General features: G+C 47.2%; 5 protein-coding genes across 22 annotated transcripts; 2 read left to right on the top strand and 3 right to left on the bottom strand.

The window, feature by feature from the left end:
- Positions 1-9,791: 9,791 nt before the first annotated feature.
- Positions 9,792-49,137, bottom strand: MVK (mevalonate kinase). Of its 7 annotated transcripts, none has more exons than XM_089894592.1 (13): positions 49,040-49,137; positions 48,863-48,946; positions 48,018-48,109; positions 46,987-47,134; positions 44,171-44,315; positions 42,769-42,873; positions 42,203-42,358; positions 38,989-39,092; positions 38,352-38,397; positions 34,310-34,400; positions 33,818-33,934; positions 20,389-20,443; positions 9,792-12,225 (listed from the first exon to the last, which is right to left on the bottom strand). In XM_089894592.1, exons 3-13 carry the CDS (start codon positions 48,093-48,095, stop codon positions 12,197-12,199), a joined length of 1,074 nt encoding a protein of 357 aa, XP_089750718.1. In that variant the 5' UTR covers positions 48,096-48,109; positions 48,863-48,946; positions 49,040-49,137; the 3' UTR covers positions 9,792-12,196. The 7 variants fall into 7 exon arrangements, with proteins under 7 accessions (XP_089750718.1, XP_089750712.1, XP_089750714.1 ...); XM_089894586.1 differs by lacking the exons at positions 9,792-12,225; positions 20,389-20,443 and adding exons at positions 29,169-29,443; positions 30,475-30,628 and having other exon boundaries at positions 49,040-49,136; XM_089894587.1 differs by lacking the exons at positions 9,792-12,225; positions 20,389-20,443 and adding exons at positions 29,265-29,443; positions 30,475-30,628 and having other exon boundaries at positions 33,818-33,897; positions 34,224-34,400.
- Positions 49,138-49,307: 170 nt separating this feature from the next.
- On the top strand, positions 49,308-71,247 carry MMAB (metabolism of cobalamin associated B). 2 transcript variants are annotated; one of them, XM_089894593.1, is made up of 9 exons: positions 49,308-49,526; positions 50,875-50,936; positions 52,347-52,430; positions 55,094-55,151; positions 57,074-57,146; positions 57,398-57,495; positions 57,831-57,895; positions 59,678-59,737; positions 61,167-71,247. In XM_089894593.1, exons 1-9 carry the CDS (start codon positions 49,323-49,325, stop codon positions 61,264-61,266), a joined length of 804 nt encoding a protein of 267 aa, XP_089750719.1. In that variant the 5' UTR covers positions 49,308-49,322; the 3' UTR covers positions 61,267-71,247. The 2 variants fall into 2 exon arrangements, with proteins under 2 accessions (XP_089750719.1, XP_022406611.1); XM_022550903.3 differs by having other exon boundaries at positions 49,361-49,526; positions 52,337-52,430; positions 61,167-71,246.
- A 1,717-nt stretch (positions 71,248-72,964) lies between these two features.
- On the bottom strand, positions 72,965-130,556 carry UBE3B (ubiquitin protein ligase E3B). Of its 5 annotated transcripts, none has more exons than XM_089894584.1 (29): positions 130,397-130,556; positions 128,695-128,727; positions 126,474-126,580; positions 124,673-124,854; positions 124,391-124,511; positions 123,005-123,064; positions 122,482-122,586; positions 120,922-121,018; positions 119,590-119,675; positions 118,622-118,704; positions 115,390-115,495; positions 114,971-115,091; positions 113,793-113,970; positions 113,198-113,361; positions 111,887-112,054; positions 97,524-97,695; positions 95,834-95,952; positions 95,084-95,198; positions 94,213-94,312; positions 89,655-89,774; positions 85,272-85,448; positions 85,036-85,146; positions 82,982-83,119; positions 82,560-82,625; positions 80,657-80,715; positions 78,114-78,296; positions 77,526-77,637; positions 76,029-76,121; positions 72,965-75,141 (listed from the first exon to the last, which is right to left on the bottom strand). In XM_089894584.1, exons 4-29 carry the CDS (start codon positions 124,831-124,833, stop codon positions 74,950-74,952), a joined length of 3,207 nt encoding a protein of 1,068 aa, XP_089750710.1. In that variant the 5' UTR covers positions 124,834-124,854; positions 126,474-126,580; positions 128,695-128,727; positions 130,397-130,556; the 3' UTR covers positions 72,965-74,949. The 5 variants fall into 5 exon arrangements, with proteins under 5 accessions (XP_089750710.1, XP_089750709.1, XP_022406579.1 ...); XM_089894583.1 differs by having other exon boundaries at positions 128,695-128,743; XM_022550871.3 differs by lacking the exon at positions 128,695-128,727 and having other exon boundaries at positions 130,412-130,556.
- A 259-nt stretch (positions 130,557-130,815) lies between these two features.
- On the top strand, positions 130,816-175,499 carry KCTD10 (potassium channel tetramerization domain containing 10). Of its 7 annotated transcripts, none has more exons than XR_016387516.1 (9): positions 130,816-130,930; positions 138,114-138,327; positions 146,681-146,850; positions 149,475-149,564; positions 149,888-149,940; positions 151,226-151,421; positions 161,765-163,097; positions 164,588-164,680; positions 165,156-175,497. XR_016387516.1 is itself a non-coding variant. In XM_022550881.3 (7 exons), the coding sequence occupies exons 1-7, from the start codon at positions 130,928-130,930 to the stop codon at positions 161,987-161,989; spliced, it is 951 nt and encodes a 316-aa protein (XP_022406589.1). In that variant the 5' UTR covers positions 130,816-130,927; the 3' UTR covers positions 161,990-164,072. The 7 variants fall into 7 exon arrangements, 2 of the variants coding, with proteins under 2 accessions (XP_022406589.1, XP_030620192.1); XR_016387514.1 differs by having other exon boundaries at positions 164,588-166,696; positions 167,010-175,496; XR_016387515.1 differs by having other exon boundaries at positions 164,588-165,527; positions 166,157-175,494.
- MYO1H (myosin IH) lies at positions 166,367-210,090 on the bottom strand. The gene is made up of 30 exons (XM_089894595.1): positions 209,337-210,090; positions 206,684-206,799; positions 205,275-205,473; positions 204,268-204,348; positions 201,754-201,933; positions 198,807-198,905; positions 197,515-197,628; positions 197,121-197,192; positions 196,343-196,462; positions 195,210-195,277; positions 194,769-194,874; positions 194,407-194,487; positions 192,417-192,508; positions 190,602-190,696; positions 187,729-187,775; positions 184,225-184,305; positions 182,972-183,077; positions 182,130-182,247; positions 176,931-177,044; positions 174,343-174,419; positions 172,894-172,962; positions 171,383-171,467; positions 170,545-170,704; positions 169,826-169,909; positions 168,965-169,058; positions 168,703-168,758; positions 167,717-167,852; positions 167,277-167,347; positions 167,043-167,140; positions 166,367-166,871 (listed from the first exon to the last, which is right to left on the bottom strand). The coding sequence occupies exons 1-30, from the start codon at positions 209,460-209,462 to the stop codon at positions 166,790-166,792; spliced, it is 3,027 nt and encodes a 1,008-aa protein (XP_089750721.1). The 5' UTR covers positions 209,463-210,090; the 3' UTR covers positions 166,367-166,789.
- Between the last annotated feature and the right edge of the window lie 63,421 nt (positions 210,091-273,511).

Here is a 273,511-nt window from a genome sequence, read left to right on the forward strand (position 1 = left end):
TCCTCCCTTGTCTCTTCCTACCTTCTGGTGGTGGCCCGAAATCCTTGACTTGCAGCTGCATCACTCCAATCTCTGCCTCTGTCGTCACAAGGCATTTCCCTTGTGTGTCTGTGTCTTTTCTCCTCTTCTTAAAAGGACACCAGTCATATTGGTTTACGGCCCACCCTAATGACCTCACCTTAACTTTTTTTTTTTTTTTTGGCCATGCTGCGCAGCCTGCAGGATCTTAATTCCCCGACCAAGGACTGAATCCGGGGCCCCAGCAGTGAAAGCGCCGAGTCCTAACCACTGGACACCAGGGAATTCCCTGGTCTCACCTCAACTTGATTATATCTGCAAAGACTCCATTTCCAAAAAGGTCACATTCACAGGTGTTGGGGTTAGGACTTCACATATCTTTTTTTGGTGGGGGACATAATTCAACCCACAACACACACATGCGTGTGCACACACGTACACACATACACACACACACACTTCTCTGCACCTTTCTCTCAGGCTTCTATCATTTTCATACCCCATCCCTCGTACTATCAAACCTTTGCCTTTGGTTCCTCTTACCTTGTCTGTTTTCCTGTCTTTCCCTCCCTTTCTCCATTCTTTCTTACAACCTTTAAGCTGCTCTTGGTCAAGGAACTGGAGGCACAGAGACAGAGGTGGCACCCGTGGTGCCTGTCTTCAAGGAGCTCACTGTCTAGAAAGGAGAGTGAGGTTGCACAGGCCACTGGCCACACAGCCTCAAGGGGGCTTTGACAGGGACTCAGGGGGCTGAGGGCACAGCTGATGCACCCAGCCAGCCTGTCCTTGGTCCTCTGTGCCCCTCCTCACCTCCAGGCCTATCTCATCTTCCTCCCAACTCCACTGCTCAGACACCCATCTGGTCGGTCCCCCTGGGTCAGCGAAGACTTCTGGGGGACGTGCACTGCCCCCCACTCGCGCATGTGCACCTCCCACCCTCCCACCCTCCCACTCCTTCTAAGCATCTCTCATTAAAGGGGCTGAAGACTGCCCGGCCTGTCTCTGGGCTTTGCGCTGAAAGGGCTAAATGATATGCTGACACCTTAATTATGGCCCATTGTCGTGGAGCACTGTGGAAATTGTCTGAGTGATCCGCAGAGAATGGGTGCTAACAGGCCCCTCAGAGCCTTTGATTCCCTGTGGCAGATTGGAAAATGACACAAACGATGGCTCTCCTCCAACCAACCGCAGCCCCTGGGTGATGCGGGCGGACAGGCCCCCTCAAACATCTACCTGCGTGGTTGCCACAGGCAAGGGGTCAGGTGTCTCCCTGTGGTCTTGATCCTATAACCCCCTGATTCGGTCCACTGCATAGCAATCTGCTGAGTCGGGCGTTGCACACGTAACCCCAACAGATATCCTCACCACAACCCAGCTGAGTGAGGACTATTATGCTCCCATTTTACAGGTGAGGAAATGGAGGTCTTGAGTGTTTAAGTCACCTCTCCCAGCTCACCTGCTTATGCAGAGCAGAGCAGGCAACCTGGCGTTCAGCCTGGGCTTCGGCCACCGCAAGACACTGCCACTGTACGGAGGGTGGCTCCTGGCTCAGAGGGGTGGGATTTCCCAAGATCACTTGGGCCATAGCAGATAGGGGCCAGGACCCAGGCCCCTCAATCCCACCCCACAATTTTTTCCACCAGGACAGCAATTTGCCAAGTGTATCTGTGGAGAATGTGGACAATAATAATAATGCAATAGCAGCACCGACCTGTCGCTGAGGTTGACAAAGCACAGGCTCTGGGTCTTGCAACCCCAGGGGAATTTCAGCTCTGCAATCAATGGTGCCACCTTTGTGAGCTGGTTCAGGGAAAGGCCGGCCATTGGGAAGCGGGGAGGCCTTGGTCCCACTCCCCTTCCCACCAGCCCACAGCCCACAGGGGCCAGGGGCCGATTCCCTGGCAGAACGGTACCTGCAAATGGGGGGAGGGAAGCTAGGGCCCCCCTCAAAGCCAGGCCTCTGACCACCTCCACCTTGGGGACACCCCTCCCTCTGCTACCACTTCTGGGTGGGCAAGGGGCAGGGCTGGGCATCTGATAATCTGGACTTTAAAAATCTGGCTGCTGTAGTGGAATCACAGGGGAGAGGCCTCCAACATCACTAATTGGCTCCATTAGCTGGAAAAGGAGCGAGGGCATCTCTGCGCAGAAGACATACTCATTCGGCACCCCAGGATGGGCAGAACTTGAGGTAGGGACCCCAGAGAAGTGTGCGGGAGCTGACTGATGGGGACCAGCCTGGGAAGAGGGAGAGGGCAGCAGGAGAGGCGCCAGGTGCCCCCACAAGCTCTAGAGCAGGACCAGCCATGGGCTCCGACTGTCGTCCCATTCTCCTCCCAGGGGACCCGCCCCCAGGTGAGGGAGGAGGGAGAGGCGGGAATGCCATCTGAAAAGCTCAGGCTCTGTGCCCTGTGCTTTCACAAACGCAGGGGCTGGATGTTATGCCCATTTCACAGATGGGGAAACAGAGTCTCCAAATCATGCATCCTGGCAAAATTGCCTAGCGCCCGCTTTGTGCCAAGGACTGTTCTGGGCACTGGGACCACATCAGGCAACAAGACAGATCGTCCCAGCCCTTTGGGGACTCGCACCCACAAAAGGAACCTGGCTTCTTGTTGCTTCTCACGGCAGCCAGGAGGAGGCAGGATCAGGCTGGGAGCGGGTTGAGGGAAAGACTTCATCCGGCAGATGTGGGGACTGCAACTGTGACCCGGCAAGTGACTTTGCTTCCTGAGGCCTCCGTGTTCTCATCTGCAAAATGGGGGCCGTAACGACACCCCCCTGTCAGGGCGATATAGTCAGGACCATCAAGCCTGGCTCTTCCACCCCATCCCCTGCTGGCAGGGGTGGCAGTACTGGACAGTCGGCACGGCATCTCCAGGGCCCTTCCCACACCCAGAAAAGGAGAACGTTTCCTGTGAGCCTTCCTCCTGCAGCCTTGTCGTTTCCCGTGGCCCCCACCAACTCTGGGAGGCGCCTTGGTTGTCCCCGTTGGGCAGATGGTGAGCCCAAGGCTCAGAGACAGAGCGACTCGAGTTCCCGGCAGGTAGACGGGGACTGCTGTGCTCCCCTCTTGCTGGAGCTCCCACCCCTCCCACCACGTCTCAGCACAGTCCCTCTCTTGCCACCTAGAAGGCTGCCAAAAAGCTTCAGAGCTGCCAAAATGCCATCACGAAACCCAAGCATATTCTCCTCCTCAGGTTCTTTTTTCTTTTGGCCACACCACGCAGCTTGCAGAATCTCAGTTCCCCGACCAGGGATTGAACTCGGGGCCACAGCAGGGAAAGTGCCGACTCCTAACCGCTGGACCACCAGGGAACTCCTTCTCCTGAGTTTCCACCCCCAAGAAATGAAAAGATGCGTCCACACCAAGAACTTGTGCACAAATGTGCAAAGCTGCATTATTCATAAAAGACAAAAGGCAGAAACGACTCAGATGTCCAGCAGCTGAGGAAGGGATACACAAAATGTGGCCCATTGAGACAATGGAATAGTATTCAGCCTTAAAAAGGAATGAAACGCTGATACATGCTACAGTGTGGATGAACCCTGAAAACAGGATGCCAAGTGAAGGCAGCCAGTCGCAAAAGACCACGTGTTGTATGATTCCATTTATATGAAATGCCCAGAATAGGCAAGTCCACGCAACAGAACGACTAGTGGTTGCCAGGGCTGCGTGTGTGTGTGTGTGTGTGCGCGTGCGCACGCGCTAATGAGCAGGGAGTTCCCTTCTGGGGGAAATGGTGAAACGCTGTAGAACTGTGGTGCTGGTTGCAATCTCTGTACTCTGTGCAGATACTGCAAACCATTGAATGATACCCTTCGAATGTGTGAATTAGAACTCACTGAAGCTGTTCCCCAAACCCCGGCGAGTAGACCCCTGCCCAGTGTCTCTGCGATTCAGGCCCTGCACCTGAGCTGAGGGGAGAGCCCAGCTGGGGTACCCCCAGGCCTTCAGACTCCCCACCAAACCTGGGCAGGGCCTCATGGCACAGCCCAGGGGGTGACACAGGGAATCGCCATACGAGACGCTCTGGGCCCGTCCCTGAACCCACGCGGCCGTTCAACCTTTATTCCCCCTTCCAGGCTCAGTCCTGGAGCTGGGGACTTGGTGGGGAGCAAGAAACACTCCCTAACTCCAGGAAGTTGACAGACAGATGGAGTGGGGCTGACAAGTAGGCAGAAATGACAGCCCAGTGTGACATTGCTACAATCCCAGCAAGCACAGAGAGGAGGGCTCCTAACGCAGCCTGGGACCCGGACCATCTCCCAAGGAACGGGCATGTAGGCAGAGATGGGAAGGAGCTCAGGGGTAGAAAAGTAGCCAGGCAGGGTGAAAGGGAGATATGAAGGCCTAGAGGCTCAAGAGAGCATGGTGTATTCAGAAAAAGAAAGGGAGGGACAAGGGGCTGGGAGGGACGAGGAAGGACCCCTGGCTCTGTGAGGAAGGGGCTGGGAGGGTAGAGTTGGAGCAGCCCACAGGTCGGCCCTGAGCAGCCCCTTCCCAGAGGCAGAATCAGCTCCCAGCCATGTCCCCTGCCTTGTCCGCTTTTCCGGGCTGGGGTGCCTGTGACTCCAAAAGGGAGGGCGTCAGCTCCGTACAGCTAGGATCCCCTAACCCGCTCCCCACTCAACTTCTATGTCCCCACCCCACCCCCGCCGCAGCTGCCTCTCCCATGCCCTGAGCGTTAATCAGAGCAGACGGAAAAGGCAAGACTAAATTTTAATGAGACATCGCCGGGATGTCTTAAGCTGCATTGGAAAGCCCCCAAGCTTCCCACGACAGGGGGACCCGTATTAGGCAGGGTAAATATTTACAGCTCCACCTGAAAAGCCGGGCCCATTTTTCACGCAGGATCTTAACAATATAGATCATGCCGAGAGTGAGACACAAATAAAGGGAAATGAAACCATGGGCGGCCGCAGCACCGGGCCCTGAATCATGGATATGAACCTGTCCCCAGCTTCTTGTTTTTAATTAAGAAGCCCTTTTTGGTAATTCCATTAAGAGGTGGCTGTGGTTCGAGAGTCTCTTGCTTGTTCTCTTTAAATTATGAAATGTCCCATTGGCTGCTTCTAGTTTCAGGGGTCAGAGGACAGGAGACAGGGGACTATTAGGATTCAGGAGGGGACAGCTCAGGCCTGGCAGGGGTTCTGAATCCTCATTGCCGTCCGCTTCTCCTCTGCCCTAAGTCTCAGCACCTACTGTGTGCCGAGAGCTTCTACCTTCATTCTCTCTCTTGCTACCCACAATACCAGTGAGGTCAGGATGAGGGTGCCTAGTGTACGAGCAGAGGAAGCTGAGTCTCAGAGAGGGGAAGGGATGGGCCTAAAGTCACACAGCAAGTAGGAGGTAGAGCTGGAACTCGGGTCCAGGGCCACCTGACTCCAAGTCTCCTGCATTTCCACCTCCGCCAAGGATGGAGAGGGGCTGCAGTCCTCGTCCCGCCCACTGGAAGGGCCTGGTGAGAGATGGGACACACTAGGACCTTGATCGGCACAGACCTGAGATCCAGGGAGAGGGGATCTCTGAGCACCTGTTCTGCGTGGAGGTTCAGGCCATAAGATGGGGATTCAAAGCTTGGAGATGCACACTGCCTGCCCTTGAGGGACACACAATACCCTTCTCTCTGTTTATCTGCAGCTTACTTCCTCCTGGAAGACTTCTCAGACTTTCCCAGCCATCATCCCTCCTTCCATCTGCCATTCCTCCATCCACCTGCTACCTAGACCCTAATGTGATATTCATCCATCCACCCATCCATACTTCCACTCATCTGTTGTCTCCTTCAGCCGTCCATCCATCCATCCATCCACCCACCCATCCTTCCACTCATCTAATCTCCCCTCCATCCATACATCCATCCACCCATATTTCCACTCATCTGTTGTCTCCTTCAGCCGTTCATCCATCCATCCATCCACCCACCCATCCTTCCATCCACCAGTCCTTCCACTCATCTAATCTCCCCTCCATCCATACATGCATCCACGCATCACCCCACCCACCCACCCAGCCATCCTTTCACTCATCATGAAAAGGAACTAACACATCTCAAGCCATTACTACATGTCATTCAATGTGTCTCCCTCATCTAATCCCAACAGCACCTCTGCCAAGCAAAATCTATCATCTTCATCTTACAGATGGAGAACCAGAAGTTCGGAGATAAATTTAAGTTGCTTGCCCAGAGGGAATTGGAGAGCTACTTCTACATTTTCAGGCAAGGTAAGAGGCCACTTATGGTGGGGTGTTTGGGTCGGGAAAGAGAGACCTTCCAAATCCCGCCATGTGGGTGGGTTGCCCCTTCCCCCTCCCACCACCACCATGTGTGAGCTCACCAGCCCCTCGCCCCTTGTTCCTAGGCCAGGCAGTGGCTGCCTGGGCCATCTCTCGTCCCCAGAGTGGTGCAGGGAGAGGCAGGCCCCTGAACACAGGGTGCCTATTGTGCCCCACCCCCCAGGAGCATAGGCTTCTCATTGTCTGGAGGAAGCTGCAGGTGGGCTCCAAGCTGCTCCTGAAGCCCAGTGCCTGTCATCTGGCTTGGATTGTCACCATTGTGCGGCCACAGCGGTTCTTTGTCTCTGACAGCCTTTCTCTCTTTGCCTCCCAGCCCTCCCCAACCCCACCATGGTGATTTGCACTCAGGAGGGTAGAGAGATTAGGGAGGGGTGGGAGAGAGCAGTGGCTTGGGAGTCCAGAGACCCCAAAACATCACATCCCCTCTCTAAGCCTCAGTTTCCCCAGCTGTAAAAGGGATAGTCATTTCTGCCACGCCCCATGCATACTGGAGACAATGGTAGGGGACGCGGGAGTTGTCCTGAATACAGGTTTAGTTTAAGCCTGTTCGCTTCTTGCTGTGGTTGCCTTGAGCAAGTCATTTGCCCTCTCTGAACCTGTTTCCACATCTGCAGAGTGAAAATAAAAGAGGGCCTGTCTCCGAGGAGCTACAACACACAAGGAGCTTGGCCCCAGCCCTGTGCTAAGAGACAGAAGTTGCCATTTCTGTCATCATCAGTGGTGGGGGCAGCAGCCCTCTGAACACCGCAGAGCTCTGGGCCATGCAGGGCAGTCTGCTGTTTCTGCTGCCCTTCCAAACTGTCAAGCCCTTTCTTAGGTCATCTCATGTCTCAGACCAGAGAAGTTAAGCAATATATCTAAGGTCACACAGCAAGGGGACGTCAGGCAGGCTCACAATTCCCATCCCAAATTCCTTATCCTCCAATTCAGGAGGCTTCAGCTGTGCTGGGGGCACCATGGGGGCAGGAGCTAGGCAGGGGCTCAGCATCCAAGGGTGGTCTAATGGGGGCGCTCCTGGCCTGAGCACATCTATTCATTGTGCTTGGTGAGGGCAGGGAATTGATTGAATCCCCAGTGCCTGGAATAGGCTTGGCTCGTTGGAGCTTGATAAGTGGATGTGGGGGAGGGTCCTGGGGGCCCCGCAGAGGGGCCAGGCTTGGACGTGGCTGGGATGGGGTGCAGCCCCGGACGGAGGGCTCTGCCACTGCTGCTGCTGAGGACAGAGAGTTGATGGTGAGAGGTGCCCCCTGGGGTGGAGGGATGACAAGATGACATGGGGTCAGCCCTGCCCAGTGGCAGGCACTCTGGTCGGTGTGGCCGAGGACCGCAGCCTCTGTGGCCACTTCCTCCACTCGGGGGCCCAGGCCTCAGGGTGCCTGCATGGCCAGGTAGGTGGACAGGGTGACCGGGACTGCAGAGATGGGTCCAGCAGCCACCAAGCTCTGCCAGCACCCAGTGTCCAGCACGGCCCCTCGACCCTGCAAATTACCCAGTTACAGCTCCTCAGTGGGGACAGCACCACCCGTACACAACAAGGTCATCCAACAATGTCATGAGACACGGATAGATGGGGGTCACACAGACACAAGTCACCCAGATGGTGTCATCAGGCACGGATAGACACCGACACCGATATCACACAAACAACTTAGGGTCACATGGCCATGTCCTAAAGACATGGAAAAACATAGCGTAACTGGGACACTGTCACCCTGGGAGACGCAGTGCCCATGGCATCCACGGGCATGACTTACCAGACACGGTATCACACTCAGCATGGGACACTCCCCATCTGTCACACAGGGACATGAGTGGCCACCCACGTGCACAAGCACATTCTCTCTCACACCACGTGTCCCGAGCACAGAGGCCAGGCCCCCCCATAGGAGCACAGCCCCAGGGTTGAATCCTGGCTCCATCCCTCCTTCTGTGTGTCCTCCTCCCCGCTCTGAGTCTCATTCTCCTCTGAGAAAGGGAGAGGGAACAGCCACCAGCCAGGATACCATGCAGCTTGAGTGGAACAGTGCTGGAGGGGCCTGGAGGAGAGCTGGCATACTGCAGGTGCTCAATAAAGGATGCTGCTTACAGCGTGGCTCTGGCTGTGGAAGGCCCAGCCTCAGGCCAGACAGGCAAGCCTCTGGTTCTTCCCTGCAGGCCTTGGGTGCAGTGCCTGCAGCGTCCCTGGGCGTGGATGCCCCTCGGAGGAATTTCGGGGCTGGCTCAAGGCGGGGAGCGGTGAGGAGGGGAGAAGCCCAGGCCACCCACTCACCCCCTCTCCCCCCGCCTTGTGAGCAAGTCTGGCTGGGCGGCTGCACCACCTTGGATGGGCGCCACCACCTTGGATGGGCGCCACCTGTGTCTTACAGGGCTGACCACGCCCCTTCCCACAGGATGAAGTATCTACGGGCCCAGGAGACGTGCCCACCAGGAGCCTGTGCCTCTGCTGACCGTACTCAGGAAGACGGCATCCTGGAATCCCCTTCTCTAAGAGCCTTGAGTCCACTTCCAAGGCCTGGAAGTCCTCTTCCGAGGTCCATCCTCCCAGGACAAACCTGTCACAGATGTGAACACGCCCAAGCCCAAGGTCAAGGGGTGGATGTTTGAAGGGGGTGGTGTGACCCTAGCAAGCTGGTGTCCCACTGTGTGGGAGTGAGGCCCCTCCAGTTCTGGACATGGCCCATGATGGGAAGAGAAGGCTCAGGGGCTGGTGCTGGGGCCTCCATTTGTGCCCGATCCAGAGCCTTGAGAGTGTCACCGGCAGGCCTGGCGGGAGCTGCACCCAATCCTCAAACCACTCTGCTCCCAAAGACGGCAAGAAGCCTGCTTATCAGGGGAAACTTCCCTCCCCAACAAGTGAAGTTCTGTGCCTGGGACTCTGTCCAGCCTCCAATCCCATCAGACTCATGGCACCCACGGGACCCTCCATATGACCCAGGGATTCTAAGTCTGAGCCTTGGAGCCTGGTAGTCAACCCAAACATGGGTGCATAGAGGATGCAAGTCTACAGTTTACCCAGGAGCCCTGGGCAGACAACCCTGCCCAGCCCAGGGCTTAAGCTGGTAGAATCCACGTCACTAGGAACAGCTCAAGACTCAGAAACTCCATCAGGCTTGGGTTCAAATCATGGCCCCATCTGGTACCAGTTGTGTGACATCCAGAAAGCTAATGAGCCTCTCTGAGCCTTAGTTTCCGTTCTTTTGGAAACTGGAGATAAGACCTGCCTCCCAGGGATGTTGACGGGATGAAATGTAATCATGGCTTTGAATCCTCCCCATACCCATCTACACAGATGTCCTTGGCCAGTCCCAGGGAAGCATTTGTTGCACGGATGATTTTAAAAGACAATCTGAAAAGTGGGGCCGAAGGAAGCCGTAGACCTCTGCCCAGCCCCCAGCTCCCGAATCCCTTCCTCCGTGCAGCTGCAGCCCCTTCCCTGGGCTGCGACCCCCTGCCCCCACTCCAGGCCCCTCCTCTAGCCACAGGAGGCACAGACACATGTTGGAGGGGGCATTATCTGTGCTTAGTTGACTGTAAACGTTTAAGCGGAATTGACTGTGTACTCAGCCACTTTCAAACACAACTAATCTTCATCGGGGCGACGGGAAGTGAAATATGTTATTGTCGGCAGCAGTAAATTACCCATGCCAGAGCTGGCTTGTGAGGCATTAAGGGCCGCGGCCAATGTACTCCTTCACCCAGCCACCACCCGCCCGCAATCCATTACCGCAAATGGCCCTGGTCACCTCCTCACCAGCCGGAGGGACGTGGGGCCAGCTGCCAGCTGCCCTGGCCTGGACCCCGCCCACCCTGGGCAGCAGGGTAAGAAGCGGGCTGGCAGGGGCCAGGGAGGTGAGGCCTGGCTTTGCGCCACTCCGCCTCCCGGATGCCTGGGCAGGAGCCGTGAGAAGACGCTTGGCCAGGGGATTCTTGGAGGTCGGCAACCAGATGAGATGGAGGCCCAGATGGGGAAAGGGATTTGGTCCAAGATTTACCTCTGTCGCCTTCTGAGCCTCAGTTTCTGCATCTGTAAAATGGAGCGGTTCATTCATTGTTTCACAGTTTTACAAATCTCTTTAACATATGGCCTACCGAGACAGCTGGATTCCCACATTTGCCTCTGCATTTCAATCTGTTGCTATGTTTTGTTTCGGTTGAAGCATAGGAAGAATATCTGACCTGGCACAGATGTGTGCTAGAAAAGGGAAGAATATTCTAATAGCCTTCTCAGATGATAATGGATATTCTACTTTGATATTAAACCAAAAGTTCTTCTGTGGCAGTTCGCTAAAGGCTAGCTGCACTATGGCACCTGAAACCACATCCATTAACTCTCAGATTCTGTTAAATTAAAACCCATTGGTCTATTTTGCACTTTGAATGGCTCTTTTACTCATTTTGTAACACTCTGCATCAGTCATTGGGAACGTACTGGTTTACTGAGTTATGTAGCTCTTCCAAATGTTGACATATTTCATGATACAATATCCAAAAAAAAAAAGTCACATTCACTATTACCACCCAGCTCTTTGGTAAGCCTTTCCGTAGGAAGCTGTCAAACCCAGAGCGGCAGGTACAAGTTCTCCAAAATTCAAATTTTTGCTTGAAAGTCAAATTTTATCATTGGCAACAAATACTGTCAGCTGACAGGCAACTTTGTGCATTTTCGAGAAAATACCTACCAAATCGCCGAGACGGCAAGGCTATAGTTTGTCTGTGTGTCATTATTTAGAGTGAAAATGATGCTCCATGAAAAAAGTGGCTAGTGCAGCTCGCAACTCAAACAGCCACATGGCACTTTTCTGGGCCTTTCTGGGTGTGCTTCCTATTTTGTCACATGGAGTATTTAAAAGATGTGTACACAAAAGTTGAGATTTTTAAAAATTAAAATTTTTATTTTTCATCAAGAACATTCTTAAGTGAAACTAGCTGTCAAATTTTTAACCAAGGGAGTGTTCAGGGTAAAAACTGCAAGCATCTCTATTCCATGTTGGTGCCAATGCCGTGATTCATGCTATGAGGCCAGCAGGTTTTATCCACCCATTACTTTTACACCATCAACACAGTGAAAAAGGGCAAGTAGGGACTTAGGATTATTATGAAAATGGTCTTGATCTCACAGGCTCCCTGAAAGGTGTCCCAGGAGGTCTGCGGAGCACACTTTGAGAACCACTGATCCAGGGTGATGATCCCTGGTGCCGCTAGAGGTGTTGGAAGACGAGGATGAAGTCTGATGGGCAAACGGTCCTTAACGAGTTGCTGTCCATCGTCGGATACCACCGTCCCTGCCCCTATCATCAGGCCGCCTCTGCATTCTGGGGGCAAGTGTCCTCCATCCCCACGTGCAGCTCCTCCCTCGATCCCAACCCTAAGTGAAGCTACTAATGGAAACCTGTTGGCTCCTTCGAGATCCTGTTCAAAGTCAAGCTCTTCCTGAACACAAGCCCTCAGCGAGGATCATGTCTCCCTCCTTTGAACCTCCTGTCCACTCAGCATCTCTCTTCCAGCCTCACCTTACTCTCAGCACCCTCATCAGACACAATAAGTCCTCAACAGAACCACGTTGATCCAAAGGAATGAGGAGATGGAAAGTGTGACTCGGCCCATGGCTGGGGCTGATTAGTGACACTGGCTAACCGTGGGTAGCAGACCAGAGGATCCCGGGAGATCCTGCTATGAATCCCAGAACATGGGCATATCCCCAAGAATTGAGCACCAGGGACCAGCACCCTGTGGGGACTGGGACAGGTGGGGCTTGGAGGAGAGGGAGGAGTTACACGTTTTCTGACGGCTGACCCAGAGAAACTGTGACCTTGATGAAACTTACATCGGGGGAAGTGGGGGGCGGTCCTTCTCGCTGTGTGACCTTTGGCGAATCACTTAACCTCTCTGGGCCACGGTTTCTGCATCTGTCAAATGAAGAGTTTAAATCAATCTCTAAGACTCCTTACAGCTCCCAAATTCTCTGAGTCAATGATACTCATGTACTAATGGTCATTGACGTTGACTGACACTCTGACCTCCTGTGAGAGGGAGATTCAAGCTTTCTGGACCATCGACATTTGAACGTAGCATGGCGTTGACATTCAAATGTTCTGTGACATCATCCAGTGATATCGACATCAAACAGTCTCTAATGCTAACACGTGAAAAGACATTATGCTGACATTCACAGGGATTGTGGCTGACACTGAACGCTCTATGACATCAGTGTGAATTGAGTGCCAGCTGTGTGCTGGTCACGCCAACAGCCAGGGGAAATCTGTGAGTCCATAAACTGTCCCTTCTCAGAACTTTCCTTTCCAGGAATCTAGACCCCCATGGTAGCACCAGAGAGTGGCTTCAGGAGACCTTAGCTGTCCCCATCTCCCACAGTCCATCCTCTTATATGAAGGATTGATTTTATCTCAACATAATGCAAAGGTAACTTCCATACAAGGTCCTATGGCCCTCTTCCAACCAGATTCTGTCCCCCCAGAACCCAGAGCCATCATTGCTGTAGGTGCAGCTCCCTAAGATTTCCCTCCTCCCTGATTTCTACCCAGAACCTTGCCAGCTGGGCCACGCTGGTGGGCATCAAGGAGAAACCAAGGCTGAGGGTGGGACCCACAAAGGGCCGTGGAAGAACGGTCCCGGGACCGTGGCTCAGCCCCCTCGTCTATCTGGCTGCAGCTGGGGCTCCTGGGGGCCTCTAGGGGCAGGGAAGGCAGTCACCACAGCGATTTCTGCTCCCCAACCCTCCTGAGGCTGTTGCCCAGACAAAGATTCCAAGCCCTGACTGGCTTTCGCTCTCAAAAAAAAAAAAAAAAAAGAAAAGAAAAGAAAAAAAGAAAAGAAATTCCTGCAAGTTGAACAATCCTTGTGTTGGATTTGGGAGATGTTATTCCTAGTGACAGACAAGGGCAATTATCTGCAATCCGCCAGCAGTTTTAGCCTAATTTCATTACTGCTGTGCAATTCTCCCTGAGCTGCTAGTCTATCAATGTCTTCCAGAACGGATTAGCGGGCACTTTCTTCATCTTCAAATGAATTTTAGCTGTCATGCCCTTGATGAATAGAGCAGGGACAGGCGGCTGACCTGGGCTGGGGAGTGGCCAGGGGGTGGCAGCCAGGCAGGTGGCCTCAGGGCCTAGCGGGAGGTGAGGTGGTGAGGGGGGACCCGGGAGGTGAGTGGAGGTGGGACACCGGAGCCGTCCAGCCTTCCTGGTCCCCTCCAGGCACAGGACTTAGGGCTGTTTGGACCCACCTAGGAGGGCTCTGCACACGAGCACTCCCTGCATCTAAGGACAGGACAGAGGAAGGGGCTCTTTCCTGGAAGCGTGTTGCCGACTGACATCAGGGGCCTTACCCCACAGCCCTCTGGGTCACCCCCTGCTACAGCACCTCAAACTTTGGAAACTCCCACTCCAAGTCTGCCTCCATAAGACCCCGTGGACCTCACAGGAGCAGAGTCCAGCACTGTCCTCTCACTGCCGTGTCCCCAGAGTCCAGCTCGTAGGAGAAGCCCTGTCAGTTTTCACTGCAGGACAAATGACTCCAGCTTCCCTGCAGCTTGGGTCGGGGGCCCGCGCAGGCCTGCCACGTGGCAGGAGCCCAGTCACTATCAGATGAGTGGCTGATGCCCCAGGGGCTGATTGGGAAGAGGGTGGCGAGGGGGGGAAGGGGATGCTTTGTGGACCACCTACTATGTGTCAGGCACTGTGCGAGGTGCTTGGCTGATGTGGCCTCAATTAATCTCAGGGAGGTGGAGCCCCTAAGCCTAGGGCACAAGCAAGTTGGGAACTGGAGAACCCAGCCTGTCTGGAATCCTCTCTGACTCCCCAGGGAGCACTGTTTTGGGAGCACTGGTGCCAAGTGAGACTCTGATGGGTGGGATGAGGCCCCGGGGGGGAGGGGAGGAGCCACGGGCAGAGGTCACATGGGACTCAGCATCAGCAACACGGGGCGGACACCACGTCTGCTTAGGACCCCCTCGTCCCCACTCCCACCCAAAGCCTGCCCTCCCCCAGTACTTATCCAAAGTCCTGGGAAGAGGGGCGGTGGTGGGTTCTTCCCTTTTACCACGTGTCTGTTCCCAACTTTCCTGGCCCGGCTCTGTGCCCTGGGAAGCTGACCTCCACAGGCTTCCCACCCTCTGGCTTCCAGGAAGGATCACCTGATCGGAGGCTGGGGGTCGAGGGAGAGGGTGAGTTTGGGGTATGCCTGCCTCGGTGTGGCATTCCTGGCAGCGGCCGTGTCCTTCTGAGTGCGGGGGCCTCAGCGTCCCCGGCTGGCTTGCACCTCTGTGTACAGAATCCCTCCACGGAACTCTCTTCACTTGTACCATCCGAGTGGGACACTGGGTACGGCTGGACGCTGCCGGATGCGGGTGGGGTCAGGGTGGGGATCTGCATGGACAGCAGCTTCCATCCTCCCCACAGCTGCTCTGTGCCAGCACCAGGCTGGGCCACCGGCATCCCCTGGCCCATTGGAAACTCCCAACTGCTCAATGGGGTGTGTGATTTCCAGAGGGGAGCACTGGGGCCCCAGGAGGCCTGGAGACTGGCTGGGGCGCCCAGTGGGGAGGTGGGGGAGTCGGGACCTGAGCCATCCTTCGCCTGACCTCTAGCTCTGTCACCTTCCCCGCCAGGCTGCGTGTGCTCAGCTCTTAGGCTGACCAGAACCTGGGACAGTGGTGGGCTCCTGGGGCTGTACACCGATGATTCCTCAGAAAGACCAGATGTTCAATTTTGTCCTTAAAAGGCAGTCTCGGTGAACCCTTTCTGCTTCCTCAGTCCCCAGCAGGCTCCCAAGTCAGCAAAGGGAAGCTGAGGCCACGAGAAGAGGGGCTCCCTCCACAGCTGCTTCCCTACTGGCCCCCTGTACCCCCTTTTCCCCTACACCTCCCAGAACTTATAAGAGAAGAAGGAAGATCCCTGACTAGGGGCAGCCCGGACCCCCACCTTACAGGTGGGGAAACTGAGGCTCGGAGAGGCAAAGGGACTTGCTCAAAGCCACCAGGAGGTCACGCAGAGCTGAGCCCCACCCAGGAAGCCGACCAGCCCTCCCCAGGGCTGGAAAACAAGGCTCAGACCTGCCAGAGCTGGCCTTCCTCCCCCGCTTTCAAGTTCTGGTCCTTTTCTCCAAGCACCCGGGAGCCTGTCCCAAGTTTATCGATTGCCAGGGCAGCCTCCACTCAATACGGTGCACTTTGCTAATGAATCTTTTCCAGATAATTGCAGGAAATTATTGGTTGGTGTGAAGTGAGGGTGGAGAGGTGGCCTCTGTCCCCCCACCTGCCCAGAGCAGCTCCTGGCAGAGTCCAGGATACCAGCCTAGACCCTCTGCCCAGCCTCCCGCCTTTACCCTCTTCTCTATGCCTTGAATCTGGGGCAGATGAACCCTGCTCCCTCCTGCACCCTGCCCAGTCCCGTTACAGAATCCTCAGCCCAGGCCTCCCACCAGGACAGCTCTCCTGGGATGCCGTGGGAAACACTGGAAGCAGGGATGTTCCCAAGTTCAAATCCTGACTTTGGCAACTACTAGCTGTGCAACAGGCAAGTCGTCTGACTTCTCTGAGCTTCAGCTGAAAAACAAGACAGAGTTTACAATCTGCATCACGGGCTGCTCCGAGAGACGAAACCAAAGAAGGCATTTTAATACTGATTTACTGTGACCTCTATGAATAGTAATAACAACTCCAACAATAGTAAACATGAAGCAGGGCTTTGCCACATGCCGGCTACTGTTCTGAGTGTCTGATAGGCGTTTTTTTTATGCCCATTTTATGGAAGAGGAAACTGAGGCCCTGAACTGAGGTCACACAGACAGTGAGAGGCAGAGACTGAATCCCTGCCTGGGAGGCCCACGGCCGTCCCACATGGTGTCACCAAGCCCAGCGCGGGGCCCGCCATGCAGCAGTGTCACCAGGAGCAAGCCCTCCACATACTCATCTCAGAAGCCAGGGGACACCAGCTGTGGGTGGGAGGGAGATAGGGGTGGGATGCCAGGGGTGGCACAGGCCTCAGAGGCACCCATGGCTTCCCACTCCAAGCCCCTTGCCCTAAAATTCAGGCTCCACCTCAAGGAGCCTGAGAGATTCATCGGGGTCCCCAGGGGCTTCCTCAGGCCCCACAGTAATTAATCATAACTGGACACTCTGGATAAAGTTTCCCATCCCTTCGGGGTTTCTCTCGTTCCCCCAGATGTCATTGAATATATCACCTCGCCAGGCTGTATATACCTGCTCCTAATAAAATTCTAAGACTTTAATGAACTAAATAGCAAATTACTTTTTTATTCAAGAATGAGATTCCATCATATTCATAATTCATATTTTATTTCAGACGCCTGCTGCTGATTACGTTACATTTAACTAAAATTAGATGATGCTCAGAATGCAATTAAGCTTCTGCCAAATTCTTTGGCCCACCAATGCCGGTGCAGCTCAGCGGGGGCCGCTAGGAACCTAATATGTAATTAGGAGCTATTTTCTAGCTGTTTTTAAAGTCTGAAAATTAGCTGCCTTTATTAATCACACAGACAAATATAAAGTGGAACCAACGCTCGCTGAAATTTCTAAAAGGGATTTTTTGTTTAATTATACACCGCAGAGGGCCGCCACTCGTCCTGCATGTTGATTTGTTGTGCACTGACATTTTGACAACTGGTTTTCAATTTGTCTGTCGTAGTTAGGCAACAACAAAGCCGACGGTAATACTTTAACTTTCAAAACCTTCAGTGTGCCGGAGAGAGGGAGAATGGCAGGCCTCGCTGCGGGGCCTGCGGCTCGGGCTCTCGAAGCCACGGGGGCCGGAGACACGGGAGAAGGATGGGCAAGGGCCGGAGGGACTCGGCTGACAAGCTGGGCGGGGAGGTGGCGGAGCACTGGACTGGGGGTCCAGAGGCCAAGGTGCGAGCCCCGCTCTGGGGACTGGCTAAGAGGAAACTCTTCCCCTCTCTGGGCCTCTGTTTCCTCCTGTGCACCGTGGAGGGGTTGGCAGCCCGAGATCCTTTAAGAAGCTTTTAGGTGCTAAAATTCTGTCTTCTTTTTGTGCCAGACCCTGTGCTAAGTGTTTTCCGTGCAGTGTTATTTAGCCCCTGGACCTTACGAGGGGGACCTTTTATTATCTCATCATACAGAAGATGAAACTTAGACTCGGTGATATTTGGCAACTTTCGCCGGCCAGCAGGTGGCCACACCAGAACTCAAACTCGTGGACTCCACGATCTGTTTTAACTACAGTATCCACCTCCCTCGCTCGGCAGCCCTGAGCAGGGGCAGCTGTCCAGCCCTCATTTCCCATTGGGTGGCTTGGACATGGTGAAGCAGGCTGATGCTGTGGTCAGCTGACCTTGCCCTTGCCCACTTGGTAACTGACAGCTCTGCCTGGAGCCCTGCTGGGGGCCAGGGAAGGGGAGTGCAGAAGGGGCTGCAGCATGGAGCAGGATAGGACCCGCTGATAGGGCCTTCAGCCCCTGAGCTCACCTGGCTGTGTGGCCAACACCTCCCAGTGACATCCAGAGAGACCTCGGGGCAGAGTGGCTGTCGAGGGGCCCGGTTCCACCCCACAAAAACAATAATGATAATAATAGCAGATGGCTTTTCCCACACGCAGGCGCCGTGATACTTTCATGCCTGCACCCTCCCACTGACACCATGAGGTGGTTCACAGCCAGACTTGGCGTATCACAACCTGGGTTCAGACACAGCCTCTGTCACTTTCTAGCCATGGAGGTCTTGGCCAGGCTGCCCCACCTTCTGAGCCTCGGTTCCACATCATTAAAGTGAGGATCCTGACAGCACCAGCTCTCTGGGTTCTGGGGAGAACTGAATAGGATAATGGGTGCTTGGCTCAGATGGAGCCTCGGCCACTGAAGCTACAAGTTATTACCCCATTGGACAGATGGGGCCGTTGAGGCTCCGCAGGGTTAAGGACTTGCCCTGAGGTGCATCACCGAGCTGAGAACTGCACCCCGGTGGGCCTGATCGCACAGCCCGTGCTCTCACCCAGCCCCCTGATGCCACCGAATGCCCACCGTGGAGGGCTGGAGAAAGGTGTGAGGACCCCCTGTGGGGTCTGGGCTGCCCCATCTGGCCACCGTGGCTATTTCCAGGGCCCCTCGGGGTGCCTTCTTCTCCTACCTCTCATTCCCTCTTGTCCCCTGGAGGGGGGTGCTGAGCAGGGCTGGAGACAAGGCTGGTGGCAGGCGGCTTCTACCCCGACTGACCCCAGGCGGGAGGAACCAGTGCTCACTGCCTGCCAAAACCAGTTTTCAGGAACCAGCCCTGCCTCCCCTCTTGCCCCCAGGCTCTCCTGATGAAAATGCCACTGGAGAAAAGGAGGGTTTTTTGGGTGACAATGAAACTGTCAATAAAATCTCAAACGCAAGGATAGGCAATGACTATTTCACTTCCTCTGACAGCTGAGACTCTGCTGGGGAAGGAAAGTGATAGGCATCTGCTGACATCGACAGCACTTCTTTTGGAGAACAACCTGCGGAACAACCCGCGGGAGAGGCCGCCCCCGAGACCTGCCTGGCCTGGATGCCATTCGGGCTGGGGTGGCTGCAGTCGCAAGAGGAGCTAGGGTCAGCCACGGAGGAGAGGCTGGCCGCCCGGACTCAGTCCGCTCATTTGTTCATCCCACGACTCCCTCCGAGCTCTGACATTCACCAGGCTCTGTGCCAGGGACCGCAGATGCAGAGACGAACCAGGAAAACCCCTGCTCTGAAGGGTGTTATGATTTCAGTTGCATCCCCCGCAAAAGAGATGGTGAGGGCCTAACCCGTGCTACCTGTGAACATGACCTTATTTGCAAATGGGATCTTTGCAGGTGTCATCAAGTTAAGACGGGGTCACGAGGGTGGGCCCGAATCCAATGTGACTAGTGCCCTTATAAGAAGAGGAAATGTCGTGTGAAGACAGAGACACAGAGAGGAGATGGCCACGTGACGACAGAAGCAGAGATGGGAGGGAGGCAGCTGTGAGCCCAGGAATGCCAAGGATTGCCGGCCACCACCAGAAGCTAGGGAAGAGGCGGGGAAGGATTCCACCTAGGGTCTCAGAGGGAGCGGGGCCCTGCTGACATCTTGATTTCAGACATCTGGCCCCCAGAACTGTGAGACAAGAAAGTTCTGTTGTTTTCAGTCTCTCAGTGTGTGGTACTGTGTTCCAGCAGCCCTTGGACGCTAATACGAGGGGCTTGCATGCCAACTAAAGAAGTAGTGAAGAGGCCCCACCCCAGGCAGGAGACTATCCGAAAAGGGGAGACCTGCTCCCTGAATGGGGGAGTGTAGTAGGACTCCAAAACTGAAAGGCCCCTCTGGGCACCTGGGTAATCCTTCCATCTGTCACCTCCAGTCCGTCTGTTCCCGTTGCCGCCACTCCCTTCCAGCCACTGCCATCTCTCACCTCCCCTTATCCCCCTGCCTCTGTAACACCACAGCTAGAGGACTCACCAAAGCACAACTGTGACCTGCCCTCCCGTGTCTAACACCCACCATGGCTCCCCAGGGCCCCTGCTTCGTGTTGGCCCAGACCCTGCTTCATACAATAGGTGCCATCTGAACACCGAACCATGTGTGCCTTCTCTGCACCTACTCCAGCACTGCTCCCCTCAGTGCCTTTGCTGCCTAGAATGCCCTCGCTCACTTCCCAGCTCAGCCAAAATTCTGCAAAGGCACCTCCTCCTCCAGGTAGCCTTCCCTGATTCCCTTCCCACACTCTAGCTGGGACACGTACCACGCCTCCCTGGGCTCCATGGTAACTCGGAACCTGCCGCTCTTTACTCTCATTGTCATTTTGCTTAGCTGGCTCTGCCTGTGAGCCCTGGAGGGCAGGGACGGGTCTCATTCACCCCTGAGACCCTAGCACCCAGCACACTGTTTGAGGTCAGGTAGTATGTCTACTTGATCCCTTGGCCCCAGCCAAACTCAGGCCTTGGCCAAGAAGCTGGCTCTGGGAACAAATGTTAGCTCAGCCACCTACACCTGGGCCAGTTACTTTCCTGCTTGTGACACTCAGATTGCCCAGGGTAGGGGGAGAGAAACTGGCTTTGGGGTCAGAGGACTTGGGCTTGAGTCTCACTTACCAGCTGGCCGGCCTTGGGGATGTCGCTTTCTCTTTCTGAGCTTCAGCATCCTCATCTGTGAAATGGGAACAGCAACGGGGCCTAATTATAGTGATTATTAACGGTTTTTGTCATTATAATGATGATCAATTCATTGTAATTGTAATGCGTATCATGTGGACTTCTGTCTCTAAAAAATCTTTCAAGGCCACATTCCCTGACCAATTCCTCAGAATTGTGGATCATACACATGCCCTTGTGAGAGTGCCCAAAGTTTCTGTTTGTCATTTAGTTCTTATAACTCTTTACATATTAATATGCCACCCTCCCAACTGGATGACATCTTCCTTACCTGTAGGGACAGTGTCATACTTCAGGGGCTTTTGAGGGACCCAACAACTGCTGGTTGATTGATCTGACCCTTCACTACCCAGGGCCTAATACAAATCTGAAACAACCTGGACACTTGAGCTGAGGAGCAAACTGCAGGGTAGAGACTGCAGAGTGGATTTGGAGTCAGGCAGACCTGTGCTTCCACTTGGCTCTGCCTGCCTCTAACAGGCTGTGAGACTGAGGGCCAGCCCTTTCACCTCTCTGCTGAGCTTCGGTTTTCCCTTCTGCAAAATGAGGGACAGAATACCCACTTCTCAGGATGTCTGGAGACATGAAGGTGCCTGGCACACAGCAGACATTAGATGAATGAGCAGGTATTGAACCTCAGAGTCCTGGGTTCCATCCCAGTGCCACTCCTTCCTGGCTGGGTGATGTTGGGCTTGCCCTCCCACCACTCTGAGCCTCAGTTTCCTCTTCTGGAGAATGGAGACAACTCCCACCACTGAGAACCGTTGTGGGAAATAATTCGGTCCTGCGTGTCAAGACTGACACGGGGAATGTGTGCATTTACTGGTGGCTGTTATTCTCTTGCACCGAATATTATGAGCGTCCAGACCTGCACTCCCCTAGGGCCAGGGCCCCCTCAAGGTCTGGGAAGTGAAGTGAGGAAAGGGTGCAGATGGGTGCTGGCTGCATCACTCCTCCCCCAACAATGAGGACACTTCCTCCTCCTCCCCACCCCCAGACTTTAGAAATACTATTTGTTCCCCAGCCCCTGGTTGCTGGGAGAGGGAGGGTCTGTGGAGGCCCTTCTTTCCCTCTGAGTGAAAATAGGATAAGAAGGGAAGAGCCCCCTGCCCTCTGACCAAGACCCTGACCCCCACCCATTCCTAAACCCAGCAAAACCCCTTTAGAGAGGTGGTCTGGAGAGGTGGGCTTGGGGATGGCCAGGTTTCCTGAGCTGAGCAGGGTAGCCACGTCGCAGGCAAGAGTGGCCACTTTCTGTCTCCCTACCTTCTCATCCATCCATCCATCCATTCATTCATTCACTCATTCACTCTTCACTCTTACCATGCGCCAGGCACTGTGCTAACCTGGGGAGGGGGCAGCAGTGAGAAGACAGCCTTGGCGCCTGCCAATTGACTGGGGAGACAGGTGATGTAAGAGCAAATGACGGCACTTTGGAAATAAAACAGAGACAGGTGGGGTGGGGTGGGGTGGGGTGGGGGTGTGCAGTGGTACTCGCTTCCATCACCATCACCGCCATCCTCACTCTCACCTGCCTGGTCCTCCCCATGTAGCACCGGGAGGGAGTCCATGTTTATTTTCCAGCTCTTGCACTGGAATGTAAGCTTCCTGAAGGCAGGCACAGGGGGCCTTACTTCCTCAGTGACGCAGACCAGCGCCTGGCACAGGGCTGTCCCTCAATCATATTTGTTGAGTGATATGCCAAGTGAATGCACAGGCACCGTGTTAAATGCCCTACACCTGTTCCTGCCAGATGAAGAAACTCAGGCTTGCCCGCAGCCATACAGCCAGCAAGTGGCAGAGCTGGGATTGAGATTCAGTTCTCCCTGAGCTCTTTTGCTCTACTGCCCAGGCCTGGAGTGGGGGTGAGGGAGGCGTGGGGCTGTAGCAGACAACAGGCCCCCTAGCTCCCCCCAGAAGGAAGCAGGTCGAGAGAAACAGTGCTGCACGTTCCATAAATAACCCGGTCCCCGGGCCCTGCCTGTGGTTTAGCAGCCCGAGAGAGTGTGTGTGTAATACAAACATCTCTAATCCCCTGTCAGTTAAACTGGATATCAGAGGAGACAAGCTTCCGAGCGGGGAGGCCTAATTGAATCGAATTGAAAAGGCGGAATGGGCGGCCGGGACGCCGGGAGGGAGCAGGCGCGCGCGCGCAGCTGCCTGGGCCTCCCCTGCCCTGGGCCGGGCAGGTACCGCAGCCCCCGCTGCAGGAAGCCAGGCTTGGCGGGGGTGGGCATCGCAGTAATGCGGGGCGGGGGGCGCCCCAGCCGCGGCACTCCGCCCCCTCCGGCCTCCCCTTTATCTGCTGGCTCTGCCATTTTCTCTCCGTCGCTGACCCTTTCTCTGTTCCCTCTGTTATCTCGAATAATGTCACTGCCTCTTTAGAATCTATTCATCAGAGCAGAAAGAAGCCAATGCTGACGCTGATAAAAAAAAAATACCATCTGTGCCTGACGGGGAAGCGCTCTCAACCCAACCTCTGGCGCCCCGGCCCGCCCCTGCCTCCCGCCGCCTGCCATTGGCTGGGGCGCCGGGGGTAATCAGATTCCGCTGGGGGCGGGGTGCCCTCCCACAGGTGGTGCCCCTGCTCCCCGGCTCACTCTCCAGAGCCCCAGGGAGATGGGCTCTGAAAGAGGTCTCAAGCCCTGGCGGTTTTCCATCTGCAGAAGAGCTTAATTTGACCATTCGGGGTTTTTAAAAACTGGTTGACAGCATTTAAAAACCAGGTTATTTTACCCCCAAAACCCAGATGTCTGAATTCTCCTTAAAAACTGAATAGAAATGTTGGGCGATAGAGGACCTACCACCCCGCAAGGAAACACCTGTCCGGAGCTGGGGGTGGAGGTGCTGCACCCTCCCCCAGGCCTGGCTTTTCTGTGTCGCCTGGCTGGCCCCTGGAGGCTTGTGAATGTGAGACTCCTGGGTGGGTAGGGTTCCTCAGAGCAGGGCTAAGGGGCAGGTGGAACACCCCAGGGTACTTTTCATGGAGCTGAAAATAATATCCTTAGGAACAATCAACCAAGGCCCAGAGAGGGAAGGCCTCAAGTGTAAGTCACACAGCATTTTAGAAATCTCCCAATTCGTGGGTAGTGCTCTCCTCAACCACATGAGGCTGGTGGGGAGATGGGGGTCGTGACTCTGGTCCCACCATACCTCCCCTCCCCGCTCCCCATCAAAGCCACGAAGACTCCTGCATCTGTGTGCTATCACATCACCCCTCCTAGAAGCAGGCTCTGGTCGAAGCTCCCTAAGGGTGTCAGGGGAGGTACTAGCATCCAATCTTCTCTCTCCTAGGGCAGGACGTCGCATCGGCAAAACCCAGCCTCGACCGGCAAGGAAAACGGAGGAAGCCCCGGGCTTTGCCGTCCGCTCAGCCACCTCCAAGCTGTCCCGTCACCTCTCTGAGCCTCAGCTTCCCCATCTCTGATAATAACAAGAGCTCCTGCTTATTGGACACTCACTCCACATACCAGGCTCCAGGCTAAGTGTTTGATGTGCATTGTTACCTAGTATTCCCACTTTACAGACGAGGAACCTGATGCTCAGGGAGGTGATGTGGCCACCCCAAGCCCCACAGCTGGAGGTGATCAGGCCACAGAACAAGGCCAGACCTGTTTGACCTCAGAGACCACAAAATAGGAATCACTGGGAAGATGAAACGAGGGCACAAGTGCAAGCTCCTGGCACGGTGAATGGGCCCTGTGGTTTCTATGGATGGGGCAACCAAGGTCCAGAGAGGGCAAGAGACTTGCCTAAGGTCACACAGCAAGCTGCCTTTTGGTTTCCTCTTCACAGCCAGAGCATCTTAGGAAGAGCACTGTACTGGCGTCTAGAGACCCATCTCAGGGCTTAGCTCCTGCACCTGTTGACTTTGTGGCTTGGAGCAGGGACTCCCTCTGGGCCTCAGTTTCTTCATCTGTAAAATGGGGCTCACCACACTTTCCTCACAGGCTTGCTGTGGGTACAGGTGGAGAGAATGATCATGACAGCATCCAGAGCCACAGGCCGTCAGGCCTACAAGGGTAGGAGCAGCTCCATCAGTCACCTAGCTTCCCCAGGGCCCAGCCCAGTCCCTGGCATGCATAGGTGCCGATTTAATATCTGCTGAATGAATACTGTCCATGAGCTCAGGGGCCAGGATCTGCCTACAGCCCTTGGCAGTCGTGGGGAGGAGGGCAACCCCTTTCTCTCTGGGCAGGGAGGATGCCCGGGGGGAGGCCAGGTGCATCCCAGGAAAGCCTCGGTGTGCCCCCATCAGCATTCATGGGGGACACCTCAGCCTCAGCCAATACATTATGTAAATGTATTGAAATGGACGTTTTCCTTATCAGATTTAAAACAGTGTGTGAGAGCAGACCCAGCTCACCTTCTGTGCGGGGGTGGGGGGTTTTGGCAGAGCAGCCTGTGAAAGAGGCCCAACTCCCCCATCTCTTCCCCTACGTGTGCAGTTAGGTGGCCTCCCCCGTTAGCCCATGAGAGTGGTGAGAATGGATGCGTTCGGCCTCCCCACCCCTTCCCGCTGCCTTGGAGGGAGGAGGGGCGGCCCAGCAGGAGAGGGAGGCCCCTTCCCTCCCCCTCAGGCTATGGCCCCTCACTTCTGCCCCCAGTCTTCAGGAAGAAGCAGACCCCTCAAGAGGGCCCAGCAGGTGGACTGGGCCATTTCCTGCGGTCGCATTTGTCACATTACAAGCTTTACCGTGGGAAAGAAACAAATACAGTAGAGGACTCCAGTTTGACTTACCAGCTGGAGCCCAAAGCCCCTCACCCTCAGTCTGTACTGACACCCCAGCCCTCTCACCCCGGTGGCCAAAGATGGGCCCTGGTCAGACCCTGCAGTGAGGGATGTCGTGTCCAGTCTGACAGATGGGGTTCAAGCCTGGGCTTCACCCGCTTAGATCTGTGGCCTTGGGTGAGTCACTGAACTCTCTCAGGGAGCATCTGTCTGCTCCTCTGCAAAATGGGAAGGCCATTCAGGCCCACGGTCCAAGACACTTTGAAACCCAGAAGCTTGGCACCAAAACTCACTTGTCGGCAGATGCAACACGGGCTGACACACTATGTGTGACCTTTACCCTTCACACCCATCGCTGCAGTCTGGAGTGGCGCTGCCCCAGATGCCACAAAGGCTGGAACATAGGATGTCTATCCCTAAAGCTGCAAAATTCTGAATTCCAAATCACATCTGGTCCCAGGGTTTCAGAAAAGGCACCGTGGTCCTGTCCTACAGACACCGCAGAGTCGCTGTGGGAATTAAATGTGACAATGCCTTCGGGGTTTAGCACACTGCCTGGCATTTTTCATGTGACGAAACTGAGGCACATCTGGATATAACAGCCAGATGTGTGGTCCTGGACAGGATTTTGGACATTTGGGGAACAACTGGGAGGAAATGTGACTATGGCCTGGGCACTGGAGATGAAAGCATACTGTAGGCACGTTGCTTAACCTCTCTGGGCCTCGCCTTCCTCACGTAAGCTGATGATTGAGACTGGCACACAGGAAGTGCTAAGACACAGCCAAGGAGCCGGTCCAAAATGAGCTGGAAGGCAGGAAGGGCGGGGGAAGGGGGCGTCTGCTAGTTTTATTTTTTTTAACAAAAAGCTTTCGCAGGAGAATAAGAATGAAAATGGGGACCTCGAGAGGCAAAGGGATGGGCCCAAGCACACTGGTATGGCAGGGCGGGCCCTACCAACCTGCTGACCTGCAGCCAGCGCCTGACTCAACAGGCTGCCAGCAGTCCATGGGAGCCGGTCTCAGGGAGAAAAAGATCCCCACCGACAGAAAGAACATGGGTGTGACTGTAGCGGCTCCTCTGTCTGCTGTGGATCACAACGTCTGCTGCCTGTCTCCCAAAGCGAGACCTCTGCCAGAGCGGGCAAATGTCCTGCGACTTCTGGCTGGTGGGGGGCGGGGGGTGAGTGTTAAACTGGCTGCAGAGGCTGGGAGCCTCTCCAAATGCTGACTTGAGAAACTGCTGTCCTCCGGCAGCCGGAGAGGGCTTGGGGCTACGTCACCGCCTCTTTGGGGAGGAAGCCAGGAGGCTGGAAAGCCAGTTGGCATTCGCTGTGTTTCTCGAACTGCGACCCCGGGGCTCTCCACCTAGGGGCTTTGAACAGACGGGGCTGTATGCGTCTAACCAGCTCTGTGCACCATTTCTGGGCTTTGAGAGACACCGTCTCTCAGCTCAGGACCGTTAAAATGAGCGTTTACTGAGCGCTTACACTGTGCCAGGCACCGTGCCAAGGGTGTTACGTGCATTTTCTCATTCAATCTTCATGAAACTCTATAAGGTGAGCATTACTATTACTTCTATCTTCCCGATGAGGAGCCCACGGCCCCGAGAGTGGACTGGCTTGCCCGAGGTCACGTGGCTAGTGGCTGGCAGAGCTGATTGGGGGCCCAGGCGAGCTCTCAGTGCCGTGAAGGCTGCAGAAATGACCTTAGGTGTCATCTAGTTCAGTGTCCTCAGCCTGGCCGCACATTCGAGTCACCTAGGAGCTTGGACAAACTACCCATGATTGAGTCCCGCCGTGATCTGTTAAATCAGAACAGCTGGGGGTGGGGTGAGGCATTCAGGGGTGGTTTCCAGGCGCAGCTGGGAGTGAGAACCACCACGCTAGGCAACGAGAAGGGCGAGGCTACAAATGCAAATCGTGTACAAATGTTATATCAAAGACAGGTGGCCAGGAGTGGGGCCTACTAGGCCCATATGGTGGCCGGTGACAGTGGCTGAGGTGAGAGCCTGCAGGCCAAGGCACGCCAGGTGGCTGCTTCAGTGGGGCAAGAGTAACGGGTTGGCTTCTGCTCCAGGAGTGACACCTGGTCCCCAGGGAGCGAGGAAGAGGGAGCGTCTCAAGGAGCAGGTAGGTTCTGGGGCCTCAGCCTCTGGACACCCTCCTCTCAGGCCCGCCTCCTGCAGTGTAGAAATGCTGCCAACCAGCCTCATCCCTGAGAAAGCGTCTTGCAACCCTGAGTGCTCATTCAAACCATATGGGGAACTTTCAAAAAACACCCAGGCCCAAGCCCCACTCTGACCACGTACATCAGAGTCCGGAGGAAATCAGGAGCCCGAGCGTGGAAAACAGCAAGAATCACAACAAACCTGTGTCCAGGCAGAAGCACATAGGGGCTGAGGGCAGGGGCTGGAGTCAGACCATTTGAGTTGGAATCCTGCCTTGGATGCTGATTCGCTGTGTGGCCTTGGATGAGTTACTCAACCTCTCTGAGCTTGTTTCCCGATCTGTAAAATGGGACTGAGACTGGCAATTATTCTCCAAGATTGGGGTAGATGAAAAGCGATGACTGAGGGACAGTGCTTAGAACGGTGCCCCACACATGGTAAGCCCTCAGTATTATCATTTTATGCATTATTTGTTTTGAAGGGCAGAGGCAGGCAACCCCCCATCAGTGATGCTAGGGTCATTTTCACATGTTAAGCTGGGGCAGATGTTCTTCCTATTGCCCTCAGATTCCTGGCAGTGACCCCAGGCGGAACCTGGAGAGAGAACCCTGGTGTGGGGGGCAGAGAGACTGTGCTCTAAGGCTGGCTCCTACTCGCCCTCCCTGTGAAGATGCTGGGAAAGAAGCCAGCTGCCCCCTAGTGGTCAAGGGCAGAAGCACAGAGCCATTTTAACCAAATCCTGCACTCCCTGCCCCAGCCCCCCCAAACTTCTCGTCCGGCCTCTCGCAGACCCAGGGCTTCCAGAGCTTCCGGTGGCAACGTGCTAGCTACCAGAGCTTTTGTATGGATTCTGCCATTTCATAGAGCCTTGACTTGCAATATAAAATTCAAATAGGGCCAGCAGGTGCCAGGCACTGGCTACCAGTGCTCGTCTCTTTCCCACCCCCAGTCAATTTTAGAAAGAAAGGAATATTCCATGACCTACAGCAGGTTTGTTTCCATTTCTTAAAAAAGTCTGCGGATTAGTGGGTACTCACGATTTGAGAAGGAAGGAAGCTTAAAATTCCCCTTTTTGGAAAAATGGGCTGGAGCTCTGCTGAGGGGATGAGAGCTTGATGTCCGGGCATCCATCCCTGTCTGGCCAGGGCCATCTGGGCAAACCCCGCCCCATCCCCCGAGACACACAACCAAGTGACCCAAAGCCTTTCTTTCCACTGAGAAAGTGGCTGGAGAAGGGACAGGACAGGAGAGGAAGGTGTGGGCAGCTGGAGACTACCAGGCCCTCCCTCTTCTTTCCCGACACGAGTGAAGCACTGTTTACTCAAGATCTTTTTATTCCCCCTTTGCCATCTTTTCTGCAAACCCCTTGGGTTCAGACTGGAAGAAGCTGCACATCAACCCTGCCTTTGGCCAACCCTCGGGCTGCAGGGTAGAAGGCAAAGACCACCACCCGGACACCGCCTGAGGGAACCCACAGTCTAGCTGGAGAGAACAGCCTGGGAAGGCTTCCTGGGGGAGGTGAGCAGAGGTGGAAGGAGGGAGAAGGCCCGCTGCTCTGGGAACCAGACCCCTGCATCTCGGATCCAAGCAGCTCTGCCAGGGAATTTGTGGGTCTGTGGGTGCTTCAGGGAGGACAGGAAAAAGGCCCTTGAGTCTCAGAGGACTCCACATGGCCCCACTGTCCGCTGGCTCCAGAGAACGTTGTACAACACAGACATGGCTTCTGGGCCGCCTGACTCACTCCGGGGACTGGGGGGCATGGCCAGTGGGAGGGGACACTGAACTAGATGACACCTAAGGTCATTTCTGCAGCCTTCACGGCACAGAGGGGCTGGGGGCCTCCCGGTCAGCGTCAGGAGCTGGGTGCCCACTGGCCGGCACAGAGGACAACTCCAGTGCCCAGGATAATCGGGAAGGGGCTTCGTGGTGGGGTGGTTTCATCTCAGAGGCCATCCAGGGCTTGCCGGACAGGGGCGTCCAGGGAGGCGGCCGTGTGGACGGAGACACCAGGGGCACCGATGCTGGTTTCCCAGCAGTCAAACCCACAGCTGGTCAGCGCCTGCTTCATGGCCTCCACCTCCGGCCGCTCCAGATCTGTGGGGAGGAAGGGCAGCAGGTCACCCCTGACAACCGTCCACTCCCTTGGAGAATGTTTGTCTCCGCTCACGGCACAGGCCCAGGGGCCGGTCTTCCTGTTGGTATGCTGAGCCTGGCGCCCTCCCCGGGAGGGTTGTGGATCCCGAGTCACACGGACCTGGCCTTGGCTCAGCCGTGGGGCCTCAGACAAATGACTTCCCCTCTCTGAGCCTCAGTCTCCTCATCTGGGAAAGGGGATAATAATGAGACCTACCCCTCAAGGGTCACGGTGAGGCTGGCATGGGCTACTGCAGGTGGAGAGCCTGGCACAGCGCCTGGTACACCACACACGCTCAAGAATGTTCTCTCGCCATCGTCATCGCCGCCTGAACTAGGTCCCCACAGTCAAGGTCTCCTGAAGTTAGGACACGGTGACTCCCTGAGGCCTGGGAGTCCCACTGAGGCGGAGGGGGCCTCTGTGGGCCACTGAGGGCTTATAGCAGAGCAAAGGGGAAAAGCAGGACAAGAAAAGGAAGGAGGAGAAGGCCAAGAAGGGGAGACGGAGAGAAAGGAAACCAAAAGGAGCAGTGACTCCCACCCCAGCACAGGGGCTGCTATAGGCCCGTTCCTCATCCTCGGCCCTGCTCTTTCCCCAGAGACTAAGAGGAAAGAGACCCCTTTCTTTTGTAGCAAGGTCAGTCCACATCATGGCCCCATCAAGAGGTGACAGCAGGGGATGCAAGGCTGGTAGGGTTGGTGGTGACAATGTCCTGGTTCCTTCTCAAGCTTGTGGGAGGCTTGGCAGGTAAGGAGGTGGTGGGAACAAGCCCAGCACCAGCCTCTCTAAATGCATTTTTCCTCCTTGAATCTAGGCAACAATCTTACATAAACTAGATTGTTAGCATCCTTATTTTACCAATGTGGCAACAAAGGCCCAGAGAGGTTAATTCACTTGACCAAGGCCATATAGCAGAGCTGAGACTGTTCAGAGGCCTCTTCTTTCTCCCAAGGGAACTGCCCAGGTGGAACCCTGCCCATCCCCTGGGTACCTGGCCTGAGAAGCGTGATGCCACAGCCCCCGCCGCCCGCGCCAGTGAGCTTGCTGTGCAGTCCGTGGGCCATGGTCACCTGGCACAGCCGGTCCAGCGAGGCATGGCCCACACCAAGGGCATTCAGATGGTGCTGGTTCATATCGATGAGCTCCTGAGGGAGAGAGGTCTCTGTTCCTGCTTGGCCTACCTGAGGTCGAGGTCCTGTGCCCGCCCTGTCCACGTGACAGCTGCTGGTTTGGGAACGCAAATGGCTCTGACTACCCAGCACACTGTCCCTCTCCACTGATAAAAGAACCTCTCCTTCCTGCAGGACGTCCCACGGGGCTAGGATGGAGCTGGTGGTGAGCACATGTCCCAGGCCTGGCCACAGAAGGCTCCGGCCATGGGGACTGATCAGGCTTGTGACCCCAGCTGGGCCAATGAGATCCCTCCCAGGGTTTACTCTGCCTCTTTCCTTGGAAGCTGCCAAAACTGGTTGGCTTCAGAGGTAGGCCGCCAGAGTTATCTTCCCTGCACATGGTCAGAGATTACAGAGAAGATGTAGATTTCACACTAGATCTTTGGCCCCTGGATCCAGCTATGCCTGAAGCTGTCCCCTCTGGTCGTGTCAGTTATAAGCCAATAAATTCCTTTTCTGCTAAAGTCTAGTTGAGATGGATTTCTGTCATTTGCAGGAAAAGAAGTCTCAAGTAATATGCCACCCTACAGCTCCCTCAGCTACCGATTTTCAGAATAAGAAGAGGTTTGTAGTTCTAACAAGGTCACAAGTGGGGGAAATTGCTAAATGTTTGTTCAGGTTTCTTTGATTATGCATAATAAAATTCCTGCCCTCCTGCAGATCAAACAAGATACAGGTTGATGAAATAACAAAGCTAACAACCCTCACTGCCCAGGCGTTCCCTATTTACATTTCATTTACTCCATCGGTGTCTGGCAAATCCCTTCAACATGCTGCTGGCACCCTGCTAGATGCTGAGGCTCTGAGGATGAGCTCCGGTCTGCAGGGAAGTTACAAATGTGGGATCTGGAGGCAGAGGGGCCTGGGTTTGGGTCCCAGCTCTGCCACTTCTTGGTCGTTTGTCTTGGGAAGAGGTCTTTCACTCTGAGCCTCAGTTTCCCCCCTTGTAAAGCAGGGATTGTAAGAGTATCTGCCTCATTGCTGTGAGGATGGAATGAGGTATCTTTCACATGATGCGTGGAATGGGGTAAGTGCTTGGCAAACGTCAGCTGCTGTTAGTACTTTCATGGTTGCATTACTATCATCCCCATTTTTCAAAGGGGAAAACTGAGGCTCAGAGGAGAAAGTGATTTGCCTAAGGTCACTGAGCCAGTAAGGTACTGAGCTGGCACGGGAAGCCGGGTCTGCCTGATGCGAAGCGTGCATCTACCCCGCCTCTGAGAGCACCCTTGGCATCCTTCCCGCCACCCACTTCTTGCCGTGTGCGGCTTGACAGCATGCAGCTCTGCCCCGGGGTCCTGGGAGCGCCTGTGTGCCATAAGGGTTGCCAATCACAGGGCTGTCTGCCGAGGCCCACCTGGTTCTCCTGCCTGGAGCCGTCGGGCAGGGTCGGGTCTGCCTCCCCCCCGCAGCCCGCCTCACACACCCCAGTACTTTTGACAAACGAGCAGACAGGCGTGATGGCCCGGTGGCAGCCTCGGGTGCCTTTCACCGGCCCCGAGGGCTGGATGGGAGGGAAAATTTCTGGGGGCCTCTCTCTGCGCCTGAGCACCAGGTGTCACGTTGCCAAGGCAGGTTCCAGACACCTGTCACATTCTGATCCAAAATCTGTCAAGGATCAGATGACAGGCTGTGACACAGGAGGACAGCTCGCTGGCTTGAGTGCAGAGCTGTCCGGGAGGCGAGCTGCACATTTCAGCGGCTGCCGAAGCCAAAAATATACACGATGTATAATCGACGTGCTGTTCTGAGGCATTCTCCAGGGGCTCAACAGGGTGTATTTTAGGCAGCACTCCATCATTATTAATTTCCTACTCGGGAGGACTGTGTTCCCTTCCTTTCTACGTGAAAGGAATTGAGAATGAGCAGGCAAAGGCTGGGGGAACGAGGGCAAAAGCCCAGAAATGAATTAGATGGAGTCCCTACACCGGGCCTGTAGTAGATACTCATTAAAAATTTGTTGGGAATTCCCTGGCGGTCCAGCAGTTAGGACTCGACGCTTTCACTGTCGTGGCCCAGGTTCAATCCCTGGTCAGGGAACTAAGATCCTGCAAGCTGTGCAACAAGGCCAAAAAAAAAAAATTGTTGACTAAAGGAATAAACAAGTAAGTCAGTGACTCCCTAGCTCAGGGCCACTCACTAGTTGGAAAACCTCAGAGAAAGTCATCCTCTTTAGGTCTTGGTTTTTATATCTGTAAAAGGGTGGCAACTTATCCACTTCACAGGTAGGTTGTTGTAGGACTAAGTGAGGAATCATTTGTGAAGAGACCTGGGAGAGTAGCAGTTCCCACTCATTACAGGGGCTGCAGACTCAAATGCCTACAGTGGGACAGGGAGGCACCAGGCAAAGAGTATAGTGGCTGTGGGTAATACTTAGGGAGTGGTGGGGACTAGGAGAAATGGAGACCCCAGGGCCACTCTCAAGGGGGTCCCCTGGGCACCTCCAGCTGACCGCTGCCACACAGCTATGTCAGCTGGGGCTGCCGGATCTTCTGATTCTTGCAGGGAAGCCAGATGGCTTTTTAATGCAGTCCATTCACTGGGCCAGATGGACCGGGTCTGGGAATGAGCCTGGGCCCTCTGGCTGAGCTGGTGGCTCATCGGGCATTGTGCTCGTGTGTTACCCACAGGGCCTCACTGCACTCTTAAGACACTCCAGTGAGGCCACGATTCAGACCTGGGCCTGAGGAAATCCAAAGCGTGAGGTCTCAACCTCTACACTAGAATTAGGCACAGGGTGGTGGCTGGAGTATTGACAGTGAGAGAACAATTTTAGACCATGTCTGATCCACAGCATGCAGGTGAGAAACAGTTACTGCATGAATAGATGCACTTAGCAAACATGACGGGAAGCGGCCAGGGGAGAAATTGCTCCTGGACCTATGGAGGACTGTGTCCTTACATGCATGATCCCAAACCTGGCCCGTCGTACTTAGCACATGCCACGCACCGCCCTCAGTGCTGTCTGTGTGTTCACTTGATTATTCCGAATCACCTGGGAAGAGGCTTCAAAAGAAGGCACGCTTGCTCACGGGTGCACACATGGGTGCCCAGGCCCGGCCTCTGTGTTTTAGCTCCCAGGGATTCTGAGCGCAGATGGGGCGCCCCTGCCTGGGACAGCGCCATGGGTGAGGGACCCCGATCCTGCAGGCGGGCTCTTACCTCCAGCACAAGGTAGTGCTCTGGGGCCGGGGCCGCCGTCATCTCCCCCAGCAACCGCTCGCACTCCAGGGAAATGGCATCTATGGAGGTCAGGAGGGGGGCCATGATCTCTGGGAACTGCAGGGAAAGGGATCGAGGGCCCATGAGGCCTGGGGGCTGGCAGACACTGGACAGCTGCTCCAGCACCAGGGCAGGGGGAGGAGGTGTCCCCAGGGCCCACACCCACCCTCTAAGGAGACCCCCTCTCCTTCTGGCCTGGTCCCCGCCTTGTCCAGTCACGCTTGACCCAAGCGGGGGTTCTCACTGCAAAGCCAGCACGTCTAACAATGCCTGTTCTGCCTCCCGGCAGGGGTATGGACAGACGGTACCTTCCCAGGTCCCCTCCACCCCACCCCCCTCCACTAACCCACGAGGCAGAGGGAGGGCTTGGACACCCAAACGTGAGTGCCGTGGCCCTGCCGGGAACCCGCCCAGGAGTGGAGCCAGTGGCACCTTCAGCAGCCTGCTCCTGACGCCGGCCACCAGGGCCTTGGTGCTGCGAGGGACTTTGGTGTTGGTCAGCAGGATCTTCAGAGCTGGTGGCCTGTGGGGTGAAGAGGGTCCACAGTGAGCCCAGGACAGGGCAGCTGGGTCAGGGCTGGGGGCCCGCCTGTACTCCGCCCCACCCTGACCCAGTGCAGGAAGCAGAGGCCCGGGGAGGCGACGTCAATGGCAGGCTGGAGACAGGTCCAGGGAGCATGGGTTCCTGACGCCCACCCCGGGGTGCCCACCACCGCCTACAGCTGCCTCCCTGCTTTGGCCCCTGAGCGGATGGACATTTTCCTTTGGCTGGTGACTCACTCATTCATTCATTCAACCTCGAGCAAACATGCACATGGAGGGCCTGGCATGCATGGAGTTAGAAGTACAAAGGGTACAAGAAGGGGCTGAGGTTCTGTCCTGTGGGCCACCCCAGGGAACTGGAGAGGAGCGTGCTGGAGATTCAAAAAGAAAAAGCCACAGGACCAGGGATGGGTCATGGAGGGGGCATGGGGAAGAAGGATGCTCCAGTGGGCACAGGAACGCGAGGGGAGGGCAGCCTTATGGGAGAGTCAGGGTCCCAGCACTCTGAGCCAGTTCTTGCCCTGCCTCGACGGTGCCCAGACCAGTGGCCCTGGTTTGATACTAGGTGTGGTTAGAGGAAGTCAGTCACCCCAGATGGGAGAACGGAGGGCCTGGTGGGGCCACGGTCAGCCGGCTCTCCAGCACGACCCCGTCGTCCTCATCTGCCCTCTGGGCTTTCTAATCCCTCCTAAAGCCACAACCCCAATTGTCCTTGTGGTTGGCTGTCTTTGGGGACTTAAGCCACTGTTTCTTGTCATCCCAACCTGCCTTTCAGAGCACTGCTCCAAGGCCAGGGACAGAGCGTGGAGAATTTGGATGAGCTCTAGCCAGAGATAGCTGGAGACAGGCCCCTGATACGTTTATTCGCTTTTCTTTTCACAGATCAAGATTGTAAAATCCAACAGGGCTGGAAAAGGCTGTCAGAAACCTGCTTGATCTCACCGCCCATAAGCCCATGAAATTAATATCGATTCTCAGCCTTGGAGACTGGCTTTTTTTTAACTTTACAAACGATGAACATCCTATTTGGCTTTTCTCTTCCCTTTAAAGACAAGCCATTCCTCAAAAGGGCAGCATTCTGGGAGGTCGCATCTTGATCCTCTCCGCAAACAATGCTTTTATTATTTTTTTTTTATTGAGAAGCACCAGGCGTGGTCTGGGGTGCAAGGGCTCCTCTTTAAGCCATTGGTGGGATTAATGTGGAGTCTGGCCTCCTGGCTTCTCAGAGAATCTGCCATCTGCTCGCCGCAGCACCCTGTAACCAGCAGCAAAGGTCAGCCGCTCTGTCACCATCCATCGGGATGGGAGAACTTTGGGTGTCACATCTTCATCTTTCTCAGAAAAAGTCCTCTGCAAACGGGCCTGCTGCTAGCCCTGCGGGCCCCACAAAACTCAGGGTCCTATGACATCCAGTGACCACCACCTGGGGCTATGCCCTGTAAGTGATCTGGGCCTGGCTATGTCCTCAGCCTCATCTCATCTCTGCCCTCCCTTGGAGCTCACTCCACTCAGCCACACTGGCCTCCTGGCTGCTGCTAAGCACGCCAGGAACACTCCTGCCTCAGGGCCTTTGCATGTGCGTCTCCTCCTCCAGGGACCTGCCCCGGCCTCGGCAGCTCTGCTCAAATGCCGTCCGGTTAGAGGCTTCCCTTGATCAGCCTGTCCAACTCCCCCCTTCACGTTCCGGCCTTCACTCTGCTTTATGTGTCCTAAGGCCACGGGGATGGCCTGCTGTGCCCTTACAGGGACATCTGTCTGTGGGTTGTCCTCCCACAAAGTGGGAGTTCCATGAAGGCGGGACTTTGGGTTCCCTGCTGAGGCCTCAGCACCCAGTAGTTTTTCAGAGAAATTTGTAGACTGGATGAATGAATTTGGTCAGGAAGGAGTGAATAAGCACTTGATAAATACCATTTCTGATTTCATGCCCAGGATCCCTATTACGTAAATGAGAAGACAGAGGCCTCAGGAGAAGTGACTCACCTAAGGGCCCCCAGCAGGCAAATGGCAGAGCTGGGCTCAAACTTGAGCCTGTGGACCCCAGAGAATCTGCCACCACCCCGCCACCACCGCTGGTCACTGTGCACACCTTGGGGCCTCTCCCCACGCCTCCGCATGCCTGGGAAACCCTCCAGCGCTCAGCTCTTAATTCCCCCCATAGGCCATGCATGTGCCTGGCCACATCTGCATTGATCTTCTGTCCCCAGGGCCCAATTCAGGGCTTAGGATACAACAGGCTCACAGGGAACAGAGTGAATGACCTGCCCCTGCCCTGAGAAGGACTCCCCAGGTCTGCAGCCTGCCTATGACTGTCATCCCCAGCGGCTTCAGAACCCCGAGGACACCTGTGTGCCGAGGATCACAGCCATGACTGCCTCCTCCAAAAGCCCGTGGGCTGAGGGCAGGCACGGGCCCACAGACCTCTGCATCCCGCCTTCGCTCCTGCTCTCACTGCACGTGGATTCGGTCCACCTGGCAGGGCCAGCCGCCACTTGGGCACAAGACCCCCCTGCCATCGCTTCCACAAGCAGCCGGAGGAAGCTGTTCCGAGCTCCTAAATGGTTCCGCTCCCTCCTTTGTGTGGAGCAGTGGCTGTCACCCAGGGGCACTTGCCCTCCAGGGGACAGGTGGCAATGTCTGGAGCTCTCTTTGGTTGTCACACTGGGAGACACGGGAGGTGCTACGCGTATCCTGTGGGCAGAGCCCAGGGATGCTACTAAACATCCCACGCTGCACAGGACCGCCCCCACTGCAAGGGATTCTCCAGCCCCAAACGTCCGCAGCGCTGAGGCTAAAGAAACGCTGATGTGGGGCCTCAGAAAGGCAGGCTTGGCTCCCAGAAGCTGACAGAGCAGGGCTGGGGAGATGCCAGAGGTGCAGGCAGAAGGAGTCCGCACCATGGCCTGCCAGGTCACTGAGCCTCGAATGGAGTGGCCCAGCTGGCAGAGGCAGAGGGCCGGGACCTGCTGTCCAGCTGCCAAGAAGACCACCCTGGCTGCAGAAGGTGACAGGGAGCCCTGGGACCCTCAGAGCGTGGAAAGGTGCCCCGAGGCGGCAGAGCACCCTGGGACAACCACTGCCCCCCCACAACTTGATGGAGGGCTCAGGGAAGAGCCAGGAGGCACCTGCTCCTGCTGGCCATGAGCTTCACTCCTGCCGCTGATGTTTCCACACTGAGTGCAAACAGAACAGAGGGTGTTGGAATTTAATACGCATGTCTGTAATTCCAAGGCTTCCAGCGGGAAGGCGGAAGGAAATACAAAACAAGCTGAAAGTTGCTAAATGTCCCTTCCACTCGGACTCCCACGAGCCTGCTGCGGGCTCCAGTCGTGCTCGGCCACGGTGCCATCACTATAGCAACTCCCACGTTGTCTTCTGGTGGCTTGTGTGTGTATGTCTGTCCCTAACCGCCCAGGACTATGTCCGAGATTCATCTTTTATACCCCTAGGCCCTAATGCAGTGTCATCTGGAACACAGGAAGGTATCAGTTCTTGTTTACTGAACAAATGGACGGATGAACAGGTAACTGAACGGATGAACAGGTAACTGAATGAAGGTCTGGGGAAACAGCCACTTCCTGGAAGTGGAATGGCGCAGCCTTGCATGACCTCCCCCTCTGATCTCTCGGCAATTTAAGAGCTAAAGTGGGGAATTCTCTGGCGGTCCGGTGGTTAGGACTCTGCACTCTCGCTGCTGAGGGCCATGGGTCAATCCTCCCTGGTCAGGGAACTAAGATCCCACAAGCCACGCGGAACAGCAAAAAAAAAAAGAGCTAAAGTGGAGAGGAAAGAGCAGGCTTCCTCGCGGCCCACGCCCTGTGGGACCACACAGGGGAGGGGATGCCCAGGGGCACATGCCCCTCACTCCTTCCCAAAGAAATGGGGCTCCCCCCTTCCCTGCCAGACGCGGAAGCTGCGGCTCCCCCAGAATTACCTCTTTAAGGATGAAATCTTCCCTTGCTGGTATCGGAGCGCTCCTCCTAAAGAGAAGAAAGAGTGGGTCAGAGTCGTAGGAAAAGCTCCGTACCTGTGCCTCTTGGGAAAGGGGCTGGGTTTGGGGTAGGGGTAGAGTGTCACCGTAACCAGACTCAACCCCATAACTAGGCATCTCAGCTTCAGGCAGCAAAGGCCCAGGAGGGCGTGAAGGCACTCTGCACCCAGGACTTGGGGTCCCTCCCTTACATCCAGGCATCCAGCTTCCCTCCGATGGGCTGCACGGTAATGGGGTGGAGGTGGGACTACAGCAGGCGTTCTCACCGGAGGGGAGCCCAGCTGGTGTGGTCTGCAGACCCCACAGCAATGGTTCCACAGCTTCACCATCTGGACCCCTGGGGCTGGGGGTCCCACTGAAACCGTAGCTGCCCAGGCCCCGGCCCACCTCCCAAGATTTGGATCTAGGACATGTGAGGCCCTGAGATGTCCCCCGTTCCCCTCCCACCAGGAAAATGCCATCTTCCTCAGAATCCACTGATGCTGCTCATCCCAAACCCACAGAGCCTGGGCAGCTACGCTTGTCATAAGAATTTCTAAAAGACTAAAAATAAAGAACACAGGCCCGAGGCAGCACCTACCCCAGGTGCTGACAGCGTTGTCCACTCCGGAGGGGTTCCCATGAATCACCCTCTCCCCCTGGAAGGCCCACTTGTTAATTAGTTCCAAGCTCTCCTCAGTCCACCTGGAGGAGACACAGAGATTTGTCTTTACTGTCCATGGTGGTGAAGAGGGGGCTGGGGGTCACCGAGGGAAGCAGAGGGCAGGGGTCACAGGCTGGGCTTGCTGGAGACCAAAAGGCAAAGGGGCTTGGGCCCCGAACTCAGAAAGAAGAGAAAAATAAACAATTCTGAACCTCTCCGGCTAAAGAGCACGCCCTAAAGCATGCCTTTTCGCCTGGTACAGCGAAAAGAGCCAAGGCTTTGAGTTCACGGGATCCTGCTTTTTGCCTCTTACGAGCTGAGTGACCCTGGGCCCCTTGCCTGCCCTCTCTGAGCCTCACTCTTCTCTGTAGGATGGTAACTCCTCCCTCCTCACAGGCTCAGCGCAGGGGTGTGGAATGTGGGTCATCTCTGGATCCCTCCCCAGCCCGTGGCCACAGTGCCTCCCCAGAAGGGATGCGGACTCAATGACGGTTTAAGTGAACAGACCCAAAACATGTGAGTATCAAACGAGGGCAAGTGCTCAGCCCCACTGCCCCACCTTCTCTCTCAGCTCTTGTTTCCTTTCTGTCGAGCCCCTGCCCCGTGAAATGGCAGAAGCCACTGGGGCTTGTGCAGCTGAGCTGGGAATCAAGCAGGGAGCTGGGGTGAACCCCATCCCGCCGCTGACTCACTGGGCATCCCTGAGCAACTGCGTCACCTCCGACCCTCAGTGTTCTCATCTGGGAAATAGGGATAAAGATGTCCACCTCACAGAGGATTTTGTGGGATGGAAAAAACACAGGTGCTTTGTAAAATGCCCAGGGGAGAGTATGTGCTCTGGAAAAAGAGGCCACCTGGGATCACGGCACCTGGAGTCACTCCAAGCCTGGTCCACCCACTCCTTTGCTGTGGAGCCTTGGGCAAGTCAATCACCCCCTCTGAGTCTCTTTCCTCATCTGTCAGATGAGGATTTTAGGGACCTGAGACTCACACGGTGGTTGTGAGGCTATGATTCATAGTGAGTTAACACTGCTCAAAGCTACTGATTACCCAGGGCCAAGCACTGCGCTAAAGGCTTTCTCTAATGGACAATCTGTAATCCTCACAATCACAATAACTCAAAAGGGAAGGCACAATTACCATCCCCTTTCTTACAGCAGAGGACACCGAGATTCAGACCACAGTACCACTCACTGCCTGAGCTCGTTAACTACTGACCTTTTTGGTGCCGACGAGACTCACTGACTTGTCCAATATTTATTGAGCATCTACTATGTACCTGTGACTAAGCCCACACAGACGTGGTCCTTAACTGCTTGCAGCTTGGAGTCTAATACAGAGCAGATGTCAGGAAGCCACCAGAACTTAACTACAGCCTCTGGGAAGTGCGATGCCGGCTGGACGGGGCACACCCTGTTCTGAATGGAGGGGCTGAGGGACAAGGTGGGTCAGTGAGGCAAGACATAGCGGGAGAGCAGTCCAGTCCGAGGCTGTGCAGCCTGTGTTACTCCTGGAACTGGACAAGAACTGGCCCTTTCCAGGACCGAAAAGTGAGCGAGCAAGCCAGCAAGGTGGGGAAGGGGTAGCTGAACATAGCCCAGGGCCTGGCCCACTCTGCAAACTCGAGCCTTCCTTCCGATTGGGAAATGCTGGGGGGCAGGGCGGGTGGGTCTGCTCTCTTCACAGCTTCTGAGAAGGAATGATGGGCCTTCAGGGGAGGTGGGAGAACTGGGTGGAAGGAAGCAGCATGAGAAAGACCACACCCACATGCACATTGGACACTGGCTCACCCACAGGCGTGTACATGCACGCACGCACACAAAACCACCCATATCCTTTGAAAGGCAGAGCCAGTTGGCCGGCCTGTGGGCAGGTGTCTATGTGGGACACCCAGGGCAACACGGCCTTCACTGCTCTGGGCTAGAAGCAGTGATCAGCACACAGTAATGAGCGGCTGTCTTGAAGCCTCCTTCCTGAGTCACCATCTTACCTCGGGATCAGCACATGTCAAGACTGGAAGCTCCCCCCACCCAAGGGATCATAGGTGCTGCCCCTCACTTTCAGATGAGGAAATGGAGCCCCAGAGAGAAGCCAGTTAACCTGCAAACCTGAGATTCCTGAAAACCATTCCGGAGAATAGCTGCCTCGCATCCCCCGCAGGTGCAATCATTACGGGCTCATTACCTGCCGAATGCTTCCCACGGCCACCTCCGCGGGCCCCTCCCCCCCCCAGCCCCGCCCCAGCCTCTCTCCAGCACACGCCCTTCAGAGCAGACCTGGGGAATTTGGACCGGGAATCACATCAACAGTCCCACACACCTGCTGTGGCCACGGGGACCAAAGCGACCTCCGGGCTTAGCCAGCAGAGCCCCCGACAGCACAGCTGGGCCCACATGGCTGGTACATAAGGCCCCCCAGCGGGAGGGCTCCCCGGAGCCATGAGGGCCCAGGGCAGGCGTCACCAAGAAGCTGCCAGGCTGGATGCTGGGGCCTCATCCCCAACTCCCAGGGCAAACTGCATTATCTGCGCTAGGGCCGGTATCTCAAGTTTCCCCAAGTAACAGAAACAGTCCACCAGCAGCCCTGTCTGGACAAGCCTCAGTGACTTACAATAAGCCGCGGAGGAGACGGTGCGACCTTGTGGGTCGAGGACCCACGGGAGGGGAGACGCCCTGACCTGACGGACACTTCTGTTTATTTCTCAGCACGTTACACTGCTTTTCATAACCATTTGGTACCAGCTGGCAACACCCGCCAGGTATCCGTATCGACATTTACAGCCTCACTGAGTGAGGCTCCCAGGGTGGGGTGGGGGGGCAGCAGGCTGGCCAAGGTCCCTCAGCGAGTCGATGGCAGGGGCGGCCCGATGGCTCCTCTGATCCATTGCCCTCTACATCCGGGCTCAGGCTCTTTCTACCAAATCACGGGCACCTGAACCCAAAGGAGGCAAGGAGGGGTGGCGGGTTGGGGGCAAAGAGCTCAGGCTCTGGATTCAGACCGCCGGGTCCAGATCTAGCTCTGCCATCACTAGCTGTGTGGCTGCCCTGTCCCCCAGCATCCTCAGCTGTAACGTGGCCAAGGGACACCTCTCTCCTCTTGGTGCAGGGTGCGGAGCCCAGGAAGGACAAGGAGCGAGGCAAGGGCCTGATACCTGTTGGCAGCCTCGCCATCCTTCAGTGGGTTTGGGATCTCCTTGCACGCAGTCAGGAGGGCAGCCGCCAAACACACGGAGTAGGCGGCACTGGAGCCAAGGCCGGCCCCGGTGGGCAGCTCCGACCACACGGCAACGTCCAGGCTGGGCAGGGCCCTGAAACACAGCAGGCAGCAGAGCGTGGCTCTCCTGGAGGGCCGCGAGGGGCCCGCGCTGAACCGGCGGCCCAGACCCAGGACTGGACACGGGCAGGGCCTCACTCTAATTGTCTGGCCCAGTTTTCTGACCTCGGGGAGATCTCCCAACCCCAAAGGCACCCCTGTTGGATGGCAGGAACTCATGGTGAATCAGACAACTTGAAAATAGGGAGAGGATCGTTTAAGTCACTATGTTGTTGTCCAACCGGAGCTCTTCCTAAAAGTGCCTCGCGATCCACCGACCATTCCTGTAAACTCCTTCCTGCTCCCCACAGAAGCAAGGCTCTTTCAATGCCCTGCCCTCAGCATAGGCTGGTCCCTCTGCCCAGGACAGCTCTGCACCCCTTTCTCCCCCAGGGGAATTCCTACCCATCCTGCAAGACCGTCCTCAAATGATCCCCCTGGGCGCTGATACTGTGTTCACGGGATGCCTCTCCTGCTGGACAGCGTTTCCCAGCCGCGTGTAACACAGGCCTGCTCTGGATCAGCAGAGAGTTCCCAATCGCTGCATCTTACCTCTACTTCCCCCCAGCGAGAACCGTCAGACGTCAGGTTCTATCATTTCCATTAAGCACTCTTCCCGTTTTCCAAATATAACATTATAAGACTGAATCTGCCTTTTCAAACTGCACATGCCCACCCCACCCACATCAGATTCTGGAATGTGTCCCCCGCCCTCACCCCAGAAGGGGACACGCCCCTCTCAAGGTGAAAACCCCGGCACTGGACTAAAAGTGTCAAGACGCGATTGAATGTGTCTGCAGCACAGCGCCCGGGCCCAGTGGCCGCTTAGCCAGCGTCTGCTGCACGAGTGAAGGGCTGCGCCTTGAGGCTTTCCCTTCAGGTTCTGGCCCACAAATCACAATGAACACGCACTGTGTGCCAGTTACAGTGCTAGGCCCATTTCATGTATAATGTTTCTAATCCTCTGATAGTTTTTCTGAGGAAGGTGATAATAATAATAGCTAACATTTATCAAGCTACGTGCCAGGCTCTGAATCAAACACTTTAAGTAAATGAACTCATCTAACTTCACAGGAACCCTACGAGGTAGGTGCTATTACCACCCCCATCTTACAGATGAGGAAACTGAGGCTCAGGAAGGGTAAGAACCTCACAAAAGCTAGTAAATGGTCGCGCTGGGGTGTGAACCAATGCCGTCTGACCCTCAGCCCGTGCCCTCTGTCACCATGTGATACCACCTCAGCAGGAATTTCCCCCTCTAGGAGCCGGCTTTCCCGAGAGAGGAGACAACCCAGATCTTATCATAACACAGGCTTCACTCTGCTAATCACGGAGTTCCCCTGGAGCCTGTGGGATGTGGAACAAGGGTGCCTCTCTGGGAATGGCTTGAAGAAGACACACCGTGGATCTGAGAATGGAATCTGGCTTTGGTTGAATCGAAGAGGCCAGAGGAGGCAGTGTGGGGTTAAAAAGGCAGGCGCCGACACTGAAGGGAACTAAATTGATTTCCCAGCTCTCACCACTTACTAAGTAGCTGTGTGGCCCTGAATGTCTCTATCTCTCTGGGTCCCAGTTTCTCCCTGTGCAAAATGAGGAGAGTGTCCTTCTCGTGGGGTTGCCATGAATACTGAAAGCAGACCATACATATAGGGTCTAGCACGGCTCCTGGCACGCGGCGAGGACAGCTGCTGTTATTCAGAGACTGGGAAGGAGCCCGTGTATCGTCCAGCAGCCAAAACTACCTCCACTCTGGCTCAGTTTCCGGGGCAGGCTGCACCCGGACTCCCTGCCCCGACCGCGCACACACCTCTGACTCTGGCAGATGGACAGGTACAAGTAAAGGAAGGACAGCACAGCCAGGTGCTCATGGTCGGCACAGTCCTCGGGGAAGCCCGCCACCTCCTTCAGCTTCTCCATTTGCTCCGGGGTGAGTGCTGTGACGTCACCTTGCTCTGTCACATGGGCAAACAAGTGCAAGCGGGTGGGTGAGAGGGCCTCGGGGCTTTTATAGACACCAGAATACAAAAGGCCAAGCAATCACGGGAGTCAGCATCTGGATGGACATGGACTCAGGGTCCGAGCACCACAGCTGAGGGTGTCGGGGACTGCAGGCTTGGGAGGCAGGCAGGCTTGGGTTTGGGCCCTGATTGTGCCAGTTACTGTGACCTTGAGTAGGTGACTTAATCTATTTACACCTCAGTTTCCCTCCTTGGTAAACAGAGATAACAGCAGTACATCCTCCCAGGGTTGTTTAAATAAGGTACAGGGTATTCTTAGCACTGCTCCTGGCATATAGTAAGGGCTTAATTGCTAGTAGTTTTCAAATACACACAAGCACACACACACACGCACACACAATCAAAGGCCTAGGACTGAACTCCACGGTACAAAATCAAAACCAAAGGCAGTATTATTTCCCTCTCCCAAAGCATAATTAGTGAGAACAGGACACACACATAAAACCAGGACACATAAATGCCCAAATGTTCACTATGTTTAGGACTCTTAGGAGGGAACAAAAAACACCGGAAGAAAAATGTGGCAGACCCTGGCAACCTAGTAGAAAACTTGACACCAAAAAGTTCAGATCCCCTTTGTCTCCTTGGAGAAGTAGTCTAACGAGCCCTTGCGAATGACTACACTCCATATCACAGCCTCCACCCACCTCCCACCCTGTGGGATCATCAATAGCAACCCTCCCAGGCATCATGACTCTGCTCACAGGGGCTCAGAGAGGTAAGTGACCCTCCCAGGCTCACACAGGGAGTCTCAGACAGGTGGTCTGAGACGTGTGCCACTATACCTGGCTGCTCAATCCGTGCTACTGACATACAAAAGTAGCAGCCAGTTCTCATGGAACGTTTCCGGCCAGGCTGAGTGGCCTGGGGTAGCACGGAAAGCAAGGGCCAGGTTGCTCCAAAGTAGTGACTCTGAATTGAGGCTGTCCCTGCAATCACCCAAATACACACGCCGGGTCACCTACCACCACCACCGATTCTCAATAGGAGAGGGGCAGGGCCTGGAAGCCATCTGTACTGTTAAAATAACAACAACAAAAACCTCCCCCGGGGATCTCAAGGCAGAGCTGAGGCTTGCTTGAAATTGTGGGTTTTCAACTCTTCTTTCATCTCCCTGCAGGGTTTGGGAGTGGCTGAGTGACTAGCTGTGGACTGATTCTCATGGGGGACAGGGAAGCATCTGGAAAAGGCTCCTAGGGCTTCCCTGGTGGCACAGTGGTTAAGAATCCACCTGCCAACGCAGGGGACACGGGTTCGAGCCCTGGTCTGGGAGGATCCCACATGCTGTGGAGCAAGTAAGCCCGTGTACCACAACTACTGAGCCTGCGCTCTAGAGCCCGCGAGCCACAACTACTGAAGCCGGAGTGCCTAGAGCCCGTGCTCCACAACAAGAGAAGCCACCGCAATGAGAAGCCCGCGCGCCGCAATCAGGAGCAGCCCCCGCTCGCCGCAACTAGAGAAAGCCCGCGCACAGCAATGAAGACCCAACGCAGCCAAATATAATTAATTAATTAATTAATTTTTTTTAAAAAAAGAAAGGCCCCTGGAGGAGTCTCACTTGCCCCACCCTGGCTGGGAGACACTGTTCCAAAGGACGAGGCGTCAGCCCAGACAGGAGGCACTGAGAGCAAAGAACACACCGCAGCTTTGCTGCAGACAGTCACTCCGCTGATGAACGAACTGTGTCTGCTCAGGAGTGGACAAAACAGTCCCAACACTAGCAAAAATGAGCACGGAGGCCTTTATTTATTGGCATGGGAAGAGAGCCCCAATATATCGAAGAAGGCAAAAATCCCACACACTTCTAAGAAGTTTATATGGAAAAAAAAAAAAGAAGAAAAAGAAAACAGAAAAAGAAGGAAACAAAAAGAAAAAGAAGGAAAAAAAAAGAGAAAAGAAAAAAAAAGTTTATGTGGCTTGATCCAATTTTGGGTAAAAAACAAGCTCTCTCCCTATCTCAATCAATCAATCTAACTACTGGTCTACAGGAAATTACCCAGAAGGATGAACACCAAAATGCTTAGCGTTGTCCTGGGGGGGTGGAGTGGGAGGCAGTGATAATTGGGGATTTTTTTTTCCTGGCAACATCTCAGCATTGACTGTATTTTCCAGTAACATAAGTTACTTTTATTCTTAACGATCTTCAATCACACAAAACACCAAAACATTCTCTTTGTTAAAACAACATTGTAGAAGGGAGGCTCCCTTTGTCCACTCCCCGACCGAAGTACCCTCCAAGACATAACTAATCACCATTGTCAGCGGATATATATCTTCCCAGGCCTCTTCTCTGCATTTACATACCCACTGATACTTAATCTATACGTGCTGTTTTGCATCTTGTGTTTTTTCACGCAACAGTAGGCCCTGATGACCTGTCCCAACGGCTCACATAGACCCAGTGCATCATTTTATGCTTTTAAATTTAAAAAATATTAATAAATAAGTGAAGCTATTTTTGTGGGGACAGGAGAGAAAACACCCCCAGAGTGGCTGGCTTTTGGTCCCTTGGGGACAGCCTGGGCTGACAGCCCAGCTGTCCTCCTTCCCCCTCTCTTCGGGGCCCAGGCTCTTCCCGCACCTGGTTCCTGCTCCCTGCACTTACTCAGAAAGCTGGTGTCCAGCATCTGAAGCTTGGCCACATCCCAGGCCCGCTGGATGCCAATGTTGGGTAAGTTGAGGTCCACTTTCCCATTGCTGTGGGGCTGAAGCCGGAGGAATGTTCTCAAGTTCAAGGCCACAGCCAGTGCTACCTATAGAATGAAGGGCACAAGCAGTTAGCCTGAGGGTGGTTGGCAACAAGCATGGCTCCTGTCTTAGGAAAAAGGGGCCCTTGTCAATGAGCCGAGAAGAGAGGGCAAATACTAGCACACAGGCTACTCTCACCTATATGCCCTTGGCAGACACTGCTAATCAACCTTGGCACCCTCTCCTAATCAAACGTTGGCACCCTCTCCCACACACCTAGGCACAGCCACTACCAATCAATTAGGAGTTAATATCTACTTATATTTGCCCTCCCCACGTAAAAGTTCACACGTTTTCAACACCAAGGAATGGCTTCCCCATAATCACCATGCTTTCAAAGATAAATATAAGTTAAAAATATGAAAAACGACAGCTTGAAAGAGTGGAAAAAGCATGGCTTTGGGTTCAAGCAGACTCAGGTTCACTCCTAGCTCTACCGAGGTGTACGGGACCTTGATCAAGTTACCGATCCCCTCCTAAGTCCCAGCTTCCACGTCTGCAAAATAGGATAATACAAGTTTAACATCAGAGAGTAGTTGTAAGAGGTAAACGAGACAATGCATGTCTCAGGCTCCTTTGCAGAATCCTATTCGTTTTCCCAAGAGTTTAGTCCTTAGAACTCTTCTCTTCTCCACTGAAGCTCACTTCCTAAGTGGCCTCATTCCACCCACGGGGCTTTCCATGTCATCTTTTTGCTCTCTTACTGGGTGGGCCAGAGAAGCCCTTCAGAGGGCCTAAGACCTGTCTTTTCTTTGCCCAGGTGGGGAGAAACTGACCTCCTCTCTGATGCACTCCCAAGCTATGCCTCAAGGCTTCCTTTCAGCTTCTTTTAAGGTTAGCATCAGGGAGAAGCAGTTCCTATCCTCAAAGGCTCAGGGGGCCTTGTACCTTGCCATGGACCACGGCGTGCTCTCCATGAAGGATGACTTTCCCTGGAGCAGACACTAGCAGGACTTCTGGCAACATGGCTCCTGGGAGTCCTGAAAAGGAAAGCCAGAAAGCGGATGGAAGGTCCCCAGAACTCAGAGAATGCCTAGTTCAAGCTCACCATTATAATAAAAAAGGCAGCTACCATCAGCATTTGCTATGTGCCCAAATAACGCAGTGCAGGGTAGCAGTCAGCTAGACACATCAAATAGATCTGGGTTCAAATCCAGCTCTTCCACTCCCCAGTGATATCATCTTAGCTAACTCACTCAAATAGCTATGAACCTCAAAAGTTTCACGGGTACAATAACTGTACTTAGCTCAGTGGGTTTTGAGAAGGTTAAATTAAATAATGCAAGGGAAACACTTATAGTCTGGCACACCATAATCACTCAAATACTCATGGTTACTTATTAATGGCTCTGTTCTTGGTTCCAGCTTTTATTATTACTACTATTAAAGACAGAAATTTAAATGAAATCATGAACCAGAAGGAACCTTTTCCTGGACATTTAGGCTGTTTCTAACGTTTCACAATTACAAACAGGCTGCAGAAAACAGCTGTTATACCTTTTTTTTTTTTTTTTTTTGCACATTTAAGTCAGGATCTCTACAAGACAGAGTCCTAGAAAGTGACTTGCTGGGCGTACGTGTGCGCGTTTTAGATTTTTATAAATAATGCAAAACTACCATCCATTTAAGGATTTACCTCAATAGCGTGAGACCAGAACCGCACTATGCGCTAAGTATATACTACAGTGATCCCTGTTTCTTCGGGGGTAAACTCAGGCTCAGAGTGGGGGTACCTATTGCTTGTCCGAAGCTCCAAATCCGGTCTGTCAGATTCCAGGTTGCCGGCTCGTCAGGACGGATTCTCAGAGTTGGGGAAACTAAGCCAGAGAAGCCGGGAGCCCGGTCCAGGGTCGTCCTGGGTCTCGGCCTCGGACTTCGCGCCACCCTGTCCCGGGACCCCGACCTCTCACCTGTCGCCACAGGGCCTCTGCTTCCGAGCTCGAGCCGATCCGGGACTTCATCCCCAAGCTCGCGGGCGGCCTGAGGAAGAGGCCTCTTCCTTCGCTCAGCCAATCAGAGCGCGCGAACCGAGAGCCCCTTTACCAATTGGCTTGAGAGTTGGCCAATAGCTGTTGCTAACTAAGTCCTCACGGGTTTCCCCGCCCATCTCCTTCCGTGAACCAATGAGAAACAAGTCTCTGGGACTGTCCCGCCCTGGGGAGAGAGCCACGGACCAATGGAAGATGGCGGCTGATGGGTGGCGCGGCCGGAGGTAGGTGGAGTCACCCCGGGATCTGGACGGGAGCCTGGCAGGGTCAGTCCCCTACCAGAGCCCTGGAGCATGGCTGTGTGGGGCCTGGGAGGTCGCCTTGGCTTGCGCGGGTGCCTCGGCGCCCGCAAGCTATTGTGTCCCCGTTTCCAGAGCCGCGGCCCCCAGGGCGTGGAAGACGGGGACAGGTGAGTACCTGGCTGGGAGGGTAACTCAGGCACCTGCCCTGAGTTATGTTGTCGCCGTGGTTACGTCAAACCGCTGGGAGGTCACCGCAGCAATCGCCAGGTGACGTCCTCTTTAGTCATGACGTCACCGTGGCAACGTGGGCTCCGTGGAAGCCAGAGACCAAGGTTTCTTGGCACAAGACAAGTCCAATCGAAGCCCAGCATCCATCAGGACAGGGCATATCCCATGTGAGCCAAGAGGGTCATCTTGCCTGGCCCCACAATCAGGAGGGGCCTCAATTCGGATATTAACCTATCTCCAAAGCAGTTTATACTTTAAGGCACAGAGATACACCAACGCGGTCTTAAGAGGACTGTCATTATATGCCTTGAAACTTGCACCCCGTTCCCGGACCTCAGAACCTGACTTAATAATGGATTAATCTATTTCACAGATCCAGTAATTTAACCTTTGAATAACCTTCTAATGTCACATTTTAATGTTAAAGTCTTTATTAAAGGTGTTGCTATTTGAAAATGCCAGTTTTCGCACCCTGTTTTGGCAATTCTCTATTTCGGAGTATACTTGAAGCTTTACAGTATGGTAATGGCCCAGGGATTTTTCCCTCCAAGAGTCCCTGGCTTGGTAGAGCACAGGTAACAGTTTTGGGGTGTCGAATAAGATAGTCTTGGGCAAGAATCCCAGCCCTACCGCTTCTTCCCGTGGTGACCTAGGAGGGTGAGTCTCATCCCGTCAGCTACCGATTCCTCAAAAACAAAATGAATGGGCTTCCCTGGTGGCGCAGTGGTTGAGAGTCCGCCTGCCGATGTAGGCGACGCGGGTTCGTGCCCCGGTCCGGGAAGATCCCACATGCCGCGGAGAGGATGGGCCCGTGAGCCATGGCCGCTGGGCCTGCGCGTCCGGAGCCTGTGCTCCGCAACGGGAGAGGCCACAACAGTGAGAGGCCCGCGTACTGCAAAAAAAAAAAAAAAAAATGAACATCATAGGTAGTGCTTGGGAAGATTCCAGGGATAATTCAAGGAGATAATGCCTGTAATTCACTTAGCATAGTGCAGAGACTATGGAAAGTGATCGATAAATTCTTTCAGCCAACATTTATAGAGCGTCTGCATTGAGCAATGCACTACATCAGCTATTCTGCAGATACGGGTGTGGCAAGACACAGAACTTGCCCACAAAGGGCTTAAAACTAAGAGGAACGGAGGGGAAAGATTTCAAGAGATCCAAGCAGAAGGGGGTAAGTGCTGCCTCTGAGGATATGGGTAGCAAACTGTGACCCACTGAAGGACGTGCCCCACTATATATGCCATCCTCACTCATCACCTCTTGATGTTTATTTCTCCTTAGGCCACAGCCTTCCTCGAAGACACCCAAGCTCCCCAAGATCTACACCAAAACAGGAGACAAAGGTAGGGTAGGGACAGGTGAAAAATGCAAAGAAAGACATGGCAGATTCCATCTTAAAGTTCTTCCAAATTCTAGGACTTCCCTGGCAGTCCAGTGGTTAAGACTCCACGCTTCTACTGCAGGGGGCATGGGTTCGATCCTTGGTCAGGGAACTAAGATCCTGTATGCCACGTGGCACTAGAAATTGATGGAAAATTCTGGAATGAGAAATAATAGCTTTAAAATATTTTTTTAAAGTTCTTCCAAATTCTTTACAGACATTAAAAGTATGTGACGGATCTCAATAGGCATCACCCAAATGTGATGTGAAATGAAAGATGCCCAAGATATATTAAGTGATAAAAGCAAGTTGCAGAACAATCCAAATAGTTGGAATCCACTCGATAAAAGTGTGTGTGTGTATTTATATGTGTGTTCAGGTGTGCATAGAACATTGTGAAAGGTTATACCTTGGACTGTTACCTGGGAGAGAGATTGAATTGTGGGGGAGGGGAATGAATAGACGGGCTTTCATTGTTTCCTGTACATACTTTTATTCTATTATTTATTTTGTAATGAGCATATATTGCTTCGATAATTTAAAAAAATACCAGAACATAATGTACAGAAAAAAATAGGTGCAGAAGAACATATCAGTATGATACCGTTTTCTAAAGTTTTAAACCACGCATGGACTTCCCTCGCGGTCCAGTGGTTAGAACTTGGCGCTTCCACTGCAGGGGGCGCAGGTTTGATCCCTGGTTGGGAAACTAAGATCCCTCATGCTGCGTGGCATGGCCCCCCCCCAAAAAAAACCCACGCAGATTACCAGTATTTATTGCTTTGGAGGTATATTTATGTAGTAAGAAGATAAAAACTTAATGCCATTGTACACTTAAAATGGTTAAAATGGCCAATTTTACATTATGTTTATGTTATCACAATAAGAAAAGAAAAGATGCAAAGGGATGACAGTGTTGATGCCCTCCAGCCAAAGACTCCAGAGACGGAATTCCCTGGCGGTCCAGTGGTTAGGACTCCACGCTCTCACTGCCAAGGACCTGGGTTCAGTCCCTGGTCGGGGAACTAAAATCCCACAAGTCAAGCAGCACAGCCAAGAATAAATAAATAAATAAATAAATAAAGTATATCAGGACATAAGTGAGGACAGTGGTTACCCCTGGGGAGGGGGGCAGTGACTGAAAGCGGGGACACAGGGGCTTCTAGGGTGAGGCTCCTATTTTATTTCTTGATCTAGATACTGGTCACAGAGGTCTATATCAGTTAGTAACAGTTCATCAACTTGTACACTTATGATTCGAGCACTTTTCTGTGTATGTTATCCTTCAAGTGGAAAAATGCTTTAAAAGAGCATATCAGGAAAAAAAAACTCTTTAATTTGGGCAGCAAAACATTTTCACAGGGTTTTCCAGCACCTTCACTGGAGAAAGGAGACCGAAAGACGACCAGGTGTTTGAAGCCGTGGGAACTACAGATGAATTAAGTTCAGCCATTGGGTAAGGGGGACGGGATTGGCCTTGAGGTCGGGCTTGAGTTGGTTGTTAGAGGGCATGACTGATGTGCAGCTCTCCAGAGTGTCCGCCAGTCCCAGAGGCTGCCAGCCCTCGATGAACCTTCCTTGGCCTGTGGCTTCTGTCCCTCACCGCGTGATGCTGCCTCGCCCCTCCATCCCTGCTCCCTCACTCTGCTCGTATGTGTGTGCCGTTGAGGTGCATGTGCAAAGTGACAGGTGAGTCGAGCACAGTACACAGGGCATCAGACATGATCCCTTTCGGGAGGCTTATTTTTTAAGCATATACACAGCCAGAGTTTAGAAGGTGGACTCGGGGAAGTAGTCAGGATCGGCCGGGCCATGCCGGTGTAACAAACAACCCCCACATTTCGTGGCCTAAACCACCAAAGGCGTATTTCATCCTCTCACTTCAAGCCCATCGTGGGTTGGGTATGTTTCTTCTCTGCCTGGCCTTCACTCTGGGACCCGGGCTGGTGGGACAGCCTCTGTCTAGAACAACACCAGTAATTGTGGCAGAGGGAAGAAAGATCACGGTGATGCCCACGCTGGCTCTTAAAGCTTCCACGAAGTGACACGCCACCTCTGCTCACATTTCATTGGCCAGAGCCAGGGACGTGGACACATGTGACAGCAGCAGGGGTGGGAGGGGCCGCAAATATTTGAGAACAAAGTTCAGGCCACCATGCTCAGCAAGCCGTTGGCAGCATGAGCTGCAGTTATTATAAGTACTAGTTCACAAGTTCTGACTCGGCCTTGTGGGTGAAGATCATGGTAATCAGACAGACCTGGGTTCAAATTCTCTCCCACTGCTGACTGGCTGTGTGACTTCAGGCAAATCACCTGGCCTCTCTGAGCCTCAGTTTCCTATTCTGTCAAGTGATCCTAGTAATAGTATCCAATCTCATTGGGTTCTTGTGAGGATGTAATGAGAGAACTCCATGTTTCCCCCTTAGGACAGTACCTAGCACCAATCATAATGCTAGCTGTTATTATCATCATAATTTTATTAAAACCTGTTCATGGTGGCCATTTCTCAGTGATGGGCCTAAGTGAGGTTCTCAGGAAAGATAATGTAGCTAGTCTGCCAGCAGAGGAGAGAGGGCAGACCCCTTGGTGTGTGTGAGAAGGGTGTGGCGAGGGGGAAGTGCACAGAAGATGAAGTGGGCAGAGGGGCGGGAAGGCGGGTTCTAGCATTGGCTGTTTAGAATTAGCAAATCAGCAGGCCATCATCCCTCAGGTGATGTGGTGCAGGGGACTGGCCACAGCTCAGTTGTGGATTCTTCCGTCCTCAGATGTTGGTGGAGCATCTGCGTGTGCCAGGCTCTGCTGAGTGGGGAGCCTCAGCCCTGCCTTCATGGAGCCTGCGGTCTGCGGGGTGCGGTGCAGCGGGCGGGGCAGAGCAGACAGACGCTGGAGGGGCAGCCACAAGTGGTGGGAGCGGGGATGGAGCGAGCATGGGGAGGGGCCTCCCGCTGGCCTCTGTCGTGGGAACATCCTCGGTGAGCAGATATTCCCGAGCATCTCCAATGTGCCAGGCCTGAGGCATACGCCCCCGCCTCACCATCCAGAGGGGAAGACCAACGCGGGACAGCTTACGTGTGTGCTTATTTAGTTCTGATTGTAAGATGGGCTAGAAGATGCACAGTCGTTCTTCTTTTGCCCTTTCAAAGCCATTCTCCTGTGCCTGGGAGGCTGGCCTGGAGATGGTCTCACCCCGATTCCCTTGTCCTCTGGCTTTAGAGTTGGTCCAACCAATGGGCAGCACCAGCAGGAGATCGGACGAGGGTGAGAGGGGTAGGGGTATGTGTGACCCCGCCCCCAGCCCTGTGTGGCTCTGGCAGTTGTGGGGCTCTCCACTGCTTTCTCCCAGCTGCCCAGCTCCTGGCGGTGGCCTCTGCCCAGAATGCAGCTCTCTCCAGGGTTGGTAGCACCTTTGACCCTCCCTTGCCCCTTCAGGCTCTTGCTTTTGCTCATCTCTGCCATCCATCCTCAGTTCCCATAAGCCTTCCCACTCTGTCAGCAGTCCCTTCGTGAAGCTTTTCTCCAGGAACCCTTCAAACACACCACTGCCCGGCCAGGACCCTGACTGGTACAGAAGAGGGTGCAGTGTTCTGAGGGAGGCCAGGGCCACAGTCCTGACCTGCATCGGGGGCACTTTGATTTTCCTGCCCCACCCAGCCTTACCAGCGAACTCCTACTCAGCCTTCAGAGTCCCACCTCCAGCATCGCTTCCTCCAGGAAGCCCTCCCTGAACCCTAATCAAGGCCAAATATCCCAGGATTCTCACCCTTTCCTTCAGAGCACTGACCTTAGTTTGCAACTTCACTGTCAGTCGTGTGACATCTGATTCACATCTCCCTGTCCTGCCTAACGGGGCCTGTGTCACCTCTGTTCATACTGAATCACCTGGACCTGGCCAGAGTAGGCGCTGAAAGAGGAGTTGTTGGCTGGATGAGCGGCGAAACACAAATACCCCCAACCACATGGAAGGTTACGATGTTCTCAGTGTCAGCAAGAAAATAACGGCCCTCCTGTGACAGCTCAGTTAGCAAAATGGCCGGTCCCCTGAGAATGTACTGCCTTCCAGCAAGACAGGGCCTGGGGATGCTATATTTGAGGCAAATTCTTCTTCCTTCCTCCTCACAGGTTTGCTATGGAATTAATTGCAGAAAAGGGCCACCCATTTGTGGAAGAGCTTCAGAAAGTGAGTAACGTTGTCTTACCCCGAGCTGGGATTTTCCAACCCCGAGGCCTGGTGGCCATAACTGGATTTGCCAACTGACCGTCAGTTCCTTTCTGTGTCACCTGGGACTAGTCCACTTACCCTCTGTGAGCCTCAGTTTCTTCATCTGTAAGATGGGGACACACAGAGATGACCCTCCCTCACAGGCGAGTGGTGAGGTTTGGCCTCAGAGAGGGAAATGTGAAGGGCAGTGGTCTCAGCCCAGGGCAGTTCTGCCCTTCAGGGGACACAGGGCAATGTCTGGAGATGTTTTAAGTTGTCACACTGGAGGTGGAGGTGCTACTGGGATCTAGTGCGTAGAGGCAGGGATGCGGCTAAACGTCCTACAGTGCACAGGACGGTCCCCGTGACAGAGGATGACCTGGGCCAAAATGTCAGTGGCCCTGAGGTTGAGAGACTTGAAAGGCCCAGCTGTGGTTAGCCCTCGGCGGGGGGGATGGTAGGGTTCTTAGAATTACTGTTCTGTTCCTTAAGAGGCAGCGGGGGCTCTGGCCCACAGAGAGGACTTCAGAAATAGAGGCAGGGCCACCACCCCCAGAACATGGAGAATGTACCTGGGGTTTTAGTCTGCGTGCTGACCTGAGTCAGCTGCTCCCTGGAGGGTCAGCCCTCGGCCTGCTTCAGTCCTCCAGGCCAGGCTGGAGCCCACTGGGGCCCCTGGGAGCAGACACAGGGTAGTGAGGGGCTGCAGAAAGATGGGAGGCCTAAACTGCTGGAACATTCTATGAATGAGGCACCTCCTGTATGAGGGAGACTGGTCTTCAGCCTCAGAATGAGGAATTGCTGGCGTCTACAGTGGTCGTTTCTGTCTGCCGTGCTCACCTCTGAGCGGGGTTTGCAGAGGGAAGAGGGGGTCAGTGGCGTGATGAGCCCCTCCCTTGCTTTAGACCACATCCTTTGGGTAACAGTTTCAACATCACCTCCTCCGGGGCCTTCCCTGGCCACCCCTGCCTCCAGCTGGTGCCTCTCCCAGGCTTCCGCAGCTCCTGTGCTTCTGCCTCTAAAGGCAAGCATCACCAGGAGTGTGGCCTGGGCGCCCCAAGGGTGCAGACTGTGACTTGTTCAGCTGGGTTCCCCGCCTGGCCCCCGGGAGCTGCTCTGGGCCTATGGCAGGCCAGGCAGCCTGTTCCCGGCTCTCCCTGCAGAAGCCCATGAAGTGGAGGCCAGCCCTCACGTTTTACAGAGGACAAAACTGAGGCTCAGCCCAAGGCCGCACAGCCAGGAATCAGCGGGGCTGGGATCGGATTCCCGGACTGGGGCCGCCTCTCTCCAGCCCCCGGGGTAAACGCTGCAGGTGGCCGGCGGCCGAGTAGTACTGTGACGCCCCTTTCCATCGGAAGCCGCAGAGACACCACGAGGTCAGGGAACTTACCCAGAGTCTGCTGCTCGGCGGCTCAACAGGGCTCCAGTCCACTCCCGGGTGGGCACCGTCTACTCTCACCGACCGTGTCCTGCTCCCGGCACACTGCCACGGGCACAGCCCTGTCCTGTACAGTTTAAAAAGCACTGTCAATTTGGGTCTCTCCGCCCAAGTGTTATAGGTTAGAAAACCAAGGCCGTCAGTTTAGAGAAAAGAAAAAGCCCTCGAAGGGCCCGGCACATGGGAGAGGAGGGTCGGGGTGAGAAGACTCCTCCTGACTATCCCTGGGCGCTTGACACTCCCCGTCTGCGTCACCCAGGCGTTCCAAGGGAGCCAGGGCCCCTCCCAACAGGGCCGATGTGCTGCGCTGCAGGTTCACAGAGCTTGCTGATTAGCCTTTGTAAATGCCGGCTCCTTAGAGGCCTGACAGCTCCCGGCAGGCCCAGCCCTGCACGCGGACGCACGAGAGCCCCGCTTGGCCTGCGTGACAGGTTCTTCACCCACGCCTCCCATTCCTCCCCAGATCCAATGCTCCCTGCAGGACGTCGGCTCTGCACTGGCAACACCGCGCTCCTCAGCCAGGGAGGCTCACTTAAGTAATTCTCTCCCTGAACCCACTGTGTGTGCTCAGAGGGCCCCGGGGGGCCTGGGCCCGTGGGCAGGGGGAATGATTCTGTCCTGGGTGTCATCTGGGACCCCTGTCAACCTGGCCTGTGCAGCCTGAGACGGAGGGTCCCTCTGAGCCAGGGGAATGGTTGGCGGGCACCCAGGCAGAAGGGACGGGGTGGGCTCCTTGTGATCCTGGGGCAGTGGCCTCACGGCCATGTCCTTCTCCTTGGCTCCACAGAACATGCCACGTTCGAGGCAGGGCCCATCCTGGAGCTGGAGCAGTGGATCGACAGATACTCCAGCCAGCTGCCCCCGCTCACGGCTTTCATCCTGCCTGTAGGTACTGGGCTGCCTCAACCTGGGGGTGGCTGCGGGCCAGTGTGTTGACCAAAACACACAGGCAGGGATTCAGCCTCCCCCCTTTTAATTTTTAACAGTGACAGAAGCTTTCCCCCAGCCCCCAAGTCCCCTCCAGACCGTCACGGCTCCCTCCCCAGTCCTGCCTGCTTTGGAGAGGGGTACCCAGTGGGTGTGCCCTGGCAGGGCCCCTGGAGACAGAACACTGCCTGTTGTGGGCGGGGCCTGTGTGTCCCTCCATCCATCCAGGCTCCCTGCCTGTAGTGGGCACCCTCCCCCTGCCCTTCCAGCCAACACCTGCTTTCTCCTTTCAGTCCGGAGGCAAGAGCAGCTCCGCACTGCATCTCTGTCGGGCCGTGTGCCGCCGAGCTGAGAGACGGTACTGGGGTGCGGGGCCGAGGGAGCGGGGCCTGGGCAGAGAGACAGTGATCCTGACAGGGGTGGTGGGGTGGGGGCGGAACAGCACGTCGGGATCAGAGCTTGTGCAGAAGCAGGCAGCTCCAGGAAAGGGGAGGGGGAGGCCCAGCGGGTCTAGGTGATTATTTGTAATTATAATAACACTCACATGGTATGAAATTCAGGTGTGTATTCAGTGAGGACTCCCTGTTCCTGGGGTTAGTTTAAATGGTGGGGGTGGTCTCAGCTGAGCAGAAAGGATTGAAAAGCTCCACACCATGATAAGAGCTGTGAGGGAGGGTACTTGGCACCAGAGTGACCCAGCCTGGGACTGGGCATGGGGGGTACTGGGGGCACAGTGGACAGAGTGCCCAGGGTGAGGGGACAGCAAGGGCAGAGGCGGCAGTCTGCATGGAACACACACAAAGGATGCCGAGTGTCTGGTCCAGAGTGAGGGGCGTGAGGCATGACGAGGCTAGAGGCTGAGCTGAGGCCAGGCCGGGCAGGGCCTCATGTGCCCCGAGAGCTCTGCATTTATCCTGAGAGCCTTTATCCTGCGAGCCATTGATGGGTTTTAGGCCATGAGATGACATGCTGGCTGCTGGGTGAAGAAGGGCCCAGACCAGCCACCTGCTACCCCAATCCCCCAACTCAGAGTCAGGAGAGGAGGGACACCCCCCCCCCGCCCCCCGCCAGAAGCTCCTGACTGCCTTTTCAAGGAAACTTTAAAAGAGTAATTGCGGGGCTTCCCTGGTGGCGCAGTGGTTGAGCGTCCGCCTGCCGATGCAGGGGACACGGGTTCGTGCCCCGGTCCAGGAAGATCCCACATGCCGCGGAGTGGCTGGGCCCATGAGCCATGGCCACTGAGCCTGCACGTCCCGAGCCTGTGCTCTGCAACGGGAGAGGCCACAACAGTGAGAGGCCCACGTACCGCAAAAAAATAAAAAATAAAAAAAAAGTAATTGCAACATCTCCATTTACACCACTCATAGGCCAGGCTGCCAGCCGGCTTTACAGAGAAATGGGAATAAAGCCCTGCTTTATATAACCGGCAGGACCGTGCTGGGCACTTTGTGTCCATTATTTCATTGATTCCTTGTGGTAACCTTGGGAGAGAGGTGGTGGCAGCCCCCACTCTACTGGAGTCAGGACGCTGGGGCTCAGAGGTGACACCGTGGCCAGGGTCACCTGGGTGGTCCATGGCAGAGTCTGGATTTGAGCCCAGGTGTGTCTGCTCCATACCTGAGCTCTGTCCATAGCCCCATGTCATAAAGATTTCACTTTTCATGAAAGGCCCTTGGGGCCAAGTGGTTCCTAAAGTGATGCCGAGTCACAAAAGAGCTTCAGCTTCAAAAGGAAAAAAGTCATTTGTACAAAGCTGTCCACATCAGCAGTGCTCATAGTAGCAAAAAACTGGAAACAACCCAAAGGCCCAACATCAGGGAATGGCCAAGCAGGGGTCGGGGGCGGGGGGTCCTGAGGACACCAAACCCGTGCCCAGGTGACAAAGCCCCTGGGGCAGGAGACACAAACCTGGGGCCTCGGTTTGGGGCGAGCACCTCCCAGCAGGAGTTACGTAGCAGAGGCGACATGCGTGGAGGGGCTGCCAGCTCACTAGCGCTCAGCAGACAGCACCATCTAGCGTGTCTGCACACAGACTGGTGAGGCTGCAGCCGGAGTGAAATGCTGACTCAAGACGCAGCTCCTGCCCCCAAGCGTGTTGAGCCTATAACGTAGTGTGATGCTGTGTTTCCTCCCCTTCTAGCGTGGTGCCTCTTGTCCAGTCCGGTGAGACGGATGCAAACGTGGCCAAGTTCTTAAACAGGTACTCAGATGGGATCTGGAGAGTCTTTCTGAAAAAGTAGGCACTTCGTGGCTCCAGCCCTTGCTCGTGCGGCTCCAGCGTGGGCCAGGCCAGGGCTGAGAGCTGAGGGACCCCAGGAGCTGCCTGGGGTCCAGAAAGTGACCTCACAGCCAGGGTCTGGCCCCTTGATGTGGTCACTCCTCCCCCAGGACATGGCCTGGGCTTTGATGGTCCTGACCAGCTCCTTTCCTCCTGGGAGGGGAGTGAGGACCGTTCTGTTCATGTCACAGTAGTGATCCTGGGGAGCCTTCCAGCCATGTAGGTTGTGTGGGCTGAGCCAGTTCGTTCTCTTAGCAAGGAAGGCATCACCGCACAGATGAGGAACCAGCATATGACAGCTCTGTGGCGGGGGTGATCACCCAGAGCGGAGTCTCTTCCACTGCCCAGTCCCCCACCACACTCCCAGAGAGACAGCCAGGCATCAGGAGGAGGGGGGCATGGGTCCAGGACGGGGCACGGGTCAGGGAAGGTTCCAGCAGGACCTGGCATGGAGCTGGCCTCGGGGTAGGGTTGGGGCAGGGAGAGAAGAGGAGGGTGGGGTCAGTGCGGCCCGGAAACAAGGGAGAGCACAGGGCAGCTTCACAAGCTAACTGCCAGCCGCTGAGGGGCAGGCTCGCTGCTGCCTCTCCTGTTTCCCTCCCCACCCAGCCCTGCCCAGAGGCCCCATCACCGCCGGGTCAAAGAAAGAAGGGAGGGGGGCACTAGGGTCTAGCCCACTAGAACATTCCAGGCCAGTGCTTCTCAACCAAGATGTCTGGCAATGTCTGGAGACAAGTGGTTGGGGGCTGGGGTGCTGCCCAGTGTCCTACGATGCACACAACAGCTCCCTCTTCCTGCCACGAAGAATCACCCAGCCACAAGGAATGATCCTGAATGTCACTAGTGCCGAGGTTGAGAAGCCTGCTCTAGGCTCCCTCTACTCAAAGAGTAGACCAGCAGCACCAGAATCACCTGGGCACAGTTTAGACCTGCCAAATCCTGGGCCTGGCCCAGCCAGTCCTCCCGAATCAGAATCTGATCTGCATGTCACCAGGATCCCCAGTTGACTTGTGTGCATACCCCAGTTTGGGAGGCACCAGTCCTGTTCACTGGAAGGTGCAGAAACCAGGGAGTGGTCCAAAGTCACCAGCCCTGTGAGGTCAGACAGGGTAGTGGCCTCATCCTGCAGGAACCACCCCAGCCCTGGCGCCAGAGTCGGGCGCTGGGCTCTCAGGAAGCTGGCCTGGAGCGCCATCCATCAAGCCCAGGTTGGCTGAGCACCCGCTGTCCCACCCGATGCTCCTGGGGCACGTGACTGATATTTCCTCCTAGAAGGCTAATATAGGGAGGACCCTGTTAGCATTGATCTCTCATTTCAGATCATTCCATTTGCCTTCTTCTGCCCCTCCAGACTCAGTGACTATCTCTTCACGTTAGCCAGATACACAGCCATGAAGGAGGGGAATCCAGAAAAAATATACAAGAAAAATGACTTGTTGGTCCATGCCTGAGGCGCTTGGAAATAATGGAAAAAGGGAGCTTTGCAGACTCCTCCACAGTGACAACGGGGAAGGAAGACTTTGCCCTCGTGTCCTGATTCCTGAAGATCTCACCCAGAGGGGCCAGAAGCTGGTCTTTTGTCCAGACTCCGCTTCCTCTCAGGGCCCCCCACTTCCTTCAGGAGCTGAGGCCGGTGGAGAATTCTAGCCCCCTCCCCTGGGCTCTCCTCAGCCTTCCAAAAAAGAATAAAAGTGGGAAAGGCTTGAGGGGGTGTGTGTGGGGGTGTGTGTGTGGGTATGTGAGAGAGAGAGAGAGAGAGACGGATGCCCTCCACTGGCAGCTCATTTGGAATGGTACCAGAGGCCCTTGGAAATGTAATTGTGATTTACCTGTGCCAAAGGGGCTTTAAAATGTCACATTTATAAAGAGTAAGGCAGACAGGATTTGGAGTTTGGTCACCTCTGAGCCACTCACCAAGGGGGAAGGACGGCTGCAGACTGACAGGCGAGGCCTCGGAAACACTTGGACTGAAGTGCATGTGTGGCGAGGGTGCAGCCTGGAGAATCTTCTCTAAAGGGGAGCCTTCCTCCATCAAGCGACGGACATCCCGGGGAGAGGAACACCACCACTTTAATGAGGGCATGTCCTGCCCGGGCAGGTGGCGTCCAGGGTCAGAGATGAACTGCGTTCAGCTTCAGACTATAAGCTCTTATGTTTCCAGCGAGGCTGACGCAGACCAGACCTACTTCTCTGATGTTGCACTTGGCTGGTTTATGCCTCTGAGATCCGGGCCACAGCTGTATTTTATTTCAGTTGTCACTGCTGCTCCCTCCCGCTAGGAAGTGACCCTACCAGTGCCAGGTGTGTCCTTGGGAAGGGGGATATTTATGAAGGGTGAGGAGGCAGCCCTGAGAACCTGAAGACTCCACGCCACTAATTGCAGGAAACAACTTGGGAAGGGCAGGCTCTCACTAACTGTCAGGGCGGAAACGCCCAGTGAACTCCATCCAGCCATCATTTATTAGCCTGAAGCTCGGAAGTCTGGTCCCTCCAGCCATCCTTGCCAGCAGTTAGGAAACATTAAAATGATGAGTTTTGTGCTAGCTTTGCTTTTGTTCTTAACCAGCTTACCTGCTCATTTTGCTGGAGGAACATCATTATCTCGTCCCTTCTGGGTCCTTTCGTTCCTGGACTTGGGCAAAGTGGCTGAGGTGCAGGTGACCGTGAGTGAAAGTGAAAACCCTCCAGGAAGTGGCCCCGGCCAGCAGTTGGCGCCAGGTCTGGTGCATGGTGGGCACTCGGCCTGTGTGAACAGAACTGAGAACATTACAGAACAGGCTAAAGGTGGTTCACTGTCGGGCAGGCACTCAGGCTGGACCGGGGAGGGTTATGTTCCAAGAGCTCACAGCAAATCCAAGTGACTAGGTCCTGCCCACACCTTAGCATCTTCCTGGAAGGAGCAGGACGTACATAATAAAAAGTCCCACATGCCCCACTGTAGTGAAACATCTGCAAAGGACAAGAGGAGTTCTTTGAGTAGACACAGCGTCCTCATGGGATGATCTCTGAAACAAGGCCTTTTCCTGTAGCCATATCCCCTCCCCAGCAGCCCTTGCTGGGAGGGGCTGTCGCAGGCCAGATGGTAACTCTGGGTTCCCAGGTCCCACGCCCCCTGCATCATCCCTTCCACCAGCAAACATCCCCGAGAAACAAACACCCCTGAGAAACATGCAGGTGCAGGCATGTCCTGTGCCACTGACCTGGGAAGAACTGAGGTGGCCTGCTGGGGAAGGGCTCGCCCAGGGGACGGGTCAGTTTGAAACTTTCGCTCCTCTGCTGTACCTTACATAGCCATGTGGGAGCTGGAAGCAAAAGGAAAAATGTGTTCACCCCCGTACACTTAGCAAAACATCCTCCTCGGTCTCGAACCCAGTGGGAAAAGTTAATGAAAACTCCATGATCGAAACACATGACTGTATATAAAGCCCGTCTGCAACCGCTGTCAACCCTTGTAAATGGTCGTCCGCATCACACAGCAACGCAGGTCGGGAGAGAAATGGCAGGCTGTTTTTATATATAATGGTGATACCTTGTCGATCATAGATTTTGTTTTTGCATAAATTTGATTTTTAAAAATATCGTGGTGAGGGACTTCCCTGGTGGTCCAGCGGTTAAGACTTCACCTTCCAGTGCAGGGGGTGTGGGTTCAATCCCTGGTCAGGGAGCTAAGGTCCCAAATACCTTGCGACCAAAAAAACCAAAAACATAAAACAGAAGCAATATTGTAACAAATTCAATAAAGATTTTAAAAATGGTCCACATCAAAAAAAAATACTGCAGTGGAATAAATTCTGTAAAAAACATTGCACGAAAGTTATTTCTCTCGCTTCCTGGATTTGGGGGTGCTCCCATACATTTTGCACCCAAGAAAGTGCTCCACCTGCCTCTCGCTGGTCCAGGTCTGGCTCTCAGGATCGTATTTAGGGCCACAGTCAGAGGTGGTTGGATATTCCAGCGGGGAGAAGCCCACCAGCCAGCATTGTCGAAGGGCTTGACATGCCAGGCCCCAGGCCAGGGGCTCCACAAACATCATCACATTGAAACCTCACAGCAACCCCGAGGGAGGCACTGTCTATGGCAGGAGGGGGGAAACAGACTTGCAAACCAGCTTGTGTCAGGGAGTCAGTGCCAAGATGTGGGCCAGGGACACAGCCCTGTGACTCCCGGCCCAGTGCTCCTCCCCCCACTGCCACTTGACAGTCATTTTAATCACGCCCTGGGCCGCTGAGAACAATGTCAGGCACTAATAGATTCTGCTGTCTCATTTCTCAACCTACTTTCCCTTAACTGATACTTCATGGCTATTGTTAATGTGCATTTTTCACCGAGTAATTTTCATAACCCGAACTTGTAACGCATCCCAATGACAAACGTCCCCGGTACCAAATGCCCATCAGCTGCAATGTCACCCTCATCTCCCCCCACCCCACCCTCACACCTTCCTCCGACAACCCATACAGTTTTATGATCCCTCTGTCCCAGTTATCATTACCGAACCTTTAAGAATCCAGACACATTTCAAGTTTAATTGAATAAAATCCTTTGTGTAATAAATTCCACATGAATGCTACATAAATCAGTGCCTTGGGAGGATTTGTGGCTCACCCCTCCCTTCAGAACAGGCCCACTGCTGATACTGGACCCAGGCTGGTCCCACCTTGCTTAGGGAGAGGACTGATGCCCCCTTTGCAGCCCAGCCAGGGTGCAGTGTTCATTTGCCTTGACCTGTCACTTTTCTTCTCTGGAGTCCATCGTGGAAGACAGTGCTTGGGCGCAAGCAGAGGCAGGAGATGAGCTGGTTGGGGACACCAGGATTTGGAAGGTTGGGGGACACCCAGGAACTTTGGGGGTGTCCCGGTGCTCTCCCACTCCACAGATTCACAAACTTCTGATGAAGGCTCTGTGCATCCTCTCCCACCGTAGTGAAACATCTGCAAAGGACAAGAGAAGTTCTTTGAGTAGATACAGCAGTCTGCGTACAACCCGTGGAAGCCCCGGGGAAGAACCTCTGCTTTCAGTTCTCCAGTGCAGCACCCACTTCAGGAGTGAATCCGTGCAGAGGGCTGCCTGCTCCAGCGGCCTCATTGCTGGCTCTGCGGAGCCCCAGGCTTGTGGTGTGAGAACAGTCAAACGCTCGGCATGAGCGTCAGCTTCAGGCAGACTTGGGTCCAAGACCAGCTCTGTTACTTCCTAGCATCACGACTCTGGGCAAGTCGTTCCGTCTTCCTTGGACTTGCTTCTTCAACTGTAAAATGGGAATGAAAATCACATCCACCCCACAGGACCACTGGGAGAGTTTAATGAGGCAATGTTTAAAAGGCTTAGCATGCTCCCCCGTCTCATGTTAGCTATTATTATTTTGATTATTATTATTTGAAATCAAGTTCCAGCTCTGTCACTTCCTAGCTGAGTCACCTTGAGGGAATCTGTAACCACTCTGAACCTCAATCTTCAGCTTTTATTTTTGGGGACAATGATACCAACTTCCAAGGGTTCAGGAAATATGTCCATGGGCCTGGCACACGGCAGCAGCTCAACAAAAATAAAATGTAGCTACTTTTGAATCAGGTTTTATCCTTTTTCAAAGCACTTTCAAATAGCTCAGGCCCAGGTGGAGCGCACAGGACCGGGAGTAGCACCTCTGGTTTGTTAAGACTTCCCGAGCCGGTGGGAGATGGGGGCCTCCAGAGGGTCCTGGGCCAGGCCAGCCCAGGGGGATGTGGCTCCAGGAGCAACAGGCCGAAGTGAAAGGGAGGGTGACCCGGTCACAGAACAGCGAGAGCCAAAAGGGATCAGTGCCCGAGGACTCCCCGCGGGCAGCAGCAGAACCTGGTCTTCGGATTCCCACAAGGGGTCCTCTTGGGACAGAGGACATGATTGACAAATAACTGGGGCAGAGGAGGAGACGAGGGGACCTAAACCCGGGAGGAGCCCCCTACAAGCTACCTCTCTGAGGAAGGGTGAGCAGCAGGCCAGCTCAGCGTGCACCAGGGCAAAGGCAGCCTGGGGAAGGGATTGAATAAATGGCAGAAAGGCGTCCAGCTGACCCAGGACCTGGGGGTCCTCCCCGCACCAGCTGCTCCCAAGGCACAAACCCTTGGCCCTAGTCTTTGGCCATCTGCAGTGCCCACATCCCTCCCCAGTGAGCAGGTGCCTTTATTTATGATCACCTTGGAAGGGTCGAGCAGACATATGTTGCTGAGGGTCGTTTATTCTTGTTTATAAAATTTATGGCTTCACCTCGATTACACACTGTCAAAACGGGAAGGATTGGCCCCAAAGTCTCTTGCCGCATGACTGCCTCAGACGTGTGTACATCTGTTAACTCCGTAGGAGCTGTAGAGGGAAATAAGGCTGCCGATAACTCAGAAGCTCGCTGTCCTGTCACGAGGTGTGGGCTACAGGCCTCAAGGAGAGACAGCAGGCGCCTACGTGGAAGGGGAGGAGGTCAGGGCCTGCGGGTGGCCGCACCGGGTGGCATCGGGACCCTGGCCTTGCCTGGCAGACGGGCTCTCTCAGGCGCTTTGGGGTGGGGCATGGAAGGGGAGGAACTTGATTCCTGCAGCCCTCAGGGGTCCGGCTGCAGGACTGGCAGCTGGAGCCAGTTCTAAGCCTGTGGATCTCCACCTGCAGGTGTCAGCGGGGAGAGAGAAACGTTGACTCCACTGTGGTGGGTGGAGTTAGGTACGACCTCTCAGGAGGGCAATCTGGCAATGTCTATCCAAGTCCTGGAAATGTGCGTCCTTCTGACCCAGCAATTCCGTGTCTGAGAATTTCTCGGAAGGAAATAGATTCATCAGTGGAGTCATAGGGTTTCTTTTTTTTTTTTCAGTGCATGCTGCTCATTACAGAGAAAAACTGGAAACAAATGTCCAACAACAGGGAGCTTATTATTAAAGAAGAAATATTTAACAATAAGGGACTGTAGGAAATATCATAAAGCTACTGAAAATGATGGTGCCTATATATTTATTACTATGCAAAAGTGTTCACAATCTATTAAGTGGGGAAAAAACCCCCAAATTATAAAATGGTAGGTATAGAATGATCCAAATCCTGTAAAAGAAACATGAGTGTAAATATACCATAGAAAAAAGATGCAAGGATTCATTCTATATGTTAATAATGCTTATCTCTAAATCGTGGGATTACTGGGTGGTTTCTACTTACATTTTTGTTTGGATTTCCTATTTTTTTTTTTTACAATGTATTTGGGTTAGATTTGACAGAGGCGTACTTGTATAATAAACATGATTGAAAAAGTGTAAAGAAACTTGACAACTGCTTTCCCTGCCTATAATAAATCATCTACCTCCCTTGGGATGTCTGGAGCCAAGAGAACAGCCCAAGGGGAGGGCGCCCACCAGCAGCCAAAGCCACGGGGCCCCTCCAAAAACTAGAAGCCTGGTGAGTGTGCCCTGCGTCCGTTCTATTGGAGACAGCTGGCTGTTTGGAGTGCAGCCCCTGTGCAGCCTGAATGTGGACGCTTGGCTTCCATTCTAGGACAACAGCTGAGGGAAGAAAAATGATCGCAGCGCCACTGAAGTGCCCCCGGCGGGTAATCACACCAGCTTTTCACAGGGTGTTGAGGATGCTGGCATCCTTCTTTGTCCTCTGTTGGCTGCTGCATCTTTAACTTGTACAGAATTTGAGAGTAGACAGTGGACTTTCACATTTAATTATTTTATGTGGATTTTTGTTCTGGATTATCACCCTAACTTTACCTGGACAAACTGGCGCCCCATCGGGTAGAGTAATGAATCCTATGTGCCGTAGTCAGCAAGTGGAAAAACCAGCACTCAACCCGGGCTTCCTAGATCAGAATCCAGCTTCCTTGTCCAACTCTGTTCTGCTGAGACAGGGCTTATCCCAGGGATGGGCAAGAAATGCCAATTCCAACTGATTGGTAGTGGCTGCCTAAAGGGCTGTGGTAAGGAGCCTGAAGCTGGATCCGATTCAGCAGGAAGGAGTTTGGTAATCCATTAGTGATATCCGCCATGGCTTCCTACGGAGGTAATGCAATAAATAATGTGTATTTGACGTTTCTGAATTCCTGGGCCAAATCCCTCGCAGATTTCAAAAGGGTGGGGACCTCAGAGGTAGGTATGGGTCTTCAGGCTGCCTAAGGGTTCTCCTAACCCTACAACTCCCCAAGAGAGCAAACCAGCAGGACAGGGATTTCTCAGGGCTTTGAGACGACACACCAGGGTCAGAGATCTTTGAGACCCAAACACTTGTAAGTCCGACTAATTGATCAGTCAGCCCTGATGAGCTCACCAGCAGAATGTAGAATCTGTAATTACATTTCACATTAAAACATGCAAAGTTAAGATTAAAGCCAGCAGTGCTACATTTAGTTAAGGCAAACGCTTTGTTCAGGGAGACATTTTTGGGTCTCCAATTTACAGTGATCTCCAGCTAAAGACCTCTAAGAACACACCCACACCCGTAGTTGAGCAAAGTTGGATCGACTGTCCTGTTGCAATGAGAGAGCACACAATACAGAGAGCCACGGGGTGTTTCAGGAACAGGGTGTTAGAAAGGACCTAGAGGATTTGGGCTTGTGTCAGGTCCTTTGGGGAAGGTTCAAGGAAGCAGGGGTAGTTCTATGACGGGGTGTCTTAATAAACTTCTGTTAGGAGGGAGGAATGTGTGAGGCTAAAGCTGCAATGGAATACACTGGAGGGTCAGACAGGCACAGCCCCCAACCTGTGCGAGGGGCCGGGGGAGTGACAATATGACAGGACAGGGCACCCCTTATCAGGTACACTCCCAAATCCAACCCTGCCTTTTAGCTCTTTAGCTGGGGACCTGCGCGGCTGTGCAAACTGTCACTTCTCCTGGTTTTGCCAGGACTCAGGGAGACTGAGCTCTGGGGTCCTCAGCAAGTCCTTAAAAGTGCTGCAGGGCCTTATTTGCAAAGTGGGCGCAATTTTGTCTGTTTCCTTCAGCCCCCAAGAGGGTAGGTGGGACAGGGGACAGCAGCAGACACAGCGGGCTCTGGACAAGGGACAGAACAGCCCCTGGGGCTTCCTTCAAGCTTGGCCCCTTGGCTAGAAGGCTCTCCCACGCCCTCTTCTGCCTGCTCAAACCAGGTAAGGGCTCTGGAGCGTGGCAGACCTGGGTTCAAACCTTGGCTCTGCCGCTTACTGATGCTGAGACATCGGACAAGGGGCTTATCATCTCTGAACCTCAGTTTTCCCAGCTGTGAAGTGAGCATCCTAGCAGCACCACACTGGAGATAAGTGATGACCGTATGTGCTCACACACGTCCTCCTTGGATTAGTTACGCCTCTTCCTCCACCCCATATCGAGCTCTGCGGGGCAGGGTGGTGCCCACATTCTTCTCTCTGTACCTCCAGCACCGAGCCCAGCCCGGAGCATAGTAGGTCCTGGCTATCTGTTAGATGAATGGACATGAGCCTGAGCTCCCTGGCAGTATGGCTTCCTGGGCCAGCTCCTGGCTGGGACACCTGCCAGCTGCCAGGCCCATCTGGCACCATTGTAACGGTGACCAAACCATCCACGCTGCACAGCAGACTCCATGCGGCCCTGCACTGCCCCACTTGGGTGATGGTCCCTTCCCTGGACAGCATCCCTGGGTGGGCCACAAGCAGGGTGGGGAGTCAGTGGGGCCAGGCCCAGAGGGAAAGCGAAAGGACCATGGAGCCTGACGTCTGGGATAGGTGTCCAGAGCAGCCCAAACTGTCAAGAGGACAAAGTGTCACTGTGTCTCCCCGACCTGTCTCTTTCTGCCTCTAACTTCAGGCTCCCCGGCCTCCCCTGGAAGCCCCTCCCCTGCAGCCCCCCTGGGTCTGTTTGCACCCAGTGACTTCCAGCCCCCTAGGCTTCGCCACCTCCAGCGCCCCTCACGGCACGGGGTGTCCTGCACAGACCATTCCCCTTGGCGGCAGTGCTAGTAGTGGTGGAAGGGGGACCTCCGTGGTCTCACAGACGCAGGGCCAAATCTCGCTTCTGGCACTTCTGAGCTGTGTGGCCTCATGCAAGCGAACCCAGCTCTCTGAACCTGTGTCCTCACTGCAAAGCAGACCAGTTACACTCCCGGGGCCCAGGGTCCCCGGGGGGATTGGACGTGACCGCTCGTGCAGAGGGCTGAGCGCAGTGCTGGGCTCGGGCGAAGGCCTAGGGATGGCAGCTACCATCACTACACTTACGGTAGGACGCTCCCACTCCCGTCCTTGGTGATAGATGTGTTCTAGTTCCCACTGTCCACCACCTTCACGCCTTCTGTCTGGCTGCTTCCTCTGCCCCAAATACCTCCCTTCCCATCTCTGAAGTGGAAACCCTCTTTCTAAGTGAAAATGAAAGAACACCTCCTTTACGGCCCCCTCCTGCCTAAACAGATGTGACCCCTCCTCTTTGACCCCCGCACACTACTTGTTACCATGACGATGCTCTTTAAGGCACGACTCACTATGCCCAGTTCTTGGATAAGAAGAGAGAGGTTGGCGGAGGTGGTCCAAGCTCCTGCAGCCGATGAGCGGCCGGGATGGGCCTGGCACCCGTGTGTGACCCCACAGTACATGTTTCCACCCAGCTGTTCGTGAGGTTCTCAGGACAGATACTACCATCGCTGGGGTGATTTTACTGATGAGGAAAGAAGGTTCAGGGAGCTGGAAACTTACTCAGGGTCACTCAGCTTTTGATGCCAAGTCCAGGGTCTTAGCCTGATCACTGGGGCTTAGCGGACGACACTCCAGCCCTTGCTCCTCTGCGTGGTCTGTGGCGCAGTGCCCCAGCCAGACCAGCTGAAGCAGCATCTCCCTGGGGACTCGTGTGCACGTGTTTTCGACGCTCTGCTTTGCCTTCCTCTGCGGCCCAGCTGCAGTGGGGTGTCTTCTGCTGTCGCTGGGGGGATCCCTGCAGTCTGGCTTCTAGGTGTAGGGTCTGTAAACTGACAGACCCACCCCAGTCCCCCCAAATTTCCAAGAGGTGAGAAAACCACAAAGGGAATGCAGCTGTGAGTCCTGGGTTGGGGAGATGCCTGGCCTGAGTGCGCGGGGAAGCGCAGAGCTCCGCCAGGGCTCCGGCAGAGGAGGACCTGCACCCCTGGGGCTGGGCTGAGCGTGGTGGAGCCCAGCTCCTTGGGGTCCTGCGGCCGCTGACTCCGACTCCTCCGTGGCACGGTGAGTGCCGCTCGCCTACTTAATGGAAGCCCGGGGAAGCGAGGGGCCTCGCCCACAGCCTCCCAGCTGGCGGGAGGCAGAGCTGGAACGCGAACCCAGTTCCAGATGCTCCGAAGCCCTTGCTCTCTCTAGCGTCCTCAGTTAGAGCTGCACTCCACCAGGCTCGGGAGTCAGCTGCCACCTGTTAAGCACATGCTTGTAACAAATGTTAACCATCACGATGATTATAATGAGAGGCTGCTTCATTCTGACTCCATGCTCCAAAGGCTGGAGAAAACCGTGGATCCCGTCTGGGCCTCAGAGCAGCCCCTTCTCAGTGTTACTCAAGTGTCACACTGTGTAGGTGTGTGGCTGTGTGTGTGTGTGTTGGTTGGGGGATGGGGGGCACAAGCCTGGGAACACCTGGGCCAGGATCCTCTGGCTGACGTGCTCTTGCTTGTGTCCTTTCCTGCTCAGCCCTGCGCCGCAGGCAGTGCAGAGGAGGGCGTGTGCTTCTCCCCACTCCGCAGAAGCTCCACAGAGATCACAGAGGACCCTCCTCCGTGTCATCTCTCTTCACCCTGCTGTGACTGTCGGTGGCACCAGAAGCTACTCTGGAAGCCTGGCCAGAGCCCGACGACCAGGTGCGGGGGCAGCCCGGGTTTCGCAACGTGAAAGGTGAGGAAGGGCAGGAAGAGGGCTGACATCTAAGTGCTGACTCATGCTGGGTGCACATCATGCCACTGAACTCTGGCCGCCCCCGTGGTGGCACCAGGACTCCCGGAAACGCACACAGCCAGGCCACCCCATGAGAATTAGAGCAGGAAGTGAGGGACCGGGTTTGCACACGTGCCTCTGTTTCTTGGAAAAGACACCGAATGAACACTTTCCACAGTTCTCCACCAGCTCTTATCAATTTAAGACATTTCCAGGAAATAAGACTTCAGCCTAAGGGGGGCCCTGGGTCTACACGTTAGCCAGGCTTAGAGACAACCTGCCTGTCCGTACCTCTCACAGTTAGCAGCGTGTATCGGCTACATCAGCAGCACAAACATAGGCTGATGGCTTTGCTGGAGTCAGAAACAGTGGTGACCTGTGTTCCTCAAACTGCGTCCCACCTAAATATTCTTAGGCACCTGCAAGTTCTATCAGTGTATTGAATTGTCCTCATTTTAATAGTAATGGAAAACACCCACTTGTTTTTCCTAGTTATAAAGACAAACTTTCTGTTTGCAGTACTAACTTGTAATTAAAAGCCAAAATATCACAGGATAAGGCTTTAGTTTTTTAGGTGGGCGTGTCCCACACTGGAGGCCACTGATGGATTTGGGGGACTCTGCAGAATGTTTTTCCTTTGCAGGATATAAATGCTCTGTGGAAGGGAGCCTGGCATATGCGAATTCCTCTTGGGAGCCCAGGTGGCCCAACTGGCAGGCTTTCAAGACCTCTCTCCTGATGCTCAGATCCTCAGGTGCCCCCAGGCCAGGGGAGGCAGCAAAAACTCACGGGAGGAGCTGGAAAGACTGGCAGGGTTGAGATGGGCTTTCTGCTGGGTGTAAACCTGGTCTTGTGTAACAGGAAGAGACAGGGCTGGCGTGTCCTGCAAATGCGACCCTCAGTAATGGAGGAAAGCCGAATACACCCAGATTAGCTGGAAAATCTTACTTTGAGCGCTTCTGAATTATCTGGATTTTTTTCAATAAACACCTGTCACCATTTTACGTTACCGGGGAAGGCATGTAATCCAGGGTGGTGGCTGCCTCTGGGAAATGCGTGAGAAGGATGGGGAGCATGCAGGGTGCCTAAGGGGGCTTTAGCTTTACCTGAAAGGTGACACACTGTCCAGCACTGTTGACCCCGGTGAGGCAGTGAGCCTCGGCTGTCTGCTGCATCCTCCTCTGTGTCTTCTTCCCGCTGTGGAAGCCTGCACGCCCTTTAAGCCCCAGATGCCCCATCCTGAGCTCTCCAGGCACTCGGTTGCAAAGTGCTCCTTCCCGACATAAAAAGCAGAACAAAGCCACTGTGTGCTGAGTACAAATTTAATAAAGCTTTTGTCGTTTTAATCCGAAGTTATCTATGAAAACAAGCTCCACCCCACAACTTTTTAGAGCCATCAAGAGCCATCGAGGTGCCTGTGAACACCACCTAGAGAAGTACAGACTCAGGGTTTCAGATAGTGCAATACTTCCAGCTGCTGAAGTTCAATGAAACTACAAACTACCCCTCCTCGTCAGAACAAAGTCGGTGCTGGTGCTTAGGGACCCACTCTCTCTGCATCCCACACTGGCAGACCCCTAGGAAGTAAGAATCAAACCTCTTAGTGCAGGTTGACAATCCTTTAGGCACCAGCATAAATGTACCCACCCGCCCAGAGCACAACACGCACGTTTAAAAGGAACTTTCCAAGGAATCGAGTGTTTAAAGATAATGGCAAGTCCACAGAATTGGAGATTACTGACAAATCTTAATAATAATAAGAGTAATAAATTCCTATCTGTCTTTAAATTCTTTGCCGTCTCCCCATCAAGGTAAAACACGTGCTCTGTTTTGTAGAAGCCTGGGGCTCTAACATGGCCAAACGTGAGCCTGGGCAGGATGCCGGCACCTGGCTGAAACCCTCTGCCGGAGGCCATGGAGACAGGTCCTGCCCGCTTTGCCACCAACATGGAAGGTTCTTTCTGGAAGGTGTTTTGCTATGTGGAAGAGAGCTGCGAGTCCTCTGCCAGCTCCTGGCCTCTAGTCTGGCTTCAATCTGGCTGGTGGGGATGCACCAGGAGTGTGGTGACGTGGGCGAGGTGGGTGGCTGTCCACACAGAACAATAACATGGCTTCTGCCTCAATTCCCTGGATCTAGAGTACAGTTCTCGTGATAAGGTGAAGAATGACGGCAGAAGAGTGCAATGGGTTGGAAGAGAAAACAAAGTGAAAAACCCCAAACCAAAAAACCCGGAGGGCCCGTGAGTCTCCTCAGCCTCATGAGCCTCCGTCAGTGCAAAGGGCTCCCGGGTTCCCAGTGCTGAGGAAGGACGGGAAACAAGACCCAAGTTTCTTGGGACTTTTACAATCTACAGAGTAAAGCCACTGCCCAGATGGGACAGGTACCTTCAGCTGGTGTTTGTTCCTCACTAGACGACAAGTGTGGCCAACAAGCAGGGGAAAGGCAGCCGCCCTCCCCAGGAATCAGCAGGCTTCGAGTAACAGCTAGTGCCTTTTGGAAACGGAGCTGCTTTTAAGGAACAACGGTTTTTTTCTCCCAAACCCGGATGCCAACGTGAGTGCCCAAGATGGGAGCAAGCCAGAAGGGGCTCCCTGGCAGCCCGGCTGCTGAGGACCCGGAGCATCTGAGGTGAGAATGGGCAGAGGACCGCCGCCGAGTGGAACTCGTGGCTCTGAGGTGGGAGCAGCGCCCTGAGCTTCCAGTGCTCCGTGGTCTCACCAGCAGGCACCTCTGCTGCCCGGGAGCAGGTGGGCCTGGCTATCTGGAGAGAGGCTGCTGCGGACGGGACAGAGGCCGAGACTCTGCAGGGTGCATAGAGGCTTGGCGAGGCCTTACCTGAGTAAAGAGTTTTCAGAAACGGAAGGGACGCATCTCACGTTAGGTCGGCTTCATGCATTCAGGCCCACGCCCTGAAAACCACTCCGGAGCCTTGGTGTTCCTGGGACTTGTTCATGCATGGCTCGCTCAGAAAGTTAAGGAACAGAAACTCACGAAAACACCAAATTAACAAAAACAGAAGCCCCACTGCCATCACAGGCCTCGGCTTCAGGCCACTGTAAAGTAGGAAAGAAGGACCAATGCTGGAGGAATCTGGAGGTTTATTTTCAACACCCCCTTCCTGTTAGTGTCCCCTGGAGAGTGCTGGGTAGCTTTGTCACGTGCATCCAAAGTTCTTGAGGCCACAGGGGACGTCTCATGGCTACAGAGAGGGTCTGGGGGCCACCATCCCCTGGCACGTCAGTCGTGCTCCCAGGGGAACGCCGCCTCTTGGGGCTGAGGGTGGCTGGGAGCTAGGAGAGCTCGAAGCCCGTGTTCATGCTGATGGCGTAGCGCAGCTTCTCCCGCAGGACGCTCTTCTTGCTGTAGTTGGGCAGCTTGAGCAGGTTGAAGCAGGTGGAGGAGGTGGGCAGGCGGCCACCTGGCTCCCGCTTGCGGATGGTAAAGAAGCCACGCAGGACACTGCCCAGGGTGTCGCCGGTGTCCTGCAAGCACACCCCACAGCCTCAGGTTGGGGGGCGCCTGGGGAGAGGGCTAGACCGGCCCCCTGCGGAGGACAACCAGCCTGGAGAGGTGGGTTGCACAGAAGCAAGCCTGGCTCCTGGGGTCCTGCATGGTGGAAGCCTGCATGAAGCAGCACTTGGAAACAGGACCTCTGGTTTAACTGCTAACCATCGGTAAACCAATGTGCAAAGAGCCGGAACACTGTAAAAGTGTTATGGTAACAAACTCCTTCCTGACCTTGCCAGCGCTGCGGCCTGCGACAGACCGTAACTTGGGGCAGCCTTCCTTAAGTAAGGGGGCTGAGGGTCGTCTAGTGTCACCTAAGAGGAGGGATCGGCGTGACGGCGGTGGCATCGTGGAATGCAGCTACACTCAGAGGCCACTGGGTTTTTGTGGGGGTGAGAAACTTATAACAACGGCTACCAACTGAGCACCCACTATGGGTCAGGCTTGTGGCACACAGAACACAATAACCCCTAGGGCGTCCACTTTCCCTCTGCAGAGGAGGGAATGAGGCCGCGTACCCAGGTGTGCACAGCCGGCAGGTGGAGGAGTTGAAGCCTGCGCTTGTCCAATTCCTGAGCCCACGTTCCAACCCCTCTCCCACACTGCCACTCAGACCTGTACCAGCAGCTACGAAAAATGCCCCGCAGGTATTCTTCCCTGAGGGAGTAACGAGAAAGGGACCTCCAGGAGAGCTGAGGCCCCAAAGTGGCCCACCTGTGCTCCTGGCCCGAGAACCGCGACACCTCCTCAACCGGCCAAGGAGCCTGGCTGCCCGCCCTGTGGATACGACTGGGCAAGCGCCCCACCCGGTAGGTGCAGCAGACCTCACCAAGAGGGGCCGGCTCTTCCCCAGCAGCGGTACCTGATCATCCGACACTTCCACACAGCGGATGGAGAAGGGAGGCTTGAGGTAGGCAAATCCCAGGAGCGGGGGCCTGGAGCAGCTGGTCACAAACTGCAACACAAAGCAGGGCCGGGAGTCAGAGTGGGCCTGGCTGACGCCGTCCTCAGGGAGAGACCACTCGACAAGAGCACCGGAGAGGGAGGAGCCAGTGGGCCCGCTAAGCGTGTCAGGGGGAGGCCTGAGCCGAGGGCCGAGGCCAGGGGCACGCAGCACACCACCAATCGTGAGTGCTCGCTCTGCACCTGCCTTGCCGCTCGGCTTCTTCGCCACGCAGAGGATGTGCACGCGGGCCTGCTGGGTTGCCGGGCAGCCCCTGTGAGCTTGGTTCCTAATCTCCTCTCAGCACGCTAACAAAAACGAGGCCTCAGGAGCCAGCGGGGCTGAGGGCAGACCAAGGTACTAGATGCCCCAAGTGGGGCCTGTGGGCAGCCAGCCTCGCTTCCTTGCTACACTCTTGGACTTCCTTGCATTTTCCAGATGGTAGCTCCTGTGTCATTTCCCCAAATGACTAGTCCTGCCTGGACAAAGGCATCTACCCACCTGGAAATCCAAGTGCTTAACCTGCACAGGGAAATCCTAAGAAACCGTTCACTTTCTTTAGTTCAACATTAGCCCAACGCTCTCCCTTCTCCAGGGGATCTAGGGACCTGCTAACTTACAACACCAAGCTGTGCTTCAAAACTCCGTGTCAGGCCTTAAAATAAATATTACCATTTAAACAGTGTCATAAATGGTAGTGAGATTCCTGAGACGATCCAAAAAGTTTACGTGTCATGCTTCAAAAACGTATTGACAAGATATATTACTATCCTAATATCCTGTATTTTCCCCCATAAAGAACGCAGCAGCAGATCCTATTTAGAAGCATTTCCACACCATGCTGTGTCCTCTGTGAACCCAAGCTCAGCTAATCATACCACAGGTGCTGTGTGACTCGACCCGTTTGAAGGATGAGGAAACAGACGCAGGTGAGTCTCTGCCCCTCCCAGTTCAGGCTGATCAGGCCTGCTGCCCGCTGCCAGCCAGAGCTGGTCCAGGGAGGGAGGGGTGGTCAGTCTCCTGGGACAGGAGGAGAATTGGAGGGCAGGGAGAGCCTTGGGGCTCTGCTATCACTATATTTAAAGAAAGTACAGTCACATTCTCTCCTGTACAACAGTTCTGTGGCTTCCCCCTGGCTCTGGGGCTGTCTGCAGCCACAGAAAAGGGCAGGCACAGGGCAAGGAACTGCAGGTGTGGTGACAGGCCACCCAGAGACATAAATATGCCTGCTGTGAGGGGCACCGACCACGTGGTTAGGAGAGACTGGCTTTCCTCTTTCTAGGAGAGGGGGGAAAGCAGCTCTACAGGTTGGCAGAGATTGTTATGCCTACAAGAGGCCCTGTTGGAAAAACTGGTTCTCTCGAGAATCAACTTCTGGAATTGGCCCCCTGCACGTATAGATAACATATGAAATACCTTCAGAAACATGGCTCTCTCGTCGGGCGTGAAGTCAGAGGCCAGGATATCCCAGAGCCAGATAATGACCCTATGACTTCCATGGAAACCACCGTAGTACACTGTGTGCTTCCTGAAAACAATGCAGACAAGGGCTCAACCACACATTCTGATGGGCGCTTACAGACACAGGCAGGCATGGAATTTAGACAAGCGGCACAGCAAACTCTGGCCAGCCTGGGTGACGACAAACTTCTCTTAAGCCAGAAGTTCATGCCTTAGTAACCCCAGGTCTCGGAAGCTCAGTGGGTGGAGCGTTGCATTGTAGGCCCTGTTGTTTCCCAGCAGAAGCTGACAGGAGACCCTGCACCACTGTTTCCTAGGACTTTGGAGAGCCCCACGGGCCTCAAGCTCTGCTTCTGCTTCTCAGTCTCCAGGCAGACAAGGGCTTGAGCTTTTCTTCCAAAGCAACTCACCCAGAGATCAGGGAAGAGGAGTCCATCTGGACACAGGACCCTGAAAACTCTCCAAAAGGAACCCAAAAAAAGGAGCAGCTTGCTTTCTTGGAGGCCTAAGAATGTCAACCTTGCCCCTGCACTCACTCCTTACTTTAAATCTTCCAGATCGATCTCAGCATTGTCCCCGGAGATGAGTCGCTGTAGCTCAGGGGTCGAGAACATCCGGGTCCACTCAGGTTTGATGATGGAACGGAATCCACTAATGAGGGCAGCTGTCTGGTTCTTGATTTGAGTGTGCATTCGAAAGTGGGCCATCAGATGGATGTAGCTAATTCTGTTGCCAACAAGGGAAAACAATGGAAATTAACAGGACAGGGTGGGCGGTTGCTGACGGGCTGAAAGATGAGTCCAGTCAGTTCTGAACCATTTTACAAAAACACAAATAGCACCAGAGCACTTCACCAGAACAACGGCGATGAGGATGACAGCCCTCCTGAACAGCCCACGGTGTGCCACTGTGAAAGCGTTAGTGTCAAGGGCATCACCTCATGCACTCCTCGCGAAAGCCAGTGGGTCAGACGTTGGGGTAACCTCACTGTCAAGAATCAAAGTGAGGCATCTCCAGCTAAGGAGAGGGCCCTTCTTAGGACAAAGGGACTTTTATTTAACTTCATCCTTTTGGACATAAACCAATTAAGATACTGTTCAGTCCTCCAGAGAAAATTGTTTCATGTTGAAACTTCAACCAAAACCTTGCTAGACTGGACAAGAAGTCTAGGCCATGAGAAGGTAAGGCTGCGGAAAGTTTTAATCACACGCAGCTGGCTTGACGATTAGGCTTAATGAGGAAGTTGGAGCACTAACAACGGTTCCAAGCAGCCGGTCCTCCAGGTCTGCTTTCACCAACACAAGTAGTTCACCTGCAGCTGCACGGCACAGTGCAATGCTTCTGCCCAGGTGAAATCCCTTTCCACAGGCTTGCCAGCATTGCTGATTTCTTAGCAAACCATTCATTCAGATGAAAGAATGTGAGCCCAGCCCAGGTACAACCCTCAAAATTCCAAATTAGTACAGTCCAAATAAATCTGTTTTACCCCACGATGCTCAGATCTGAGTTACTAACCTGGAAAATATGCCTATTTAAAAAAAGCTTCCAGTGGCAAGCTTGCACACTGATATACTTAAATCTGATTTTTTTCTATCACTGCTATTTCTTTCATGTACTCGTTGAAGCAGGTGACTAATACTGTTCCATTTTACCAAAAGAGGGAGGGAGCCTCGGAGACTTTCCCATCGAACACCCAGGAAGTGCAAGCTCAAGTATCTCTGCAGGAGCAGGTCCTGGTGATGTCTTTTAAGAGTCTGCAGGACTGAACGTCCTTGCCCTTATACTGAGGTTTTATGCTAAGAACACGTAAGAGTTTGTGAAATGACTTTCCACGTAGGTTTCCAGGCAGGACAGGAACCTCACTCCAACCCAGGCTGTATCAACCCACCTCCACCGGCTGCTGTACATACGGCTCCTACCATCATCCCCGTGCCATGCCTGGCAAAACAGGGCCCATCTGAGGGTAACATATCTGATGATGGTGAGGTCACTGCTCTCATTTATTAAGGGCCTCCTCTGAGCCAGACATCCTGGAAGGTACTTTACATGCATTCTCATGTGAAACCCTCTGAAGGGATGATTACAGGCACACGGTGGGCAGGCTCAGGACCCACCCTGCTCTCTGACACCCCCAGGCAGCTTCCACCCACCCTGTGGCCCCTGTACTTTCTGTCACTCTAAGGCTCCGTGGCCAAGAGTCAAAATGGGTGTATTTCAATCATGATGAGAATTGGGTCTGCTCTCCTGACTGTTCTGACAGTCTAAATAAAAGCTCCCCGAGCACGTGGACTGACTGATCCGACCCGAGAGGGACACGAGGCTTGGGGACACTGGGCTGTGAGGTGCCTCTGATCCAAATGACTCACCGGGTGGGACTAAGCTCTCACTTGTCACTGAAGACAGTGATGCTCAGATTAACAGTTCAGATGCTCAGCTGAGCCTAGTGGCAGGAGATTGACAGATTGACAAAAGGGCCAATAACTACTCCTTGAGCCGGGTCCTACCGTTTAGTTAGGTGAGTGCAGGGCTGGGTGGAGACACGCATGGAGGGGCTTTGCTTTGAGGGACCATTTATGATAGATTCCTAAAAGCCTGTTATCTGTGACAAGAGCTGCTGGGCCTCAGGGTCTCCCCACGTCCGAGGACCTGTCTGCTGCATCTGAATTCATCACTGTGTCTTCTCAAGAACAGTGTTTTATACAACTGCCACACACCCTCATTCTAAAATGATCTGCCCCTCCAAGGAGTCTTTCCACCTCTGTGCCCTCTGGGTTCAGGACTTCGTGCCCGACCGGCTCAGAACCCATCTGTCTGCATCTAGAGCCGTCATTAAATTCCTAGGAACACCACAGCCTGGGTGCCTCTGACCTTAGAAGTGCTACTGCAAAATATAAATTGTCAATTCTTATTTTGCAAATCGAATTTAATACGATTTCGGCCTATGAACTGTAACCAGTAAATTCCATTATGATGTTTATGGCCTCTTTCTACTTCAATTTATCTTAATAAATTCTCAAAGTAAGCCCAGAGAGCCAGAATGAAGTCTTTTCAAGTGGTGACCTTAAAAATCTAATTGCCATACTCACTTATTTTCATTTGTAACAGGAATGGTCTTCCCTCCAGGAATCAGTTCATGGCAAACAAGCTGGGGGAGAGGAAGGGGAACAATTACTCAAGAGAATTCTAATGAGAAAATAAAGCTTCCTGAAGATGGAAGGGCCTGATGCCGACATCCATAATAACGACAGAGGAAGATGAGACATGTTTGGGAACAATCATTTTCACAAAAAGCCAGGGCTTAAATATCAACAAGCCGGCCCTGCATGATCAATATGACAGGTTCCTTCTCATCTGATCCTCGTACAAACGTGTATATTAAGGCTCCGGGGTGTTGTGGAGGGGAACGTGTTAGCAATGAAGAGCACAGGAGGACAGATAAATAAATGCTGGTACAACCATACCTTGGAATACAGTGGCGTTATTAAAAAATATGATGAAAAAGTATATTTCTTGAGAAGGTGGGGGGGAAAGAGCAGATTATATAACAGCAGTCAAGGTACACAAAAAATTATATATGTGCCCAGGGAGAAAAACCCTAAAAAGGCTCAGGCCACATGCTAACAGTGGCGCTCTCCAGGCACCAGCACTATAGGTGGTTTTCACTTTCACCTTTATACTTTTATTGTAGCTGAATTTTTGGTTAGAAGTTTGCATTATTTTTATAGTCAGGACAGAAAATTAAGAATGTCAGGAAGAAGTCTCAAAATTAAAGATTAAAGTCTCTGATTAAAGATTCAAAAACGCTATAGAATCAACTGCTTTCCTCAACTTCAAGAAGTCTTGTGGGTCGCCTAAAAATCAAAGAATGCATCATTTCAAAGCTAATTTTAATAGAAATTCTACTAACATAATATACTGTAACTCTAGAGACCTGGAAAGGAGTAACGGTGCCCTCTAGTCCCACTGCTATCAACATCTCGGGGCTGACGCTGCAGGATGTTAAAGCTGGATGGCCCTTAGGAATGCCCAGCCGGGTGTTTCCCACAATAGGTTCCAGGGAACTCCTGATCTGTGCACCACCATCTGGAGAATCTGTGAGGTGGTGTGCCCTCCCTGAAAGAGGAGTTCTGTGACCAAATGAGCTGGGGAAGGTTGAGGTTAACACAACCACAGCAGGTTTCTTTCTCATGGGCTTCTTAGGGCCCTGACGTGCCAGCGTGCTCAGTGGTTCTTCAGGAGGAGGACAGGGCGTGCGGTCTAGAGGGCATCTGGTGACACTGGTCCCAGCAAGGACTAATTCGGCAAATGGTATTTGTTGAGATAAGGAAAGTGTGGCTCAGGGAGACTGAGTGACCTCGCTGAGGCCCTGGGAAGTCGGCCCTGTACTACGAGCTCCAGAGCGGCCCTAACACCACATGCACACTGGGGCTCATGCAGGGGTCCGGGGATGCAAATGGAGGGGCTGGGAGCCCTGCAAGGAAAATCAGGACAGAGAAGGTCTGGGGGAAGCCCCTCTGCTGCCACGACTTCAAGGGTCTTTTTTCCCGGCTCTGCTCTCCATGCCGAGGAGGAGCAAGGACAGGGTTCTGTTAGAGGCACACCCTGTCAGGTTGTTCCTTCCCCATGTCTCAGTCATGATCCTCTGGAACAGCTAATCCTCACCATGGTAACGAAAGGCAGTGTACAAAGTAGGAGTCATAGCTTCCATCAGAAATGACCCCAAAGTGCCCTGGAAGCAGAGCAGGGTCTCGGTGGGAGCTCTCTGGGTGGCGAGCAGGCCAAGGCCAGGTCAGCTGGGAAGGGGAGGGGAGCGCCCTCCCTCCTGGCAGGGTGGCAAAGGGGCTGGGGAGGCAGAGGAGAAGGGTGGACAGACAGACAGACACAGCCCCAGTCTGCGGGTCTCCTGGGGAAAACACCCAGACTAGGGCAGGTCTTAGGAAGCCAAAGTGGGGAGCGGGGGGAACAAGGTTCAGCCAGAGGCCCACCTACCTGACCCATGACATCCTCATCATATGACAGTGTCAGGCCCAAGTCAGCGATGTCCCCATCGCACCGCTAAAGCAACAGAGAAAGGGACCATGTAGGGCCAAGGAGCGCTACATCCTTGAAGGTTTTAACACTCCCCGCCTATGACATCGGCTCGGGCAGCTACCACTGTGGCTGCCGTACAACTTGAAACAAAGGAAAAGGCCACTCATCACCTGGAGGAAGGAGGCTGTGAGCATCAGTCCCGGGAGGAAGTGCTCAGGAGGGGACACGAGGCCCTGCAGTGGCTAAGGAGTGTGCCACTTCACCACAGCAGGAAATCCCACTCCACCCCATGACGACGGGGTAGAGCTGAACCCCATGGGGCGTCACTTGGCTGAGTTCACACCGGCACTCAGCTAAGCCATGCCGCCTTCCACACTGACCTTAATGGAAGTGAGGTTTTTATAGAACTCGGAATCCAGAGAAGGCAGTTCATCCACAGAGCTGTAGAAGACACTGTGGTGGTGCCCGAGCAGCTGGCTCAGGAAGAAGGATGCAAAGGGCACGTCCACCACAATTCCCTGCCAGAGAGGAGACAGGAGCTGCCACCTGCTGCCCAGCAGCCCGTCTCGGTGATCTCATCCAGGGCGGCTCCGGCTGCAGATGGGGCTCCGAGGGCGCCAATGACATCTCTAGACTTCCTAAATTTTCAATCTGGAGAGCGATACATCCCTACCACCTAAACACAGTCGAGCGCCTCCTGGGGACATTACCACATAGTGGTTAAGGGCCCAGGCTTTGCAGCGGCACAGCTCAGGGATCACACCTCAGCTCCGCTGCTGCTAGACCATGGGGCATTGGCTTTATCATCTGTAAGTGGGGACCAGAAGAGCCTCAGTTTTAAGGGTTAAACGAGCAAGGTGGGGGAAGTTTCCAGGAGGAAGGGATAGCTGGGCAGGAGGCCTTTAGTACAAGGCTCACAGGTGCCCTCCAGGGCTGGAACACAGGTCTGTCTGGCCCCAGCATGGGGTGTGAAGGAGGGGGTGAGCGAGAAGGCCAGGGAGGCAAACAGGGCAGATCAGGAAGAGCTCATAAGCCTCCTGGAGTCTGGTTTCTATCCAGAGAGCAGCAGGGAGCCCTGGGAGGGCTCTCCGCACGGGTACGTCCTGTGGGGAATGGCCTGGAGGCAGGGACACAGCCCGGAAGCCCTTGCACAACGCCAGGAACTTCAGACAGACTGTACTGAGTGGAGAGAGGTGTGCGGGCTGGAGAGACTGAGAAGGGAGAGCCAATCAAACCCCACAACGGGCCCGTCCTGAGGACGAGTGTGAAGTGGGTTAACACAGGCCACTCCTCATCAGGACCCAGGAGGTCCTTATTGCCGGAGAGGGAGGAGACGGAGGCTAGGCCCAGGAAGTGGGGGAGGACATTTACAAAGCGAGGAAGTGGTGTTTTTCAGCTGGCCCAGCCTCTCCTGGGTCTCATCACAGCTACACGTTCAAAGGAAAAACACGGCATATGCCCAGGCAGGGCCTCATGGGTTTTTTTTTTTGTTTTTGTTTTTTGTTTTGTTTGTAAAAAAGGGGAATCAACTGAGAAATTGTCTCCATTTTGCAGATGTGGAAACAGAAGCACAGAGAATGAGCCCAGGCCACCCAACCAGTCCAGGGCAGGAGGAGGCCTGGAGGGTGCTTGGACTCACATGGGGCACCTAACATCATCACAGCAAGGGCTGAGGCCGTGGACCGGGGCTGTTTACACAGAGAGAATGATGGACTAGAGAGTATGTTCACCCCACATGACCTCCTCTCTCAGCCTGGCCCGCTATAGCTTCTTTGCCTCTGGAAGGCATCCTGGCCTCCCTGGGCTTTGTGATGGGTGTGACACGAGCACTACTCAGGTGGCGGCCGCTGGGGGTGAGGCAGGCTGGGGAGGAGGGACTGGTCTCCTGTGGCTCTGGAGTCCACTGTGAGGCCACAGGGACAGGCTGCTGATGAGCTGAAGGTGGAGCGTTACTTCCTTCCTGGGAAGCAGGATCCTCAGGGCAGGGGGTAAAGCGCCACCTGGAAGCAGTCCTGCCAGTTGGTGGGCTCTCAGGGGAGAGGGACCAGGAGCTGGGAGGGCTCGCCCAGAGCCTGCGGAAGGCCACACTACCCCGGCCCCGTGACACCAGGAGCAGAAGCTCAGACACCCTTCCTCCTAATAACAGTGAGGATGGCAGCTCCGACTCCCCCCGTGACCAGCTGCCAGCCACCATGGGAGATGTTTACCTGTATTACCTCATTTACCACCTGCAGCAACCCAATAACGTAGCTCTACTATCCCCGCTTCACTGACAAGAACACGGTTGGTGCTGGTTCCCGTCCCTCTCTCCTCACCTTTATCCTTGTGACAGGCAGTTGCCACTATGTACCTGATCACTTACATGTATATGAAGCCCACAGTACTTAGAACATTTTATTTTCCATTCCTGTTCACTGGTTCTTAACGTGCCTACCTCATACACAGCTTTCCCCAGCATCTTGCCCACAAACTCAAACAGCTGCAGGTAATTCTCATGAATGTAGGACGTGGGCGAAGGGTAGAGTCTCTCGTCCCCACTGGTCGTCTGCAAGGCAAAAGGACGGGTAGGGACAGGGAAGTTAAATGCCTTGCAACAAGCAAGGCCTTCACTTCTCATCTGTCACCTCGAATCTGGCTGCCGTCAACCACGCTCTCGTGCCCTTTAAATACCTTGAACAGGTTGAGCGCTGGGTCAAACACCCTTTTGATGATCTCTTCTAAGAACTCCTTGAAAACACCGTCTTGATCAATCCCTGCCTCGTCCACCCCGAGGTCATTGACAAACTTCACGCGGATGACGCCCTTCATGGCATGCTGGGAGAGCTGCCGAAGTTGCTCGTAGCCGTCCTGCCAAGGGCAGAATTACCGCCCATTAGGAACCCAAGGCCCCCTGCATAATTCAGGGCTCCCTCCTCAAAGCTCCCTCTCCCCTGTGGGAAGCATTCCCAGTGTAATTACTAAATGTGTCAGGACGCACGGGTGCATGAGGAGAGCCAGCAGTTTTCACCTGCTTCTAGACGAGAGCCTGTTAAAAGAAAAACTCATTCTGGGGATGTGACTTTACCACTCTTTGGCAAGGGGAGGCTGCCCTCAGGAGGATGCAGAGCAGGGAGATGGAGAGATCAGACAAGATGAGTCACGACAAGCTCTCGGTCATCAGACAGGACGGAAGACGCTGAGACAAGATGAAAGCTGTAAGATGAAAAATCAGAGTAGCCCCCCACCACTCAACTCCTGGTAGCTTTCCCCAGATCATGAAAGGCTGTGAGTCATGCTGGAAAATTCAGGTTATATCCTGAGGGCGCTGGGGAGCCACAGAAGAGTTTAGGCAGAGAGTCATATGGCTGGCTTTCTGTCTTAGGAAGATTTTTCTGTTGGAAGCAAAGCAGAGGGATGGCAGGGAGCAGGGAGATGGGTGCCAGGAGTGCCGCTGGGCCTGGAGGAGGGCAGAAGCGGTGGGAAGAGAGGCCTCAGCACCTCCGGCTTGCGGTCAGCTCCCTTGAGACACGCAGCCACTGGGCATGTCTCGCTGTCCAGAAAGCTAGGACATGACTCTGGAGCTCTCCTGCTAAATCATCGTGCACAGTCTATCTCTTGATTCTGATCTGTCGAGGCCTTCCTGGCTCCAGAGCCTATCCTCAAATGTACTCCTGGCAGGTGGGTGCTGATGGGCAAGCTGCTTAGGCTTTCATTTCAGAGCAGTAATTATAAAAAACCGTGCTTAGAACACGATAGGGCCCAGGGAGGAGTACTTTGGCCCAGCCTGAGAGGCCCCATAACCAGGGTCAAACCGATGTCTTTAGATACTGTCACAGAATAGGTTACAAATCAGCTGCCATGTCCTATTGTGGCCACCCCACGTTCCTCCCCTCAGGCACAAGTGCAGTGCTCTCAGATGCTCTGTCGACATCAGACAGGCCATCTCCACAGCACCCACTCACCTGCCAGTCTGGTTCCTTGTCACAAAGCAAATGAGGCCAGTATGGCAAGACCCGTTTTGGGGAACGCTTGCTGCCTTCCTGCCGATCATGTTTTCCTTGTGCTCACCTACTGATGCAAAGGCCTGTGCCATGGTGGCTACCCATCTTATTTAGGAGTTAGGTTCCAAAGTTAGTGAGCAGGGAAAAAAAACTACCTCTGAAGTCCCCTAAATCACCTGAAGGAATAAGAACACGGTTTTGAATGCACAATCCTGAAAAGTACTTTTTTATGCACATGAAATATGAAAATCATTAAGTTAGACAAAAAGGAGAGAAAAACAGGGAGTCACCAGGCAGCTGCTGCAGCATTTCAGTCATTCTGCCTAAATGTAAGGTAATTATCTTGGCACTGAGTGGGGACGGGAAGAGAATTCTAACATGCCCCTGCCTGCAGGACTTCCTCCATTCTGCTTTAAAATGATGCCTCCCTAACCTTAGCATGTGTTAGGAGGTGTCTCAGAGTCATGCAGATTAAACGAGATGGTCCATGTGAAAGCTCTTAGCAAGTGGTCAAACTCATGGCAGGTGCTCCAGGAATGTTTGCTGGACTCAAATCTCAGTTTTGCTGGATCAGCCCCACTTTAGCCTCCCTTTGAAACACTGTAGAGAGGAATTTGCTGCCCACCTCCTCTGACATACTTCCTGTTGCACCCCACTGCCCCCTCTGGAGGATTCTCTATCTGTGCCCCAGGGGAAGGTGAAAGGGGGACTGGGCGTCCCTCTTCTCTTCTGCATCTCAAAGAGCGGATGCACAGAACACTGAAGGGGAACGGGAGAACTGGCTTCCAGGCCCAGCTCTGCCACGGACACCCGAGTGACCTTGAATTCCTCTGGCCTCAGTCCTGCCTTTGATGGGGTGAGGGGAAAGGGATGAGCAAGGGTGTGTCCACAGCTCCTTCTAGTTCTGCAGTGCCGGTGTTCTGGCCCCCGTTCACCCCTGTGAGGAGAGGCCTTCCTGCAGGACTTTGGACCATCACCTGGAAGCCTAATACACAAGCCTCACCTTCAGTACAAACCATAAACAAGGGGACAGAATAAAAGCCCAGGATATCATGGGTCAAACATCGGCTTTTTGATGCCCCCTTGTGTCCTAATCAAGCAAAGGCCACTGGGCTCTCAAGTTCTGATACCCAAACCACTGAATCGTGAGAACTGGGGTAACTGAATCAATGACCCTCTCTCCTTCCTAATTCAGTACGAACACCAGTGATCAATTTCATGACAGGATCTATCCCAATGAAACGTAAAGAGAAAAATGGACTTTGCCTAAAATCTAAGACAGAAATCCCTCCTCTGAGGTCCCTGAGGGATGTGTTTAAACAAGCTGGCCCAGGGTAAGCGGGTGTCTGGTAAATCTCCCAGTGACACTTGAGGAGGGTGTCGGGGATTCTGTCACTCTCAGGAGACACCACAGTTTCCACCACCCAGACTCCCTGTTGTGCTGGCCACATGGGAGTGGGTATGACGGACGGTGGGATGGAGGAGTTTAAGAGACAGGAAAGGTGCATCTGGGTCCAACAAAGAAAGTGCTGGAGAAGTGAGTTCCTACAACACAACTGGGCTTTTTTTTCTTTGAGTCAAAGCAGAGGTCGCAAACTGGTGGCCAGCAGGTTGAATTTGATGGGCAGACAGGTGTTATCTGACCTTCCAGGTACTTTACAAAACCTGACTGGTTCATAACACAAAGGATCTGTGGATTTCACACAAAACCCTAAATTTTGGTCTTTTCTTAACAAGCCGGAGCATTATAGAGCCCAAATCTCCACAAGGCAATACTCAGGTGGCCTCTTTTAGAGGCATGTGTTCTCCACCAGCCCCAACACTGAGGCTGGTTGTCAGTTGTCATTTATCAACTCACTTGTGAGGTCAGTCCAAGGGCTGTGCTTCAAGAAAAACGGGAGCAAGCAGTGGAAGTGGAGAATATTTCTATTCATTTAGCATGCAAACAAAACGCCCCGTGCCGAGACACTCTCAGCGAGCGCTACTCATCTCCATGACTGGCAGGGCCCCTGGGGGCACTTACATTTCTTATCCTTAATTTTGAGAATGTCAAAATCATTTGTTCACCACCTGCTGCCTTTCCCCGGCAGTTTTCAGTGTCAATCACCAGTGGTCAGAGAACTTAAACAAGTTCTCCAGGAGCGGCAAACACAGCACAGATGCCCCGAGGCAGAGATGAAAGCGTGTGGGGAGGAAGGGCTGCTGCCGATGCCGTTTGCTGGTGGCTGGCGATGCGGCCCCGGGCTGTCCGGGAGCCCCTGGCTGTTCTACGCTGCAGAGCATGCCGACCAGGAACTGTGGCCGGAGTGTGGTGAGAGGCAAGAGAGCAAGCATGGGCGTATCAACGAAGCCAAGCCGCTCCTGGGAACGGGGACATGGGACTCAATCACCATACGCGCACATACGCTGCACAATGCCGGAGGAGCGTGTGGCAGGCACGATGCAGACACTGCAGGTGCGTGCATTTATTATGACAATGTTCAGGGTCTTGTTCCAGCAAAATCAACATATCATGACAACTTCCTGACATACGGAGGACAGTGTCCTGAGGACAGGCACCTATTTCAAAGTCACACAAAGTCGCTGCATGGGAGGAACCCTGGACGCTGGGTTTGGCATAGGTGGGCCGCTTCACGTGCAGCTCCTAAGTTTATGTCCAAAAAGAACGTGTAGCTCTGTGATCGATGTATTTCCCAGGATGGCTCAGTAACTTAACACCCGCACTCCAGCCTCCACACTCACAGCTGGGCGGCTGGGCAAAGCGCCTGCCAGGACAGACAGAGTCTGCACAGGTATAAGCGTGTCTGTCCTCATTTCAGAGGCACAGAGTGTTGGCCACTCTCACCTCGTGGGGTAAAGGGAGGGAAATGCTGCACTGGGGTCTCCAGAACTGAGGGCGTGTTTAATCAAGCAGTGCTCAGAGCAGCTGGCAGGACAAACAGGCCCTTCCTGCACCCACAGCCCTGGCTTCAGTGTCATTAGATCAAGGAGTGATAAGAACAGTTCAGAGGCAACAGGTCATCCACTAGAAACCCTACGGTTTACAGAGCGCACTTTGCAACAGGCTTCTCACCTCCAACATCCGGGACCGGCGGATGGTAATGTGAGTGACATGAGGGGAGGCAGAGCTGGTTTCCACAAGCCCCAGTCTCTCCTTCTCCTTGGTCACCATGTTTCGGAACAGGAGAACTCTCTGAAATGAGCAAAGGTGAGACCGATAAAGGGGTCAACAACTGAGGATCCCCTAAAACACACTGTACAAAATTAATGAAATGTAAGCACGTGAGAGGCTCCCAGAATGGGATGCTTTGATGTGTGCTACAGGTTAGAAGTGTTTTGTGAGGACAGTAAACTTCCCCCCAAATGCTCTTGGGAATTAGAAATATAGCTGAATACATGCCAAGGGGAAAGGTTCCAGAAAGAGTGGTCTGGCTGCAGCCAGAGCCCAGCTAAGAACAGTCTGGGAGAAAAATCATTCTCCTTGTTCAGTCAATAATCCACTGTAAAAACCTTGCGGCAGCACGCATTACAGAGGGTGCTTTATATAGCCGTGCCTGCTTTAGAGGAAATCAACAGCATGAATTTAAAACACAGAAACATTTCAAAGATATATATTTTTTGCTGTCAGAAATGTGTAAATGACCCTACAGTATAAAGGTCCCTGACCTTTCTACCTGCCTCCTCTGTCTCCTCAAGCACATCACAGTCCCACCAGTAATATTTCTCAAGTATCATTTAAATAGAACCCTCTTGCATTCTCAAGATTCTGACAGGCTCCTTTAGGAGAGCATTGACCTTTGGCCCCATCCTGTAATAGCACTCAAATCATGTCAGCGGAATGAACGAATAACTCCAACCTCAGCTGTTTTTCTGAAAAACGGAAATCTCCCCAAAGTCAAGAGCATTGCTAAATACAAATAATAACAGTAATAATAATAACAGCCACTAGTAATAACAGTAGTAATAAGTAGTAACAGCCACTAGTAATAACAGTAGTAATAAGAGCTGACTATACACGAGGGGAGGCTACTGCATTTTCATTTGATCATTCTATTAGCTCCCTGAAGTAAATAAGGTGACAGAAAAAGCCACTGCCGACAACCTCCTGAGATGGGGGATGTGCTCAATGGAGGGACTAGTCAGTGAAGGGGTGCCATGTGGCTGGTTTCCAAGTCTAGAAACTAGGACTGAAGTGCCCTGAAAAATAGCAAAAGCTCTCGGGGCTCCTTGGCGACGCGGAAGGGGGAGCGCGGGCTGAGGACAGTGAGGGTGGCTGGAGATGCACATGGCGGGGACTCTCGCCTCTGCCTTCTGTGCTGGGGAGCTGGAGACAAGCACAGGTATTTAACTCACGGGGGGCCATGTGGCATGACTGCTTCCCGTGACCCCCAAGTCTTTAGCACGATCACCTGAACAAGGGCTGCTGTCTTGTGGAACTTGAGGCAGAAGATAAGCCTCCTGTCAAGGTTAATACCATATGGAGCAGAGACAGCGGACACAGAGGCAGAACTACAGAGGTGACCACAACATTGCCGGCCTCCCGTGAATTGCAGAAAGACTGGATGGGGCTCTGGATTTCCGTGGGGCAGGGAAGAAGGTTTGGGGTAACTTTCACCAGCTCTCAAGGGGCTAGGAGACCTCAGTGAGCACAGGGGACACCTAGGTAAGGATCATCATCCCACTTTGCGGATGAGGAAACTGTCGTGCAAGGTCACCAGCTGGTGCCCGGGGGACCAGGGCCCATGCACAGACCACCACACTACCCAGCCCTACCCCCCACACGTGGCCCTAGGCCTTCTAGGCCAAAGCAAGAGAGAGAGAGAGAGAGAGAGAGAGGGAGGGAGGGAGGGAGGGAGAGAGAGAGGGAGGGAGAGAGGGAGGGAGGGAGGGAGGGAGGGAGGGAGGGAGGGGGGCCTTAAGTACCAGTCAGGAGATGAACTGCGTGTAAACATGTAAAAGCAACATAAGAGAGTGCAGAGGCTGAAGTGCTGCGTGTGTGAACCAGGCCAAGCTGAGACTTTTAAAAACATTAAGGAAAGCAATAAAGGCACTATAAGCCACCCACTCAGGTGGCATCAAGAATGAGGGAGAGGTTCGGTGTCCAGGGCAGATGGCATAACAGTAACAGATGAGAGAGACAACGCAGGCCTGGAGAGAGGCTTTCACCCCCTGTATGCCCCAGTAAGAACGTCACCGGAAGAGAACAGCACACACGCTCTGAAGAGAGAGGGGAAGCCTGAGACACAGAAAACACGCCAAGCCTCAGACACTATGCCAGGCCTGCTGGTGCCATCACAGGAGCAGGACAGGGGCCAGAAGATGAAGAAGGGCCCTATTTTCCCAAGGGAGGCAATAGATTTATGAGCCAAGGACGAATGGCTCATAATCTTCATGATGTAGATCTTAAGCGCCCCCCACCCCGCCCCTTGGTGAGGATTACCATACACCCTGGACTCTTATGTCAGGTCAGCTAAACCCAGAGCTTCCCAGACTTTCCTGTTCTCAGCACCCCTAACGGCTCAGTAATAGTAATATTTCTTACTGCAATCTTAGGTCAAAAGAAATACGTAACAGTTCCATTTAGTAGACAGTTAAGTCCTAACAACTTATTAAGTGTTTATGTCCTAAGAACTTAGTAGCTGTATTTAAAAAACACGCATAAATTGAAATTTAAAATATTTTAATTTCATTTTTTTAAAACCCAGCTTAGCAAATAGGACATCATCGAGAAGAATGGAGCAGAATTTAACGCTGACGCTGTGGACTCAAGCAAGCACTTCACACGGTGCCCAACAGATTTCACTGTGTTTCCCTCAAAAAATTAAAATATCCTGTAGCAACCGGGGTGCCCCAGCACACCGTTTGTTAACTGCAGACACACGGAGTGGAGATTCCAGACCAGACGCTGTGGGGACGCTGTGGGCCAGGGCTGAAGTCAGACACCCAGGAACGGGGCGAGGAGCCGCATTTTAAGTCAGATTCCACCAACCTGGACTAGACCCACGAGGTGAAGGGCTGGAACCCACTTCAAATGAGGACTGGCTGGAGAAGGGAAGGGCACCACCCTTGGAAAACAGACCACCCAGAAAGCAAACCGCAGAAGATGACACCATCCACTTTTAGTGGCTGTTCAAGGACCAAAGGGTAGAAGTTACAGGGAAGTAGATTGTGTAAGACAAGGAAGGATGTTCCACCACTGGGAAGACAGAAGCCATACAATGGCCTGCTTTGCAAAGCTGCGCATCCTCTATCTGAGGCAGGGGCAGGGATGCCGCTGAAGGGGCTCATGCATAGAGGGTGCGTGACTAAGTCATCTCCATGAGAGGCTTAGTTCTGTCTAAGCCTTCTGAGAGGCTCTGCTGTCAGGCGCAGTAAGAATTTAAACGGCCACATGTTTGTGAACCGCTGCTTGAGGGGAAGTAAAGAAGGACAGCCACAAGTATGACATCAAGGTCAAGACAATACCAGAGAACAGTGAGGAGGACTAAGTAAGTCAGGAGAGAAAGGAAAGGGCACCTGTGGGTTCTAAGGAGCCTCCCCCCGAAGGAGCAGACATTTCTGGAGCGCTCACGACACACCAGGGACGCCCCTCATCTCCCGGGCGCCCCTGCCGCAGCACCTGGCCCTTCCCAAGGCTCTCACGCCCCATAGCTCTGTATGCCACACACCCCGGTTCTCTTCCTTCCTCTGATCACTCCTCTCCCCGTGCAGGGCTCTGGCCTCCGTCCCCGGTCTGCTCACTCCCTCTGGCTCCCTGACCACCTCAGCCTCATCCATGAATGCACCGAGGAGGTCGCAAGCCGTCCGCATGTCGAGTCCACCTCCAGCCCCGTCCTCTCTCCTGCACTCCAGACCCTCGAGGAGCCACAGACACGTCGCCTGCTCCCGGCTCTTCCCAGTCCCGCTCCTGCCTGTGCCCCCACCTCTGGGAATGGCCCTCTCGAGCAGCCAGGCCCCCAAGCCAGAAACCTGAGCATGCTCTGAATTCCTCCTCTCCTTCCCCCGGAGTGCCATCGTTCTTCAAGGCCTGGAGGTGCTACCTCCTTCAGAATCTCTTGATGTCATTGTCTTTCTACTCCCGTGGGCCCACCCGAGTTCAGGCCAGTTGGCCATGACACCTGCCTCTCGCCAGTCCTTCAGGAGACGGCCAGAAGGAATTTTCTAAAGCAGAGCTCTGACCAGGTGCCTCCACAGCTAAAAACTCTCCGATGGCTCTAGACAAAATCCACGCTCCCACCCTTGGGTTACGAGGCCCTTCCTGCTCCAGCTCCTACGAACCTCCTCAGTTTCATTTCTTGACTCCACCCGGCTCTCCCTTGGCACCACATTCTCTCTCACCTTGAGCCTGCAAGCACAGTCCGACTACCTGTGGAGTCTTCTCCTGAGCCCCTGCCCTGGATGCCCACGGCATCCATCCCCATAGCAGCCACCCCACACTAGCCAAATGGACAGTTCACACTGTCTTCAATCTCTGCACCCCCAGCACTTGGCATAACAGCTGCAACAGCGTAAGAGCCAGTCAGCATCTGTGTTTACTGAATGATCGTTTTTACTCATTTTTAATAATCGCTACAACAAAAATGGACAGTCAGGAACTTGGTGGGAGGACCCCAGCTCTGAGTGCAACTCACGTTTTTGTGAGGAATGACGTGCGGGATGTACTGCAGGATCAGCTGAGCCCGTTTTCTGTCCTTGTCAAGTTCCTGGAAGAGCACGCTAGGTTTGAGATCCCTTAAAAACAAAGACATGGATTTGGGATAAAGAACAAGAAAACCATCCTCTAGTGCAGGGTTAGCCAGCTACAGCCTACGGGTCAAATCCAGCCTGCTGCCCATTTTTGTAAATCAAATTTGAATGGAACAGTCATACCCATTCATTAGGTACTGTCTCTAGCTGCTTTCGCACTACAATGGCAGAGTTGAGTAGGTGCAACAGACACTGTCTGGTGTGCAAAGCCTGAAATATCTACTGTCTGGCCCTTTACAGAAAAAGTCTGCTAATCTCTATTCTACTGCCACAACTTCAATAGTTACGTAAGAGTTGATCTGTCATTGATTAAAAAAAGGCAGACATGATCTTATGTTTAGTTGTTGCAAGAGGATTTCCCTACCCTACCCCCCAACAAGCCTAGCTGTGGTTTTTATCCCGCTAATTCTGCTGATAAAAACTGCCATTTAATGATCATAACCTGTTGCTTAGTTCAGCTGAAAGAACTTTCCTTTCCAGTTTGCGTATGAAACATCTGCTCAGTGCGAGCTCTGGCTGCCAACACTGAGCTCTAATCACCTTCAGCGTACTGTGTCCTAACAGAAGCAGCTGCGAGGTGACCTGTCCTGACAGGTGCTTTATAGGGACATATGCAGATGAAAGGACAAGATGAAGAAGATGGACCAAGTCCTCTCTGCCCTAAAACATAAGTGCTGAGCATCAGGCCACAATGGTCCCAGCGGCAAGACAGAGGGACTCCAGCCTCCGTAAACGCCCTTCCCACCCCGAGCTCACTTGCGCAGCCAGTGGTCCTCGGGGGCGAAGCGCCGCCGGCAGTCCCGCTCGTACAGCACCATCAGCCACCCGTGGACGGACTGGAACAGCTCCAAGGTCTCACCCTTGGCATTCTCTGTGGGGCAAACAACCAGGAGAGCCACAGTCTCGGAGCTGCTCAGAACTCGAGGGGACAGGAGGATAGCCCGTGTCTCCTCTCGTCAGCCCCGAGGCCCAGCAGTCTTCATCTCCCTCATGCTGAACGTTACATGGAATCAACAGAATTAAAAGGCTCCCTGGGTACATTCTAAGGGCCTGTGGGACCCGGGAATGTCTCAGACACAATCACTCGCACTGCCTCCCACTTGTATGTCATCCAAAGGACCTTTTAATCTAAGGAGTTTGGTGCTGAACGACTGGAAACACTTCAGGAGGTAGACTCTAACTTGAAGTGGGACCAGGCACGTGTCTTATCTTCATGAAAATCAACTCAAAGAATCAAAAGGAGTTTCAGGGCAGAATTAATCATGAATAATCCTTCACACACACATGTAAATCCTGAAGGATGCCTGGGAGAGTAAGACTTCCATAACCACACTACTATCTTAAGGGGTCATAAAGAGTGGAGAAATAAAACCTCTAACTATGTGAATAAATGTGCATTTTGAATTAACTTTGATGGACAACAAGGCTAAGAATCAGTTGATGTTATAGACTCTAGACTTCCCATGTGTAGCAGCAATTAAACAACGGCTGACATCTTTACCTTACCTACGATTCCATCCCAGATCATCTTAAACACAAAGGAATTCAGAAAAGAGGAGATGGTGACCAGTTCTTCTAGTTTGAATGAAATCTGTTCTTCATAAACTTCAATGTCATCAAGGATCCTAAGTCAGACAGAAAATTATTCATAATTTCCCACTAAAAAGAAGGGGAAAAAAAAGATCTATTCCTCATACTAGACAAAATAATGTTATGAAATAAGCTCTATCTGTTAGATAAAATTTACAGGTAAAAGGATATGATGGAAGGGTGGGTGGAGGTATAGATGAAGCAAGAGTGGCCATGAGTCAATAACTAACTAACGAAATTGGTGACAGGTACGTGAAGGTTCATTATACTATTCTTTCCACTTTCTATTTATTTGAAATCGTCTATAGTAAGAAGTTAAAAAATACAATTGAGAAAGGAAAGAAACATGTTCTGCTCTACCCTTTTCTTATTCATAAGGATCTGACTGTGACACTGCTTATGAATTCATGTCTGAATTATTAAGGAATCTTGACTGAGAGTCTGTGTCTACTGAGGGAAGTTGTGGAATCTTATTCTGCATCTGTAACAGACACTAGGGGCACTGAGTAAGTGCTTGATAAGTATTTGAGGGTGAATGAATAAATGTCTGAAAGAATATATGAATAAATGAACCATAAGATGCAGCTCTATCTGAAAATCTCCTATAACTGCTCTATTCACTTTAGAGCCTGACTCACCCTTGGGTCACCCTTGACCAGGCAATTAAGGGGGTGTCACCAGCAGCCAAAGACCCCTGCTCTCCCCTCTAACTACTCACTGGGCCCTCCCTCCATGACTCATACCCAATCCGCCACCTACATACCCCTAATCCCCTCCTGCCAATCTCTCCCAGACTGAATATAACTTCCTGAGGTCCATTCTATCTTACAATTCTTCACCAACCTTTTGGGAAAAAGTGGGATTAAAAGAATACCAATACTCAAGTAGACACGTAAGCTTAAAGAAAAGGAACGGAACGGGACTAACATTTGTTAATTTCTCACTGTGCCAGGCACTGTACTAGGTACTTGACAATCCTTTTCTCATTTACTCCCTATCAGATTGGTAATGTTGTCTCCATTCCAGTGTTGAGGAAACTGAGGCTCAGAGAGGTTAAGCAACTTGCCCAGGGTCAGCTTGACAACAGTTGTAAGAATAACAGCCAACACATACTGACTGCTTCCAGTGCCTGGGACTATGCCTATCACTGATCTCTTCTGTACCTTCCCACGCGGCTAAGAGGTAGGTGCTATGAATTCCTATCTATAGATGAGGAAACTGAGGCCCAGAGACGTGGAGCCCCTTCCCCTCTGGACCAGGGTGTCTCAGTGAGTGGCTGAGCCAGGTTCTGCACACTGGCTCTGGAATTTTCCAATTAACTACCTAGCACAGTGAGTAAATAGCCGAGGTGTGATTTGAACCGAGCTCTAGAAGACCCCAAAGCCCACATAAGTGGTAATGACCCAGCTCTCCTGAAAGGATGGGAACTAACAACTGCTGAATCCCTACTAAGTGCCACCCACTTTGTAAATGTCTTGTCTAATTCTTCTAATGACAGGTCCAAACGCTTGCAGTAATCACATTAACAAATGCGTCCTTGCTGACACTGTAATTTGGTCTCTCCACATTCTAGGAAAGGAATTCAGCCCCACAGCAGTCAACCTACGTGATGAGGTGCCGGGAACAGTCACAGAACAGCATCAGCATGGCCAAGAGCTGCTTAGACTCTTCAGTGTCATTGTTGAGGCATTCCAAGAAGAGCTTTAACCCTCCGTGGGGCCCCAGTTCACAGATAAACGCCCAAAGTTTGGGCAGCAGGTCATCAAGGTAAGTGAGACCTGGAAAAGGATAGAGAAACCCAAGCTTCAGGTGGGGCTCCACCTGGTCCCTTATGTCTCCTCTCCTTCGGGAAAACAAAACACTTAAACCTATTGGTGACCATTTAACGCATGTTGAGAGAAAGAAGGTGCAATTACGAAGAATAACATCACCATGAGAACAACAATGATAAAAGCAGCTAACATTTAATGGGTGCTTACTATGTGTCAGATACCATTCTAAATACTTCACAGGCACTATTTCCTTTTCACCTTGGGAAACCCGATGTTATCACCATTTTAAGGGAGGACACTGATGCTCAGAGAGATTGAGTAACTGGCCCCAAATCACACAACCAGTAAGTGTCAGAGCCAAGAACAGAACCCAGATCTGCTGACTCAGTGTTTATGTTTTAAATCAGGGATCAGCAATTTTCTTCTGGAAAGGGCCAGGGAGTCAGTATTTTTAGGTTTTCAGTCTGGACCAGTCTCTGTCACAACTACTCAATGTGCTACCATCACAGCATGAAAGCAGCCATAGACAATAGGTAAATAAATGCATGTGGCTGTGTTCCCAACAAAACTTTAATTACAAAAGCAAGCGGTGAGCTGGACTTGGCCCATGGGCCATAGTTTGCCAACCCCTGCTTTAAACTATCTTGCAGGCTTATCCACATTTAGCAAAGCTTTCCTCTCATCTACTGCTATTATTCTATCTCTGTTAAAAATGGGAAAGCAGCGAATGACAATATGAGATACTCTGAAGAGTTACACAAAAATTTGACCCCGGCAGAAGCAGAGGGCTTCTCGATGGCTAGGCCTCAGGCACACAAGCTGCATCTCTGTTACCTATGAAGGCTTTTAATATGGCTATTGACCTAGAAAGTGTGGCTCTAAAGTTCCACTTGTCACTGAATGTACAGTAAGATGTGTTCCTCAAATTATTCCTCAGAAAAGGAGGAGTCACCTTATATTTGAGTCCTTATAATGCTTCTCACTTTATAGAGCACTTTGAATGGCTTAATTTTGAACAAAGAACTGTTTGGGGAAGATATATTAGCCTGGGGGCAGACTCAATCAATGCTACTTATGGATGTTTAGAGGGTGAACTGAAGGGACTGTAATGGAGGCAAAGAAATTTAACACCCATCTCATTATTATTCCTAAAGGTTTGACCTCACGTTTTCAAGGGTAAGGGGATGTGGTTATAAAATGCAGAAACCTCACAATTTAAAAATAAGTTAAAAAAAAACAAAAACAAAAAACAGGGTGACTGAGAGGACCTTCAAGATGGCAGAGGCGTAAGATGTGGAGATCACCTTCCTCCCCACAAATACATCAAAAATACATCTACGTGTGGAACAACTCCTACAGAACACCTACTGAATGCTGGCAGAAGACCTCAGACTTCCCAAAAGGCAAGAAACTCCCCACGTACATGGCCATGTGGCTGACAGGGTCTTGGTGCTCTGGCCAGAGGTCAGGACTGAGCCTCTGAGGTGGGAGAGCCAAGTTCAGGACATTGGACCACCAGATACCTCCGGGCCCCACGTGATATCAATTGGCAAGAGCTCTCCCAGAGAACTCCGTCGCAATGGTAAGACCCAGCTCCACTCAATGGCCAGCAAACTCCAGGGCTGGACACCCCATGCCAAACAACTAGCAAGATGGGAACAAAACCCCACCCATTAGCAGAGAGGCTGCCTAAAATCATACTAAGTTCACAAACACCCCAAAACACACCACCGGACACGGTTCTGCCCACCAGAAAGACAAGATCCAGCCTCATCCACCAGAACACAGGCACCAGGCCCTTCTACCAGGAAACCTACACAACCCACTGAACCAACCTCACCCACTGGGGGCAGACACCAAAAACAACGGGAACTACAAACCTGCAGCCTGCGAAAAGGAGACCCCAAACACAGTAAGTTAAGCAAAATGAGAAGACAGAGGAATACGCAGCAGATGAAGGAGCAAGGTAAAAACCCACCAGACCAAACATATGAAGAGGAAATAGGCAGTCTACCTGGAAAAGAATTCAGAGTAATGATAGTAAACATGACCCAAAATCTTGGAAATAGAATGGAGGAAATACAAGAAACGTTTAACAAGGACCCAGAAGAACTAAACAGCAAACAAACAATGATGAACAACACAATAAATGAAATTAAAAAGTCTCTAGAAGGAATCAATAGCAGAAAAACTGAGGCACAACAGGTAAGTGACCTGGAAGATAAAATAGTGGAAATAACTATCACAGAGCAGAATAAAGAAAAAAGAACGAAAAGAATTGAGGACAGACTCAGAGACCTCAGGGACAACATTAAATGCACCAACATTCGAATTATAGGGGTCCAAGAAGAAGAGAAAAAGAAAGGGACTGAGAAAATAGTTGTAGAGATTAGAGTTGAAAACTTCCCTAACATGGGAAAGGAAATAGCCACCCAAGTCCAAGAAGTACAGAGAGCCCCATACAGGATAAATCCAAGGAGAAACATGCCAAGACACATATTAATCAAATTATCAAAAATTAAATACAAAGAAAAAGAAAAAAGCAGCAAGGGAAAAGCAACAAATAACATACAGGGGATCTCCATAAGGTTAACAGCTGATCTTTCAGCAGAAACTCTGCAAGCCAGAAGGGACTGGCAGGACATATTTAAAGTGATGAAGGAGAAAAACCTACAACCAAGATTACTCTACCCAGCAAGGATCTCATTCAGATTCGACGGAGAAATTAAAACCTTTACAGACAAGCAAAAAAGCTAAGAGAATTCAGCACCACCAAACCAGCTTTACAACAAATGCTAAAGGAACTTCTCTAGGCAGGAAACATAGAAAAGGAAAACACCTACAATAACAAACCCCAAACAATTAAGAAAATGGTAATAGGAACATACATATTGATAATTACCTTAAATGTAAATGGATTAAATGCTCCAACCAAAAGACACAGACTAGCTGAATGGATACAAAAACAAGACCCGTATATATGCTGTCTAAAAGGGACCCACTTCAGACCTAGGGACACATACAGACTGAAAGTGAGGGGATGGAAAAAGATATTCCATGCAAATGGAAATCAAAAGAAAGCTGGAGTAGCAATTCTCATATCAGACAAAACAGACTTTAAAATAAAGACTATTACAAGAAACAAAGAAGGACACTACGTAATGATCAAGGGATCAATCCAAGAAGATATAACAATTATAAATATATATGCACCCAACATAGGAGCACCTCAATACATAAGGCAACTGCTAACAGCCATAAAAGGGGAAACTGACAATAACACAATAATAGTAGGGGACTTTAACACCCCACTTTCACCAATGGACAGATCAACCAAAATGAAAATAAATAAGGAAACACAAGCTTTAAATGATACATTAAACAAGATGGACTTAATTGACATTTATAGGACATTCCATCCAAAAAGAACAGAATACACTTTCTTCTCAAGTGCTCATGGAACATTCTCCGGGTTAGATTATATCCCGGGTCACAAATCAAGCCTTGGTAAATTTAAGAAAACTGAAATCGTATCAAGTATCTTTTCCAACCACAACGCTATGAGACTAGATACCAATTACAGGAAAAAAACTGTAAAAAATATAAACACATAGAGGCTAAACAATACGCTACTATTTAACCAAGAGATCACTGAAGAAATCAAAAAGGAAATAAAAAAAATACCAGAAACAAATGACAATGAAAACACGATGGCTCAAAACCTATGGGATGGAGTAAAAGCAGTTCTAAGAGGAAAATTAACAGCAATACAATCGTACCTCAAGAAACAAGAAAAATCTCAAATTAACAACCTAAACTTACACCTAAAGCAATAGAGAAAGAAGAACAAAAACCCCCCAAAGTTAGCACAAGGAAAGAAATCATAAAGATCAGAAATAAGTGAAAAAGAAATGATAGCAAAGATCATAAAACTAAAAGCTGGTTCTTTGAGAAGATAAACAAAATTGAATAACCATTAGCCAGACTCATCAAGAAAAAAATGGAGAGGACTCAAATCAACAGAATTAGAAATGAAAAAGGAGAAATAACAACTGACATTGCAGAAATACAAAGGATCATGAGAGATTACTACAAGCAACTGTATGCCCATAAAATGGACAACCTGGAAGAAATGGACAAATTCTTAGAAAAGCACAACCTTCCGAGACTGAACCAAGAAGAAATAGAAAATATAAACAGACCAATCACAAGCACTGAAATTGAAACTGTGATTAAAAATATTCCAACAAGGGGCTTCCCTGGTGGCACAGTGGTTGACAGTCCGCCTGCTGATGCAGGGGACACGGGTTTGTGCCCTGGTCTGGGAAGATCCCACATGCCGCGAAGCAGCTGGGCCCGTGAGCCATGGCCGCTGAGCCTGCACATCCGGAGCCTGTGCTCCGCAATGGGAGAGGCCACAACAGTGCGAGGCCCATGTACCACAAAAAAAAAAAAAAAATTCCAACAAAAGCTCAGGACCAGATGGATTCACAGGCGAATTCTATCAAATATTTAGAGAACAGCTAACACCTATCCTTCTCAAACTCTTCCAAAATATAGCAGAGGGAGGAACACTCCCAAACTCATTCTACGAGGCCACTATCACCCTGATACCAAAATCAGACAAAGATGTCACAAAAAAAGAAAACTACAGGCCAATCATTGATGAAAGATGCAAAAATCCTCAACAAAATACTAGCAAACAGAATCCAGCAGCACATTAAAAGGATCATATACCATGATCAAGTGGGGTTTATCCCAGGAATGCAAGGATTCTTCAGTATACTCAGATCAATCAATGTGATACACCATATTAACAAACTGAAGGATAAAAAAAGATATGACCATCTTGGGCTTCCCTGGTGGTGCAGTGGTTGAGAGTCCACATGCCGATGTAGGGGACACAGGTTCGTGCCCCGGTCCGGGAAGATCCCACATGCCATGGAACGGCTAGGTCCGTGAGCCATGGCTGCTGAGCCTGCGCGTCCAGAGCCTGTGCTCCACAACGGGAGAGGCCACAACGGTGAGAGGCCCACGTACCACAAAAAAAAAAAGAAAAAAAAAAGATATGATCATCTCAACAGATGCAGAAAAAGCTTCTGACAAAATTCAACACCCATTTATGATAAAAACTCTCCAGAAAGCAGGCATAGAGGGAACTTACCTCAACATAATAAAGGCCATATATGACAAACCCACAGCCAACACTGTCCTCAATGGTGAAAAACTGAAACCATTTCCACTAAGATCAGGAACAAAATAAGGTTGCCCACTCTTACCACTATTATTTAACAAAATTTTGGAAGTTTTAGCCACAGCAATCAGAGAAGAAAAAGAAATAAGAGGAATCCAAATCAGAAAAGAAGTAAAACTGTCACTGTTTGCAGATGACATGATACTATAAACAGAGAATCCTAAAGATGCTACCAGAAAACTATTAGAGCTAATCAATGAATTTGGTAAAGTAGCAGGATACAAAATCAATGCACAGAAATCACTTGCATTCCTATTCACTAATGATGAAAAATCTGAAAGAGAAATTAAGGAAACAGTCCCATTTACCACTGCAACAAAAAGAATAAAATACCTAAGAATAAAACTACCTAAGGAGACAAAAGACCTGTATGCAGAAGACTATAAGACACCGATGAAAGAAATTAAAAATGATACAAACAGATGGAGAGATATGCCATGTTCCTGGATTGGAAGAATCAACGTTGTGAAATGACTATACTACACAAAGCAACCTACAGATTCAATGCAATCCCTATCAAACTATCAATGGCATTTTTCACATAACTAGAAGAAAAATTTCACAATTTGTATGGAAACACAAATGACCCTGAATAGCCAAAGCAATCCCTATCAAACTATCAATGGCATTTTTCACAGAACTAGAAGAAAAATTTCACAATTTGTATGGAAACACAAATGACCCTGAATAGCCAAAGCAATCTTGAGAAAGAAAAACAGAGCTGGAGGAATCAGGCTCCCAGACTTCAGACTATACTACAAAGCTACAGTAATCAAGACAGTATGGTACTGGTACAAAAACAGAACTATATATCAATGGAACAGGATAGAAAGCCCAGAGATAAACCCATGCACCTATAGTCACCTTATCTGTGATAAAGGAGGCAAGAATATACAATGGAGAAAAGACAGCCTCTTCAATAAGTTGTGCTGGGAAAACTGGACAGCTACATGTAAAAGAATGAAATTAGAACACTCCCTAACACCATACACAAAAACAAACTGAAAATGGATTAAAGACCTAAATGTAAGGCCAGACACTATAAAACTCTTAGAGGAAAACATAGGCAGAACACTCCATGACATAAATCATAGCAAGATCCTTTTTGACCCACCTCCCAAAGAAATGGAAATAAAAACAAAAATAAACAAATGGGACCTAATGAAACTTAAAAGCTTTTGAACATCAAAGGAAACCATAAACAAGACGAAAAGACAACCCTCAGAATGCGAGAAAATATTTGCAAATGAAGCAACTGACAAAGGATAAATCTCCAAAATATACAAGCAGCTCATGCAGCTCAATAACAAAAAAACAAACAACCCAATCCAAAAATGGGCAAAAGACCTAAATAGACATTTCTCCAAAGAAGATATACAGATTGCCAACAAACACATGAAAGGATGCTTAACATCACTAATCGTTAGAAAAGTGCAAATCAAAACTACAATGAGGTATCACCTCACACCGGTCAGAACGGCCATCGTCAAAAAATCTACAAACAATAAATGCTGGAGAGGGCGTGGAGAAAAGGGAACCCTCTTGCACTGTTGGTGGGAATGTAAATTGATACACCCATTATGGAGAACAGTATGGAAATTCCTTAAAAAACTAAAAATAGGACTACCATATGACCCAGCAATCCCACTACTGGGCATGTACCCTGAGAAAACCATAATTCAAAAGTGTCATGTACCACAACGTTCACTGCAGCACTATTTACAATAGCCAGGACATGGAAGCAACCTAAATGTCCATCGACAGATGAATGGATAAAGAAGATATCCATTCTTCTTTATATATGTGGCACATATATACAATGCAATATTACTCAGCCATAAAAATAAACGAAATTGAGTTATCTGTAGTGAGGGGGATGGACCTAGAGTCTGTCATACCGAGTGAAGTAAGTCAGAAAGAAAAAAACAAATACCGTATGCTAATACATATATATGGAATCTAAAGAAAAAACATGGTTCTGAAGAACCCAGGGGCAGGACAGGAATAAAGATGCAGATGTAGAGAATGGACCTGAGGACACCAGGAGGGGGAAGGGTAAGTTGAGACAAAGTGAGAGAGTGGCATTGACATATATACACTACCAAATGTAAAGCAGATATGTAGTGGGAAGCAGCTGCATAGCACAGGGAGATCAGCTCAGTGCTTTGTGTCCACATAGAGGGATGGGATAGAGAGGGTGGGAGGGAGACGCAGGAGGGCGGGGATATGGGGATATATGTATACATATAGCTGATTCACTATGTTATACAGCAGCAACTAACACAACAATGTAAAGCAATTATACCCCAATAAAGATGTTTAAAAAAAACAACAGGGTGACTAAATAGCCAATAGGTCAAGTAAGAAATCAAAAGAGAAATTTAAAAAATACCTTGAGACAAGTGAAAATGGAAATAAAACATTTCAACATTTATGGCATGCAGCAAAGTGGCTCTAAGAGGGAAGTTCATAGTGATTCATGCCTACCTCAAGAAACAACAAAAATCTCAAACAATCTAATTTTTTACCTTAAGGAACTAGAAAAAGAATAAATGAAGCCCAAAGTTAGTAGAAAGAAGTAAATAACAAAGATCAGAGGAGAAATAAATGAAATAGAGACTGAAAAGGCAACCAAAAAGATCAATGAAATTAAGAGCTGTGCGTCTGGAGCCTGTGCTCCGCAACAAGAGAGGCCGCGATAGTGAGAGGCCCACGCACCACGATGAAGAGTGGCCCCCGCTTGCCACAACTAGAGAAAGCCCTTGCACAGAAACGAAGACCTAACACAGCAAAAATAAATAAATAAATTACTAAACTCCTACCCCCAACATCTTCTTTAAAAAAAAAAATTAAGAGCCGGCTCTTTGAAATAAAGTTGACAAATCTTTGGCTAGACTCACCAAAGAAAAAAAAAAAAAAGAGGCTCACATAAAATCAGAAATGAAAGAAGAGACAACTGATTGAAAAAATACAAAATATCGGGCTTCCCTGGTGGCACAGTGGTTGAGAGTCCGCCTGCTGATGCAGGGGATGCGGGTTCGTGCCCCGGTCCGGGAAGATCCCACATGCCGCAGAGCAGCTGGGCCCGTGAGCCATGGCCTGCTGGGCCTGCGTGTCTGGAGCCTGTGCTCCGCAGCGGGAGAGGCCACAACAGTGAGAGGCCCGTGTACTGCAAAAAAAAAAAAAAAATACAAAATATCCTAAGAGACTATTATGAACAATTATATGCCAACAAACCGGAGAACCTAGAAGAAATGGATAAATTCCTAGAAACTTACAATCTTCTAAGACTGAATCATGAAGAAACAAATTCTGAATAGACCTATTACTAGTAAGAAAACTAAATCAAAAACCTGTCAACAAACCGGAGTCCAGGACCAGATGACCTCAATGATAAATTCTACCAAACATTCAAAAAAGAACTAATACCCATCCTTCTCAAACTCTTCCAAAAAACTGAAGAGGAGGGAATGCCTCCAAACCCATTTTACAAAGCCAGAATTACCCTGATATCAAAACCAGACAGGCACAACAAAAAAAGAAAATTACAGGCTCTGATGAACATAGATGCAAAAATTCTCAACAAAATATTAGCAAACCGAATTTGACAAGATATTAAAAAGATAATACACCATGATCAAATGGGATTTATTCCAGGAATACAAGGATGGTTCAGTATCTGCAAATCAATCAATGTGATACATAATATTAACAAAATGAAAGATAAAAATCACATGATCATCTCAATATATGCAGAAAAAACATCTGAAAAAATTCAACATCCATTTACGATAAAAAAACTCTCAACAAAGTGGGTACAGAGGGGATGTACTTCAACATAATAAAGGCCATATATAAAAAGCCCACAGCTAACATCATTGTGAAAAGCTGAAAGCTTTTCCTTTAAGGTCAGGAACAAAACAAGGAGGCCCACTCTCACCACTTTTATTCAACATGGTACTGGATGTCCTAGCCAGAACTAGGCAAGAAAAAATAAGTAAATAAAAGGCATCCCAGTTGGAAAGGAAGAAGTAAGATTCACTATTTGAGCCGATGTGATATTATATATAGAAAACCCTAAAGATTTCATTAGGAAAACTGTTAGAATAAATTAATTCAGTAGAATTGCAGGATACAAAATCAATATACAAAAATCCGCTGCTATCAGAAATGAACTATCAGAAATAGAAATTACAAAAGCAATCTCATTTACAACTGCAACAAAAAGAATAAAATATCTAGAATAAATTTAACCAAGGAGTTCTGAAAGACCTGTACACTGAAAACTATACGACACTGATAAGGGACTTCCCTGGTGGCGGAGTAGTTAAGAATCCGCCTGCCAACGCAGGGGACACGGGCTTGAGCCCTGCTCCAGGAAGATCCCACATGCCGCGGAGCAACTAAGCCCATGTGCCACGACTCCTGGGCCTGCACTCTAGGGCCCGCAAGCCACAACTACTGAGCCCACGTGCCACAACTACTGAAGCCTGTGTGCTTAGAGAAGCCACCACAATGAGAAACCCGTGCACCACAATAAAGAGTAGCCCCCAATTGCCTCAACTAGAGAAAGCCCGCGTGCAGCAACGAAGACCCAATGCAATGAAAAATAGATAAATAAATAAAATTAAATTAAAGACAGTGATAAAAGAAATCAAAGAAGACACAAATAAATGGAAAGTTATTTCATGCTCATGGACTGGAAGAATTAATATTATTAAAATGTCCATACCACTCTGAGTAATCTATAGATTCAATGCAATCCCTATCAAAATTCCAATGGCATTTTTCAGAGAAATAGAATCAAAATTTGTATGGAACCAAAAAAGACCCTGAATGGAAAGCAATCTAGAGACAGAAGAACAAAGCTGGAGGCATTGCGCACCCTGATTTCAAACTATATTACAAAGATACAGTAATCAAAACGGTATGGTACTGGCATAAAAACACACATACAGATGAATGGAACAGAATAGAGAGCCCAGAAATGAACCCACACATATATGGTCAATTAATTTACAACAAAGGAGGCAAGAATTTACAACGGGGAAAGAACAGTCTCTTCAATAAATGGTATTGGGAAACTGGAACAGCCACAGGCAAAAGAATGAAACTAGACTACTACCTTACACCATATATAAAAATAAACTCAAAATGGAGTAAAGAATTGAATGTAAGATCTGAAACCATGAAACTCCTAAAAGAAATCACAGGCAGTAAGCTCTTTGACAAGGGTCTTGGAAATGATTTTTTTGGACGTGACTCCAAAAGCAAAGTCAACAAAAATAAAAATCAGCAAGTGGGACTACAACAAACTAAAAAGCTTCTGCAGAGCAAAAGAAACCATCAACAAAATGAAAAGGCAACCTATGGAATGGAAGAAAATATTTGCAAATCATATACCTGATAAGGGGTTAATATCCAAAATATATAAAGAACTCATGCAACTCAACAAAAAAACAAGTAATCTGGTTAAAAAATGGTTAGAGGATCTGAATACATTTTTCCAGAGATGACATACAAATGACCAACAGGCACATGTAAAGGTGCTCAACATCACTAACCATCTGGGAAATGCAAATCAAAACCACAATGATAGGGTTTCCCTGGTGGCGCAGTGGTTGAGAGTCTGCCTGCTGATGCAGGGGACACGGGTTCATGCCCTGGTCCGGGAAGATCCCACATGCCGCGGAGCGGCTGGGCCCGTGAGCCACGGCCGCTGAGCCTGCGCGTCCGGAGCCTGTGCTCCACAATGGGAGAGGCCACGACAGTGAGAGGCCCGCGTACCGCAAAAAAAAATAAAAATTAAAAAAAAAAACAAAAAAACCCCACAGTGATATATCACCTCACACCTGTTAGAATGGCTATTACCAAAAAGACAAGAAATAACTAGTGTTGGTGAGGGTATGGAGAAAAGGGAACTCTTGTGCACTGTTGCTGGAAATGTAAACTGGTGCAGCCACTATGGAAAACAGTATGGAGATTCCTCAAAAAAACTGAAAATAGAACTACCATATGATTCCACAATTGCATTTCTGGGTATTCATCTGAGGAAAACAGAAACACTAATTTGAAAAGATGTATGTACCCCCTTGTTCACAGCAGCATTATTTACAATATCCAAGATAAAGGAAACAACCCAAGTGTCCACCAATGGACAAATGGATAAAAAGATGTGGTGTGCATGTGTGCGCACACGTGCGCGCGCACACACACACAGGAATACTATTCAGCCATAAAAGAGAATGGTATCTTGTCATTTGTGACAACACGGATGGACCTTGAGGTCATTATACTAACTGAAATAAGTCAGAGAAAGACAAATACCATATAATTTCACTTATATGCAGAAACTAAAAAACAAAGAAAAAAACCCAAGCTCATAGATACAGAGAACAGATTGGTGTACCTATGGTTGCTGGGGCAGGGGGTTGGCGGTAGGGGAAAGGTAAGCAAAATGGGTGAAGGGGATCAAAGAGGACAAACTTCAAGTTATAAAATAGATAAATCATGGGGATGTAAAGTACAGCACGGTGACTATAGTTAATAACATATACTGCATTTCTGAAAGTTGCTAAGAGGGTAGATCTTAAAAGTCTTTAACACAAGAAAAAAAAGAAAAAAATTAACAATGTATGGTGATGGATGTTAACTAGCCTTACTGTGCAATGTGTACAAATATCAAATCATGTTGTACACCTGAAACTAAGATAATGTTACATGTCAACTATACTTCAATTAAAAAAAATGGAGTAAGAAGTTACAATGCAGAGATCACAGGTATACTTCTACAGGACAAATATACTCATTTACAGCATGATATACCAATTCAATGAGGGCTGCATCCCGAGCAACTTAGATAGAAACGAAGATGCCATGCTCTGGAGAGCCGGGTCAGAGGAGCAGCACGTGGCTCCAGGACCAACACACGTATGTGAGGAGCACGAACAAAGACATTTTGTAAATTGTGAGAGCAGAAAAACAGCAGTATTTTTAAAACAAGTATGTTATTTTCTATAATCTAGTTTGTGTATAGTTTTGTGTATAGCCAAGCTAATAGAACGAATATTATACATATACTTTAGACTAGCTCATCTTCATTTTTAAAATCATGTATTTTTTTTCCGTCTTTTTTTTTTTTGGCCATGCAGCGCAGCTTGTGGGATCATAGTTCCCCGACAAGGGATTGAACCCGGGCCCTGGCAATGAAAGAGCTGAGTCCTAACCACTGTACCGCCAGGGAATTCCCTAAAATCATATACTTTCAAATTGGCCAAAAAACTTCTTTTTCAATTCTCTCATTGGGACAATGGGGGATGCTTAATGTGGTTATCTTATAAAGGTGGACACAGGCTATTACCTCAAAATCATCTCACTCAGTATGCTTCCCAGACCTTCCCACTGTGCTGGGGTGCCAGCTCATCTGGGCCCCTTCTCCTTCTGCACTCTCCTTAGGGAAATGGCCCTCAGGCCCAGGCCTTTCACCCCACCCCTTTGCTCAAGCCTCCACACAGTACACAGTATGCTGGCTTGGCATCTCTGCTGCAGGTCCAGCAGGTACCTTACACTCATCACAGCCAGACAGAACTCTCGATGGCCCACAGTCCCCCCTCCACCTCCTGCCCCCCCATCCAAGCTGGTCATCCCTTAGCTCAGCAAATGGCCCCACCATCCACACAGTTGCTTGGGCCAGAAATCTGGCAACATCTTTGAAACTTATAGTCCTCACTCCCCCATATCCAATCTACCAGTAAGACCTGTAAACTCCACTCCTGGAGTGGACTGTAAATCCTCCGGCTTCCATCTCCATCAGCCCAGTGGTTCTGACCCAAGGATGATTTTGCACACCGCCCCACCCCAGAGGGCATTTGACAATGTTTGGAGACATGTACGGTTGTCAAAAGTGGGAGAGAGGTGCTACTGGAATTTATGGGTAGGGGTCAGGGGCTGCTAAACATCCTACAACGGATAGGATGCCCTCCACAACAACAAATTATCTGGCCCCAAATGTCAACAGTGCTAAGGCTGAGAAACCCTGCCCTAGTCCAAGTCAACAATGTCTCTCATTATTTTCATTGTCACAGTGTCCTTCATTATATTAAATATACTTCCTCTTACTTATCATTGGTCTCCTCACTACTGCAATGTAATCCTCTTGGGAACAGACCTTGGCTGTCTTAGTCCCCTCTGCATCCTCAGTGCCTGGCACACATAGGTGCTCTATAAATATCTGAAGGTGAGTAAGTAAGTGTGAAAGACAGAAGTAGCAGCACTTTGATTTAAAAAATGTAAAATGTAACAGAGAAGTTCTTAACCCTTTATGCAGTCAACAGCTTCAAGGTTTATAGACGTTTTGTCCTCATAACACCCATCATACTAACAACTCCTGTGCTGCTCACAGTGGGGACTTTCTTCCTTGCTCAGCTAAAAAGGAAAATGTCGGGCATATCCATGCAATGAGATCTTACACAACCAATAATAATGAGGTTTTTAAAGAATTCTGACATGATAAAATGCTTATAATGTGATTAATGGAAAGGGAAAAATAAAACTATGTATTTCAATCTAAATATATATTTATGTAACACACTCAGGATCAGGTGGTTATCTATGGACTGTAGGATTAAGAGTGGTTTAAGTTTTCTTTTTTCTGCTTCCTTGTCTTTTCTAGTTTTCTATTCATAAAAAAATATTAACTTTTAAAAAAGCAAGTTGCACTTCATAATGAAAATAAAAGCCAGGTCATAGGAACAAGCTAGAAGTGCTAGGACTGCAATGACCTTAAGCTTTTTAACTGAAGAGAATCAAGTTCTAAGAATAGCTCAAAAATACCCTTCTTCAGAATCTATTTTCTGAGTCAAGGAAGCCAGGAGAGAATCAACTTCTAAGAAAACTTGTCTGGCAAATGTGAGAGATGGCGGAGACCGCCTCAGGACTCCAGACCTGTGAGTATCTGCAGCCGGATCTGGGTTAGAGTCGTCAGCGAGGTCTGGTAGAGGACGCAGATGTTGCAAACCTTCTGCACCTCTGCAGAATCAACACGTTTACCCCCGACAGGCCTGAGAATATTCCGAACTGACGCCGACTTCTGAAATGCACGCTTCAGGAGAGCTGGCGTGGAGAGAAGGAGGAACCTGTGAGCAGAAGTTCAGCCATCTGCCAAACTCCACCCCATAAAGGGAAGAGCGCTTCAGTACAGCTCCTAATTTCCAGCCAGAGCCAGACAGTGAGGCTGCAGCTTCGATTCAAATCATCTCTTTTGGGTAAATCAGAAAAGCAGTAACAAAAGGTTTTTAGACAGAACACAAAGACCTCTTTAGAACAGCACAAGATCTGTCAGAACAAGCCAAACATATTTGATTCTTACTGTGGATTATTTTACTGTAACCACTTAACTTCAGAACCCACAAAGGTGAAACTTCCAAGGACTGAATTATGGGAAGAGGGGCAAAGGTGGGGGGCCTGGCTAATTCCCAATGTTCTGTGCTTTCAGAGGGAAGTAGGAGCATCAACCTCCAGTACTCATTATCAGTTTGGGGTTGTACTCTCGTTTTACACCTTCGCATCTATATCCTGCTGAAGTTACACTGAGCCCATGCTCACTGACAGCTACAAGATGGAGCTTTGTGACACACTGGGTGGCAGAAGAAAAACCACACCGAACCTGGCAATCTGCCATAGGCAAGTAACTCCACTGAATTATGTGTTAACAGCATTGCCTTACTTTTATCAGAGTGCGCAATAAGAAACCTTTCCAAGGAACCCATTAGTGACCCTGCAACAAGGATGCCGCTGAGGTGGTAGCCTGGTCAGTGACCACTACCACCTGTATAAGCAGCTCCACAGGGGAGATTTATTTTATGATTAGGAACTCAGAAAAGCTCTGCTTCCCCTAAGAAATAGATCTTCCTGCTTCTTCCTACTAATGAGAAGTAATAAAGGGTCCACAAATCCCTTTTCATTTTTGGCCACTGGAAATTCAGAGCCAAATGGCAGTTCAGAGATAAGCATGGCAGCCCTCATGGATCATCTGTGGATGTTCTCTACACACAACCTTGATTTTGTTCACATAGTTACATTTCCCTAGTCCTTGTTTACTATCCCTAAGGACTTCCAGTCACTGTTTTGCTAAATGTGAACTTGATTTAAGCCGTCTCAAAATCTTCAGGGGAGAAGTCAGAGGTCACATGACAGAGGGGAGCAGGTACACAGGGCCAGTCAGGCGCTGCACTTCGGGGAAGGAGAGCCACTCACTCTTCACAGGAAGCACATTCTGTGGGGACGCTGGCGGCACGTGGACCGGCTCCTGGTTCTCCAGCAGCTTCTTGCTCAGGATGTCACTGAAGAAGATCCGGATCAGAGGCACCCCCCACAGGAACTGCAGCTGTCTGGTGACCAAGGGCATGGACTCGTTAAGGCTAGGAGAGAGCAGGAGAGCGGGCACGTCAGTTCCACCTGCTGGATGGCCACATGGAAGGGTAGCTGGGGACTGCCACTCAGCACGGCAAGTAAGATGCTATAAGAGAAGTGGGATCCACAAATTGCCGCTGAGGCCTGGATGCAGAAGGCACCAAGCTCTTTCTTGGCTCTCTCGCTCCACACAGACTTCCTGTGCTGCCAGCAGCATTGTTGCTCCCCTCAGGCCCCACGTGTCACAGTCACATCCCAGACAGCCTCTATCTGTTCTTCATCCTAATTCCAACCTGTTTACCACCCAGTCGACAAAAGCTTCCTGATGCCTACGTAGCTGGCTTGCAGGCCTGGCCCACAGATCTCGATGAAAAGGGGGAAGTGGTGGAAGAGAGGCAGGCAGAGACAAGGAAGACGGTGATCTGCCTCCAGAACTCACCCATAGTCCACGGATTGGGAGAACCAGCCAAGGACAGGGTGCCAATGGGTAAGGTTGGATTTCTTCTGGGACACGTACTTCTGACAGTAGCAGAGCATTTGGGTGAGCAAACTCACAAATCCATCTGTCTCCTCCTCTAACACCCTGGGGCTGAGGGAGCCCAAGTGCAGGAGGTTGCCTACAAAGAGAGAAGGCTGAGTGCAGTAGGCCCGGACAGACACACTTCCTCACCTCCCAGCCCTGCTCTCTGCCTGGGGCTCATGCATCCATGTCTACGTGCAGGAAGAAATTCCACATAGAGAGGAACCCATCAGTGCTGGGGCTGCAGTGCTGTGCAGGGCTTAGAAACAGGCAGACCTGGCCTCAAATCCTGGCTCTGCCAGAGGCGAGCTAGGTGACCCTCAACCTACTTCTTGAGTCTGTTTGCTCATCTGTAAGACTGGAGTGATGACCCCCACTCTTGATGTGAGGACTATATGAAGTAACGTGTAAAATGTCAGGTACACAGATTTTTAAGTTAGTATAACATTTTCTTACACCAAGATTCTAAAACCAAGGGTCAACACAAGCAATGACCTCCTGAAGAATAGCTGAAAAGTCCTGGAAAATCACTGTTATTCAGTGTTCACTGAATTTATTTAATGTTTTCTGTGAGGACTCTTACCATCGACTCCCTTAAAATGTAGCCCCAAGAACCTTTTTCTATGTAAAATAAATTTCCTCTAATTAGGCAACGAGAGTTGTGTACCTCTGCTGTTTCAAATGCTTCTCTATCCCCAAACCCTGTTCTCATCTAAATGAAAACACTGTAAAACAGGCATTGTAGACCTTACTCTGATCTAAGCCCCACCAAACTGTGCTCTCTTCTCTCTTGAGATGAGAATTATCCAGGTAACTCAACACGTTTTCATTTTTCCCTTGGCTGCCAGGAAGCTAAGGGCTAAAAGTTAACATTCATTTACAGTCACTCAGCTAGTTTGCCAGGCTGATGTATTTTTCCATGTGATTTTCAGTTTCATGTGTCTACTTAAACTGTTTACCTCATTACCTGTCTTTTATTGTAAGCACTTCCAACTTTTACTAAAAACAGCTTGTGGCCTCCAGAATGGTGGAAAGCTAAACACCTGGGCTTTTTCCAACGCCCAGAACACAATAAAATTCCAGCCATAGATACTTACCCATGAGACAAAGTGTATGGCATCCTTCTAAACTTTCACATACATCACGGCATCGATCTTCGTCTCTTAAAAATGTGATGAATTTACGGAGCGTGTCATGAGATTCTAAAATAGTGAGGCGCTGCAAACAATCGTAGACTGTTAAAGTGGAAGCTGATAAAAGGAGCTTCCCACCAGAGTGTGAACTCTATCCCCGCAGCTCACCCCCTAGCTGCCAAACATGTTATCCATCACCAAGAAGAAAATGAGCAAAGATGAGACCCTTTTTCTCTGGGCTTCTAACACAAGTGTGTCTACGGTAGCTACTGATTTAGGAGAACCATCAGGAGACGAGGTAGAAATTAACAGAGAAAACATTTTACTTTCTATTTTAAGGACAAAGGCAAAGATGGAATTGGGGGAATTCAGAGCCCACTCACCTCGGGGGTCACTGTGCTGAGATGAGTCATGAGAGCGGGCACAGACACAATGTGGATGAGGAACGGCCGGATCAGATTGTCTGAAAATTGTGCAGCAATCACAGGGCTAGACACAGACATATCACCTCACTCAGACACGTTTAATGTGAACCTGGAACAAAAGAACAACCCTACCAACACCCCCAAATCCCTTGGAATTATGCTTCACAGGACTTCTAGGAAGACTGAAGGCTGAAAATGGGCCCATTCACTGGGGGAAGGTTGAATAAGTGATACTTTAGTCTATGACGCAGCTATGAAAAATCAATTTACTGAAGTTTTACTGACATGAGAGAATCCTCATGCTATAATCAACTTTAAAAAAAAAAGCAGAATGAGAAACTATGTACACGGGAGAGGAGGATGGGGATAGTGACTGGAAAGGAGGAAAAGAGGGGCTTCTGGGGTGCTGCTACTGTTGTTCTATTTCACAGGTGGGGTGGTGCTTACATGGGTATGTTTACTGGGTGATAAGTCACCAATAACTCATACTTCAATTAAGCAATTTATTCTGAATATATATCCAGATAATAAATGGAACAAGGTGAGTTTGGGAAGGTTCCCATGGGCCATTAATTTAAGAAATATATATTGATCTTAGAATATAAAAATGTGTTGAATATATGAAGTATAAAGAGTAAGGAATAAAAAGTGTGGGCTCTGGAGTCAGATGGCCCAGGTTTAATTCCAGGCCCTGCCCCTCCCGGCTGTGTGACCAAGGGCAAGTGACCTAACCTCTCTGGGCCTTAGCTGCCTCGTTTATAAAATGGAGATACGAGAATGTGGTGAGGAGTCAGTTAACGTGTGTAGAAGTCTTAAAACAACGTGCAGCCCGTGAATGTTAGCTATTTGTATTATAGGACTTGGTGATCACATCTAAACATATCAGTTATGACTTCATAGACTTTTAGTAGTAGTATCTACATATTGTATGACAAAACCACGGAATATCTTGTTTTACAAGGTCCTGGTCCTGTTCAATTACTTACAAATATTCAGAGGAGGAAAAAAAGTGCACTATGCAAGAAAAAGGCTTTAAAACAGCCCGGCCTTAACAAGTGAGTCAATGGATTCTGACATATGGAAAGAAAAAACTTAAAATGATGGACGCTATTATATTCTCAAAGGAGAAGAAACGTGGTGGAATGACTAGATGATCCTCTTGGTGGATCACAGTGTGAACTGCAGCCACAGTGGGACAAGGGAAGGATGCTGGGACGGAAAGACGACTTGTGTTCTTGGGAGATGGAAGACAGGGGAGCTAGAGGATGCTGCTGCACTCCTGGGCTCAGGCGTCTGTGTGTCAATCCTCCGCTGTCTGTGACAGAGGAGAGGGTGGGCGATGCTGCTGGAATGAGCTGCTCAGGTGACTCAGGAGAGGGAGCCGCAGTAAACCTGATCTAGGAAAACATGTGTTACGACTTATTAAATACATCTCTATGTAACTCCTCTCAAAGTATGTAACGAACGTATGACTGTTACCTAGATAATTTGTTCTACTTCTTTAATCATAGCATAACCGGTTGGATTCTGTTCCTGCTATGAAGGTCTAGCCTCTAGAGGTGTGCTGTCCAATGCAGTAGCCACTGGCCACATGTCAGGGGCTACTGAGCACATAAGATGTGGCTAGACCAAATTCCTATGTTTTAAGTGTAAAATAGCCACCACTTTTTGAGGAATCAGCACGGAAAGAAAAATTAATAAATTATCTAATTTTAATTAAAATAATTTAAAAGTATTGATTCCATGCAAAAATGATAAATTTGGATATAGCAGTTTATATAAAATATATCGTTAAACTCAATTTCCCCTTTCTTTTGACTTATTTAATGTGGTTCTCATCATATTTCTATTGGACGGTGTACACCAGCCTTGTCCAATAGAACTTTTGGTGATGATGAAAATGTTTCACATTTGTGCTGTCAATATGGTTTTCAACTAGTCACGTGGCCCCTGAGCACCTGAAATATGGCTAATGAAACCAAGGAATTGAATTCTTAATTTTATTTAATTTTAATAATTTCCATTTAAACAGCCCCACGTGGCTAATGGTTAGTAGAAACCACAGTCTAGATCAGGTCGGCAAACTGTGGCCCACAGGTCAAAAACTGTCCACTGCCTGTTTTTGTAAATAAAGTTTTATTGGAACACACAGCCATTCTCATTTGTGTATGTACTGTCTATGGCTGCTTGGCGGCTACAGTGGCACAGTAGTTGTGACAGAAGCTGCGTAGCCCACAGAACTGAAAATATTTACTAGCTGGCCTTTTGCAGAAAAAGTTTGCCAACCTATAATCTAGACCATCATTTTTCAAATTGGTGTTCCACGGAAAATGATTCCACAGGATAGTAACAGACATGTTCCATCATCTAAAACTTGGGCGAGAGTACTCCATGTTCAGATATGTTTGGGTCAAATCAGGTTAAACAAGCCCAAAGAGTTTGCTACCACAGGATCTGTCAGAGCTTTCAGCAGGAAGGTGCCCGGTGAATTACCAGGAAGGGGCAGACGGGCAGCTTTACCAAGCTGGTTTGACCACAACACTCCTTCTTTCCCAAATTATTATTATCTTGGGGATTAAGATGATCTCAGATTATCAAGCTATCTTATTAACAACTCTCCAAGTTACTGCTCCTTTCAACAGTTTAAGTATGTTCTGGACCCACTAACAAGCACAGCTCTTTACACTTGGCAGTTCTCAGACTTGCTGGTATGATTTCTATCAGGAAATATTTAGCTTCTTACGTACTTTACATCTCCAAACTGACTAAGTGAAGATAAATATCACATCCTCTCTGGTCCTCCGAACTCTAGTGTCTTAAACCCGTGTTCGCAACACTATTCCCTGAATCCTTTCACCCTGCCCTTTGCTGGGCCTCTTTCAGCTCTTAGGTTTCCTTTATCAATTAAAAGCTCAAAAGGAAAAATGGTCATATCTTGGCCCCTGGCAGAATAAAAGCAATTCATTTTGAATAGCTTCCCTCAAATCATGATGCAAAAACATTCAAGGGTACAGCCGGAAGATTAAGAACAGGGCAGTCACAGATGTGTCATTTTCATCAAGAACAACACTTCCTGTAAATTCTAACAAAGTGGGCAAGCCCGTACCTAATACCAGTAACAAGAGAAGAAAAGCAGGAGGAGCAGGCCTTCAGAAGCAAGCTGGCTCCTCAGGCGCAGTTTCTTACTCACCGCATTGCTAGGGAAAAGGCTGCTGTTAAAGTGCCTTTGGACAGACAAGGCCGGGGTCTCGCCAGGCCACGGGTTAACAATACCTGCAAAGAACACTGTAATTAGTCAGGGGGCGGCGCCAACTTTATATTCATGTGCACGTAAAAAATGTACAGTAAGTGCTTCAGATAAAAAACTGTATTGGAATGTTTCTAAAAAAATGAAAGAAAAGCAATGGGTATGTATGGAGGTTCACTGTACCACTCTCTCTCTCTAGTTTAAATATTACACTTGAGTTTTAAAAAATAATAGTTAAAAAAATTAGCAGCCGATTAGAAGAAGACCAGATTTAAAATCTCAATTATTTTAGAAGCAATTCAGAGTTATGGCATCAAGTAGACTCTTCCACTGAGATGAACTGTCGAGAATCCACCTTTGGTTGCCATAGCACCTCGCAGGGTTGTCGTGAGGAGAAAGTGAAACCCAACCAGGAAACAGCCCATCTCAGTGCCAGGTCAGAGGACGGCCTAGATCAACGTCACTTCTCAAACTCAAGAATTCCAAAGTATCAATACTTTTCAACAGTGATTAGTTACATTTCTGACAATTCCCTGGATGTATGAACTGGCACGATAACATGCAGTGTGGACGGAAGGCTGTTTGAGGACACAGATCTAGAAAGACGATTCCAGACACCAACCAAGAAGGAACCTGAGGGAATACATCCTGAGACCTCCTTCCTGAGTTTAAGTCTCAAATGACTGGATTATCCTCATAGTCAAAAATGTAGCACAGTGAAGGGGTTCCAGTCACTGTCCTCCCTTCACACAAATCGAGAGGGTCTCAAAGCCGGGGTCGGGGAGGGAGGAGAGGGCGCTTCCTGCAGAAAGCGCTTCTGTGAGGAGGGCAGCAGATAGGCCGAAACCAGAGGTAAAAACCCAAGTTCAGGTATGGAGAGTGAGTCCCACATTAGGGATGGGGTCACAGACCTGCAGCACAGAATAAAATCCATGCTGGTTGAGATGGCCCATTATATTTGCACAAATGTGGTTCATGGCTGGTCGAAGACTCTCACCTAAACGAAGAAAAAAGTCTGAGAAAAAAAATCTCTGGCCATAACGTGAACTGTTTACATGCCCTAGGCCCCAGGCCGTAAGGAAATGAGAGCTCCTCTGGCTTGCCTTCCTGCTCCCCTTGGGTCTGGCACCAGAGGACAGGGAGACGCCACATCTCCAGAATTCTCTCTCCTGCAAGGCCCGGTGGAAGCGTAACCTCTTAGGGGACGGGACCTCTGGTTTCCCAGAAGTATCATCCCCGGCCTCCAAGCTCCTGCAACACATTTTCTACTTCCCTCCGAAAGCCTGGCACTTTCTACCCCCGGTGGCTACCTCCTCTCCCCACTGGGATACAAGCCCCCTGGCAGGGCCAGAACGCACCGAGTTCTAAATACCCCCCCAGAGTCCAGGATCATGACTTAAATGAACCCTCCTTCCTGGCCTGGAGCCTCGGCACACAGTTTCCTTTGCTTCAGAGTCCTGCCCCACCTCTGTGCTCTGCAAACTCCACCTCCCCCTGCAGCTCTCAGCTCAAATGTCACTGCTTCGGGAAAGGCCGAGCCCCACACAAGGCAAGGCCTCCCTCCCCACTGCACTCTCGTTTCTCCTGGGCTCTTCCTTCCAAGCGCCCCTTGTCACACTGTTGTCGTGACCTACATACCCACGTATACTACTCAGATATTCATATATATACGACCTCTCTTCAGTCTGTCTCCTCCCCACCCCACCAGGCTCAGGTGCTGGGAGGAAGGGCGGGCACACAGAGTTCAGCACCTAAAGCCCCTGGAGGGCAGTGACCTCTCCCCTATCTCCAGTGCCTGCAGAGCGTCTGGCACAAAGCAGGCTACTGGGTGAACGGATAAATAAAGTGAATGTATGAAACATGTAAGGCCGAGTTCAGTGTTCAAGGAAGAAGGCAGCTTTACCATGCAATTTTATGGGCAAAATAGAATTATTTGCTGCCGAATATTCTCCAAATGAAATGATGAGGCTTAAGTGAATATTATCAATCTGAAGGCTGAAGTGCTGTGGGAGTTGTAACAAATGGGCTCAGAGGGATTGTGCCTTCAAACGTAAATTCCAAGAAGGGAGAGAGCTGAGCACATGATACTGAACTTATCCTAGATACCATAGTGCAACGTCTCCATGTGTGTGGTTCTAGGGCCTTCCCTGAGGCTTGTGGCAGCAAAAATACTTCTTGAAAAGGTCCCCGAACTCTCCATGGAAACGCTACTTAGGAAAGATTTTGAAGCAAGTCCCACAGACCTTTTCCCCGGAGAATTTTCCATGTTGAAGTGTCTGTAAAGGTGACAAGCATCGTGAGGTACAGTGTGATGAGTTTGGAGTCTTGTAAAATTTCAGGCTAAAAACAATAAAGAGAGTAAGATTAAGACACACACCCTCCAGTCCAAGAGAGTAGAGCAACCGTTTTACAGCTTTTCTGAATGCAAACCAATGAGTCAGGATTCTAAGTCTTTATTCTTTTTCTCTTGAGGAATGATCACTCTTAAGAGTTAAACAACAGGGATTTCAGCACACTAGTGCTTGACCATAGAACTGAAATACTCTTGGGAATGGAGAATTGAGAATTCTTAGAAAACAAGATGACCAGGGCTGGCCTGCTACATGTATGCATTCAGTATTTAACATATGTATGCATGTACACTGGAGCAACAGAGTATAAATGCAATTGAACATAACAAGGACTCTGGGCTCAGACTTTTGGCTTCACCACTTACTAGCTGTGTGATCTTGGGCAAGTTTCTTAACCTCTCTGTACTTCAGCTTCCTCCTCTGTTGACTAGGGACAGTAACACTGCTTCCTTCGTTTAGTTGTTGTGAGAAATAAATGGATTCATGAATATAAAGCGCTAAGAACAGTGCCTCCCACACAGAGAACACTATGTATTGATACTATTGGCTATTACTATAATGATGACTATAATTCTTGCTTGATGGTGGGTCAAGGCCAAGAGAGCCATTCACAAGTGCCTTGAGAGAGATGTCTGGGAATGGATCACTGGGTGCTCTGGGGACATCTGCTCCATTGCTCAGTTACTACCAGAGTCCTTGCCAAGCCTCTGACCCTGAAACTTCTCCCTCCCCACGTGCAAAGTGGAAACGGCTGCTGTTTGTACACACTCACACCCCTGCCCACCTTCCCATAACACAAGGGTGGGCACTGGACCAGGCAGGGCTGGTGGCAGTACCCCACCCATCTTGCCACTGTGACCAGTTCAGGGTTGAGACCAGGATCCCACTGGACCTTTATGAGTCCTCCCAGATTTCTGAATTGATGGGGGAAGCCTCCCTTTTGTCTTTGGTCAAGACAGAGTCAGGATGTGAGGCTAGAACTGCCAGCTGCCATGATTAGAGTGGGAGAAGACAAGGTGATTCCAAAAGGGAGCACACATGAAAGGAGGAAAGAGAGGGAAAATCCAGAAGCCCCCTGGCTCTAGTATGTATTACCAGCTGCACTCATGTTGGGTTTCTGCACTGTAACAAGGGGCCTGATTAGTATAATTATGCCAGCTACAAAGTATCCACTATATCAAAAGCACCGAAAGGAAGACAAGATTCCCTGCCGTCAACACTGTGGTAAGTGCAGGTCAATGTTCAAAATACCGTGCATGAAAGAAGCTCTCAAGTTGATAACAGCATCTAACTCACTCTCTCTGGGAACAGGGGCTCCAGTAATTCTTTACTAGACTCCAACTGATACATCACAAAGGTATAACCTATGAGGGAACCACGAGGACTCTGAAAATACATTCTACAGGCCTCAAGTGGGAGGGATAGATTTACAGTCTTGTTTTTATTTTTTACCTTGAGCTGCTCAAGAAACTCACAGCAATACCACATAACGTCTTTGATCTGTTTAATCCATAGGAGGGTGAGATCCTTGGAAAGAGCCAGGGACACGTACCATACCTACAAACAGGAAAAAGAGAAATGTAATGGGCAGTTACAGGGATCAAATGACACACATTCCAGCTACTGGAATGGGACCAATTAGCTAGGTCCAGAGCCAGATAAGGCAGGGGGATGAACACAAAAATAAGCAGCAAGGAGGACTTATTTTAACACTAAACCCAAAGGTAAAACTAGCCTGGTAAGTGGATTTACCATCCTGAGTATGAGGCAAGAGCAGCGCACAGCTTCTTGGATAATGCAAAGACTAAGGAATTCACCTGTACTTTGTTAATGTTTTCGATCCATTACTTACTTACACATGGGTGTGAACATGCAGAGTCACACACAACAGTCAGAACATTCAACAGGAATTTTCAGAGGTAAACAGGCCAGCTTGAGTGGTCGTGGGAGACTTTCTGGCTTCCGCCCCACTTACCTTGGGTTCATTCTCAACATCCATGCTGCTCAGGATGCAGCGACACAACTTCTCAAATCTCTGCAGAGAGGCAGAATGGGGGTTATAAATTCTCACAATGAATGGAGAAATCAGAAAGCAGCAAATGTTCCGTGGACCCCTGGCATGGATGTGCCGGCCTGACGCCAGATGACTCACATCGGGATCCTATTTAATTCCGACTTGTAGATGTGGAGACCGAGGATCAGAAAGCCTAAGGAAAGGCTCTCAAACTGGTGACCCACAGGCAGGATGAGCCCTACATGTGTTTTAGACTGGGGCTCCTTTTGAAAAACAAGATCAACCTGGCAAACTGGGCCTGGATTCCTGCAGACTAGCAGCTGTCTCCTAAATTGTGCTCAGCCATTTGCCATTTTGTAAGCACCACGGATGCTGACTTTTGCCTCAAAAACTGTCATATCATCACTTTCATCTTGAAATGCGAAAGCAAGAAAAGTGGTACACCCTGGCTGTACCAACCCTGGATCCACCCTTAAAAGAGGTGTGGCCCTGGCTGCTGCTCTACCAGACTGAGCTGTGGTTTCCTCCTCTGTAAACAGGCGTCACCTCCCTGCGCCTGCCTGTCCTCATCTGCGGGACTGCGTTTACTGCCAGCGTCCTCCTCTCTCTCTCCTGCTGGGCTACAGGCTCCTCAAGGGTAGAGACCTTGCCCACTTTGTTTCCTTCTGGGGCCCCGTACCCAGAAGAGGGTCTGGCACAATGTGAAGCTTAGCAGTAATGGATGCCTAACCCCCAGGAACACAGAGGCCCTCCTCAAGGGTCTCCATTAGTACTGTTACAGATGACTAGCTGCTCCCCTGGAATTTTACTTTCTAGGCTGATTTTTCTAATTCCACAGGTAAAACTAGCCTGTTTTGTTTGGTTTGCAGGATTTTAAGAGAAATTTCAAATTAGCGGCCAATTTTTACAAATTAGAAAACTGAGTGTCAAAGAGCTCTGGAGTGTCTTTAAAAAAATCAGAGTATCAGTCCCCCAGTGGCTGGAGCAGAGGAGCGGCCACCCCTTTGATGGCACACCACAGCCCACCTCTTCCTCCAATGTCCTCACCACCGCCTGTCAGTTACCATTTATTATGACTTGTACCATGTTATGTCTCACAAATCTGCTAACCTACGCATCTGAGGACAAGTGCCTGTAAGAGTCAATGTGAAAACAATCGTGATGATTCCCAGCACTGGGCATAATCCCTACGAAACAGGTTCCAAGAAAACAAAAGGGGCAGGATGTGGGGGTAACAGAACCTGTCTCACAGAGTTGCTGTCAGGACTAAATGAGTTAATATCTATCAAATACTTACAAAAAGATCTGACACATAAGCACGATGTGGGTTTGCTATTATTATTTTACCTCATCATCCTCTTTAATTCTGAACAAGAACAGCAGTTTCCTGGCAGTCTTAAAAATACAAAGTGCACTTCTTTTACTGGACCCAGAGTCATCTGCTTTAAAAAACTCATCAATCTCTCTCCTAGGGAGGGAAGGGTAAAAAAAGACGTTTTAAATTAGGAGTTCATAGCAGCTGGAAGGCTGTTCAAGAACTGTTAAGAGAAAAGCGATCGGTTTTTGTGGGGTTTTTTTGCTATGAATTGGAAACAAGAGAAAACGTGCTGAGGAGCTCCTGACACCCACCTGATTTCTCTTTGCAGTCGACGCCGACAGAGAAAACTCCGTACGTGGGCCTGAATCTCCACGGCTGCCCTCTCCCGCTCCTTCTGCACCAGCCTTTCCTCTCGAGCCTGACGGGCTCTATCAATGAACCAAGCTCTCGAGGTCTGAGAAACAGTGAACATGTTTGCAAACTTGCACAAACCCTGCAAAGAAAATGGCAAGTGGCTGATGTAGGTCATTATACTAAAAACACTCACGGAAAGGGGCTCAGGAGCAAAGGGCAGGAAGGGACTTGGGCAGCAGCAGAAAGCTACTCGGGACCCCCCCAGCTCCCTCCCAAATGGCTGATAGCTGTCCCCGCACAAGTCCCAGCTTCCTGTCGGCTCCTTTCATGCAACTCCTCAGACCAGCGATGCTTTTTCCTGTATTAAGTTATCACATTTTTTTTTTTTAATTTTATTTTTATTTTTATTTTTTTGCGGTACGCGGGCCTCTCACTGTTGTGGCCTCTCCCGTTGCGGAGCAACAGGCTCCGGACGCGCAGGCTCAGCGGCCACGGCTCACGGGCCCAGCCGCTCCGCGGCATGCGGGATCCTCCCGGACCGGGGCACGAACCCGTGTCCCCTGCATCGGCAGGCGGACTCTCAACCACTGCGCCACCAGGGAAGCCCAAGTTATCACATTTTTTTAAGAGAAACAACAGAGTGCCTGGCATAGGGTCTGGGCTCTGCAATGGTTTAATGAATAAACAAAGCATGAATCAATTCCAACCACAAAGCTCTAACTCAAACCAGGCATCCTCTAAGTCAAAGGTCCCTGGATATTTCACTGAGCAGTCAACTTTTATTTTGCCAAGTAAAGACTTGAGGGGAAAACATTAAACATAATTATTTACTGTCACCATTATTTTATTTATCCATTCACTCAACAAATATTTACTGATACCTACTTTGTGCCCAACACAAAAGAAGCCTTTCATTTTTTTTTAAAGGGCCATTTAAACACTAAAACAGCCAAAGGTACATGATTCCAGAATGCCAGACAATCCATTAAATCGAACATGTTTGGTTTTAGGCATAACTTATTCTGTTGTCCTCACCGTTCCCATCCTGCCAAGGGCTGAGGAAGACGTTAGAGTAGAAAGGCCCCCATCCACAGACTGGTATTTTTGGACTCTAAATTAGCCATTACATTTTAATCTAAATCATCAGTAACTGTCTTTTCCCAAAGGGATGGCTTTGGCTATCAGCCTAGAGCACATAGCACTGGTCCACAAAGCCTCCCACACTGAGATGATGTCTTTAGATGCTTGAAAACTTTGTCATTCTATCCAAAATATATAATCAGACCCGCTGACATGGGCACTGAAATGAAATACTCAGAAATCTAGACTTCTTGTAAACCATCTCTTTACCAGGTTACCTCACTCAAAGCAGTGTCCACGTGAAAACATCAAGGATAAGAAGGCTCCTCCCATGTCAACACGTCGGGGGACCTCTGTGGCCCCTGTTCGACATTGATTCACATCTGTTAAACAGTAAGGCTTTTCCTACACGTGGGTCTCTCATCAGTAATTCTCAAGACAAACGAACATGGAGACGGTCCTTCATGGGGTGTCGGGGGTGGGGGAGGAAGCAGAAGAAAGAGCCTCTTCCCAATAGTAAAACAGGAGGTTGCACACAAACTGTGACTAAGTACCTGTAAGACCATCTTGAAACTTTTACCTGATGATGGGAGGGAGCGTGAGAAGACAGGCAATAAAAAGGTACCAGTCTTCCAAACCATTCACTCTGTCCCAGAAGTGGAAGTCTGGAGCACTCACCTGAGGACCTGCTGGTGACGCAGAAATGTCAGGTAATCAGTCATTAGTGATTTTGCACAGGGCTCACAGCTGAGGACATCTTCTCACTTCAGAGGAGCTTGTGTTTTCTGGCAGAAGCAGAAGAAAAAAAATCCAGATTTAGGATTAGTTTTCTAGGTAGGCATCATATACCTTCCTCACTGAGAAAAAGTAATAAAGACAGTGCAAAAACATCTGTGTCCTCTCTAGTTAATGTTGGATCTAAATGGTAGACGTATCTCCCCAGTCCTCACAGTTGAAAGGGAACAGGTTGATAATAAGGCCAAAGAAGTTGCTGAATTAAAGCTGTAAATGTTTCGTGATGGCAACTAAGAATAACAGAGGGGATGACATGTTTAAAAGCCATTGCAAATTACGTTTGACATTTTCAGCAAGTTGGAAAAATATTTATGTCTAAGAAACGAAAAGGAGGCTGGCTGCGAACCAACACTGTTACAGAGTCCAAGGTCATACTGCTTGCCACACGACAGGCCAATAAATCGAGAGACGAGTTGATGGGGCAAGGAACAGCAATTTTATTTGGAAAGCCAGCAAACCGAGAAGATGGTGGACTCATGCCCCAAAGAACCATCTTGCCTGAATTAGAATTCAGGCTTCTTTTATACTAAAAGGGGAGGGAGGAAAGTCAAACATTTCCTGGTTTTGGTCAGCCTCCAGAGGGGACGTGTTAATTTCTTCCTCCCTGCAGTCATTCAGAGGTGGGCCTGGTCAGGATGTTTCCTGTGAGCTAAACAAAGGTATTTTAGCTTAATGCTCATTACCTGGGAGGCAGGGTTCCCAGAGGTGGGCCATTATGTATAATTTAAGCTTACAGGCAACATCCCTTTAGTGATTAAGTTGTAATAGAATACAAAGGGTTCTTCCCTATTACAACATGATCCCAATTGCGTAACGAAAGAGAAAAAATCACGTGCGCAGGTAGATACAAAACTGGGGGGAAAAACACATTAGGAATGGTTGTTTTAACTAATGAATATAACAAAAGAGAAGCAGACTCACAGATACAGAGAACAACTGGTTACCAGCAGGGCGAGGGAAGGAGGAAGGGGCAGTATAGGGGTAAGGGATTAAGAGGTACAAACTGTAAGGTATAAAATAAAGTACAAGGATCTTTTGTACAACATGGGGAATATAGCCAGTATTTTATAACTACAAATGGAGCAAAACCTTTAAAAATTGTGTATCACCATATTATACACCTGTAACATATATAATATTGTACATCTGTAACTTATATATAATATTGTACATCAACTATACTTCAATATTTAAAAAAAAGAGTGGTTGTTTTGAGATAGGGGAACTGTGGGAAATTTTGCTTCCCTAACTAGTCTGTTTTTCGAACTCTCCATAGAAGGCATGTGGTAGCGTGACATGGCACTGTGAGTCAGAGCTGGAGCCAGCCCCTAGCTCTGCCGTGTACCGCGGGGGGAGATATCTGGGAGTCGTTCTGTCTTGTCCGTTAATCAGCTTAGAGGCCGATCATGAGCACTGAATGAGATGATGACCTCAAGCACCTATAGAGGTGGCTGACGGGGCGCACAGTCAGTAAGTCTAATTGACGTATTATTTTTATAGACACAAAGATTTTCTTTTTTAAAACTCTTCAGCAGAGGCCCTCAACTGTACAGGCACTATGGTTCTCTGGGTAGGAAATAACAGTCACCCGTTAAGAGTTTTTTCTATCCCTGGGTGTACTAAGACTCACCAGTCCTGTCACTTGGGCTATGAGCCCTGGGCCCTGTTTATACTGGGTAACAGCTTCAAGGTCCTGAGAGCTACAAACAAGCTGGCCCAAGCCATGAGCACAATGGTATACTCTTTCCTTAACGTGGAGACAGTCCCTCTTGGGGGGCAGGGGGAGGAAGGGGAGGGAGCGGAAGGAGAAGAGAGCACTTTTTCCCAATAGAAGAACAGGAGGTTGCATGCCAACTGTGACTAAGTACCTCTAAGACTATGTCAAAACTTCACTTCTCCCAGCGGGCCCTGCAGGATAAGATCCCTTCCTTGAGATCATCATCCCCTTGGTAACGCTGTATGTTGGTTTCTGTTTACACCACATAATGGTCTATACTTTGCAGTTCTTCAAATTCTTTCTTATTCACCTCCTCTACCTGCATAACATCTATTACAGTTCATCAATCAAATAAAAACACATCAGAAGTATTTATTAAGTACTTACTCTGCTAAATGCCCTGGAGAATCAAAGAAAAGGCTGTGCGTAGAAAAGGCTGTGAGTAGCAGAGAAAGCCTTGGGTCAAAGTAGCCCTTGTTTCTTTCAAGTTCTGGTTCTACCTTATTTGGCCAAGTTACTTATCCTCTCTAGGCCTCAGTTTCCTTATCTGTAAATTGAGGATAATAATAGTACCTGCCTCCTAGAGTTGCTAAAAGGATTAAATGAAAATTTACCCTTCTTGTATCTCGATTTAGTCATCAGGATACTGTGATTACATTAAATGGGAAAATGTTAATAAGGAGTATCTGAAAGCAGATAGCAGGTAAGTGAGCTTTACCGTTCTGTCCCTAAGAAGTTTACAATCCGGTTAGGGAAACAAAAATGTTATAGGTGGAAAGATTAGGAAACAAGAGATTGTGGATAACCAAGATGGTCTGAAAAGCAAAAGGAAACATGTTAATTTGAGTACCCACTGCTTGTCAAGTCCTTTCTATGTGATCTCATCTAACAAGAAGAGCAACCCTATAAGATCATTTAATATCTCCCATAATCCCATTTAATATCTCCCATAATCCCCAAAGGGGCAGAGTCAAGATTTTAATACTGAGTCAGGACTCTACTTCTATAGTTCCATGAGACTGTTCAAAATCAATCTTTTCTGGATCAGGCCAACTTCATGGAGCACTATGAAAGAGCCTGACAGTCTAGAGAGTGTAGTCCAAAGGCGAAGCACCATATATAACTGCTGTCTGAGCCCAAGGCAATTTTCCGCCTATGGTGGGAATAGCTGGGCAGCTAGGTTGAATGACCTGGTTGAATGACCATTTGTTAGGGGTGGACCATGGATCAGACACTGTACAAATATTTAACCACCTCTGTCTTTTCAGCTCTATCAGGTCTCAACAGTCTAACTTTCTTAAGAATAAGCAACAGGTTTTGAAGGCTACAGCCTATGTAGGTGCATGCTTTCAAATCCCACCTTCACACAGAGAAAATGAAATGTAGAAAGGGACATGACTTGTCAGAGGTCACTAGGCTCCTGAATTTGAACCCACTTCTAACCCCAAAGCAATTATTTATTTTAAGTGCAACAGAGAAGACCCAGGGACGCCACTATTCACGGAAGGCAAAGAAAAATCGAGAATGCAAGGCTGCCCATGGGGCTAAAAGTCAAATTACTACCAAGCTTTCCTTTATTGGTATCATTAACACCAGCTGCTTCCATTAAGCGCTGAATGTCAGACATGGTTCTAAAAGTTTAATTACACAACACCCTTTTGTGACACGAGCTAATTACTCCATTTCACAGAGTTGGAAACTGGGCTCAGAGAGGAGACAGAATTCACCCAAGGTTACAGTGAGTAGGGTTCGAACTCCGGTTTGGGTGACTCCTGCGGCCCGGCGTCTTTCCCCGGCATCAATAATCACAATAACAAATCTTTTTCGTCCAGCGCTACTCCGCTTATAAAGGCCTATTGCCCCTTTTTATCTCATTGACCCCAGAGATAAAAAGGTCACGGAGAACCCCTCCCCCAGAGATAAAAAGGTCACGGAGAACCCCTCCCCACCCCCCACCGGAACCCGAAAGCCAGCCCCCAGCACCTGCCCCTCCGACTAGGAGAAGCAGGGACCCAGCCCCAAGGGCACCTCCCTCCAAGTCCCCGGCCCCACTACCCAGAGAACCCACAACCCTGTTGCCACTCGCTACCCGCAGGCCGTAGACCTTTATCCGCTCGAGGCCCCCGCGCTCGGGGTCGGGGCCGTAGTTTACCACCGCCTCAGCCCAAGACCCCCGAGCTCTGCCTGACCCGGGGCAGCAGCCGAGGCCCGACCGCCATCTTGCCCCGGGATGTTCACTCTGAGAGCTCCGCCGGGAAACAACTATCCAGTTCCGGTAAACGACAGTTCCGAAGAGCTTCTTCGTCCGGAAAGGAAAACCTCCCTGCACCTTGTCCTCCTCTATGGAAGCCGAAAAAGCGGAGCATTAGGAGCGGGATAAATGCCTGACCCAGCCGAGAAGAGATGCAACCCATTCCAACCAGGGAACTTTGAAGGAAAGCGGCCGATATCAAGGAGTACAACGGACCCTTTAGGAAGGTGTCCTCTGCGGGGCGGAAGTGGCGTGGCCGAGTGCGGAAATCCTCGCCCCGGCCCCGCCTCCGCCCTAGGCTCACGCGAGCTGGGTGTTTCCTGTCTTTCTTAGTCCGGGTTTGGAGACTCCGGCGTCCTCCGGCTTTTCATGGTAAGGAGGGCGTTGCCCGCGGACTGGGGGCTCTGGGCGGGCGAGAGAGCGGGACAGAGGTAGAATAAAGGGGGCAAGGACCGAGAGGAGGGGGTTTGATGAGGGGCTGTCGCGATAGGAGAGAGGCGGTTGGGGGAATGGATGGGGGGCGAGGCCGGGGGTGGGGGAAGGGCTCTGGACGGAGAAGTGTGCGTGTGTGTGTGTGTGTGTGTGTGTAGGTAGGTGTGTAGGGGACTGCTGTCCCTGGCTGTTGGGGGATCCGGGAAAGGGCATTTGGGCTCGTGGAGTATATGTGCATGGATGAGTGGGGGGGCAGTCTCTGAGACTTCAGCGCTGGTCGGAAATGAGAATTGGTGATTGTAAAGAGAACAAAGAGATGTCACTGAAGATAGACATCTGGAGTGGAAAATGAGGATTTGGGCAGGGCTGTGAAGGAGAATGGGTAATTTATGAGAGGGCGAAGTGGGATTCCTTGGAGCGGAGTGTTCGGGGTTTTTGGAAGTTATGCTAGAGTCGCTGGGTTTCGGTGAAGTGGGGACGAGGCTTACAAGTGCGTCTGAACACACGGGCCAGTGGAGCGGAGGAAAGAAACCGAGGGAGCCCGCCGGTGGGCGTGCGCTCGGTGCTGGGAACTCCGCGGAGGTATGATGCCAGGGTCCCGAGGTCAGGGTACCTTCGCCACGGAATCCAGCGCCTTAATTGGCGCCTGGGTACCTATCTAGTCACTTGCGTCGAGACCCGGGGTGGCCACAGCTAAGGAGCTGGGGATCCCTTACACTCTTCTAGCTGTAGGAAGTTTCTCTGTGCTTGGAATCCTTCAAGGGTCTGTTCTTGAATAGCCCTTTTTCCCTGGGTGGGAATGACCAAAGTTCAGCCCAGACCCTCTTTTTACTTGTTTGCCCCAAGTCTTTAACCTGGCAAGTGCAGTCTTTAGGGAACACCGGTCCCAAGGCCAATGTTGAAGAAAAAAAAGATTCAACCCGTATCTGACTTTGAACAGCTCCATTTTGTGCAAAGTAAGTTTCACTTGAGGGAGAGAAGTCATTAAAGCAGTGGTTCTCAAACGGTGGTCCCCAGACCAGCAGCATCACCTGGGAACTTGTTAGAAATGGCCAAGTTTTCTAGACCTACCAGACTACTGAGTCAGTCTCGGGGTGGGGACCAGCAATCTGTTTTAGCAAGCCCTGCAGGGGATGAGAGTGATGATTTCTTGATTTGGGCTCTGTAACGAGAGGTGCATGAGAGTGGGAGTCAGAGGATCCTAACAGTTCTGGTACTTACTTTTCTCCCCTTAAAAATGGGAGTGATGATAACGTTTTCCTCACTAGCCTGAAAGAAATAGGCCAATGGTTTGTGTGCACAACACAGGAAGAGAGAGTAATTCGACAAAACTCTTGGAAATATCAGTGGCTGTCCTGTAAGTTTTGGATGCAAAATAATGCTACAGTTATGTGGTTGGTTGAATTTCTTTTTTATTTTTTTCATAAATTTATTATTTATTTTTGGCTGCATTGGGTCTCCATTGCTGCGCGCAGGCTTTATCTAGTTGCGGCGAGCAGGGGCTACTCTTCGTTGTGGTGCGTGGTCTCTAGGCGCCCGGGCTTCAGTAGTTGCGGCACACAGGCTCAGTAGTTGTGGTGCACGGGCTTAGTTGCTCTGCGGCATGTGGGATCTTCTTGGACCAGGGCTCAAACCCGTTTCCCCTGCATTGGCAGGCGGATTCTTAACTACTGCGCCACCAGGGAAGTCCACTGGTTGAATTTAGTTTTGTTGAAATGGAACAGCAGACCTCTGAGTTGTAGAAGTGCCCTGATTTGGAGGGTAGGGGGAGTTTTATAATTAGCCTCAAGACAATGACTCTTAGCTAGTTAAAGAAACACCTGAGCTTTGTGGCTGCACATTAAAATCACCTGAAGAGCTTTTTAAACACTAGTTTGAGTTGCCGTGCCCTTCCCCAATTTGATTAATTGTTCTGGGTGAAGCCAAGGAATCACCACTTTTTAAGTGCACCCAGGTGATTCCAGTACAGCCAAGGCTGGGAAGCTCTGGCCTCAAGGACAACTTGAGCAAAAGGGAAACTACACTAAATACTTAAACATTTATTCCTTGAGGGTTATTCTGAAGATTATGGCTTTAACTTCATTTTACAAGTTAGGAAGCTGAGACTCGGTGAAGCCATTTGTCTGAACATCACACAGAACTGCAGGTTTAGGTTTGCTGAACTCTTATTCAGACTTTCTACACACATCTCCAACACACACACACACACACGCGCGCGCGCGAGACAGGTCTACAGAGAGAGATAGAGGAAACTTCGAAGGGTGAGGGATTTGGTGCCTTTTTTCCTGTTGTACTTGCCTGGGTCTCCTTTTGAGTCGGAGGTTTTACCCCTTAGGCTGATTTTTATTTTTTAAGCATGCATACAGTTGCTGCTTGTCTGTGTGCGGCCTGAAGCTGTGAAGCAGGGGCCTGCTTTTGTTTCCGATTTGGTTTGTTTTTCTGTGTGGTCAGAAATTCATAGGGCTTATAGAGCCAGAGGTTGGGGAGCTTCTCCAAGACCAGGAAGTTAAATGTAGGCTGATTGGAGTGGGGCGACACAGAACTTTTAGAACAGCGGGTTGAAATCTTGGCTGCACATTGGAATCACCTAGGGAGTTGGAATTCTAAAGTGCTATTGCCTAGCCACACCCCCAGACCAATTGCATCAGAATTTCCCTGAGTAAGGCCCAGGCATCAGGATTTTTTTTAAAGTGGAGAGCCACTGTTTAGAATCAGCTGCAGTATGCTCAGGAGAGGTGGGAAAGAGAAGCCTGGACTTACTGATCTAACTGGAATAAACTTCTGATTGAGTAGAATCAGTAACCAATACTGCAAGTGTTAATTACCTCTGTTTCTTGTAACCAGTTGTGCTCTCTCCTGCCTCACCTCCCCAACCTCATTAACGATGAAACAAAGGCAGGATCCCAGCAAGGATGGCTGAGGAGGCCTCCGAAGAGAGGTTTGCTGTGAGAGGCTCATTGCCTACTGCTTTGTGTCCTCCGCTCCCTGCGACTCAGGCTTAGGGATGAACACAGCCAGAATCTTTTTTCCAAGGGCCTCTCCTAGTATTGAAGTGACTGACCTTTAGAAGGGTGGGCTCTGGTAAGGTTCAGGGCTTTCTCTGTCTACTTGGAAGTCTCAAGCTAGATCAGGATGGTTTCTGCCTTTCTCTCTTAGTGTTTCGGTCGAATGTCAGTAGACCTGGAAATGGACTTAAAAGAGAAGATAATTTGAGACTTGGAGCGCATTCCCAGATCATCGTAGTTTGAGTGCTTTGTGTTGCTCTGAGGCAGGGGCTGGGCTGAGTGCTCTCTGGGGCCTCGCAGCCCTGGAAGGTGTGGCCGCTGTCCCCACTCGCTAGACGGGACTAGACTCAGACAGCTGGTAAGTGGCAGGGCTTGGGGCCTAAACTCAGGTCTGACTTCCAAACCCAAGCTCTCAGCCACACATGACCTCCTGTCTTTCTTTCAGAGCTTTTTTGTACTTTCTGAAGAATGGGGGGGTGGGGCCCCCTTTCTCAATTTCTGTGTCATAGCTCTGTATATACCAAGCATGACCATTGATAAAACCATGGGCTTGGGGCCAGGCAGGACTTGCCCACATCCTTCACTCGCTTCCTCATCAAGACACCTCCGTCACCAGTGCACTTGGAGAAGTGACTGATTGTCTGTGGGCTGAGGTATCCAAGTCCACAAAATGAAGATAGTGATAACTGTCTTCCAGCATTGTTTGGATTTAAATGGTAGTATGTGGTGATAGAAATTAAAACGGTGGTATCTCCTGGAAGGGAGGAGTGGGAAAGGGTCAGGGAGGGGCTTTCTGGAGTGATGGAAATGTTCTCTATCTTGATTTGAGTAGGGGCTACATAGATGCATAAGTTGACCCAAACTCATCAAACTCTTAAAACTTAAAATACACTTTAGTGTATGCAAATTATCTTTAAATACATCAAACTCTTAAAAATTCTTAAAAACATCTCTTAAAAACAAACTTTTAAAAACATCAAACTCTTAAAACTTAAAATACACTTTAGTGTATGCAGATTATCTTTAAAAAGGTAAGGAGGGGCTTCCCTGGTGGCGCAGTGGTTGAAAGTCCGCCTGCCCGTGCAGGGAACATGGGTTCGTGCCCCGGTCTGGGAAGATCCCACATGCCGCGGAGTGGCTGGGCCCGTGAGCCATGGCTGCTGAGCCTGTGCGTCCGGAGCCTGTGCTCCACAACGGGAGAGGCCACAGCAGTGAGAGGCCCGTGTACCGCAAAAAAAAAAAAAAAAAAAAAAGGTATTGGAAAGCCAAAAAAGTACAGCACATAAAATTATTCTTTATGACTTTTTTTGTCTGTTTCACGGTAAGTGCCTTACAAAATGCCGTACCATTTTCCAAAAACATATTCATTTTTGTATAAATTTAGATCTGAAATGGGTGCTTAAAAAAGTATTTCCGTTTGGGGGCAAATTTCCTTAACTAACCCCCTTCCCCCAAAAAAACTCCCAATCCATAATTATAAGCTTTTCTTTCCCCCCTGCTCCAGGTCTTTAGAGTTTTCTGAAACTCTTTACTCCCATAAGCCATTTCTGCCATCAAATGGACAGCGTGTCTTTCTGGGGGAAATGATTGGTCATAACTGTTAGTGGCAGGTCTCTGAGGACTGATTTCACACGAAAGCTAGGAGGGAGGCATCACTGCTTCCTCTTGGCCTCTGTCTTTTGTGCTTGGCATCAGGCCACAGAGACCCCAGGTGAGCTAAGCCTGCGCTTTTGAAAACTTAACCTTCTTGTGATGTTTTCACTTGGTGAACGAAGCAGGAACAGTTTCTTGAGAAAACGCCTTTCTCTCCAGGAGGCCATCCTTCATCCGTGTCATTCTGCAGCGCCCTGACAACAGTGGGTTCCCCAGTGGGTGATTTCCCAGCCATTCTTTTGAGGGGATGGAGGTCAAGCAAGTTGGCCATTGCCTCTACTATCACTGGTGGATGGCAGGTTGCCACTCATTAGTCCCTTAGCCCATTTAAAAAATAACACTTGTGGGGACTTTCCTGTTGGCGCAGTGCTTAAGAATCCGCCTGCCAATGCAGGGGACTTGGGTTCGAGCCCTGGTCCAGGAATATCTCACATGTCACGGAACAACTAAGCCCGTGTGCCACAACTACTGAGCCTGTGCTCTAGAGCTCGCAAGCCACAACTACTGAGGCCCGCGTGCCACAACTAATGAAGCCTGTGTGCCTAGAGCCTGTGTTCTCAACAAGAGAAGCCACCGCATTGAGAAGCCTGCACACCGCAAGGAAGAGTAGCCCCCACTCACCTCAACTAGAGAAAGCCTGTGTGCAGCAACGAAGACCCAAAGCAGCCAAAAAATAAATAAATGAATACATTAAAAATGAATAAATAAATTCTAAAAAAATAACAGTTGTGTTTTACCAGCTATAAATGTAATATGTGTTTATTGTGGGAGGTCTGTAAAAAAAAAAAGCATAAAGAATAAAAAAAAAACAAAAACAGTCCTTTTTCAGTCCAGGGTATAGTTTTAAAGGTTTTGTGTTGTCAGTGCCCTCCAGCTGAAACCAGCAAGAGTATGTCTGTAGTCATAGTTGGGTTTGTTTTCTTGGTGCATTGAGGGAGAACTGTGGGGAGTCTCAGAAAGAGGACTCGGGCTTCTGGCGGGTGATTGTGGGAAGGACTCAGGAAGTGGGGCTTTGCTCTGTGTTGAATGCTGCTGGGAAACAGGGCTAATTCTGGGATTGGGTCTTAGTAATTCCTCACTTGAAGGCGGGAAGGATGGAATGGGGCTCTAATTGGTAAAGAAGCAGCCATGATGACCCTTATTGGTCATTTTTTGGGGGACGATGTCCTTGTTTTTGTCTGTGTTCAGACGTAATTACAGAGGGGCCTCGCTTGTGTCTTGATGCATCCGCTGCCGAGTTGCCTTGTCTGCTGGTGATGTGCTGTGGAGTCATTCACATTCTGTGGGAACCCCGAGGCCTCGGCGTGAGTGCTGGGCCAGCTCGTGGCCAGCAGGGGCTGCCTCCTCAGTGCTGTGCTCCAGATCCAGTAAAGACTCAGCCACTCTTGGAATCTTCAGCTATAGAATGTTCCCTATTCAAGAAAAGTTTTCTATTGGGAGTCTGGGATTAGCAGATGTAAACTATTATATATAGGATGGATAAACAAGGTCCTACTGTATAGCACGGGCAGCTATATTCAGTATCCTATGATAAACATAATGGAAAAGAATATTAAAAATGTGTATAACTGAGCCACTTTGCTGTACAGCAGAGATGGGCACAACGTTGTAAATCAGCTAGACTTCAATTAAAAAAAATAAAATTTGGTAAAAAAGAAAAGTTTTCTTTGAATACACACATGCCAGGTACCAGTCTCCTTTCCTGCGTCTGCTTAGATCAGACACTGCATCCATTTCTCTTACGGGGATGTACATGGTCGCTGGCAGTGCTCTTTAGGGAGACTCAGCGGATCTTACTGTTTGGGGAAGTACTAGTACAGGAAGTCTCCAATTTGCAATAACTTGCTTCCAAGAGTTTTTATGTCTTTTGTTGAGTACTTAGAAACACTTATTCCCTGTAAGGGGATGGTAGTTGAGACCCCACTCAATTTCCTGAAAGCTTGTTTCATGGGTAATTCAACGGAAAAGTGGCACTTTTAGCTGTTCCATTGTGCATAGCAGTAAGGAAACGGGACCTTGGCAGTGCTTTTGGCCACTTTAGGATACAGCCAGGGTGTTCATTTATACGGGTAGTGGGCACAAAGGAAGTCCTTGTAATGCAAGACTTAGTGGCAAACTGGTACTTGCAGGGTCAGCAGTGAAGCCAGTGTATGAGGCTGTCTGCTTGGAGTTTGGGGCAGGTTGGGGAGTGCATGCTTCTCCCAATGGGTTAGCCGACGCCCCAGCTCCCACCACTGGTTCCCCTGCTGGCCTAGTTGGCCTCTGATTTTAAGAGAAGCCAGAAACTCAGATTTTCCTGTGAATTCTCCCGAGTTGTCAACGCTGGGAGCAAACTTTGTTTTCAATGCAGTATACACTTGGACTAAGCAGAACACATCTGGAGGCCAGCTGCAGCACACTGGCTGAGAAAAGTAAATCAGGCCTGGTGCTGGGACCCTAGTGCCCCTGTGTTTGTCCCCTGGCAGGAAGAGATGTCAGGAGAAAGTGTGGTGAGCTCAGCGGTGCCAGCAGCTGCGACCCGCACCACTTCGTTCAAGGGCACGAGCCCCAGTTCCAAGTACGTGAAGCTGAACGTGGGCGGAGCCCTGTACTACACCACCATGCAGACGCTGACCAAGCAGGACACCATGCTGAAGGCCATGTTCAGCGGGCGCATGGAGGTGCTCACGGACAGTGAAGGTAAGCCCAGCCTCCGGGACGTGCCTCTGGGATAGTGAAGGTAAGCCCAGCCTCCGGGACATGCTTGTGGTCGAGGGCTTCCTTCCAGTTCAGAAAACCAACGTGAAACAGGCAGTGTCCACAGGCCCAGGTTTCCTGTTGTGCTCAGTGTTACTGGGCGTGCAGGGAGCCTTGAGAGTGAGTAACAGGAAGACTGGATCTAATCGGGGGGGGAGGGGGAGGTGGTCAAGGAGGGCTTCCCTGAGGAGGTGACACCTAAGCTGAGAGCTGAAGATGAGTAGGAGTCAGCGGGATGGGGGGATCATAATCTCGACTTAGCTGTTGATTTGCAGTGTGACTGTGAGAAAGTCACTTCCCCACCCCAGGCATCAGCTCTGTATAGTGGACGCTGGACTGGCTGCCCTGGTTGGCTCTCTTCCCATTCTCTCGGTCATGATTCTGTGATGTCAGAGTGAAACTCGAGTGTGACAGAGGTGGGAGCGTTTTCTCTGGACCGTTGTCCTCCTAGGATGGGGTCCTGATAAAAGGCTCACAAACCTGGATTTTGGAGTCTCAGCTCCCCATTTTCTTGTCTGGTGACCCTAATCAAGTTGTTTAGCCTGTCGTTGTCTCATTTCTCCATCTGGCAAATGGGCACAATGACACCCACACCGGGGGGACTGCTGGCCCATAGTAAGCATTCAATATATGTATATTCAATGCGTGGGTTTTTTGTTTTTGTTTTTGCTTGTTTTTAGTTGCGGCATGGGAACTTAGTTGTGGCATGCGGACTTCTTAGTTGCGGCATGCGAGCTTCTTAGTTGCAGCATGCATGCGGGATCTAGTTCCCTGACCAGGGATCGAACCCGGGCCCCCTGCATTGGGAGCGTGGAGTCTTACCCACTGGACCACCAGGGAAGTCCCCAGTGTGTGGTTTTTTTTTTTCTTTTTGTGGAAAGTCATGTTAATGAAAGGCAAAGAATTGTTTAAAGTGGTCCTACTTCCCATAACTACTTCCACCCACCTGGAACGCTCAGACCCCTGCAAGAGGGAGCATCCTTCTTTGGCTGGGTTTATGGGGCAGGTCACATGAGGTTTAAAGATGGCCCCATCCTTCATTCCTTGGCCTGAGCTTGCTTGAGACCAGGCCAGACCACGGCTTGGCTTGACCCTACCGTACCTGTTTCCGAGGCTGGCCTCTGTGCTGATGCCCCTGCCTTTCTCGAGATGGTAGTTCCTGGAAGAGTGGCGAGTTTTGACACAGGGGTGGGATTGGGGGCTCTGGGCCTGGTGTGCACAGCGCGTTCTCCTATGCTAAGTGGGCCACACCCTGGACTGTCGGCTAGTGGGGGCGTCTCCCTCTGTGTCCTGGAGAAGCCAGGCTGCTGGGGGACCTTCAGTCCCACTTCCCTGGGCTCCCCACAAACTCGGGTTTCTGGCCTAGCAGCAGGTGAATGAGGTCAGAGCCCCAGAGCTGCCTCAGTGCCCCACCCAGAAAACGCCAGGGTTTTTATGAGTAGGAGGATCCCCTCTGCTGGGCCGCACCCAGCATGGCCCGGGAGTATTTGTGGAAATCAAGACAATAGCACCCCAGCTGCTGAAGGAAGTGGACCTTATCTGAGACCCCACGATTGTTGTGGCCTTTCTTCCGCCCTGCCCAGCCTCTGGCGGGGCTCAGGAAAAGCGGCTGGCTTGCTTCCAAGGCAAAGTGGAAGCCGTGTCTCCTTAAGAGCCCTCACCTTGGTGGCTTGATGCTGTGTCACAAAGGAGACAGAGTCCACAAGCTTTCCCATCCCCCAACTGGGAGACGCACGAGAGTGGAACCATTGGGCCTGTGCAGGCTTCTAAACAGCTGCCAGAGGATGTCCTTCCTCGGTGCTTCGTGGAAAACCCAGCATCTCCAGGGAAGCAGTGCTGCCTTGACACTCCAAACCTCAGCTGTTTCCACTTCACAGAACTCCAGCCCCCTTCAAGTCATAATGAAAAGCTCACAGTATGGCCTTTTATGGGTTTTGTTTCATTTAAGCCTCACCTTAACCCTTTAAGGGGTGGCTGCTGTTACCAGTTGCTAAGGGAGAAATCCACATCTCAGAGAGGTGAAATGCTTTTTCAAAAGCTACAGGGCTGGAAATGATGAAGCTACTGAACCCGGGACTTGCTGGCTCTTACTGTCTGTTGTGCGTGGTTTGATGTGGGCCCAGCCCTAGGCCTGGTCGTCTGAGTGTGGCAGCCTTATGGTCCAACCACCAGCTTAGAGATGAAGCCCTTTTGGGCCTGGGATGTCAGGCTGAGTGTCTGGTCTTCCAGCCAGCGCTGTGCTGGCAGAGCAATCCTGTTGGCCCCTGGGGAGTACACTGCCCAGCCTGACCCATGGCCTAAGCACACCCTTGGATCTACAAAACGCGGTAGACTTTCTGCATCTCACAGCTTTACCCTGGCCTTCAGGCAGGAAGCTTGTCGCTGGCAGTGAAATTTGCCACAAACAGGCCCAAATGCCAAGTGCGGCTCACCCAGGCGAGTGAAGCCAGCAGGACGGCATGCTGGTTAAAGAACAGGGGCTCTGAAGATACCGAACAGTATATGCATTGTGTTGCTAGAAATCTGTACAGGATACCTGAGAAGCTGGTTGCTTCTGGGGAGGGGACCTGGGGTGCTGGGTGGGTGGCAGACTCTCTTGCACTACACGCCCTTCTGCCTGCCTGAGTTGTATACCGTGTGCACGTAATTCCTCAACAGAGAGGAGCGTGGGTGTTGGAGGTGGACCTGGATTTGAGTCCTGCTGTGTCCCATGGTAGCTGTCCCAGCTAACCGCTATGGAGCAGTTTCCTCGTATTGGGCATTGTGCTCACACAGGCTCATTTGCTGTTCACTGGTGATGTGAAACTAGTCGAGTGACTTTTTCTCTGAGCCTCTTTCCTCATTTAAAAGTTGCAAATGATAATGCTTTTCGGGGTTGTCATGGGGATTACATGAGGACGTTAGAAAGCCCTTGACAGAATGCCCGGCACTTTGGGAGACTCAGTAAATGGGGGCTGTCTGTTATTGCTTTAGTCCTGCCTGGGCTGGGGTGTAGAGGGGCCGGGGCTGTGGGGAAGGGTCTCAGTACGCTGTGGAGAAGTGGCCTGCCTTGGCCTTGTGGGATGAGGGTGTTGCGGTCTCACGTTCCCCCTACAGGGGTCGCTCTTCTGAGAGGACACGGTGGCAGTGATTAGGCCTTTCCCAGACTCCTCCCCAGAAAGGTTCAGTTCCTGCAGTGCTAGAATTTCTCCCAGAGCCCTTGTCATTGTCGTCATTGGCGGGTGGATTTATGTGGCCCTTTCGTAACACGACTTCTGTCCGGCCCTCACCTGTAGTTGCCTGCCTCGTCCCTGTTGCTTGTAGTACTTTCCCGCCTTAAATGGTGTCTGGTCTCTGGCTAATGTTTTTGGAGTAAGGAAGTCTATAAACTAGATCAGAGAAGAGAGTCATTAATCTAATTATCAGTAGGCATTCCCTAGAAAACCAGTGGGGCAGTGGAATAAGCAGGAAAACTGCAGTACCCGCAGGCCTCCTGCCTTATGCAAAATTCTGAAATAAGTTGAAAGCGTTTAAACTGCATAATGTAACAAACTCCCCTGTGCCCCGACTCAGACAAGGACTAAAACATTACCTGGACCCATGGGGCTTCTCTTTACCCTCTCTGCCTCTCTCCCTTCTAGCCATGACCTCTAAGTAGCTTGACTGTGGGGTCACTGGGGTGGATTTCAGTCTTTGCTGCACAGAGTCACCCGCAGAGCTAAACCTTGATGCCTGTCGTCCACCCACCCCACCGCCGCCCCCGCTCCTCAGCCAGATGTAACTGGACAGGGTGTGGTGGGCATTGGGACTTCAAGAGCTCGCTGTGGGATTCTAATGCGCGGCCAGGGCTGAGAACCACTGGTGTGGGGCTTTGCGTGAATTACTGTTACTACAGCTGTTTATGTCCGTAACCACCGTATAGTTGGTACATTTTTAAACATCATATAAACGGTGTTACATGTTATAGCTTGTACGTAGCCTTTTAGCTTTTGCTTTAGTGAGCGTTATGCCTGTGAGATTGATCCATGAAAAAACAGCTCTAGTTCACACATTTCCCTGAAGTAGAGTGTTCCATGCAGTTTATGGATCCATGTTCTGTGATGGTTATTTAGGCTGTTTCCAGCGTTCACTGTTAGGAATATTATCATTCTCCAACACTCTCCCAGTGCATGTGTGGGCTCTGCTTCCCAACCTTTGCCACATCATGGCACACCCAGAAAATAATATTTTTACTTTGGTGAATGAAGAAGCTCTGGAGTCCCCAGGCCCCAGCCAGCCCCCACAACCCCAGCCCAGGGCCCACAGCATTAAGGTCCTACCCACCATTGGGAGCTCTGTCCTGGAGTTGATTCCCAAGAGGGGAATTGGGGATCATATCCTCGACTTGATTAGGTGTTAGCGGTTGTGTCAGTTATCCTCCCCACAGGGGTCTGAATTTTTGCCAACACTGGGCACCTGTCATTGTTTACTTACTGCCAATCTGATGGTTATGATACAGTACTTTGTTGTTTTATTTAGCATTTCCAGTGCATTGAGTGACTTATGTTTATTGGCCATTGTGTTTCATCATTTAGCTGCCGGACAGTATCTTTACACATTTTCCTTTTTTCTTTCTTTGTAGAAGTATATATTCTGGATCATATTTCTTTGTGGTCTTATGTTGGTAAATATCTTCTCCCAGTCTGATTTGTTGACTTTGATACCTCGAAGTTTTTACATTATTTTTTACATTTAGATCTTTGATCTATTTCAGTCAGTGGTGCTCAACCAGAGATGATTTTTGACCCTCAGGGACACTTGGCAATATCCAGAGACATTTCTGGGTGTCACGTTTTGGGTGTGGGAATGCTATTGGGTGGAGGCCAGGGATGCTGCTACATACTCTATGGAGAGTCTCTCCATAACAAAGAATTACCCGGTCTAAAGTGTCACTAGTGCTGAGGCAGAGAAACCCTGCCCTAGAGATTCTGATTTAGGAATGAGGCTACTTCCAAGAGTCTGAATTTGTAACAAGGACCCAAGTACCTTAGGCAACTTATGAACAGGCAAGTTTGGGGACCATAAAAATCTAAATACCTTAGTATGGAGAAGGAGAGGTCAGTGAAAGCTCCCTGGAGGAGGTGGGGGAGGGAAGGAGAGAGGAAGTACCTGGTCTGCTGGCGGGGCTGGGAGGGGGCAAGCCTGGCAGTCCAGCCCCCCGTCTCTGAGCCAAGCCTCCTCCCAGGCACCCCAAAAACCACGCAGACCCCCTTCCTGGGGGCTGGAACATTCTGCCTCTGGATGCCGCTGCCACTCCTGTCTGTTCTCCAGTGATGATGACATATGTAAAGGGCTCACCATCAGAGACCTATTTGATGGCTGCTGGCAGACACGGCATTGTGCTCTGTGCTTCCTGTACATTCTCTCATCTTACCTTTATGCCAGCCCAGGGAGGAACCATTTTTAGAACAGGAAACCGTAGGACAGAGAGGTTTAAGTGAGACACTAACGTCATCCAGCAAGTAGGTGCAGAGCTGGGTTTCCAGTACAGGCCTGTGCTGTCTCACTCAACCCGTCCCAGAGCCTCCGGGTCTACACCCCTCACTCTTCTTTCCAGCCCTGCCAAAGGGTCCAGGGAGCCCAGGTCGCCCTGACCTGGCTTGGCTCCCCTTAGCTTGTCTATATGCCGGGGACTGGAGCTGACTGTTTCAAAGGGATTGATTCCTGCTTTGAAAGCAACTAAAATATTTTGAAGTCAAAATGCTAATTGAAACCTCATGGAGAGTGCGCCTGGCTCTGCTCTTTTTTTTTGCCCTTATTTGTCCAAAGTATGATTCCTTCACCACACGCATTTCCTGACAGCATTCTTGAGCCAGAGCCCAGTGTCACGGTCCGCCTGTTCGTTTATGGAAACTCTGGACTGTCACTTGGGTAATTGATTTCAGGGGCCCTCGTTCTTTCTGAGTGGCTGCGTTGTCCACACATCAAAGGCAGACGAGGACATTTTCTTCCCAGAGCAGCTGGGTGGAATTTGTTGCCCTTTCTCCCAAAGACTGAGGTTCTACGTGTCTTCTCAATTTCGTATGATGAAAAGAGTTTTCCTACGAGTTCCTTGCTTGTTCTTTGTGGTTTAGTTCTGCCTCCCCAGCTTTTGGGAGTGTCCCTGAACCTCTCTGAGCCTCTGTTTTCATCTGAGGAAAATGCAGGGGAATGAGCCTCCATCAGCAAGAACTGTTGGGAAGATAATACGGTCTTTCCATACCTTGTCGGCTTGCTGGAAGGAGAGCACTTGATCCACAGTAACAACAGGGGTCACAAGCTGGTGGCCAGCAGGCCCTGTTTTGGCTGCCCTGTGGTGGGTTAATGACAGGTTTTAAAAAAAAAATCAGTTTACTGTTCTTTAGAAGTCTGGAGATTTCACAGGGAAATCTGCATTTTTGGCTTCTCCTGGAACATCAGGGGCTCTCTCAGCCCTGGGCCTCATTCCTGCCTGGCCAGTTTTGGCTAGAGTGGGAAGAACCCCCTTGGGGGTCGGGGGCGGGGAGAGGCAGGGCCTGGGCTGTGGTCCGCCCTGCCCACCTGCACCTGGTTATCCTGTGTGCTCAAGGCCCCTGTAGGCATCTGAGCTGCAGGACAGATACTGAATCCGCACTTCGTTGTCTCAGCTGGAGAAAGGAGCGGGAACATAATGTCCAGTGGGCACTGTCAAGGTGACAGGATTTACCACACCTGTGAAGGCCTCGTTGTCCTTCCTCGGATCCAGGGTCTGACTCCAGGCCACACATTTGCTTTGTGTTTGCCGAGATTGGGGATTAACTTCTTGCTGTACTCAGGAAGCCGTAGCAGCGTGGAAGTGCCACGCAGAAGGCTCTGGAGGGACGAGACGGGACCTTTAACCAAAGGCCCAGGAACCGTGGACTGAGGAGTAGTTGCAAAGCGGAACATGGAAATGGCCTCCTTGTCAACTCTCCTGGTGATGGCGGCAAAGAGCACTAACCAGTGCACTAGAACACCTGAGCACACTTGGCGGGGCTGCACTCGGGGGAGGCGGGCCGACTTGTGACCTGCCCTTGGCCTCCATTGGCCTCTGCTGCCGATCCAGGGCCCGGGGTCTGAGGAGGATTTGGGAAGACATAGTGGTCTTAGGAGTGGAAACCTGGCTCTTTTCCCAAGCTGAGGGAAAGCAGGGGCAGAGAATTGAGTGATTCCTGTGTGAACCTCCTAACTTCCCTGGGCGCTGGCGTTTCCTCACCTGCAGTGCGCAGCAGGAGACTTGGGGCCCCCTTCCCGGGGTGACCCTGCTTATCGGGAAGGCCGGGACTTCTCCGTCTGTCTGGCTTCACGTTTTCTCTTGAGATGTACTTGGTCTTCACCTCAACCCTGCTTCCCCTTCTGGTACCTCCTCCTCCGCTGCCCAGGCTCCAGTCCTCTTTCCTCTTCCCAGTAGCATTTGCATTTCATTGGAGGAATTTCGAGAAGCGAAGCCCCATAGCGGCCCTGCAGACCAGGGCCAGGACTGGAGACTGGAGAAGACACTGAGAAGCGGCAGGACTCGCCTTGTCCCCACCCACAAGGCACGATTTCGCACTGTGCCTGGTTCCCGTCAGCAGCTGGAATGTGTTTCTGTATCTCATGAATGCCAGCGCCATCTCCCCAAGTTAGACTGAACTGCTTGAGGGCAGGGTCTGGCTGGTGACCATTTTATCTCTGATCGCTGTCATTAGCCACTAAACACTTGTTTGGGGGGTTACGGATGGAATTTTCTGTGGTGGTGCTGGTGAGTGCCTGGGGGTCACCCTTGGGAGTCAGATGTCACAGCCTGCAGCAGTGAGCCGTCTGCTTCCTTAGAAATGGCTCTGTTATTTGGGAGTCTGAAAAAAAAAGCTTTGTTGTGAAAGGGAATAGATATTTTCACACCAGAAGCCTTTCCCCTGTCAATGGGATGTGCTCATTTGGACCCATTTTATCCAGGTGTGGGGTAGGCCCTCTTGCGATATTCTTAACATAGGGATTTTTGAGGTACTTTAGGAACATGCTTTTAGGCCCCAGGGGCCGTGGACTTCCCTGGCAGTCCAGTGGTTAAGACTCCGTGCTTCCTTTGCAGGGGGCACCGGTTCAATCCTTCCTTTGGTGTGGCCAAAAAGTTAAAAATAAATAAAATAAAGGAGCCCAAACCAGTGAGTCTGGGGTGTGCTTGTCTGCAGCCAGCGGGGCCTGGTCAGCCCTTTGCTGGTAGCTGGGCACGTGGGGCCACAACCCTCTCTGTGGTCCTGCTCTCCCCGGAGGTGGTGGGAGCCAAGAGACACCCCAGCTCTCCTCCCCCCTCCTCCCACCACAGGCTGGATCCTCATTGACCGGTGTGGGAAGCACTTTGGTACCATACTCAACTACCTTCGTGACGGGGCGGTCCCCTTGCCTGAGAGCCGCCGGGAGATCGAGGAGCTGCTGGCAGAAGCCAAGTACTACCTGGTCCAGGGCCTGGTGGAAGAGTGCCAGGCAGCCCTGCAAGTAGGTATCACCCTTTCTCCCCGTGTGGGCGGGGAGAGCCCCAGACTCGTCTGCCTTTCTCATTGTCCCCCTCCCTCATTGAGCTGTTGTGAGAGTTAATGAGTTGACCCCGGAGCTGCTCCCCTCTGGCCTGCGCGACCCCCGAGAGGCTTCCCTGTGATGCCGAGGCCACCTGACTGCTCTCTGGCTTATTTCAGCCCCCATGGTGTTGGGTCCTCTCCCTGTGTGCATTGTAACCCTTCAGTACCGAGCCATGGGGTGTGAAACCTGATCCTTTTCTGGACTCATTGGGAGACTTATTCTCATCCCACAAGTCATTGTTGAGAGCCCAGCGTAATCTCTACAGACAGACACCCCTTACTCCTCAGCTGGAGCTGGGGAAGGACTGCTGGGGTCAAGTCTAGGGACAGTAAAATCCCTACAAAACCAGAACACTTCTAGATGTAGCCAGCAGCCATTTATTTCAAGGCACGTTAAGACATGGCAGAGAATCAGAAGAACCCCTTTGCGTTGTCCTAGGAATTGGATCTGTAAATGTGAGGCTCTTGGGTGGCTCTCCACTGGGACAGTACCCACAATGCCAGTCTGCCTGAGGAACTGTTATTTGCCTGAGGAGCTGTTATTTGCACCACCCCTGCCGCTACTGCGAGTCTGTGAACTCCCTGTAAATCTAACTGAATGTTGTAGCTTTTACTTTGTTATTTTTTATTTCATTTGTATGTTTATTAAAGTAATGCATGTAAAGTGTTTACCAAGACAAGTTAGTATTGTAAGCTAGGTTGATGTCAAAAACACTACCATACGCCTTCCACCCACTCCCACCCCTGCAGCAGCCTCTTTTAATTCTTGCAGCAGTTCTTTACTTACCTATTTCTTATACTATTTATTGATTTTTCAGTTTACCACATTATCTACTGGCGTTTCTGTAGAAAATTAAAATTTAGCTCATGCACCACCCCAGCCACTACCAAACTTGCCTGCACATATTCCTTCTCCCAGTATAGTTTATCACAGTTTTGATTAAATCCGTACTCAGAGTTTACGTTGAGTTGTGTAAATATTGTTAACAGTTGAGCCACAGAGTATACAGTGATTATTTCCTTTCTCGTGTAACTTTTCAGTTTGCCAGAATTAGTGATTGCTTCATTGTCTTTTGTTTGCTTGGTTTTCTAAGCACACATCCCTAATTCAGCCCTAAATTCTCAGAAACTTCAGTCTCCTTCTGGTATGTTCAGACACATCAGGGAATCTCTGTTTCATCTTTGTCTTAGAGACATGCCCTCTGGGTTCCTTTTTGTGGTTTCTGTTAGTCTGAGATTAAACCTCCAGGACTGACCTCGTAGTTTCTGTCGCCCATATCCTTCTATTTTCTCAGAGGGTTTTTTCAGTTTTATCTTTTCAACGCTTCTATTGAATTTTTCATTTCTGCTATCGTATTTCTGACTCCCGAGAGCCTTTTCTAGCTCTCCGAGTGCTCTTTTTTATATAGCACGCTGATCTTGTTTCATGGGATGTGGTATCTGCTCTCATCTGTCTGATGATACTATTTGAAGTTTCCTTTCTGCTGCCTTCACTGTGTGACTCCTTCTCTTACTTTTTCTCTTTGTTTTGGTTTCAGTCTCATATTTGAGAGGCTTTCCGGGTATAATCTGATGGTCCTTGGTCTGTTGAAATTCAAGAGTAAAGGCTCTGAAACACTGTATGTATTGTTGTCCAGTGGCTTCAGTGGCACACGATAAGGCTGGCTTTTCCAGTGGGAACTCTCAAGGTCAGAATCTGTAAGCCTTTTTTTTTTTTTGGACAGGTGGTTCCCTGTAGAGGAATCCTCCACTCTCTTGCCTGGTGGGTATAAGCCCAACTGGCTGCCTTCTGAGATCTGAGTAGGAGAAGGGGCTGGGGTGGGGGTAGGGCTCACCATTTAGTGTGTAGATGGTTCACTTAATCTCCCGTTTTCGGAATAGCAGCTCAGCCCTGTCCTCTCCTGTACAAACTGCTCCAGGAAAGTGGACTTTTCTCCTGCCCGGCTGGGGTAGGGGATCCATCTGGAGGTCTCACCAGTGCTTCTGTCGACTAGCAAGCAACCCTCTGCTCTTGCTCTGAGCCCACCAGCCTTCAAAGCTGTGGATTCTTTCCCATCTGCCAACTTAGGTTTCAGCATTCTCCTCCTTGGTTATCACTCACTTGAGACCTGCTTTCCAGACTTGAATTTTTGACATCTTTTGTCTGCTGACCTCACTTTTCCCATTCTTTCTCTCCTTATGGGCTTATAATTCCTCTGCAGTCATTGCAGTGGGGTTTTAGGAGCTTTGATGCAATCATATTTCATCTGCCATATTTAGGGCTTATTTTTGAGTGGCTTCCTGGGCTGTGAAATGTGTCATTGTTGTTAGTATTTATATGCCAAGCACCCTGGCATATAACAGTCCTGGCCAAAGAGCGGGTTCACTGGAGAACTCCACTCCTGGCCGTCCCCCATCCTACTTCACTGGTGCTGAGAATCCTCCTCTCTTCCCAGCCACGGCTGCCCCATCTCCCCTCGCCAGAGTCCGTCTTTGCCCGGCAGGCCAGCTTAAACAGTTCAATGCTGGGCAGGCCTCCCAGGCTGAAAGCATGTTTTGTTCCAGCAGAACAAAGATACTTATGAGCCTTTCTGCAAAGTTCCTGTCATCACCTCATCCAAGGAAGAACAGAAACTTATAGCGACTTCAAATAAGGTATGGTGGAGGCAACCTTGTGGCATTTCTTTTGCTACCAAAAGTGATGGAGGTTATTCTGAGTAAGTTTTGGAATAAAAATGTGCGAAATTGCCTGGGCAAGGCCTGAGAAGGGGTCAGGAATGGGAGAGTATAGCTCATCTTTTGTTTCTCCTGGTGCTGGCTCACGCAGTCTCCCTCGCCAGCCCCACCCCAGCCAGCAGGCTATGCTTATCTGCCTCTTCAGGCGGATGGCAGGGCTCCAGTGCTGTGGGAAGCCGGTGGTCCTTCGCACCTGCACTCCAAGTGACTCTCTTCTTCCTTTTTTTTAAAACAACCCACAGCCAGCCGTGAAGTTGCTCTACAACAGAAGTAACAACAAATACTCGTATACCAGGTAAGGTGTTGGCCAGAAAAGACATCTGCACTCACACCAGCCAGGCCCAGCTCCCCTCGTTCCCTTCAGATGAGGGTGGCCTTTTTGCACCTCTAGAATGCCCAGATGGATTGATAGATATGAAATCAAATGCACACATACCATAAAATTCACCGTTTAAAAATACACAATTCAGTGTTTTTTAGTATATTCAGAGTTGTGCAACCATCACCACTTACCTAATTGTAGACCATTTTCATCACCTCAGAAGGAAACCTATTACCTGTTAGCAGTCACTCCCCATGGCCCCCACCCTCTTATCTCCCCCAGCCCTAGGCAACCACTACTTTGCTTTCTGTTTCTATGGATTTGCCTGCACCGGACATTTCATATATGTAGAATCTTATGTTGCTTTTTGTGTCTGGCTTCTTTCACTTAGCATAACGTTTTCAAAGTTCATCCATGTTGTAGCACGCATCAGTACTTCATTCATTTTATGGCTGAAAAATACTCCATTGTTCAGACAGACTACATTTTGCTTGTCCATTCATCAGTTGATGGACAGTTAGGGTTGTTGCCACCTTCTGGCCGTTAGGAATAATGCTGCTGTGGACATGCATGTACACATACATGTTTTCATTTCTCTTGGGTGGATACCTAGGAGTGCAATTGCTGGGTCATATGGTAACTCTACGTTTAATCACTTGAAGACCTGCCGAACTGTTTTCCAAAGTGACTATTGCCATTTTATGTTCCCACTAGCAATGTATACAGGTTTCTAGAATGCCTTTTGGCTCTTGGGAACATGTGGCTCTAAATCAGGAACTTATGGTTTGTAGGGGCATTAGATGAAGTATTCAAGACCCATAAATGGACCCAGGATAAAAAGTCTCCCTCGGGCAGGTCACTCAGCCTCTCATGTGGCTCTGTGGGGCTCTCCTCCATGTCCCCGACCTGGTGCCTCTGCCTGCAGACCCCGTGGTTTCAGCATTTCATTCCTGGCTGTTGCACAGCAGGGCGTCCGCCCTAGCTCGCTAGTGAGGAGCGCAGACTTAGAGGTCAGAGCTGCCTTTTTGAGGCTCAGCTCTGCCATTTATTAGTTTTTGGCCTCAGCCAGTTCCCTAATTTCTCTGACCCTTGCTTTCCTTTGAGCTTTGGGGACTGTAGTGCCTTCTTCACGGGCTTACTGTGAGGTTGAAAAGGGATGTTGGAGATAATGGGCCCGGTGTGTAGAAACACTCCCCCACTAGTGGTGGCTGTTAACACCAGCTTGTAATCAATCACCTTATCAAATGCTCTTTTGCAGCAATTCTGACGACAATATGTTGAAGAACATCGAACTGTTTGATAAGCTATCGCTGCGCTTTAATGGAAGGGTCCTGTTCATAAAGGATGTCATTGGGGACGAAATCTGCTGCTGGTCCTTCTACGGCCAGGGCCGCAAGATCGCTGAAGTCTGCTGTACCTCTATTGTCTACGCCACCGAGAAGAAACAGACCAAGGTAAGGGCCTCCAGAGGACGGTTCTGAGTGGCTAGTCTGAAATCTGTATTTGAAAAACTTCCCTTTCTCCTTGAGCAAAATACACTTCAAGAGGGAAAGGCTCTAAAAATGCTTTCCTTGACTCATGACTGCTCATTGTTCAAATATTCATTCTCTTTTGGGCCCTGGAAAGATCCAAATGTAGGCTTGGAAAAACAGAATGGCGTTTTCTTTCTGACACCCAGTAAGTATAGACAGTCATACTGCTCATGGGTTCCTTTTCTGTAAAGGTTGATTCAGACGGGTCCTTGTACCCGTGTGTACCCTGCTGCCTGCATTTTCTCCTCTGTCATCAACGATCTGACCCCACCTGTGCCAGCTCCTTGCCGTCTTCCTCTCAACGCTGTTTCCCACCACACTGGCCCCATCCATCTCACTCATCAGGAGCAGTGCTACCTTCAAGGTCTTGACCTTGGCCTTCTAGTCGTGAGCCCCTACTTCCTTGTCATCTGTCCTCCTCTTACCCACCGACTTGGGCAGCCCTCCACCCTCACGGGGCCCTCTCAGCACTCCTCGTGAATCTGGGTGGCTTCTTCCCGGCATGTGACTCCCTGACTGATCTGGACTCTGGACCCATTTTTATGTCATCCTCTGCAAACCAGTGGACCTGACCTCTCCCTTGGCTTCTGTCCCTGTGCTGTTTTGCAAAGCTAGATCACGCTGCCGAGTGTGGTTAGAGATCTGGTCCACTGTTAATTGATATTCACTCCCTTTAGGTTTCTGCTTGCCTACCCTCCTCCTTAGGCTATGTGACTGGGTTGTTTTTTGTCTTTTGTTTTCCTCCCTTCTATTTTTTTCTTTTTATTGAAGTATAGTTGATTTATAATGTTGTGTTAATTGCTGTACAGCAGAGTGACTCAGTTATACATATACACATTCTTTTTCACATTCTTTTCCATTATGGTTTATCACAGGATATTAAATATAGTTCCCTGTGCTATACAGTAAGACCTTGTTGTTTATCCATCCTATATATACCAATTTGCATCTGCTAATCCCAAACTCCCAATCCATCCCTCTCCCATTCTATTCTCTGTGTCTATGATTCTGTTTCATAGATAGGTTCATTTGTGTCATAATTTAGATTCCACATATAAGTGATACCATATGGTATTTGTCCTTCTCTTTCTGACCTACTTCACTTAGTATGATAATCTCTAGTTGCATACATGTTGCTGCAAATGGCATTTCTTTCTTTTTTATGGCTGAATAGTAGTCCATTGTATATATGTACCACATCTTCTTTATCCATTCATCTGTTGATGGACATTTAGGTTGTTTCCATGTCATGGCTATTGTGAATAGTGCTGCTATGAACATAGGGGTGCATGTATCTTTTTTTGAATTATAGTTTTGTCTGGGGATTGCAGGATCATATGGTAATTCTGTTTTTAGTTTTCTGAGGAAAACCTCTACGCTGTTTTCCACAGTGGCTGCACCAACTTACATTCCTACCAACAGTGTAGGAGGGTTCCCTTTTCTCCACACCCTCTCCAGCATTTGTTATTTGTAGACCTTTTTCTTTTTTTTGAAGGTATTTTATTTAATTTTTTTGTGTTTAATTTTTTAATTTTTATTTTATATTGGAGTATAGTTGATTAACGATGTTGTGTAGACTTTTTAATGATGGCCATTCTGACTGGTGTGAGCATGTAGTTCATTGTAGTTTTGACTTGCATTTCTCTAATATTTAGTGATGTTGAGTATCTTTTCATATGCCTATTGGCCTTCGGTATTCTTTGGAGAAATGTCTCTTTAGGTTTTCTGCCCATTTTGCGATTGGTATGTTTGGTTTTTTGTTGTTGAGTTGTATGAGCTGTTTGTATATTTTGGAAATTAAGCTCTTGTTGGTTGCATTATTTGCAAATATTTTCTCCCATCCTATATATTGTCTTTTCGTTTTGTTTATGGTTTCCTTTACTGTGCAAAAGCTTGTAAGTTTGATTAGGTTCCATTTGTTTATTTTTGTTTTTATTTCTATTGCCTTGGGAGACTGACCTACATTGGTATGGTTTATGTCAGAGAATGTTTTGCCTATGATCTTTTCTAGGAGGTTTATGGTGTCATATCTTACGTTTAAGTCTTTAAGCCACTTTGAGTTTATTTTTTTGTGTGGTGAGAGGGTGTGTTCTAACTTCATTGATTTACATGTGGCTGTCCAATTTTCCCAACACCGCTTGCTGAAGGGACTTTTTCCCATTGTATATTCTTGCCTCCTTTGTTCAAGATCAATTGACTGTAGGTGTGTGGGTTTATTTCTGGGCTCTCTATACTGTTCCATCGATCCATATGTCTGTTTCTATGCCAATACCACACTGTTTTGATCACTGTAGCTTCGTAGTATTATCTGAAGTCTGCGATGGTTATGCCCCCTGCTTTGTTCTTTTTTTTCAGGATTGCTTTGGCAATTCTGGGTCTTTTATGGTTCCATGTGATAGGACTATTTGCTCTAGTTGTGTGAAAAATGTCATGGGTGATTTGATAGGGATCATGTTAAATCTGTAGATTGCTTTAGGTAATATGGCCATTTTAACAATATTAATTCTTCCAGTCCAGGAGCATGGGATATCTTTCCATTTCTTTGAATCATCTTCAGTTTCCTTTATTAACGTTTTATAGTTCTCAGCATATAAGTCTTTCACCTCCTTGGTGAGGTTTATTCCTAAGTATTTTATTTGGGGGGTTGTGATTTTAAAAGGTATTGATTTTTTTTTACATTCCCTTTCTGATACTTCATTGTTGGTGTGAAGAAATGCAACCAATTTCTGTATGTTAATCTTGTGTCTTGCTACCTTGCTGAATTCATTTACCAGTTCTAGTAGTTTTTGTGTGGAGTCCTTAGGGTTTTTCTGTATATAGTATTATATCATCTAAATATAATGACAGTTTTACCTCTTCCCTTCCAATTTGGATACCTTTTATTTTTTTTTCTTATCTGATTACTGTGGCTAGGACTTCCAATACTATGTTGAATAGAAGTGGTTACAGCAGGCATCCTTGTCTTGTTCTAGATTTTAGCGGGAAGGCTTTCAGCTTTTCACCATTGAGTATTATATTGGCTGTGGGTTTGTCATAAATAGTTTTTACTATTTAGAGATATGTCCCCTCTATACCCACTTTGGTAAGAGTTTTTATCATGAATGGATGTTGCATTTTTGTTAAATGTCTTTTCTGCATCTATTGAGATGATCATGTGGTTTTTGTCTTTTCTTTTGTTTATGTGGTGTATCACATTGATTTGCATATGTTGAACCATCCTTATGAATTTGGGATGAATCCCACTTGGTTGTGATGTAAGATCTTTTTTATGTGTTGTTGGATTTGGTTTGCTAATATTTTGTTGAGAATTTTTGCACCTGTACCATCAAAGATATTGGCCTGTAATTTTCTTCTTTGGTGGTGTCTTTGTCTGGTTTTGGTATCAGAGTGATGGTGGCTTCATAGAATGTCCTTGGCAATGTTCCCTCCTCTTCAGTTTTTTGGAAGAGTTTGAGAAGGATAGGTATAAGTTCTTGTTTGTATGTTTGGTAGAATTTGCCTGTGAAACTGTCTGGTTCTGGACTGTTGTTTGTAGAGAGTTTTTAAATTATAGATTCTATTTCAGTTCTATTGATCAGTCTGTTCAAATTATCTATTTCTTCTTGATTCAATTTTGGTGGGCTGTATGTTTCTAGAAACTTGTCCATTTCTTCTAGGTTGTTGAATTTGTTGGCATATGATTGTTCTTAGTATTCCCTTATGGTTTTTTGTATTCCTGTGGTATCAGTTGTTATGTCTCCTTTTTCATTTCTAATTTGTTTATTTAAGTTCTCTCTCTTTTCTTCTTCGTGAGCTTGGCCAGAGGTTTATCAATCTTGTTTATCCTTTCAAAGAACCAGCTCTTGGTTTTATTAATTTTTTTATGTTGTTTTTTTAATCTCTATTTATTTCCCCTCTGATCTTTATTATTTCCTTCCTTCTGGTGACTAGGTTTTGTTTTTTTCTTCTTTTTCTAATTCTTTTAAGTGGTAGGTTAGGTTGTTTATTTGAGATTTTTCTTATTTTTTTGAGGAAGGCCTGTATCTCTATGAAGTCCCCTATAAGAACTGCTTTTGCTGCATCCCATAGATTTTGTATGGTTGTGTTTTCATTGTCACTTGTCTCAAGGTATTTTTTAATTTCCTCTTTGATTTCATCATTGACCCATTGGTTTTTTAGTAGCATGTTGTTTAGTCTCCATGTAATTTTTTTTTCTCATTTCTTTTTCTGTGGCTAATTTCTAGCTTCATGCTGTTGTGTCAGAAAAGATGCTTGAGGTAATTTCTGTACTCCTAAATTTGTTGAGGCTTGTTTTGTGCCCTAGTTATGTGGGTCAATCCTAGAGAAAGTTCCATGTGCACTTGAAAAGAATGTGTATTCTGGTTTTTTGGGATGTAATGTCGTGAAAATATCAATTAAGTCTAACTGTTCTATTGTATCATTTAGTATTTCTGTTGCCTTATTGAGTCTCTGTCTGGAAGATCTGTCCATTGATGTGAGTGGGATGGTAAAGTCTCCTACTGTTGGGTTGGCCAAAAAGTTCATTCAGGTTTTCCTGGAAGATGTTACAGAAAAACCCGAACTTTTTGACCAACCCAATATTCCTGTCAATTTTCTCCCTTTATATGTCTGTTAGTATTTGTTTTATGTATTTGGGTGCTCTTATATTAGGAGTATATATGTTGATGAGTATAAAGTCCTTTTCTTGTATTGATCCTTTTATCATTATATAGTGTCCTTCTTTATCTTTCTTTATGGGCTTTGGTTTAAAGTCTGTTTTTTTGTTGTTGTTGTTGTTTGTTTGTTTGTTTTGTGGTACACGGGCCTCTCACTGTTGTGGCCTCTCCCGTTGTGGAGCACAGGCTCCGGACGCGCAGGCTCAGCGGCCATGGCTCACGGGCCCAGCCTTTCCACGGCATGTGGGATCTTCGCAGACCAGGGCATGAACCCGTGTCCCCTGTATCAGCAGGCGGACTCTCAACCACTGCACCACCAGGGAAGCCCTGTTTTGTCTGATATTAGTATTGCGACCCACACTTTCTTGTCACTTCTGTTTGCATGAAATATCTTTTTCCATCTCTTCACTTTCAGTCTGTGTGTGTCCTTTGCCCTGAAGTGGATCTCTTGTAGGCAGCCTATTGTGGGTTCTTTTTTTTTTTTTTTTTTTTTGCCGTACGTGGGCCTCTCACTGTTGTGGCCTCTCCCGCTGCAGAGCACAGGCTCAGTGGCCATGGCTCACGGGCTTAGTTGCTCCGCGGCACTTGGGATCTTCCCACACCGGGGCACAAACCCGTGTCCCCTGCATCGGCAGGCAGACTCTCAACCACTGCGCCACCAGGGAAGCCCCGGCTCTTGTTTTTTTAATCCAATCTGCCACTCTGTGTCTTTTGACTGGAGCGTTTAGTCCATTGACATTTAGGGTAATTATTGATAGATATGTATTTATTGCCATTTTAAACCTTGTTTTCCTGTTGTTTTATATTCTTTGTCCCTTTTTCTTTTTGTTTTTCCTTTTGTGGCTTGATGATATTCTTTTACATTATACTTATGTTCTTTTCATTTTTTGTGAATCTATTGTATGTTTTTGATTTGTGGTCACCCTGTTTTTCAAGTATGTTAAGCCCTTCCTATATATATTTGCCTTAGACTGGTGGTCATATAGGCTCAAACACATTCTAGGGGGAAAAAAATCTACATTTTCTTACTCTCCTCCCCAACATTTTATGATTTTGATGTCCTCTTTTACATCTTCATGTTCATCCTTTTGCTGTTCATTGTGATTATCATCACTTTCACAGAAAATACTTTTTTTTTTTTTTTTTTTCCAGTACGCGGGCCTCACTGCTGTGGCCTCTCCCATTGCGGAGCACAGGCTCTGGACGTGCAGGCTCAGCGGCCATGGCTCACGGGCCCAGCCACTCCGTGGCATGTGGGATCCTCCCAGACTGGGCCACGAACCTGTGTCCCCTGCATTGGCAGGTGGACTCTCAACCACTGCACCACCAGGGAAGCCCGAAAGTGTTTTGTTTTTTTTTTTTTTTTTTTAATCTATATGGTGGCTTTTTTTTTTTTTTTTTTTTGGCTGTGTTAAGTCTTTGTTGCTGCTCACGGGCTTTCTCTAGTTGTGGCGATTGGGGGTTACTCTTTGTTGTGGTGTGCGGGCTTCTCATTGTGGTGGCTTCTCTTGTTGTGGAGCATGGACTCTAGGCGTGGGGGCATCAGTAGTTGTGGCACGTGGGCTCAGTAGTTATGGCTCGCAAGCTCTAGAGCGCAGGCTCAGTATTTGTGGTGCATGGGCTTAGTTCTCCGTGGCATGTGGGATCTTCCCGGGCCAGGGCTCAAACCCGTGTCCCCTGCATTGGCAGGCGGATTCTCAACCACTGTGCCACCCGGGAAGCCCTCTACTGGCTTTTTTAAGTGATTTATTTTCCAATTGTGATTTTCTCTTTCCTATAGATTTTTACTTCTTTTCTATTTAGAGAAGACCTTTCAGTATTTCCTTTAGGATAGGTTTAGTATTGCTATGTTCTTTTATTTTTTCTTGTGTGAGAAATTCTCTCTCTCTCCTTCTATACTCAGTGATAGTCTTACTGGGTAGAGTATCTTAGGCTGCAGGTTTTTCCCTTTCAGGACTTTGAATTTATCTTGCCACTCCCTTCTGGCTGCAACGTCTCCGTAGAGAAATCAACTGATAGTCTTATGGGGGGGCGGTTCCCTTGTAATTAACTCTGTGTTCCTCTTGCTGCCTTTAGAATCCTCTCTTTAACTTTTGCCATTTTTATTATAATACGTCTTGGTGTAGGTCTTTTTGTGTTTATCTTGTTTGGGACCCTTGAGCTTCCGGTACCTGGGTATGTTTCTTTCTTTAGGTTTGGGAAGTTTTCAGCCATAATTTCTTCAAATACATTTTTGATCCTCTTTACTCTTTCTTTCCCTTCTGGAGTCCCTATTCTGCATAGGTTGGCACACTTTATATTATCCCACAGGTCTCTTAGATTGCTTTTGGTTTTTTTCATTTGGCTTTCTATCTGCTGTCCTGACTGGGTGATTTCCATTATTTTATCTTCCAGATCACTTATTCATTTGCATTATTCATTCTGCTGTTCATTGCCTTTAGCTCAGCTTTCGTCTCTGCAAATGGGTTTTCTCATTTTTTTTTGGTTCCTCTTTATAGTTTCTACTTCCTTTTTACAGTACTCTGCATTTCTTTCAATAGCCTTTCTTAATTCCTTTGGTATTTTCATTATTTTCTTTTTGAAATCAGTGCCTATTAGACTGAAGGGGTCTGTTTCACTCTTTGTTCCTTCAGGGGTCCTTCATCTGGGAGTAGTTCTTCTGCTTCTTCATTTTACAGATTTCTCTTTGAGTTTAGGAGAAACAATTGTCTACTGTGGTCTTGGAGGGCTGTTTATATGTGGGGTCGTCCCTGTGTAGCTTTTGTGAGTTTAATATATTTGGTGTGAGGGCAGTTTTTAGTATGGATGCCCGTGGCCTTTTTCTTCAGCGTGTGCTGGTCGTTATCCCCTTGACAGGGGTGTGCAGATGCAGTGGCTGATGCCCAGTCCTGGGTTCTTGGTGGCGGCGGGCAGCTCAGGCACCCCCAGAGCACACGATGGGCATGATGGCATCTCACAGCCACTCCTGGAGTTTGGGCAGGAAGTGGTGGGGGCCCTGCAACCACTCCTTGGGTCCAGGAGGGAGGTGATGGTAGCCTGAAACCACTCCTGGTGTCGGGGTGGGGGTGGGGGGCGCTGCGACGGCTCCTGGAGCCCATGTAGGTAGTGTCCTGCCCTCTGCAAGCGCACGCACAGAGAAAAAGGCTACAATGCAGATCCCACCCCTCCCCTCATGCACCCCCCAAACAATGGCGACTGGCCTCTAAGGTGACCCAGGCTTCCCCTGCATACACCCCCAGCTGTGGTCACACTGGATTCCAGCCCCCCCAGTCCATCTGCACAACATGCCAACCCCAGTCCTCTCCCCAGTTTTGATCTCTGAAGCCCGAGTTCCAGCACCCAGCCCCCGCCAGCACTGGCAGACTCGTGTGTCAGGCTGGGGAGTGCAGGGCGGCAGCACTGACTGTGCAGTCTTCCGTCTGCTTTGGCTGATGCAAACCAGCTGCTGTTTTCTCCTCTGAGGCTCAAGCTCTCCTTCTGTCCCGGCCCATCTCCCCGCCGGTGAGGGGGCTTCCCAGGGTGCAGGAACCTTTCCTCTTTTTCACAGCTCCTTCCCAGTGACACAGGTCCTGTCCCGATTCCTTTCTCACTTTCTTTTCTTTTCCTTTTTCTTTTTTCTTTCTTCCTATCCGGTTTCGTGGAGATTTTCTTGCCCTTTCAGCAGTCTGAGGTCTTCTGCCAGTGTTCAGTAGATATTCTGTGAGAATCATTCCACATGTAGATATATTTTTGCTGTATTTGTGGGGGAAGGTAAGGTTCATGTCCTACTATTCTACCGTCTTGATTGTGCTTTTTTTTTTTTTTTAATCATCCCATACACTGTGTTATTTCCTTTTCAACCTATCTGGGGAAATCTGATGACCAGGGACACATGCAGCAGGTCATGCCTCTAGTCACCTTCATACAGATCTGTAGGTCACCTGCTCAGGTTATTATCCTTACTGCAGTCCCAGGAGCCCACAGCTCTGTGTGATGCTAGAGCAGCCTCAAAGGCAAAATGCAGATGAGAGAAAATCAGACCACAAAGTAGAAACCAGAGTTAAAAATCTTTTTTTAACTTCTTTTTTCTTTTTTTAAAAGGGTACATGTTTTTTTTGTTTGTTTATTTTTGGCTGCATTGAATCTTTGTTGCGTTCAGGCTTTCTTTAGTTGCAGCAAGCAGGGGCTACTCTTCATTGCGGTGCGCGGGCTTCTCATTGTGGTGGCTTCTTTTGTTGCGGAGCATGGGCTCTAGGCACACGGGCTTCAGTAGTTGTGGCATGCGGGCTCAGTAGTTATGGCTTGTGGGCTTAGTTGCTCCATGGCATGTGGGATCTTCCCGGACCAGGGATTGAACCCGTGTCCCCTGCATTGGCAGGTGGATTCTCAACCACTGTGCTACCAAGGAAGCCCTTTTTTTTTTTTTTTTTTTAAACTTCTTAGAACATCTGGTTCATTAGTATTTAGAATGTATCCTGAAAGGTATGTATTGTTGTAAGGTAGCCAGGAAGGGAAAAACACTTTCTTTTTTTTCCTTTCAAAGATAGTGGGGGAACCAGAATTATTCACTTTTCCTCCTATGTTAACAAGACGTGCCTCTTTTCTTTAGGGCTGTGAATTCCACCTGTAACTAGACTCTCCATTTTGTCATAGTTTGGTTTTTTATATACATGGATTGCCTCTGCCCTTGGATATTCAAAAGCTAATCATCATATTGATTAAACTTTAAAATAGTGACTTTACGTTTTTAGAGCTTAACAGCGAGCAAAGGCACTGAGAGACCTCATGGTCAGATCCCCACTGTGTATAGATTCCTGGACGGGTTCCAGAGTGAGCCTGTGCTCATGTTCGTGCAGCTGGTTAGTGGTGGAGCCGGGCTGGAGGCCAGAGCCCCTCTCCTGGCTCCCTTCGCTCTGCCTCTTGTCCCTCAGGGCTCCTTCCTTTTTCCAGGGAGTTGGTGTTGGGATGACTGCCCCTTCAGGGACAGTTTCCTCTCCTTCTATCCCACACTTCCAGGACCTGTGCTTTGGAGCTGACACTCATGGTTCCTTGTCTCCCGTAACTGCACAGATGTTCCACTTGGGTTTTTGCATAATCGGTATCTGCCCTGGCAGAACATTTCAAGTGCTTTACCAGTTCTTACTGATTGCCTGGGACCCACCTCTAGTTCACGGTGCCTGACCCCGAAGGGCAGTAAGTGCACGCAGCGCTTTACTGAGTGGGAGGGATTGTGTCCATTTTATGAGGGTCCCTATCTGGTCCCTGTTCAGAAAGTACGCTGCTTTAAGTTGTGGAATGCCTCGTGTACAAGGGTGCAGCCCTGATTGTTAGAAGTAACACATTGGGAATGATGTAAACGTCCAAAGGAAGGCAAACTTCCAAAGGGGGCAGAGAGGGCAGGGAGATCTGTTTCACTGTATCCCTTTTGTCTCTTGTGAATGTAGCGCCATGTGTAAGTGTTGCGTATTGACAATAAAAACTGCTTTAAACATAATAACGACCGTCTTACGGAGTCTTAGGGGCCTGGTGTAGACAGATGGCCCTGCTCAGAAGTCCTGGGTGGTGGCGGAGCTGGTGGGGTGGGGGGTTTGAGAGGCTAATGTACCTGCCTTGTGTTTTGTGGCGCTACAGGTGGAGTTCCCTGAAGCCCGGATCTATGAGGAGACCCTGAATATTTTGCTGTATGAGGCCCAGGATGGCCGGGGACCCGACAACGCACTCCTGGAGGCCACGGGTGGGGCGGCCGGACGCTCCCACCACCTGGACGAGGATGAGGAGCGGGAGCGGGAGCGGATCGAGCGTGTGCGGCGGATTCACATCAAGCGCCCGGACGACCGGGCCCACCTCCACCAGTGAGCGAGCAGGCGCCCCGCCTGCACCCCACCCGCCCTGCTCCTCCCCGCTGTGCACTCAGATTCCCCGAGAGCTCCCGGGCCTCCCGCTGCCCCCGCGTCCGGAGAGACTGCATAAAAAGCCAGATGACGATTTTGGTATTTCTCGACCAGGTGAATGGATTGTCTTTACCCAGGTGAACACACCCCTGCCAGTGAACAAGCTGGGTCCAAGGTCTCTGCTCTCCTGAGAATCCGAGAAGCACTGGAGCCAGGCTTTCCTGGTTCTGGAGGAAGAGGATGAGTGGGTGTGGTGTGTGTGTGAGAACTTGTCTGCAGTATTTATTTCTGTGGGTGTTGACTGCCTCTTTGAGCTTCTTGGGTCGCCTTTCCTCCAGGGTTCAGTTTGTCAACTCCGAAACGGGTCCTGTAGTCGGTGGTCACCAGCGGTGTCTGCGAGCTCAGTGTTTCCTAACTCCACCCCAGCACCCTGGCCCCATTCCCGTCCCCGGCACAGGCTCCACGGCTTTGCGAACAGCCCGTGCCGCCTCGGGCATCGATCCTAGAGCTTGTTGGTGAAGGACCACAGCTCTTAGCAGTGGAGATACCACCTGGGGGTTCCTGCCTCTCAGCCGCTGTTCCTAGTGTGGCTCTGGATGCCCAGCTCCGTTGAAGGGGCAGGCCTGTTGCCCCTTCTGCTGATCTGTGGTCTGGTGCTTGTTGGGACCCTGCAGGGTCTGGCCGAGAGCAGAGCTGCCCCTTCCTCTGCCCTCCTTGTTGACCCACTCCATTCCGGGAAGGCTGCCTGGCCTGCTTACGGGCATTTACGGGCATAGCGTACAAACCACTGCCCGGTGGGCTCCATTCCTTCCTCTTTGGCCTTATGCCCCGTTAAGCGGGGCTTACTGCCCCCAGCGGATGCCCTGCCCTTTGCTTAGAAGAAATTAAACATGGCCCCAGACTCTTTTCTGGCGTCCAGACAGGACCACTGCTCACACCAGCAGCCTCAGGACGGTTCACCTGCTGTCAACGCAGCCGTCGCCTGGAGATCCCTTCCTGTCTCTGATCCTTACACAGTGTGGAGTGGCCATCGGTGAGCAGACGGAGAGGACGTGCAGATCCTTTTGGGTCCGGTCAGTGTGCATGTTCATGTTTGTTTAAGGGACGTGTGCGACTGTGGATGAGGATGTGTGCCCATGGTGCCTGGGTGGCCCGCGCTGGAGCCCTGCTTGTCTGCACGGCGCTCGTGTGGGACGGACGTTCTCGGTTACCTACCTCCCCGTCTCCGCGCCCGCCCGTGATGCACAGAGGGAGTGGTGAGGAATGTGGGTGGTTGAGACTAGGCTGGTAGAGTAGTTCCAGGGAGATTCGGATGTGTGTAAGGTATGGGTGGGTTTTGTCTGCTATTCAAGGGAAACATTACCATTTTATACCAAAGGTATTAACACGGGCAGCCTTTGATACAGTGCATTCGAACAAAACGAGTTTATATTTTGAAATGGTTTTTACAGCTTAGACTTTGTACGCCCTGCCCTACTTGTGACAGTTGTATGCCTTTATTTTGTATCCAGCAGCAAAGCCTACAATAAAACTTTAAAACAATCATGACCCAACCTAAAAATCATGTATCGGGTAGATGCTTTTTAAACTGTTGTGTGGGAAACTTTCATATTAGGCCATTTGGATTTTATTAAGTGCTAAGGATGGGAGGGGAGGGGGCTTAAATAATGTTTTGTAAATATTTTATACTGTTTAAGTTTTAAACACCAACCCTGCTGTTTGGGTTGAACTCTTTTAGAAAGTTAAAGTGAATGTCAGTTCTGATGTTTTCTGTAGGAATGGAAAAGCCATCATGTAAGTTCTGTTTTTCAAATGTTTACGTGAAGAGTAACTAACTTTGTGGAACACTCTGATTAGTTGGGGCTTCTACACCTTATGACCAAATGTTTCTGGCCGTCTCTCTACTTTCACATTGCCTTCAACTTTGCACTTGTAGTTTGGAGTCTTTGCTTCCCTGGGATATGAACAAGTTCATGAAACATTCCATGGTGAGTGATAGTGTTAGTTGCATACAGCCGTGAGCTGACAATGACAAAGTGTTGGCTGGTCCAGGCTCTGTTATCAAACATATTCTACAAAACTGATTTCTTATGTGAGCACTAAGGGCAACAAAAGTCAATATTTGTATTTAAGAACCATCCAAGTAAAGACAAACACTGGCCTAAGATTTGGTGAAGAGCTAAGTTTTATTACACTGTAATAACTTAAATGGAAAAAGCAGAACAGCTTTGGGTCCCTTGTAATGAGGCTTTTTTTCAAATAAGTCATCTGATTGTGGTGACTGGGGACCTTGCCTCTCCATCGTCCTCCTGTAGTGGCTTAGCAGGGTGGTCGCTGTGCAGGTACCCTGGCCCTCCCTCTGGAATGTGTGTTTTCTAGGGCTCCACCCAGGGTCACTGTAACACGTGTGTGTCACTAACCTTTCTGTCTCTTTGTGCCATGGAAAAAAAACGCTATGAGCTTCAGAAGTAGTCACTGTGTGTTGTACAAGCATCTGTGGACATATGTAAAATAAAAGTTATATAACGCTTCTACTTAAATCTGTTTTTCTGGGTCTTTTCAGAAACGCCCAGCACAGTCCAGCCACTGAACTGAAGTGCAGTTCACAGGAAAGGGAGCAGAGCAGAGATCCCACCTTCTACTTCACCACCTAAAGGTTGCTGCTCAGGGTGGAAAAGATGAGTCATTTTTCCGTAGTGTTTGAACTCAAACACTGGAAGGAAGTCTTGGGTGGAAATGCTGCTGGGCTTGTGAAACAGCAGTCGGCTGCTGTTGCCTCCGACTGCAGGTTTGGGGTAGGGAGAGCTACACCTCACCATGTGGAACCTAAAGCCGTGAAGGAACTGGGTATGTTTCTGAGTTCCATTTATTTAAAGCAAAATTCAGATTTTGCAGCTTTATGCTCAGACCACGTATAATACTTCATTGTGCCTCAGAGGCAGCATGACAAAGAGAATCTGTCATCCCCCCATACTGACATGTTCAAGTGCCCGTCAAGTGTAGGTCCTATTGGGGATGTTTAAAATCACCCCCTTGGGTGACTTGAGGTTGGCTCCCTAAAGAGAACATGTAGTGCGACAGAACACCTGAGGGTTTGGCCTTTGGCATAAGATGCCACTCTGCTTCTTCAGGGACGATCCTTTTCCTAGAGCTGCTGGAACCTTTGCTTGAAGGTGTCGCTAACTGGACCAAATTCGAGCTTTCCTCAGTTGCAGCAGAAACGGCGATGGGAGAGATCAGACGTCATCCTCCATCAGGACTTCATGCGGACCGACACCTGGGGAAGGTACACGCTGAGGTTTAGAGGTCTCTCCTCTCACTCAGGAGGAGGCAGTGAGCGGTGCAGCCGCCCGCATGGTTGAGGGGGACGTGGACAAGCTGCGAGCAGCCAAGCCCCGTCACCCACACCGTCTCCTGCCCCACCTCCCGTGAGACAAGCCGTGTCCAGAAATGGGCTCACTGAAGCCTCAGCTTCAGCCTGAGCCAGCCAGGGAGGAATGGGGGTAAGTTTTAAGACAGCATGTAAACTGAAAAGTCACCTTATACTTTACATTAAAAATCATGCTTCAGTATTTTAACTTGTCCCCAAAGGAGTTACCTGTGTTCGGGGGCAATTACGTGTCTTTGTCCACAAAGCAATTTCATCGTTAAATGTGTATGAGACAGTCCATGTTGTTAGACCATTTTTTAGTTTGTATATATATACCAAGTATTCATAATTTGCTACCAACCATGTTTTAAAGATTCAGCCCCCTCAGCTTTCAGTTTGTCATTTGCCAGCAGAATTGGATCAGACTTGCTAGCGAGGGCAAAGCACCGAGCACTCAGGCTTGACTTCTTTAAGATGCGCCTGGTTCCCAAACCTCTCCTCCTCAGTCCTGGGATCCTTGTTTTCCAGAGCCCAGGCCTCACCCCCAGCCAGTTACGTCATGGGGTCGGGGGAGACACACACACTGGTATTTTTCGAAGCTCGTCAGGAGTTTCCCCCGTGGAGACTCACTTGAGAACCACGTGATAGGGTGTGAGGCCTTTGGCATCCAGTGAAGAGGGGCTTTGACATTTAATAGTGTGAAAAGTTTAATGTCAGCTTCTGGCTCACTGATAAATGTGAGTAAACTGTTCTCTTTTTCAGTCCGTGTTTGAATCTGCACCTCTAGTACCCATTCCTTCCTATTTTTCAACGCAGAATCAGGGACAGAGGGAGAAATAAACTAGACTATGACTCTGGTCAATCTACAGGAGGACTGAAATTGGCAGAATCTTAACCTACAGTCTTATTTAAAACTGCTTACACCTCCCCCCCTCCCCAGACATGGCCACTCACCACTGTTAGCTGTCCGTTTTTATCTTTATAGATTTGTTCTTCTGGTCCGGTGTCAAAAACTATTGTGCCTTCTTTTCCAGGACTAATATAAAACTGTAAACTTAAAATACACAAAGTGATAAATTACTGGCATACTCTATTTTTTCCTTCAGCCGTGGGTCTGCAAAAGAAATTCACCTGTGACGCTTACTAGTTTCGAGATCAAATTCCTGTTTCATTACAGAGTTTTATTGTATATTTGAGTAATCGAAAGAAAACCGTTTCTGCAACTGGGAAAATGGCCACGCCTTCCTGTAGTTATTTTCAAATCGGTTCAGCACAGTTCTTCCACAGGCATCAACAGCAGAGGTGTGGCTGGCACCTGCTCTCACCCGGGGTCGGGGGGTCCCTCTTCCACTGGGTGACAAATTCCCTTAGGGCCATAAGCACCCCCTTTGAAAACTAGATGGTGAGATCACTGTTCATTCCCTTTGGCGAATAAGTGATCACTGACTTCATTTCTGTGGAGCCCCAGTCCCAGGGGGTGAGGAGGGAAGAAAGCTGGTGATCGGAGGAGGCAAGGGTACCCCCACCCCTTGTGGGTAGGCAGCTCTTACTTTGCGGGGAGGGGCAGGCCTGGGTGAAACGATTAACACTTGCGTCTTCCTTGATCTGGTAATAGACACTTTTCCTGAGCACAGACGAAACCACCTACCTTCCTTGAACAACATTTACAAGGTTCTCCTTCTTAGCCAGCATGACGAGTTTAGTGACTGCCTCAAATATGTGTTTGCACCGTAAGACGGCATCCCCCTGCGGCCGAGAGGAGAGAACACGGCCGGTTCAGTGGTGGCGGCTTCACAGAAGAGCATCGCTGAGGTTTCACTGGGGGCGGCTAAAGATTTTGGCAGTGCTTCCCTCCGTTAGCAGCCCTGTGGCTGTAGGTTACCTTTTGCCTGTTGTCCTCTGGCGAAATGTGAATGACTAACATTCCGTCGCTGAAGCTGCTGGTAGAGACACCTTAGGACAGATCCAAAGTTAGAGGCCAGGAACTGGACAACTTGACATTAATACAGAAAAAAAGGCATGCCTGGGGGGTCCCCAACCCCAGGCTTTTTCCCTCCTAGCTGGGCCAAGTGGGGTGGCCCTGCCGTCAGCACCTGTGCTCGGAATAAAAAGCTGGTCCCTGTCAAAGGTGACGAGTGTCCGACCCGGATGCCGGAGTGAGATGCCGTTGGCGTTTGTGCCAGAATAAGAGGCACAGCCTGGGCCGCCCTGGGTTTTGTGGGCATCTTCACTTAGGTCTTTCAATGAAAGGCTGCTGCCTTGCTGGTGTGCCCGGGAGCTGAGTCAACCCAGTGAATTTTCTGAAGATTGCCTGCTGCTTACCTTTGAGCGCAGGGTACTCTATCTTCTGTTTGATTTTGGCAAGTTCCACCACGTAAGCTGCTTTCTGAGTGAGAATGAGTTGCCTCTGCCGTGTCTTGAAGCCTTTCCTGTCGTATTTAATGACCGGGATACCGTACTGCAAGGAGGTGACCGTCACTACAAGGCGACGCTTGCTTCGCGGGGGAGGGCGGCAGCGTACCGAGTGCCTTGCTACTCGGCCTCTGGAAACGTTGCTTCGAGCACCCGAACGGAGAGGGGCTCAAACAGATCTTGCATAAATGAGTTTTCCCTGAACCCTGGCTCTCTGCCTGAAAGGCTGTGATTCCTGGCTCTGCCTATGGCGTTGACCTTCTGAGGTATTCAAGGCCACAGCCACTTGCCTCACGGGGCTGCTCTGAAAGGTCAGCAGAGATGAAGACACTCTGCAGGCGTTAAGAGCCCTGACAGCCAGAGGGTGATCCAACCTAGTCACAGGTTTCTAGTCCCCAGGGACCAAAGTGACCAAGCAGCCACCGGAGCCAGTCACCAGCTGCCGCATGCCAGGCCGCAGCCTGTGCCCTTCACACCGTCAACCCCTCCGTCCTCCCCATTCACAGAAGGATGGAGGCACCGAAGGCGTTAAGTCACCTGCCCAGGATCACACAGCTAAGTTATGAAACCCACGTCAGCGCCCAGGCACACTGCTTCTAATAGGGGATGTTTAACGATTAAGTGTATGCCTGCATTTCGCTCAACTTCATAGAAAGCCAAACACAGTTCCTGGGTGACGGGTGAGGGCCATAAGATCAGCCACAGGTACCTAATAGTCACGTAACCGTGATCCCTACCATCTTAACACCCAGAGCATCACAGCTGAGAGCCCGGCCCACGCACACGCACCCCTGCCTTTTAATAGTGCTTCCAGACCCGCTTCACGTAGAAGACAGACCCTGTTCTCAGACCCCACAGGGGAATCCTGTCTCAGGCAAGGACACACATTTCCTTACCTGGATTTTCTCACTGCTGATGAGCTGAAGCACTTTGGGATTAATGTCTCCTTCATCTAAGGAAGCAACCAGAGCACAGCGAATCGTCACTAAATACCACCCCTGTGCACAAGCCACTGGCATCTGCTGGTTTTCTGTCCCTCTGTGACCAAGAGCTCAGCCTGGGAGATAGCTGTCAGGAAATGCGGATCAAGCATCTTCCTTTGACTTTTTTTTTTTTTAAATAGGGGAAGTGAGCACATAGATGAAAAAAGGGACTTACCTATTCGGCTGTTGGCAAAGGGTTGATTTAAGCTTTCTGCATAGCCTTCTTTCTTTCCCCTGAATATTTCACTTGTAACCACCTTTTGCTGCATCTGGTAATACATAATTAAAAGTACAAAATGGTAGCCATGAGGCCTTTGGGGACCTAAAGAGGTCCACACTAGTGCTTGCTTTCCTGAATAAGGCTCCTCAAGGAGCCTTGTCATACTTCTTCTGCATAGGAGTCAGAACACATAGAAGTCAAACACATTTGGCTTTGGCCAAAATGCCTCAAAAATTCTACTGATGAGAGTCTGAGGTTGACACTTATGCTTGTCTCTGCTTGCACTGACTTCCTGGAAGTGGAATTTTCAGAGTTGAGAGTTTCTTCTAGGTCAGAGATCCCAAACTGCAGCCCGTGGGCCAAATCCAGTAGTTTTTTTGGAGCGCAGCCATGCCATCCGTTTACAGGTTGTCTCTGGCAGCTTGTGTGTACCAGGACAGAGTAATTTCAACAGAGATGGTGTGGCCGGCAAAGCCTCTAGCTCTTTACAGAAAAAGTCTGCTGACCAGCAAATGAACATAAACAGAACTACGCCACCAGCAGAGAAGGGGCCCTGCGTGCTTTGCGGTTCAGAGGCCGTCTAGATGATGTTCCCATGGTAACAAAAGAGCGATGCTACTTCTAACAGCTGCCAGTTAACGAGGGCTCTGTGCTAAGTGGTCTATGTGCGTTTCATCCTCAAAGCATGTATGAGGCATGAGCCTTGTGTGACCCTTGGCTTACAGGTGAGATGGTGGGTGAGGATTGCTGACTCTCAAGGGGCCAGCACCCACCCCTCCAGCATCTTGCCACCTGCCCGCAACGCCACATCCCTACCAGGGCTTTCCTCTCGGCTGTGATCCCTCGGCAGTACTTCCGGACCAGGTTCCTCATGCACATTTTCCTGAGCAGATTCGATGCCTGCGTGGAGAACACTCTTCTTTTCCACCTGCCTCCCTCACGCGCCCCCGCTTTAGGTTTCAGCCGCCAAAACAGAAGCTTTGAAAGCACAGCTGAATTCAGTTTGAGGTAAAGGACAGCCTTAATATTTTCTAGTCAAAGAAAGCAGCTCATCTTCAGTCTTGGGCTCACTGTTCGCTGCTGCTAAACTAGCGGTTCCTGATCTTGAGTGAGTTTTGAGTCACCTGAGTTGCTGGCCAGGAGGTTCCTAGAGGCGCTAATTCAATGGGCCCGGGTTGGGGCCCAGGAATCTTAGCCACCCCCACTCTGCGCTCCAGACACAGAGGGTTCCCAGAGCATCTTCTGCGAAACACTGTTCTAGGCAGTAGTCCCTAAACCCATCTGAAATGTTACATCAAGGACAGAAACCATTCAAGAGTGCTCTGTGTAAACACACCTCCGCGGGCTTTATAATTCTAGAGAGGATATACGAATTGTGAAGAGTTAAATTCCTTGGGCATCACTCTTGCAGGGAAGTGGTTTGTGTGCTGAGGCAGCCCTTTCAAGGCAAGGGAGGCGGCACCAAAAAATATACAAGTTATAAGCTCCATCCGTGCCCACACCATTTGCAACGTGAGTCCTGGAACAGTCCTTACATTTTCCAAGAGGCCAGGAGGCCTCAGCCAGCTCTCGTCCAAGACGTTCTCTGGGACGTGATACCGAAGATTCAAGATGTAATTCTTCCGCACGAACACGATGAACTCCTCATTGTCAGGACAGAGGGGCTTGTTGCGATTGATGAATCCCTTTATGAACCTAAGCGGGAGAGAGTTTAGTTAGTTTTCTATTTCTTCACTTACCATTTCTTCACTGAAACTTGTGTTCTCTCCCCCACTGGTTTGATTTAACGGTGGCCAAAACGGTGGAGATTACTTTGTTCGCCAAGTAGGGCCACAGGCCAAATCTGGCCCAAAGATATGTTCTATTTCACCCACACCACTTTTTGTTTTCTTTTGAGTGACTTGAATTCATTGCCAACAACAACAAACTGGGAAGTATTACATGAAAGCCAGATTTCCAGCTTTCCTTGAAAAAAAAAGATCTGCCAACACTGGGCTGGCCGCAGTCTGCTAAAGTGGAGTAGTGACTGCCCCTCTTAGGTGGACTGAGCTTTCCAGTTTGTCACAGTCCCTACCCTACCTTATTGCCTTATCCCAGCTCATGAGACTCGCCGTCCCTGCCTGGCCTCAGAAGGCATTCGACTTTGTGACTTTTGAACTAGGCTAAGAGAAACAACAAACGTTCTGAGTTGCGATCACTGTCAAATTAGGAAGCTCAGAGGAAGGAGAGGGAACAGAATTCCCAAGGCTTGACATCCTGCAGGGAAGATGACTTTTCTGCCCAGAGCCAAAACCTCCAAGTCCATGACCACCCTCTGCAGCACAATAGCACTTAGAGACCTTTCCTCCCTACTGGACCCAACCGAGAACTTACTTTCTTATAATCTGCACAGCCCACTTTCTCCTTTTGGCCTCCTTCCGAGCCAGGGCTCCACGCCAGTGGGCTTCAAGTTTAATGGCTGAAAGAGTTCACTGCTGGCATTAGAAGGTGAGCACAATCACTTAAATACAAAAGCCTTTTCCAGAATTATTCATCCACTCCACAAACACCTGGATGCCCAGCACCGCACTCCGCTAGCCCTCGAGATGGAAAGTGGGATGAGAGTCATCAGTCTCTGCCCGGACGTGCCCAGACGGACAACTGAACCAGAGTGACAGAGGAGCAGAGGGTGCTGGGAAGCATCAAGGGAAGCTCCAAAATTACGCAAGGGGGTCCGTTTTCTGAGGTCTTTTTGAGGGACCAGAGTGGCACTTGACAGCACAGATTAGTCTCGCCACTGCATTTGCTTTGTCTCACCCCGTGTTTAGTTTTAGTTGTCTACGTTAAAAAATGGGGATACATAAATTGGGACACACAGAAATTAGATTTCTGGCTTGTGTCCCAATTTTTAAATGCTTTTCAGATTGTTTTTCCAGTTAATTCAGATATTCAAAATGCTTTTCTTTTATTCCTCATGGCCACATTGTTACAAAAACAAACAACTGGAAACAACCCAAATGTCCATCAACGGAACAGCTAAATTGCGGTACGCTCATATAGCACACAGGGGTCAGCAAACTGCGGCCCTCGGGCTGGCCACCTGTGTCTGTAAGTAAAGTTATTGCAACAGAAATGTCGCAGAAGAAAAATACAAACAGCATAATTTTATGGAGTTCAAAACATTCCAGCCTACAAGTATATTATTTAGTGATGCATCCATAGATGAGAAAATTATAAAGAAAAACAAGGAAATAAGGGAAAGTTCAGAAGAATAGTGTGTGTGTTGCGGGGGGATGCAGAGAAGTGATTGAGGAGGGACAGTGCAGGGGCTCCAAGTGCACTCATGGTGTTAGTTAATAAAAATAATAAAATTATTTTTTATTAATAAAAAATTATTCTTTAAACACGCATGGACTTCCCTGGTGGCACAGTGGTTAAGAATCCACCTGCCAGTGGAAGGGACATGGGTTCGAGCCGTGGTCCGGGAAGATCCCACATGCCACAGAGCAACTAAGCCCGTGCGCCACAACTACTGAGCCTGTGCTCTAGAGCCCACGTGCCACAACTACTGAAGCCCGCATGCCTAGAGCCTGTGCTCTGCAACAAGAGAAGCCACCGCAACGAGAAGCCCGCGCGCTGCAATGAAGACCCAACTCATAAATTAAAAAAAAAACAAACATGCATATGTTGTGGATCAAATAAAACATGTCTGTGGAACAAGTATAGGCTGCGTTGTTGAGTAAAAATGAGGCCCCAGAACCGGACCCCGAGAATGCCTGACGCCAAGGTTTCAAGGCCAGGCAGGCGAAAAGGATGCTCAAAGGAGCCTGTGCGTCTAGGTGCCACGTGGATGAGAGGGAAACTGTGGTCCATGGCAAACCTGAGAGGTCCTGTTCAGTTCTTACCTGCTTGTCTTTTTCTCACGTATGCTCTCCTTTCCAGGCAGCCTTTGTACATGGCTTGGATTCTCGCAACTTAAAAGAAAACAAAACTTTTGGTGAAATGGCTTTCAGTTGTGCAGCTTGGTAGGTGTGACCTTCGGAGGAGGTGTCGGCAGTGGCCCTAGGGACACGCAGGGTAGAGGTGACAGGAAGCCACGGGATATGACGGGATAGAAACGAGAGTGGGCGGGTTACATTCAGCCTGAGTGCCAGAGCTGGCCAGTAACTGGGGCTCCCTTTCTTCCTCTTGCCTTCCCCCAGCTAAGGAACAGAACCACCATCTGGAGGGCTTGCTGGCCCCTGGTTCTAGGCATTGTATTTCATCCTCCCACCAAACCCTGCAAGGCAGGCAGGCATCAGCACATTTCATAAAGGGGATCACAGACCCAGCCGGTGAAGACCCTTACCAGGTGCGAGGCGACCACGCGGCTATGAAGCAGGAGTGTGAACCCAGGGCTGTGGAACCACACACATGCCGTGTGGCTTCTCCATTCACAGTGTGCCCCCTCCACCCAGTGACTGGGGTCCCCCCACAGACCAGGCTCCTCGAGGGTCCCGCACACCAGCAGCATCACATCCCCTGGGAGCTGGGTAGAAATGTTAACCCAGGCCCCCGCATTCAGCACCTGCCCATGAACCTGATCTGGGTGATCAGTGCCCGCTGCCGGAGGGGTCAAAAACGGACCACCAAGCACAGTGGTTACGAGCCCAGGCCCTGAAGCCAGACAGACACACACTCAAACCCCTGCTCTGCTGCTCTTGGGCCTCAACTTCCCCACATGCAAAGTGGAGATGATAATACCACTCGTCCACAGGTTTGTTCCGAGGATACAGTGAGATCATGAACACAGCAAGCGCTGAGATTACTCAAGCAGAGCTGGTCTCAGCAGGCCAGGTGAGACCTCAGAGGCGAAGCCCCAACCCCCTGGCAGTTCTGTGATTTTTTGCATTTTCCTCCCGTCTAAGTTTTCTTATTTACCATTCACAACACACACCCTGGCTGTGGGCTTTGCAGCTACACCTTCCGACATCAGACACATACAAATGAAGTTTAAAAAAAACCTTCATTTAAGGGGGATGGACTCCATGGGTTTAGGTCCTGGTGTGGCACGACAAAGTTGGATCCAAACTAAAAATGAGGCAGAACTACAGTGTTTAAGTTTCCAGGTGCATCCATGACAGCCCTCCAAACATAAGGGATAAATTCACCTGTGTCTTATAATCCTGTTGCCTTGTTCTGGGTTAAGGCATAAATTCACCTGTATCTTATAATCCTGTTACCTTGTTCTGGGTTTCCAAAGCCAGTGCTTCTAACATTATATCAAACATTCATGTTTAAGATGTTTCCCAAGCTAAGCTTGTTCATATCACATTCTGTTAAAGTCAGGGCAGAAAAAAAAAAAAAAAACATACCTAATTGATGTTTACTAAATTCAAAGGCATCTTCAGTAGCAAACAGAGTTCTGGGGAAGCGAATGAATATTTTGGATCTAGAAATGAAAAAAATGTTTTAATTATTAACTGGTCGTCACCATCTGTAGTGGATTCAATAGTGTCCTCCCCCCACCCCCAAAGTCACATCCACTTAGATCCTCAGAATGTGATTCTTATTTGGAAATATGGTCTTTGCAGATGTCATCAAGGTAAAGATTGAGATAAAATCATACTAAGTCCAATGAGAGTGTTCTTATAAGAGAGAGGGAAAGACACACAGACGCAGGGGAGAAGGCCGTGTGAAGACAGAGGCCGAGATTGGAGTGACGCAGCCACAAGCCAAGGGATGTCAGGAGCCACTGGAAGCAGCAAGGAAGGATCCTCCCAGAGAGACGTCAGAGGGCGCAATGCCCTGCCAACACCTGGATTTTGGCCTTCCGGCCTCCAGAAATGTGAGAAAATAAATTTCTGTTGCTTAAAGCCAACCAGTCTGTAGGTAATTCATTATGCAGCCCTAGGAAGTTAATTCACCTTCCTAACCCAAAGTGACTTCCCTGGGCTTTAAAAAGTGATGACAGAGGATATGGGTCTAAGTTTAGGAGAAGATCCCATCAGCCAGCAAAGGTAAATTATAAATATTGAGCTCCTATTGCCTGCCCTCTCAAGCTCCCCGGCAACCCACGCTTTGAGGGAAACTTCCCAGGCCAGCCACTGGGGGACAGCAGTGCATCGTGCCACGTGAACCCATCAGCGGTTTTATGCCGCTAAGCCCTATTCCTCAGAAATCTGGCTTGGAAAAGTAACTGCTCCTTGGAGCAGGGCCCAGAATAGAAGAATAAAGGATGGAACGGGGCCAGGGTGGTCACAGAGGGCCATGTACAAGTTGGCAGGGAAAGCCCACTGACAGATTCAAAGGCAGCAATCCCTGACGCTGGAATCTCTGCGGCCTGGGAGTAGATCCTCTTCACGCGTGGGCCCTGTTCTTTGCAATCAAATGAGCGCTGACCAAAACGTCTAAGAGAGCAGACGAAAATTATCCTGGTTCACCCCACTGAGTCCTGCCTTGACGCTTTCAATGTGTACGAAAAGTCCTGCTCACGGACGACAGCTCTACAGTAATGATACCTAGAGTTCTGGAACACCACTTTCTGGGAGATGCTAGAGGAGCTTTCTCGTCGCAGAAGTCCGAATATCCCCTCCGAGAAGTCATGCATACATTTTGAACAATGAAAGAATGTAGGCACAGAGAGATTAGGGAATTCGCGCTGACACTCTCCTCATTTTGCGCAAAAAGAAGCTCATCCCAGTCTCCAGTGCAGGTTTAGAACCCAGGGCTCCTTTATACTTAATCTCCTCCAATAGGCAGCTATGTAGCCTTTCTAACCACTTAGCGCTTGTGATACGGTGCTTTATAATAAGAAATATGTATTTGGTCTCTGTCCCGTTGCAGTGTCACAGCTCCCAAAACCCTTGTAATTTCCTAAGTGATTAGAGCAATGGGGCATCTTTTGCTATGATCTTTTGGTTTTTGTCCCTGAAATAGCTTCAAAGTGATAAAGGGGAAACGGGTGTCTTTTTAAAAATTCTTTTCCATTATGGTTTATTACAGGATATGGAATATAGTTCCCTGTGCTATACGGTAGGACCATGTTGTTTATTTTATATTTATAGTAGTTCGTATCTGCTAATCCCAAATTCCCAATTTATCCCTCCCCACCCCCTTTCTCCGGGTGTCTTTTATTATTTATAACAAACCCCTTTCAACCGCACCACACCTGAGTTTATGCTAACAGGTGATGTTTGGAAAGCCCCTAGATAACCTAAGGATGGGAACTGGTTGCCAGGGAAACCAACCTTGAGATTAGAGGGTTGGAACTTTCAGCCCCACTCCTGGGCGTGAGGTTGAATGAATGACCACTGGCCAATTAATTTATCAATCATGCCTGTGCCGCTATAAAACCCCCAAAAGGCATGATTTGGAGATCTTCTGGGTGCACCTGGAGAGAGCATGGGATGTCCGCATCCGCTCCCACACACCTTGCCCTGTGTATCTCTTCTATTTGGCTGTTCCCGAGTTATATCCTTTTGTAATAAACTGGTAATCCAGGAAGTAAAGTATTTTCCTGATTCTTTGAGCTACTCTAGAAAAATTAATCAAACCCAAGGAGGGGGTCACGGGGACCTCCAATTTATAGCTGATTGGTCAGAAACACAGGTGACAAACTGGACTTGTGATTGGTCTCTGAAGGGAGGATGGACAGTCTTGGGAGACTAAGCCCTTAACCCACGGGATCTGATACCATCTCCAGGTAGACTGTCAGAAGTGAGTTTAATTGCAGGACACCCAGCTGGTGTTAGAAGTGTGATGGAGTGTTTTGAGTGTGAGGGAAGCGTTGAGAGTAGAGACACACAGGAGAGTTTTTCCTTTACAGAGATGCATTTAAATTGAGTGAATGCAAGTATCTGCTTATAAATCTACGTAAACTCCTGAAGAATAGATCTCCAGGCTCAAGATGGATACAGATCGATTAGGAAAACATTTTGACAGCGATTTCCGGGACACTCACCTCCCTAACTTGTACTCCTCGGGTTCGTAGCCAATGTACTTGATCAGCCGCTCTACGCCCTCTGCTGGAGGCCCGTGCCAGTGCGGCCAGGTGTCTGGGCACAAGGACTTGTACCTAGGGAGGGGAGAGGCATGTTTAGGAAGCCGCAGGCCTTACACTAACTAGCTCCCCTAGAGGTCAGCTTCACTCCTCTGGGCACGCCAACCACTCAGAGCAATAGGGTAGACTCATCACACCCACTTCCTAGAATTCAACGATATATACTCAGCAATAAAGAGGAGGAACTGTTTCAACAGGGTGGGAGGTTTGGCCTGTCTTCATAGAACAGTGACCTCATCACACACTCTACCCAAGAAACTCAATTCTGCTCCTAGGTGTATACGCAAGAGACCTGACAACATGTCCACACAAAAGCTCATAGGTGAATATTCGGAGCATCATTATTTATAACTGACGAAAGGTGGAAACAACCCAAATGTCCATCAACAGACAAAGGGATGTATAAACAAGTACGGTCCAGCACGGGAAGAAAAGGTATCATGCTTGATAAGGGACGAGGGATTTTTCAAGGGTAATTTTGGACCCAAGGTTGACTTAAGAACCTGATTTCAGTATAAAATGCAACTCCCTTCTAATACGTGGTCGCGATAAAGATAACAGTGATGTCTGTAATATGATGAAAAAAGTGAATGCAGGGTTCAGATGCAGGGTTCAGAAGTGCCTGTGGACTGAGGCTAGAAGTGACGCAACTGGAGCCACTGGACTAGAACCGCACTGCTTGGGCTGGAGCCCAGCTCAGGAGCTGGACAAGTCGCTTCACCTCCTCACTTTGCAGCACAAACAATGAATGACAGGACCTTCCTCGTGGGGTCGTCACAAGGTTGAAATGAGATACCCCATGGAAAGTATTTGGCACAGTCTGAGACTTCAAAACATGTTAGCTATGGTATTCCTGTTACGCTTCCTTCCCTTAATATCATTATATGGTTTGTGTTACTTTAAAATCAAATGTCAAACCGTTAAGAACACGTTTATTTTCCTGGAATTATACTTTATGAGAAAATCCATTAAGGACGTTGCAATGAACTGAATGTTTGTGCCCTCCCACCCCCAAGTTCATATGTTGAAGAATCCTAACCCCCAATATGATGGTATTAGGAGATGGGGCCTTTGGGAGGTGATTAGGTCAGGAGGGTGGATCCCTCATCCTTGGGATTCGTTCCCTTATAAAAGATACCCCAGAGAGCTCCCTTGCCCTCTTTCCACCATGTAAGGATGTGATGAGAAGAGAGCAGGGTGCAATCCAGAAGAGAGCTCTCACCAGAACCTGACTGTGCTTGGCTCCCTGATCTTGGATTTCTAGCCTCCAGAACTGTGAGAAATAAACTTCTGTTGTTTATAAGGCACCCAGTTTATGGTACTTTGTCATAGCAGCCTGAACTAAGACAGGCATTGAGTGTCACATGTTCTTGCCTGATTACTTCCCTCTGTTACTGCCACACACAAAGGTACAGACACATGCCAACCCCAGGGAACGCAGAGCAACGCCAGGCCCCGCTCCCTCCTGTCTGGTCAGGCCCATCACTAGCACACACCATCCAAGCTGTCTAAACATGGGCTAGACAGACACAGAGGAGATGGGGAGATGCTTTAAATGCCTGCAGGGTAGAGGGACTCATAACTTCTGTCCTTTTTAACTCTGAGATGCAGTCGCTCCCTGATCAAGGGAAGCAGTGCCAGGGAGGGTGCACACATTCGGACATCTCCAGCCCACTCCCATGGGCCTCTCCTGCCTTCCCCTGGGCCACTGTCCTGCAACAATGCCAGCCTCCTAGCTGGTCCTCAAGCTGCCCAGTTCCCACCTCCAGGCTCTCCTGCCCAGACAGCTGCCTCCAAATATCCTCATGGCTCGCTTCCTTACTTGGAGAGGCCCTCCTGGACCACTCTTTCCCCAACGCAGATTCATTTTCCTTCAATGAATGTACGCCCCACCTGACCTCCTATATCTCCTTGTTATCGCCAGTAGAAAGTGCACTCCATATGGGCAGGGGTGGGGTCTGTCTTGTTCACTGCTGTTACCCAGCACCTTGGACAGTGCTGGTACAAAGCAGGGGCTCACTAGTATTTATAGAAAGAATAAACAAGCCCGACAGCAGCAACGTAGGAAAAAACGCAGGAAGACTGGAACGGCAGATGCCTGTGTGTTTGGGGCCGGGGTGGGCAGTGGCTGCTGTTTCCGTCTTCACTAGACTTCAGATTCAGAAAAATGGATGAGATAAGGGTGAATGACAAGTCGCTGATGAACAAAACTGGTATGTCAAGGAGGTTCCCCCCACCTAACCCTAACCTACCACACGCACACACACACAAAAAAAACCCTGGCAAAAAGACTGGCAGATCCTCAAACAAACACTTGAGTTACCATCTGACCCAGTAATCTACTCCTAGGTATGTGCCCAAAGAAATGAAAGCACACGATCACACTAAAGCTTGTACTTGAGTGTTCCCAGCAGCATTATTCAGAATAGCCAAATAATGGAAACAACCCAAATGCCCATCAACAGAGGAATGGATAAATAAAACGTCTGTCCACACAATTGAGTACCATTCATCCATAAAAAGGAATGAAGTGCTGACATATGCTATAACGTAGATGAACATTCAAAGCATCATGCTGGGCTTCCCTGGTGGTGCAGTGGTTGAGAGTCCGCCTGCCGATGCAGGGGACGCGGGTTCGTGCCCTGGTCCGGGAAGATCCCACGTGCCGCAGAGCGGCTGGGCCCGTGAGCCATGGCCGCTGAGCCTGCGCGTCCAGAGTCTGTGCTCCGCAACGGGAGAGGCCACAACAGTGAGAGGCCCGCGTACCGCACACACACACACACACACAAAAAGCATCATGCTAAGGGAAAGAAGCCAGACACTAAAGTCCATATATGATACGACCACACTTGTATGAAGTGTTCAGAATAGGGAAATCTATAAAGACAGAAAGTAGAGAGTGGTGGTGGCTTAGGGCTGGGGCAGGGTGGTAAGGAGTTAGGGCGTTTATAGCTAAAGGGTATGAGGTTTCTTTTGGAGGGCACGAAAGTGTTCTCAAATGGACTGTGCTTGCATAGATCTGTGAATACCAGAAGCCACTGATGCTTTAAGTGGGTGAATTGTACAGTCGGTGAATTATATCTCAATGAAGCCGTTTAGGAAAAGAAAACCATGGCTATCCACTGGCAATGTGGTCCCCAAATGGTGACAGATGAAAGAAAAAAGGAGAGAGGACAAAAAGGAGAGTGGGGTGACAACCAGCCTCTGACACTAGGCTGCTTGAGGGTCCCACGTTTCCTTCCTACCTGCCTTCCAGATGGGCCTCCAGGGGGACACCTGTGACGGTGTTTCATCTGTGAGAGTTGGGATGGAGATGCTTACCCAAATGTACCTACAGCATAGAGCAAAGCTGGGCAGAGATTTCCAAGGCTGGGGTCCCAGGCCCCGCTGAGCCTTCCAAGGTAGTATTTGGGGTGGGGTTGTCTGTAACTCTTTTCACTGTTTCTAAAACCCAAAGACACACTGTTTCTCAAGATAGAACCACACAGGTCAATACAATCCTCAGTGTATTTAGCTGAAATTGTAGCAACTCAAAAGGTTAATGCTGATGATACTCATCAGAGTTTTAGATCGGCAGGTAAATCATTAAAAAACAACAGTGAGGAAAGAGATGGTTACTTAATAAATGCATATAAACAGATATTAATTATCAAGACACGAGGCTCATGGGAGGAAAGTAAGCAAGATCCGTGGGTAGAGAAAAATCTGAGATTAAATGAGGGGCTGAAAATAAGAGCACCATAAATGAAGTTTCAGAGCACAGGATCTCGATGTAAATTGCAAAATGCGAGGAACTGGATTGAAAATGTAACCTCATGCATGTGCTTTTTATAATTATGAAGTTGTACTTCAAAAGAAGCGTAATATTCACAAATGAACCTATCTACAAAACAGAAATAGGGCTTCCCCGGTGGCGCAGTGGTTGGGAGTCCGCCTGCCGATGCGGGGGATGCGGGTTCGTGCCCCGGTCCGGGAGGATCCCACATGCCACGGAGCGGCTGGGCCCGTGACCCATGGCCGCTGAGCCTGCACATCCGGAGCCCGTGCTCCGCGGCGGGAGAGGCCACAACAGTGAGGGGCCCGCATACCACAAAAACAAAAACAAAAACAGAAATAGACTCACAGACATAGAGATCAGACTTGTGGTTGCCAAGGGCAAGAAGAGGAGGGAAAGGGATGGACTGGGAGTTTAGGGTTAATAGATGCAAACTATGACATTTAGAATGGATAAACAACAAGGTTCTACCGTAGAGCACAGGGATCTCCTGGGATAAACCATAGTGAAAAAGAATATTAAAAAAAGAATGTGTATATGTGTATAGCTGAGTCACTTTTCTATACAGCAGAGACTGGCACAACATCGTCAATCAACTATACTTCAACTTAAAAATATTTTAAAAATAAGAAGTCTAATATTAAGTTAAAATATGAAATTACTGATATCCAACCATGTTGACCCACAAAAAGAACCATTCTATTATGCTTCTCTTGCGAGTGTAAATGTGTTGTTTTCCTGCTAGCACGAACAACATGCAGCCCAACCACGTGCACAAGCAATTTGGGCCATAGTAATAGTGGTGGTGGATGTATGATTAAAGCCTTACAAACTCCTCGAGAGCAATTTAATCCCCGTGTTACACATGAGGAATTAGGTCTCAGTTGGAAGAGAAAGAATGGGGATTCCCACCCAAGAATCTGCGGCTCCAACACCCATGTTATCACCACTACACTGTGTCTCTGGACAGCCCACACGGCCAAGGGGATTGCTCCCAGACTGACCGCGCTAAAACCAGCACCCATGGTCGCCATGGGGAGGGTCTTCCCCAGCCAAGTACAGACCCCAAGGGTGCATGTCCCACGTCTGCCCCCTGGGGGCAAGTCTGTGCATCGCGTCTCGTACTTCGTAGATTCCAAGAACTTAGGGGCTTAGCGAAATGAAGAGAAGGTGGCAAACTAAGTCAGCTTCCTATTCTCTGAAATGTCAGTGTTCATCACTGTCACCGCTACAGCAGTTAAGAAGCAAATGGAGTTCCCTCGGGGATGGCCTTTTATTCATCGCCACACACTTCACTGGCTTCAGATCAACAAGACAAACTTTACCTTTGCAAGAAATGCTCGTATTTCCGTCGGTACGCAAAGCCGGCCCGTCTCACCCGCAGGTGCTCCATCAGCCCCAGGTACTTGATCTGATGCCTTATGAGGAAGACATCGAACTTGCCTTTGGAAACACAGAAGGAAGAGTGACGGTGAAGGACCCTGTGGCTCTGTTTCAACCAAGGCAGACCAGAGGCTGCAAGCTGACGATATGTGGGCTGGGTCTGGCCACGAGGCATGTTTTGTTAGGTCCTAATTGTGTTTCTCTTAATGGGGGAATTTTACAGGAAAGTCTGAATTTCTGGTTTCTCTTGAAAATCCATGAGATCTGGCCATTCTGGGCCTAGAGCCCCACATGGCAACAAATGGCCCTAAGGAAGGAGGACTGCCCCTTTAGACAGGGTGTGCCCTCTCCAGCTGGCCACAGTCCCCTCCATTCCCTATTGCATTACAGCTGGTCTGCTTCACTCATTCGCTCTTCCTGCCTGGATTCTAGCCTTTGACTGTACAGCTTTGTTATGAGACCACAGCACAAGCTTAGAAAACACCCAAGTCATAGACCATTTTGGAAGATTCTTCACTGGCTGGAGAGAAGCAGTGTTGCTTCCCCTCACGTCTGAGGTCTGCTTGGCTCAGCTGTGTTAGTCCTGAAACTGGCCACGCTCTGAGCAAAGCTCACACAGGACCATGAAAGGAACCCTCCTCCTTATTCATTTGCCTTCTATTATTTAATGCAGAGTACAAGCAGCAAGCCTGTGGTGGTTTTTAGGACTTTCCCCACTGTCGTCTTGGTTTTCCGCCCAGCCTCATTTCCCTGAGCTCAGTGTTCTGAACAATTCACAACTCACTGGGTTCTTTACTCTCGTTGGGCTTGATGCAACGGATGTACGAAGGTTCCTTAGAGATGAGAATTTCCAGAAGGCTGCTCAGACTGTTTTTAAACTGAGTCCCCACCTGCAGGGAGAGAGAGAATGAGCTAAACAGACACTGTTGCTCCCCATGTATACAGAGAAGACTGGTTAAATCACAGGACTGGCCCTTTAGACCCAAACACTCGACAGACTGTTTTGCTTGTTACCTGTCACAAACTGTTTTGTCCATTAAGAGAAGGCTTTGAATGTCCTGGCCTGAGAAGCCCAAGCTCAGTCTGGTCAAGTGGAGGCTGGACAAGCATCTTTCCAGGATGCTTCCCTCACTTGGCGAATACAAAGTGAGCACCTCGTAGGAGCCAGCATTGCCGCTGAGCCAGTCACCCTCCACCACCTTCCTGTTTCCTTGTTACCAAGCTTCCTCTATGACACTCGCACTACTGTAATTTCTTTCTTTATTTGATGATACAGTAAGTCCCCTACATATGAACAAATTCCGTTCTGAGAGCACATTAAGTCCAATTTGTTCATAAGTCCAACAAAGTTAGCCTAAGTACTGAACTAACACAATCGGCTATGTAGTACCGTACTGTAATAGGTTTATAATACTTTTCACACAATAGTGAATTAAAAACAAACACAAAAAATAAGAAAACGTTTTTAATCTCACAGTACGGCACCTTGAAAAGTACAGCAGTAGAGTACAAGAGCTGGCATCCAGGGGCTGGCATGGAGTGAACAGGCAAGAAGAGTTACTGACTGGAGGAGGGAGAGGAGGTGGGAGATGGTAGAGCTGAAGGACCGTCAGCAATGGGAGATGGAGGGCAAGCTGCAATTTCACTCATGCCTGACGTTGCTGGCACGCACGTCTGCATCTTTGCAAGTTCGCAACTTGAAGGTTTGTGTGTAGGGGACTAACTGTATCTTCCTATACCATCTCCCACTAGATTGTAAACCCCACGAGGGCAGGAACACTGTCTGTTCTGTTATTGGTAGATACCCCTGTGCCCAGCACAGTGCCTGACACACAGTAGGTGCTCAATGAATGTCTGCAAATGAACACACTGGTTCTAACCTTGGAAAATATATATTTAGTAGAACATTTAGAGAGTGATACTTCCAAACAAAGGAGAGGACAGCTTAAAAAGCATAGGTAACTAAAGTACTTGCACCCTCTGGGTGATTTTTGCTACCTTTCCAATTTTACACAGACATTTCCCCCTGCCACTCACTGTTGGTGGCCTTCTCCGGTTTTCTAACTCGGCCACCCGGAAGCATTCCTTCAGGATTCTGTTTTTGGACCTGCACAGCACCTGTAGGTAAAGAGAAATGAGTACCACATTTGCTGCTTCAGAAATCATTACGGGGTCTTCAGGAAAGTTCACATAAGTGTGCACAGTGGACCAGAGCCATCTGCCTTGGGAGCACTTGAAGAAGAAGAGGGGAAAAAACACAATCATAGGGGCTTCCCTGGTGGCTCAGTGGTTGAGAGTCCGCCTGCTGATGCAGGGGACACGGGTTCGTGCCCCGGTCTGGGAAGATCCCACATGCCGCGGAGCGGCTGGGCCCGTGAGCCATGGCCGCTGAGCCTGCGCGTCCGGAGCCTGTGCTCCGCAACGGGAGAGGCCACAACAGTGAGAGGCCCGCGTACCACACACACACACACACACACACAAAAAAAAACACAATCATAGGGACTTCCCTGGTGGTACAATGATTAAGAATCCACATGCCAATGCAGGGGACACGGGTTCGAGCCCTGGTCCAGGAAGATCCCACATGCCGCGAAGCAACTAAGCCTGTGCGCCACAACTACTGAGCCTGCGCTCTAGAGTCCGTGCGCCACAACTACTAAGCCCGCGTGCCACGACTACTGAAGCCTGCGCGCTTAGAGCCCGTGCTCCGCAACAAGGGAAGCCACCGTAATGAGAGGCCCGTGCACCACAACGAAGACTCAATGCAGCCAAAAAAAATTAATTAATTAAAAAAAAAAAACACAATCATATGTAGAAGAAAATGTTCAAATACCGACTGTCCCCGACTTACGATGGTTTGACTTTACAGTGGGGTGAAAGTGATGAACATTCAATAGAAACCATACTTTGAATTTTGTTTTTTTAACTTTTCCTGGGCTTACAACACTCTCATGGTGTTGGGCAGCCCAGCAAGCCACGGCTCCCAGTCAGCCATGTGATCACCAATATACTCAAAACCATTCTGTTTTTCACTTTCAGTACAGTATTCAATCAATAACATGAGATATTCAATAATTTATTATAGAATAGGCTTTGTATTAGGTGATGTGGCCCCACTGTAGGCTAATGTAACCATTCTGAGCACCTTTAAGATGGGCTAGGCTAAGCTACGATGTTCAGCAGTTAGGTGTAGTCAATGCATTTTCAACTTATGATGTTGTCAATATATGATGGGTTTATCAGGATGTAACCCATGTAAGTTGAGGAAGATCTGTACTATATCCAGTGCTCCGTCTACTTGGTGAGGCCATCTGATTATTTTTCCTTGGACATGATGAAGCAATAATTATTTCCAGTCCAGCTAGGCTGCTACAGAACAAACCAGCTCTTTAAGAATGATCTCCAAGATACGGTGTTAAGTGAAAAAATAGCAAGATGCAGGACCACATGCATAGTGTGTATGAAAAGAAAAGAAAAAGGGACACACACACACACACACACACACACACACACACACACGTCGTGGTCTGTACCATCCCTGGGAGGATACACAATAAACTGGTTAGAACAGCTGGCTCTCAGGAGACGGACTTGTTGACATGGGTCCAAGGACATCAGCTTTGGTATGTCTGATTTTTCCTTCTGTGCATATCTTTTCAAAAATTTTAATTGGACACACACAAAAATTTTTTTTCCTTATAGCCATACGATGGAGGATGATTCAGCCTTAAAAAGGAAGGAAATTCTGACACATGCAACAACATGGATGATGCTTGACAACGTGATGCTAAGTAAAACAAGCCAGGCACAAAAGACAAATACTGTGTAATTTCACTTATATAAGTACCTAGAGTAGCCAAATTCATATACAAGGTAGAAAAGTGGTTGCCAAGGGCTGGAGGGGAGGAGGAATAAGGGAGTTAGTGGTTAATGGGTACAGAGTTCCAGTTTTGCAAGATGAAAAGAGTTCTGGAGGTGGATTGCACAACAATGGGAATGTACTTAACACAACTGAACTGTGCACTTAAAAATGATTGACATAGTAAGTTTCATATTATGCATGTGTATTTTGCCACAGTTAAAATTTAGAAAAGAATTTTTTTAAACTCACCCCAATTTTAAACTCACAGTGGCATGAGAGAGTAATTTGCAGGTAGGAAATTTTAAAAATTAGAAAGCACCCATCTCAGAAAGTACAAGGAACTTCAGCCCTGGTGGAAAAAGTGGGAGATTTAGAGATTCTTCCTGTGGGAAGCACCCTCCGTGGATGGGTTTGTGAAGGGGATGGGCAATGCCCACAGAGGGGAAAGCCACAAGGGGAACACTGTCTCCCATTTGTCCAACAGAACCTTCCACTCCAAGAGGAAGGCATCAACAGACCCACTTCACCGATGGGGAAATCTGCCATGAGACCCCCACCCCCGCCGCCAGCTGGGACAGGGTCAGGCTGAGACTCAGACCCAGAGAGCACCACCTGGAACAGACATCCAAAGTTAGGAATCGCTTATCCATCCTGAATCCCAGAGGTTGGGACAAGTGGTCCTAAAGTGGTAGAGAAAAATAGGGAAGGGCAGAAAACACTCCTGAGATGAACCGTTTGCATGTTCTCTCTGAAAATGTCTCTCTAGGTTTATTTAAGCTTTTTGTAAACCAAGCTCATTAAATACGATCCAATTTTTAAAAAACAGTTAACTATTTTAATACAAAATAAAGGCTTAAAAAAACTCAAGGTTTCTCTGATCAGTGAGGCATATGAAAACAGATGGAATTTCATTGGTAGCCCCAGGGGCATAACCTGGTTCCTGCCCCACCTTGAGATATGATCTTGAACAAGTCATGATCTCTCTGGGTCTCAGTTTCTTCATCCTTGGATTGTGTCACCCCAGTGTATTCCCACTGCTCCAAGACAAGATCTCTACTCCTCCCTGGGGACCTCATCCTGCTGAGCTCTCAATGCCCCCCCTCACTGAACACATGCTGAGCTCACCTGGGCCTCAGGGCCTTTGCACATGCTGTTCCCTCTACCTGGAGTAGCCCCGATCTTTCCAAGGCCAAGATCCTTCTCATTCAGGTTTTAGTTCAAAGTCGTCTCAACGAGGGTGTTTTCTCAGACCACTTAAACTAAATTTAAAATGTCCCTCTCAATCACAGTTCCATATTTTCTTCATAGCACTTCTCACTGATGGATAACTTAATTGTGTGTGTATTTATTCTCAGCCACTCCTCCCTCCCTCCCCACCCTGCCCCCACCCCACGATGATAAGCCTCCTTGAGAACGAGGACTGTCTTGTTCACCACTGAGACCCCAGAGCTAGCACCATGCCTGGCACACAGGAGGGACACCACACACATATGAATGGGTTTGTTGAGTCAAGTGTTCATACAGATGATCTTAAATGTCTGTTCCGGCCATGATATGCTGGAGTTCTAATTTAATGCATGGAAGAGAAAAATCCAGAAAGTCAAATCTATCCCAAAGTCAGTATCACACGTGATATCTCATAACCATCAGAAATACATATACTTAAGTTTCAGACTTACTTCTTTCAGATGTCTGTAGAGGAGATCATTGTTTTTTTCCAAGAATCCTGTAAAACATTGAATAAGAAATCCCTGAATCAATGTTTTTGAGTAAAAATACAATTCCATCCCAACTGATTGTAAAGGGAAATTCTAAAAATAATCTTTTAGGATTAGAGTTTCTCAGCCTTGGCAATACTGACATTTGGGGCTGGATCATTCTTTGTTTTGGGGGCTGTCCTGTGTATTGTGGATGTTTAGCAGCAACCCTGGCCTCTACCCACTAGATGCCAGATCTCTAGACACTGCTAGATGTCCCTGGGGGATAACTCCATCCTTGGTCAAGAACCAAGTCCTCAGAACTGACCTATAGCTCACATGCTACACGCTAAACCCCGATGAGCTATCACATGAATGTAGAGTCTTTACACTGAGTATTGTACACGTGCCCTAGTAAAGAACTACACATACAATGAATGACATTGAAACAATGGAAGGGAGCTGATTTCCAAGGGCAGCCAGGTGAGACTATGTAGATGAATGAGAAAATCACCCCCACCACTGACAAAAATCAAGCACAAGCACTTGGACCAGTGGTACCCAATGGCATCAAAGGAAGACACATTATTTCCAATTTTAAAACTTGGCTTATCAATGCTCACTTAAAACCTAGCCAGTTAGTAATTAAATTAGTAACTAGATGGCATTATAAAGTCAAAACCAGCTAAAGATGACATGCATCAGGAAAAAAAAAAAGATGCATTGGCAATGTCTAAGATACAACCTTTTTAGATGACAATTTGGACTTATCAAAACTAACATTTTTATTGGGGTAAAACATACATAACATAAAATTTACCATTTAAACTATCTTTAAGCGTACAGTTCAGTGGCGTTAGGTGAATTCATATCGTTGTGCAACCATCCATCCATCTCCAGAACACTTTTCTTTTTCCCCAACTGAAAATTTGTACTGGTCCGACACTAACTCCGCATTCCTCCTCGCTGAAGCCCCTGATAACCCCTACTCTACTTTCTGTCTTTATGAATTTGACTACGTACCTCACGTAAGCGGAATGGATCTGTCCTTTCGTGTTTGGCTTCTTTCACTTAGCATAATGTTTTCAAGGTGCATCCATGTTGCAGCAGGTGTCAGAATGTCTTACCTTTTTAAGCCTGAATAATGTTCCATCGAAAGGATAGAATACATTTTGTTTATCCGTTCATCCATCGATGGACACTTGAGTTGCTTCCACCTTTAGGCTATTGTGAATAATGCTCCTAGGTACATGGGTATACAAATATCTGTTCGTGTTCCTGCTTTCAGTTCTTTTGATAGAATCTTTAACCTAGCAATGCCACTTCTGGGGATTTATCCTAGGTATATAATGTGCACAAATTGGCTAAGTGGAATAGACAAAAGTGTCAAACACACCAGTGTTTACAAGAGACAAAGCTGGAAACAACCAGAGGCCATCAAACAGATGACAGGACACAGCCCCACAGGGAGTACCTGTAGCTTTTCAGAAGAAATGCAGAGGAATCTGTTTCTTGCTATGGAGAGCAAATGCAGGTCTGGAGGCAAGAGGCCTGGGTGTGTGACCTTGGTCAAGTTATTTAACTTCTCTGAGTTCACTGCCTCATAGATTAAAAGGGGGCTAATAAGGCTACCCACCTCACAGGGTGGTTCTGTAAGGTCAAAACGAGCAACAGAGGTAAAGCATTTGGGACAGTGCCTGGCCCATAGTGAGAGCTCAATGAATATTAGTTGGAGTCCAAATGATTGCCAATATCCATTAAATGAAAAATGCAAAAGAGATAACACAAAATAACAATCTGTGCTATTTAGATGTGTGTGTGTGTGTGCACACGTGCACGTCCCCACGTGTGTAAGTATATGCATAAGACATTTGTATTTTCCAGTTAGTTCTTGTATTTACCTCAGGGAGAGACTAAGAATAAAAGGGGTTTTTAGTTTTCCTTTTGTACTTTTCTGTACTGTCAGAAATTTCTAGCCTTGCATGTGTATTACTTTATTCTTTAAACAAAAATCAATAAGTTATATACATAGAGAGATTTGTCCTATTTAAAAAGTTTTTTCTTTTTTATACCACTCTGTACTTAAGGGAAAAAACCCAATACACAGTATTTTACTTTTTAAAGATTTTTTAGCAAAATAAACTTATTTAGAAGTAAAAATTATCTAGAACCTAAAGCAGAAGTGACAAAAGAAAGTGTTTGAAAAATTCTTTGAAAAAAATGTTCACAGCAGCATTATTTATAATAGCGAAAAAGAGGAAACAACCCAAATGCCCATCAACTGATGAAGGGATAAACAAAATGTGGTGTAACCATGCAATGGAATATTATTTGGCAATTAAACAGGAATGACAACGTGGATGAACCCTGAAAACATTATACATTATATAAGTGAAAGAAGCCAGACACAGAAGTCCACATGTTGTGTGATTCCATTTCTATGAAATGTCCAGAATAGGCAAATCTACAGAGACAGAAAGTAGACTGGTTTGTTGCCTAGGGCTGGGGGAGAGGGGCTGGGCGAAAATAGGGAGTGACTGCTAATGAGTAAAGGGGCTCTTCTTGGGGTGATGGGGAAATGTTCTAAAACAGAATGTGGCGATAACTGCACAATTGCAGAGTGAATATACTAAAAACTGTTGAACTGTACACTTTAAACGGGTGAAATAGATGCTATGTGAATTATCACAATAAAGTGGTTATATATAAAAGTAAAAACTTTTAAAATACTTTTAAAATGGCGTATTTGCACGCGGGGCTAGGGAACATTTGAGACAGATGTGCAGCATTTTTTCAGTGGACTCGGGGGCACCTGCATGGCTGTGACCTGTAACCTGTGCCCCACAGACACTCACCCTTGGTGCAGTATGTGACCTCTCCTGCATAGTGGAAGAGCCGGAACTCCATCCAGCCAATCCTCTTTCTGCCCTTTGGACCTGCCAGCTTCCGGCTGCAGCAAGACAGAAATAGACACGAACTGAAACTTTCTACATCACTGCCACAAAATGCACCAACATATAAAGCAAAAGAGTTGTTTAGGATTGTGACAATCAGCTGGAGTCCGGCACTGAAAGCTAACCGCAAAGGGCAGCTCCCAGGAAACCTCGCCTCCGATTTCTTCTGGCTACAGACCAAGGTCTCTCTAAAATTAGATCCTTCCTTCTCATTAGCACCGAGGAATGGAAAAAAAAATACATGAGTCACAGAAACACATTTATTTGTACAATGAAATAACTTCCATTTTTCTAGGTGATGCCTAAAAGTCAGTTTTACTACTTTACATTTTTATGATGCTGAGAGACTAAAATACTGATGAAATATTGTTTTTCAGATCCTGGTGATCCATAATCTTTTATAAATTTTTTGAAATGTATATACATATATATTATGTACACACGTATCCCAAGTGCACAGCTCAATGAATTTTTGCAAACTGAATTCTTCTGTGTGACTCGCATCAGATCAAGAGACAGAACATTACTAGTCACTGAGAACCCCCAACCTTGAGCCCTCTCCAGGTACAGCCTGACAGCTAACAGAAGAGGTTGTTTTTACCTGGTTTGATATTTCATAGAAATGGAACCATATAGTATGTACTCTTTTGTGTCTGATTTCTCTTGATTACATGCTTTTGTGATTTACCTACATCATTACATGTATTATAGATTGTTCATTCTCATGGCCATATATTATCCCATTTGTGAAGATCTTACAACTTATTTTCCCATTCTTGATTCATATACTTATCCAGTTCCACTTATTTATCCTTTCAATAGTCTATAAGTCACTACAATAGTCTAATAGTCACTACAATTTACTGAATCTTTGCTATGGCCAGAAATTACACTAGGTGATTTATGTAGTCATTTACAATGCTATATGGTAGGTATATTAATTATCCCATCTTGTAGAAGGGGAAACTCAAGCTCAGGAGTATTGCTTGCCCAAAGTCACATGTCTAATAAGTGGCTGAACAGGGATTCATAACCAGCTCCCTACGACTCCAGAGCACATGCCCTTAAATTCTCTCCTCCTTGTCTCAAAGACTATGTTAAATTTCTAGTTGATTTTCTGGGGTGCTGTAAATGCTCTATGTCTTCATCTGTGGGATGGTGATGTGGGTACACACAAATACCATAATTCATCTGGTTGCACAATTCAGATCTACATACACCACCGCATGAATTTTATACCTGAATTAAGAAGAGACATTTCATGCATGTGGACATGTCCAAAATGAAATGATGATGAATAAAGACACAAAATCTTAAAAAAAAATTCTACTTGGAATTCACATGAGCTTGACCCCTACCAACAAAAGTTGTGCAGTTGGCGTATCATCATATTTCTAGGAATGAAGAAGTATCTGTACTCTTGGAGAGCACTGTCCATATATCCAAGATAACGTAGATACAGTTGACCCTTGAACAACATGGGGTTTAGGGGCACCGACTTCCACGCAGTCAAAAATTTGTGTATAACTCATAGCTGGCCTTCCGTATCCATGGATTCAACCAACAGGGGATGGGATCACGTAATACTGTAAGTATTTACTATTGAAAAAAAAAAACCCATGTATAAGTGGCCCCACGCCGTTAAAACTCGTGTTGTTCGAAGGTCAACTCTACATGACCTTCCCCCATGCAGCAGCCTCGCAAGGAGACACCTACGTTTGGAAGTGTGCGTGCTTGCCCACTTTCTCTTCCAGTCTCTCCAGGAAACTCAAGTCTGTAGCAGGACCAGGACGAATACATTCTTCATCCTACAAAACAGAAACAGAAGTCTCTGTTCATGGCACCACCCTCCATCAATTCCAAGTTTAAATGCTTCCACCAGCTGGGGCAAAATGTAGTGGATTGAAATATATCATCTCACACAAGTTTGGGTGAACATTTCTGGGGGAGGAAGGGTAATCCATCACACGTACTCAGCTTCTCAAATCTGATCAGGGAACCTTGGAACCAGAGAGACTGGAAATTTCCATGAAAAGTCAACTCTCCCACCTGTCTGACACCTGTGTCCAAAGTCTTCCCAGGGACACTTCGCAGCTTTCATAACCAGCTGAAACACTCAACTTCATTGTCTCTTAACCACTCGTAACCAGCTGGCCAAGAACATACCCTCTTTGACTAGGAGCAAAGCCCTCAGGGAAAGCGAGCCGTAAAACTAGTTGAGTCTAACCTTTCCTATTTCACAAGCTATGTCTATTTCCTGTTTTGGGTCCTCAACAGTGATAACATTTAATTGACCATCTTAAAAAAAATGAATCAACCCTGTAGCTTTTATTAAAACAACAAAAAAGCTGGGTTCATGTTGCAGAAACAATTCTTACAAAGCAACATTTCTATGCTTTCTGATTCCATCTATGGCAAACCAAATAGAAACAAGTACTTACTACTAAGGTATTTTAAAATACTAGGCTAGCAATCTGTAGGCACGTTGAACGTACATGTACTAGCTTACGTCAGTCTGTGCTTCCTGGACGTCCACGCAGCTTGTCCCCACCTTCAGGTCTTTGCTCGAATGTCACCTTCTCAGAGAATCCTTCCTAGACCATCTTACCTAAAATTGAACCTCCCTCCCCAGCACATCTAATCTTTCCTGCTTTTCTCTCCATTGCACAATCTGTGCATTTTGCCAATCCACCTGTTTGTTGTTAGTCTCTCCATGCGAGAATTTAAAGCCTCTGAGTGCAGCTGTTTTGACCTGTTTTGTCCACTGCCATGTCTCAAAGCACAAGGCAGAATCCTGGCACAAAGTAAGCATTCAATAGGTATTTGTTGAACAGATAGATTCTGAATGCTTGCCACGCACCAGGTATAGTTCTAAGCCCTCTGCATGTATTATTTCGCTTAATTTGTCCTTACAGCTCCTCTCTGAGGTAAGTGCTGTTATCACTGGACCCACTGAAAGATGATGAAATTGGAGCTCAGAGAGGTTAAGACACCTACCTAAGCTTACACAGCTAATAAGCAGTAGGGCTGGGATTTGAATCGAGATGGTGCCCATGTTCCTGGCGACTACAGTCACCACCCATCAATGTCCCTGCTGTGCTTCAGAATCATTAACAGGGAGGCAAACCGTAGTACAGATGATCCTGAATGGAAGGCAAGGCAGGGAAGTCATTTCTCACTGGCCTTCAGAATTTGTTAGAGACGTTGATGTTTGAAGTGGAACAATCGTGGATTCGAGGACCCTGATGTTCTCAGAAGTCACAATAGTTCAAAACAAGGTCACAGGCTCACCTCACAGAGCCTCAACTCAGGATCCATGGATATTCTCTATAAAGCCTTCCTTTAAGTCTTCTGGCTCCCTGCTCAGTGCTAAGCATGAAAGCAGCCCCTCCCCCAAGTGCCTAAACCAGGTCCCCAGTTCCCTGGCTCATCCTGCCATGTCTGTCAAAGAGAAACACGCATGCTTTGATGATAAAAGGTCTTTCCTTGTGATCTCCTGATGGGCTACAATTTAGGTCTGTGAATCTGAACAAGAGGGGGACGCTTGGCCTAAAGCCTAGAGCAAACATTCAGCAAAAAAGTTCAACTTGCATCCTTCAATAATCCAGTGGATTTCACTCTTAACCCTTTGTAAGCCTGGGGAAAAGATCTTCCGGGTATTGTAAATACCATTGAACGGGCCCCAAATCAATGTTAATTTTCTCACCAGAATGGAAATGATTCCCTTATGTCTCTCTTCTACCAAGTCACAGATGATCTTGTTGTTGAAATACTGAATTGGCTCCCACTAAAATAACAAAGAGGAAAAAAATTCTCCAAGAAGGATTAAGATGAACATCAAATATAATTCTTTTAAAGTGATTTCCCAACTGTTTCTCCCAAATCTGATTTTTATCTCTAACATTTCAAAAAGAATACTTGCTGAATATCAAAATAAATTCCCACGAAGGAGTGAAAAATAATCCTTAGAACTAATCCGGAAAAATCTCCAATGAAATAATATTTCTCAAGTAAATGTCTTTTGCTAGGTTAAGAAATCAAATGAGGAGAAAACATCGAAACATTTACCTCTATACCTTCCATTTCATATTCTGCCTGTTCCGCTTTTAGGGTTCTCTCAATTAATAGTTGCTGGAGTTTCTCATTGCAGTAATTTATACAGAACTGTTCAAAACTAGAGGTGCAAAAGATTTAAGTAACTAAAGCTACGTGAGTAGACCAAGTTTTAAAAAATTGCTTTTACTTATTTTTAAGGATGCTTTTCCATACAGAAAAACCAAAGCCCTTATTAAACAAATAATTTACTAAATAGATCAGAAGAGTCAAGCTAAAAGACATTTGCATTTTTTATAGTTATTCCGGTTCTAGAAAAGTCTATTAGGTAGGGGCTCTGCAAATCTGGAGAATTTCTAGAAATAGGAAAATGAATTCCAATAACATCAGAGATGCCATAAACCAGACTCAGACCTTAAAGAAAAACAAAGAACCAGTGGGTAACAACGAACTCACCCATTCTTGTCAAAGACTTCAAACCCATAGATATCCAGCAATCCAATCACAGTTTTCCCAGTGAAATCCTAGTCAATGTAACACACACCATTAATCGTTAAGGTTGTTTACTCTGTGACCCTCAAAACCTGGTAGCTGTCCCGGAATCTGGGACTTGGCTATAAATCTCATGCCTTCTCTCTCCAGCAATGGCTCACAGAAGAACCTTAGGGTAGAAATAATTTTCCCAGCCTGCCTCCTCCTGCCTGCGGCCTCCCCAGATCCCATCCCAGCTTCCTTATCCATTACCGGAGCAGTGAAACCTTCATCTTCTGATTCACTTCCTTGCTTCAGCCCTCTTCAGCCTCCCAATCCCACATTCAACCCCAAAAAAAAGAAGAAGAAGAAAGAGATAGAGAAAGAGGAAGAGAAAAGAAGAGGAAGAGAAAAAAAAAAAGAAAACAAGGAAGGAAGGGAGAGAGGGAGGGAAGGAAAGAAGGAAGCTATAAACAGCAGGAAGGAGATGTTTCTCCAGGAGAGAGGGCAGATACTTTGGATATCATTTTCAACAGAGGACAAAGTGTTGTCCCGCAAGGATGGCCATTTAAAGAGAGCATGCCTTTTTTTTTTGTTTTTATTAAGGGACACAATTTAACATTGTATATGATGTACTGAGTCAATGTATCCAAATCTGTCCTTTGCATGCTTCCTCCGTGAGTCTCGCCACATCTATGTACCCCGTTGCCCTCATATCGTCATTTCCTTAATTTCCAGCTTTGAGTAAACTCCCTTTTTAATTTAAATAACTCCACTTAAAAAGGAAACATGCCCATGGGGTAAATTCGAAGGAGTCAGCCTGTTTTTTCTTATACACATTAAAATGTACCGTTAAAAGGAAAAGCTTCTGTGTATACTTAAAGCCACCTGGCATACTTGAAATGCTGTGTGTCCCACACTTGGGGACACCCAGCCAAGATCATTCAGCATGCATTTTTGTGAGCCTACTGTGTGCTAGACACTGGAAATGCAGACGTGAAAAGACACCATCCCTGCCCACCAGGAGCGTACAGTCAATTCTCACAAATTCTTTAAAGAGGTTGGTTATAAGACATTACCATGTTAGTGAGCACATTACCCAATGTGTGTGGACCAACCTTGTTCACTAAGGAGGAATTGATTTTGTTGACCAGCCAAGTAAATGTTCGTCCGTAAACAGCCTTTGCCATTGCATCTCTAGCGTAGGCAGAGAGTTCTAGCGTCAGTGGGCATATCACCTGAGAAGAACAACAGGTACATCTTTACAGAGGTTAAAATAATTAAAAGGCCTCCTGAGTGTTCAACCTAGGCTTTAAAGATGACTAGGGAAGGATACTTGCTGGGGAAAGATGCGCCTCCCGCCTGTGCTGTTTATGCTATTTCTTGAGCGCCAGGCCCTGTGCTGATACATAGCCATGACTGAGACAAACAGTTCCAGCCTTTGTGGGCTCACATTTGGCAGGGGGACATTCAACAAGTCACACAAAGAAGCGTCATGTTGCTCTCAAGCTGAGAGTGACAAGTGCTATAAGGAGATACATATGGTGCTTCAGGGGAGGGGTGGGATGAGCAGGGAAAGGACTCTGAAGAAATGATCCCTGGGAACTGAAGGATAAGGCAGGGTTAACTACAAGAAGCATAGGGAAAAGTGTTCCAGCAGAGGGAACAGCATATGCAAAGACTGTGGAGGGAAGGCAGGGCGAGTGTGAGGCACAGAGAGCTTGTGATGGTGGGATGTTGGGGGTTGGGGAAGTTAAGGCAGGAGATGCTGCCAGAAGCCGGACCACACAGGACCTGGTGGGGAGGATTCAGGAGTCTGGCCTCCCCTAGGGCCACCATCCTGCTGGCAGCAGTGGTGGGAAGGGCAGGTACATTTCCACCTAGAGCCATTTTTACCTCCTCCGTTTTGGCTTCAATCTTTCTATGGGTGAGAGCTTCCAGAAGGACCCATGGGTTGACCCCTAGGAGCTGAATAAATGGAAATCAAAATGCCATTCAGTAACCCAGCTTTACTCACTAATAAAGAGTTTCCAGGTCCAGGTGTACCTGCCCAACTAATTGTGCTTTAATGCAAAACAGATCATATTTGGTCTTTCAACCAACTGGCTTTTACCCACTCCCTCATCTACCCCCATGCTCTTTAAACCTCCTAACCAGTGTCAGCTGGGAGAACACGATGTGAGCCATTTGGGACGTGGGCATCCGGCTGCCTCACTCCCCTCCCCCGCCTCTCCATCTCTGAGAGTGTCTGCTCCCCCCGCACCGGGGCTCTCCCAAATTGGACCATCACCTTGGCAATCCATTTGATCTCGTGGGTGTCTGGTATGGAGGCACAGCCTTGCTGGTTCGCTTCAAAACAGATGTTCCCCAGGTGTAGGACACTGGCAATAATTCCATAGAGATTCTAGGAATGTGGGAAGTGGTGAGGAGGACAGGGAGAGAAGACGGTGGCTGCCTAATTGATAAATGTCATCAGGGGAGATACCCGAGGGAGAACTCCCCGCCCCTGAATTCCAGCCTGGAGCTCACAGAACGAATGGAGTCTCCTCCTTCCCCAGATATTAAGGGAAGCCGGGAAAGAGCCTCTGCGGAGGGCAGGATGATGCCTCACTCATCTCCAGCACAAGACACTGCTATTTTGATATCACCCTGTGCCTCCCCACCAATCTAATGTTCAAATGTCATGATCCCAGATATATGTGTGTATATATATGTGTGTGTGTATATATATATATATATACACACACATATGTGTGTGTATATATATATATATATATACACACATATGTGTGTATATATACATACATATATATATTTTTTTAAATTATATCCTGGTCCTTGAAAGATCAATAGTTCAACAACCCACCCACCCCCACCCAGAAAACAAGGACAAAAAGATGTAAAAACAAACTGTTTATAAATCCTACCATTTGGTCCAGTTTGTTCCAATATAGAAGCATAAATAAATGATATTCCTAGCACTCTAGGGGATTAAATATTTGAGATTGGGTTTAAGGGGAAGAGGAAACATGACCACCTGCTGGCACCCAGCACTGGGAAAATTCAGGGCTGCTGGATAAAATGCAGAATGCCCAGTTAACATTTGAATTTCAAGTAAGCAATGACTAATTTTTTTCTTTTTTTTTATTGGAGTAAAATTGCTTCACAATGTTGTGTTAGTTTCTGCTGTACAATGAAATGAATCAGCTATATGTATACATATATCCCCTCCCTCTTGAACCTCCCTCCCCCCACCATCCCCCACCCATCTAGGTTGTTACAGAGCACCGAGCTGAGCTCCCTGTGCTATACAGCAGGTTCCCACGAGCTATCTATTTTACACATGGTAGTGTATTTATGAGCAATGACTAATTTTTAGTATGAAGTTTGTCCCATGCAATGTTGGGACATACTTCTACTAAAAAATTAGTCAGTGTTTATCTGAAATGCAAATGTACCTAAGTGTCCTATGTTTTTATCTGCTGAATCTGGCAACCCTACTGTGTAATCACCAAGAAACCAGGATGGTTTCCTCAATCCCAGACCTGACTACTGGCATCTCTGCCCTCGGGGGGCTCATACCTCAAGATCATCTTCAGTAAAATCGATGACAGAAAAGGCATTGGAAACAGTTTTCCAGTCGTTCTTGTCATTAATAGACGACTCTTTGGCACAGTGGCCCTGTTGACACAGAATTGGGTCGCTTAACAGCATTTTTATAAGGACAGTTAGGTTTATAAACACCTACTCCTAATCAAAATGATTTTCTCTACAAGCACGAAAAAGCTAGTTCTATAATGTTCTGAGCTGTGAAAAAAATGGATTTTATTCTAACTGTTTAGCACCTGACGATTTGCCAACTGCTGCTTTTTTCAAATTTATTTGCAATTTTGTTTAAAAATCTGTCTGGGAAAACTTTCAAAGTTACATATTAGTGGTATATCTTCAGCGTGTCTTTAAAAATAGGTTTTCTTGCCATTTTTGCTGAATACATTGGAAACACTTGTCTCAATAGATATCTGCTGAAACATACAGGAAAACGACAGAGTTTAAATTCAGAAAATAATCTTGACTCACTTAGCAACCAACATCAGAAACTTCACTGCAGGATTTCCTTCACTCAAGGAAATAAAAGTTCGGCATCTAGAGAAACACAGATTCTACAGGAAGTGTAATTAGACTTTGCCCATTGACTCTAGAGGCTGTCTTTTAAACCAGTAACAGACTACCAGTATCACAATTTAAAGAGAAAACCTTCTAGATGAGGGTTTGTTGTTGTTGTTGTTTTTTGCTTTTGTAGTGCAGAGTATTCCTAGTTTCCTGATTATCTGAAGATTGGTTACCTTAAAAGAGTTCCTTGTTGCGTGGGGAAAACAAAGGTGTCATACCATGAAAACATTCACCAGTGAACTGGCCCCTGTTAAATCTGCAACCTCCCAAATATCCCTGCCCACACAACTAGCAACATCTGCTCTTGCCTCCCCAAGGGCAGGGCTAGTCTAAGTCAGTCCTCAGAGGACACCTAGGGGTTTGGAAGCAGTGCAAATATACTACAAACAGTCACAAGGTTTGCCAAAGTTACAGGAGAACACGAAATCGATCAAAATAATACTGGTGAATTGCTTGAGCCATTTCCAAAGCCACTGTGGCATGAGGATCTTGCCAAATTAATCGGGCCAGAAAAAACCTGCAAGGAGAGAGGCATGATACATTCCCAAAGAGAGTGATCTGATAAGCGAATGGTTAGGAGAAGCCCTCTTAAATGGATGAAATCCATCCTTAATGGATGAAGTCCTCAAAGAGTGTAACAAATTGATCCTCTGATCATGCTATGAAAAGCCAAAGGTGATGCTCCCATACAGCTCTGTTGGAAAAATGAGGTCCTCAAAAAGAAAAAAAATCAAATTTGGTTTATTCTTTGCTCTAAGAATTAGTACAAAGTTTGTTAAGTATAAAATGAGATTATGAGATTCTTTTATCTTCCTGATTTAGCTGCATTTTTCAAAATAAATTTCCATCAAGTTGTCTTTTCCTCCATGATTTACTATGATACGCTGGTCTTCATTTTACAGTATTCACTTTACAAGACATGGCTCTCTTTCTTAAATGATGTCCCTGCTTTGTACTCTGCCAAGTGACCTCCGTTCAAGCCAGTCCCAGAGAGAAGAGAAAAATCCAAAAACCTTGGGGCAAAAAGGTGCTAGTGACATCAAACCCTGAGAGGCGCTATACATCCTGAACATCCCACACCCTAGTGCTGGTTGCAAAAAAACTAGTGCTGGGAAGTTAAATTCTGGAAGCCACTTTGTACAACACTACATCCTAGGATTGCTCATAGAAATGGTCTGAACTATTTCTGTAAGGGAGGATGTTCATTCATTTCGCAGAAAACAGTTCTCGGGATGGAAGGCAGGAAGGTGCAAAAAAAAGTCTTTTCCAAGCTAGTTCTGAAAGCAGAATGAAGTACCATAGGTTGTGGACTCAGATAGACAGTGTGTTTCTATCACACTAGACCAGAAGTTCTCACCGCAGCTGTGCATTAGAATATCCAGGGGATTCACTGAATGACATTTAATCACCAAGGAATGTTTAAAACAACCCTGATGGAAAATATTTCTACAGTGGAAAGATCTGTCACCACCTTAACCTAGTGATCAAATTCACATCACTAACAGTGAAGCAATGGACAACACGTGTCTGCTGAGATGATGCAGGATGTCTACGCAGAGCATCTATGCAGTGTCCTTACCAAAAATATTTAATCTCAATCTACTGCTCTAGCATCTTCACACTGTTAATTTTATGAAAAGAAGTAAGAGTCTAGACTGAAAGAAACATAATAACCGATGCATGAGTTTATCTTAGTTGGAAGAAACTGCTATAGATAGTATTATGAGGACAATGGAAAATTTGACTACGGACTAGTTAGATGATATAAGGAAATTATTGTTAATTTTTAAGGTTCAATATGGTAGCACGGTATAAGAAAATACTCTTATTTTTAGAAGCTACATGCTGAATTATTTGCGATGGAAGTGCCGTAAAATCGCAAATTGCTTTAAAACGGTTCAGCAGCAGTTAGATGATAGAACAGATATAGCAAAGTGGTAATAATTTTTTAATGTGAGTGAGGCATGTAATGATATTGATCCAACTTTTCTGAAAACTGAAAATGTTTATAATTTAAAAAATTATAAGAAAAAAAAATAACACCACCCTGATGTCCAGGTCTTGCTCTAGACCAATTAAATATGAATCTCTGGAAAGTAGAGCCCAGGCATTTGTGTGTTTCAAAAGCTCCTTGGGTGATTCTAACTTCAGCCAGGGCTGAGAACCACTCACCGAGATATTGGTTACTTTACCAAGATGATATACCTGCCAGGTGTAAAAGGAGGGGTCAAGAAACCAATCAGTAGAATACCTCCACAATGGTAATGAGAAAGTTATTGAACACCCCATAGAAGTCCCCCAAACACCCCGATCCCCCCCCTCCAAAGGGCCACCAGAACCAGGTGCTGGTCTTTCCAACCTGTGAGAGGTATTTATACAGCTGGGGATCTCGCTCAAGTCCCAGGTAAGCAAGGAGCTCCTCTTCTCCACCCTCTAGCAGCTGGTAGAAGATGTGGAAATTCCGCTCACCCTGATTTTGATAGACGACTCGAGACTTTTCTATCAAGTAACTGATGATATGCCCGCCTACAGGAATGCCCTTCAAAAGAGAACAAAAAATTCGGGGGAAAAAAACCCCAATAATCAAACCACTCTCTTACTGGTGTCTTCTGATGAACTGAAATTCTGAATTTGAATCAAGTCTGATCTAACGATCTTCTAGGATTAGCGTTTTCTGGGTTCCGTTTCAAAAAGAGTTTTGCCTGCGCCCACGGTCATGAAGATATTTTCTGTGTTTTCGTCTAGAAGCAACTGTTTTACCATTCACGTTTAGGACTATGATCTATCATTATTCAATTTTTGTATATGGGGTGAAGTTGAGGCCAAAGATCTCCTTATCCTCCATATGGATTCCCAGTTGACCAGCACCACTTATTGGGAAGACAATTCTATGTATACTGAATCACAGTGGTGCTTTGGTCATAAGTCTGGTGACCATATGCGTGAGCGGGGCGGGGGGAGGGGTCTTTCTCAACTCTCTTCTGGTCCATCAGCCTCTTTACATATTCTTTTGCCAACATCACACTGTCTTGATTATTGCTTTAAATAAGCTATCCAATAAAGGGTTTGTGTTCCAGGACATATATAGAACACTTGCAAATCAATAAGGAAAAAAAAAAAAAGCCCAATTAAAAATGAGCAAAAGACTTTAATATACAAGAGAGTTTTTAAATGACCAACGGGCAAAACTTCATTAAAAATCAGGGAGATACAAATTTAAACTACAGTGAGAAATCACTATACCCCACCAGAATGCCTAAAACTAAAAGGACTGACAATACCAAATGTTGACAAGAGTGTGGAAAAACCGAAACTCTCAATTATAGCATTGCTGGTAAGAACCCAGCAATGCCACCTCTGGATATATACCCAACATAAAGGAGCGTGCTTATATCTACTAAAAGAGGTACAAGAATGTTCACAGCACTATTTGCAATAGCCCCAAATTGGATACAACCCAAATGTCCAACACAGGAGAACAGATAAATGGTGATAAAAGTCGAGCAATCGAAAAATGAGCAATTCCATGCGGCAACATGGTTGAATCTCACAGACGTGTTGACTGAAAGAGGCCAAACACAAAAGAGAACAATTGTATAATTCCATTTTTCTGAAGCTCAAGAAGCAGCAAAATTAATCTGTGATTATAGAGGTCAGAACAGCGATCACCTTTGGGAAGGGGGGTTATTGTCAGAGACAGGTGGGAGAACCTTCTAGGTGCTAGAAATGTTTATATCTTGATCTGAGTGGTGGTTACACAGGTAGACTCATATGTAAAAATTTATCAAGCTGTATACATGATTTGTGTCCTTTTTACTATGTGTTGAATTTCAATAAAAAGTGAAAAAATATATATTGTTATTAAGTTTTTTTCAAAGTCTATGCACACACCACCAGAAACCCATGTTCCAGCCTCTGGGAAACCCGGAGTCAGTCTGTCGTCATCACTACACCGAACACTCAGCCAGTTACTGCTCTCTAGCCTAAGTGTCATTTTGTCACTTGGAATTATATGTCCTTGAGAACTCTGTCTACCCCTCCTACTTGCATTAGCCTCATTTAAACTCTGTGCGCAACACAACCACGCTCATTCATTATGTGTTGTCTCTGGCTACTTTCACGCTACAAGAGCAGAGTTGAGTAGCTGAGACAGAGGCTGTATGGTCCATAAAGCCGAAAATATTTACTATCTGGCCCTCTCCAAATAAGTTTGCCAACCCATGTCATACAATTATGTACACATAAGCAATATATTGTTTACTTTGGAATGTTTTCAAGTTTTATAAGAAATGGCATCACACTGACACCCAGTACGTTCTCACAACCCGTCTACATTGTGCGTAGCTGGCGTTCACATGCTCTCACTGCCACAAAACATCTCATTGTGTGAGCATCCCGCAATTTGGCCGTTCTCCTGTTGATGGGCATTCAGCTCTCTCGAGATGTGTTGGTTCTTTTCCAGTCCCTTTACCATCGTGAGCAGTGCTGTTGTGGGCAGGTTTGCACATCTGTAGGAATATCTCCAGGCGGGGAATGGCTCCACCTTAGATTATGTGATTTCAGCATCACAAGATGACACACTGTTTTCCAACTGGGCTGTACCAATGTACTCCCCGCCAGCAATGTGTGAGGGTTCCTGATGATCCACATCTTTACCAACACCTGGTATTATCAGACTTCTTAATTTTTGCCCACATAGTAAAATATGTCATCATGGTCTTTATTTGCATTTCCTAGGACTAGCACTAATCCTGGATTTTTCAATTTTTTGAGCCAATAAATGCCCTATCTCCCTTAAGGTGCCTTGAGATGGGTTTCCACTGCTGGCAAGTTCAGGGGTCCCCATGAAGCAGTAGTAGGAACTTCAGTGTACCTTAAAGTCAAACTGTATGTCCATGTATTTTCCAAATCTGCTGGAGTTGTCATTCCGGAGTGTTTTGGCATTTCCAAAAGCCTTGGAATACAAAGGGAGGGGAGACTGAACCAGATTGTCATTCACTGCCATTTAAGTCATTCAGTGTCATTTAACGTGTCACTCAATGACATTAAGTGTCATTCAGTGCCGTTTAAGTCATTCGCCATGCTCATCGAATCCCTGACCCTAACTGACATGCTCACTGGAGGAGGGGACGGGGAACCAGGAATGAAAGCCATACTTCATCTTCTAAGAAGGAAACACTATTTACAGAGGATTTGATGCCAAATATTGGGGTTGGACCCACAGAAAAGAAGGGAAAAATATCTTCTCCCTAGAATCCAATCTAGGAATAGATTAGAACTGGCCTAAGGAGAAGTAGATAGGACCCTAGGCCCTCGCTGTTCTAGAAGCGCACAGTTATTGGCCCCCATCACCAGACACTTTCCTATATCAAAGATGTAAACTGTTCAGCCCAAAGGTCTACTGGGAAAATCCCTTCAACCACAAACACCTTTTACGCAAAGAGCAACCAAAACACAGGAGAAAATAACGTGTTCAAAATCATCCAGCAAGTCAGTGAATTGCAATAGTAGAAATAATAATCATCAAAAAGATTTTAATTAAACAATAAAAATATTAATAATAAGAGTATGTGTGCTTTTTATGCATTCATCTTGTTTAGTCCTCAAAACCTCTTAAGAGGTAGGTACTACGAGTAGACCCATTCTCCAGATGCGGAGTGATTGCAGAAGCTTGCTGGTGCATGACTGCCCCAGTGTTAGTCTCCAGGCCTGCTGGACTTCAAGGTCACGCCCTTCAACCACAATACTACCCATGTGATCCATTGCCCTCTTCTTAACTTCCAGACCTGCCCATTTTGACCGACCTACCCGAACAGAAGATTCTTCTTACTTAGTGACCTCCCTGGAACTGCCCTCTCTAGGTCCTCAAAGATCGCTCACCTCCAGCACTGGATTGGAGAGTAGCAGTCTGTCACGGGCTATTTGTAGTGACTCAGTCATTGGGCAGGTCACTGCAAAATACTGGAGAATCTTCTTGGAGGCCTCCGTTTTCCCTGCCCCGCTCTCTCCAGAAATGAGGATGAAGTGGTTATTTAGCTCAGAGCACATCACGCGGTAAGCGTTGTCAGCTATGGCGTAGCTGGGGAAGTAGTGAGACAGAAACGCAAGGAATGGAAGTGACTATAACACTCCTTCCCCTGACTCTGATGCTCACCAGAGCAGAAGGACAAAGTACCCTGCCTCCCAGAAGCCACGTCCAGATCGTGGTACAAGGCACTCAGTTCAGACAGATAGCAAACCTTCACCGTGACTCATTGACTGATCACTCACAGAGTGTACTAGATATCAAAACTCTAACAATAGAAGGGTTACAGTGAAGAATTGGGGCAGGAATAAAAAGATTTTTCAAAATTTACCGATTTTTAAAAAATCTATCAACATTTCTTATAAGAATAAACTACATACTAAGTTACATCCCCAAGAGATGCTCTATTAACTGTAGGTGGAAATAACATTTTGTCTAAATATTGAGTAACTCAATAGATAAAAGATCTCGTGTTTCCTTCCCTTCAAAACCTAAAGTACTAAGAGTATAGAGACAGGAAACCAAAAAGATTTGAAAAGTTCTGTGATAACTTTAGGACAAGAGGTAAAACTAGTATAAGGGCTTTATCTACAAGATCAGAAACCAAAGCAGGAAGGTCTCCCAAGGGTATAGCCTTAGTATGTGGCTGAATTTGAAAGCTGGGTATTTCAGAAATCACTGGTGGTGGCGAGGCAGAAAGGTTCATAAATGCCTTGGGAGTGGAATAGGTGAATCACCAAGAAAAATGAAGGGAGAACCTAGATAATTAGCCCAGAAGTCGACCAAGGAGGAGAACTGGGAAATTCAGCAAAGCCCAAGTCACATAGAGACCAGGCAGGAAATTGCTTTTCTTATGGATCTGCAGCCCTGCTAAGTTCCTACCAATGGGCATTCCTCTCAGCTGCCATGACATTCAGGTACCAGTAGAAGGCACTATAGCAATCCATTTCCAAGAGAAGACACCTCTCTGGCCACATTTAGATTTCTCAGGAGTCATACAAAGATTCTACTTCTCATCATATTTAAGCTTAGATTTGAGCTGCTGATGTTTTCCACTCTGTTGAAAGGCAGCAGTTTAAGTGAGATACACAACCTAATGAGCATGCATCAATGATGTACAAGGTTGGGTGGATGGGTGGGTAGATGGATGGGTGGGTAGATGAATGGATGGATGGGTGGTAGGTGGATGGGAGAGAGGGGAAAAAAAGAGAGGTAGAAAGCGAGAAAAATACTCCTATTGCTGACCTCATTGGGTGCTACTTACACATGCGGTGGCAGTTCAAAGAAATTGACCCCTTGATAAAGTTCCATCTGGCTCACAGTGTAGATTCCAAGCTCCTGGTATGGGTTCACAGACACAAGGAGGGTCCCAATATATGTCTAGAGGAATAGACCAAAGCACTAGTGAGGAATTTCGGGGTGCAAATGGCTACAGCAAAAGACCATCACGTGCTATAATCCCCTTGTGTTCCTTCAGTGCTGGGACTATAACACGATAAATAAGACAGGTGGGGAGGGGGGTCTCTGCTGTCATGGAGCCTGCATGGCATAGGTGGGCAGACAAACAGCCAAGAGACCCAGACTGCTTCAATGAGTGTGCCAAGAAAGGCACAGAGTAATGAGTGATTGAATGACTAAGGAAGGCCACCTTAGCTAGTGGGTTTTGGGAGGCTCCCCTAAGGAGATGGCATCTGAGCTGAGGCTTGAAGGATGATAAGCCTGTCATGAAAAATGTAGGCAGGAAGGGCATCTCAGGCTGAGGGGACATGTGTGGCTCTGCATTGGAGGCCAGTGAGGGAGGGGAGACTAGAAAATGGTAGAGAGGATGTTGGGGAGGGTGTGAGTTGAGACCATGCAGGGTGTCAGGAACTGGGGGGTTCATTCCACATGCAATGGATGTCAGAGAGCCCACTCCCTGCTACTGAAATGAAACACTGCCCTGAACTATTATGTAAAAGAGATGACTTTGAGGGTGTGCACCATGATCTGATTGATTCATGTTTCACAAAGGTCTTTCTGGTGACTGAGTGAAAGCAGGGCAAGCATATATAGCTGCCATCTAAAACTGGGCAAACACTCCCACTACTGGCATTCATTTCTCTAGATCTCACTGTTGGATTCAACTAATATTCAAGCGTTTGAAGTACTTATATTTGTAGTATAGCCACTAAAGAAAGCTTCTTGGAATATGATTATGAATAAAAGTTCTAAGCTCTTATATATAAAAATAAATATTTAGGCTCCTTTAAAAATACATCTGGAGGGCTTCCCTGGTGGCACAGTGGTTGAGCGTCCGCCTGCCGATGCAGGGGACACAGGTTCGTGCCCCAGTTCGGGAAGATCCCACATGCCGTGCAGCGGCTAGGCCCGTGAGCCATGGCCGCTGAGCCTGCACGTCCGGAGCCTGTGCTCTGCAACGGGAGAGGCCACAACAGTGAGAGGCCCGTGTACCGCAAAAATAAATAAATAAATTAAAATGGTATAAAAAAATATATCTGGTATTTTCAGATTCTGAGTTTGTTGTTGCTTTTCATTTCAGAGTCTCAAAGACTGGAGGTACTCAAGCCTACATTAAATTATGCTAAAATCATTCCAACTATTATTTCCAATCTCTAGGACAAAGTCAAACAGAGAGCCGGATCACAGATGAGTATTTTGACTAAAACTCTGCATCGCTTCCATCAGTAGAAATCTTCCAAGATAGAGCACAGTTTCTGAAATTTACCTGTTCAGACTGGAAACATTTCGTTTATCCATGATGATCCTATCATCCCACTTATACTTCCCCAAACCATACTATTTCTCTTCTGCTTATACATAAACTTATAGATGAAATCTATTTCCACAATTAAAAATGTACACTCTGAGAAACACTTTGCTTGTTTCTTTTGGTAACCTTGGTTTCCACATGTAGAGTGTCATGGGCACTATTACAAACAAAATAACTATAAGAAAAAATTTTTTAATATTTTTAAACTGCTTCTGATCATCTCATTTACTCTTAGCAAAAGCTAATAAAATTAAACAATAACACACACACACACACACACACAGACATACACACACACAGAAACACTGTTGAGTGCACCCTTAAAGGAATTTACCTGAACAGCAACCAATCAAACCAAGGTGGAGTGATAAATGGAGATCTTAATAAAAATTGACCATTAGAAGCAAGGAGACCAACCTGAACAGAGCTCTGGTAAAATACTGCAGTCTTGACCCTTGAAGATTCCTGGGATATGGCGGACATCTCTTATTTTTGCCTGCCTGCCATCAAGTCCCCCTTCTTCCAACAGATTCCTCTGAGAGAACTTCTCCAGCTCTCAGTCCATATCATGAGGTCAGGGGACCACTGGCCTCATCCCTCACCTCTAGAAGTGGGCCTGGGAATAGCCTGGCCAGTCAGAATATTCCTCTACCTATGCGGATTGGTACAGAGACAGACACATGACCCAACATGGGCCAATCAGAGCCGACCATCCTCCGTCTCCCAGAAGACTTGCTCCCTTCTCAATAGCAGCTTTAAGAGGATAACGCATCAGCCTGGTTCCGCTGGCAGTCCCCTCACCACCATGCAGAGAGGCTGCTCCAGAAGGAAACCGACGCAAAAGAAAGCAGAGGGATGGGAAAGAGTCCTCAAGACATCACCCCAGACCCTAGATCTATTTCTGGACCCTGAAGCTACATAGGTTGATAGATTCCCTCTTGCAGCTTAGGCCGACTTAAGTTGGGTCTCTGCCACCAGCAGACATAAAAGTCTTAATTCAAAGAATCAAAGTGTACCTGACAGTGGTCCCTCGACACCCCCCTTTAATGCCTAACCTAATTAGAGTGATACTGTTCACGATCATCGAGACAAGACCAGAAGGGAGCCACCACTCTAGGAAAAACAGCTGAGAAATGGGTTACATTACATAGATGAGGTTCTCGCTGAAACGCTTGCGAAGGTTGTCCAGAAAAGCAGATTCACTGGTGTAGGCATCCAATAGCACAAAATCCTGCACCCCGACCTTGTCCCGGGCAGTCAGCGCGCTTTCCATGTGCAGACGAATGTGCTTCCGCCGCACTTCTTCTTTCTACAGGAAACAGAACATTCCTCAGCAACTCACTTATTCTGTCATTTTTATTGCGCGTCTAAAACGGAAATAGCAAGATCCCGAACCCTGGGGATAGTTGAGAGCAGAGATTAAATTATGCTCTCTTCATTAAGCATTTATGATCCAGTTAGGGATACAAGCAATGATAGTAAAAGCAATAACTGTAGTAACAGCGGCCGCTGCCAGGAACTGAGCATTTACTATGTTAGTCACTACACTAAATGCTTGACATGTATTATCTCTCTTGATCCTCATTCTGACCCTATGCTCTTATCATGCCCATTCTACAGGCCAGAAAACTGAGGACAGAGAGGTTATAAAACATGTCCAAGACCTGCCAAAAGGCAGAGCCAGGGTATGCACCTAGATAGCCTGGCCCTACAGCCTGCTTTCCGGACCATGATGTGCTCACTGGATGTTAGTTGCCTAAACTTCCTGTGTAATTCCCAGATGAGTGATGAGAACGTGGGTCAGAAGGAGACTATCTTGTTGCAGAGGAGTATTTCAACATCAACAAAGGACAAACTTGGAGGGTCTCCTCCCAAAGGCTGAGCTTCAGACCTCCCCGGAGAAGGTTGGTGGCAGCCCGCTGGATGGTGGAGAATCTTGCTAGGTTACTAAGGCCAGACCAGGCAGCAGAACAACCCTCCCAGGAACAGACGAGCAAAGGGAGCCAGATCACCGCTGGGCGGGAGACCTGGTGCTGCCCTGTTTGGGTTGGGAGGGCCGTGGGAAACAGCTCTCCAGGGCTCAGGTAAGCTGAGGCTGGGGGTGTGCAGAGGGAGTGGGGAGCGGCTGTGGGTAGGAGGGCTGGAGTGTGTGATGTCTGTACTGGGAGGACTGTGGCAAGGTGGTGACCAGGCCAGGGCTGCAAAGTCACTAGGGACTCCGTGCTCTGGGTACCCAGTCCGTGTATGTCTGCCCACCACATCCCACTGTGCAGCTGACGGCAGCTGAAAGGCAAGGAAAAGCAAAACATCACAAAAGGAGCCGTGAGGAGAAAACTTCTGCTATTGCAATGCCCTTCCAGCACCTTCCAGTGACAAAGACTGACATCATGCCCTCTTCAAGGAGAAATGCTTAAGGAGTCGACTTCATTATCCCAGAGCAGGTACGGAAGGGTGAATTTGGATCTGAGAGACAATAAATGGACACCTGGCACACATGGCTGTGCAAAGGTCCTAGAATAGCCACAACCATCTTGAAAAAGAAAAACAAAGCTAGAGGACTCACACTTCTTTAGATTATCAAGACTGTGTGCCAACTGATTTTTGTCAAAGGTACCAAAACAACTTGGTGCGGAAGAGGAAAATCTTTTCAACCAATGGTGTACAAACAACCGGATATCTATAAGGAAAAATTGCATTTCAACCCCTACATCAGACTACATACATATGTATGTATATTATACAATAAAATATATTGTACAGTATATACATTTATATATGTATACATAAGTATATAGAGTTAATATATATTAATTTGAGATGGATTTTAGATCTAGATATAAATGCAAGATCTGTAAAGCTACTAGGAGAAAATAGAGGGGAATATCTTTGCATCCAGAGAAAGGCAAAATTTTCTTAGGACACAGGAAGAAGTAACTGTAAGAGACAAAAAAAAAAATTAGAACTTCATCAAATATAAACCTTCTCATCAGAAGATACTGTTAAGAAATGAATCAGCAAGCCATAGACTGGCAAAAAGATGTTCATGAACTAGATACCTGCAAAGGATTTGTATCTAGAATAAAAGACTCCAACAGCTCAGTTTAAAAAAAAGCAAAAAACACAGAAATTGGGCAAAAGACTTGAATGGATGCTTCACAAAGGAAGATAGACAGGTGGTCAATAAGCACATAGGAAAGTGCTCAACATCATTAGTAATGAGAGAAATGCACATCAGAACCGCAATGAGATGCCACCAGAAGAGTTCAAATGAAAAAGACTGACGATATCGAACACTCCCAAGATTGTGGAGCAGACAGAACTCTCATACATTGCTGGCAGGAAGGTAAGGCGATGGAATCACTGGGGAAAAGTCTGGCAGTTTCTAATGAAGTTAACCAAACCTCTACCCTTTCATCCAGCAATTCCATTCCTAAGTATTTACACAAGAGCAATGTAGACGTATGTCCACAAAAAGACTGGAACATGAAGGTTTGCATCGAGTTTATTCATGATGGTCCGAAACTGGAAACAATCCAAATTCCTATCAACTGGAGAATGGTTGTGGAACATCTATACAATAGAACGGGTACAGCAATAAAATAGAAATGACAGGTATGCACAATGACACAGACATTATGCTGAGTGAAAGTACTCAGACACAAAAGACTGCATGCTGTATGATTCCATTTATATGAAATTCTAGGACAAGCAAAACTAATCGACAGTGAAAATCACAACAATTGTTGCCTGGTTATGGGGGGACTGCCTGGCCAAGGACATTTTTGGAGCGATGGAAATATACTCTAACTTGAGAGGACTCTGAGTTACATGGGTGTATCTATTTGTCAAGATAAATGGTTACAATGTTGTACATTATGATACATGTACATTTTGTTTTAAAAAGAACCATAAAAAATAATCAGGTGGGGAGAGGATGGGGAATAGGTAGAGGTAAAAATGATAACAGGATGGCAGAATGTTCATAATTGTTGAAGCCAGGTGATGGGTACAGGAGGGATTATACTCTTCTGTTTACTTTGTACTTGCTTGCAATTTTCCATAATGAAAAGTTTTAAAAAACAAGATCACCACCAGGTGTCTCCCTTCACTAGCTAAATGCAGCTAGAAGGCGCAATCACCTGCTAAGAATGAAAACGATGCATTTAGATCCAACTATATTAGTGATTACAAATATTCCCGTTTTAAATATTTTTTATAAGGGAGGCAGTATAGCATAGTGATGAAGCACAAGGACTTTGGAACATGAGTCTGTCCAGTTTCAAATCCTTGGGAAGGTCTCTTAATCTCTCCAAGCCCCAGTCTGTTTCACATCTGTAAAATGGAATATAATTGTACCTACTTCATAGGGTTATTGGTTTGAACAGAACCATGGAAAGCTCTTGGAGCAGTGTCAGATACAATATCAGCTCTGTGAGTACTGGCTTCTGTCCTCATTAATATTAATAATACGATTATTAGAAACAAGACCACAATAAAGCAAAAAAGAAATCCGCTGGTAAATAGTCAACAAGCCCCATATTAAATTAGGAGTGGGCTGGAGTCTGAAGTAATCTCTGGAGCTGTACCCACAAATATTACTGCAGCTGGATCTCTGTGGGTGGAGGGTGCAGAGATTGAAACAAAGCTTCTTTCTTATTCCAGTCCTAGAGATGGGAGCCGCAGCATGCTTACAGGAGTGAGTCCTGCAGTCAGCCCCAGCGCCTTATGCGACCTTCCAGCCCAAAGAGATTTGACAAAACCTCTTAGATTAAGGAATGTGACAATAATTTTAACTTGCAAGGGCCAAAGCACAGTCTATCCATGTCAGCCTGGAGTTTTGTTTGTCGCAGTATTTCAATTCTAATTATCTGGATTTCTTTTATCTAGTTTGTTTCAAAATACCTTTAGAAGGGTGTGAACAAACTAGAGGAGCCTAATGATATTGACAAGAACGGTCAGAAGGATAAATATTGGAGCAGAAAGGGGAACAGTAATAAAGAAATGGAAGGATTTCAGCTTTGACCAAAAAGAAGACGATTAAGAGGCTTTATCAAGAAGAGAACATTAACACCATAAATGACCAGATAAGAGGGAAATTAAAGAGTGAGAGGTCTTTACTATACCTATGAAAGAACTCCATCTTTGGGGTGATAAAACTGTAGTAGATACCACCGCGCAAACACACACAGCAGTGATCACAAACTCTGCTACCTAAAGAGCAGGTACTGGGATTCAGTCAAGCTGCAGGTGTCCGGGACTCACTTAAGACTAGGGAGTGAATGGCCATCTGTGTGCAGCCACTGCTCGGTTTTGGCTGGTTGACGGATATACGGCTTGTGTTGCCAAACCTTTCAATTCCTCAAGAAAAGTTTAAAACGTAGAATTTTATGTAAAGTCCTATAGCATGTATTTAGCCTCATGGGACACTAGTTTGCAAGCTCTGCAGCAGACACTGCAAAATAGAGCAGGCCACCCTTTGTCTTGGATGGTTTAGGTATTTCACTCATCTGAAGGCAAGGGATTCAATGAGATGCTCCCAACGGGACCACTGTCTTGGAAGCATCATGTTGTCAATGGTGATCTGATCAGATCACCTTCTACACAATCTAGTGCTTGACCCAGTGTGTCCGGGGGATGGAGGGCAGTGGGGGAGGTGGGCACAATGTGAATAAAGATGGTGAGAAGCTTTGGCAGCAACAGAAATGCCTGCCAGATATTCCATGGGCTGCCCCACATTTCCCCTTGCAGTTAGGTGGTGTCACATAACTACTTCTAGACAACAGGTTGTGAATAGAAGTGACATTTGTGCCAGACCCTTTAGTGGGTTATTAGGACTCCTTCAGTGCTGCAATGATTGAGAACTTCTCTCACTGAATGGATGAGCCACAAAACCGAAACAGCCTAGATTCCTGAGTCATCACATGGAGAAGTTCTAAAGAATCATCCAGACCCTAGTAGACTTTGTGCACAAGAAATAAACTTCTGTTATGGTAAACTTCTGAGAGTTGGGGGGCTGTTTGTTACTATAGCCTAAGGCTGCTTAACCTGACTAATACAGATGCCAAAAGGCTTTTCCATTGGTAGAATAGTAGTTTGAATGTGAACCACAGCTCTTGCATGTTAAACTCAGCCAACAGGTTTGGCTACTATCCTTAAGCTTGGAAAATGAGAAGGAGGCATTTTTTTAAGGGAGAAAATAAGCCCTTGAGTTGTAGCTTTTGAATTTTATTTTATACTTCAGAACACTTTGTTCAAGGTAAGTCATAAGAAACCTCAATGTACAAAATTAAAAAGCAGAGCCTTTCTGATTAAGATGGAAGGGAAAGTCCTTGGAAGAGAGTCTGAGGAGCCCTGAGGGCAAAGGAGAGTTTGCAAACCCCTGCATGTCCCCTGTATCATGTTCCCCAATCTTCATTATTTGATGACTTCCCTTACATTTATAGTCATATCAGTATACCACCAGTACTATTTTTTTACCTCAAATGTTTCCTTAAAGAGCTTTTTTCCTGTAAATATATACAGTTAAAGTTTTATTATGAAAAAATGTTCACACACAAAAGTATCAAACGCATACCAAACCCAATGTACCCATTACTCAGCCTCAACAAATACCAACCGACGGCCCCTCTTACTTCAGCTATGCCTCGCCACTCCTCCCAACACTGGAGGGATTCCTTCAAGGTAAGTCACAGATACCATATCACTATCTATAAATATTTCAGTAGGTATCTCTAAAAGGTAAAAAGCTCTTAAATTATATGTATACAACACTATTATTATATATAAAGACCTTCACAATAATTCCTTAATGTTAATTATCATACACAATCAGTGTTCAAATTTCTCTATCTTATATGATATTGGTATAATTGGTTTGCTCAAATTAGGATCCAAACAAGGTCTACGCATTAAATTTAGTCAATGGGTCTTTCAAGTCTCTCTTGTTCTACGGGCTCCCTCTCCTTTTTTCTTGCTGTGTATTTGTTGAAGAAATTGGACAATTTGTCCTGTAGAATTTCCCACCTTCTGGATTTTTGTTGATTGCATGCTGATGGGGTCGTTTAACATGTTTTTCTTTGCCCTGCATTTCCTAAAAACTGGTAGTTTGACCTAGAGGACTTATCAAATACAGGCTTGAGTTTTACCCTGGCAAAAAGACTTTATAGGCAGTGAAGTGTACTTCCAGTGGAAGGCACATGAGGTCTCGCTGTCATTTTGAGATGTCAGGGTTCTTACACACATTGCCTAAATCCACATTTTCTTAGAAGACTGCAAAAAAAAAATGGTAATGTTCCACTTCTACCACTTCTTCATTTATTAGCTGGGATCTTTCTATAAAGAGAAACCTTATCAATTACTTGGTTACCCTGAGGTACAGTTTGAAAAAAGAAAAAAAAAAAGGCAGGATAAATGCTTGATTTCCTATTTTCAGAATAATGAGTTAGTTCTGTAGCATCCTTCAAAGGGGACAATGAGTTTTTAATATTATGAGCTAGTAGGTTTAAATGTATTTGATATATTTCATTCCGTGGCAATTATTTACCCTTACTGATGCTAAAATTATCCGATTTTTGACCAGTGGGAACCTTTTAAGTGGGCTCTTGAGTCCTTTTGACATGGCCTTAATAGTCTTTGATAGCTTCCATGCTTATCAAATTGCCAAGCTGTTTTTAGGTTTATTTTATATATTCTCAGCCCAGACCTTGAATCTACCCAAGGAGCTCTGGTTTCTTTCAGTGGGGAGGTGGTAGATACCATAATCAGACACTAGGGGCGCTCATTGCCACTGGGTTGATCATTGTTTCTAAGGCTTTTCACTAGAGAGCAAGGAAGTTTTCTTAAAATAATACACATCATGAGTTTATTCTGATTCTACCAATTCACATACACAACTAAGGGGCTTGTGCTTAAACTCATTTTACTTATATCTCTTCCTCTTTCTCCTATCTAAAATTCCAGTTCAGTGACAAGGTCAATTACTCATTGGCTTTATTCCACAATATACACAACCGTCTCAAAATAGCAATACGAACACCATCATCAACATGATTACTGAAGACAGTTTGAAATTTTTTAAATTATTCCGAATGTACTTCACTGGGTTTGTATGGGCATATTACTGTGTTTTTAAGCTCCCTTAAAATAGTTGATTTCCATGTGGCCATCTATACCAGCAACCAGATACATATTTAGGTTAATTCCCGGTTTTTTTTGTTTTTTTCGGTACGTGGGCCTCTCACTGTTGTGGCCTCTCCCGTTGCAGAGCACAGGCTCCGGACGTGCAGGCTCAGCGGCCACGGCTCATGGGCCCAGCCTCTCTGCGGCATGTGGGATCCTCCGGAACCGGGGCACGAACCCGTGTCCCCTGCATCGGCAGGCAGACTCTCAACCACTGCGCCACCAGGGAAGCCCATTCCTGTTGCTTTATTCCTTATTTGGGGAAACTAATTTTAAAATTTCGTTTTATCATTATGTAAAATGTATTTAATGGTGCCAAAAACAAAATAAGGCATATTCAAAGAGCTAGCTCCCATGCCTGTCCCTTCCACCTTATTCCCTTCTTCCCACTGTAAACAACCATTTCAAAAGCTTTAAAATGCTAAAATTGTTTCTTTTCTTAAGTGGAAGCAAATACACACGTAGATTTGTTTCCCCCCTTTCTTAGGCATATGCTTGGAAACTCTACATGCTATGTTTCCACCTGTATTTTCATTGGGAAATCTATCCCGGAGATCCCTTCAGAGTTGTTTACAATGACATTCCTCATTCCTTTTTAGATGCAAAGTACTCCACTGTATGTTCATACTATACAGTTCACCCTTGAACAAACACGGGTTTGAACTTTGTGGGTCCACTTAAATGCAGATTTTTTTCAAGAGTAAACTGCTTTTCAGCAGTACTACAGGACCTGTGGTTGGTTGAATCTGCGGAGGATCAACTATAAGTTATAAGTGGATTTTCGACTACACAGAGGATCGGCACCCCTAACCCCCATGTTGTTCAGGGGTCAACTGCACTATAGTTTATTCAGACAGTCTAACAGTGGAAGACCTTAACTAACCTCTGTCAGCAACTGACAGAAAACAATGGCCAAGAAATCGGTAGGACAGAGAAAATCTAAACAGCACAATTAGCTAACACAAGTATAACACTACACCCAACAATCGCACAGTATACATTTAGCACATAGAGCACTGACAAAAATTGACCACCACCTGGGTCATAAAGCAAATCTCAGATTTCAATGGATTCAAATCATGCACAGCTTAATCTTGATTAAGCCTCACTGAACCTGATCAGGCCAACACTTCAAAAGAATAGAACTTTCTGAGAGGATGAAAATATTCTGCAGCTTCACTGTCCAATGCAGCAGCCATGAGCCACACATGGCCTCTGAGCATTTGAAATACGATGAGACCGAGGAACTGAAATATTAATTTAATTTTAATTAATTTAGATTTAAATAGCCAAAGTTGGCTAGTGACTAGTGTTTAGGCTGCACAGGCCTGGAATCTAATTTCCAATTCAAAGGAAAACAAAGAATGAGAAACACTTTAAAAATAACTGCTTCCACCACAATCACCTAAATTCAGCCTGGGAAATTCTATAGAACAAACTATCTAGTTTCTTCATCATTTGTGGAAGGACACTGCAAGGTAGTCTGTATATTAAAAGAGTTGAAATAGGAAAATGCAAATCAAAATCACAATAAGCCATCACTTCATACCCACTAGTATGGCTACAGTCAAAACGTCACACAACTGCAAGTGTTGTCAAGGAAGTGGAAAAACTGGAACCCTCACACACTGTTGATGGAATATAAAATGGTGCAGCCACTTTGGAAAACAGCCTAGCAGTTCCTCAAAATGTTAAATATAGACTTCCCATATGACCCAGCAGTTCTCCTCTCAGGTATATACCCAAGAGAAATGGAAACATGTGTCCACACAAAAACTCATATAGACATGCTCACAGCAGCATTATTCATAATGGCCCCAAAGTGCAAACAACCCAAATGTCCATTAACTGATGAATGCAAAAACAAAATGTAGTGTGTCCATACAATGGAATGTTAGTTGGCAATAAAAAGGAATGAAGTACTGATACATGACATGGATAAACACTATGCTAAGTGAAAGAATCTAGTCACAAGAGATCACATGATTCCATTCATATGAAATGTCCAGAACAGGCAAATATAGAGAGATGGAAAGTTAATTAGTGGTTGCCAAGTGTTAGTGGGTTTGGGAGGAAATGAGAAGTGACTGCTATAGTATAAAAAAAATTTTTTTAAGGTGGTGAAAATGTTCTAAAATTGATTTTGGTGATGGTTGTACAACTGAATATGCTGATAATAACAAACTTGAGTTGTACATTTTAGAGGGTGAATTGCCTGAATGGTATGTGAAATTATATCTCAAAGATGTGACAAAAATCAAGATATAAATGTGAAAGGCAAAACTATAAGTCTTTAGAAGAGAATGTAAAAGTTATCTTCATGACCACGGGGTAGGATTTCTTCATAATTCATACAAAAATATATCAACCATAAAGGGAATGACATGCAATCTTGACTGTATGAAAATCAAGAGCTTTTGTTTATCAAAAGATAGTTAAAAAGTGAAAAGAAAAGGTACAGGGTGAAAGAAAAACTATTTCTAACACATAAAGAGAATTTACGGATGAATAAGAAAAACCAACCGGCTCAATGACAAACAGGCATTTTGTTGAAGAATGAAATGGCCAATAAAAATACAAAATAGGCAAATTTTTACCCCAATGGAATACAGTTGCATACTTAACAAATTGGTAAAACTTTAAAAACCTGATAGGACAGGATAGCAAAAATGTCCAGCAACAGAAATTCTCAAACTCTGTGGATAGGAGTGTAAATTGGTACAACTACTTTGGAAAACAATTTAGCATAGCCTAGTAAAAGTTGAGGACACACACCCCATGACCAAGCAAATTCATTCCTCTTGTTTATGTGCAGTGAGGGACAAACACAAGAAGCACTCAGCAGCATTATTTGTAACAAGCTAAAACAGGGAACAACCTCACGTTGTAACAATAATAAAATACATGGCTATCACTATCACATAATGCTACAGCCATACCAAACAGTTACACAGAGCACCACGCACTACCTCAAGTACTTTCCATATACGAATTCATCTGAAACCTTTCAACAACCCTATGAGGTAATAGGTACTTCACTGCCATTTTTCAGGTGTGAAAACTGAGGCTCAGAGAGGTTAAATAACTTGCCACACAGATAGTATAGTTGACAGAGATTCAAACCTCAACAGTCTGATTCCAGAGTCCATGCTCTTTTTAACACACTCCAGAAGCACACAAAACAAGACTTCAAGAAATGGAAATACATGCCAGATCCTGGATAAGGAGATTCAACAAAGAGGTTTAATTCAACTATTACGTTGTGCACAGCTGTGAAAGTGAATGAATCACAATTAGGCCCATCAACATGGTTCGATTTATTAAAAAAAAAAAAGCAGCATCGTTCAAAGAAAGCAAGTCACATAAGAATATACACATACACCTGTAGTTTCATTCTGTTTTAGTCAAGGTCCCAAACAAGCAAAATTAAGCAATATGTTGCTTAAGGATACATTCACGGGTGATCCAACTACCAGGAAAACCAAGGATTGTACTTAGTATCTTACACTGGGTGGAAGCATATAGTTATTATTCTTTAAGTCACACACATACTCTTTTCCATGTATGGTATTTTGCAATAAAAATATTTTTAAAAACTAAGCTAGGGCTTCCCTGGTGGCACAGTGGTTGTGAGTCCGCCTGCCGATGCAGGGGACACGGGTTCGTGCCCCGGTCCAGGAAGATCCCACATGCCGCGGAGCGGCTAGGCCCGTGAGCCGTGGCCGCTGAGCCTGCACGTCCGGAGCCTGTGCTCTGCAACAGGAGAGGCCACAACAGTGAGAGGCCCGCATACCGCAAAAAAAAAAAAAAAAAACTAAGCTAACTTCATTTAGGTATATCAATACTAACTTCCTCAATAACTGATTCGTAAACAGAATTCAGTGTAACAATAACGGAATAGCAAAACGTGACCAAGTGGGATATACTTCAGGAATTCAATATTAGAAAATCTATTAATAATAGATCTACCGTATCAATTGATCAAGAGTGGAAAAACTATGCATCTCATAGATTCTGAAAAGGCATTTGATGAAGTTTCATTTCATTCCTGATAATTACATTTATCAAAAACAATAGAAACCAAAACAAATTCCAGAGGATCACAGATTGAAACATTAAAAAAGAAAATTATAAAATAAAATATTAGAAGAAAATACAGGTGACAGGAGGAATGCCTTTCTAACTATGACACAAAATTCAGAAGCCACAGAAGAAAAGACTGATCAACTACATAGGAAAATTTCAGCCTAGGAAAAAACATGAAAAGCAGAGTCAAAAGATAAAAACAATTTTGGAAAAGAATATTTGCAACTCACAGCTCAGGCAAATGACTCATTTCCTTAATATAAGAGCTTCCATAAATCAATAAGAAAAAGTCGAACACCCTTCCACATGCATACACCCTTCCACATGCATACATCCCAAAAGTGGACAAAGGAGATAAACAATAATTCACAGAAAAGAACAGAAAATTTGTCTTTTAAACACAAGGAAAAAATACTTAACTTCTCTTCAAAGAGAAATGCTATTTAAAATATATCAAAATACTATTGAAATACCATTTCTCATTTTTGGCAATTTGATAGGTAGAGTTTGAGAACATACTCTTTGTGAGTATGGCAATGAAATGTAATTTGCTATTATATTTTAAAAATTAAGTACACATTCTTTGATGCAGTAATTTTATTTATATTTATCCTATTATGTATGATCTCACAAAGATAAAATCCAAATATTCATCAATAGGGAAACAGGTAAATTAAATTATGGTACATGCAATACAATGGAACTCTATAAAGGTACAGAATCTCCCAAATAGGTTGCTACCATATAACGTGAGGTCACAATATATATATATTTTTTAATAAATTTATTTTATTTATTTATTTTTGGCTTCATTGGGTCTTTTTTGCTGCACACGGGCAGCGAGTTCACGGTGTGCGGGCTTCTCATTGCAGTGGCCTGTCCCTGCGGAGCACGGGCTCCAGGCGTGTGGGCCCCAGTAGTTGTGGTTCGCGAGCTCTAGAGCGCAGGCTCAGCAGTTGTGGCTCATGGGCCTAGTTGCCCTGCGGCATGTAGGATCCTCCCGGACCAGGGCTCGAACCCCTGTCCCCTGCATTGGCAGGCGGACTCTCAACCACTGCGCCACCAGGGAAGCCCACAATATTTCTTTAATAGATTTGTTGTAAGGATATGAGGTAGCACCAAATAAAAAGTAGGCCCTCCCCCAGAAGTAGTAAATAATAAAATAACAATGGATGTAGTAATAATAGTGAGAATTGGCTAAGTTCCTACAGCCGGTAAGGGGCTGAGCTGGGATTCAACACACACCTGTCACTCCCAACTCATTCTTTCTCTACTCAATTTGGCCTTTTATGTAGCAAACGCACGTGTTTTTCTATGTCTGTTTCAATGTTCCAACATAGTACTTCATCCCTTTCATATAACAGGTTTATCTGCATCTGAGTGAGAACCACAGATGTGTCCTGCATTTAGAGCTTCTGGTTCTGTGGCAAGGAGATTGTTCTGGAACCTTGAATAGATTTGCTCATCCTACTTAAACCACAAAAGAAAACCACCAGATACAATGGCCTCAAAGCCAGTTCTAGGGCTGTTTCAAGGACCCCTATGTGGTTAGACTTGAGGGGTACAGATGGGGACCCACAAACTTCTCCAAACCCCCCTATCTTGGATAGATTGTAGCTTTGGCTAAAAACTCACCACTGGACCCCTGTGCTTTGGGTTCGATTGTAGTGCCTAAAGTTGATGGGACACAGGTTTGAGAAGTTTTGGCAAAAAGAAGTGAACTGAAAAGAAAAAGCACACGGAGTTCTGGAGAAGGCACATCTCCGTGGTCTGGGTGGTAGTGGGTCTCAGAGAGGCATCTCACCCTCCTTCTGTGATGGAGGATGGGCCACAAATGCACCCTGGGTGCTGGTGCTGGGTCCTTAGCCTTATGTCAACCATCTCATCATCTCATTTATTCCTTACAAAGCCCCATTACAAAGATAATAGCACCTATCTTGATTTTTCAAAAGAGGAAAGAACTATCTAAGGCCCACGGATGGTAAGTGAGGGAGGCTTGACTCCAGAGCTCTTGCACCCAACTCCAAGCTTACCCCCCTCCCCCACGAGGCTCCAAGTGCCAGAGGGGAAAAGTATGAGATGGAAGAAAAGGATGGGAAAAAAAATCCCAAAGCCATTCTTTAAATAGAAGCTTGATCTCCTTTGGTTTTGCCTACATACCGCCACTTGCCTGGGAAGCATTTTCAGTCTTGCAACAAAATTGGAATAAGGAACATGCCCTGGATTGAGCTACGTTACTGCCATTACTACTGTTGCCTGTGCAGTACCTGACATCTGGGCCAAAGATTACCTATTGGTGCTCAACATCAGTAATATTTAAATTCATACAAATGAAAATAACAACAGCATCATGCTTTTACCAGAAAACATCAAGTAAGGGATAGAATAATACATAATACTTGCAAGGTTGAGGTGAGATTAAAACCAAATACACTGCAAGTAGCATAGTAAGTTTTGATTCTCTCTAGAAAGGTAATGTCATATGTAAAAAAAAAAAAATCGTTAGAATAATTATTATACCTTTGGTCCAGTAATGCAGTGCCTGAGAATTTCTGCTAAGGAAATGTTTCAAACAACTGATGTTTCTATGTTTCTCTGGTGTTCTCTAAAATCTACATCAAATTTACAACAGTGAAGAGTCAAGTATATTACACCAGCTGGAGAGAGTATGTATAGAGATTAAAGTAATGTTTATGAGATTATGCAGCCAATCTTTTCTCCCTTTTAAGGGAGAGCAGCAGAGTACAAATGTATATGTATACTGTGACTGCAAAATATATATGCAAATATATGCTAATAGTCCCAGACTGGACTGGGATGTGGGCCAGACAGAGTTACATGAGGTGACAGGTACAGGTACTCGGTTGTCCACACTGTTCCCACTTCTTGTGTCTGTCTGCTTTTCCCACTGCCTGGTCAGACACTGAGTCCAAGAGTATTGTTATTTCTTTTTCCTATTGTAGTACTAAATGTCTGTTTTTGCTCTCACAGCTCCTGTACCTCCTCCTCTGACTACACCCCTACCACAGGTGTGTCCTCTCTCCCACTGGAAGGTGTCACGTGGTCCAGTCAGTAAGATGCTCCCAAAAAAAAAAAAAAAAAAAGATGCTCCCACCTCCTTTAGCCAAGAAGAGGGTGGAAGACACAGCTCAGACTTCCAGATTTCTCTCTCCAGGGACTTAGACCTTGATTGCAGCAATATAAAGAAGGGAAATGGTCATTACTGACAGCTCAGTTTGGAGGTCACCTCAGTGTCTACCACTAGGGACTGAATAGCATGGGAGATGCACCCCAGGGAATCTTTTTTTTTTTTCTCCCCCGGGCGCACTGCATGCATGTGGAGCTTCCCCAACCAGGGATAGAACCCATTCCCCCTGCAGTGGAAGCGAGGAGTCTTAACCACTGGACCGCCAGGGAAGTCACAGTATCATGGAAAGATATTACATGCATTATGACAGACAAAGAAACAAATTTACCCTTTAAGCAACATGCAAATCAAAGCTACATGTTGCACATGGATATAGCCATATTTAAGGATGTGTTCCAAATGCCCTGAGGGGGAGGGAATCTCTAATTGGGAAGGTGAATGGAGGAGAGAAGAAGGAGGAAAACAAATCTGGAGAGAGGCTTCACAAAGACCACAATGTGTGATAGGAACTGGGGACACTCCATCTTTGTCACCTGCATCTAAGGTCAAAAGAAAAGAAAAAAGTAATTCCCTTTTGGCCTAATTAGAGTTATTTCTATTGCTTATAACCAGTGAAATAAGACACAATGTAATAGGGGAGAACAAATCTGACTCCATATTAGATCTGTTCCTTTTCCTGTGCTTAGTCATGCTGGCTCTGCATGGTTTGTAAAAGAATTTTGCCTATAGCCTGAAATATACAGGGTAGCCTATTCTCAGGGCTCTGACCTTTAAGAGTCCATTCACACAGAGATAAAAACTTGCAGAACAGAGAATAAAATTTGTCTTGTTGGAGGTTTACAGGAACATGGTGACCTGACCTATGTGGACAGCTGCAAAAACAAAGGATTCCCACACCAAGAAGTTTGCAACAAGTAACCATGGCCCTCCCTCACCTTGCCTTTAAAAGTGCTTTGCTGAAACCCTTCAAGGACTTGGGGGTTTTTTGGGCACAGGCCCCCGTCTCCTTGCTCGGCCCTGCAATAAACCTTTCTCTGCTCCAAACTCCAAGGTTTTAGTTTGTTTGGCCTCACTGTGCATCAGGTGCATGACTTGCGTTTGGTAACAATAACATAATGGATAGAATTTTTTTTATAAATTCAGTAGAAAAAGGATGATCCTTGGGCTCAAGCTAGAGCTCAAATTTTAAACCATGAGGTTCAATACAGGGATATGCCTTCTCAATAAATCTCTCGATCAGTGGCGCCCTGCCCTCCATCAACGAAATAACAAGGACACACCTTGATGTTCCTCAACAGTTATTTGGTGACTTGTAGCTTGTGAGTAAAAGCTCTCATTTTTGCTGACAGACTTACAAAGCCTTTGGTGGCTGAACAGTAAAGGCTATTGGATATCTGCTTTCTCTTTCCAAACCTAAACTGGAAGCAATCTGCTCCATCCAAAAGACAATCATTAATGAATCCAGTCACTGCACATTTCAGTTGTGACTTTTGCTGGGTCCAAGTCTGACCTTTTTCTATTATTGACTCCGTTGTTTTTCTTTGTGTTGATGCAAGATCAGCAACAAGGCCTACTTTCATTTTGTTCTAAGTAATAGTATCTGAACAGTGATGCATTCGGTTTGCTAGTTCTTTTCCTCAATACACATGAACACATAACTATGCCATCTCTGTACCAGTTAAAATCATCTAGATGCTTCCACTTTGTGAAACTAGTCTGATTTTTTAAAAAGCTATAATTTTTGTTTGCAAATACTCAGCAATTGATTTAAAAAAAAGTCATGAAAATCCAAATAGTGATTATCTGTAGTGGCTATGAAAGGAGTTGAATGTAAGAGGCACATGAGGGGTTTCTGGGGTAACCAGGATGGTAGTTATACGGGTGTGAGCTTTATAATAATTAATCAAACTGCCCATTTATTTATACTCTTTTCAGTGTGTGGGTTATACCCCACAATAAAAAGCCTTTTAAAAAACATCACATCTTTGGGCTTCCCTGGTGGCACAGTGGTTAAGAATCTGCCTGCCAATGCAGGGGACACAGGTTCGAGCCCTGGTCCAGGAAGATCCAACATGTCGCAGAGCAACCAAGACCATGCACCACAACTACTGAGCCTGCGCTCTAGAGCCCGTGAGCCACAACTACTGAGCATGTATGCCACAACTACTGAAGCTCGCGCATCTACAGCCCGTGCCCCGCAACGAGAGGAGCCACTGCAATGAGAAGCCCACGCACCACAACGAAGAGTAGCCCCTGCTCACCACAACTAGAGAACGCCTGTGTGCAGCAATGAAGACCCAATGCAGCCAAAAATAAATAAATTAAAAAACAAAACCAAAAAAAAAAAATCACATCTTAATCGTCATGTTTCCTCTCAAGATAAAGAATGTAGGAGAGCAGTGTCTGTGAGGAAGTGCACGCTTTTATTTTTCATTTATTCTCTATAAAATCTTAGCTGGGAAAGCTAAGTCACTGAGAAGCCTTGTTTCACCTGGAAAATTCGTTAGACTTGTGAAGACAGCAGGTAACCAGGATAAACCAACAGAGGAAGACTCGGGGGATGGAAGTTATGTTCACGTTATCGGAAAGGAGATCAATACTCTGTTGTACCTGTTAAAACTGTTGATTTTTGTATCTATTTCTAACACAGAATCCTGTGGCTGTGTCTCTTATCTAAAACTTAAAAACCAACGAGGATTTCAGGCAGCATCTTGCAAGCAAGACCCACTTCTGTCGACATCTTTAATTCGCAGATGAGAAATGCGTATCTGGTCTTTTTTTCTTAGTACAATATTTCAATATGATTAATCCCATGGAAAAAAGCAAGACTGTGGATGTCTTTGGCTACATCCATGAGGACCAAAGAGACTTTTTCCAGGGAATGAACACATTTACCCTCGACCCCATGAAGGCAGATGACCAAAGAGTTTGGAACATTACCTTCCAGAAAAATTTCACCAAGCATCAGACACAGCTATTCTTGTCCTCAGCACCCTCACATTAGTATTAGTAAAATTCCAGGGAAAGACAGAGAAGACCCTTGCTATGGCAGTTGTCTCATTGGCAACAAAACAGTATTGAAACTCTGAAGTAGATATCCCCGCACCAATTCAAGCAGCACAGAAACTCCCATTAGTTTTGTCATAAACCGATTAGAGCTGGCACACAAACCCAAGGATCTCAATGCTTAGACGCTGAATAGCCACTCAAATCCCAATAGTTTGCCCCGTAAAACCCACTGGGAAATTCTTAATAAGTTCACCACAAGGTGACATTTGCAATACTCTGCAGTCACATATTCATCCACATGCATCCAGGAAAAAAAATAAAATGAAATTTAGCCAAGAGAAAGTGCCAACCGCCCACGCCTGGGACATCTTTGCTTGTCTCTAAGAAACAGGCTCCAAGAGTCGCTAAAGGAGGACCGTCCGTCCGGCTGCCGGAACAGGACAGAGGTCGGGGGCGGGGGGAAGCTGCTACCCTTTCCCAAATCAAAAGGGGGGAAAGTAAGTGAGAAAATCTCCCGAGTTCAAACATTCCTTTAAACCCCGCAACTTTAAATACTAAATGTGTTTCATGGCTGCCATCTTGAAAAACATTAGTTTGCCAAAAGCGGCCTTTGATTCCCATTTGGGATGGAAACGCTTGCAGATAATCCATTGAAACAGGTCCGGCACAAAGGCCTTTTTGCAACAATCACGGTGCTTGTGAAGGACAACATTTTTGTGCGCAAAATAAAACATTTTAATGCGCTACAATCCATTACACATATAGTCCTCCATTTCCTTTCAGTAATTATTCATTAGAAAACATTTAACGTCACTGTGGATTTCACACTGGGCAGTCTGGACACAAAGAACAAGAGATGGCCCATTTATAAGGGGCTGGGGTCTTCTTTTCTAATCTGAGAAACTCCAAGGAGGTGGGGCCCACAGGACACAACAGGCCGGCTAAATTGTGCGGTTAACGGTCAAAGCCCCCCTGCCTACTTTGACACTCATTTAAAGATGACAGGAAACAAAAGAGATTTGTTCTGTGCAACCCTTTCTTGTTACGCAGTCTACATTGGGCTCCGCACATGAAACCCGCCCGGTATTTTAGTCCACCTGCCAGCTCCCTCCCGCCCTCCTTGACTCTCTCCTCTGCTACTTTGCTCGTTCCCACTTTAACACAAAGAGACAGGTAAAGAATATCGTTAAAAGCGGCCCATTCAGCATGTCAGCTTTCATAATACAATTGCCTGTCAGGTTCCCTAAGAGCTACGAGGCGCTGACACGTCTGGGTTCAGGCCAGAAATCCGGCCCGCAGTTCTGTTAGTTAGTGAGGCAGCTCCCAGTCACCTCCCACCCTCCTGTAGTGAAGGGCCATCTCCCCGGCGCGGACACCGAAAACCATCTTGAATAACAACAGTTTGAAACATTTGCTCCATCAGCGAAAGACTACATGCCAACTCCCGATGGGCTGTATCTGTATTCCTTTCATGCCTCCATTAAAAAATTTAACTGAAAACTCAGACCCAAAGACCTAGAAGCCGATTCGTAGGAAAAGTTGGGAAACATTTATCTTAGAGCCAATTTTTTAAAGGTACTCAAAGGAATAAAATAGCTTTAACACCAGAGGATCCTTCCCTAAGGTGGTGGGAAAAATCCCATCTTGAAAGTCTGGCCAGATTAAGATGTAGCTAATCATACGGGAATATGTACAAATCTAAAACACCTCTGGTGCTGTTTCTACTTTGCAACTGTATGAAGATTATATACCACCTAGTGATGCTGATAAGAAACCAGTGAGTACCAATGGGCTTGGCTGTCACAGATTCTCAAAAATGACTCATGTCACTTTACGGTTATTTTTATAGCAATCCTGAGGTTTGCATGTTATACTTGCTTCTTATTATCGTCTTGATGTGTCATAGGAAACTGCCTCTGGTCACAGAGTCAAACAGCGAAAAGATGCTGGAGAAAAATCAGTGGGTACTTAAGGAGAAAGCAAAATTCAAAATGAAGCTAGTTACAGAAGCTCGGTCAGTGGTCAATGAAATTCTAAAAACAACACAGTTTTGATGCTCCATGTCAGAGAACAGCAAACCGTGGCCCGCGGGCCAAATCCAGACAACCACCTGTTTTTGCCAAAAACAAATAATAATTTTTTTAAAAGACGTGAGGAAATCATATGAAATTCACAGCCACGATATCGCGTGTGTCTGCCTGTGGCTGCGTCCCTGCTATGGCAGATATGAGTAGTTGCAACAGAGGCTCATGGTCCACAAAACCTAACATATTTACTATTTGGTCCTTTATAAAAAATTCCTCTGTTCCTTAGGAACCAGACTTCTGAATCCACGGTATTTAAAAGCTGCCCGCGCCAACAGAAGCAAAGTGGAATTTCAAATATAACCCTTTCCAAACAAATGTTTGATGGTTTATGCTACATCCCTCAAACTGTGGCTAGGATTCTTCTTAGTTAAGATTTTTACAGTTAGCATTGTTAGACGTTGAAAAATAAGGTCGTTGAGAACTCGAGGTGAGATGTTACTTTTCCAGACCCACAGCTGCTTCTTTGCTCACCAAACACAAACCAAAAATTAACTGTGCAAACAGCAGGTAGCAGTTTCTCGAGTAGAACTTGGTGTTTGCTCCCTAAACAGACAACACTTCTAGCTCTCAAGAAAACCCTTCTGAAGGCACTGTCCCCAAGTCTGAATGATAGTACTCAGTGGCAGCTAAAATTTAAACCAAACAGACCTCCAGAAAGAAAGCATGGCCTGGTATTTTGATTGAAAGCGTCACAGCTGTGGAAATGACAAGGCTCATACTTGAGTGATAAGAGCATTATAATATTGCAAGTTTTTACGTATCCAATTTGCTCAACACCGATGGCTCAACGGCTGAAACGAGGGACTATCTTTTCATGTAACGACAAGAAAACCATCAGCTTTTGATGATCCAACTGTGGCCTCTTAATCACTACTGAAAGCATATAATTATGAATATCAGTAAACAGAATAATGCTTCTAAATTACTTTAGGGATTAGATGGTCTCCTAGTAAGAATTAGAACAGTTCATGGAGTCTTAATTGCCCCATGGGAGTTGCAGGTGGAGAAAGAAATGGCCATTAACTGCACATACTTTTCAGCATAAAGGACTAAACAGTATCAAAAGCAAGGGCTAGACTTCTCTCACTACTTCCCAACAATAAGTAAATAAATTAGATCCGTAAATATTAGAAAAAAGCTCTTTGGATGTTTACAGCATTTTTTTCCTCCATACACATTCTTTTTTTAAAGTTGAGGTGTAACTGACATATAACATTATATTAGTTTCAGGTGTACAACATGATTTGATTTTTGTATACATTAGGGAAGGATCACCACAAAGTCTAGTTAACAGCCATTAGCTTACATAGTTACACAATTTGTTTCCTTTGATGAGACTTTCAAGATCTCTTTTAGCAACTTTCAAATATAGCTACGATATTATTAACTGTAGTCACCATACTGTACGTTACAGCCCCATGACTTATTTATTTTATAACTGGAAGTTTGTTATCTTTTGACCACCTTCATCCATTTTGCCCAACCCCCAACTCTGACAACCACCAATCTGTTCTCTGTATCTATCAGCTTGGGTTTTTGTTTTATTTTGTTTTTGAGATTCAACATGGAAGGGGGAGGGGAGGGATAAATTAGGAGCATGGGATTAACAGGTATAGACCACTATATGTAAAATAGATAAACAATAAGGATTTACTCTATAGCATAGCAAACTATATTTCAATATTTTGTAATAACCTATAATGGAAAAGAATCTGAAAAAAAACATATATATAATATGTAATTATATATATATATATATATAACTGAATCACTTTGCTGTACACCTGAAAGTAACACAATATAGTAAATCAACAATAGTTTAATAAAAAAAAAGATTCAACATATAAGTAATACCATACAGTATTTGTCTTTCTCTGTCTGACTTATTTCACTTAGCATAATGCCCTCAAGTTCCATCCATGTTGTCACAAGTGGCAAGATTTCCTTCCTTTTTTATGGCTAATAGTCCATTGTATATTTACACAACATTTTCTTTATCCACTCATCTATCGATGGATACTTAGGTTGCTTCCATGTCTTAGCTATTATAAATGATGCTGCAATGAATATGGTGGTGCAACCTAGTAGTTTTGAATGGAGGATATCTATCCTAATTACTTTTAGCCTTTGCTCAAGTCCATGGAAGTTCTTGAAGTCCCATTTCTCTGAGTTTATAGATGAATTTATAAAAGAAGCGTTTTCTTGCCTGAAGGAGAATCTTCCTGGTATCCTCAGCTATCTTTCACTGGAAAGAAAGATGGTTCGTGGTCTGGGAGCCTTGCAAACACTCAATAGAAACTGGACATTGGCCATGGATTATACTAAAACCTATCTGGAAAAACAAATGCTAATGTGTGGCCTGGAATTTTCCCAGGGAACCCCCCACCCCAGTCCACATCCCTGTGGGACAAGGAGGAAATTAATAGACATCACAGAATAGACAACTTTCAACACAGCTTTTTAAACTATTCCCCATCCCCAAAGGAGTGCTTTCCTAACACTCAGGGAAAAATGGCTATGGCGTCCCGCACAGTTAGCAATCACTTAAACCTAAGGAAGTGGTTCTCAAACTTCAACACGCAGGAGAATCTCCGGGTGAAGCCTGGGACAGGGCAGAGGGTGGGCCCAGGAATCTGCGTGTTTAACGGGTACCCCAGCCCATTCCAATGAGGGTAGCCCAGGATCATAATTATAACTCTGCTCCTCAAACTGTGGTGCAAGGTATCAGCATCACCTGGGTGCTTGTTAGAATTACAGAGTCTCAAGCTCTGCCCCGGAACCAGTGAGTCAGAATCTGCATTTTAACAACAGCCCTCTGTGATTGGTACGCACCTTACTGTTTGAATAAAACCCATGTTAAGACCCAGTGATCTAGGGAAAATTTTAAAGTTAAGGAAGATTGAAAGTAAAAGGAAACTGTAATTCCCCTGAGGCAGAATGAATGAGAAAATGGAGAAAGAATTAGTGTTGAGAAAAGGGCTCACTGAAGGGGAGGGGGAGAGAGGGAGACCACACACGTATCCCTTGGGGACAAATATGCAACAAATAAAGATCGATGTGTACCATTTTTTGAAATTGACTTTTCTGGATTTTGCTATTAACACTGAATGGTTTCTGGGACTTCCCTGGTCCAGTGGTTAGGACTCTGCGCTTTCACTGCAGGGTCCCGGTTCAATCCCTGATCTGAGAACTAAGATGCCGCAAGCCACGTGGCTCAGCCAAGAGAAAAAAAACAAAAACAAAAAACACTGAATGGTTTCTGATGAGATAAAGTAGGGAGATGAGGATGAAAAGTATACTTATTAAATAGGCAACTATTAAAAGCTCCCCCATAAATATAGCTCTTTTAAAATGCTATCTTTTCTTTTCCTGTCTGATTATAAAAGAATTACACATTCATTTTAGACATTTTGGGAAAATGTGATGAGGAGAATAAAAAGTATCCATAATCCCACCACTCACAAATTACCACTGGGTCTTCCCTGGTGGCGCAGTGGTTGGGAATCTGTCTGCCAATGCAGGGGACACAGGTTCGAGCCCTGGTCTGGGAAGATCCCACATGCTGTGGAGCAACTTAGGCCCGTGAGCCACAACTACTGAGCCTACGTGTCTGGAGCCTGTGCTCCCCAACAAGAGAGGCCGCAATAGTGAGAGGCCCGTGCACCGCGATGAAGAGTGGCCCCCGCTTGCCACAGCTGGAGAAAGCCCTCGCACAGAAACAAAGACCCAACACAGCCAAAAATAAATAAATTAATTAAAAAAAAAAAAGTAATTACCACTGTTTTCCTTTTGGAATGTTCCTTTTAGTCTTTCCCACCCATGTGTATGTGTGTGTGTAAAAATACTGGGATACTGTTTTATATGTGATTTTATGTCATTTTTCTAAAATAACATGATTAATTCTCATAAATTAAGAAGGACACTATAAAATATCACATGGTATAAGATCATCTGGAATTGAAACCTGCAGAATTACAAGGTTAGAAATCAAAATTCAGGCAACAGTTAATTTCCCAGTAAGTTCTCTGGGCCACAATGGTATTGATTAAGTCTTATGGCCAAGTACCCCTGATATTAAAGTATTAAGAACTAGAATTATTTTCATCATTACATGTCATCTTTTAAAGACTTCATTAAAAGTGGAATCATGAGCAGAGCCAGGCTTCTGTGACAACAAAGGATCTAGCCTTGAAAAGAGGGAAAAACCCTTCATCTTCTGAACCATACTGAGGGCATCCTCTTGTTCCACTAGTAAAACAAATTCTGAAGCAAAGAAAGAGAGTAAAGCTCATCTGACAGAATCCTGAACATCTAGAAAATCAAAGGGGAGAGAAAATAGAGTTTCATTTTCTTTAAATGAAAGTGATGGGGGTAAAAAAGCATAATTGGAACCAGCTTCTCTGACTATCATGGAATCATTTACGTTAGATTCAAGCAGAGAAACTTTTACAAAGCCTGCTAAAACTACTACTGGAAATGTTGACCCTAGAATCTGTACTGTCCACTTAAGAAGCCAACGATCACATTGGAAATTTGAGTGATCCAATTAAATAGGGACATGATGTGGTGCCCCAAGGACAATGGTGCTTCAAGGACAAAGGACGACCCTGCCTGAAAAAGTTTCAGCGACACACCCCCTACTGGACTCTTAATCGCCCTCCCTACCAATGGTTAAGAAATTCCTGAGCCCACCTGGCCAACGCCCATCTGGGCAACGGGACCTGTCCCAAATAAGGAAAGGCATATGCCCTGTCCCACTTCCACCCTATAGAAGGAAGGTATATGTGCCTTGACCAATCAGTAAATGAAATTTTCACCTCGGACCATTCCTTGTTTTCTGGCTATAAAAGCTGATCAATAGCACATGTTTGGGCTCAACCCTCCCAGACTACTAGGAAGTCGGCCCACTGTTCTGGCCTCGGCGTCCGGAGCCTGTGCCCCGCAACGGGAGAGGCCACAACAGTGAGAGGCCTGCAAATCATCATAATTATGGGGGCTTTCTTCTTACTTTTCAAATGAACACAGCACCTGATCAACCAGTCAGCAAATATTTTCTGAGCATCTACTGTGTGCAAGGCATTGTGGTAGGTACCTGGTCCTTATAGGGAATTTATAATCTCTTTAGAAATAAAATACGATTATAGGAACAGTGAACAGGACAACAACCCTGGACTCAATGACTAACCTTTTAAATGGCTTTTCTCTGATTCTAGTAAAAAGTGGTTAACTACAAAGTTACTTAAAAGTGTCATAAGTTCCTGCTGTAAAATTTGGTGTGATTTTGCTTTTCTTCAAGATTTTAGTATAAAATATTTTGTTAGTCAAAAAATAAGGTAAGATAGTGGAAGTGGACTGAAGGAAAGCGTTCATAAGAGTTTTCATAGTAGTAATAACAAAAACATGCAGCCTGCTTTAGATGCAGCTTTGCTATAAAAATAAGCCATACCAAAATTAGTGGCAAAATTAAAAATGAAGTTATTGGAAATGAAACCCAAGATGCAACTCATCCAGCCCAATTATTCTCTGAACCCATCATATTACTTGGACACCACTTCACCTACATTCTAGTGAAACTACCTCTTAACAGAACAGGAGAAAAAGTTTCTTAGAGGCTTAATGAGCTTAATTAATTAGCACTTAAGACAGCAGCATAAAAATAAATACATTGTGGTGATTGTTCCATGGATCTACAGATGTGATAAAAAATGGCATGGAACTACACATGCACTTCGTACCAATGTCATCTGTCCTGGTTTAAATATTGACTATACCTCTGTAAGAGGTAGCCATAGAGGCACACTGGGTTAAGGGTACATGGGATCTTCTCTGTACAATTTCTGAAACTTTTTATGAGTCTATATTTTAAAAATAAAAAGTTTAAAAATTGCTGATTGCATTTTGACTCTCTTTTTTGTTTTGTTTTGTTTTGTTTTGCGGTACGCAGGCCTCTCATTGCTGTGGCCTCTCCCGTTGTGAGCACAGGCTCCGGACGCACAGGCTCAGCGGCCATGGCTCACGGGCCCAGCCACTCCGCGGCATGTGGGATCCTCCTGGACCGGGACACGAACCTGCATCCCCTGCATCGGCAGGCGGACTCCCAACCACTGCACCACCAGGGAAGCCTGCATTTTGACTCTTTGATGTGTCATAAAGGTACAAAATATATAAAGTCACAAAATATATTTGAACCATAGCAAAGTACTTATTTGAAACATGATGAAAGCCATCCTCTATAGATACTAAACATGGATGTAAACCATGAGTCTCTTCCTTATTACCTGATAGGAGAGTTTTCTGATTTCTGATCAAGTCCCTACAATCCAGTTAACTTGAAGGAAAGAGGCAACTGACCATAAAGTGAGGAGCATATGGAAATACCCAAACATGGATGATGCCCAATCAAGTGGCAGGAACGAAGTACTAAGTTATCAGCATCATTATTCATGTGGCTTTAAGTTCTTCATTTTGCTTCTCTCATCAAACCCACCTCCCTCTGAGGTCATTTCTAAATGGCTTCATCTCTAATATTTCCAAATAAGTTTCAACTTTTTATTTTGAAATAATTATAGACCCATAAGGAGTTGCAAAAATAATACAGAGATATCCCATGTAACCTTTACCCAAGTCCCCCAAAAGTAATATAACTTTACTACTAGGAAAATGACATTGGGACAATTTTCAGGTTTTATTCGGATTTCACTAGTTTTTACATGTACTCGTGTGTGTGTGTGTGCTTCTATGTAATTTCATCACATGTAAGGATTCATGTAACCACCATGACAATCAAGATACAGAATTGCTCCATTATCCCTAAAGATATGTTACCCTGTACAGTCATACCAACCATCCTCTCTTTAACTCCTGGCGACCAGGAATCTGTTTTCCATCTCTATAATCAATATCATTTCAAAAATTACATGAAGACGTACAGTATACAAACCTTTGACATGTTTTTTCACTCAGCATAATGACTTTGAGATCCACCCAACAACTTGGATGGATCAATAGTTTGTTCTTTTTTATTATGGAGTAGTATTCCATTCCAATAATGGTTTACCAAGTGAGTCTGGGAATTAATTCACCAATTAAGAAAGGATAACTTCCTTCATTTAAAAAAATAGTATAGGGCTTCCCTGGTGGCGCAGTGGTTGAGAGCCCGCCTGCCGATGCAGGGGACACAGGTTCGTGCCCTGGTCCGGGAAGATCCCGCGTGCCGCGGAGCTGCTAGGCCCGTGAGCCATGGCCGCTGAGCCTGCGCATCTGGAGCCTGTGCTCCACAACGGGAGAGGCCGCAGCAGTGAGAGGCCCGTGTACCACAAAAAAAAAAAAAAGTATAACTACACATAGATACATCTGCATGAATTTCTACATGAATTTCATATGGCCATGACAATAGAAAATACCACACATGACCTTGCTTGAGGACAGGTCTACCTGTGCCATTTTCTCTGAAGACCCCATCGACAGTGAATACTCCTCTCCACCAATCAACCAAATTATTTCTCCCAGTGAATCAGGCTTCCAGAGTTCCTATTTTAAGATATGATGCAGGGGGCTTCCCTGCTGGCTCAGTGGTTAAGAATCCACCTGCCAATGCAGGGGACACGGGTTCGAGCCCTGGTCCGGGAAGATCCCACATGCCGTGGAGCAACTAAGCCCCTGCACCACAACTACTGAGCCTGCGAGCCACAACTACCGAAGCCCATGCGCCTAGAGCCCGTGCTCCACAACAAGCCACCGCAATGAGAAGCCCGTGCATCACAACGAAGAGTAGCCCCCGCTCGCCACAACTAGAGAAAGCCTGCGCGCAGCAAAGACCCAACGCAGACAAAAAAAAAAAGATATAATGCAGGAATGGCAAGTAAAACCAGGACCTCCGGGCATTCAAATACATTTTTGGTCAAGGACAGTGCCTTTTGGAGTTACCGGTTGCCAAGGAGACAGTATTAGGTGCTATATAGAAATGAATCATTGACTGCGCGGCTCGATGACAAGCTGTATCTAGAGTTTCCTCATTGTGCAGGAGGGTTCTGTGGCCAGCTACTAAATTATTCTAATTATATATATAAATGCTTCTGTAACCTTTTTGACTGTCTAGAGAAGGAGAAATAATCCTTCAACTATTTTTTCTGAATAGATAATGTATGAGACGGTTATGCCCCCAAAAAGGGGGGGAACCAGAAAAAACTGTCCTTCTAGATCTTATGCCTTTTAATTAATTCCTGGAAAAAGGCAATAGGTCTGACACTCAAATTCTGTCTTCCGTCACCTCAGGAGAATTTTCTCATTGTCTACAGGCTAATGAAAATATCTGTTTTCACCTTTTAAGGTCATTTTTACCTGGGATAATTTGGAGTCACCACGTCTAAGAATAAACACAACATATCTGGGATAAAAAAGAAAATTTACAGGTAGTCTCACATCTAAGGGCAAAAATTACCTACGATTTTCTTCACTCTTAGGTCACCATCTATTATTTAAGGTTCTAGCTGGGCTGCTCAACACGGTAGCCACTGGCCACATGTGGCTATTAGGATAAAGAAAATTTTAAATTTAGTTCTCCAGTCACAGCAGCCACGTCACAAGCACTCAAAGGTCGCACATGGCCCGGGGCTACTACAGGGGCCATCAAGAAAACAGACCACTTCCATCACCACAGAACGTTTGATTGAAGGCTCTGCTCTAGACCAGTTTGAAATGAATCTGTAACACACCACATTTCAGTTCTCAGTGATCCCACCTCCTCCAACCAACAAAGGGGAGGCATCCAAAGACTGCCTTAAATAAATTTTTCACCAATTTCAGAATCTTATCCATGAGTCCTGTTCTCTCCCCATGCCTAATGGAAGCCCAGGTATTACTGTGTCTAGGTGGCTCCAGGTAGAAGAGAGAACGTCACAGCGAGGCTACCTTTGAGTCCCATTACCTTGGATGCCATCCTGCACAGAAGAGACTGGGTTGTTAGCAATGATTCCGCTTAAGCCACTCAAAGCTTGCTTCCCACTGGCTTATGCTCCCGCGACGCCCGGCGCTCAGTAGCAAAGTATGAGGTGACTCTACCTTGCTGGGTGGAGCAGCATTCATAATTTATCACGGGAGGCAGTGACTGCGTCCTATGGCCACCCCGCTGTGTGCACACGGGGCTGCTGGAGAGTGATAAGAACTGGAAACTGGACCTCCCTCGAGATTATGTTACAGCTACTGCTGATCTTTGATTAGTCACTTACGTTCCTGACAGGTCGCCATGAGGTCCTTCAGTGAGCTATGCTGAAAAAGTAAAAATTCTCCCGACCTCCCAGCCTAGATCCAGCTTAGCAGAAATCCTCTTGGAATCCTCTCTTGATTCTGTTTGGAAAACTTTACATCCTCCGACTTCAAGGAAGCAAGTTGACAGGGCAACTTCAAGATCCAGAATATGGAGACTCTGGCTCTCCCCAGAGATTTCTCTTATTTTCATTTTATTCATTTTTAGAAGCAAATATCATGCATGTGTGCCTCATTTAAAAATTACAATGTTCAGGGCTTCCCTGGTGGCGCAGTGGTTGAGAGTCCGCCTGCCGATGCAGGGATGCAGGGCACACGGGTTCGTGCCCCGGTCCGGGAAGATCCCACATGCCGCGGAGAGGGTGGGCCCGTGATCCATGGCCGCTGAGCCTGCGCATCCGGAGCCTGTGCTCCGCAGCAGGAGAGGCCACAACAGTGAGAGACCCGTGTACCGCAAAAGAAAAAAAAAAAAAAATTACAGTGTTCAGATATCTATAAAACAGAAACAGACTCAGAGACAGAGAGGACAGACTGGTGTTTGCCAAGGGAGAGGGTGTGTGGGGGAGGGAAGGATTGGGAGGGTGGGGTTAGCAGATGCAGAACTATTACATATACAGATGGAGAAACAACAAGGACCTCCTGTACAGCACAGGGAACTAGATTCAACATCCTGTGATAAACCACCATGGAAAAGAATATGAAAAAGGATATAGGGCTTCCCTGGTGGCGCAGTGGTTGAGAGTCCGCCTGCCGATGCAGGGGACACGGGTTCGTGCCCCGGTCCGGGAAGATCCCACATGCCGCGGAGCGGCTGGGCCCGTGAGCCACAACAGTGAGAGGCCCGCGTACCGCAAAAAAAAAAAAAGGATATATAGGTGTATAACTGAATCACTTTGCTGTACAGCAGAAATTAATACATTATAAATCAACTATGCCTCAATAAAATTTTTTTAAAAAGAAAATTTTGTGAAATTAAAAAGAATCACAACGTTCAGGTTTTTGGAGGCAGTGGAACTGCAGGTGGCTTTGTTGTGAAACTCAGAGCTGGTCCCTTCCAGGCTTGGAACTAATTTCTTTTTTAATAACTTTATTTATTTTTATTTTTGGCTGCGTTGGGTCTTCGTTGCGCATGGGCTTTCTCTAGTTGCAGCGAGCGGGGGCTACTCTTCCTTGCGGTGCGCGGGCTTCTCATTGCAGTGGCTTCTCTTGTTGTGGAGCATGGGCTCTAGGCGCGCAGACGTCAGTAGTTGGGGCGCACGGGCTTAGTTGCTCCGCGGCATGTGGGATATTCCCAGACCAGGGCTCGAATCCATGTCTCCTACATGGGCAGGAGGATTCTTAACCACTGAGCCACCAGGGAAGTCCTGGAACTAATTTTATGTTTGTCAAGTTGTATTCTATTTAAAGGACTTCTGTGGAGCAGGTATCTGAGTTGTTACCCCCACCATGATCCCTATAGGATGTAGAAGGACCATGGGCAAGTGGCTCCCCTCTTGGGCCTGTTTCCTGCTGTATAAAACTTGGGAGAGGGCTTCCCTGGTGGTGCAGTGGCTGAGAGTCCGCCTGCCGATGCAGGGGACACGGGTTCGTGCCCCGGTCCGGGAAGATCCCACATGCCGCTGAGCGGCTGGGCCCGTGATCCATGGCCGCTGAGCCTGCGCGTCCAGAGCCTGTGCTCCACAACGGGAGAGGCCACAACAGTGAGAGGCCCGGGTACCGCAAAAAAAAAAAAAAACAACTTGGGAGGATTATGATACCACCTCCCCAGGCTGTTACGAGGATTGTAATACCTGTAAAGCACTTGGAAAGGTGCCTGGCACCAGTGGCATCATTAAGTGCTAGTACTAATATTATAGCTAAGATTGGCATCCTTAAGCCCACCTCCTCTGCAGGCCCCTCCCCACAGGGGTCCACCATTATTTTCTTGCTGTGTTTCCTTCCAGACTTTTTTCTATGCATGTACGTGCCTGTACATGTACCCATAACAAGTACTGTGTTGATTTGTGTGTAGGGGTATGATCACATGTGCACATTTATGCGAGTGTATCATATGGTATATAAAGTTCTGCAATTTGATATTTTTACTCAATGATTCAGCTTGGAGTTCTTGGCATTTCAGTGCCCAGCAGGCTATCGCTAGATCATGCTTAAAATCTTAACTCGCGGCTTCCCGGGTGGTGCTGTGGTTAAGAATCCGCCCGCCAATACAGGGAACACGGGTTCGTAACCCTGGCCCAGGAAGATCCCACAGGCCGTGGAGCAACTAAGCCCGTGCACGACAACTACTGAGCCTGCGCTCTAGAGCCCGCACGCCACAACTACTGAGCCTGCATGCCTCGAGCCCATGTTCTGCAACAAGAGAAGATACCGCAATGAGAAGCCCGCGCACCGCAAAGAAGAGTAGCCCCTGCTCGCCACAACTAGAGAAAGCCCTCGCACAGCAACAAAGGCCCAACACTGTCAAAAATAAATAAAATAAAATAAATTAAAAAAAAAATCTTAAGTCACTACTGATGGACATTTGGGTTGTTTCCACTTTCTGGCTATTGTGAACAATGGCTTTATGAACATTCATGTAAAAGTTTTTGTGTACATATGTTTTCATTTCTCCTGGGCATATATTTAGGAGTGGAATTGCTGGTAAGTTATGTGTAACTCTATGTTTAACTTTTTGAGGAACTGCCAAATCTTCCAAAGTGTCTGCACCATTTTATAGTCCCATCAGAAATGTACGAGACTTCCAGTTTCTCCGTACCCTGGCCAACACTTGTTATTGTTCTTCTTTTTGATTATAGCCATCCTAGTGTGTGTGAAGCAGTATCCCACTGTGGTTTGGGTTTGCATTTCCCTAATGCCTAATGACGTTGAGCATCTTTTCATGTGTTTTTTGGCCATTTGTATATGCTGTGTGGAGAAATGTCTATTCAAATCCTTTGCTCATTTTTAAATTGGACTATCCATCCTTTTATTGTTGTGTTGTAAAAGCTCTTTGCATATTCTGGATACTAGACTCTTAATAGATAAATAATTTGCAAATATTTTCTTCCTTTTCTGTAGGTTGTCTTCTCATTTTATTTTTAATATTTATTTGGCTGTGCTGAGTCTTAATTGCAGCATGCAGGATATTCGTTGCAGTATGCAAGATCTTCAGTTGTGGCATGCAGGATCTTCAGTTGCAGTGCACGGGCTCTAGTTCCCTGACCAGGGATCGAACCTGGGCCCCCTGCACTGGGAGTGCAGAGTCTTAGCCACTGGACCACCAGGGAAGTCCCTGTCTTATTTTCTTGATAGTTCCTTTGAAGCACAGAAGTTTTTAATTTCAGTGAAGCCAAATTCATCTGTTTGTTAGGTGCCCTATCTAAGAAACCAGTGCCTAACCCAAGGTCACAAAGATTTACACCTATGTTTCTTCTAAGAATTTTATAGTTGGCCTATTTTGAGTTAATTTTTAAATATAATATGAGGGTCTAACTTCATTATTTTGCATGCGATATCCAGTTGTCCCAGCACCATTTGTTGAAAAGTTCTTCTTTCCCCCATTGAATTGTCTTGGCAACCTTGTAGAAAATCAGTTGAGCATAAATGTATGGGTTTATTTCTGGACTTTCAATTCTATTCCTCTAATCTACACGTCTATCCTTATACCAGTTCTACACAGTCTTTTTGTGTTTGTTTTTAAATATTTATTTATTTATTGGCTGTGTTGGGTCTTTGTTGCTGAGCGCTGGCTTTCTCTAGTTGTGGCGAGTAGGGGCTACTCTTTGTTGTGTTGTGCGGGCTTCTCATTGTGGTGGCTTCTCTTGTGGAGCACGGGCTCTAGGCGCGCAGGCTTCAGTAGTTGTGGCTCACGGGCTCCACAGCACAGGCTCAGTAGTTGTGGCACACAGCCTTAGTTACTTTGTGGCAGTGGGATCTTCCTGGACCAGGGCTTGAACCCGTGTCCCCTGCACTGACAGGCGGATCTTAACCATTGCGCCAGCAGGGAAGTCCCTACACTGTCTTAATTACAGTTGCTTTGTAGCAAGTTTTGAAATCGGGAAATTTAAGTAATACAACTTCATTCTTCTTTTTCAAGATTATTTTGGCTATTCTGAGTTAGGATCAGCCTGTCAATTTCTGCAAAAAGGCAGATGGGATTTTGATAGGGATTGCACTGAATCTGTAGATCAGTTTAGGGGTATTGCCATCTTAACAATATTAAATCGTTCTTTCCATGAATATGTCTCTCCACTTATTTGGGTCTTCTTCAGTTTCTTTCAATGGTATTTTATAGTTTTCAGTGTACAAGTCTTACACTTCTTTTGTTAAATTTAACAAAATTCCTAATTATTTAATAATTATTATTTAATAATAATTACTATTTAACAAAATTCCTAATTATTTTATTCTTTTTGATACTTTTTGTAAATGGAATTATTTTCTTGGTTTCATTTTTGGATTCTTCATTGCTAATATACAGAAATACAACTGATTTTTTTGTATATTGATCTTGTATCTTGAAAACTTGCTGAACTCATCAGGTGTAACAGTTCTTTTGGTGTCATAATATATATTTTTTTAATTTAAAAAGAGGTCAGGTCAAGGTCAACATCAACAGTCATAAATTATGGGGTTTTTTCGGTTTATTTTTTAATATTTATTCTATTTTGGGCTGCGTTGGGTCTTAGTTGCGGCACGCTGCGGTGCACGGGCTCTTTGTTGCGGCATGTGGGTTTCTCTCTAGTTGTGGTGTGCTGGCTCAGTAGTTGCGGTGTGTGGGCTTACTTGCCCCACTGCGTGTGTGATCTTAGTTCCCCGACCAGGTATCGAACCTGCACCCCCGGCATTGGAAGGTGGATTCTTAACCACTAGACCACCAGGGAAGTCCCAGTCATAAATTATGTTTATAGGACATACCCTCAATGTGACGTGATGAAAATGACACTCTACCTCTGTGGTTTTCTTCCCAATAACCCATAACCCTGAAATAATCATGAGAAAACATCAGACAAATTCCACATTTCAAAGAAGAGTGACAGGAGAAAAGACAAAAGAGAATGGCTTTACTGGAAAAAAGAAATTAATCAAGGCATTTAAATTACATTTTATTTCTGACATTTTATTTCCACCCATGATTGGAAGCTTGTTCTAAAGCAAAGAATGAAATAACATCAGTGTACACAAGAGACAGAATATATAAATGGACAACGGCCAGACCACGTATAAAATCAGAACTCTGACCCATAACCTGTAGCGACCTGCTCAGGAAACCAACACCGTACCTATAACACACAGCCCAGAAAGCCAACCTGCCACCCATCTCCAGTAATAATCCAGGAAAGTCAAACAATAACTCTGTAACTGTTGGCTCAAAATGGCCAGGACTTGACGAAAAACCGCCAGCTTCCCTAGCTTTTGTCACCATTTCCAACTGAGGACCAATTAGTGAAAGCCAAATACGTACCCTTAGATAATCACAGACGATGCCCTGCTTCTAGTTAGCCCACGTCCAGTTCCCTGTGCCAACAACATCCAGCTGAGGCATCCCTGACGCCTTCCCTTTTTCCCCACTATGCAGGCTTTCTCACTCCTCTCCCGGCCTTTGATTCCCTGCCCAAACACAAATGATGGTGGCTGACTCCCTTGTCGTTCCAAGCTCTGAATAAACAGCCTTTGTTTGTTCTCATTCGGTTGGTCTTCATTTATTTCCACAGTTGCTGTCATTCAGCCGTTTTCGCTGATTTTTGCAGAAGAAAAACTTCAGAAATTTTCACTGAATACAGTGAATTCTCTAATAAAATTGTTGTGCTGGAAACTTTCATCTCTGGAGACATTGGAAAGTTGCAAGAATTGAGCTGAAGAAATAGACATGGACGATATTGCATTTTTCCGGAAGGTACTGTGAAAACGAATTTTTATGAGTATCTACCAAGTTTATCCTTATGTTTAAGACTTTTTCTAACTGTTTGTATGGCCTGTTTCTTCACATCTATTGAACATGCATATGCAAAAAAGATCGGTAGCCATGAAGACTTTGGCAAAATTTGCAGAAGGTTTAAAAACTCAAAATGTAATGTTACTGTTCATCACTGTGACAGAAAATATGTAGGCATAACTTTTTTCCCCTTTTGTCACAAAACACATTAATGTAATTAAAAAGTACTGATCCATTACTTCTTTTCCTATTTTGTACTGAAATATTTTAATTTTGAAGTTTTTTTTTTTTTACTGGCATGATTTTACATATATTGGGTTGGCCAAAAAGTTCATTCGTTTAGTGAATATGTTGTTCCATACAATTCTTGGTGAAAACGAAAAATGTCTTTTACTTTTACTTAAAACCGAACGAACTTTTTGGCCAAACCAATAAAAAGTGAAATAAGACAAATTTCACTCTCTCCACATTTTTTCTGACTATCGTTGTCTAATTTCATGATTCTTACTGAAAATAGTTTTATTGTACAGAAGAGAGAGGTGTTCAAAATGACCTCGGCAGGTGGCAGGCGCTCCAGGTACACAACTGTATTGGCTAATGGTCTTTTTCATGGCCGTGTAGGCTCCTGTTGTGTGAATTCACCATAAAATATTGAACCAGACCCCAGAGATTAGCGTTTAGGTTGTTTCAAGTTTTTTGCTACTATAAATAATGCCGTACACTTGACTTTGAGGCACACATATACGAAGAACTGTGGGATACTAAATTCCTAAGTGGAATTGCTAAGTCAAGGTTTATGTGCATTTTATAATTTGCTCAACATTGCCACGCTGTCCTCCATCAAAGATTCGCAAATTTACATGCCCAGCAGGGCCCAAAGATGCTTATTAGTTCCATCACAATATGGCCTGCCAGCTACCACTGCGTATTATCAAAAGTCTTGATTGCTGCAACTTTCTTTTAGTTGTAAAGAAGGCTGAGACTTTTTTTTTCTTATGCTTAAAGGCCACTTGAATTTATTCATCTTTAATCCTTGTCTTTCTCCTCCCTCCCCTTTTCTGGACCGTGGATCTTTATCTCACTGATTTGTAAGAGCTCTTTATAACTTAAGGAAATTGGCCCTTTGTCGCATGTTGCAAATAATTATCTCAGTTTCTTTCTTGCCTTTTCACATTTTTTAGGAGTTTTCAAACTTTGTTTTCAATTTGCATAGAGTTAAATTTGATTGGAAGTCATTTCCTTAATGGTTTCTAGGTTGGGATTTTGCTCATCAAGGCCTTTGCCGCTCTAAGGGCTCTAGTCTTTAAAGGGCCAGCAATGGCTCCAGGTGGAAATGTTAACTTATTAATGGGAAGCACTTCTTCCCCCCTAAAATTTTATATATGAACAAACCACTCTTTTACAGAAAAATATACAAGATTTTGAAAGCCTCCTATAAACATAAGTACTATGGCAGGAACTCTAAGAAAAGGGGGTGGGTTATTATTAGCACAGATGCTGTATGTTTTACCCAAGCCAGTCTGACAACAGTTCGTTCTGGAATTTAAAAGAATTCTTGGGAGAGAAAAGCCCTCTTATTCCACTGACATTGATAAACTGTAGGATGTTAGCCTGTAGTACTTAGAAGTGATCTCAAGGAGAAAATCTGTCTGAGGATTAACTCATCTTGGAAGAAAATAGAGCTGCAGAGCAAGTCTTGATATCAGCATAAAGCCCTTGAATCCAGTCAAGTTTTTCAGAAGTGTGATCCAATACTCAACCCAGTCTGGGCTGGATTTTTGCCACTTGAAACTGACAGTCTTAATGAATACACATGTAGTTCTGAAGGATGTAGTAAGAGGAGTTGGGAGGCAGGGAAGCTGGCAAGATGGATTGGGAAGTGAGGGGAAAGGAATGGGCTAGACTGGGAACGGTCTAGGTCACTGGATGAGGGTCCTTTGGGGCTTAGGAAGGAAAAAGAGAAGTAGAAGAGACCTAACAGACAGCATCAAGGAAGAACCAAATGGATTTGCATAAGAGGAGTCAGGGAAACATTAACTAGAGTGCTGTTTCATGTAGAGATTTCAAAAATTAAGAGGAATGCAGATGAAATGATGACATACCTAGAAAACTTAAGAGAAATAATGTAAAAACCCCTAGAGTTATAAAGGACACTCGGTAAAGTGGCTGAATACAGGATAAATACAAGACACAACACTTGCTTATTGATTTTCTTTTCTTTCTTTCTTTTGGCCATGCCACATGGCTTGTGGGATCTTAGTTCCTCGACCAGGGATAGAACCTGCGCCCTCAGCAGTGAAAGCACAGAGTCCCAACCACTGAACCGGCCAGGGAATTCCCTGCCTATTGATTTTCTAACAGAAAATACATTGGGAAGAAAAGCTCATCTACAGGGGCATAAGATCTCTAGCACTAACATTAAAAAGACATGTACAGGAGGCTCCTAAAGAAAAAGTTTTAAGTTTACTAAGAGATAAAGATGGCTTGAATATTCCTGCTACAAAGACAACACTTAAAGATGTCAGTTACCCACCATTAATATTTATATAGATTGAATGCAATTCCAATCTACAGATGAATCCGTATTTGAAAACTGACAAAATATTGTCAGTGTTTTGAAAAACAATAAACAGATGATAAAAGCTAAGAAAAAGGACTGCAATTTAGGGGTGTTTGTCCTGCTGAGATAGTAAAACACTGTAGAGCTATAATAGTTCTATGTGTATGTACGTGGCTGTATGACTCTGAATGTATATGGTTGTGTAATTCTGAATATATTTTAAAAAACCGTTGAATTGTGCGATTTAAAGTGGTGAGTTGTGTGGTATGTGAATTGGATGTGACTGCAACTAACAAGAGGCTGATGCCTGACAATGAATCCTACTCCAGGGCAAGGCAGGCGCTGCACGTCCTTTCTTGTGGGAATGGTGTAAATAATCACCATGAGGTCAGCAAGGCCAGAGAGCCCAGGTGCGATGCCCAAATGCAATCATTCATGTACCCTTCAACAAATATTTGTGGAGGGCCTACTGGGTACCACATACTAAGAATTCAGCAGCGAACAAGACAGATGAGATATGACCTCAGGATGCTCACAGTGCACAGCAGGGCCAGGACTAAGGTAAGTGTCTCATGGGTGCAAAATTTAAGAGGGTGTCAAAAAACTCAGTAATTATCTTAGCCTGGGCTGTCATAACAAAATACCAGAGACCTTGTGGCTTCAACAACAGAAATTCAAACTCACCCTTCCTCCACCTTTGCTTTTTCTTTTTTAACATCTTTATTGGAGTAAAATTGCTTTACAATGGTGTGTTAGTTTCTGCTGTATAACAAAGTGAATCAGCTATATGTATACATGTATCCCCATCCTCCACCTTTTTATTCTATTCAGATCCTCAAATGAGTGAATGACGCCCACCCACATTAATGAGGATGATCTTTACTCAGTCTACCAATTCAAATACTAATCTCTTCTGGAAACATCCTTACAGACATACCCAGAAATGACATTTACCAGCTACCTGGGCATCCCTTAGCCCTGTCAAGTTGACACATAAAATTAACCATCACACCTTTTAAGAATCTTCTGAGTCAAAGTGAGAGAGTGGCATGGACATATATGCACTACCAAATATAAAATAGATAGCTAGTGGGAAGCAGCCACATAGCATAGGGAGATCAGCTCGGTGCTTTGTGACCTCCTAGAGGGGTGGGATAGGGAGGGTGGGAGGGAGATGCAAGAAGGCGGAAATATGGGGATATATGTATATGTATAGCTGATTCACTTTGATATAAAGCAGAAACTAACACACCATTGTAAAGCAATTGTACTCCAATAAAGATGTTAAAAAAAAATCTTCTGAGTCAAATACGAATAACCTCATTTTGCAGAGGAGCAAGATATAGATTTGAGAAACCAAGCAACTTGCCCAAGGTCAAGATCACACAGCTAGTAACTAGTGATATCAGGTAGACACGCAAGCCAGTATTCTTAACCACTGTGCCAGATGCTGGGGAAATGTACCCAGTCCTCATTTATCAGGTTCTGGTACAATCAGAACAAAAACCTCTCATATTTTTTTCTTTTCTATTCTGTTGCCTTTGGGCTACATTTAAGAGTTTAAACCAGCATTTTACAACCATCTTTGTAAACACTGAATCAGGCTAGAATCCTGAATGGATACTGAACCCAGGGGGACATTTTGATAAGGTACAGAATATCTTCCAGCAGACTGCACATTAACAGAAAGGAGGAAAAGAGTAACTCTACAGTGGAGAAATCAGACCAACACCTCCACTGCGTGGCGAAAGTCAGCATCACCAACAAGGGGCAAACGGACATGGTGAGACTCCAGATCTGATTCCTTGAGAAGGAAGCAACATCACCTCTGCAGTATTGTGGACAAGAATGCATAACTGGAATCGAATTGCCAGGAAACATCGGACAAACACAAGATGAACAAGTTCCATTAAGCAAACGGGGTGAGAGGGACTGTATTTTTCCCAAATGTCAATGTTATAAAGACCAGGGAGAGGAACCAAGATGGCGGAGTAGAAGGACGTGCTCTCACTCCCTCTTGTGAGAACACCAGAATCACAAGTAGCTGCTGGACAGTCATCGACAGGAAGACACTGGAACTCACCCACATCCAAAGACAAAGGAGAAGCCACAATGAGACGGTGCACTCACAGTAAAATCAAATCCCATAACTGCTGGGTGGGTGACTCACAGACTGGAGAACACTTATACCACAGAAGTCCACCCACTGGAGTGAAGGCTCTGAGCCCCACATCAGGCTTCCCAACCTGGGGGTCCGGCAACGGGAGGAGGAATTCCTAGAGAATCAGACTTTGAGGACTAGTGGGATTTGATTGCAGGACTTTGACAGGACTGGGGGAAAGAGAGACCGCACTCTTGGAGGGCACACACAAAGTAGTGTGCGCATCGGGACCCAGGGGAAGGAGCAGTGAACCCAGGGGAAACTGAACCAGACCAACCTGCTAGTGTTGGAGGGTCTCTTGCAGAGGCGGGGTGGTGGGGGGGCTGGCTGTGGCTCACCGTGGAGACAAGGACACTGACAGCAGAAGTTCTGGGAAGTACTCCTTGGCATGAGCACTCCCAGAGTCTGTCGTTAGCCCCAGCAAAGAGCCCAGGTAGGCTCCAGTGTTGGGTTGCCTCAGGCCAAATAACCGACAGGGAGGGAACACAGCCCCACACATCAACAGTCAAGTGGATTAAAGTTTTACTGAGCTCTGCCCACCAGAGCAACAGTCAGCTCTACCCACCACCAGTCCCTCCCATCAAGCCCCTTAGATAGCCTCATCCACCAGAGGGCAGACAGCAGAAGCAAGAAGAACTACAATCCTGCAGCCTGCGGAACAAAAACCACATTCACAGAAAGATAGACAAGATGAAAAGGCAGAGGGCTATGTACCAGATGAAGGAACAAGATAAAACCCCAGAAAAATAACTAAATGAAGTGGAGATAGGCAACCTTCCAGAAAAAGAATTCAGAATAATGATAGTGAACGTGATCCAGGACCTCGGACAAAGAATGCAGGCAAAGATCAAGAAGATGCAAGAGGGCTTCCCTGGTGGCGCAGTGGTTGAGAGTCCGCCTGCCGATGCAGGGGATACGGGTTCGAGCCCTGGTCTGGGAAGATCCCACATGCTGCGGAGCAACTGGGCCCATCAGCCACAACTACTGAGCCTGTGCGTCTGGAGCCTGTGCTCTGCAACAAGAGAGGCCGCGACAGTGAGAGGCCCACGCACCGCGATGAAGAGTGGCCCCCGCTTGCCACAACTAGAGAAAGCCCTCGCACAGAAACAAAGACCCAACACAGCCAAAAATAAATAAATAACTTAATTAATTAATTAAAAAAAAAAGAAGATGCAAGAAATGTTTAACAAAGACCTAGAAGAATTAAAGAGCAAACAAACAGAGATGAACAATACAATAATGGAAATGAAAAATACACTAGAAAGAATCAATAGCAGAATAACTGAGGCAGAAGAACGGATAAGTGACCTGGAGGACAGAATGGTGGAATTCACTGCTGCGTAACAGAATAAAGCAAAAAGAATGAAAAGAAATGAAGACAGCCTAAGAGACCTCTGGGACAACATTAAACACAACAACATTCACATTATAGGGGTCCCAGAAGGAGAAGAGAGAGAGAAAGGACCAGAGAAAATATTTGAAGAGATTATAGTTGAAAACTTCCCTAACATGGGAAAGGAAATAGCCACCCAAGTCCAGGAAGCGCAGCGAGTCCCACACAGGATAAACCCAAGGAGAAACACGCTGAGACACATAGTAAGCAAATTGGCAAAAATCAAAGACAAAGAAAAATTGTTGAAAGCACCAAGGGAAAAACAACAAACAAGAGACAAGGGAACTCCCATAAGGTTAATAGCTGATTTCTCAGCAGAAACTCTACAAGCCAGAAGGGAGTGGCATGATATACTTAAAGTGATGAAAGGGAAGAACCTACAACCAAGATTACTCTACCTGGCAAGGATCTCACTCAGATTCGATGGAGAAATCAAAAGCTTTACAGACAAGCAAAAGCTAAGAGAATTCAGCACCACCAAACCAGCTCTACAACAAATGCTAAAGGAATTTCTCTAAGTGGGAAACACAAGAGAAGAAAAAGACCTACAAAAACAAACCCAAAACAATTAAGAAAATGGTCATAGGAACATACATATTGATAATTACCTTAAACGTGAATGGATTAAATGCTCCAACCAAAAGACACAGGCTTGCTGAATGGATACAAAAACAAGACCCATATATATGCTGTCTACAAGAGACCCACTTCAGACCTAGGGACACATAAAGACTGAAAGTGAGGGGATGGAAAAAGATATTCCATGCAAATCAAAAGAAAGCTGGAGTAGCAATACTCGTATCAGATAAAATAGACTTTAAAATAAACAATGTTACAAGAGACAAGAAAGGACATTACATAATGATCAAGAGATCAATCCAAGAAGATATAACAATTATAAATATATATGCACCCAACATAGCAGCACCTCAATACATAAGGCAACTGCTAACCACTGTAAAAGAGGAAATCGACAGTAACACAATAATAGTGGGGGACCTTAACACCTCACTTACACCAATGGACAGATCATCAAAAATGAAAATAAATAAGGAAACAGAAGCTTTAAATGACACAACAGACCACATAGATTTAATTGATATTTATAGGACATTCCATCCAAAAACAGCAGATTACACTTTCTTCTCAAGTGCGCACGGAACATTCTCTAGGATAGATCACATCTTGAGTCACAAATCAAGCCTCAGTAAATTTAAGAAAATTGAAATCATATCAAACATATTTTCTGAGCACAACGCTGTGAGATTAGAAATGAATTACAGGGGAAAAAATGTAAAAAACACAAACACATGGAGGCTAAACAATGCGTTACTAAATAACCAAGAGATCACTGAAGAAATCGAAGAGGAAATCAAAAAATACCTAGAGACAAATGACACTGAAAACACAACGATCCAAAACCTACGGGATGCAGCAAAAGCAATTCTAAGAGGGAAGTTTAGAGCTGTACAAGCCTACCTCAAGAAACAAGAAAAATCTCAAGGAAACAATCTAAACTTCCACCTAAAGGAACTAGAGAAAGAAGAACAAACAAAACCCAAAGTTGGCAGAAGGAAAGAAATCATAAAGATCAGAGCAGAAATAAATGAAATAGAAACAAAGAAAACAATAGCAAAGATCAATAAAACTAAAACCTGGTTCTTTGAGAAGATAAACAAAATTGAGAAACCATTAGCCAGACTCATCAAGAGGGAGAGGACTCAAATCAATAAAATTAGAAATGAAAAAGGAGAAGTTACAAGAGACACAGCAGAAATATAAAGCATCCTAAGAGACTACTACAAGCAACTCTGTGCCAATAAAATGGACAACCTGGAAGAAATGGACAAATTCTTAGAAAGGTATAACCTTCCAAGACTGAACCAGGAGGAAACAGCAAATATGAACAGGCCAATCACAAGGAATGAAATTGAAACTGTGATTTAAAATCTTCCAACAAACAAAAGTCCAGGACCAGATGGCTTCACAGCTGAATTCTATCAAACATTTAAAGAAGAGCTAACACCCATCCTTCTCAAACTCTTCCAAAAAATTGCAGAGGAAGGAACGCTCCCAAACTCATTCTATGAGGCCACCATCACCCTGCTACCAAAACCAGACAAAGATACTACAAAAAAAATTACAGACCAATATCACTGATGAATATAGATGCAAAAATCCTCAACAAAATACTAGCAAACAGAATCCAACAGCACATTAAAAGGATCATAAACCATGATCAAGTGAGATTTATCCCAGGGATGCAAGGATTCTTCAATATATGCAAATCAATCAATGTGACACACCATATTAACAAATTGAAGAAGAAAAACCATATGACCATCTCAATAGATGCAGAAAAATCTTTTGACAGAATTCAACACCCATTTATGATAAAAACTCTCCAGAAAGTGGGCATAGAGGGAACCTCAACATAATAAAGGCCATATACGAAAAATCCACAGCAAACATCATTCTCAATGGTGAAAAACTGAAAGCATTTCCTCTAAGATCAGGAACAAGACAAGGATGTCCACTCTCACCGCTATTATTCAACATAGTTTTGGAAGTCCTAGCCACGGCAATCAGAGAAGAAAAAGAAACAAAAGGAATACAAATTGGAAAAGAAGAAGTAAAACTCTCACTGTTTGCAGATGACATGATACTATACATAGAGAATCCTAAAAATGCCACCAGAAAACTACTAGAGCTAATCAATGAATTTGATAAAGTTGTGGGATACAAAATTATTGCACAGAAATCTCTTGCATTCCTACACACTAATGATGAAAAATCTGAAAGAGAAATTAAGGAAACACTCCCATTTACCATTGCAACAGAAATAATAAAATACCTAGGAATAAACCTACCTAGGGAGACAAAAGACCTGTATGCAGAAAACTATAAGACACTGATGAAAGAAATTAAAGATGATACCAACAGATGGAGAGACATACCATGTTCTTGGATTGGAAGAATCAATATTGTAAAAATGACTATACTACCCAAAGCAATCTACAGATTCAACACAATCCCTATCAAATTACCAATGGCATTTTTTACGGAACTAGAACAAATCATCTTAAAATCTGTATTGAGACACAAAAGACCCCGAATAGCCAAAGCAGTCTTGAGGGAAAAAAATGGAGCTGGAGGAATCAGACTCCCTGACCTCAGACTATACTACAAAGCTACAGTAATCAAGACAACATGGTACTGGAACAAAAATAGAAACATACATCAATGGAACAAGATAGAAAGCCCAGAGATAAACCCACGCACCTATGGTCAACTAATCTATGACAAAGGAAGCAAAGACATACAATGGAGAAAAGACAGTCTCTTCAATAAGTGGTGCCGGGAAAACTGGACAGCTACATGTAAAAGAATGAAATTAGAACACTCCCTAACACCATACACAAAAATAAACTCAAAATGGATTAGACACCTAAATGTAAGACCGGACACTATAAAACTCTTAGAGGAAATCATAGGAAGAACTCTCTTTGACATAAATCACAGCAAGATCTTTTTTGATCCACTTCCTAGAGTAATGGAAATAAAAACAAAAATAAACAAATGGGACCTAATGAAACTTAAAAGCTTTTGCACAGCAAAGGAAACCATGAACAAGACGAAAAGATAACCCTCAGAATAGGAGAAAATATTTGCAAATGAATCAACGGACAAAGGATTAATCTCCAAAATATATAAACAGCTTATGCAGCTCAACATTAAAAAAACAAACAACCCAATCCAAAAATGGGCAGAAGACCTAAGTAGACATTTCTCCCAAGAAGACATACAGATGGCCGAGAGGCACATGAAAAGCTGCTCAACATCACTAATCATTAGAGAAATGCAAATCAAAACTACAATGAGGTATCTCCTCACACCAGTTAGAATGGGCTTCATCAGAAAATCTACAAACAACAAATGCTGGAGAGGGTGTGGAGAAAAGGGAACCCTCTTGCACTGTTGGTGGGAATGTAAATTGATATAGCCACTATGGAGAACAGTATGGAGGTTCCTTAAAAAACTACAAATAGAATTACCATATGATCCAGCAATCCCACTACTGGGCATATACCCAGAGAAAACCATAATTCAAAAAGATACATGCACCCCAATGTTCATTGCAGCACTATTTACAATAGCCAGGTCTGGAAACAACCTAAATGCTCATCGACAGACGAATGGATAAAGAAGTTGTGGTACATGTGTACAATGGAATATTACTCAGCCATGAAAAAGAGCGAAATTGCGTCATTTGTTGTGACATGGATGGATCTAGAGACTATCATACAGAGTGAAGTAAGTCAGAAAGAGAAAAACAAATATCGTATATTAATGCATGTATGTGAAACCTAGAAGAATGGTACAGATTACCCAGTTTGCAGGGCAGAAGTTGAGACACAGATGTAGAGAACAAATGTATGGACACCAAGGGGGGGAAAACCGTGGTGGGGTGGGGATGGTGGTGTGCTGAACTGGGCAACTGGGATTGACATGTATACACTGATGTGTATAAAATTGATGGCTATTAAGAACCTGCAGTATAAACAAACAAACAACAACACAAAAAAGACCAGGGAAGGCTGTGAAAAAGTTCCAGGTTAAAGAGTTGTGACAACTAAACACAAAACCTGACCCTTGATGAAATCCTGCACTGGAGGAGAAAAGATGCTAGAAAGAAGATGATTTCAGGGCAAAGGGAGCATGAATGATAAAGCAAATGGGATAAACTGCTCACAATAGGGGAATCTGGGTAAAGGGTATATGGGTCTTCTTGGCACTATTCTCATTCTTGTATGTAAACTTAAACATTAAGAAAAAATATATAAAACCAATCTTCCTTTTGACTCCAGGTTTGGTTTCAATATATTTCTTTTCTTTTCTTTTTTTGGCTGCACGGCTCACAGGCAGCATGTGGGATCTTCCCGACCAGGGAGTGAACTCATGCCCCCTGCAGTGGAAGCTTGGAGTCTTAACAACTGGACCACCAGGGAAGTCCCGGTTTCAGTATGTTTCTGATAATTACAAAGCTGATTATATTGGTCATATTCCTAAAGAAATTCCTCAAGACCCATTTAGTGTTCTGGTTACTGAATTCCAATTTTGGGGGGTGAGGTTCCCCACACATATTGTATGACAGGCAATTCTCAGGACACCCCCTGTGTGTCCTACAATTCATTGATGCTGACACTATACCCAAATTCCACAGGTTAAGGGTTCATCCCCCCCACCCCCACCCCACTTGTGATGCCAACCCCAAGTCCAGGTTGTTACCTGCACTTCTGGCCAACTGGCTATAAACGAGAGGTTCCCATAACCCCCTCCTGAGGTTCAGTTAAGTTGCTAGAGTGGCTCACAGAACTCTGAGAAACCTATTACTTACTAGATCACTCGTTTATTATAAAAGAATGTAACTCAGGGACAGCCAGACGGAAGTGATGCACGGGGCAAGGTATGTGGGAAGGGGCATGGAATTCCCATGTCCTATGCTCACCACTGGTCGCAGAATCTCCACATGCTCACCAACCTGGAAGATCTCTGACTCCTGTCCTTTTGGGGTTTCTATGGAGGCTTCATTACACTGGCATGGTTGTGCCAGCTAAGGAAGGTTGTTCACCTCCCAGTTCTACAAGAATTAAGTCATGAGCCCCTGCAGTCAATGGCCTTCAACATACCCTGAAAGGAATTCAGGGCAGAGATCAGGAATGAGGCACTCTGCGCACTGGGAAAACTGGCAAAATAGACCTTCAGATAGTTAGATATTTTCAGGAGAAAATTTTATGATCCTGGATGCTTATATCTTCCTACTTAGAAAAGCACTGAAGCCATTAACCAAGATATCAATTCCTTGTGACCAGCAGAAAACTTCTACTGAGATGTGGGCTTGGTTTCAGTACCTTTCACCAAAATCACACATATACTGTCCTCCCCCCTTACCTCTTTGGAACAGTTTCTCAGAGCTGAGAGGCTCTCTCCCAGGCTATAGTCCTCAGTAGGATACTGAATAAACTCAACCCACAGCTTTTCCGTTGTGCCTTTTTTCCCCAAGTCAACAATTGATTAAATCATTGGTCATTGGAGACTGATTCAACTTCTAGCCCCTCTTCCCTCCCCAGAGAGGGAAGAGGTTTTGGGGTGGGAGGTGAGCCCTGGTCTCCTGGCAACCAGCCCCCATCCTCTGGTGCATCCCAAAAGCCACCTCATTAACATAACAAAAGATGCTTTTTATCGCTTGTGACACTTAGAAAGTTCCAAGGGTTTGGGGAGCTGTGAGCCAGCAACTGTGGACAAAGACCAAATATATATTTCTTATAAATCAGAACATCACATCCAAATTATTTTAACTATTTAACTTTCTTTGTACTTTTCTTTGTTGGCAAAACAAAACAAAAAACCCAAAAAGCTCCTCCTCCTTCCCACCCAATCCCAACATGCAAAATTATATATGAAACTTACTTCTTATCAAATGTTCTTGCTTGTATCCTGCCCTTCACAGTAACCAGTGCAGAACCAGGCACAGAAGTAGTCTCAAGATAGCACTTTATAGACTCAAAATTCTCTAAATCTAAGGTATGATTAATATCTGGAAGTAGGATATTACCAAAAAGAACCTAGTTATACTGTGTGAGAAATATGGTATGTCAGAGATACTGATCCTGTCTTTATTTACATTTTTGATATTTTACTCATCATGGATTTTTTTACATTAATTTTGATTTTTTAAAAACATTGTTTATCTTGACTATTGAGTTTTTTTGGCAACCATTTAAATTTTACACCCTTGCCTCATCCTAGTTCCAGACCTTCTGAGATTCAAAGTTCATTGATTAAAAAAAAAAAAAAAAAAAACCAGACGTGAACAGAAAAATATATTGCAGAATACTGGTGAGATTATGTATGTTAGGTTTATTTCTCTTTGATTCCCTTTACACTATGAAAAGAGCAATTCTGTACAATACTGTTGAAAAGGGGATGAAATATATACATAATTCTGTAAGAAATAATTTCATTTGCCACAAAGTCTCCTAATCCAGTCAACCTCAAAAAGACCATTTCTTTTCTTTCTTCAAAAGAAATTGTGGACTAAGTTATATAGCATGAAAAAAAAATAACAAAATGTCCATTGACTGATAAATGAATAGACAAATGTGGTATATCCATACAATGTTATATTGTTCAGCTTTAAAGAAGAATGAGGGAGTTCCCTGGAAGTCCAGTGGTTAGGACTCTACGACTTGGCACTTTTCACTGCCTTGGCACTTTTCAATCCCTGGTCCAGGAACTAAGATTCCACAATCCGTGCTGCATGGCCAAAAAAAATAAAAAGAATGAAGTTCTGATACATACTGTAAGATGGATAAATTTTTGACACATTGCTAAATGAAATACGTCAGACACAAAAGGCCATATATTGTATGATTCTATTTATATGAAGTGTCCAGAGTAGGCAAATCCATAGACAGAAAGTAGATTTGTGTTTGCTAGGGACTAAGGGGAGAAGGAAAAGAGTAGCAACTGCTTATGGGTATGGAGTTTCTTTGTGAGGTGACAAAAATGTTCTGGAATCGTGGTGATGATTGCACAACTTTGTGAATATACTAAAACTCACTGAACCGTATGCTTTAAACAGGTAAATTTTATGGTTTTCAAATGATAATAAAGATGTTATTAAAAACAACAACAACAAACAGGGAAGAAAAATTGACCACAGCATAAGAATGCTAAATATAAGAAGAGGGGGGAAATGTCTATAAAATGAAACAGAGGCTTCTAGATACATGGCCAAGAAAATATCCTGCTAAAAAGTAGGAGGCAGCTTTAGGCGGTAAAAAATGTAGTAGCTTCAGCCGGCATTTTCAGCAGATCTAATCTTAGCTTTCCTAATTGCTTAATTTTCCTGAGCCTTATTTTCTCATCTGTGAAAATGTAGATAGTGATATCTACTTCCCAGGGTTGGTATGAGGGTGGCCTTCACACACAGTAGGATTGCGACTCATGTCAGCCACAATCATGTATATCTGTGTGCTTCTGGTTGCTGTCTCAGTTCATCTCGAGAAAAAGAATAAGTCGGCAGTGACTAGACTGAATAGGCAAAAGTTATAAGAGAAAGAACATCAGAGGAGACTGCTGCCTACAGAGAGGGAGGGAAAACTAGTTAATGAATAAATAAGAAGGAGAAGGTGATGGATAAGCAAATGGGCAAGTGGGTCATTAGAGACGGCAGGATAAATGTAGGGTAGCTAAGGCATTTAGGTACCACCTAAACTTGGGAGCTGGCTTAAAATGGACTAAGGTCCATGAAAATCTTGCAGCTCTTTGATAATAGTAGCAAATCCTAACACAGTACTTATTCTGTGGCCAGTATTGTTCTAAGTGTTTTATACATTTTTAATCATTTACTCCCTACAATAACCTACAAGATAGATCCTGTTATTGTTCCTGTTCTCAAGTTAGGAAACGAGGCACAGAGGAGATAAATAACTTACCCAGAGTCACAAAGCCAGAAAGTCAGCTATAGTACATGGTTCTTCTATATTCCACATTTTCTCTATTGTACCTTCAAAATGTTTGCTTTATGAAGTGTGATAAAACCAAAATGTCATAGCAACTTGGGTTAGTAATAGTTTGAAATGATCTTTTAAGAGCCACGCGATTATTGTAACTGAGCTTTCAAATGTGCTATGAAAATGAAGTTGAAAAGATGTAAAACACACACTAGCCTGGGGAGTGAGCCTTGTCAGGGAATTAGACCCTGGGGCTCTCATATGGGGGCGGCGAGCCTGGCATCCCTCCCACCGAGCTTTTTGGGGAAATGGTGAACGGGTCCCCTTCTCAGGGAGAAATATGGCCAAACACCTCACACCCAATCTTCTAAAAAGTGAATTGAGAGGTGTTGGGACCGAAATCAGCAGATGTAAGGTCTAGACAATGTTCTCAATGAACAGTTTTATCACAATTTGAGCAAGTGTTTTCCCATAAATTAGAGACCACAGGGTTATATTTTTTCCTTTCTGCAAGGGGGCAAATTTCCCCAGTCAAGAGGCACGTGGTGCTAATTTTCGGAGCCATAAACGTGTTCTACGTGCATTGGGGGAAAACAGTGCCTATGCTTGTAGAAGTTATTGACTGCCAATCTGTTGTTTCTTCATTTTCTTCTTTATCAGTAAATATTCATTGAGTGTCCACAGAACAAAAACAGAAAGATCTGTGACAAATCCCTCTACTTTATATGGTGAATCTGCCATCAAAAGACACAGCGCCAATTCTGACGTGTCTACTGGAGACAAAAAGATTTCAGAAGGAATCTCAAACACGAGAGTGTGGCAGAAAATCCTTATCAGGTTAGGTTGTGTGTCTGCTACAGAAGTACACTATTAAACAAAAGCAACAAATCTTCAGCTTTGAAAAAGGAGTTATACTCTACAACTGAGAGCAGGAGGGACAAATCATTGCGGGGGGACTGGAGGAATTGACCCCTGCCATATCCATCATCTCCCATCACATGGAAGACCTGTCCCGACCCTTTTCTCTTTTCTGAAAGGTCTAAAAATTTCTCCTGAGGAGGCAAAGCACATAAAAGCTGCTCCTAACAATTTTCCTTCCAGGGTGGTCTCCCTTCTTCCCAAGAAGCTCTTGGCTCTGAGGAGGGCCCAGACATTGTGTCTGAATGTTTGGCCAGGCATCTGGGGACTTCAGAGACCCCCACCCTGTGTGGGCATGAGCTCTCTCAAGAGAGATGACCCAGGCTGGATCTCAGAACTTCTACCTCCTGAGGAAACCATTCCTCAAAAGGCCTTCTGAAGTCAGTTGAGCTCAAGAAGGAATTATTTGCCATCTTGGATTGTTAAAATATGAAAGGTGGGACAACCGAAAGCTCTGAAAATCAACAGGAGACATACTCCTGCAAACTTTCTAAAATGGATTTCCTACTTCAGACGCTGACGGACGGTTTAGTAACAGGATAATAATGAAGAAACACTAAAGTGTATGATACGTGAAGGATTATTTTAGAGTAAATTAGAATAATTAACAAAAAAGAGTCCCTTGCAACCAGGAAAATTTATCCATGGCATAATGCCATGCCCAAAAGCTGCATTTAAATGATACTTAAGTGAGCAGTCTGTCAAATTATGTCCAGTATTATAATATTCATTAATTTTGAAAGAAAAACTTCTACTGCTACCCACATTCAAAAACAACAACGACAAAACAAACAAAAAACCAACCCTCTGACGTAAACAGAGACAGTCCCAATGCAATGATTATTTTTGGTTTAACAACCCAAGACTACAACTATAAAGCCAGGTGAAACAAAGGGATAAAAATGGTGTGATTTCCTGGAAATCCCACAATGCAATTTCACTTTGAACTTGCAAGCAAATATCCAGGCATGATCTGCATACAACTGGGTGGCGTTTTGTTCTAGAACGATGGGCCCCAATTAAAAATAATGAGGCTTGTCTCCAGCCGCCAGACCCAATTAGAGATAATAAGGAGTGATAGTTCCTGAAATAGATTCATTTTTCTCTGATAGACGAATTGGGACAGGGGTCTTGGTCGGGGTCATTGGGATAGGCCTGGCAACAAAACATGGGTCACTCAGGCTTAAGAAGCCCTTACGAATCCAGTTATTAAATAAGGAAGTAGGAATAACACCACAAATCGTTCATTCATCGGCCACTTACACCCCACCACATTCAGATCTACATTGTTAGCCAAACAGGGTGACTATTGATATTAAAAACTTTAAAATAATGACCGTAACCTTTAAATGATTGTTTAAAAAAATACTGGAACGGAAGTGTGGCTGACTTCACGTATGTTTATGCATGCGTGTATATGTGCACACACATTTGCCCTTCTTATTTGGAATAATTGTAGACTTGTAGTAAAAGTTGCAGAGACAGTACAGGGAGTTCTCATATAACCTTCGCCTAGTCTCCCTTAATGTTAACATCTTATATAACCTGGCACGTTTATCACAACTAAGAAATGAAATTACCATTTCTCTCAACTACACTTATGAGTCTGGGACTGGGACAAGAGAGACCAAGATGGTGTGATGGGATTGAAGTAGGGGGACAGGGATACAGCAGGAAGTAATGCAGAAACATACAAACGGCTGGGGCCCTGGGCAACCGGGACAATAATGGGACCACTCACCAGGTGAAAGAGATCACCTGCACAGGTACAGACAGGCAAGCAGGTTGTGCCCAAGGTATCTGATTACCCTCTTCTGGCAAAGGTTGCTGCAAGCTGACAGGACCTCAGCACAGAAATGTTTTCTAGACAGAGGGTTTACCCTGTAATGAAAAATAGTCATCAGGGATGCAAAGGTCTTGTGTAAGCCTTAAAGAAGAGAGAACTAAGCCACTCTCAGGATGGTGCATTTGGAAAGATTCAGTGTGAATCCATCGTCTTCACCCCTGGTTCCCTGAGCAAGATTTTAAACTCTAACAAAATAACAACGTTAACACCTATAGAAGAGACATATCAAAAAGGTGTTGTGTTTTGCAAAATATCTTAATCATAAAGAGGAAAAAAAAGTTTTAAAAATAAGTTTGGCAGATGGGATTTTTCCAAAGATGGTCACAAGAGTATCTCCCATTCCACCTGCTCTTCTAGATCTTTCCATTCCTCCATCAAAAGGTAGAGTTTAATTCCTCCCTTGAATCTAGGTGGGCTTGTGACTCACTTGTAACCAACAGAATGTGGCAGAAAGGACACTGTGTGGCTTCAAAGACACAACCGTCATCAGAGCAGCCCGGCTGTCCTGAGGCTGCCACGTTGTGTGGAAGCCCAGCTATGTGGAGAGGCCACCTGCAGCCCGTCTGGTTGGCAGCTCTCATCCTCCAGTCTCCCCAGCCAGGTGCCAGATGCGAGAGTGAACAAGCTTTCAGATAGCTTGAGCCCAGCTATCAAATCACTCCCATCCCAGCCTTCCAGTCTTCCCAGATGAGGACCCAGATATCACGGAGCAAAGACAAGTCCATCCCACTGTTCCCTACTGGAATTCATCACCCACAGGATTAGTGAGCATAATAAAAGCATGGTTGTTTATGCCACAAAATTTGGGGTGGTTTTTTATTCCCCAGTAGTAACCAAAACAATGAGGCATATACTCTCTTGACTGACCTCCATGGACCAAATTCCAAGACTAGCCATTTCTTTCCATCCCCTGTTGACACCTTGATGACACCCAGGCCTGCGGAACTCTCAAAAGCAGAAGACCTTCTAGAACCTTGTTACATAAGGTCCAGGAACTAGCAGCCTCAGCACCATCTGGGAGGGCTTAGAACTGTACCATCTCAGGCCCCATCCCAGACTTACTGAATCAGAATCTGCCTTTTGATAAGATCCCCCGGTTAAAATAAAATACTCAGGATTCTGTTTGAGTATTTCAGAATGCATGGCAGACACTGTGCACCAAAGACCAATCAGAGCTCCTTCCTCCCTTGCCTCCTATCTGACAGGATGGAAATGTAAAATGCTGGGTTTTCCAGGCTCCCTTGCAGCTAGGGGAGGCAACACGGCCCATATTTAGCCAAAGAGCTACAGGTGGGAGTGCCTGGGAGAGGCTTTCAAGAAATCTTTTAAAGAAGGAAGATCCAATTTATGTATAGGTCTTTCAACACATCATGAAACATTTTAAAAACACATCCGGTTCTCTGCTTTTCATTGCTGTACAGTATTCCAGGTATACATCTGCCTTGTTCAACCCATCCATTTCCCTAATGATAGATACTTAGGTCATTTCCAGCTCACCACTCCCTCAAAAAGCAGCGTGATGAACATCTCAGATGTGTTCTCTTTTGAACATACACTCAAGTCCTCTCAGGAGTGTATGCCCAGGAGCGAGACTACTGGGTCATAAAGCACATAAGAACATAATTTCATTGCATTCTGCAAAACCCTTTTCTAGAATGATCGTAGAAGTCAGTTTGTCCTTCCTTCAATAGTGCATTACGGCTCCTGGTTCTCTGTATCAGAGCCTTTCCTTGGCACTTTCAGGTTTTACAATCTTTGCCAGTCTCGTGGGTATAAAGTGGTATTCCATTGCAGTTTACTTTGTATTACTGATTATTTGTGAAGTTAGAGAGAATGATTAACCACAAATGTTTATTAGCTAGTCAGTTTCACCTTTATGAGCCAGCCAGAGAAACTTTTCTCACATGCATGAGTGCATTTCTGGGTCTCTATTCTTCTTCACTGTTCATGTGTGCTTTCATTATGCCTTAAGAGTGTGGATTAATAATTGATTGGAATTTTCTCAAATGGTTTAATTAAGGAGAACTGACATATTTACAATGCTAAATTATCACCTCCAAATCATTAGGGAAATGCAAATCAAAATACAATGAGATATCACTTCACACCCATTAGGATGGTTATAATTTTTTTAAAAAATACACAAAATAACAAGTGTTGGTGAAGACGTGGAGAAACTGGAACCCTTGTGCACTGCTGGTAGGACTGTAAAATGGTACAACTACTATGGCAAACAGTATGGAAGTTCCACAAAATACTAAAAATAGAATTATCATACAAAATTAGAATTCCATACAGAATTGGAATCCAGAATTATCATACAAAATTAGAATTCCATACAGAATTGGAATCCAGAATTATCATACAAAAATAGAATTCCATACGGAATTGGAATCCAGAATTATCATACAAAAATAGAATTCCATACAGAATTGGAATCCAGAATTATCATACAAAAATAGAATTCCATACGGAATTGGAATCCAGCAGTGCCAATTCTGGGTATATATCCCAAAGAATTCAAAGCAAGGACTCAATCAGATATTTGCACACCCATGATCCTAGCAGCATTTTTCAAAACAGACAAAAGGTGGAAGCTATCTAAATGTTTATTGATGAATGAATGGATAAACAAAAATGTGGTGTGTCCACACACACACACACACACACACAAAGATGATTACTCAGCCTTAACAAGGAAGAAAATGCTGACACATGCTGCAACATGGCTAAAACTGAAAGACATTACACTAAGTGAAATAAGCCAGATACAAAAGCACAAATGAGGCACAGAGTAGAGTCAGATTCATAGAGAGAGAGAAGAATGCTTGTGACCAGACACTGGAGGCAGTTAGTGTCTGATGGGTACAGAGTTGCAGCTGGGGAAGACCAAAAGAGTTCTGGAGATGAATGGTGGTATAGTTATACAACAATGTGAATGTACTTAATGCTACAGAACTGTACACTTAAAAATGGTTAAGATGGTAAATTTTGGGCTTCCCTGGTGGCGCAGTGGTTGAGAGTCCGCCTGCCGATGCAGGGGACACGGGTTCATGCCCCGGTCCGGGAAGATCCCACATGCCGCGGAGCGGCTGGGCGCATGAGCCATGGCCGCTGAGCTAGCGTGTCCAGAGCCTGTGCTCCGCAATGGGAGAGGCCCACGTACCGCAAAAAAAAAAAAAAAAAAGAAAGATGGTAAATTTTATTTATTTTACCACCATAAATAAATTATCTCATGCATGAAAAATTGTCTCTCTCTCCATTTATTCTCATCTTGTTTCTGGATCTTTCAAAGTTTTAAAACTATTCTCCATTAAAGTGTTTTGCAACAATGAACTATCAGATAGAGAAATTAGGGAAATGATCCCATTTACAATAGCATCAAAAATAATAAAATGCTTAGGAATAAATGTAACCAAGTAGGTGAAAGATCTGTACAATGAAAACTACAACACATTGAAATAAATTACACACACAAATAAATGGAAAGATATTTCATGTTCATGGATTGGAAGAATTAATATTGTTAAAATGTCTGTACTACTCAAAGCAAACTACAGATGCAATGCAAAATTCCTATCAAAATTCCAGTGTTTTTTTGTTTTTTTTTAACAGAGATAGGAAAAAAAATCCTGAAATTTGTACAGAACCACAAAAGACCCTCATAGCCAAAATAATATTGAGAAAGACAAGCAAAGCTAGAGGCATCATGCTTCCTGATTTCAAACTATATTACAAGGTCATAGTGGTCAAAACGTGTGGTATCGGCATTAAAACAGACACATAGATCAATGGAACAAATAGAGAGCCCACAAATAAACCCATACATATATGGTCAATTAAGTTATGACAAAGGCACCAGGAATATACAGTGGGGAAATGACAATCTCTTCAATAAATGGTGTTGGGAAAACTGGACAGCCATGTGCAAAAGAATGAAACTAGACTCCTATCTTACACCATACAAAAAAAAATAAATCAACTCAGTATGGATTAACTTAAACATAAGACCTAAAACTGTAAAACTCCTCAAAGAAAACACAGGGGATAAACTCCTTGACACTGGCCTTGGCAATGATGTTTTAGATTTGATACCAAAAGCAAAGCAGCAAAAGCAAAAATAAATAAGTGGGAGTAAAACAAACTAAAAAGCTTCTGCACAGCAAAGAAACCTAGCAAGAAAATGAAAAGGCAACTTACAGAATGGGAGAAAATATTTGCAAACCTCCTATCTGATAAGGGTTCAATATCCAAAATATACAAGGAACTCATACAACTCATAGCAAAAAACAAAAACCCCAGTTAAAAAGTGGGCAAAAGACCTGAACAGACATTTTTCCAAGGAAGACATACAGATGGCCAACAGGTACATGAAAAGATGCTCAACATCATTAATCATCAGGGAAATGCAAATCAAAACCATGATGAGGTATCATCTCGCACTTATTAGAATAGCTCTCATCAAAAAGACAAAAGATAACAAATGTTAGCAAGAATGTGTGGAAAAGGGAACCCTTGTGCACTGTTTGTGGGAATGTAAATACACTGACACAGCCACTAGGGAAAACAGTATGGAGATTCCTCAAGAAATTAAAAATAGAACTGTATGACCCAGCAATCCCACTTCTGGTTATATATCTGAAGGAAACGAAATCACTCTCTTGTTGAGATATCTGCACCCCCTTGTTTATTGAAGCATTATTCCCAATAGCCAAGGTATGGAAACCACCCAAATGTCTGTTGACAGATGAATGGATAAACTCAGCATGGTATATATACACAATGGAATATTATTCAGCCTCAGAAGGAAATCCTGCCATTTTCGACATCATGGATAAAGCTAGAGGACATTATGTGAAGTGAAGTATGCCAGACAGAGAAAGACAAATACTGCATAGTATCACTTACATGTGAAATCTTTAAAAAAAAAAAAAGAAAAAGACAAACCCAAAGAAACAGAGCGAAAAGTGGTTGCCAGGGGTTGGGGACTGGGGTTAATAGGGCGAGGTTGGGAAAGGGTGCACATTTTCAGCTACAAAATGAACAGTCTGAAGATCTAATGAAAAACATGGTGACTATAGTTGATAACACTGTCTTATATAATTAAAATTTGCTGAAAGCAGATCTTAAATGTTTTCACATACAAAAAAGGTAAGTATGTGAGGTGATTTGTTAATTACCTTGAAGGGGGTGAATCCTTTCACAACATCTATGTTTATCAAATCATCACATTTGTACCCTTTAAATCTTACAATTGTCAATTATACCTCAAAAAAGCTAAAAAAAGTTTTGGATACATCTCATTCTTTTTAGTGGCATATAACATGTGTTTACTGATTGATTGATTGATTGAGGTAAGAACATTTAACGTGAGTTTTACCCTCTTAAATTTTTAACTGTGTAACGCAGTGTTGTTAAGTGTATTTTACTGGTGTCGTGTTCTACAGACACCTTACCCCATCCTACACCTTTCCAGGCCCCTCTCCCACAAGAAGCCCAATTCTTTCTTGTTATTTTCCAGACCAGAGGAAATCAGGTGGATAAACAAGGTATTGGTGATTTAACAAGTGAATTTTAAAACACCAACAAGGAATGAGATAAGAGCATAAAAGAATGGCTTCACACCACCCTGGACAACCGGAAGGCAGATTATTTGGAAAGAAAAACAGGCAACTAACTGGACCGCTCTTGTACCGAGGATCTTGCCAAGTGTCAGATCCTAGGGAGCCATCCTTTCACCAGAAGACCCTGTCTGAAGGTCTTGGAAAAAAGAAGGAGGAAGCCTGCATTTCCCAATTCTGAGACCTAAAGGTGTGTTTGAATAGTAACAGCTAGTATTTATTTGTCTAAGAGAGGAGAGTAGACATACAGTAGATAATCCAGGAGTGCCTTCTATGTGCTTACAGGATGTAATCAACAACATCCAACTACATGCACATTCCTTCTACCCTCTGCCCTTGGGACCAACAGACCTTGGCTTCCATCTGCTTGTCTGCTCCTTAGACCCAGCTGGGTGGGAAAGATACCAAGATGGCCAGAATTGGGAGGGACTGCTAACAAGGATTGTTTTCAGCTGATGGGGGTCTCTGCCCTAACTTAAGAGAGGCAATGAGGAGCTCTTAGACCATGCTGTGTCCTATGATCGTTGACAGGTGGGTAAGCTCAGTTCAAGTTATTTTGCTTTCTGTCCCCCTTAGTTTTCTCCTGACTGGGACAGTTCTGAGCAGGTAACGAGGGGCAGCTTAGTTAACAGTTATCAGTGTGGCTAAGGGTGAGTCTGCTCTATCGTTCACCATCAACATCGTACGCGTGGAGAGCCTGTAAAGGACTTAAAAGTTACACACACCAAACAGATGAAAACCAATAAACTCAACATCTAGAACAGTGCCGTCAGTAGAACTTCCTATAACGATGGTGATGATCTGGGTCTGCATTGCCCAATATGGTAGCCATCCAGCCCTTGAGATGTGGCTAATGAACAAGCAACAAATTTAAATTTTAATTCATTTTAAATAGCCCCATGTGGCTATTGACTACTATATGAGACAGTGAAGGTTTTGTTTTTTTCAATCTGTTCCTTTCCTCCCCAGTCTTACAATAGTCCAATGGTTGTCAGCCAGGGGCAACTTTGCCCCTGAAACCCAGGAGTCATTTATCATTGGAGATATTTTTGGTTTCATCGTGGGGGGTGGGGTGTCACTGGCATCCAGTGGGTAGATACCAGGGTTGCTGCTAAACATCCTACAAAGCCCAGGACAGCTCCACACCCCCAGAGAATCAACAAGCCCAAATGTTAACACCAAGGCTGATAATCCTTCTCTAGCCTTGTTTATGGTAAGCAAAGCTTTTCATAATTTGTACAACTGTTATATTCATTTTCTTGATTTTTCAAAAAATGTATTAAATTATGGTAAAACACATAAAATTTGTGGGGTAAAACACATAAAATGGCAACTACCATTCTACTTTCTGTCTCTGTGAATTTGACTGTTTCTAGGCCCCTCATATAAGTGGAAAGATGCACTGTTTGTCTTTTTGTGATGGTTTATTTCACTTACTATAATGTCTTCAAGGTTCATCCATGTTGTAGCATGCGTCAGAATTTCCTTCCTTTTTAAGGCTGAATACTATTAAGTTCTGTTTATCCATTCACCCACTGGTGGACACGTGGGTTGCTTCCACCTCTTGACTCTTTTCCATAACGCCGTGAACATGGATGTGTCATTTACTTGATTTGAAAGAAACTGGGAATGATTTTAAACTTACAGAAAAGTTGCAAAGATTATACAGAGAGCTCTCATCAGCTCCTCACTTAGTTTCCTCCATTACTATTTCATATCACCATGGTACGTTGTCACAACTAAGAAACCAAAGGTGGGACATTTCTATTAACTGCACTCCAGACTTAATTCAGATTTTACCAGTTTTTTTCCACTAATGCCCTCTTCTTCCTCCAGGATCCAACCCAGGACACCACACTGCCTTTAGTCGTCACCCCTACCCGGTCTCTTCTGGGCTGGGACAGTTTCTTGCTCTTTGTTTTTCATGACCATGACAGTTTTAAAGGGCACGGGTCAGGTATTTTGTAGAATGTGCCTCAATTTGGGTTTATCTGTTCTCATCAGTAGAGCAAAAGTTAGAGATTTAGAAAGAATACCACAGAGGTGAAGTGCATCTCTGCGCATCCTATCCCATCCCCTCAGGGACTCATGGCATCCACGTGACATCACTGATATTAACTTTTATCACTGGGTTAAGGTTGTATGGGCCAGGCTGCTCCCCTGTAACGTTACTATTTTTCCCTCTCTATACACTGTTATTCAGAGGTGAGTCGTTAAGACCAGCCCAGTGGGGAAGGGGGAGGAAAGGGGAGAGAAGAAGTAGCCGCCTCCTGGAGGAGAGAGTATGTAAATACATTATTTGGGATCTTCCGTTAAGAATATTTCTCGTTTCTCCCCCATTTATCGATTTTTTTTCAATCATTCATGTCGGTACATGCTCATGGATATTTATTTTACACTTTAGGTTATACTCCAATTTTTTGGTTTGTTTTGGCCATCCCTCGCTTTTCTAAACAGTATATCAACAACTATGTATCTTGCACTTGATACTTGAACATGTTTCAAACCTGATAGGCTTTTTCCAAGGAATGAGTCTTAGCCTCAGTGTTACTGATATCATTGATATTTATGACAATAAAGGCCACATTGATCATTCTGAACAAGGTCCTATCCACCCCAGCGCCTGAGAAACAGAGCTGAGCTAAGAGCCAGTTGCCAAGCTGGCTCTAGAATAATCCTGAGAAGCTTACAAGCGTCCCCTCAAGATGCGGCTGCCAAACCCTTCTGGGAGGGTAATTAATTGGTCCAATAGAGGACATGGTCATTATCACTCAGCTGGCCCATCTCTGTCACAAATCCCTGGGTTCAGGAAAAGCAGTAAAACCCGTGTGGGGTGCACATGCCTAAAAGCAAGACAGTTCCTGGAGTCAGACATACACAGTGTTCACTCGTACTTTTGTCTTGAGCTCTGTAACAAAACGGTGTTTGGAAACAATACTTAGGATAAACAGTTCATTTGGATATAAGGTTTTGCTTTGTTTTTCAGAAACAAATCCTAAACAGCCAAGAGAATTGCCTTAAACTCTTTTAGGCATTCAGGCTTTTGGGTTTTCTTCTGAGACAACTTACTCTCCTGATTGGAAAGTTATTTCTCACCTTTACATCTGAAATCAAACCAGAGATTTGGAGGGAGAACTTATGTGGTTGTATATAGACATTGCCTATGAATCTTAATTACCACTGAAATGGCTACGCTCTGATTTTAAAATGTTGTAAACAGTTATTTTAAGAGTACAAATAGTTTAAAAAGAAAACAGGCTTACTTACCTAGTTCAGAGTCCCAAGAACACACTGGCTGCTCACTTACTGTAACGTGGTCTGGATTCAAGGCTGTGTGTACGAGGGTGCCGTTTTCATTCTCAACATTAAGTATGTCAAGGGGTTTTCAGTCTGTGGCTCTGCGGGCTGACAGTTTCAAAATCAGGGGCATTGTACCAATCTTTAGGAGTCCTTTTCATTTCTGGTGCAGATTAATTTCTGAAGCAGAAAACCCTCCCTAGCCCCCAGTCCATGTAGCACAGGGTGACTTTCTTCCCCGCAATTAGTGAATAGCAGGTATTGGTTTTGATAACCAGCTCTCTGGGCTGGGCACATCTGCCAAATTCCCACTGCATGTCCCACTATGAAGTTGCTCTTTACAGGAATTCTCGTGGAATTTACAAGAGTTAAAGCTAAGCACACTGAGAGGATGCTTCTGCATAGACACTTGGTAGGTTTCAGAACACACAGAAGGCACTGCAGAATATGGCACAGGCTAGGTGATGAAACACGGGCATCCTTAGGGACCGAGCGTCTCAAACAAGTCAGGCGCTAGGACCTCCACCGCATTTCTCCAGGCTGAAGTTGTGGAGGTCTTTTTGTCCGTTACACCCATGCATGTAATCAGCGATTGTTCCTATTGTAAATCCCAGATTCACCATCTGTAGGTTCCAAAGGGCTGGGTGATTGTTAATATCCTGTCCCTATGGGATTAATCTGAAATTTCACACTAAATGATTTTTAAGTATAATTTGTTACAAATGATACAACATTACCATTTCTAAAACAAACAGCCAGGATTGTTACCTTGCAATAAAAAGCAAAAAGTTTGTGTGCTACTGTTTTGCATTCACTTCTCTTTAGACACAAATAGAGGTATGAAAAAAAAAACAAAACAACCCAGCCCAGAACCTTGGGAAGGGGTTTTAAGTAAGGGAACACACTGCTTTTTTATTCCTGGTGAACAGGATCTTAACGTGCAGTAGTGATAAAAGTAAGAGAATTCTCTGAGCAGTCTTTAAAAACCACTCAGGGTTGTCTGGTGTTTGCAGAAAAAAGAAACTTACAGTAAAAAAATCCAAGTTTGGATTCTCTATTGAGCAAAGAACTGTTAAAAGCTTTTTGTAGACAAATGAGGAGCCTCCAAAATCAGTCTGTGATATTAAAAAGAGCTGGCTTGAAGTGTGCAGAGAATATTCTTTTTCACGTCTTGGTTTGTTACACGAAAGGTGTTACTCCAATCAAAAGTTTTAACGCTACGAATTTCAAAATATATTGTCCAAAATAGCATATTATTTGGAATAAAGTCTAACCACAGCCAGGATACCAAACACTGAGACAGTTTTGCATACTTTACTAAGAATGAAGCCTTCCCACTAGATTGAAACACACACAGCAATTTTGTTTTCCTGAACTTTTTAGGGTGGGTTCAAATTTTCCCTTTTATGGATCAGATGGTTGAGATGTTGGAACCACTTCAACAGTTACAAAGTTCGCTCAACTTCATTTTTATTATAATCTACCCCATAAACTAAATGTATGACACCTATGGGACCTGTGTGGTGACCAGCAATTCCCTGGGATGTAGCTACATCCCTCTCAGTGGGATGTGCCTTGTCCCAAGCCATGCATCATTCAAAAAGATGCCTAAAAGGGCCTGCCCATTAGAAACCACTCAGTGCAGAAGTGTAGGAGGGTGGGGTCCCGTTACCACTTCTTCCCCAACCCCTGACACGGTCAGGTAGAATAGCTAAAGTGAGCCAAATCAGAGTTATTTCCTCCTGTCTCATATGGGTGCAACTGCACCCCCCCCACACACACACCATTGTAAGGACCAAGAAAGATGTACAAAACACTTAGCACATCATCATGCAGAATAAGTTTTCCAGAAAGGATACCTTATATTTTTTTTTATTAGCTACTGACCATCTTTCTGAGGTTCTGACAGCATCACGGGCACAAAAACCATTTTACTTTTGTCTTCATTATTATAAGAAAACAAAGATCCAAGAAAAACATGGTCAGAGACCAATGGCAAAGACCCTGGCCTTGGGGTTGGGCGATAAGGAGTAGTGGAGCCTGTGGCAAACTGGAAAGCACGTGACCCTCCCTCTAACAGGGGTGGGGGGTGGGGGGTTCGGCAGCGGCATTCAGTCTGAGCCATCCGAGCCGAGGGCTCCCTCCTGGGATTGTGGGCCTAGCACGGCCAACTTTTCAGATTTTTCAAGAAAAGCTGGAAATCACAGCTTGAAGGATTTTAAAATGCTGGCTTCTAATTCAGGTTTTTAAAAAGAAAGCCCATGACCCAAACAAAGCCTGTCTGTGGCTGTGTGTGGCCTGCAGACCCCTGATTAAGGATGCCCACTAGAAACGAATAGAAAAAGACATACAAAGAAAACAGAATATAGAATAGCGATCGTCACAGTTCTGTCTAATAATGTAGACTCTGATTAGATGTGGAATGGTATATTTATTGCACCCATAATATAGATCTAGAGGCTGCAGCAATATACAATGAGAATATACATATACACACATGACAAAGTATGCAAAGTGGCCAGATTAAATCAATTATAGAATTCAGAGGCAAGAGCCTTCCCCACATGGTGATTGCTGAATGGGAATTCCTGGTGGATAAATGAAAGAAAGGGCTTAGATTGGGTAAAAGTACGGATTGGGGCAGGAGATAACGATCTTGGATATTTTTTTCGTACCTAAAACAACATTATCTTGAGGGAGCCTAATCTAATGTCTCCCTGGATGCCAGAAAAAGGCTGTCCAACCTTTCAGATCACGAGAGAACTGTAGTAAATCCAGACTATTGATTTGAAAGGTTGAGAGAGCTTCCCAGAGTGACTCAGTTGATTCCTTATTTGCTCCAGCAGAACCTAGCTACAGAACAATTACGAACCTTTAGGAATACAAACTCACCTGGAAACACAGCCCGTCATTGGTTGAGCATCTCCTATACATCAGGTGCTATTTCCAAGCCTCACACAGCCCTGACAGATGGGTGTTGTTTTTTCAAAACGGGGAAACAAAATTAAGGGAATAACTCACCCCAAAACTACTCAGAAGGGAGGGGCAGCACTGAGACTTGAACCCTGGTTGGCCTCACAGCCGAGCCATTACAAAGTCCCCCTCCTAGGGTGCTGTCATCACATTTAGAGTCTGCAGGGAATGGGTGATTCTAAATATTCTAATTCATATGGAATTGCTATGTTAAGATGTCTGTGATTATTTACTTTCCAAAAATAAAATATGCTTCAGGTCAAGATTATGCCAAACAATCAGATGTGTCTTTTTTTATTCAAGAAGTATCTCATAGTTTTTCAGGGCCGGATAAATGAGCGTTACATC

This window comes from Delphinapterus leucas, chromosome 14 (assembly GCF_059928025.1).
Source record: "Delphinapterus leucas isolate spDelLeu-1000000601 "Yukka" chromosome 14, BTC_Dleu_Yukka2, whole genome shotgun sequence".
In the NCBI taxonomy this organism is placed as follows: domain Eukaryota; kingdom Metazoa; phylum Chordata; class Mammalia; order Artiodactyla; family Monodontidae; genus Delphinapterus; species Delphinapterus leucas.

Coding starts and splice junctions, on each gene's coding strand:
- MYO1H (XM_089894595.1), bottom strand. CDS start 209,462: ATGGAAAGCGCGCTGACTGCCCGGGACAAGGTCGGGGTGCAGGATTTT. Junction 195,278..196,342: donor ATTCCTCCTTAGTGAACAAG/GTTGGTCCACAC, acceptor TACATTGACTAG/GATTTCACTGGGAAAACTGT. Junction 190,697..192,416: donor AAGCACGCACACTTCCAAAC/GTAGGTGTCTCC, acceptor GTCTTGCTGCAG/CCGGAAGCTGGCAGGTCCAA.
- KCTD10 (XM_022550881.3), top strand. Junction 138,328..146,680: donor GGTGCTCACGGACAGTGAAG/GTAAGCCCAGCC, acceptor CTCCCACCACAG/GCTGGATCCTCATTGACCGG. Junction 151,422..161,764: donor CCGAGAAGAAACAGACCAAG/GTAAGGGCCTCC, acceptor GTGGCGCTACAG/GTGGAGTTCCCTGAAGCCCG.
- MMAB (XM_089894593.1), top strand. CDS start 49,323: ATGGGTGGCGCGGCCGGAGGTAGGTGGAGTCACCCCGGGATCTGGACG. Junction 49,527..50,874: donor GGCGTGGAAGACGGGGACAG/GTGAGTACCTGG, acceptor ATTTCTCCTTAG/GCCACAGCCTTCCTCGAAGA. Junction 55,152..57,073: donor TTGTGGAAGAGCTTCAGAAA/GTGAGTAACGTT, acceptor ATTCCTCCCCAG/ATCCAATGCTCCCTGCAGGA.
- MVK (XM_089894586.1), bottom strand. CDS start 48,095: ATGTTGCCAGAAGTCCTGCTAGTGTCTGCTCCAGGGAAAGTCATCCTT. Junction 42,359..42,768: donor AGGACGGTCTTGCAGGATGG/GTAGGAATTCCC, acceptor GCTGTGTTTCAG/GGCCCTGCCCAGCCTGGACG. Junction 39,093..42,202: donor GATGGCGAGGCTGCCAACAG/GTATCAGGCCCT, acceptor TGTCTCCTCCAG/GTGGACTGAGGAGAGCTTGG.
- UBE3B (XM_022550871.3), bottom strand. CDS start 124,833: ATGTTCACTGTTTCTCAGACCTCGAGAGCTTGGTTCATTGATAGAGCC. Junction 85,449..89,654: donor GCCGGTCCCGGATGTTGGAG/GTGAGAAGCCTG, acceptor TGCCCTTGGCAG/GACGGCTACGAGCAACTTCG. Junction 85,147..85,271: donor CAGCGCTCAACCTGTTCAAG/GTATTTAAAGGG, acceptor TTTGCCTTGCAG/ACGACCAGTGGGGACGAGAG.